At 35.7% G+C, this 247047-nt stretch overlaps 22 protein-coding genes and 6 long non-coding RNA genes across 36 annotated transcripts; 12 read left to right on the forward strand and 16 right to left on the reverse strand.

The window, feature by feature from the left end:
• The first annotated feature begins 16035 nt into the window (after positions 1 to 16035).
• Positions 16036 to 22240, forward strand: LOC124436771. The gene is made up of 4 exons (XR_006945475.1): positions 16036 to 16168; positions 18033 to 18034; positions 18479 to 18617; positions 21179 to 22240. It is a non-coding gene; the product is annotated as an uncharacterized LOC124436771 (long non-coding RNA).
• Positions 17341 to 18010, forward strand: LOC124436772. Its single transcript, XR_006945476.1, has 2 exons — positions 17341 to 17590; positions 17794 to 18010. It is a non-coding gene; the product is annotated as an uncharacterized LOC124436772 (long non-coding RNA).
• Positions 22241 to 24534: 2294 nt separating the features above from the next.
• Positions 24535 to 26134, reverse strand: LOC124436167. The gene has a single exon (XM_046986089.1). It carries the CDS (start codon positions 25471 to 25473, stop codon positions 25078 to 25080), a length of 396 nt encoding a protein of 131 aa, XP_046842045.1. The 5' UTR covers positions 25474 to 26134; the 3' UTR covers positions 24535 to 25077.
• An 86-nt stretch (positions 26135 to 26220) lies between these two features.
• LOC124436166 lies at positions 26221 to 27201 on the reverse strand. The gene has a single exon (XM_046986088.1). The coding sequence runs from the start codon at positions 27117 to 27119 to the stop codon at positions 26631 to 26633; it is 489 nt and encodes a 162-aa protein (XP_046842044.1). The 5' UTR covers positions 27120 to 27201; the 3' UTR covers positions 26221 to 26630.
• A 2776-nt stretch (positions 27202 to 29977) lies between these two features.
• LOC124436168 lies at positions 29978 to 33598 on the forward strand. Of its 2 annotated transcripts, XR_006945215.1 has the most exons (3): positions 30012 to 30167; positions 30655 to 31683; positions 33584 to 33598. It is a non-coding gene; the product is annotated as an uncharacterized LOC124436168 (long non-coding RNA). The 2 variants fall into 2 exon arrangements; XR_006945214.1 differs by lacking the exon at positions 33584 to 33598 and having other exon boundaries at positions 29978 to 30167; positions 30655 to 31532.
• Positions 33599 to 34789: 1191 nt separating this feature from the next.
• LOC124436171 lies at positions 34790 to 39004 on the reverse strand. Its single transcript, XR_006945217.1, has 2 exons — positions 38673 to 39004; positions 34790 to 38126 (listed from the first exon to the last, which is right to left on the reverse strand). It is a non-coding gene; the product is annotated as an uncharacterized LOC124436171 (long non-coding RNA).
• Positions 36495 to 37544, forward strand: LOC124436170. The gene is made up of 2 exons (XR_006945216.1): positions 36495 to 37197; positions 37289 to 37544. It is a non-coding gene; the product is annotated as an uncharacterized LOC124436170 (long non-coding RNA).
• Positions 39005 to 41801: 2797 nt separating the features above from the next.
• On the reverse strand, positions 41802 to 43727 carry LOC124435950. Its single transcript, XM_046985883.1, has 2 exons — positions 43167 to 43727; positions 41802 to 43051 (listed from the first exon to the last, which is right to left on the reverse strand). The coding sequence occupies exons 1-2, from the start codon at positions 43570 to 43572 to the stop codon at positions 42267 to 42269; spliced, it is 1191 nt and encodes a 396-aa protein (XP_046841839.1). The 5' UTR covers positions 43573 to 43727; the 3' UTR covers positions 41802 to 42266.
• Positions 43728 to 46672: 2945 nt separating this feature from the next.
• Positions 46673 to 47444, forward strand: LOC124436293 (COMM domain-containing protein 4-like). Its single transcript, XM_046986209.1, is given in 2 exon segments — positions 46673 to 46850; positions 46853 to 47444. Coding segments are annotated over 2 exon segments (600 nt in total). The 5' UTR covers positions 46673 to 46735; the 3' UTR covers positions 47338 to 47444.
• On the reverse strand, positions 47376 to 51298 carry LOC124436292 (craniofacial development protein 1-like). The gene is made up of 7 exons (XM_046986208.1): positions 51120 to 51298; positions 50943 to 51036; positions 50121 to 50408; positions 49965 to 50051; positions 49809 to 49881; positions 47933 to 48012; positions 47376 to 47623 (listed from the first exon to the last, which is right to left on the reverse strand). Exons 1-7 carry the CDS (start codon positions 51175 to 51177, stop codon positions 47533 to 47535), a joined length of 771 nt encoding a protein of 256 aa, XP_046842164.1. The 5' UTR covers positions 51178 to 51298; the 3' UTR covers positions 47376 to 47532.
• A 187-nt stretch (positions 51299 to 51485) lies between these two features.
• LOC124436291 (pre-mRNA-splicing factor ATP-dependent RNA helicase PRP16-like) lies at positions 51486 to 65199 on the forward strand. Its single transcript, XM_046986207.1, is given in 26 exon segments — positions 51486 to 52500; positions 52569 to 52692; positions 52769 to 52881; positions 53003 to 53076; positions 54346 to 54501; positions 54576 to 54761; positions 55107 to 55265; positions 55975 to 56127; positions 56286 to 56366; positions 56581 to 56742; positions 56821 to 56967; positions 57404 to 57502; positions 57568 to 57679; positions 58861 to 58923; positions 59660 to 59815; positions 60789 to 60889; positions 60964 to 61010; positions 61079 to 61241; positions 61335 to 61499; positions 62132 to 62280; positions 62369 to 62558; positions 62756 to 62881; positions 63306 to 63401; positions 63934 to 63973; positions 63976 to 64048; positions 64123 to 65199. Coding segments are annotated over 26 exon segments (3597 nt in total). The 5' UTR covers positions 51486 to 51911; the 3' UTR covers positions 64196 to 65199.
• Positions 65200 to 67819: 2620 nt separating this feature from the next.
• Positions 67820 to 69164, reverse strand: LOC124436560 (uncharacterized protein KIAA1143 homolog). The gene is made up of 2 exons (XM_046986510.1): positions 68713 to 69164; positions 67820 to 68608 (listed from the first exon to the last, which is right to left on the reverse strand). The coding sequence occupies exons 1-2, from the start codon at positions 68969 to 68971 to the stop codon at positions 68442 to 68444; spliced, it is 426 nt and encodes a 141-aa protein (XP_046842466.1). The 5' UTR covers positions 68972 to 69164; the 3' UTR covers positions 67820 to 68441.
• Positions 69165 to 69186: 22 nt separating this feature from the next.
• LOC124436559 (guanylate-binding protein 1-like) lies at positions 69187 to 74254 on the reverse strand. Its single transcript, XM_046986508.1, is given in 8 exon segments — positions 69187 to 69713; positions 69829 to 70115; positions 70940 to 71094; positions 72161 to 72433; positions 72502 to 72611; positions 72613 to 72779; positions 72849 to 73088; positions 73613 to 74254. Coding segments are annotated over 7 exon segments (1695 nt in total). The 5' UTR covers positions 73066 to 73088; positions 73613 to 74254; the 3' UTR covers positions 69187 to 69227.
• An 858-nt stretch (positions 74255 to 75112) lies between these two features.
• On the reverse strand, positions 75113 to 79410 carry LOC124437397. Its single transcript, XM_046987373.1, has 6 exons — positions 79065 to 79410; positions 78042 to 78167; positions 77807 to 77870; positions 77624 to 77719; positions 75909 to 75981; positions 75113 to 75812 (listed from the first exon to the last, which is right to left on the reverse strand). The coding sequence occupies exons 1-6, from the start codon at positions 79349 to 79351 to the stop codon at positions 75670 to 75672; spliced, it is 789 nt and encodes a 262-aa protein (XP_046843329.1). The 5' UTR covers positions 79352 to 79410; the 3' UTR covers positions 75113 to 75669.
• LOC124437390 lies at positions 79136 to 99533 on the reverse strand. Its single transcript, XM_046987361.1, has 31 exons — positions 96168 to 99533; positions 94683 to 94992; positions 93880 to 94089; positions 93060 to 93266; positions 92148 to 92416; positions 91587 to 91651; positions 91429 to 91513; positions 90740 to 90960; positions 90107 to 90257; positions 89253 to 89315; positions 89053 to 89114; positions 88287 to 88416; positions 87595 to 87671; positions 87401 to 87523; positions 86229 to 86342; positions 85529 to 85655; positions 85380 to 85428; positions 85151 to 85221; positions 84912 to 85055; positions 84746 to 84793; positions 84632 to 84682; positions 84501 to 84562; positions 84244 to 84372; positions 84077 to 84137; positions 83446 to 83510; positions 82117 to 82192; positions 81335 to 81387; positions 81131 to 81244; positions 80100 to 80174; positions 79909 to 80009; positions 79136 to 79319 (listed from the first exon to the last, which is right to left on the reverse strand). The coding sequence occupies exons 1-29, from the start codon at positions 99531 to 99533 to the stop codon at positions 80123 to 80125; spliced, it is 6555 nt and encodes a 2184-aa protein (XP_046843317.1). The 3' UTR covers positions 79136 to 79319; positions 79909 to 80009; positions 80100 to 80122.
• A 212-nt stretch (positions 99534 to 99745) lies between these two features.
• LOC124437394 lies at positions 99746 to 106331 on the reverse strand. The gene is made up of 9 exons (XM_046987371.1): positions 106198 to 106331; positions 105885 to 106040; positions 105606 to 105694; positions 104318 to 104365; positions 103699 to 103818; positions 103240 to 103295; positions 103088 to 103173; positions 102618 to 102690; positions 99746 to 100630 (listed from the first exon to the last, which is right to left on the reverse strand). Exons 1-9 carry the CDS (start codon positions 106219 to 106221, stop codon positions 99792 to 99794), a joined length of 1491 nt encoding a protein of 496 aa, XP_046843327.1. The 5' UTR covers positions 106222 to 106331; the 3' UTR covers positions 99746 to 99791.
• A 624-nt stretch (positions 106332 to 106955) lies between these two features.
• On the forward strand, positions 106956 to 118322 carry LOC124437393. Of its 2 annotated transcripts, XM_046987370.1 has the most exons (4): positions 106956 to 107087; positions 109965 to 110382; positions 112061 to 113500; positions 118044 to 118322. In XM_046987370.1, the coding sequence occupies exons 2-3, from the start codon at positions 110150 to 110152 to the stop codon at positions 113469 to 113471; spliced, it is 1644 nt and encodes a 547-aa protein (XP_046843326.1). In that variant the 5' UTR covers positions 106956 to 107087; positions 109965 to 110149; the 3' UTR covers positions 113472 to 113500; positions 118044 to 118322. The 2 variants fall into 2 exon arrangements, with proteins under 2 accessions (XP_046843326.1, XP_046843325.1); XM_046987369.1 differs by lacking the exon at positions 118044 to 118322 and having other exon boundaries at positions 112061 to 113577.
• Positions 114526 to 116900, forward strand: LOC124437398 (ras-related protein Rab-30-like). Its single transcript, XM_046987374.1, has one exon. The coding sequence runs from the start codon at positions 115443 to 115445 to the stop codon at positions 116067 to 116069; it is 627 nt and encodes a 208-aa protein (XP_046843330.1). The 5' UTR covers positions 114526 to 115442; the 3' UTR covers positions 116070 to 116900.
• LOC124437399 lies at positions 116776 to 128800 on the reverse strand. Its single transcript, XM_046987376.1, is given in 10 exon segments — positions 116776 to 117968; positions 118376 to 118423; positions 118976 to 119019; positions 119022 to 119062; positions 119122 to 119175; positions 121068 to 121105; positions 121173 to 121241; positions 122369 to 122472; positions 123306 to 123607; positions 128790 to 128800. Coding segments are annotated over 9 exon segments (849 nt in total). The 5' UTR covers positions 123481 to 123607; positions 128790 to 128800; the 3' UTR covers positions 116776 to 117692.
• LOC124437391 (phosphatidylinositol 4-phosphate 3-kinase C2 domain-containing subunit beta-like) lies at positions 124640 to 133126 on the forward strand. 2 transcript variants are annotated; one of them, XM_046987363.1, is made up of 9 exons: positions 124640 to 124816; positions 125053 to 128016; positions 128100 to 128368; positions 128948 to 129152; positions 129217 to 129637; positions 129857 to 130030; positions 130191 to 130551; positions 130939 to 131264; positions 131783 to 133126. In XM_046987363.1, exons 2-9 carry the CDS (start codon positions 126058 to 126060, stop codon positions 132385 to 132387), a joined length of 4320 nt encoding a protein of 1439 aa, XP_046843319.1. In that variant the 5' UTR covers positions 124640 to 124816; positions 125053 to 126057; the 3' UTR covers positions 132388 to 133126. The 2 variants fall into 2 exon arrangements, with proteins under 2 accessions (XP_046843319.1, XP_046843320.1); XM_046987364.1 differs by having other exon boundaries at positions 125132 to 128016.
• On the reverse strand, positions 132830 to 138727 carry LOC124437392. Of its 4 annotated transcripts, none has more exons than XM_046987367.1 (15): positions 138637 to 138727; positions 138174 to 138364; positions 138051 to 138091; positions 137741 to 137858; positions 137354 to 137418; positions 137169 to 137276; positions 136599 to 136992; positions 136050 to 136216; positions 135924 to 135974; positions 135728 to 135767; positions 135199 to 135357; positions 134229 to 134314; positions 134090 to 134159; positions 133870 to 134020; positions 132830 to 133773 (listed from the first exon to the last, which is right to left on the reverse strand). In XM_046987367.1, exons 2-15 carry the CDS (start codon positions 138336 to 138338, stop codon positions 133619 to 133621), a joined length of 1770 nt encoding a protein of 589 aa, XP_046843323.1. In that variant the 5' UTR covers positions 138339 to 138364; positions 138637 to 138727; the 3' UTR covers positions 132830 to 133618. The 4 variants fall into 4 exon arrangements, with proteins under 4 accessions (XP_046843323.1, XP_046843321.1, XP_046843324.1 ...); XM_046987365.1 differs by having other exon boundaries at positions 138174 to 138377; XM_046987368.1 differs by having other exon boundaries at positions 138174 to 138289; positions 138637 to 138726.
• A 674-nt stretch (positions 138728 to 139401) lies between these two features.
• On the reverse strand, positions 139402 to 146377 carry LOC124437396 (translocon-associated protein subunit alpha-like). The gene is made up of 7 exons (XM_046987372.1): positions 146179 to 146377; positions 145413 to 145573; positions 144772 to 144880; positions 144573 to 144700; positions 143276 to 143566; positions 142874 to 142970; positions 139402 to 139924 (listed from the first exon to the last, which is right to left on the reverse strand). Exons 1-7 carry the CDS (start codon positions 146252 to 146254, stop codon positions 139854 to 139856), a joined length of 933 nt encoding a protein of 310 aa, XP_046843328.1. The 5' UTR covers positions 146255 to 146377; the 3' UTR covers positions 139402 to 139853.
• LOC124437400 lies at positions 140608 to 141305 on the forward strand. Its single transcript, XR_006945680.1, has 2 exons — positions 140608 to 140646; positions 140742 to 141305. It is a non-coding gene; the product is annotated as an uncharacterized LOC124437400 (long non-coding RNA).
• A 2982-nt stretch (positions 146378 to 149359) lies between the features above and the next one.
• On the reverse strand, positions 149360 to 151653 carry LOC124436621 (ribosome-recycling factor-like). Its single transcript, XM_046986586.1, has 6 exons — positions 151487 to 151653; positions 151174 to 151323; positions 150442 to 150557; positions 150276 to 150364; positions 149882 to 150041; positions 149360 to 149811 (listed from the first exon to the last, which is right to left on the reverse strand). The coding sequence occupies exons 1-6, from the start codon at positions 151647 to 151649 to the stop codon at positions 149731 to 149733; spliced, it is 759 nt and encodes a 252-aa protein (XP_046842542.1). The 5' UTR covers positions 151650 to 151653; the 3' UTR covers positions 149360 to 149730.
• Positions 151654 to 154149: 2496 nt separating this feature from the next.
• LOC124435951 (NACHT, LRR and PYD domains-containing protein 3-like) lies at positions 154150 to 194963 on the reverse strand. Its single transcript, XM_046985884.1, has 7 exons — positions 194692 to 194963; positions 193944 to 194061; positions 193433 to 193849; positions 190024 to 190389; positions 158600 to 160785; positions 154854 to 155229; positions 154150 to 154808 (listed from the first exon to the last, which is right to left on the reverse strand). The coding sequence occupies exons 5-7, from the start codon at positions 160774 to 160776 to the stop codon at positions 154383 to 154385; spliced, it is 2979 nt and encodes a 992-aa protein (XP_046841840.1). The 5' UTR covers positions 160777 to 160785; positions 190024 to 190389; positions 193433 to 193849; positions 193944 to 194061; positions 194692 to 194963; the 3' UTR covers positions 154150 to 154382.
• On the forward strand, positions 169974 to 170714 carry LOC124435952. Its single transcript, XM_046985885.1, has one exon. The coding sequence runs from the start codon at positions 169974 to 169976 to the stop codon at positions 170712 to 170714; it is 741 nt and encodes a 246-aa protein (XP_046841841.1).
• On the reverse strand, positions 194960 to 197813 carry LOC124436634. 3 transcript variants are annotated; one of them, XM_046986605.1, is made up of 8 exons: positions 197437 to 197813; positions 197248 to 197328; positions 196658 to 197023; positions 196449 to 196550; positions 195905 to 196143; positions 195396 to 195574; positions 195098 to 195191; positions 194960 to 195032 (listed from the first exon to the last, which is right to left on the reverse strand). In XM_046986605.1, the coding sequence occupies exons 1-4, from the start codon at positions 197672 to 197674 to the stop codon at positions 196528 to 196530; spliced, it is 708 nt and encodes a 235-aa protein (XP_046842561.1). In that variant the 5' UTR covers positions 197675 to 197813; the 3' UTR covers positions 194960 to 195032; positions 195098 to 195191; positions 195396 to 195574; positions 195905 to 196143; positions 196449 to 196527. The 3 variants fall into 3 exon arrangements, with proteins under 3 accessions (XP_046842561.1, XP_046842562.1, XP_046842560.1); XM_046986606.1 differs by having other exon boundaries at positions 194976 to 195191; positions 195396 to 195555; XM_046986604.1 differs by having other exon boundaries at positions 194976 to 195191.
• A 43323-nt stretch (positions 197814 to 241136) lies between these two features.
• Positions 241137 to 241642, forward strand: LOC124435953 (short-chain collagen C4-like). The gene is made up of 2 exons (XM_046985886.1): positions 241137 to 241272; positions 241335 to 241642. Exons 1-2 carry the CDS (start codon positions 241137 to 241139, stop codon positions 241640 to 241642), a joined length of 444 nt encoding a protein of 147 aa, XP_046841842.1.
• The last annotated feature ends 5405 nt before the right edge of the window (positions 241643 to 247047 follow it).

A 247047-nucleotide genomic window follows, 5' to 3' on the forward strand; every position in this document is an offset into this window, starting at 1 on the left:
GTTAAGTTTATAGTAGCGTAAAGTTAGCTGTATAGTAACGTCAAGTCAACTCTATAGTAACGTTAAGTTAGCTGTATAGTAACGTCAAGTTAGCTGTATAGTAGCGTCAAGTTAAGTGTATAGTAACGTCAAGTTAGATGTATAGTAACGTCAAGTTAGCTGTATAGTAACGTCAAGTTAGCTGTATAGTAACGTCATGTTAGCTGTATAGTAACGTCAAGTCAACTCTATAGTAACGTCAAGTTAGCTGTATAGTAACGTCAAGTTAGCTGTATAGTAGCGTCAAGTTAAGTGTATAGTAACGTCAAGTTAGATGTATAGTAACGTCAAGTTAGCTGTATAGTAACGTCAAGTTAGCTGTATAGTAACGTCAAGTTAGCTGTATAGTAACGTCAAGTTAACTCTATAGTATCGTCAAGTTAGTTGTATAGTATCGTCAAGTTAACTGTATAGTAACGTCAAGTTAACTTTATAGTGACTTCAAGTTAACTGTCTAGTAACGTCAAGTTAACTATATAGTAACGTCAAGTTATCTGTATGGTAACGTTAAGTTAGCTCTATAGTAACGTCAAGTTAGCTGTATAGTAACGTCAAGTTAGCTTTGTAGTAACGTCCAGTTCATTGTATAGTAATGTCAAGTTAACTCTATAGTAACGTCAAGTTAGCTCTATAGTAACGTCAAGGTAGCTGTACAGTAACGTCAAGTTAGCTGTATAGTAGCGTCAAGTTAGTTGTATAGTAATGTCAAATTAACTGTATAGTAACGTCAAGTTAACTTTATAGTAACGTCAAGTTAACTTTATAGTAACGTCAAGTTAGCTGTATAGTAACGTCAAGTTAGCTGTATAGTAGCGTAAACTTAGTTGTATAGTAATGTCCAGTTGACTGTATAGTAACGTCAAGTTAACTCTATAGTAACGTCAAGTTAACTCTATAGTAATGTCAAGTTAACTGTATAGTAACGTCAAGTTAGTTGTATGGTAAAGTCAAGTTAACTGTATAGTAACGTCAAGTTAACTCTATAGTAACGTCAAGTTAGCTGTATATTAAGGTCAAGTTAGCTGTATAGTAACGTCAAGTTAGTTGTACAGTAACGTCAAGTTAACTGTATGGTAACGTCAAGTTAGCTCTATAGTAACGTTAAGTTAACTGCATAGTAACATTAAGTTAACTGCATAGTAACTTCAAGTTAACTGTAAAATAACGTCAAGTTAATTGTATGGTAACGTCAAGTTAGCTGTATAGTAACGTCGAGTTAGCTGTATAGTAACGTCAAGTTAGCTCTATAGTAACGTCAAGTTAGCTGTATAGTAACGTCAAGTTAGCTCTATAGTAACGTCGAGTTAGCTGTATAGTAACGTCAAGTTAGCTGTATAGTAACGTCAAGTTAGCTGTATAGTAACGTCAAGTTAACTTTATAGTAACGTCAAGTTAACTTTATAGTAACGTCAAGTTAGCTGTATAGTAACGTCAAGTTAGCTGTATAGTAGCGTCAAGTTAGCTGTATAGTAGCGTAAACTTAGTTGTATAGTAATGTCCAGTTGACTGTATAGTAACGTCAAGTTAACTCTATAGTAACGTCAAGTTAACTCTATAGTAATGTCAAGTTAACTGTATAGTAACGTCAAGTTAGTTGTATGGTAAAGTCAAGTTAACTGTATAGTAACGTCAAGTTAACTCTATAGTAACGTCAAGTTAGCTGTATAGTACGGTCAAGTTAGCTGTATAGTAACGTCAAGTTAGTTGTACAGTAACGTCAAGTTAACTGTATGGTAACGTCAAGTTAGCTCTATAGTAACGTTAAGTTAACTGCATAGTAACATTAAGTTAACTGCATAGTAACTTCAAGTTGACTGTAAAGTAACGTCAAGTTAATTGTATGGTAACGTCAAGTTAGCTGTATAGTAACGTCAAGTTAACTCTATAGTATCGTCAAGTTAGTTGTATAGTAATGTCAAGTTAACTGTATAGTAACGTCAAGTTAACTTTATAGTAACTTCAAGTTTGCTGTATAATAACGTCAAGTTAGCTTTATAGTAACGTCGAGTTAGCTCTATAGTAACGTCGAGTTAGCTTTATAGTAACGTCAAGTTAGCTGTATAGTAACGTCAAGTTAGCTGTATAGTAACGTCAAGTTAGCTGTATAGTAACGTCAAGTTAGTTGTATGGTAACGTCAAGTTTGCTGTATAATAACGTCAAGTTAGCTTTATAGTAACGTCGAGTTAGCTCTATAGTAACGTCGAGTTAGCTGTATAGTAACGTCAAGTTAGCTGTATAGTAACGTCAAGTTAGCTGTATAGTAACGTCAAGTTAGCTGTATAGTAACGTCAAGTTAACTGCATAGTAGCGTCAAGTTAGTTGTATGGTAACGTCAAGTTTGCTGTATAATAACGTCAAGTTAGCTTTATAGTAACGTCAAGTTAGTTGCATAGTAACGTCAAGTTAGCTGTATACTAACGTCAAGTTAGCTGTATAGTAACGTCAAGTTAGCTGTATAGTAGCATCAAGTTAGTTGTATGGTAATGTCAAGTTAACTGTATAGTAACATCAAGTTAATTCCATAGTAACGTCAAGTAACTGTATAATAACGTCAAGTTAACTGTATAGTAACGTCAAGTTAACTGTATGGTAACCTAAATTTGGCTTAAAAGTAACGTCAAGTTAGCTGTAGAGTAACGTCAAGTTAGCTTTATAGTAACTTCCAGTTCATTGTATGGTAATGTCAAGTTAACTATATAGTAACGTCAAGTTAATTCCATAGTAACGTCAAGTTAACTGTATAGTAACGTCAAGTTAACTATATAGTAACGTCAAATTAACTGTATGGTAACGTCAAGTTAAGTTTATAGTAGCGTAAAGTTAGCTGTATAGTAACGTCAAGTCAACTCTATAGTAACGTCAAGTTAGCTGTATAGTAACGTCAAGTTAGCTGTATAGTAGCGTCAAGTTAAGTGTATAGTAACGTCAAGTTAGATGTATAGTAACGTCAAGTTAGCTGTATAGTAACGTCAAGTTAGCTGTATAGTAACGTCAAGTTAGCTGTATAGTAGCGTCAAGTTAACTCTATAGTATCGTCAAGTTAGTTGTATAGTAATGTCAAGTTAGCTGTATAGTAACGTCAAGTTAGCTGTATAGTAACGTCAAGTTAGCTGTATAGTAGCGTCAAGTTAAGTGTATAGTAACGTCAAGTTAGATGTATAGTAACGTCAAGTTAGCTGTATAGTAACGTCAAGTTAGCTGTATAGTAACGTCAAGTTAGCTGTATAGTAACGTCATGTTAGCTGTATAGTATCGTCAAGTTAGTTGTATAGTAATGTCAAGTTAACTGTATAGTAACGTCAAGTTAACTTTATAGTAACTTCAAGTTAACTGTCTAGTAACGTCAAGTTAACTATATATTAACGTCAAGTTATCTGTATGGTAACGTTAAGTTAGCTCTATAGTAACGTCAAGTTAGCTGTATAGTAACGTCAAGTTAGCTTTATAGTAACGTCCAGTTCATTGTATAGTAATGTCAAGTTAACTCTATAGTAACGTCAAGTTAGCTCTATAGTAACGTCAAGGTAGCTGTATAGTAACGTCAAGTTAGCTGTATAGTAGCGTCAAGTTAGTTGTATAGTAATGTCAAATTAACTGTATAGTAACGTCAAGTTAATTCTATAGTAACGTCAAGTTAGCTGTATAGTATCGTCAAGTTAGCTCTATAGTAACGTTAAGTTAACTGCATAGTAACGTCAAGTTAATTCTATAGTAACGTCAAGTTAGCTGAATAGTAACGTCTAGTTAACTCTATAGTAACGTCAAGATTGCTGTATAGTAACGTCAAGTTAGCTGTATAGTAACGTCAAGTTAGCTCTATAGTAACTACAATTTAGCTCTATAGTAACGTCAATTTAGCTGTATAGTAGCGTCATGTTAGTTGTATAGTAATGTCAAGTTAACTGTATAGTAACGTCAAGTTAACTGTATGGTAACGTCAAGTTAGCTCTATAGTAACGTCAAGTTAGCTCTATAGTAACGTCATGTTAGCTGTATAGTAACGTCAAGTTAAATCTATAGTAACGTCAAGTTAGCCGTATACTAACATCAAATTAGCTTTATAGTAACGTCCAGTTCATTGTATAGTAACGTCAAGTTAGGTTTATAGTAACGTGAAGGTAGTTGTATAGTAACGTCAAGTTAGTTGTATGGTAACGTCAAGTTTGCTGTATAATAACGTCAAGTTAGCTTTATAGTAACGTCAAGTTACTTGCATAGTAATGCCGTTAACTGTATAGCAACAGTTAATTCCATAGTAACGTCAATAACTGTATAATAACGTCATGTTAACTGTATGGTAACCTAAATTGGCTTAATAATAACGTCAAGTTAGCTGTAGAGTAACGTCAAGTTAGCTTTATAGTAACGTCCAGTTCATTGTATGGTAATGTCAAGTTAACTATATAGTAACGTCAAGTTAATTCCATAGTAACGTCAAGTTAACTGTATAGTAACGTCAAATTAACTGTATAGTATCGTCAAGTTAGCTCTATAGTAACGTTAAGTTAACTGCATAGTAACGTCAAGTTAATTCTATAGTAACGTCAAGTTAGCTGAATAGTAACGTCTAGTTAACTCTATAGTAACGTCAAGATTGCTGTATAGTAACGTCAAGTTAGCTGTATAGTAACGTCAATTTAGCTCTATAGTAACGTCAATTTAGCTGTATAGTAGCGTCATGTTAGTTGTATAGTAATGTCAAGTTAACTGTATAGTAACGTCAAGTTAATTCCATAGTAACGTCAAGTTAACTGTATAGTAACGTCAAGTTAACTGTACAGTAACGTCAAATTAACTGTATGGTAACGTCAAGTTAGCTCTATAGTAACGTCAAGTTAGCTCTATAGTAACGTCATGTTAGCTGTATAGTAACGTCTAGTTAACTCTATAGTAACGTCCAGTTCATTGTATAGTAACGTCAAGTTAGCTTTATAGTAACGTGAAGGTAGTTGTATAGTAACGTCAAGTTAGTTGTATGGTAACGTCAAGTTTGCTGTATAATAACGTCAAGTTAGCTTTATAGTAACGTCAGTTAGCTGCATAGTAATGTCAAGTTAACTGTATAGTAACATCAAGTTAATTCCATAGTAACGTCGGGCAACTGTATAATAACGTCATGTTAACTGTATGGTAACCTAAATTTGGCTTAATAATAACGTCAAGTTAGCTGTAGAGTAACGTCAAGTTAGCTTTATAGTAACGTCCAGTTCATTGTATGGTAACGTCAAGTTAACTGTATAGTAACGTCAAGTTAATTCCATAGTAACGTCAAGTTAACTGTATAGTAACGTCAAGTTAACTATAGTAACGTCAAATTAACTGTATGGTAACGTCGTTAAGTTTATAGTAGCGCAAGTTAGCTGTATAGTAACGTCAAGTCAACTCTATAGTAACGTCAAGTTAGCCGTATAGCAACGTCAAGTTAGCTGTATAGTAACGTCAAGTTGCGTATAGTAACGTCAAGCTAGATGTATAGTAACGTCAAGTTAGCTGCATAGTAACGTCAAGTTAGCTGTATAGTAACGTCAAGTTAGCTGTATAGTAACGTCAAGTTAACTCTATAGTATCGTCAAGTTAGTTGTATAGTATTTCAAGTTAGCTGTATAGTAACGTCAAGTTAGCTGTATAGTAACGTCAAGTTAGCTGTATAGCAGCGCCGTTAAGTGTATAGTAACGTCAAGTTAGATGTATAGTAACGTCAAGTTAGCTGTATAGTAACGTCAAGCTAGCCGTATAGTAACGTCAAGTTAGCTGTATAGTAACGTCGCGTTAGCTGTATAGCATCGTCAAGTTAGTTGTATAGTAACGTCAAGTTAACTGTATAGTAACGTCAAGTTAACTTTATAGTAACTTCAAGTTAACTGTCTAGTAACGTCAAGTTAACTATATATTAACGTCAAGTTATCTGTATGGTAACGTTAAGTTAGCTCTATAGTAACGTCAAGTTAGCTGTATAGTAACGTCAAGTTAGCTTTGTAGTAACGTCCAGTTCATTGTATAGTAATGTCAAGTTAACTCTATAGTAACGCCGTTAGCTCTATAGTAACGTCAAGGTAGCTGTATAGTAACGTCAAGTTAGCTGTATAGTAGCGCCGCTAGTTGTATAGTAATGTCAAATTAACTGTATAGTAACGTCAAGTTAATTCTATAGTAACGTCAAGTTAGCTGTATAGTATCGTCAAGTTAGCTCTATAGTAACGTCATGTTAGCTGTATAGTAGCGTCAAGTTAGTTGTATAGTAATGTTAAGTTAACTGTATAGTAACGTCAAGTTAATTCCATAGTAACGTCAAGTTAACTGTATAGTAACGTCAAGTTAACTATATAGTAACGTTAAGTTTACTGTGTAGTAACGTCAAGTTAATTCTATAGTAACGTCAAGTTAACTGTATAGTAACGTCAAATTAACTGTATGGTAACGTCAAGTTAGCTCTATAGTAACGTCAAGTTAACTGTATAGTAACGTCAAATTAACTGTATGGTAACGTCAAGTTAGCTCTATAGTAACGTCAAGTTAGCTCTATAGTAACGTCATGTTAGCTGTATAGTAACGTCAAGTTAGCGGGATAGTAACGTCAAGTTAAATCTATAGTAGCGTCAAGTTAGTTGTATAGTAATGTTAAGTTAACTGTATAGTAACGTCAAGTTAATTCCATAGTAACGTCAGTTAACTGTATAGTAACGTCAAATTAACTGTATGGTAACGCCAAGTTAGCTCTCATAGTAACGTCAAGCTAGCCTCTATAGTAACGTCAGCGTTAGCTGTATAGTAGCGTCAAGTTAGTTGTATAGTAATGTTGCTTAACTGCATAGTAACGTCAAGTTAACTGGTAACGTCAAGTTAATTCCATAGTAACGTCAAGTTAACTGTATAGTAACGTCGTTAACTGTATAGTAACGTCAAATTAACTGTATGGTAACGTCAAGTTAGCTCTATAGTAACGTCAAGTTATTATAGTAACGTCAAGTTAGCTCTATAGTAACGTCAAGTTAGCCGCATACCAACATCGCTAGCTTTATAGTAACGAAGGTAGCTGTATAGTAACGCCGTTAGCTGGGTAACGTGTCGTTTGCTGTATAATAACGTCAAGTTAGCTTTATAGTAACGTCAGTTAGCTGCATAGTAACCGTTAACTGTATAGTAACATCGCTAATTCCATAGTAACGTCAAGTAACTGTATAATAACGTCAAGTTAACTATATAGTAACGTTAAGTTTACTGTATGGTAACGTCAAGTTAGCTCTATAGTAACGTCAAGTTAGCCGTATACCAACATCGTTAGCTTTATAGTAACGTGAAGCTGCGTGTATAGTAACGCTCGTTAGTTGTATGGTAACGTCAAGTTTGCTGTATAATAACGTCAAGTTAGCTTTATAGTAACGCCGTTAGCTGCATAGTAATGTCAAGTTAACTGTATAGCAACATCAAGTTAATTCCATAGTAACGCCGGCAACTGTATAATAACGTCATGTTAACTGTATGGTAACCTAAATTTGGCTTAATAATAACGTCAAGTTAGCTGTAGAGTAACGTCAAGTTAGCTTTATAGTAACGTCCAGTTCATTGTATGGTAATGTCAAGTTAACTATATAGTAACGTCAAGTTAATTCCATAGTAACGTCAAGTTAACTGTATAGTAACGTCAAATTAACTGTATGGTAACGTCAAGTTAGCTCTATAGTAACGTCAAGTTAGCTCTATAGTAACGTCATGTTAGCTGTATAGTAGCGTCAAGTTAGTTGTATAGTAATGTTAAGTTAACTGTATAGTAACGTCAAGTTAATTCCATAGTAACGTCAAGTTAACTGTATAGTAACGTCAAGTTAACTATATAGTAACGTTAAGTTTACTGTATAGTAACGTCAAGTTAATTCCATAGTAACGTCAAGTTAACTGTATAGTAACGTCAAGTTAACTGTATAGTAACGTCAAATTAACTGTATGGTAACGTCAAGTTAGCTCTATAGTAACGTCAAGTTAGCTCTATAGTAACGTCAAGTTAGCTCTATAGTAACGTCATGTTAGCTGTATAGTAACGTCATGTTAGCTGTATAGTAACGTCAAGTTAACTGTATAGTAACGTCAAATTAACTGTATGGTAACGTCAAGTTAGCTCTATAGTAACGTCGTTAGCTTTATAGTAACGTCGTTAGCTGTATAGTAATGTCAAGTTAGCTGTATAGTAACGTCAAGTTAGCTCTATAGTAACGTCATGTTAGCTGTATAGTAACGTCAAGTTAGCGGGATAGTAACGTCAAGTTAAATCTATAGTAGCGCCAAGTTAGTTGTATAATGTTAAGTTAACTGTATAGTAACGTCAAGTTAATTCCATAGTAACGTCAAGTTAACTGTATAGTAACGTCGTTAACTATATAGTAACGTTAAGTTTACTGTATGGTAACGTCAAGTTAGCTATAGTAACGTCAAGTTTGCCGTATACTAACATCAAGTTAGCTTTATAGTAACGTCCAGTTCATTGTATAGTAACGTCCGTTAGCTTTATAGCAACGTGAAGGTAGTTGTATAGTAACGTCAAGTTAGTTGTATGGTAACGTCAAGTTTGCTGTATAATAACGTCAAGTTAGCTTTATAGTAACGTCAAGTTAGTTGCATAGTAATGTCAAGTTAACTGTATAGTAACATCAAGTTAATTCCATAGTAACGTCAAGTAACTGTATAATAACGTCATGTTAACTGTATGGTAACCTAAATTTGGCTTAATAATAACGTCAAGTTAGCTGTAGAGTAACGTCAAGTTAGCTTTATAGTAACGTCCAGTTCATTGTATGGTAATGCCAAGTTAACTATATAGTAACGTCAAGTTAATTCCATAGTAACGTCAAGTTAACTGTATAATAACGTCAAGTTAACTATATAGTAACGTCAAATTAACTGTATGGTAACGTCAAGTTAACTATATAGTAACGTCAAGTTAACTATATAGTAACGTCAAGTTAACTATATAGTAACGTCAAGTTAACTATATAGTAACGTGAAGTTAACTGCATAGTAATGTCAAGTTAGCTGTATAGTAACGTCAAGTTATCTGTATGGTAACGTCAAGTTAATTCTATAGTAACGTCAAGTTAGCTGTATAGTAACGTCAAGTTAACTGCATAGTAACGTCAAGTTAACTGTATAGTAACGTCAAGTTAATTCTATAGTAACGTCAAGTTAGCTGTAGAGTAACGTCAAGTTAGCTTTATAGTAATGTCCAGTTCATTGTATAGTAACGTCAAGTTAGCTCTTAGTAACGTTAAGTTAACTGCATGGTAACGTCAAGTTATTTCTATAGTAACGTCAAGTTAGCTGAATAGTAACGTCCAGTTAACTCTATAGTAACGTCAAGTTTGCTGTATAGTAACGTCAAGTTAGCTCTATAGTAACGTCAAGTTAGCCGTATACTAACATCAAGTTAGCTTTATAGTAACGTGAAGGTAGTTGTATAGTAACGTCCGTTGTATGGTAACGTCAAGTTTGCTGTATAATAACGTCAAGTTAGCTTTGTAGTAACGCCGTTAGTTGCATAGTAATGTCAAGTTAACTGTATAGTAACATCAAGTTAATTCCATAGTAACGTCAAGTAACTGTATAATAACGTCATGTTAACTGTATGGTAACCTAAATTTGGCTTAATAATAACGTCAAGTTAGCTGTAGAGTAACGTCAAGTTAGCTTTATAGTAACGTCCAATTCATTGTATGGTAATGTCAAGTTAACTATATAGTAACGTCAAGTTAATTCCATAGTAACGTCAAGTTAACTGTATAGTAACGTCAAATTAACTGTATGGTAACGTCAAGTTAGCCTCTATAGTAACGCCGTTAGCCTCTATAGTAACGTCACGTTAGCTGTATAGTAGTCAAGTTAGTTGTATAGTAATGTTAAGTTAACTGTATAGTAACGTCAAGTTAATTCCATAGTAACGTCAAGTTAACTGTATAGTAACGTCAAATTAACTGTATGGTAACGCAAGTTAGCTCTATAGTAACGTCAAGTTAGCTCTATAGTAACGTCATGTTAGCTGTATAGTAGCGTCAAGTTAGTTGTATAGTAATGTTAAGTTAACTGTATAGTAACGTCAAGTTAGCTCTATAGTAACGTCAAGTTAGCTCTATAGTAACGTCAAGTTAGCTCTATAGTAACGTCAAGTTAATTCCATAGTAACGTCAAGTTAACTGTATAGTAACGTCAAATTAACTGTATGGTAACGTCAAGTTAGCTCTATAGTAACGTCAAGTTAGCTCTATAGTAACGTCATGTTAGCTGTATAGTAGCGTCCGTTAGTTGTATAGTAATGTTGTTAACTGTATAGTAAACGTCAAGTTAATTCCATAGTAACGCCGTTAACTGTATAGTAACGTCAAGTTAACTATATAGTAACGTTAAGTTTACTGTATAGTAACGTCAAGTTAATTCCATAGTAACGTCAAGTTAACTGTACAGTAACGTCAAGTTAACTGTATAGTAACGTCAAATTAACTGTATGGTAACGTCAAGTTAGCTCTATAGTAACGTCAAATTAGCCTATAGTAACGTCAAGTTAGCTCTATAGTAACGTCATGTTAGCTGTATAGTAACGTCATGTTAGCTGTATAGTAACGTCAAGTTAACTGTATAGTAACGTCAAGTTAGCTCTATAGTAACGTCAAGTTAGCTTTATAGTAACGTCAAGTTAGCCGTATACTAACATCAAGTTAGCTTTATAGTAACGTGAAGGTAGTTGTATAGTAACGTCAAGTTAGTTGTATGGTAACGTCAAGTTTGCTGTATATAACGTCAAGTTAGCTTTATAGTAACGTCAAGTTAGTTGCATAGTAATGTCAAGTTAACTGTATAGTAACATCGCTAATTCCATAGCAACGTCAAGTAACTGTATAATAACGTCATGTTAACTGTATGGTAACCTAAATTTGGCTTAATAATAACGTCAAGTTAGCTGTAGAGTAACGTCAAGTTAGCTTTATAGTAACGTCCCCTCATTGTATGGTAATGTCAAGTTAACTTTATAGTAACGTCAAGTTAATTCCATAGTAACGTCAAGTTAACTGTATAGTAACGTCAAATTAACTGTATGGTAACGTCAAGTTAGCTCTATAGTAACGTCAAGTTAGCTCTATAGTAACGTCATGTTAGCTGTATAGTAGCGTCAAGTTAGTTGTATAGTAATGTTGTTAACTGTATAGTAACGTCAAGTTAATTCCATAGTAACGCCAAGTTACTGTATAGCAACGTCAAATTAACTGTATGGTAACGTCAAGTTAGCTGTATAGTAACGTCAAGTTAGCTCTATAGTAACGTCAAGTTAGCTGTATAGTAGCGCCAAGTTAGTTGTATAGCAATGTTAAGTTAACTGTATAGTAACGTCAAGTTAATTCCATAGTAACGTCCGTTAACTGTATAGTAACGTCAAGTTAACTATATAGTAACGTTAAGTTTACTGTATAGTAACGTCAAGTTAATTCCATAGTAACGTCAAGTTAACTGTATAGTAACGTCAAGTTAACTGTATAGTAACGTCAAATTAACTGTATGGTAACGTCAAGTTAGCTCTATAGTAACGTCAAATTAGCTCTATAGTAACGTCAAGTTAGCTCTATAGTAACGTCAAGTTAGCTGTATAGTAACGTCAAGTTAGCTGTATAGTAACGTCAAGTTAACTGTATAGTAACGTCAAATTAACTGTATGGTAACGTCAAGTTAGCTCTATAGTAACGTCAAGTTAGCTTTATAGTAACGTCAAGTTAGCCGTATACTAACATCAAGTTAGCTTTATAGTAACGTCAAGGTAGTTGTATAGTAACGTCAAGTTAGTTGTATGGTAACGTCAAGTTTGCTGTATAATAACGTCAAGTTAGCTTTATAGTAACGTCAAGTTAGTTGCATAGTAATGTCAAGTTAACTGTATAGTAACATCAAGTTAATTCCATAGTAACGTCAAGTAACTGTATAATAACGTCAAGTTAACTATATAGTAACGTTAAGTTTACTGTATGGTAACGTCAAGTTAGCTCTATAGTAACGTCAAGTTAGCCGTATACTAACATCAAGTTAGCTTTATAGTAACGTGAAGTTAGTTGTATAGTAACGTCAAGTTAGTTGTATGGTAACGTCAAGTTTGCTGTATAATAACGTCAAGTTAGCTTTATAGTAACGTCAAGTTAGTTGCATAGTAATGTCAAGTTAACTGTATAGTAACATCAAGTTAATTCCATAGTAACGTCAAGTAACTGTATAATAACGTCATGTTAACTGTATGGTAACCTAAATTTGGCTTAATAATAACGTCAAGTTAGCTGTAGAGTAACGTCAAGTTAGCTTTATAGTAACGTCCAGTTCATTGTATGGTAATGTCAAGTTAACTATATAGTAACGTCAAGTTAGCTGTATAGTAGCGTCAAGTTAAGTGTATAGTAACGTCAAGTTAGATGTATAGTAACGTCAAGTTAGCTGTATAGTAACGTCAAGTTAGCTCTATAGTAACGTCATGTTAGCTGTATAGTAGCGTCAAGTTAGTTGTATAGTAATGTTAAGTTAACTGTATAGTAACGTCAAGTTAATTCCATAGTAACGTCAAGTTAACTGTATAGTAACGTCAAATTAACTGTATGGTAACGTCAAGTTAGCTCTATAGTAACGTCAAGTTAGCTCTATAGTAACGTCAAGTTAGCTGTATAGTAGCGTCAAGTTAGTTGTATAGTAATGTCAAGTTAACTGTATAGTAACGTCAAGTTAATTCCATAGTAACGTCAAGTTAACTGTATAGTAACGTCAAGTTAACTATATAGTAACGTTAAGTTTACTGTATAGTAACGTCAAGTTAATTCCATAGTAACGTCAAGTTAACTGTATAGTAACGTCAAATTAACTGTATAGTAACGTCAAATTAACTGTATGGTAACGTCAAATTAACTGTATGGTAACGTCAAGTTAGCTCTATAGTAACGTCAAGTTAGCTTTATAGTAACGTCAAGTTAGCCGTATACTAACATCAAGTTAGCTTTATAGTAACGTGAAGGTAGTTGTATAGTAACGTCAAGTTAGTTGTATGGTAACGTCAAGTTTGCTGTATAATAACGTCAAGTTAGCTTTATAGTAACGTCAAGTTAGTTGCATAGTAATGTCAAGTTAACTGTATAGTAACATCAAGTTAATTCCATAGTAACGTCAAGTAACTGTATAATAACGTCAAGTTAACTATATAGTAACGTTAAGTTTACTGTATGGTAACGTCAAGTTAGCTCTATAGTAACGTCAAGTTAGCCGTATACTAACATCAAGTTAGCTTTATAGTAACGTGAAGGTAGCTGTATAGTAACGTCAAGTTAGTTGTATGGTAACGTCAAGTTTGCTGTATAATAACGTCAAGTTAGCTTTATAGTAACGTCAAGTTAGTTGCATAGTAATGTCAAGTTAACTGTATAGTAACATCAAGTTAATTCCATAGTAACGTCAAGTAACTGTATAATAACGTCAAGTTAACTGTATGGTAACCTAAATTTGGCTAATAATAACGTCAAGTTAGCTGTAGAGTAACGTCAAGTTAGCTTTATAGTAACGTCCAGTTCATTGTATGGTAATGTCAAGTTAACTATATAGTAACGTCAAGTTAATTCCATAGTAACGTCAAGTTAACTGTATAGTAACGTCAAATTAACTGTATGGTAACGTCAAGTTAGCTCTATAGTAACGTCAAGTTAGCTCTATAGTAACGTCATGTTAGCTGTATAGTAACGTCAAGTTAGTTGTATAGTAATGTTAAGTTAACTGTATAGTAACGTCAAGTTAATTCCATAGTAACGTCAAGTTAACTGTATAGTAACGTCAAGTTAACTATATAGTAACGTTAAGTTTACTGTATAGTAACGTCAAGTTAATTCCATAGTAACGTCAAGTTAACTGTATAGTAACGTCAAGTTAACTGTATAGTAACGTCAAATTAACTGTATGGTAACGTCAAGTTAGCTCTATAGTAACGTCAAGTTAGCTCTATAGTAACGTCAAGTTAGCTCTATAGTAACGTCAAGTTAGCTGTATAGTAACGTCAAGTTAGCTGTATAGTAACGTCAAGTTAACTGTATAGTAACGTCAAATTAACTGTATGGTAACGTCAAGTTAGCTCTATAGTAACGTCAAGTTAGCTTTATAGTAACGTCAAGTTAGCTGTATAGTAACGTCAAGTTAGCTGTATAGTAACGTCAAGTTAGCTCTATAGTAACGTCAAGTTAGCTGTATAGTAACGTCAAGTTAGTGGGATAGTAACGTCAAGTTAAATCTATAGTAGCGTCAAGTTAGTTGTATAGTAATGTTAAGTTAACTGTATAGTAACGTCAAGTTAATTCCATAGTAACGTCAAGTTAACTGTATAGTAACGTCAAGTTAACTATATAGTAACGTTAAGTTTACTGTATGGTAACGTCAAGTTAGCTCTATAGTAACGTCAAGTTTGCCGTATACTAACATCAAGTTAGCTTTATAGTAACGTCCAGTTCATTGTATAGTAACGTCAAGTTAGCTTTATAGTAACGTGAAGGTAGTTGTATAGTAACGTCAAGTTAGTTGTATGGTAACGTCAAGTTTGCTGTATAATAACGTCAAGTTAGCTTTATAGTAACGTCAAGTTAGTTGCATAGTAATGTCAAGTTAACTGTATAGTAACATCAAGTTAATTCCATAGTAACGTCAAGTAACTGTATAATAACGTCATGTTAACTGTATGGTAACCTAAATTTGGCTTAATAATAACGTCAAGTTAGCTGTAGAGTAACGTCAAGTTAGCTTTATAGTAACGTCCAGTTCATTGTATGGTAATGCCAAGTTAACTATATAGTAACGTCAAGTTAATTCCATAGTAACGTCAAGTTAACTGTATAATAACGTCAAGTTAACTATATAGTAACGTCAAATTAACTGTATGGTAACGTCAAGTTAACTATATAGTAACGTCAAGTTAACTATATAGTAACGTCAAGTTAACTATATAGTAACGTCAAGTTAACTATATAGTAACGTCAAGTTAACTGCATAGTAATGTCAAGTTAGCTGTTTAGTAACGTCAAGTTATCTGTATGGTAACGTCAAGTTAATTCTATAGTAACGTCAAGTTAGCTGTATAGTAACGTCAAGTTAACTGCATAGTAACGTCAAGTTAACTGTATAGTAACGTCAAGTTAATTCTATAGTAACGTCAAGTTAGCTGTAGAGTAACGTCAAGTTAGCTTTATAGTAATGTCCAGTTCATTGTATAGTAACGTCAAGTTAGCTCTTAGTAACGTTAAGTTAACTGCATGGTAACGTCAAGTTATTTCTATAGTAACGTCAAGTTAGCTGAATAGTAACGTCCAGTTAACTCTATAGTAACGTCAAGTTTGCTGTATAGTAACGTCAAGTTAGCTCTATAGTAACGTCAAGCTTGCTGTATAGTAACGTCAAGTTAGCTCTATAGTAACGTCATGTTTGCTGTATAGTAACGTCAAGTTAGCTCTATAGTAACGTCAAGCTTGCTGTATAGTAACGTCAAGTTAGCTCTATAACTTTACTTTCTTGGGACAGTGAGAAATCGTCGTCTTTTAGTTCTGACTTTACTTTTCTTGGGACAGTGAGAAATCGTCGTCTTTTACTCCTGACTTTACTTTTCTTTGGACAGTGAGAAATCGTCGTCTTTCAACCTCGGTCTGAATAATATTTGATATCAAGCTCAACCTCATCCAATGATTTTTAATTACATAACCAAGGTTTAACGTAGATATTCATTTAGATAAACACAATTTTGGTCTTAGTTGTATCAGATAATTTCTTGTTTCCCTTTAGCCTACAGTGGACGCCGATATAAGTTGATTGCTGTTTGCTCAAAGTTTTTTTGCAATTATTTACTTCAGATATAGAATTGTCAATGCAGATTTTTAGACTAGGAAACATTGTGGGACAAAATAAACTAAATCACTTAATCAGAATGAAGCATCAATTTATGATTTATTGTTATTATTATTATTTTGTGATTTTTGGAGTTCATCTTGATGAATAATACGTCACAATTTCTTAGGGACTTTTGCTTGGTATTTAACAGTCTTTATGGTTTTTGATCTGTCCACCATCAACATTTCCATGGATTTTATTGTGGAAAAAGTGGTCTGTACAGCAATCATCAAAGTCTTTGTAGCTTTACATCAGTCCATCATCAACATTTCCATGGATTTTATTGTGGAAAAAGTGGTATGTACAGCAATCATCAAAGTCCTTGTAGCTTTACATCAGTCCATCATCCACTTTTTCATGGATTTTATTGTGGAAAAAGTGGTATGTACAGCAATCATCAAAGTCCTTGTAGCTTTACATCAGTCCATCATCAACATTTCCATGGATTTTATTGTGGAAAAGTGGTATGTACAACAATCATCAAAGTCTTTGTAGCTTTACATCAGTCCATCATCAACATTTCCATGGATTTTATTGTGGAAAAAGTGGTATGTACAACAATCATCAAAGTCTTTGTAGCTTTACATCAGTCCATCATCCACTTTTTCATGGATTTTATTGTGGAAAAAGTGGTATGTACAACAATCATCAAAGTCTTTGTAGCTTTACATCAGTCCATCATCCACTTTTTCATGGATTTTATTGTGGAAAAAGTGGTATGTACAGCAATCATCAAAGTCCTTGTAGCTTTACATCAGTCCATCATCAACATTTCCATGGATTTTATTGTGGAAAAGTGGTATGTACAACAATCATCAAAGTCTTTGTAGCTTTACATCAGTCCATCATCAACATTTCCATGGATTTTATTGTGAAAAAGTGGTATGTACAACAATCATCAAAGTCTTTGTAGCTTTACATCAGTCCATCATCCACTTTTCATGGATTTTATTGTGGAAAAAGTGGTATGTACAACAATCATCAAAGTCTTTGTAGCTTTACATCAGTCCATCATCCACTTTTTCATGGATTTTATTGTGGAAAAGTGGTATGTACAACAATCATCAAAGTCTTTGTAGCTTTACATCAGTCCATCATCCACTTTTTCATGGATTTTATTGTGGAAAAAGTGGTATGTACAGCAATCATCAAAGTCCTTGTAGCTTTACATCAGTCCATCATCAACATTTCCATGGATTTTATTGTGGAAAAAGTGGTATGTACAACAATCATCAAAGTCTTTGTAGCTTTACATCAGTCCATCATCAACATTTCCATGGATTTTATTGTGGAAAAAGTGGTATGTACAACAATCATCAAAGTCTTTGTAGCTTTACATCAGTCCATCATCCACTTTTTCATGGATTTTATTGTGGAAAAGTGGTATGTACAACAATCATCAAAGTCTTTGTAGCTTTACATCAGTCCATCATCCACTTTTTCATGGATTTTATTGTGGAAAAAGTGGTATGTACAACAATCATCAAAGTCTTTGTAGCTTTACATCAGTCCATCATCCACTTTTTCATGGATTTTATTGTGGAATAAGTGGTATGTACAACAATCATCAAAGTCTTTGTAGCTTTACATCAGTCCATCATCCACTTTTTCATGGATTTTATTGTGGAATAAGTGGTATGTACAACAATCATCAAAGTCTTTGTAGCTTTACATCAGTCCATCATCCACTTTTTCATGGATTTTATCCACCATATTTTCTCCCATTGTGGGATATTGCGTTCTTTTGAGCTTAGCAATAAAATTGTCGTAGCTATATTAGTTTGCCTTTAACATTTCTTTATTTTTAAAGTATGTTTTTAAGTTCTTTGTTTGTTTAGTTAGTTCTTCTTTTTTTGTTGCAACGCGTGAGAACTTGAAACGCAATGAAAGAGTGAGTACTTGCTAATGACGTAAAAGGAAAGCTTGACTAATGTTTTGTTGTAATTACCGTTAGTATAAATACATGTAAATAATTAACTCAAAAAGATAGCGTTAAATACTCCAGTGATGTACTTGTAGCTTGTTTAGCTTGTAAAATAAAAGGTTCAAAACGAAGAGTGTTAGTGAACCAGCTGAGGAGTGGATTCCTCGACACCCATATTAATGTCAGTAAATTCAGAGAAGAGCGCATCATATATAATTGCCGTAGAATATTTATCTTTTTCCATAATTGACCCACCATGTTTAATGTTTTAGGGCGTATCGTCGTTGTGTGATTGTGTTTATAAAACTGTGGATTTTCTTCACACTACATTTGTATTTGAATGCTACGATCATAAAAGTATGACTGTATCAGCAAGGTATTGATTAAAACCAACAGTTTGATGAGTTTTCGACTAAATTTTACCTCAAATTTATGAGTCTGAATCTTTGGGAATGAATTACTGCTCTTAACAACGAATTTAAATTTTTGTTTTATTTAATTTTCTACATCCAGTCGAATTCACAAAGTGACTTCCTACTTGTACAAAAATAAGATATCATACAATGTGTTTTTAACGCGTGGCCTTCCTTTATCCTTAGAAAAATGGATTGTAACAACAAAGAATTATTAAAGAGTTTTAAATTGGTGTCAAAGGAAAACGGCAAACCGCATAAAGTCACATGATCATGGCTTTGCTGTTTGTGGTTCAGATTTTAACGGCAAGAGGCCCTTCTTGCGGTAGGTGCTTTTAGAACATTTGACTTATATAAGCAAGTGACGTTTATGGCTCAATGCAATTATTTTATGGTAGTATACAGTACAGATAGCCCTTTTCATCGACCAACTTTTAGTAAAACATGAAATTTAGCTCGTGGCAAAGCAAATTTTAAAATACAAATGCAACACGCCAAACTAAAATCAAATTTTTTCGAAACAGAAAACGTCAACGGAAAACGTCAACGGCAAACCTCAACGGCAAACGGGTTGAGGTTTGGCGATTGCCGTAAACGCCGAAATAAAACTCTTTAATAGTAGAAAGTGTACAGGTATAGAACCGCTGACATCAACATTTTGCCGAATGCACTTAGTTTCCAGCCTGTGAAGTAAAAAGGGCACGCGCGTGTCAACCGGGAACAGAGTAAGATTGCTTCTGACTGGTTGATTTGATAAATCAGAAGTGAGTTACGAGATAATTTGAGGAGAAAGATTGCTTTTATAGTTAAAAGAATATTCAGTTTGTTTCCCTCTTTGCCGATATAAAAAAGAGGTTACAATTTTGTAAAGCGACTAGTTTTCTAGATCCTAGATCCGCCCTTTCATTGTATCTAAAAGTACACAATTAAAAAACACGCCTCTATTCGGATCGCTTTCTTACATATATAGATTAAATTAACAAAAGTCTCTAACATGTACCAATTGCCGTCTATTCAAAGCTGTAGTATCAGGAATTGTATTCCCATGTGGTAAACTGCCTTCAGAGGTTAAAAACAGCTTTCTGTTTTATTGCATACTTATATAACAATAGCTTTTGGTTTGAAACAAAGTAGCTACTCTTGTCTTTTAAAGACAGGAAAGCAGACTCACTTTCGTAAGTTTTTGAACCAACAGCTTCTTTAACAAACAGGACAGGCGGTTTTCCTTGCAGCATCTGGCAATGTACTTCGCCATGTATGGTTTTGGAGAATTTAAATTCAGAAACAGTGGAAAAGCTGGGTGCATTACTATAATCTTGATAGATCATCATCAGAGTATTAACTTGGTTTATCTTTGTCCCGTGTTTAAACAGAAGTAATTTGTTTCAAACCAACAGCTATTGTTATATCAATATGAATTAAAACAGAAAGGTGTTTTCAACTTCTGATGGTAGTTATTAAAAGGAAATACAATTTCTTGTACCGAAGCTTTGTGTACAATGCAATTGCACATTTTATATCAAGAACAACCATACTTACATATTGATGAATGCTATATCCAAATGCTATATAGCAAAGTGTGATGATAATATTATCTGTACAAAATAAAAACAGCATTTAAAACTAAGAAAAAAGTAAGGAAAAAAGTAGTAGTAGTATACAGTAAAGTGAGAAATTCCATGACATTTTATTGAATACAAAAACCTTCATGGTATGTTGCATGTTCCTGTTTTGTTCAACCATTTCAAAAACTATATTTTTATAACGTCGCTTTGTTTTTCACGTTATGGGGTGAAACGGCGCTTGTCTTAAGTTTTGTTATTGATTTCTATTTTCCCGCTTTTTTACTGTTATATGTGACCACAGTCTTCATGGTCACTGCAAAATACTTACTTACTGGGTGTCCCCCATAATCGAAAGCATTCTCTACAGTTTATTGTTAAAATACAATTATCACGATAAGCATATGGCATATACGAGCACAGTCCTCAATCCGGGTGAAAGTCCTAAAATAAAGACCCCCCCCTTAAATGGCAGTTTCGACATAGCTCCAACTTCTAGCAAAAAAATTAATCTTTCTAAATTTCCTAAAGGTTTTTGAAAGGTTCACATTTAGGGATGGTCAAAGCAGGTTCTACATTTGCATTGTAAAGCGATTAACATTGTTTTGTGGACAAAAGTAATCTATCTTTCTTCCAAAACACGTCTTCGGCCACATTTTGCCGTCATGTATACTTTTTATACCCGTGAAGGTAAAATCTCAGATGGCACTTTTATGTTCAAAATTCAAAAAACTAATAATGTAAAAAGCAAGCTTTGTTTCAGGTCAAATAATGCCATATAACAAAACCTTTAAATAACCTCGCTTTCTCGGTCTTTACTGAAAATATCGTACCTCTGTCTTTCTGTACAAACCTCGCCCTACGGGCTCGGTCTGTACAGAAAGACATCGGTCTGATATTTCTCCATAAAGACCTCGCGCTCGGTTATTAAAGGCTTATTATCACACGTAAAAACATTACATACCTATGAAACTAAATCGAAGTTTCAGGAAAATAATGTTTTGCACCTACAAACATTTGTAAGTTATGATGCATTAATGTTTTGTAGCAAGAAAATAAACCAGTCGAATGGTCGAAATACGCACCCCCCCCCCTCCGTCATGTTTCCACACAAGACAAGATCACTCGCGGGACGTGTCACACGTACATGTTATTTTTAGAGCTGTGATTTGAATTCCGATCGTAAATGTGCCATGGGAGGTTTTTACTTACAGATACTGCTAATCTCTTCAATTTTTTGATGTTGACTTAAGTACAATCAATGTCTCAGTAATACTACAATCAAGATACATATAAACCCTGAGGAGTGTGATTTATCTTGCAGAGGAGCGACGACACTTCGCAATGGCGGCAAATTTGACAGGTGTCAGCGTGCAAAATATATATGACAAAGGCATTGCACTGCGTGTCTGCGTCCAAACTTGATGAAACTGTCGAAAAACTTATTTTGTCATCAATGGATATGAAAATAAACTGGAATGCCTGCAAGACTCGGCAAGAAAGCATACAATAGCATGATAACATCAATACGGGAATATATGAGTAAAAAGTGAAAAGTTAAAACCACTGCTGAAACCGTGTTCTTAAAATTGGAGGAAGGTAGGTGAAATATTGTACAGTCCATGGAATAATAACAAATGTGTTAACATGGGATGTCAATGTCATACTGCCAATTCAGGGGGGGTTCAATTTCAGCACTTAAGTCCAGGATTAAGGATTTGGCATTTATGCCATGTTGACTGTCATGGTATTTTAATACAAAAAAAAACAGTAGAGATTGTTTCCTGTAAGATAAAGTGCATACAAACACTTATATTGTCATGAATCATGTAATTCATGATCATTTCTGTCAAATTCTGTTTATTGATTGATATATTGATTTACTTCATACTGATTCTCCACATTTACATCAACTCACCAAGTAATTCACTATTTATTTAGTTTAGTGTGGAGCTATAAGACCATTTATGGAAATGTGACAAAATTTGGTTATTATTTCAAACCGTGATATGAATATTTCTTTAAATTAGATTATTTAGTGGTTTCTTGCATTTTGGCAAATGGCAAGTAATGATTTGAATATGTGTTGGCTTATCTTAATTTGTTTATTAATGTCAGATGCTGCAGTTGGCAAAATTGTTTACTTAAGTTGTTCAAACTATGGTTAATAGAAGTGTTACATACTGCAATATTCTCATCATACAAAATGAGATGATTTTTAATACATCATGTTTCATGTAAAAGTGGACATTCTATGCTAGCAAACATCTATGAAGATGGAGCCTGGATGAGGGCAAATAACAATATGTTTGAATGCTATTGCTCTTCTTTATTGTCAGTACCTATTGATATTATATCATTGATATTATATTTTAAACAATTTCCATCTTCCTTTCAGTTCTCTCTTTAAACGTCAGTGCAGTTATATCATGGATTTAGTTCATGTCTCTTTTAGCACCCTTGATAAGGCCAAGTACTAACAAGTAGCCAAATGGTTATGTCTTTTAGAGGAAATATCAGCAAAAGTATTCATAATTGCATTTTAAGCTTTTGGCTATGATTTGGGAGTAGAAATATGTCTTATGCATTTTATAACTAGGCTGTCTTTTCTCTCAACTAAATACTTAAATAAATTCTTTAGAGCATCTGAAAGAAAAATTTCAACCAAATGCATTATCTAGGGCAACATTTCATAACTAGAAAATTCAGGTTTGCTGCTCAGCTGACAACAAAATTTTACATATCAGCAACACACCAGCTGCCATTGAAATTTGCCTTAGGAACTTCATGAATGACAGCTAAAAATCCTTTTCACATCAATGATGAAGTCTCCATAAAATATTCTATTTTTTCGGACCATCTAGCCAATAAAATTATTTTCTCCAAGAAAATGCGTCATTGGAATGTTTGCTTATCCAATATGAATGAAATCATTTGTATCAATCACAGTGACATAGCTAGAGGAGGGGTGGAAGCAGAGTGCCAGCCCCCGTGGCAAAGTTCTTCCCCCCCTTAAATTATGTTTTACTTACATTACAATGTTTAAAATCGTACCCCCTTTCCCTTTTAACTGGCGAACCATGACAGAAAATCGTGGCTACACCGCAGATCAATCAGTGGTATTAAATGCAGTGGATGAAAACATGACTTGTAAGAACTGCGAAGATGATTTTTCCTTACTTTGTTCTGATTTTCTTAGTGCTAAGATTACAGTCTGACAATGTGCCTGAGTAAATCTTGTCTATTTTCAGTTTCTTTACCTTGGGAATTCTATAACGTTTTGTACTTTTAACCAATTTTTGTTAGCTAAACTCAAAAATTTTTTTTGATCAATGGTCCCACGGTCCGCCATATTATACAGCCTTGCCAATGATTATCAATTTATTTGGTACATAGTCAATTCATAACAGTGGCGGAGTACTATTTCAGGGAAAACCCACTACTTCACGAGTTCTGAGCATCGGGCATTTGAAGAGTAGATTTTGAAAAACCGTACAGGTTTTTAACCGCAAAAATAGTGTAAATTAAGACATTTAACTTGTCTGGAATGGCAGAAACTAAAAACTAAATATGTCTAGATACATTGGGCCTCTCGACAGTCCGGACCTGAGTTGTACTTAGCTACTGATTAATCTTCCACTGATTCTTGAGCAGTCATATGACTAAAGATTTGTAAAATTCTTTGCTTTCTTAGCCACAAAGCTTGTTTTTACTCTGTTTATATCAACTTCTTTTGTTTAGTTGTCACTCTTGATTATAAATTCTTAAAGATTTTTAAAGATGTATGTTTTACAAGCCCATTCTTCCCAAAAAAATGCTACTAATCCTACAATACAACCTGCCTGGCAACTAGAGCGCCTTATGACTTTTTTGCCCCAGAAACCGAAAAATATTGTAGGATGAAATGTTTTTTGTGGTTTTGAGGCTTTCAAGTCGCTGTGATTAACCAACTTTTATGCATATTTTCGCTTCATATTTGCATGCATCATGTTCGGTTTTAGAAACGCAGGCAGGGAAAACAACAGATTACAGGTATATTTTCTCCTCATGTTGTTTGTTAAAGCAATTGTACCCGTTAGAGTAATTTTAAGAAATATAACTTGACAAGTGAGATTGTAAGTGTAAAATCAAGTTAATTAATTCCGTGTCGTCTTACGTTTTTGGCGAGGGTGTGAGGTAGGATGTAACGGGGCCTTCGTAAAATAGCTGGGTTTGTGAACAAAAAATGTTGAAATGAACCAATTTTTGTATACATCTTCGACTTTTCGCATCTGCAAACTTCGACCCTAACGACTCTGGCTAGATATAAAGATTTCAGTACTCCCACGTATTGTTTTTGTGTTTTCATGACCTGTCAGTCTATGTTGTTTTGTTCTGAAGACAAAATTATGTTTAAACACACGGCAAAATATCTGCAATGTGAGAAAAAGCGGTTTGAAAATGCTTTGGCACGGCCATATCGTAAATTATAAATTTTTTTAAATTGTTTTGTCGTCGTGCTTCATGAAACCGTTTAATTTGGTAAGATTTTACCTCTTAAAGGAGGAAACTTACTTTAGAACAAAGAAAACCAACGCTCCTTAAAATTAACATTGTAATGTACCGCAACTAAAAACAATTACTTGAATAACAACTCTGTTATAGTTTAGACTTATTAAAGATTTACCAAGAATGCAAATGTGTCGGGTTAAAGTATAATCTTAGGAAATCAATGATATATTTACATCATATGTCTTACATCAAAGGTAAACCATTAATATTTTACTATATATAAACTAAATTAATTACAAAATTAAGTATTTTTTATCAACGTTGATGGACATTTAACGACAGCAAACGGATATAGGACTATTTACACCATTGTAATTTGTTAATATCAGTGAAATGTAGAATCTAACGTTTCAATAATATTAACATTTGGTTGACAATGCAGATGCTTCATTCGTTGTTTATTAAGTCCAAACAAGCATTAGTAACTTAAACTCGAGTCGAGTATCGACAAACAGCTTTCGATTATCCAAACTCACGCTGTATATATTTTTTTGGAGGGCCAACTATATCTGTAAAACGTGATTGAACATGATTTGTTTTCGATATAGCATGCCAGTTTTACTGTATATACATATATTTACATTGATATTCAATGAAGTAATTTGTGGCTTTAAACACTTATCAAATCCTTAAGCAAAGGAGAGTTATTTTGTAAACACAATAAGCCAATATCTACAGAGTTTGAGATCTTGGACGGCGATCAACAGAAGGCTGTGACTTCTTGTACTTTTTCTTACGATATTTGCGATCTTCGTTTGGCTTAAAACAACCAGAGTTTAGAGCTCGTTCGCGATGTAACGACGACAAAGTCAGGTCAAATTTGTCCTCGACTTCGGCTAATTCCTCACCATCAACTTCCTTTATGTCTTCCAAAGATGGTCGGTAAACGACATCGCGAAATATCTTACTGATAGGCTTCTTGCGACGTTCATTCGTGAGATTACAATTAACAAAACTTCTTTCTACGATTTCCAATTCATTGATGCAAAATGGGGATTTCTTATGACTGCAAACGTCGTCGGATCGCAGGTCTGGTATCCTCCAAGCGCTGTCACTAGCAACAACCATTCTCAGACCAATAAAGTGGTACAACACAGCAAAGAAACCTACATGTTTTCGTACATCTCGAGGAAGGTCCTCGAATAAAACATGAAAACCTTACACTAACACCGTAGTATGTAATTTGCATTCACATTCTTTATGAAATAAACATCACGAAAACAATGTCACGTGTGCAATTCATCACCTTCTTCTGATTGGTCAATTATTTTGTTTACAACACAAAAGATCATTGGAAAAGATAGAGACGGCAACAGGAAAGACACATGACCACATGGATTATGGTCAGTTAAATCAGATAGCCATACAAAACTAAAGCTTTTCCTCTCCAAAACATTACACAGGTCGAAAATTAATTAATAAACATTTCCCATGCCATAGTCTACAATCAAGCTTTTATGGCGACATATCATTCTGATTGTTTCCATTTAAAGAAATGAAGTGGTTTTAGACAGTTTTGGTTCATAGTTCTCCCGCATGCTACAGATAACAGTAATTCAGGGCTGGAACAGGGAATTATGAAAACCAGAAAAACCTGAAATATAAGCAGTGGTGTTACGTTACAAAGACTATATCGGACATTCAAAGTCTTGAGAGATGTTACGTAAGGTTCGTATCGATGCAATTCCACTTTGTTTTTAGAGATAGCGAGATTGCCAAGGAAAACAAACGCAGTATCTATCGTGTCTTGCATGTAGAACTGGGTAATATCAGGGAATAGCGTGGTAAAATTTTCTGACGACCGGAAACAACACCTAAATTTAAAGTTTTTTTAATTAACATAAATCATATTTGTGCATCTCTTCGAAAATAAACCCAGAATTTGAACCCACTAAAACTACGTAAAGAATAGCGATAACCAACAGTTTGTCTAGGAAATAACTAAAAATACAGCAATGACAACAACAGTATGCGATATGATGAATTACATGTCGCGAATGACGAATTCAGTTCCCTTTAATGAATCACGGTAGATGTTATAGTATGTTTATGAAATAAAGTTCAACGGCAAAAGTACATTTTGGAAATGTTGTATTAAAACAAAGAACAATTTAGTAGCTGCTACTGCCTTTAATGTCTGTTCACAGCGTTATCGACAATTCTTTAAATGCGTGCCATAAATCACGATTTTAACAAATTAATAATGGCCTACACAACGACGAGGATCAACCGCCGATGGCATCACTTTTTACATGGCGCCTTCGCCTTCTATGATGCTCGGTATCGCCTTCTGGAGTTCTTTTACGATGTCGCCGGTGTCTATGGTTTCTGGAATGTGGAGAAGAATCAAAGGTCGGGCGAGCGCAGTATCGAAATGCTCGCTCCTGGTGAATAGCAGACAGCGACAAATCATATTCGTCTTCAGAGTTTCCAACCGAAGTAGCTAATGCATCCCCGTGTTTTTCGCATTCTTCAACACCTTCTTCGATATCTTCGAGGCTTGGCAAGTATGAACTTCTACGGAATATCTTAGTAATCGCTTTCTTCTTACGATACGGCATGGGGCTTTCGACCGATTCGTGATTATGCATAGCCTCGACCTCTTCTTCGCTCGCGTTCTTTTCGAAATTGTACTCGTAATCGTAAACGTTTTCGGCCTGCTCCCATTGCCTTAATGTTACCGGAGCGTCGTTCAGTGTCCTAAACTTGCACATTTTATCATCGAGCCTCAACGGTCCTATCTGACTTCTGAATTGAATTTGTAAACTATTTCAAATGGCTTTTTGTTTAATTCTGACTTGGGTTATCGTGTGTCAACATTGATTACTTAAGTGGCTGGTGACGCAATTCGTACGTCATGCGAGTGTCTGACCAATGAACATTCTAGAAGCCACCAGAACAATTGCGCAAATTAGCTTTAAGACGACATATTATTGGATGAATAAACAAATGAGATTGATTTACACCGATGATAATTCCGGATTTGACGTTTTTGTGGTAGATTTTTGTTTTAAAAAAAGGACAAGAAGATACATTCGCCAACCCATGTTGTTGACAATCAACTTTTAATCCGGCCTGGACTTCGTTGTAAGAAATCCGTTGCCACAACATTGTTGCTACAGTGATATATCGTTTTCGCAAATTTATGAGCACGCCATTTACATGAATAGATACGAAATTTGCAAAAATGTACTTTTCAATAATCGAGTCGAAAAATTGCAACTAATATTGAATTTTCAAAAAACTCGAATGAATAGATGGTTTTGAAAATGAAATCAATTATTCCTTCAAACTAATTGTTGTGAAGCAATCCGAGCCATGTGTTTTGCAAAATTGCCTGTACATCGTGACGCACATGCATCTGAAAAACGTCGCTGGAATAATTATAGTTTTATTAGGATTGTTCAAGTTGTCTTGAATATACAAGCGGCAGCTGCGAAACGATTTCGCAAGTCCTTAGTGCAGATTGATGGTCCAGATACATGGGCTAAAATGACATTCACACTAGAAGGGTAGGAGAGCTGCCTTGTCAGGACGTCGGGGAACGTAGAAATCAGGGTATTGGAGTGTCGAACTGTCGACAGAAAAAATTGAATAGATAAGGGGCAGAGACGTTTTAACACGCAATTAGCTATGTTTTCGTCCTTTGGCAAAATCCATCAGAAGTTTAGCACTAGCTGGGAATTTTGCCAACTCTTCAACTGATTGCCTCTGTGTAAGCCAATATTACTATTGAATATTCAAAATTTTAAGACCAGATAACATTCAAGATAAATGGCCAAAAATGACAGTAAAACTAGTATAGCAGGAAAAACTGCCATGTCAGTACTTCGGTGGAAATAAAAATCAGAGTAAGGGAAAAAAGAAAATTGAATAGACAAAAGACTGAGATTTTTAACAATTAGTCTTGTTTTTTTCCCATTGCAAAGCCACTGGAAGCTGGGAATTTTGCCAACTCTCTGACTGGATGCCTCTGTATAAACCATCATTAATATTGAATATCAATAGTTCTAACACCTGATTAATAATCATGAAAAAAAATGGCCAAAAATGATAGTAAAATTACAATATTGGTGGACACAGCTGCCACGACAGGACATCAGGGGAAATAGAAATAAGGTGTTGAAGCTGTCAACAGAAAATATTTAATTGATAAAGAGGCAGAGATATTGTGAAACGCATTAGAAGAAAGGAAATTTGGCAAATTTTTAACTAAATTCCTTTGTATAAACCAATAATACCATTGAATGTCTAGTTCAAGTACTAAGACCAGATTAATAATCATGATAAATGGCCGAAAATCACAACTAAACTAGAAGCGTGAAGAAAACTGCTTTGTCAGGATGTCGAGGGAAATAAAAATCAAGGTATTGGGGTGTCAACAGAAAACTTTTAATTGATAAGAGGCATAGCTTTTTAACACGCAATTATGTTTTCCTCCATCGCAAAACACATTAGAAGACGGGAACTTTGCCAAATTTCTTCAACTGAATGCCTCCGAATAAAACCAATATTATTATCAAATATTAATTACAAAAGTCATAGAAACAGACGTTATTTTTTCTGATGTTTGACGCTCCAATATTACAACCTCGAGATTGAACGGCGTTTGCAATAACAAAAAGATACATGTACACAAACACGCAAAATGTAGCAATTATTGTTCGCATCCGATGAAGACCACGCTTTAGTGACGAATTTGACAAAAACAAGCGGGTTGTACAACTTTTAATTTAGAACAATTATTTTTTGTCAATTGCAAAGAACAATCACAGCATGGCTGGAAGACGTAGTTGCCGGAAAAAACAAACGAAAGACGTACCATTGACGTCATATTGTCATGCCACCTCGCACGAGGAGTAATCGCAAACCTGCTTGTTTTTTTAATTATTGCACTAAAATGGCGCCAACTTGTGGCACGGAAATCACAAACGAAACGAAGCGATTTTATGAGCAGCTCTAAGTTGCTAGCTTACCAATGAAAATAATGATACAACAGGTCTTGCGTGTTGTTTTTTATTTATCAAAATCATCATGCGTTGCTAAAGAATATAATTAAACTTCTGAATTCCAATAATGACAACGAGATTGAATCAGTGCAACAATACAAAAACAAAGATAAACAACATTCAACAGATGAATATTTTTTTATATTAGCTGTCTTGAACACACTTTTATTCGTCGCGAGATAAAACAGTGTGTTTTTTTAAACATCAATCTTGAAGGTTGATGCGTAGGATAAAAATGTACTTCTTGTTTACATATAAAACGGCAAACGAACTGATGCAAGAGAGCACGATGACTATGTTGTTTTAGATAGGTACGGAAGGATGTGACAGGCGCATAATGGCACAAAAATAATCAAGCGAAGACAGAAAGTTATCGTTTGAAGCTGATAAAAATGGCCCGCACCTCACTTCCAATAAAATATTTGATAAAATATGCCAATAATAAAATCAGAAAGGCAAATATGCCTTGATAACTACACTAACTCGTCAAGTGCCTTACGGCTTGCGTAGAGATTAACTGGAGCAAACAAATATAAATCAGGTATGTATGTATGTACGTATGTTGTCATTAGGTCACGTGGTTTCTGAGAAGTCATGAAACGACTAGAAATGCAATCACGCTCGACCAAACTACTAGGCTCATCGGACCCGTGCTGAAGCAGTTGAGTGGCACAAAGCCAAAATTCTGCGAGGAAAACATCACTAGGACGAGGAGAATTTCGCCCAACTTAATTCTATAAAAGCATAATTCCGGTAGTATGAAATAATATACGCTTGAAATAGAATTCTAAATTAAAATGGTTTCAATGACCCAAGTAAAGGCAATTAATACGTTTATATTTCACAAGGTCATCACATAGCAATTATTATCGATTAGCTCAGGAGTAATGATCGGAAAAATGTAACATATTAACACTTATAATTTGCTACGTGCAAACATGGTGCCAACTGTGTCAATTAAAAAGTCGAGTTTATCAACTAGCGAAACAATCTAAATGCAGCTGGACGATGGTCACTGACTCGTTTCCATTGCAAGTGTACAAACCAAATAGTATCGAATAACGTTGGAGGGCAACAAACTTTCTTTTTATCAGAAGAAAAAAATTCTCCAAGATCATGTTGATCATAAGAGAGAGTTTGTCTTGTTCAACATGTGTGATTATCATAAGTATTTTAGCTATGATTACACCCCCACGGGAATGCGACGAGCTTGTAATTAAATATGCCCTGTTAAATTTAGTGAAAGCCAAGACGATCGAGGTGGATATCGCTGTCACACGGAGGATAAATGAAGCCGGAAACTCGTTCTCCTTCTACCGATGCTCCTTCGAAAGAAGATTTGCCACTTTTGATGTCCGACTGCGAATCGTTAGAGAAAATTTGTGACTACGAAGAGCTCTATCATCACAAAGCAGAAGTTGAAGAACAGAACGTTTACAACCTGGAGAAAAAACCACCGACTACGACGAGCAGAACTAAACCCATAACCAAAATCTTCAAAGACAGAGCGTACTCGCCTTGTTTGGCAGACATAAAAGAAGTGGAGGAGAGATGTAAAGACGACTTTAAGTCACCGTATTATCTCCCGCTATCACAAGTACATTTTGATCGAGCTTTATACGGCGGTTATCTCGAGAAAGACAGGGGAAGAAAGTTTAGAAGTTATAGTTGGAAAGCGTACCATCGTGGAAAGGAACGGTCTACAAGACGAGCAATTTCATGGTGAGGAAAGAAAAGTACAATGGAAGAACTTTATCAAAAATTTGTACATTTTAAATCAGAGTTTCAAGAGATTCAAGCGTTTTTTATTGGTTTGTAAAACAGAGCATTCATAAACCTTTTACGTGAACAAAGTTTGCTACATGTATGTTATTTCAATGTAGAGCAATGGTTAATTTAAAAAGACGCAATTTACAAAACATACTCATCATCACATGAATCACTGTATTCACACTTGAGATGACATCATATGGAAAAAGTATGATAAAGAAATATAGGATATTGTAAATGGATATGACCTTTTTATCTATATTGACATATTATCGCCTTATCTATCTATTAACAAGTACACGGAGATTGAAATTTTGTGTTATTCTGAATAAAATCCACTACAGTTGCTTTTCGCGTGTTGAAGGTGTGCCAAAGGTGCGAAAGAGGTGTTTAACAATAGCAATGAAAACAATTTATCCATATATTAAGGTACAAGCCACTTATGGAAAGGATGCTTCGAAATTTAATAACAAACAACAAGCATTACATTGAAGATTAGGTAAGATTTCACACATTTTTATCGAATCAACACGGTGAATTACAAATACTGTTTTCCAGTTCATTGCAATGACAAATATTTAATAGATTACGGAGATACTACGTGTAGTTGCATCGCGATAATAGGCAAACAATGCAAGGTCAACGAAGGCGATGTAACAAAACATTGTCAATTGCTTCTACACGTGGGCGAGAGAAATTCTTTATAACTGGTTCAAATGTTTATGAGAATCATGTTATCCTTATTTGTGCCACAGTATATAATTTGAAAAAGCATCGTCTGGCTAACGAATACAAATTGCCATCATGTACCACAAGTTCTATAATTTTGCATGTATTTTATTTAAAACGAAAGTTTTATAAACTTGTTCTTTATAAACCAACTTCTCCTCTTTGTTTCCCACATCAAATGACATAAGTCTAAAAAATAATAAGTTCACAGCGAAACGTGACGTGAGGTATACTTATGCGCAAAGCGTTAGCCTTTCCAAGTATTGACAGTTTTTGCATTGAAAGAGATTCCGCTGGAGGAAATCGGCAATTTGCGGGCTTTGTTTGAAAATAGACATATTTTGCGATGCATTCTGTCTCGTTTCCCTCTTTTTCATAAAAAATAAATGGATTATGTTGGGTTTGAATAATTTAGAATGAGCTTGCTTCAGATCAGCGTGAGATTGTGAGTTTTTCTACATGACGTTGAAATGAGTGTTATTAAGCATGTATATAATAGAAATTGACAAAAACACCCGTATGATGTACAAAACCACAGGTGAGGCACACGTAACAAACATATGCTTAATGTGTGAAAGAATGCCGCAAAACAAATAAATGTCAAAAATGGAGCAATGCTAGCAAAATATGTAATAGCTTCACAAACGTTTGAACTAGAGCAGTTTCGAAGCTGAGACACACTTTCTTGAAATTATACTGCGTTTGCCGGAAGATTTATACGGTTTTCCGGAAGATGTCCTAAAGCCTAGGCCACACTATCGTCCATATCGACGAAAATTAGAACGAAAACTTCCGCAACGAAAATTTTGAACGAAAACTCGACGAAAATTTCGTTTTCGTTCATATTAGAAGGGTTGAACTTTTGACCTTTTTCGTCAACGAAAACGCATACTATTGGCTAAAAATATCTTGATAATATCAGACTTTGTTCTCAAACATGGCGGAGTGGCAAGAGGTTTTGATAAATCTGATGCGAGAAAACCAATTTTGTATGATAAAAGTCACCCGGATTATAAGGACTCGAGGAACAAGAAAAGAAATCACTGGCAAGATGTTTTAGATGAATTTAATAAAATTACGGACTTGGCGTGGGATAGTGAGTATTATTGATAGTCCGCCGACAAACTTTTTATATCAAATCATTCATTTCCATTACTTTTTAAACATTTTAGCAGTAACTTTTTCTTAAGAAGAAGTAATCTTTCTCTTTTAGAGATCGCCATTGTTTCTAATCCGTCAAAAATGCCTCTTGCTTATTGGCCAATAATGTTTTGGCTTTGCAAACATGCTTGAAATTTTTCGTCGTGTCTGGCATGCATTTCGTGCACGAATTTTCGTTTCGTTTTCGTTTTCGTCAATATAGACGATAGTGTGGCCCAGGCTTTAATCGCCACATTAATTCCAAATTGTTTCCTGGGCAATAAAATTATGAATTATATATTTCGAAATTTAAGACTTGGGACGTAATCAGGCACGTAGGAGGAACCCAGACCCCAGACTCAGGGGGGATTCAATTTTTTAATAAGAAATAAGTAAAGATAACTCAGACCTGACGCCGTTTCTTGTTTAACAAGATGGAGCTGACGTCAGACTTGAACAAGAACCGCATTTTAGAGGAAGCAGATTTTGAAAATGTGTGTGCTTTTAACTTCTGTTTTTTTAAATCGTAGAAATATTGGAGGTGCCAAAAGTCAACTTGTCTTTGTATTGACGCCAAACAGTGGTGGTAAGCATTAGTCAAAATAAATTATAGCAAATTAATTTTCAATTCAAATTGCCTTTGTCATAACAAAACTATTTTACTTGATCAAAATTTGCCTTCGTTTTCACACCTGCATTCTTTGTTGATCTATCTACCAAAAGCTGAGATTTTGACTTTTGAAAATGGAAATCGCGGCGTTTTGGGGAATATTAATTCATTTTGACGCATTTTTGACAAACTTTCATGGGTTGACATGATTATGTTCAAAATGGAGACTATTACTAGTTGCGGGGCAAATTTTGTTTGAAAACTGGGAAATTCGTCACATGATGAACTAAGCAAAGCTTACCAAACAAAAAGATAAAATGTCCCAATTCGTTCTCATGAAGATGAGCTTAAAAATGTTTACGCATCATAGAACATACACAAAGAAAACACATAACCACAGTATAGTAATGTACGGTGGAGCCACACCATTAAATTTTTTTGTGCCACGCATATCTTATTATGCATGCGGTTACCACAGTGACGCTGCGGCAGCCAGTCAATTGCCTTTTTTGACCAATAGGAATGATGAAATGTCTAACGACAGCCAGTAACCCGATTGAATATACAGCAACCAGTTTTAGACAAAATTGACCTACTGTATAATCCTTATACTGTGATATAGTTAAATGCTGTATCAATTTAGTGATAATTGGTTCCCGTAAGTATCGTTACGTATTGGTGAAGATATGTACCCCTAAGGTTGTCGCAACTTCAGTCAACATCAACACCAACAGTCCTTCTCAGGACTTAACTAACTTGAACAATCTACGTTGCTACTCTTACAAACATAGATTATTTATCTTTGCATGTTCTGAAAATCATATAGTGCTTAGACACAAAAGACGTGAATTCATGAAAATGTCGGATTCACAGGCTGTATATGACTGTGACAGGTATCTTTTACTTTCACATAAAGTAATACTTACCTTTTGAATAAAGGGATAAATCTTGGTGTGACTTTATTTTGTCCCACTTGCTTTAGTTTTTATGAGCTTTTTACCTCGTTTCCTCCCAGTCGATTAAATTTTTTGACTTACAGGAATAGTGAGCTGGCTCACAGCAGCCAATGTTGGGGATCTCCGCCCAAGTTACTCCCAACACTTCACTGAATTCAAGCACAATGGAATTGTAGAGTTTGATTATATTTTTCCTATCACATTCAAAGACAATCGCCATGTTACAAGTGTTTCATTCTCCTCTAATTTTACATATCATACCCCTTTTTTCACTCACTATTGGCATGTTCAAATGTTTGTCATAAAGACTTCCATCGAAACATAACTACCTTGAGGCTAGTCACTGACACCATTAATCTGATTAACAGCGAAGTGGTCCTTGTGATGTTCACACACGTTACAGTCGAACTGAATCCTCCCTTTACGAAATATCCCAAACAACATGTTTAAATTATTCAAAATATTACATCTCTCCCTCACTTGGAGTTAAAATTTTAGTTAAATAATAATAACAATAATAATAATATAGTACACGTTTCAATGTCAAAATAGTTATCCCAATAGTTTCTATTTGACGTAGCATGCAAATTAAATCTCTTCCTATTCCCTACTAAGTTTGATTTCTAAATGTTTCTTATTAATAACTACCATTAGCTATAATTTTTTTGTGTCATCTGTAAGTTTCACTTTGACATTAATCTGGTTATTTTCTTACTCTTCTTAGATACATAGGCGTTGATGTTCTCACCGAAGGGTTTTTTGTCAGGATTGCAGCACCAGGATCCTGTGGGACACCACCTCCAGAGACATTAGGATTTGCTTGGAATTTTTCAGATTCGCCAAACTCTGGACATTCCATTTCATCGTTTTCTTGTTCCACGACTTGCTTAAAAGAGGATGAATTTCGCGGTCACTGTGACGGATTTAGAGTCTTGTTCTGCAATAATCGTTGATCTTTTTTTTTGCACAATTCTGAATATATATGGTTCATACGGTGGAACTGTTTTGCTTTTGACATTGTTTTCAAAAGGACTGCATCCCCTTTTTTAAAATTGTAAAGGTTTAACGTTAGATTTCAAATTAGCATGTTTGGGCTTCTCATCATTTTTCCTCATGACGTCTTCCTTCAGTTTGACTCTATCTTTATTTGGGGCGGACGGATTTTCATTGGACAGTTGGACAGTGGGTGAGTGGTGGGGTTTTGGTCGATGCGTGTGGTTCGATAGTTCCGTAAGAATTTTTACGTAAATCATTTTTTTTTGACTCCGAAGATGACTACCGTTAAGGTTGTCGAAACGTCAGTCAACAACAACAAAAACAGTCCTTCTCAGGACTATACCAACCTGGACGATCTACATTTACAAACAAGTAACGATACTTCCGGGTTCAAACCATTTACTTTATTACAAACGACGAGCACAATGAAAATGTTGTTAAAATAGATAAAAAATATGGCTTTAAATTGTGGCATCGATGCAACAGCCATGTTTTCTTCAGAATGTATGGGTGATAATTTCAGGAGTAAATTCTTCAAAAAGATTAAGGATACTTATTAGAGAAGTGCGTTTGATAAATAGTTAGACCAATGCTTGAGGTGTGGCTTGATAGTTACGTAAGAACTTGAATATTTCTTGCTTCTAAACTTTATTTTCCATCCCAACTGTCTTTATAACTTTCTTCAAAGTACGCAGAAAAGCCCATTCACCATTTGCAAGGGGCCTGTAAAGGGTGACTTTTCTATTTACGAAACCCAAATGTTTTGCAAAATCGTTGAATTCCTGACTATTAAATGAAGAACCGTTGTCATTATTTTTAGTATTCCATGTTTGGAAAATATTTTATCTAGGCAGGGTATAAAGGCGTTCGAAAACGTCGATCGTTATATTTCCACGATTAAGAATCTAGAATAGTCATCGATGAAGACCAATAGATACTCATTACTACCAGTATATGCACGAAGCCATAGTCTATAAGCTTAGTCCACAGTGCTTGCGGTAATTCAGACATCTGTAATGGGTCTCTTCCACTTTTTGGCGTCGTTATTTTGGCAAGACAAGATTCTATCTTGTCATCAGTCAACGTCAGTACGAAACAGTGAACGGTACAGTGAATGAGATGCGCATAGTTAGTCAGTGCTTTCGTTGATTAGTCCAGGTGAAACCTATGCTGTGCGTTTGGAAAATATATAAAATCTTGAATCAATTAATCCTTCGGAATTTCAGTACATCAACTGTGTTAAGATAGATAACCAAAGGTAGGACACATACCACAATTGCTAGAACAATTTATACAGTTTAATTTATCTTAAAGGCATAATTCCTGGAGAAAAAGGATGGAAAACGAGCATGTCATGATCTGAGTCATTTGACGATAACAATCTTGGACCAACTACAGCAAGGGCCATAGAATGGCCAACGAACTTTAAGTCATTACCTCAAACTGAAGAAGACCAAACCAGGCTGATGCTTCGAAATATCGATACCAATATTTGGCTGATTAGTAGGAACCAACCTTTCTCACGTAAAAGGGCTTTCGTTTTAACTATCCCCATGTGATTTTACGATTCCGTTTACTTTAGGTAAAATACAGAACTTGTCTTTTACTTTTTTAAAAGCTTGATATTTTGAAGTGTTTATTTTTCATGTTTGAAATTTCATATAATTTTCAAGATCGAAATTCTTCGGCTATTTCGACAGAAAATCTGCTGACTTTTCAGGTCCCTGGCGATAGCGTATAATGACGTCATAAGGTTGCAGACACAAAGACCACCTTTCAAGACTAGCTGACGGTTTCTATGTTCGATGGTGAGTATTGGTCAATGGTTGGTGGTCCGTAAATCTTTACGGAGCGTTTCAGGTGATAATGTGAAACGTTGCTTACAGGAGAGAAAAATATGTAAAAACGACGAGCACATGGAAAATGCTGTAAAAAGAAAAAGATAAAAATATGGCTTCGACTTGTGGCCTCGTTGACGCCGCCATGTTTTCTTCACAATGTATGGGTAATAATTTCAGGAGTAAATTCTTCAAAAATATTCAGGATACTTATGAATGTCGCGACGTCATGGCGTTTGATAAATATAAAGCCATCACTTCTCTGATCACTTCCACTGATATTAAAGTATGTTTTCATCAACCAAAAAGCCATCAAACTACTGGCGAAACCAATACACAATATGCTCTGCAAACCTGTCGATTCAAAAACAGCAAAAGGTTCGTAAAGACAGCAAGAAGTTGTTGCATTTAGTGATTATCTTTTGAATGTTGGGATGCTACTTCAGAATAATCTTCGTCGCCATCTCGTTGTAGTCTAACTGAACCCTCCTCCTAAATGAACTGAGCTTACTCCCTGATAATACATGGGCAAAAACTGCAAAAAATCTCATTTCTCTTTTGCCGTGACGACGCCGCCATGTTGGATTGATCATGATAACTGCAACCAGCATGAACGAAAAGTCAGGGGGAGAGTGAAACCAGATGACGGGAAGCCAGGCAGGTCAATCCAGTTCTTTTGTAAAAAGATAGTATATGCAATTTTAAAGCAGAAAATCTGTCAAAAAATGACAATAGTCTAGGACCTGTATGCGTAAGAGTTTGTATGCATTTCATTTACCGGAAGTTATCTCAACTGTTATTGGGTAAAATGACCATGATGAACAACATGGCATACATGCCATTTGCTCAATCCTGGACGAAAGTCCTGAAATTGAGACCCCTAAAACGGCAGTGTTGACATAGCTCTAACTTCCAGGAAAAAATAGCAATAACAATTCTGTGATTTTAAGGTGTTTAGAAGGTTCACTTTCAGGGGTGGTCATGGGAGGAAAAATTTACATAAGTTTAATATTTACTGAGAAAATTACCATACACCAGCTATGGTCAAATGCCAATTTTGCATAAATTAACAAATATTCTTGGCAGAGATTGAATTTTCATATTTTCAAAGAAAAAATCATTTAGGATGAAAAACCACACTCAACTCACTCTATTTATTCGTTATTTCAAGCATTTGACATTGTTTTTGCTGGCATACGATAGAATATATTTCGCATACCTAACTCTTTAACCCACTTTCAGACATATTTTGCCGTCTTGTGTGCCGAATCTTGAACGTATTCGGCAAATTTTGTACATTTTCTTGATCATTGATGACAAAAATAAGATTTTAACCCCAGTTTAGTCAAGTTTGGATGCAATGCAGTGCCTTTTATTTTAGATATCTCGTACACGGACATTCTGTTAATATCGGCGCCATTGCAAAGTGTCGTTGCTTTTCTGCTCGATAAGTTCCGCTTCATAGACTTCATAAGTATCTTGATTGCAGTATCGTAACGAAATACTTTGTATTTTAGTACCAATCGAAAAAATGAAAAGATTAGCTTTATCCGTAAAGGAAAAACCTCCCATTACGATATGTAGGATCTTAATTCAAAACACTGCTCCAAAAATAACATGTACATGACGCGTGAGCTTCGTGAGTTCTGTCGCGTGTCACTTGACGGGGGGTGATGTCTTTTTCAAAACTTTATTTCTCTTGTGTGATACAATTGGATTTTGTTTTTGAATTGCATATTTCGTAAGAATCGAGTTGCCTATAATAACGTAGAACATTGGTCAGCCGTAAGGTGAAGAGGAAAGAAAACGCTTCTTAATGTTTATTTAAGAAATCTTGAATCAATGCAAAAACATTACCCCCGTCAAGAGGTGTCCGACAGAATTTCACGAAGATCGCACGTGATCTGCATGTTAATTTTTAATCTTTGTTTTGAATTTAGATCCTAAATGTGTTATGGGAGGTTTTTCCATTACGGATAAAGCTAATCTTTTCATTTTTTCGATTGGTACTAAAATACAATGTATTTCGTTACCATACTGCAATCAAGATACTTATGAAGTCTATGAAGCCGAACATATCGAGCAGAAAAGCAACGACACTTTGCAATGGCGCCGATATTAACAGAATGTCCGTGTACGAGATATCTAAAATAAAAGACACTGCATTGCATCCAAACTTGACAAAACTGGGGTTGAAATCTTATTTTTGTCATCAGTGATCAAGAAAATGTACAAGATTTGCCGAATACTTTCAAGATTCGGCGATAAAAAAGCACACAAGACGGCAAAATATGGCTGAAAGCGTGTTAAGGAGTTAGGTATCCGAAATATATTCTGTCGTATGCCAGCAAAAACAATGTCAAATGCTTGAAATAACGAATAATTAGCGTGAGTTGAGTGTGGTTTTTCATCCTTTATGATTTTTTCTTTGAAAATATGAAAATTCAATCTCTGCTAAGAATATTTGTTAATACTAATTTTGCATAAATTAATATTTGTTAATTTATGCAAAATTAGTATTTGACCATAGCTGGTGTATGGTAATTTTCTCAGCAAAATATTACTTATGTAAACTTTTCCTCCCATGACCACCCCTAAAAGTGAACCTTCTAAACACCTTAAACATTACAGAATTGTTATTACTATTTTTTCCTGGAAGTTAGAGCTATGTCGACACTGCCATTTCAAGGGGTCTCAGTTTCAGGACTTTCGTCCAGGATTGAGCAAATGGCACGTATGCCATGTTGTTTATCATGGTCATTTTACCCAAAAACAGTTGAGATAACTTCCGGTAAATGAAATGAATACAAACTTTTATACAGGTCCTAGACTACAATAAAATTTTTTTACGTTTCAATTATCAACAAGCCAAAAGAAAGTTAACAAACGTCGGTCGCGAAGAAAACGTGCATTATATCAGAGGGGGAGTTACTGTTGTTATTCATATGCTGTGCAGTTTAATGAAGTAGTTGCCCTTGTGTTTGTGAATAATTTAGGCACAACACCAGGGCCGTTGTTAGTATACCCTTAAAATTTGGGAGGGGCGAACAATGAAAATTTGCCTAAATCTATTAATTTTGTCTGAAAAAATAATGTAATGTCAAAGCAAAATAAAGAACATAAAAACGTAGGAATTATTTGTGTTATTCACTGATATTCAATAAAGTAGTAAGGTGGTTTAGTTACAGCAAAGTCACTTAATTTCCATCTTTACGGAGTAATTACAAACTAAACTATTCATTCCTGATGGACAAGAACGTGAACCCTGACCGTTTTCGACGTTGTGAAAGTGATCAAAAATGTTTTCGCCGTGCTCTCTTCAAAATAAAGATTATATTTCGTTTCCGATTAATTTTCCCTAATACAGTTCTTAAAAACATGACAGTCGTGAAAGTTTCGAAGTCACAGTCTGTATTTGACTGTCACAGTTCACCTTTACCAATATATGCAATGAGTAATTATGAAAAGAATTTACAGTATGGTGACTTTATCCGGTCTTATTACGCCGGGGCGTCGGAATGCCAATAAAAATGTGTATGTTTATGGGGAGGGCGTGAATGCATACAACATGCAAGAAACATTACCACTACCAGAATTGCTTCTCTCTTAGAAGGTAGAGTTAATGACAAATCAATAAACTAATGAGGAATTGTGAACGATTTCTCGACGTGATTCTTTAGTAGCCCAAACAGACTTATAGTAAAGAACTTATAAGTAGATCTTTCGCATGTGTAAAGGAAATTCATGCCGACGTTAATCAAACTCAGTTACTCGTTTTTAACCTCTCAAGTTATGAACTTACAACTCAAGACGGACTTTGTAGAGCAACATGCTTTTTTCCACCTGCTGCCTACTTTATGCTATGTGTAGACAGTAGATGTCAATTTTACACTACATTCATGATTAACCGTAAAATTACCACGCAGTTTTTATGTATGTTGCGATTAAGCGTTTCGTGAAATCGGATTGGTATGGAGTCAAAACTGCAAATAACCTTTCATTGCTGTGATTGTTTCAAAACAAAATCATATCTTATTGCCCTCTTTTTTCTGGGGGGGGGGGACTACTGTTTATAGTTCACTCATTGCTTGGTTACAAGAGAACTCTTCGCAGGGGTTGAGTTGATAGTAAAATGATAGTGCACAAAATGACGACGAAGAGGGATTTGACAGCAAGAAACGGCGAGAACATTCAAGAAGAACTGTATGAGGAAGAACTGTATGACACAGAAGTGTATGAGGAAGAACTGTATGACACAGAAGAGGAATTGAGCTTTTCGACATGGATATGGGAAAAGATAACGGAAAAGATTTGGAGATCTTGAGAAAGACATTAATCATAGAAGTTATTTTGGTGTATTTGTAACCTTACGCGCACGGAAATGTATTAAACATTTTGAATATAACGTTTGTCCAAAATTCCATGAATTCAGTCATGCATTACCTCATTGTAACTAATTAATCAAAAGCAAAGTGAAAGTAAAATTTGTTAATTAATTAACTCTCAGTCTCTTTTTTATAAAGTTTCAAATTATACTCTGGCATTTGCACGTACTTTCAAAAATACGAATTCTACACCATCAAAACGGTTAAATAAATGAGCGACGCGATAAATCGCTCGAAAGTCCTGAAATTTTGTGTTTTTCTGTTATTATAATTTTGTAAATCCCAATAATCGTTCTACAAGCGTCAACCTCATCGTGCTTTTCACAGTACGACTTCCGTACCATTCGATTTTAGCGACATTTTAATAGCCAATCGTGTAGGAGCTCTGTTACAGTTCTTTATCTTCTACGATCTTCACCTACAATTGATCATGAGAGAATTCCTGGGAATTGACCACGACCCGAGCCGCATCCATTCCACCTGCAATCAGGCATGCATGCATGGTGTCCCGAGTAGCCACATGACACACGTTCATTACCGAAACGATTACGACTTTCCAAATAAGACGAACCATAGAATTCCCTGATAAACGTAAACATGGATCGTGGAGCCGAGAACAGTTTACCGCGTATTTTAACCTTCACCAGTTTGCCGGGATGACGCCGAACCACCGAATACACAATGAGGCCATCACGTGCAACTTTGAGAGGTGTCACATATACGTGAGCTGTATTCCAACGAACAAGATATTCGTAGTGATCTTTTGATGCAATATTCTTTACGAGGTCTATGATTGGTCGACGATTGGAATGCACAAAGGTATCTACATCACCCGAATCCCAAGGTAACACTGCTCGTACCTTAATGAACCCCAACAATGTCCCGCCTTCTAAAACATAGGATAGTCTGCGTTTCTCAAGTTGAGTGATCCCATAATGCAATGCGTTTGTTAAGCGCTCTATTATGAAGGGATATGCTGTCAGCCCACTGTATGCCCAGTGACGTAACTTCCACATCGGGAAAACATATTTTTCAGTGCATATCAGCGGATCAGAGCCATGGCAAACAGAATAATGTTCACCATCATGTTTGATAATATGAAAGACATGATACTTGTTAACAAAAGGTAAATAGTCATTGACATTTTGCTTTCTTTTATACTGTCTTAAATTTAAAAAAGGCAAGACATGGCTGATTCTTTTTTGAAAATAACCTTTGGCAAAGTGGCAATCAGCAGATCACCTTTGGCATTCAGGAAGAAATCATGTAACCACAGCACACCAAGGTTAGAATTTAAAGGTTTCTTCATCAAAAAGATGAAATAGTGCCTGTGTTACCTACAAAGTATGGAGAAGTCGACTCACACAGCAGAAGTTCATTGGTGATATTGTATTCATATTTTTCGAAAAATGTCCAATTTTTTAGCCTGAGGCTATAACAAGGTATATTGAACTCGTTCCTATTATCTACAATGGATCCCCCTATAATGTCGAAACCTTCCATATAGCTAGTAATGGTTTCCAAAAAGTTCTCCTGCATTTTATCAACAGCAAGTTCAGAGTCCACCAGCATGAAATACTTTGTCTTAACGACCGCTATAGAACTTTGCAAAGCCTCAGCATAACTCCCAAATTCACCCAAATACATGACAGTTTTCAAAAGTGAATAATAATTGGACGCATTCGTGTTGAAATTACCATTTCTAACGGTTCGAAAGGATAAGACTATTTTCATTAAAGGATATTTCTTTCGGAACTGGCGTACGACGCTTTCGGCACAAGAGAAGTATGGATAACTTACAAAATTAACGTTACATCTTGCTGGACATTTTTCGAAGAATTATCATATTTTATGTCAGATATCCTTGATTGATCGAAACTTTTGGTCCCAGCTACACTTTCACGGCATACTTCCGTCGAATAGTCTTTCATTTGTCCGTAAATAATGAGAGTCTCGGTTATGGCACTCAATTTAATTTTTAAATAAGTTCTTGATCTCCACTGAGCAAGAACAAACAACAACAGTACCGATATACAAACGACATGAGGAATGGGAGAAAAAGACGCGTTCTACGTAGAAAGCAACGGAATTTCCAACTATAGACCCTAATCATTATTTCAAATACAAGAAAATTTTTTTATACGTCAAACACATTTGACACCGTGCACCGTAGAAAACGTTTTCAGAGCTTCCAGTTTCATTTGGTTTCATTTTGTTGACAACGGAGGGAAAACGTGGTGTAAGCAAAATGAAAAAGGTCTTGTGAATTGTGATTCCAAAATGGTGCGCATTATGCATGACTGCGTCATTTGATAATTTTGATTGTAATTTTTAAAACAATGATAAGGTTGAAGAGGTGCACAACTAAATGGCGCACTCTTTTGCACTCATAGGGTTTGGAAAGAGTTATTTACAAAAGTCAACAAAACGGGGGAGAAAAATGCAAAAAGATTTGGGAATGTTCCAGTGGGAGATCTAGGGTAAGACTGAGTCAGCAGTTTTATCGGCACACTTAAGCTGACCCTATTGGGAGTATTTTACCCTATATTTTCTTTAATATTATTTTCAATTTTAAATTACTATTATAGTTAATTTTGATTGACCTTCCGTAGATGAGCATTAGGGTGTTCTATTTCTTGCAACAAACTTTATAAATATTGAATAGAAACAGTGCACAGTTGTCACTGGATATAAACAAAAGTTTAAAACAAATTTCTCAAAAGATAGGGGGTGTCACACACCTCTGATCTGCACCTCTATCAGCAAAGCATACTACTCATAGTCCACCACCACCACCGCAGCCGTTCCACCTGCAATCGGGCATGCAAGCATGATGACCAGGAATCAGGCAGTGACTTCTCTGATCAGAATACTTTGTGTGAGTTTCAAGGAAAGATGAACCGTAAAAATTTCTCAGAAAAGTAAACACCTCACGTTTCATAGGGTAAAGTTTTCCTTTGTTTCTTATATATGTAACTTCTTTTGGTTTTACTCTTCTTGTCAAATAAACAATACAGCCATTCCATGAGCTAGGATCATCAGTCACGTAGGTATGAAAACCAGTATGCCTAAGCCAAAATTCATAGCCATAATTTCTCAGTGAGTGTTTCACCATGTTTATCACCTTGCGTCTAGTAGTGTACACAAACGTATCTATATCACCATGATCCCAAGGTAGTATACCTCTTTGTCTTACTAAACCCAATAAGGTTCCACCTTCTAGGACATACATTAAACCTTCTTCTTCTAATCGCCTGGCACCAAAAAGTAAGGCCTTCTCTAAAGATTGCAGGATAAAGGGGTACGTTGTGAGGCCAGCTTCGATCCAATTTGGTAGAGTCCAGTTACGCAGCATAAAATGCTCGCTACATGGTAAAGATCTTGATTCTGTGCAAATGTCGATCATAGAGGATTTATTTTCTATGTAAAATAACTGATGTTTCTTTGCAAAAGGTATCAACATTTCAATTGTTTCAGATCTACTTAGTATTGAATTTTCAAGTTTAAAACAATCATTTGTGCTGTTTTGTTGCACTATAACTTCAGGTAGGACAGCTACTTTGAGGGTTTTTTTGTATCGAAAAAAGAAGTCTTCAAGCCATTTCAATGGTAGTTTTGTATCAAATAGTACATTGGAAGCCTTTATTTTCTTAAATATCTCTGTTCGACCCAGAAATGGCAGAGATGTTGCATCACATTGCATGAAATTGTCACTTATGTTGTACTGCATGAATTCAGTATATTTCCAATGACTCATCTGAAGACAGTGACAGGGTATTGAAAACTCACCCTTCCCATCAACAATTGCCCCACCAAGTACATCAAATCCTTGCACATTGCTCAAAAGACGCTCTGCAAAATCTACTGGCATCCTGCTCAAACCCACCTCGTAGTTTATTAACATAAAATAAGGTGTATCAACCAATGGAATTGCATAATTGAGTGCCTCTGGCACATTTGCAAACCCACCAAGAAAGTGCATGCTTTGCTCCGGTCTTGTAAGGGTATGTAAAGTCTCTATGCCCAGATGTAATGCAATCAAGATCTTTGCATTTCGATGATGATTTACAAACCAACGAATCATTCCCTGAAGACAATTTAATGTCGGCCCTAACAGTACGAATGTCACTTCGCGTTCTGTTGTGAGTTTGGAGACATGTTCTTTCCTCAAACTCTTTTGTCTATATTGCCAACTGGCTGCTTGTCCTGAACTGCCTGATTTTGTCATTTCATTACAACGCTCTTTCGCATAACTTCGCATTTGTTTCATTACATTTATCGTACCGGTGAGCTTCTTGTATTTGCTATTATTGTAACGCCATTGACTGTGAGAGAAAAGGCAGTAAACGAACAGTACCACACATACAATTCCGCGCACGTGATAAAAACGACCCAAATTCTCTTGGATAGAATTCGTAAAGAGGTTTGCATGTGCCATATTTTACAACAAATAATTTCACAACTTTTACAATTTTAATTTTCCTTTACAAGTACAATCATTTTAATGTTTACATTAACTTTACATGAAGAGACATGAATTTTACATTTTTTATGAATTAAAATTGCTAATTTTGTTTTCTGCATTTTCCTCGAGGGCGATATTACGGCATTCCTTTCGTCAATCTAAAATTCTACCTAACACAGCAAAATTTCATATGAATCTTCGAAAACTAAATTTTGTTATCACATACAGTAACCATGAAAAAGATGGAGGTTTCGTAAAAAACGTTAATTAGAACAATTAGATTAATAGAATGTAGGAAAGACAAAAAACAGATGCTTGTCTCGATAAGCGGATACTTCATGTAAACTGACATGAAATACTTCACGGTCCAGAAGTTCGGCACGTGATTCGTATCAAAGTCGAGGAAGATTCGAAGGTTTCACCGATTTTGCCATGAAATTTCGCTTTTGCGGTGATTTGGATTGCCCAGACTGGGTATTGGCAGAGATCAGCATTCTCTCGCGAATTAGTAGCGTTAAAATGAAGCTGTTATCGATGCAGGTTGTTAAAATTTGTGCGGTGAAAATGAAATAGACTACGGGAAAGTTCAGAAATTTACCGCCGATGCAAAATTTGAACATTCCGATGTGAAGGCGTCAATCGCAGCTTTATCCTTCATCCTGTCGAGCGCGGCAAAATACTCAGTGGACGGTGATTCGTTGTGTAATGAACTACAGCAATTGGGGCTACCAAAAGAGCACTCCACATCGTTGTTTAAAGTGTACGAGGATAATTTAATCAAGTTACAAAGCTACTTAAGGAGGACGAGCTTTCGTCTCGATAAACTTCAAAACTTACAATGGCGTGTGGATTACGTCTTAGGCTCAAGTCAGTTAAAAGAGGTTAAAGAACCAGAAATTAACTTGAGATTCGAGACTGTCAACTCAGTTAGTTCTTCAGAGCAATCTGTATCGTTTACTATGACATCGGACAAGTTTCGAGTACTATTGCACGAGCTAAAGCAGGCGTATAAAACTATGGATGGCCTGTCCTAGAATAATCAATAAGTATTTTCCTACTCAATTGCAAATAATTTTTGTCATGGAATAATTTATAACACATACATATGTCGAATTGTAACAATTATACAGGTTTGAGCCGATTGCTAGTCTCTGTTATTGTGTAATCACATCAACCACATTGATGGTACTTTCTAAAAGGTATTTAGTGACATCAATTGCTACTCTCAGTTATCTTTTTCTAACTCCTTGTCGTACATCACGTTCCAGTTCAAACTGCTTGTGATCAACTCTACTGAGGAACGCTTGTTTCTCCAGGTATCTGAAAGGAAATGTTTCATTTTGCATCCTCAAGTGTTTGAAAGAAAATAGTGTTTGATTATTACAATATTCAAGTATCAAAAGAAAATGGTGTTTGACTTTTGCAAAATTTAAGTATATGAAAGAAAATAGTGTTTAATTTTTGCAATATTCAAGTATCTGAAGAAAATAGCTAAATTGATTTTTGCAATATTCAAGTATCTCAAAGAAAATGGCATTTAATTTTTGCAATATTCTACTATCTGAAAGAAATTAGGTTTAATTTTTGTAAAATGTTCATGAACTTCAATCCCCAGGCAGTATAACTTACCCATCTCTGTTGATAGTTTTCAATTCATCCTCGATTCCTTCATCTTTTTTAAAAGAATTCCAGTCAAGTTTTGATTTTTCCTGAAGTAAAAGGTCATTGTCAAACAGGAATGATTTGTAAATCAATTACAGTAAAACCTGAGTTTAACAACAGTTTAACACCTGAGTTTAACAACAGTCATTTAAACCTGAGTTTAACAACAGTCATTTAAAACCTGAGTTTAACAACAGTCATTTAAAACCTGAGTTTAGCAACAGTCATTTAAAACCTGAGTTTAACAACAGTCATTTAAAACCTGAGTTTAACAACAGTCATTTAAAACCTGAGTTTAACAACAGTCATTTACAAACATTTTTTCTGGGACACTTTGCATAAAGAAGCCTGCTTTGAGCAACCACAAGGCTAATGTAACCAAATTTGGTTTCCCAAACAAGAGATTAACCTGTTTTGAGCCACTACTCATTTATGGTAAACAAATTTCAACATCTTTATGATGCAGATTGAGAAAATAAAGTAATTCAGTTAAATAAGATGTTTGGTCTAATCTTTTGCAGTCAAACTCATTTTCAAAAACCACCCAAAATGCTGAACTTTACAGAGGTAGCATTACTTTGAATGGGTACATAAGGTGAAGTTCATGCATTAACCCTCTGAGTAACCCATATAAATATGCAAAGGATTGAAGTTTCTACTTTAGTGGACATGATGCCATAACTCACTATTTATAACCACTTTATTGGCAACAAGGGAGCAGTGTGCGAATTAGTTGAGAAAAAACGATGTGCAATTTTTTGGGAAAGTGTTTCTTTAGAGGCATAATCAAATCGATATTACGTTAATTATTATACAGCGCTAATTGCTAAATTAATATTTTTAAACGTGCACAAATTCATATGATTACGACAGTGTTTTTCGTTACGACCGCTGATCCAGTTACAAAATGTATGAGAGAAATTTTTGCGCGTGTTACTCTCTCCTCTTTTTTTGTGCAATCTTTACAGCGCTATAAATTCATCACTTGGCCATCATCCTAGTACTCAAACGAGTCAGCATTTGATTTTTCCATCCACTTTTTTACTGTATTAACTTTGCTGGTAGCTTTAACCTTTCGACGAAGATGGCAAGAAAGACAAAAGTGAAAAGAAAATAACCGAATATACTTTTGCTTTCTGATTATTAACAGTAACATCCTTGATGTTTACTTATGATAAAAACAACATATTTACGTCTTATTACAAACAATATATAAAAGCAAAAGTATGGCTAATCAAGGTTGCCAGTTTGTCTTAATATTTTTAGCCATATTTGGCTTCTTTTTCTCACGTAAGGCTTAATGAAAATTAAAATTCCCTTTATTTTTCAAATTTAGCTTATTTAAGTTTTTTTTGTCTTCTTTTAAGAATCAAAATCGAAATACTTTCTGATTTTACTGAAAATACTCAAAATAGCTATGATGCCAAAAACAGTACGTAACGGTTTACAAAACAACGTAAATGCAAAAATCGACATTAATAATCTATTACACACCTATTGTCATAAGCATATAAGCAACATGTATGTTGACTGTTAACAGACTTCCCAGTCTCAAAGTGACAACGCCTTTGAATTTGATGACATTTTGTCAACATGGATTTTAATTTCGTGCAGCGCACTCGTTTATAAAGTAAAGATCAGTAAAGATTAAGCTTAAAAATTTTTTTCCATTTATGTGGTAGTAATCAATAAATTAGTTTTTTGCACATCGTTTGAAAAAGTGATGTGCAATTGTTTTCATTTTAGCTAAAACGATGTGCAAATTGCACATTGCACACCGTTAATTCGCACACTGCAAGGGAGATTGTAAAAGTTGGTTTTTATGGTAGTAAACTTGTTTTACCAAAGTGCTCATTTTAGGTTTCTTTCCAATCTTTCCAAGCACACTACTTAGTCCACCGCAAGGTCGTTTCGACCTGAATTGAGAAGTACAAAAGCAAAAAACTGATCAATATATGTTGCTAAGAAACATAAAACATGTACAGAACTCTACACTCACGGCAGGAGTGTTTTTCTACTTTGACCAACATTGCCAACTTCATCAGTAGTCACTTTTGGAGATGATACATCAACTGATTTCTCAACTCTAAAACAGAGTCATATTAAGAAATACGTACATATCAATATAGAAGCTCAATTCATTCAATAAAAATACCTTACTTCCTCGCCAGCAAAATCAAAGATCTCAGTTACTTTAACTATTTTCTCGGTACTTGTGTCGTCTTTTTTAACCTGTTCTCCTTTTGTCTCTAGTTTGGAGGATGTCCCAGCCTGTCGAACACTGGAAGTTTCTTCTTTGAAAGCAGCCCAGAGATCATCGACTCTCTTCGAATCACCATCAACCCTAGAGCGGTCCTTTGTTGGTAGTATTTCATCATCATCTTCACTTTCCTCAACAGGAGAGACTTCCTCATCTTCTAATTTAATTCCGCCTTTTCTTTTCCTACAGAAAATCATTTTACTCTAGCATTGTGAAGTTATATTGTAAATAACACAATTTTCCTCTGTCTCATGTGTGTCATTTACTCTGTAATTGTGTGATTGCATCAAGCATAGAAAATAATTAAGACCTTGCAGAGTATAGGATACTTATTGTCTCCTAGGATAACTTTATCAGCAAATGCATGCTGTTATAGTTTTTTACTATCCTTCTCAGAGATACAAGGTGAATTGTGCTTTGTCACGTGTTTGTCCTACAAACATCAATGTTCCTACTGCCTTTCTCACCAGTGTCATTGCCACAGTTGATGAAGAATGGTAAGGTGATGAAAAATGCAAGAAATAACACATTCAGTAATTCTAATATAAACTGAAATGGATGTAATATTATTACATAATACAATACAGGTAGTATTAAAATTTTCCACAAAGGCTCAATTTCATTCATTAAATCACTGATTTGTGAAATGACTACATCACAATGTTTGAAGATTATTACATTGCAAATGTTGTTCAGTATTAACGCATCATGCAATACCTTCCCGCAGACTTTTTCTTTTTGCTTTTTGTTTGTTTCTTGTTGCTCGCAGAGCCATCACCATCGTCCGCTTCTTCTTCACTAGAAGGTTCCTCTATAGACATTTAATTAAAATGCGCTGCTGAAATTTGTAACAAAATTTCCTTTATTTAAAACTTTAATTGGTTCGTGCTAAACCTGGTACGTAGTCTTCGTCATCCTCGCTATCATATTCTGAATCCGAGTTGTCAGACATTTGAGAATGTTTAAAGAAAATGAGAAGAACAAAGGAACAAATCCTCACTTCTTCTCGCGCTGTCAATATTGTTTATTGAAACTTTTACATAAATTATCTTCTATCACACGGCATTATTATATTGTTATAGATTTTCACCTCCTTATTTCAAGGCATTTGTGGAAAAATAATTCTAATAAGTAAACATATCAGCATATGAGGAAAGTATCTGAAATTTGGAAACAAGTTAGATAATAAATACATTTTAGCATAAAAGCGAAATTAGTTAACAGATATGTATTGACTTTTAAAACGTAAATCACCTTCAGTCGAACTAAGGAATATCAAAACATTGGGAAAACAAGGAAAAACGCATATATGAAAAGGAATCGCATATAGGTTCAGTGAAGTCGTTGATCAATGGAACGTTGAAGCAAAACAATAGCAAAATGTCGATTTATTGACGTTTTTTATACGTTTTTCTATAGGAATATACTTTCTTACTTTGGATATCAAGTCGAGAGTTATTTAAACTGGAGTTGTATCGCGATCTGATAAATTTGATAGGGTAACATTACGGCATAACATAAGTTGTCGTTTTCTTTTGAGTTTTTCAACGTAAAGAAATAGGCTGGTCTTGATGTATAAAGTATAATGACCTGCCTCTAGATTTGAGTTGTGAACCGCTCCGAACTTATACTTGGTGCTACTATCGATCAAATAACTCGTGTTGGTAGGGACTTATTGGAGGAATTATGAGTTTTGATGGATCTGTTGTTAGCAGACTTGAAGGATCCTCAGATGCTCCTGGAGGGCTGGTTGTTAAAAAATACAACAAGTCTGCGACAAAAAGCTCAACTGGGGGAGGTAGCCAACTTGGTTTACAGAAACTTGCCAAGCAAAAACGTAAAGAGAGGGAGGAAGAGGAAGAGAGAAATAGGAAGAATTTAAGATCTGAAACTTGGGAAGATGGGGATGAAAGAAACAGCATGTCTACCTTGGCAAAACATAGACATTATCGTTCAAAAATGGTCGAGACTCCTTCACACCCAGGAGGGGTTAGTGATGAATATAGAGAAAAGAAAAGAAGGCGTGATGAGAGGGATAGAGAGCAGCGAAGGGGAGGGGTTTATGCAAATACCAAGGGTAAAAGAAATCAAGAAGATCATAGGGATAAGGTAAGATCTAACAGGGACAGTAGGGAAGATAAAGGATCGAGAAGATCCTCTAGAAGCAGAGGAGATAGCACCAGGTCAACCAGAGATGGATATAATTGGGAAGATACACCAAGTAGCCGGAGATCAAGGGAGGAAAGAGAATATACACCAAGCTATGGTAATCGAGGTATGATTAACATCATGAAGTGCTTGCAAATTTACTAGCTTACTTTTTTACTATGGTTATTATGTCAGGTCTAAGGACACCATCACGGACATCGTGGGAAGATGAAGAGGAATCAACACCTTCAAGAAGAAATTGGGATACGCCATCACCTGCAAGATCCGACATTTCAAGAAGAGACCGCAGTGAAAGACGGTATATAGTCACATTTTTAATACTCATATTTATCAATGGCTCATCATAAAAACTTATTGTTCTTCTTTACTCTTAGGCATCCAAAAAATATTTCCGACACACCAGCTCTAACTCCCACCTACAAATACAACAGTTGGGCAAACCAGAAGAAAAGTTTTGGTGTAACTCCACGTTTGTCTTATGGAAAAGGTTCTTGAAAAGTTTTGAAATCCTATTGAACATTATTGTTATGACGATTCATTGTTATGATTTTAATTGACCTTGAATAGAAGTGATGGAACTTCTCCTTATCATTGGCACTTACTTTTAGGTCGTCAAGATGATGGCCATGATAAGAAAGAAATGTCAGAAAGTGAGAGAAAAGATTGGGAAGAAGAACAAAAGGTTTGTTGCCTATGTATTTTGCAATCACAGATGATATACAGGTTGTTAGAAAGAAACAGAAAGTAACCTATTGTAAAATTTCAATGTCAAATCATTATGCTGGTGCAAATGGTGCATTGCTATTCACGTTTTGATCTTAGAATTTAAGTTAAATTCCCACGAGATAAAAGCTTTCAGGCTTGTAGCAAAGATATGTCATATACGTAATGCAAGTTAGCTGACAATACTCAATGCACAAAATAAAGCATACTCCGAATAAAAAGTTCATGTTTAACTCAATATTTGAGAAGGCAACAAGACAATTTGTTTATTTGAATAGTTTTATTTCAAATTTGTTGCAAACATAACTATTCAAATAAAAAATTGTTTTGTTTCCTTCTCAAATATTGAGTTAAACATGAACTTTTTATTTGGAATATGCTTCATTTTGTACTACATAAAATTTTCAGCTGGTAATGGATACTCAACGCACTTGCTGGCTTAGCATTATGATAGACAGTGAAATCACAATACATCACTTTCTAAAGGTCCTGTTTTTTTACACATCACGTTTATATAAATATGTGGTAGCTGATTATTTATGGTATGTACATTATTTGTATTTATGGTATATACTTTATTTGTCGTATACTGGTCGCAAAAAGAGAACTGTTCAAAGATTTTTATTGCGGCCAATTACAGTCCTGAGTGTGTAAAGTCCAGTAGATATGGAAACAATGAATTAATTGAAAATTGAAATATGTACAACTCTGGTAACATTTAGTATTTAGTAAGTCTTTCTCCAGCCATGCTATGTATTAAAGTTTTTAGGCCCACAGTCAGTGTGACTGTTGCAGCCAGCACAATTGATGGCGGGGGTGCAAAAGAAGTTAATATGGGAGAACATGAATACGTGAATTGAAAGAAACAAAATCTATAAGGCGTCTACTAAATATTAATCCTAAGGATTAATATTATGTATATTCTCTGATGGTGTACTAAATTATAACATACAATCATACCAAACTATTTGCTACGTATATTCCGGTCACAAGCCATGGACTTGACTGAATCAAGAACAGCGAGTGGAATAAACAAATGTTTTAGTATGATAGTGCGTTGTAGTTTAGTACATGCCTTGGAGACTTTGATACTCCAAATTTATACAATTTTATCGTGTGCGTACAATATGATTCTAAAATAAATTATAAGATTTAAAAATATTGTTGTTGTAAATCAAGGATGTGAGTAAATGGGCATGTTTTAACCAGGTTGTTCTTTGCTCTTCAGCGTCTGGATCGAGCATGGTATGACATGGACAGTGGACAAGATGAAAACCATAATCCATTTTCAAATGTTAGCGATGAATATGTGGCACAGAAAGAAGAAGCCATAGCGAAGAAACAGTTCAAACGAATGTCGGCACAGCAACGGCAGATCAACAAGGTAAACAAAAACATTTTGTGTCATCCACTCCTCACATCCCAACTTGTTTTTCATCGTTTTTTTTAACTTTTCAGGACATCGAAAAATGGGAAACAAACAGAATGTTAACAAGTGGTGTGGTACAGCGTTTGGAAGTCGACGAAGATTTTGAAGAAGAAACTCAAAATAAAGTTCATCTACTTGTTCATAACATGGTTCCTCCATTTCTTGATGGAAGAATAGTGTTTACTAAACAACCTGAACCAGTTATTCCTGTCAAGGTAAGGTTTGAATGAAAAGGAGACGAGAATCGTCCTTGTACTGCTGATGCGTTGTTGCCAGCGACTGGGATACCAGGGTATTGCTGTGGCGAGGGGGATATTTTTGTGATAGTCGCCCCCATTTTTAGAATCAACATATTCAGGAAATTGGGTTGGTCATTCGGAAAAGTACGGTATTGACAGTGCAAAAGAAAATCTGTTGTTAAACCTTTAGGTGGCGAATGTTTCAAAAGTTGCTTGCAATTTCGTTTGGTGATTGTTGCAGATCTTTTACTCCCATTTGCCAAAATAGTGTCGGCTTTTTTGCATAACTGAGAAAAAGATAAAATATTTTCTTTTTTCAAGGATGCCTCGTCTGACATGGCGATCATAAGCCGTAAAGGATGTCTGGCCGTGAGGAGGTATAGGGAGGAGAAAGAGCGTAAGAAGGCTCAGCATAAAGACTGGGAACTAGCGGGAACCAAACTTGGCAATCTTCTTGGGGTGGAGAAAAAGAAGGACGAGGTTTGTATGATTGTATCAGCAGAGATCACTTGATCGTGAGAAGTAGATTGTATTATATTGGTAGGAAATGATTTTTTGACAGAACAGTATACGTAACTGTCTTTCACAGTGATATTGCTGTGGAATTAATTTTTGAGGATAAAATTATAAAGGTTTGCAGAATCAGTGTTTGTCGAATCATAACCCAAACCTATCTCCCACGTTAACACACACAGTTGATATGAACAGCAGTTAATGAGACGAGCGCGTCATCAGTATTCCTAACCTTCATTGCATGTCAGATCACCAAAATTGTTTTTGATGCAAAATTGTTATTCGTGTATCTCTATTTCTAGATTAGCTTTTCATAAAGCACAAAATTAGCTATAAATGTATTAATAGATTATTATGTGTCATTAGATTAGTTAATAACGTAGAGAAGTTATTACGTAGCATAGACTAGTTGTTACCATTGCTAGAATAGGAATTATTATATATCTAGGTCAGTCATTGATGTAAAACAAGATTAACTATCAACGTACGTATTACTAGATGAGTTATTGATATATCACTAGATTAGGTATTATTATAGAACTTGATTAGTAATATAGTAAAATACACTTAAGTAATGTGTCACTAGAATTTAATTATGTTAACAACAAGCAGATCGGAAAATTTCATCCATTTTTGCCTTCTTGTCACGACCACTAACGAAAGCTTTGTGTTTCAGGAGGATGATCAGGCCGGAGGGGAGGATTATAAAGAAAATCAAAGATTTGCAGATCACATGAAGGACAAGAGCCAAAGCACAAGTGAATTTGCTACACAGAAAACATTAAAAGAACAGAGACAATTTTTGCCGATATTCTCCGTCAGACAAGAGGTAAAATGCGCGGGGTAGGGTTGGGTTGTAGGACAATTTGAAACTATGCGAACGGGAGGCTACGTCGTGGGAGGGTTTTCATATGATACGTAGGGTATGTCTATGGAAAGTTTTGAAGTTATGATGAACAATCCATTTTCTGTCATATTTGTTTTTAGTTATTGAATGTTATCCGTGACAACCAAGTTGTGATTATTGTCGGTGAAACGGGATCTGGAAAAACGACTCAACTCACGCAGGTTGGTTAACATAACAACATAATGAGTTCATACCTTCAAGTTTGCTCACATCATGTTTGATCCCTCATAGTTCATTCCTTCTAGTCTTCTCACATCATGTTTGATCTATCATTGGTCACATTATGTGATCCATCATTGTTCACACATTAACATCGTGTTCAATCCATCATTATAACCATCTTCACACCATCATTCATCTTCCACTTTAAAACAGTATCTTCACGAAGATGGTTACAGTAACTACGGTATAATTGGATGTACACAACCTCGACGTGTTGCCGCAATGTCAGTTGCGAAGAGAGTGAGCGAGGAGGTTGGGGTAGAGCTTGGTGAGGAAGTCGGTTATGCGATACGTTTTGAAGACTGTACAGCGGAAGTAAGTATGATACTTTGTTGTATATTCTTAGAATGACTTTCCGCTTGAGGGTTGTTTTATTATCATTTTGTCATATAGTCGACTATGATCAAATATATGACGGATGGTATTTTACTGAGAGAATCGTTGAACGAGTCCGACTTGGATCGTTATAGTGCAGTCATTATGGACGAAGCTCATGAAAGATCTTTGAATACAGATGTCTTGTTTGGTCTTCTCAGGGAGGTCTGTATCACATGGCTATTTTCTTACAGCCGTGTGTTTCACGATGGTGTGTTCACAGAATCAGGCCTGGATAAAGTATTTACTTTCCGGGCAGCAAATTTTAAAAAAATTGAGATTTCCTGGAAAATTCTTCATTGATATCTGTTGGAAAAACATGTTTGCAAATGTCAGTCAGCAGTTTCCTCTACATCCCTTAGTGAAATTGTTTATTTTACAAAGTAGTCAATTTACAGTGTAATCTAACTTAATTTTTGATGCACCGGTATTTAAAATCTACTCTAATATTTTTGAGAAATTTTCTACCGAATAGAATACATATATTTCCTGCGAGTAATTTAGTGAGAGATTTCCTGGCGACAACGCAGCTTGTGATGCCGGGTATTTTGCCAACCCTGCGCCGAACCACGGTGAATAATTTCCATGTTTATTTATCAAGGTTATCGGGAGAAGACGTGATCTCAAATTGATAGTTACATCGGCCACGATGGACTCCGACAAATTCGCAGTGTTCTTCGGGAACGCCCCTGTCTATAAGGTAATGATTAGGAGTGATTTTCGCCTTGTGGCTGAATGACGTTCACTGTGTTAATGACGTTTTAGATTCCTGGTCGAACATTTCCGGTCGAGATATTCTTTAGCAAAAACGTTGTGGAAGATTACGTTGATGCTGCGGTTAAACAAGCTTTACAAATACATCTTACACCTTCAAAAGGTAAAAACATAGACATGAAGTAAATGGTTTGAATATGGGAGTATCGTTACATGTTTGTAGATGTAGATCGTCCAGGTCAGTAGAATCCTGAGGACTTTTTTTTGTTGTTGTTGTTGTTTTTGTTGTCGTTGTTGTACCGCTAAGTTTGTCGAAACGTCAGTCAACATCAACAACAACAGTCCTCAGGACTCTACTAACATGACGATTATAAACATGTAACATAGACATAGTTGAACAGTTTTCAATTCGCTACCTAGAGAAATGGTTGTATTGCTTGAATATTGAATGTTAGAGACATTTACTGTGTATTATTGTTTAAGAAATAAAAGATCTCTACTGTGTTTGCACAGGCTTATGCAAAAGGAAGAAATCTATGGGAGAACTTGAGAGCAGATCAGTGCAAGGCCGAGACCGAAGTTTGAGGGTTGCATCTGCTTGAGAGCTCTTATGTACAAACGTCTCCGAGGTTTGCATTAGTCAGTACAAACACGAAAAACATCTTTTGTTTCTTTTATAAAATACCAATAATGCATAACAGAAAAACTTTGAACAGACATTTTTATTTTTCTTTTAAAATGTATTGATAATTGACTTGCAATTTCTCATTGATTGATTGATTGATTTGATGGTCTTAGCTCTGGCTTAACTTCGACGAGTATTGCTGAATTCGGTTTTCTTATGTATATCAATAATTATTCAGATCTCAGCTTTGCTTCGGCAGATAACGTTGACCTTGTTCTTAATAATTCTTCGTATCATGCTCAACCTCGTCTAATAATTGCTAATTATTATTCACTATGTAAACAATGTCGGCTGTGATTGGTCATCTACATACAAATAATTCTCTATATCTACGATTATTGACCCCATTAGAAGCCGGTTTTGAAAAAAAATCAAATAATAGCGAGGTTTGACACGATTTCTAAAAACGAAATGCAAAACCTTTTATATTTAAACGAGAAGAACTTGAAAAAACAGTTTGACAAGGACAAATTGGAGAAGGTTGGAAAATTTTTACATTGATCAGTTTTGATGATATTTCAGTTAGTTGAGGTGAATAATAAAACAATTATCGAATTCAGCTTTCGTATAATGTCAAGAAATATTCAGACTCGGTCAATGTTGTCTGCTGAAGTGAAGCTGATCATCAGTCTCGTCCAATAATTGTTAATTATTCTTAGGTGACCTGTTGATATTTATGCCAGGACAGGAAGATATCGAAGTTACTTGTGCTTTAATACGAGGTATGTAAACGTTATCTATTGAGATGATGACCATTTCTGTTTTATTTCAATTTGACTTTATTTAAACACGGATTTAAAACCATCAGAACATTAGTTTGCACAAAAATAATGTGCTCATTATAAGTACAATTATAATTAAAATATAGATACTCCAGCTTACATTCAAACTCCGTTTGAGTAGACGTTAAAACTAAGTGACACTTGCAAATTGAAGTTGTTCCAAAGAAAAGCTCAACTCCATGAGAAAAAATGCTATAATCAATATTTTTTTCTGGGAAAGAGCAACTTGCCATTGGAGTACTATTATTTACGATGTCGAAACATTTCCTTTAAATACCGTGGTGTTTGACCGGAAAATGTTTTAAACATAAGTATAACTTTTTGCTTTTGGCAATTGACATATAAATTATCCCACTTCAATTCACTCGATGATTTATGATGTTTTTTTTTTTATCATAAGTCATAATAACTGTTGACAATAAAGTTATTGACCAGTAAACCATGCTTGATTGTTGAGAATGGGAGGGGGGGGAGGGATGAGTCGAAGAAATCTCTTCGTGTTTCTATCTTTTTATAAAACAGGTTTTGTGGGTGCGTGTGTGTGTGTAAATTAGTATAAGTATTAACCAGAGTGTAGTACTTGTAAACTCGCATCGTATGAATGACCACACATAGGAATGAATACTTGAATTGGTAACTCGAATATTTTGCTGAGCTCAGTTCCTTTTTTTCGCAGAACGACTGGATGAAGTTGACGATGCTCCGTTACTCGCAATTCTCCCTATCTACTCCCAATTACCCTCGGATCTCCAGGCGAAGATATTTCAGAAATCCCCTGAAGGTGTTCGAAAGTGTATCGTGGCTACAAATATTGCCGAAACTTCGCTGACAGGCAAGTCACTGATTGGATGATTTCATTTTTTGGTTATAGAACAAATTGGTGATTGAATAAAACATTGACGAGTCGTTGATTAGATAATAGTATAAGTCGCCTATTGGATAATAGCATAAATCATTGATTTGATAGTAGTTGAAGTCATTGATTGGATAATAGCACTGGTCTTTGATTGGATAATCGAGCAATAGAAAGTTATCAATTGAATAATACTTAGTAAAACACATTACGATTGACTGTAAAAAGTAAACAATTTTTATTCTTAATGCTTTTCAATAAATATATGTTATTTACCGGCTGTGAGTTTCGTACGGAAAAGAATATTTTCGCAAAGTCGGCCTCAGAACGCTTCAGAAACCGAGTGAGATATTTTTTGTGTACGTACCGTCCTAAATGGCAAATAACATATTTAATTTTTATTTTCATAACGAAGAAATTCGCGTTGTAAAATGGCTGACATGCGGCTTTTTATACTGAAATTGCTTTGTTTTTGTAGCTACAAGATTCACTTCGTGTGAATAGTAAAATTCACTCTTGCTTTGATAACTTTCATCTGAATACACTTTGCTTACTCGTTCAAAACTTACATCGCTTTTAAATCAATTTTAAAATTTAAATTTCCCTTTGTAAACAAATACATAGCAAAAAAATATCACTTTTAGACCACGGTCAAGATATCGTAAAAAGCTGCCCCCTGCTGCAGCCAATCAGATTGCGGGAAGTCAGAAACCATCACTTTGCGTGCATACAAATAAAAAATAAATAATGGTTACTTTTTTCAGAGTGTCAATCGTTTTGTGCTTTTTGACAGTCGTAGTACTTACCTATATTATTTTAGTTAAAGGAAATGCAAACAAAGATTCTGGATAACTAGGGGTGCACAATGATGATCGTGGACTTGCGGCAGTCTTCCCTTAACCATATGGTGAAAACATTACAAAATAAAATACGAGTGTTTTTATTTTTTTAGTGGATGGTATCATCTTTGTTATTGATTGCGGTTACTGTAAGTTAAAGGTGTTTAATCCAAAGATAGGTATGGACGCACTCCAGGTCTATCCTATCAGTCAGGTGCGTTCCCATGATTCTTCTTGCCCTGAGAAAAAAGCCCACTATACGAATCACGACTCGCTTTTTTCTTACAGGCGAACGCCAATCAAAGATCGGGTAGAGCAGGCAGAACGGGACCTGGGTGAGTAGTGACGAATGTTGATCACGTGAAAAGATTCTTGAATGATTTCATGTTTCATTCATTGACAGTCAATGCTTCCGTCTTTATACGGAGAGCAACTACAAAAATGAACTATTGATATCAACGGTACCGGAGATCCAGAGAACAAATCTTTCAAATGTTGTCTTGTTGCTGAAGTCGTTAGGAGTTCAAGATCTACTCGAGTTTCATTTTATGGATCCACCTCCACAGGTAGTGTGCAGCCACACCGGTCGTCCTCTCCCCCCTGAAAACATGCGTAAGCGTATAACTGCCGACTCAAATTTCTGTCTCATTGTTCAACAGGACAACATCCTCAACTCTATGTATCAACTGTGGATTCTTGGAGCTCTTGATAACACAGGTAGCCTAACACCACTCGGTCGACAAATGGTGGAGTTTCCTCTCGATCCAGCAATGTCGAAGATGTTGATTGTTGCTGTGGATATGGAGTGTAGCGAGGAAGTGTTGGTACGGTGGTTTTGCTTCATATCGTTCAATCCCACAATAACATAAACATTTAACAATACGCAATTGATTCACCCACACATTTCCTCTGTTCACAATACGATGACGTTTGAACAAGACAACAAATACAGCGAAGCTTACATTTACTCCTCACTCGACTCCAAAGATGACTTGTGCAGTCTTTGTGCGTAGTTTCAGGTTAGAGTTTGACTGTGAAGTTGACTAAGGATGTCGAAACGTCAACTGTTCTTCTCAGGACTCTACCAACCTGGAAGATCTACATCTACAAACATGTAACGATGCCCCTGTGTTTAAATCATTCACTTTATACACTGTGCCCAACACCCAAACATACTTAACTCTAGGGTTGGGCGATATTTCGATAAATTGATTTAACTCGACCTTCGGTCTCGGGCTTGCACTGATCTGCTCTCGAGTTCTCCCAAAGGTCTCCTCGGTTTACATAAGCCTGTGCAAACACAGTAAACATGTTTTATTCCTTAAGTGTTCGACAGATTGTACTCTTCTTACAGTTTTTACTCTTTCTCGTGTTGCAAATATGACATCCTACATTATTTCAAAACAGCGTTTGCTCACGAAGTAACAGTTTGTCCATGAAATGATTCTCTGTTTAGACCATAGTCTCGATGCTGTCAGTTCCTGCAATATTCTATCGACCCAAAGGACGAGAGGAAGAAAGTGATGCGGCAAGGGAGAAGTTTTCTGTTCCCGAGAGCGATCATCTCACATACCTCCATGTCTACCAACAATGGCGGTCGAACAAGTAAGCAAACATAAAGTTGAAAAAAACTTATTTGATGACATCCATGTAAAGAATTCTCATGTGAAGAATTTCTTCTCTCTCTCTTCAGCTACTCCAGCCATTGGTGTTCGGAACATTTCATTCACGTCAAAGCGATCCGCAAAGTGCGGGAGGTTCGGGGACAGCTTAAGGATATCATGGTACAACATCGTATGGAGTTGAAATCATGTGGCAATGACTGGGACGTCGTGAGAAAGTGCATTTGCTCATCATACTTTCATCAAGCTGCAAGACTAAAGGTAGGAACCGCTTGCCACTGTTCGCTGGCACTTTTTCTATGATGCTAAATTATCGTTTTACTTCAAAACGATACATTTAAGCATTGTTCATCGTTGTGCAACTTAAGTATCCAATATGGATCCTTGTTCAAACTTTCTTATTGCGTAATTGTGTCGTAGATCGAAGTAGATCAATGAGTATCTTCTATGTATTAAAGGGGATCGGAGAGTACGTGAACATGCGCACTGGAATGCCATGTCATCTTCATCCAACTAGTGCCTTATTTGGAATGGGTTTCACGCCCGACTATATTGTCTACCACGAACTGGTCATGACTTCCAAGGTTTGTTTGAGCGATTGCCTTGAATATCGATTGTCTTTTGTCTTTGTGGTTCTAAAATACCAATGATTTGAACCCAGTCCCTTAGATGTCTTATTACCGTGTGCAGATGAGGCATGGACGCCATTTCTAAAGGTGCGAAAAGCAGAATTCAAAATCAAGAATAAGTTAATAGAAAGCTTAAATAGCCAAATCTATTAAAAATTTTAAAAACAAAACCTAGATTATCTGCTCTGTAACTGAGTATCAACTCTCTCACAGTAACTGAGTGCCAACTCAGGAAAAGCAGATTTTACTTGTAAATAATATCATAAGTTTGGCACCTTTCAAGATGGCGGTTTGTTTCTCTCGTAACTGTAAGATTTCGGCGGAGTCAGGTATCTAGTAGACTGGGTACTAGGTCATTCTAAACTACTCTCTTTCGTAGGAATACATGCAATGTGTGACGTCAGTAGATGGATATTGGTTAGCCGAACTCGGTCCCATGTTCTACACAGTGAAGGAATCATTGAAGACGAGACATGTAAGTTAAGAGTTCTGCTTTCTTTATTTACTTGAATGTCAAAGACCGAGTCTCATTCTCAGTTGTAAGGCTAATGCAAAATTTTCATAACTTGTTTTATTTGTTTAATCAAAAGTACTTGCTCTTAATATCTTTTTCATGGAAACAGAGTTGAAAGTGGTTTTTCTAGACCGATTTAATAGCCGCCCAAAGTGGCGATTTTCGACATGTCCAGTGTGAAATTTTCTGGCTGCCATGTTTGCTAAATTGACGTCATAAGTAGTGCACACAATGAGTGCACATTTGAACATGGCAGCAGGCATTACTTTTGGCTGGGCGACTTCCGTATTACTTATGACGTCAAATAAGCAAACATTGTGGTCAATAAAAGTTGAACGAGAGAACAACTTTTGAAGTTGAAATTAGTCGACTTCCATTCACTGTAAAATGGACATAAACATACTAAATTGCTTGTAAACATTTAAATATTTTTTCAATCTAATTAAAAAGTATAGGAAAATTTCATTGCATTAACACTTCGATGATAAACTAGGAGAAACGTCAAGTTGCCAGAGAGAAATTGAATGAAATGGAAGAGAAATGGCCGAAGCTACAGCACAACTTAAGGCACGTGCTGCAGAAAAAATTGAAAGAGTTTCTTCTGTCAGGTAGGTAAACAACTGAACTAATATCCCTGTAAAAGTTGTCACCTTTTCTTAAATCGTTTACTCTTGTTTAACAGATCACACATTGCCACGCCAGGTCTTAAGACCCCTGGTACCCCTCGTCGTACTCCCCATCGATTTGGTTTGTGAATTCTAAGCTTTATCGCACGACTCGAGTAAAGTGAAATTTTTTCAGTGAACATTTTATGGATTTCACAGCAAAATAACTGCTATGTAGTGACAATGGTCATTTTGGGTAGTTTGCATCCGTTTTTAATCTTCAAATTTCCCATTTTTTATTCGCCAACATATATTTGTGTATCGTCATTATGCTGGTATTGTAAGGCCAGGTTGTGCAAAGCCTAGATTTCAGTGCAAGGCCGTTGCTGACTCGATCATTGGTAGGGTGGTGGGATTTATATATTCATATTCTTCCGTATCAACATTCTTTGAAATCAATTGTTTTCTGCGGATTATGACATGCAAATATGAATATTGCGCCCCCCCCTAATTATGGAGATTGAATATTCTTATTGTAAAAGTTTACGATAAAAGATAAAAAGTTACCACATAAATTAGAGTTGGTGATAAAACAGTGTTTCGAAGATGACGAAGTAAATTTTTGGTAAGAAAACAGTCATATTTCTCGAATTACAGAAAGACTATATCCAGTGTACGGTGTTATTCTGTCAAAAATGATTCGTGTAATGAGCAAAGAACTTTTTCTTATCTGCTATAGAAACAAAGTTAATGATGACACAGGCCCATAAAAAATTAACACGAAATTGAAAGCTCGGCTGTGGCCACAATTTTTTTATCACTTGAAAATGTTATATGCTCATAACAGATAAACAGACTTATGCTAAACAAACCTTCTATAGCTACTTCATAAAAGACGACATAAACGACATTTGAAAAAGTCTATGTGCTTCTAGTCCTTGAATCATATTTTTGGTAAATTTTTGTAAACATGAAAACGCACTAATTTTCTTTCTAAGTAGTGAAGATAAAGTTGTTATACCTTTTAGAAATGTCGTTCATGTCGTCTTCTTGAAATGTCGTTCATGTCGTCTTTATTAAATTTCATTATTCTGCTGTAAAGGTGTAGTCGTTGTAAAGTAGGGCTGCTAAACATTACAAAATTGGCATTTCTATTACTGAGTTTTTCGATAATGGATTGCGACTTTTAGTATAAATTCAGAAAAAACTTCCTCTCTGATGAGGAGGAGGAAGGCAAAGAAAAAAAAGATAGGATCCCATGCAAAAAAACACTCTTAAAAAAACTTAGTCTTTTAATCAAATTTTTTTATGGTAAAAAGTCCTATACGTTATCCATTTAAACTTGAAGAGGTAGACATAAAGGTAGACATAAAGGTAGACATAAAGGTAGAAATAAAGGTAGACATGAAAGGTAGACATAAAGGTAGAGATAAAGGTAGACATAAAGGTAGACATAAAGGTAGACATAAAGGTAGAAATAAAGGTAGACACAAAGGTAGACATAAACATAGGTAAAAGGTGAAATAAAGGTAGACACAAAGGCAGACATGAAGGTAAAACATAAAGGTAAACATAAGGTACATATAGGTAGACATAAAGGTGAAGATTAGACATAAGATGAAGATAAGGTGAGATAAAAGTGACACATGAAAGAGACATAAAGGTAACATAAAGGGACATAAAGGTAGAAATAAAGGTGACATAAAGGAGAACATAAAGGTAAACATAAAGGTAGACAGGAAGAAAAACATAAAGGTAAACATAAAGACACAAAAGGTGACATGAAGGTAGACATGAAGGTAAACATAGAGATAAAGATAAATAAAGTAAAAAGAAAGGTAAACATAAAAAGTGGACATAAAGATAGAAATAAAGGTAGACATATAAAGGTGATATAAAGGAGACATAAAGGTAGACACAAAAGCAGATATAGGGAACATAAACATAAAGGTAAGTAACATAAGGTGAACATGAAGGTGAACATAGGTGAACATAAAGGTAGACACAAAGGTAGACATAAAGGTAGACATAAAGGTGAACATAAAGGTGAACATAAAGGTTAAAAGGTAGATAATAAAGTGACAAAAGGTAGACATAAAGGTAGACATGAAGGTACAAAAGGTAGACATAAAGGTAGACATAAAGGAACATAGGTAAACATAAAGGTAGACATAAAGTAAACATAAAGGTAGACAACATAAAAGGTAAACATAAAGGTAGACACAAAGGTAGACATAAAGGTAGACATAAAGGTAGACATAGAAAAACATAAAGGTAGACACAAAGGTAGACATATAAAGGTAGACAGAAAGGTAGACATTAAGGTAGACATTAAGGCAGACTAATGGTAATAACAAAGATTGACGCAAAGGTAGACATAAACGTAGATAAAGAGTAAAACACAAAGGTACAAATAAAGGAAGACATATGAAGTAAACATAAAGGTAGACATAGACAAAGTATACAGACAATTTTTCTGTACTTAGTAGCTAGAATCTCTGCCATGGAAAGCTACTGCGCAGGTCCTTGCTCTTCCTAAAACATATTATTTTAGGAAGGACAAGAATTTCACCAGGGGACCTGGCCACTGCGCCTCCGGTTACGTCATGGAACCTGACGTCAAAGTAAACATCTACATTGAATGTAATCATGCTTCCTTTTAATAGCTTTTGAGTTCCCTTGCCTGAGTTTTTGGCTGTTTTGATACAATGCGGACAATCTTAATCAAACTGCTTAACGAGATCACTGTCACCATCAAATACAGCTTTCATGGACATAGGCGTACGGGACTATCATTTCGGGGTAGGGGCGTAAATATTTCCCAACTCACAGAGAATGTTCCGCCGTATTTTCGCCCGACTAACCCCGTGCCCCCTGTACGCGCCTATGATCATAGATACATTCATTTATAATTTATCATAACAGTATATTTCAGGAGACTATTTTTGTGTGATGTTTATAAAAGACGTGCTGAATAGCCCGCGTGGCAACAGTAATAATAGTTTTGGTTTTAATTTGGTCATTAATTTTAGTGAATGTCATCGCTATGGTTACCATAATGCTACAAATAAAACTTGTAGCAACGTTGCAATAACAGCAACAGATTCCTTCACGTGTTCTATGTCAACGAGCGATATATACACGCAAGTCGAGTTGGCAAGTATTATGGTCCGAGATAAAGCAGGAAGATCAATAATTGGGGAAGTAAAAGGCTCATTTATGCAAATTATTTTGAAGCTATTGATATGCATAAATGAATGAGCCCCTATTAATGATTCTCGAAAGTCATGAGCCCCCGACATGATTTTCGAAAGTCACGTGATAAATGATGCATTGAAATTTTTGCATTAGAGTGGTTCGTTGATGCCGTTTACAGTGTCAAAATAATGCTACAATTTACATTCGCCATTACAAATGGATTGACTATGACCGATTGCTGCAAATACAACAATTAACAAAAATAACTGTCCCTTTAAAAGTGAATCTAAACACAAACCACCAACTTCGCCAACGGTGATGTCAATGATCACTGGTAAATCCAAATTTAAAGAAAGAGAAGAATGTCGTCACTATAGTGACACATCAACTAACCAGAGCATGGATATATTTTCAGTATTATATCAATATTATTTATCAATATTAATCATATCAATGTTTAGACAGACAGCAAGTTTTCCTTAAATTAAATATCAAGATTTTGTGTTTTTATGGGTATAGAGAGAGTATGACCATCAAAAATACTGGACATTCCCAACCAAACTCTATTGCATAAAATGAATGTTGAACATCAATTTTTTAATGAAATCATAAAGATCAAGCACTTGTTATATTTACATATGGATTTGCTTTGTAAATGAGTATTTCACATCATTCACAATGTAAATGCAGCAGTATGAGGTAATGATAAGGAAATTTTCTCAACAAGTTTTTTGCTTGGCACTCATAGATATGCATATGTCAAATTTGGCTATTAACTTGAGTGGCTTGAATTTTCAAGAGCAAACTTATAAGGCTCAAATTCCTAAAACAATGGTACAATTTCCAATCAGTTTACATATTTAGGCTAATAGTGTTTATAATGTCAAATTTGATGAAATTTGCGACCTATGTACACCAGGTTTTTTTTTATACAAAAGGGAAGTTATGCATCAACAACTAATAGTTATCTACACATCTTTCATCCTTCATGCATTTATTCTAACTAGCATTTGCTTCAGGTCAACAATTGGCATTTTTGTTTTGGTGTAAATGACTCATTGGGAATTTAATACTCACACAGACAGCAGTATTTGCCTTCTAGGAATTCTAGTTTGTAAATATTTGTGAGTATCCATGTTTGGTAATGGGGTATGAACCAAATTCAGCACATCTGGCTAATGGCCATCCATCTCTTTCTCTAGTCATTCTCTTCATCATCTTCGTCAAACGACAATAGTTTGCTATTTTTGACGGCTTTCACCTCGATCTTCTTCTTCTTTTTGTCTTTTCCAGCATCTTTTTCGCAGGATGACCGCTTCTCAGGTTTCTTGAACTTGGGTTTGTCCGTTTTGCTGTCCCAGCAATCTCAAGTAATAAAAATGGGTATTTTAATTTAGCTCCAAAAAACTTATATTTCCCTGACAATGCAGTAAGGATAGCTCGAAGATAGATAATATCTGTAGCTTTACCTCCCTCGTTATTGCTTTCTTGCTTTAATTTAGCGGCTTCTTCAGCGCTCAAATCTCCACTTTTAAGTTGAACAACCACAGGTTGTTCGTCCTCTTTTTCCCGCTCATTTTCTTCGCTTTCCTCTACTGCAGTCGGTTTATCCTCTGCATATTTATCTTTGATATCTGCTGGTTCTTTATAACCAACTCTTTCCTTGAATTTTTTCAAGAATGACGGCTCTTCTTGATCCACATATTTTACGTTTCTCCTAGCCGACATGTTGTATAATTTTTCATTGTGCCCTTCCCCCCCGGAAACAATCCAGGCGGGAAACAAAACAAACACTCCTCCTGAAGCAGAAGATATGTTTTAATTGCTAGTTAACTTATTTTGTTTCGCACTTTTTATAAATTTCAAATTCATATAATAATTTTTTTAGCTATTACTATGTTATGTACAAAAATATTAATATTACAAAACAATTCTTAAGGATGAAATATATAAATAATGCAATCTATTTGGCTATTTTATTAATTTATTCAATTTTGTCTGTGTCTGATGTGCCTGCTTCTAATTCTGGAGCGGCCATGCTCGACGTCAAAGTAACCGATTTAACAGCTTGACCAAACAACGAAGTTAACTGACTGACAGAGCCGACTAAAGAATCCTTCAACCAAGGCATGTAGTTCCCGCGTCTTTGCAAATCCAATTTGCGTTCTAATTCCATGCTAATTATCTCGACACCACTCCTAATGAGCATTTTCACACCTTCTAATGAGATTATAAATTCGCCTAGGACTTCTTCGCTCATCGGTCCCTTATTCGACGTATGTTGATAAGATTTTTCAAGACGAACTAAATCTCGAAGAAACGCCTTATAGCCACCGGACATGTTGTATTCTTCGTTGTTCAATCTTCTGTTTATCGATTGATATAGCGTCTTTATAAGATCAGAGCAAAACTCTTTGGAAATACGCTTATTTTCTCGCTCGTAATGTACTTTTAATTCCCATAACGATTCCTAGAAGAATGATTGAATAAATTAAGAACATTTTAATAAATTAAGAAGGCATTAATTAAGGTAATTTCGTAATCAAATAACTAGTTTTCGTGTAAAATATAAAATCACAACTTACGGATAGTTTATGTTCCATTTCACTTGTATTTGAAGCTTTTTGCAATACTTTATGTTTCTTAAATCTCCTTAGCGCATCTTCCCTCAGCTGACCACTAAAATCCTGTAGTTCTTCGATCGACATTGGCTTGATTAATCGTTCAGTCATCATCTTTTTATAATAGTTTGTAATGGCGTCTTTCTCTCGTATAAACTCCGCGTCAACAATATGATTAATAATACTCGGAATGCTTGGAGTACTGCCATTATTTAACGACGTGACGTAACTCTCTGCGAGGTAGTTGAAGTCTACAAAATACGAACAATAATAGTTCTTTCTCGAACACCGATTAACTATCAAGCATGGAGGAACTGGTGCGTAGATATTTAAGAAATAAAAGATGTTTACTGTGTTTGCACAAGCATATGCAAACCGAGGAGACCTTTGGAAGAACTCGAGGGCAGATCAGTGTATGCCTGAGACCGAAGGTCGAGGGTTGCACATGCTCGAGAGTTCTTACAAACGTCTTCGAGGATTGAATAAGCCAGTGCAAACACGACAAGTATCTTTTATCTTTCTAAAATAACAATAATGCAAAACAAACAAAAGTTTGAATATTTATTGAACGTGTATTCATGATTCATTTGCAAATTCTCTTTGATTGATTGATTCATTTGATTGGTTGAGCTCAAATAATTTTGCACAAACTGATGCGCAAACACAGCTCTAGACCAATCAGCGCACGCATTTCATTGTGTTTATTTTATAATGAGATATGATATATGAAAAATAATACATGTTCGAAGAAAATGAAAACACTTTTTAATCTTTTTTATCAACCTGGTGCAAACCCTCGTTCTTGCACCGATCTGTTCTTGAGTGTTCCCAAAGGTCTACTAAATTTTCCTAAGCTAGTGCAAACACAGTTAACATCGTTTATTTCTTAAATGTCATTTGGCCAGACAGAAAGAAATAAAACATAGAGCTCTCGTTGTTAAAATTTTTGCTCCACAAAGTGCCAATACATTCCTGCAAACATTTACTCCATCAACTGACATGCAAACAGAGGAACAATTGAGAAAACAATTTTGCTTTTGAACAAAGCTAAAGAATCAAAGATCTCATCACTTACAATGTCCAGTTATTTCGACGTTGTTGACGAATTTTAATGGTGAGTAACTTAAAGCATATTTGATGAAACGATGAACTTCGTCGAGAAACGCCGGACGGAACTCGTCCTCTGTCAACTCATCGAGCATTCCCAGTTTCTCTTCGTCAACAACAGGTCTACATAAAGATAAATCATAGTTAAGATCATTTGTAGCAGATAATCATTGGCAAATCTAACCAAACACTGTTCTCGAGTGGACCTCTGATAGGCGCCTTGTTCAATATAGTTTTCTGTGTGTGGTGGCTAGTTATTAAGACTAATGTGATAAATCAGGGCTAAGCAGTACCTACGTTTTGGTTTAATTTAAGATTTCTTTCAAAGTAATAATGAATCTATAAAAGCAGTATTCATGTATGCATAGGTGAAACCCATTATTTCTTACCGATCACATAATGATACAAAACCTTTGCCCCCCCCCCGGGACGGATGCAGGATTTGGGCATTGGGTGGCGGATGTGAAGAGGGGATAATGGAAGATTCTATTTGGAGAGATATTGCACAACTCTTACCTCTTTTATATAATTTAAAAATCATTTTTTAAATGACTATTTTTGAGCATCAAAAAAATTATAGCTTTCATAAGCTGTTTGTTTATTTGATTTTTTCTTCTTGAAAATCTTCGATGTTCTCATAAAAACCTCCAATGTGTTCTGTGTACAGCAGCGTGGCCAACATGCTTATTTAGTCCTGCTATGTAATTTTTTTGTTTTCAATCACTGTAAACACAAAATATTTTTAAAGAGATGAACTATGATTCTTTTGAAGTTTAGGTAGCAGAACCAAAACTCGGGGCTGGCTACGTCACTGTCAGCGTTTCATCCAGAGTTTCATTGGTTTATGCTTATCACCTTAAGAAAATTGCCTCGTTTACATTTTGATGCCGCAAATATTTTCGTCGTAAGTGAATTAACTAATGTGTATAATATTCGATAAATAATATCTTATCTAAAATACTTTCACTGGAAATGGGAATTAATTAATTGTAATAATGAACCACAAACAACATCAATACCTTTTTAAAAAAATCGTTTTAAGGCAAGGGGGTCACTTGTCACCCTGTCTACCCCCTAAACCCGCTATCCTCCACCCCACCCCCACATATCATGCTGGCTACGTGCCGGTTGGATCTGGGGAAAAAGAAAAGTTTTCATGATGCTATCAACTTGAATTGAGTGATTCTACCTTTTCAAAGTGAAACACTTTCTTGTTGGAAAGAATTCCCGGATCTTTTTCCGAACCTCATTCCTCTGTGAGTTCCGTGTGCCAGGTTTATCTTTTAGCGCATGCTCCAAATATTCGTCCGCTGTGCAAGTACGTTGATCAATTTTTAAACTAAGGCTGAAATCTCTCACGACCCAAATAAAATGCGGGGAGACGTCACCGGAAGTGCTATTGTCATCTGTATCCTCGTCACCACGACTGAGTTGAATAAATTCTATCATTTGGGTAACTAGACTAAATAGTAGAACATGGATGTCAGGAGACTATTTTCCATTACTCAAAAGAAGCAGTTGGATCGTTACCTGAGATTTTGAATTGTATTTTCATCAATAGCGTTCCAGCTATTATAAACAACACAACTACTGAGCAGGACAGCAAGTGCAAACACGTGAACATCCTGATTGATCCCATCTTCCTTTCTGTATCCCCAAACCCTCGCTATCCAGCACTACCAAACAATGTTCCCTATTATATGGATGATCCCTACACCAAACCCAGATCCCTTTTGTGTTTGCCTCGGTTGAGCCACCAATTGAAAAGCCAGAATAGCCAAATAGTCGATTCATCAAAAAGGATTTTCCTATTAAATAAGAGTGAAGATTTTCTGGTCATGAATATTCACTTCACTGTAAGTATACTGATGGTGTACCTGTTCTATACAGGCCTGCAATACTGATGACAACCAGCGGTTTTTCGATTCTCGCCAACATACTACGAGCCCTTGAGTTGACAACGAGCTTTCCATTGGCCGAGCTCTGTATCAGAGGGAGAGGTTCCTTTGTGTACGAGACGTCTTTATCACATTGAAAAGTAGTCTTGGATGGCATTTCGTCAGTAAACTCAGTTACGCGAGAAAATAAGTTCATAGTCAATGCTGAGCCTTTCTTTCCTGAATATATTTACGGCAGAAAGAACAAATAATACATATTATGAATCGGATGCAAATTTACATTCAAGCAAAACAAAATCCTTTAAATCTGAAAGTCGCTAGTCGGCCGAACGTGTTTTCAGTAGTTTATCTGTTTAGAGAATAGACTCATCATTTAGACTTACAGTTCTCCTCTTCACGTGTTACGAAGATGCATTTAAAGAGCACAATGACAATCTGGACTTTAGACTTTACTCGGGAAGGTCAACAAAATTGACACGACATGACAAAGTGTACGTGTGTAAGTTTAGAATGTTATGTATTTTCTCAATTCTAAAGTTTTAGCATGGAAAATGTAAATATGACAAACATGAAACAGTCTCGGTGAATAAAGATGTGTTTAGTGAGAGTTTTAACTTTCTTAAATTTAGGGCTTCTAGAACGAGCATGTTAAAATATACTGGTAATGTTAATTTCAATGTACACTGTCAATAAAGTTAGAGAAATTACAACGATAATTCCGATGTAGTATAATTAAAACTTACTGTTGAACAATGTCACACTCACAAATAGACTTAGCCGACTTTAGCAGAGCAGCAGAAGGAGGACAGATTGTCGTCGTTGTTCGTCGTACCACGATATCCCAAATTGTTCACATTTGCAACATGAGATGGATTTGAAGGAAATGAATAATTAATGACGATTCCATCGTCCGATCAAAGAACAAACAATATAACAGCGTCATTGCAATGTCTGTATGACGCATATCTGATTACGCATTTGAATAGCACAATGGCAGCCAGTCAACTCTATTTTCTCCAGTGGCGTGCGGTGACCGATTTTAATAGGCAAGCGCTGACAGTGATTCCACAATGCATTCAGTCATGTTGTACAGGTGTCGTGAAAATACCGAATTGTAGAAGTAGAACATAAAAGGATGAAAATTCCTATGCTATATATTTTATAGGAACATCAATCTTATTTATACCTTACATCAGTTACATGATATCTTGTAGTGACGTACATAACGTGCGTACATTACTCATCTAGATTCATGTATTAGCAATAGAGGAAATAGCCAATCCTACACTTACTCAAACGCGCTACTTAAACTTACGCACTTAACTTTATAATTACGTAAAACTACTCAAATTTCAAGTACATTATCCGCTGTGTAATAACTTCACCTTGTTTATCAAAATATATAAAAAGCCTGTAAATAAATTCTAACATATAGAATAGTCACGACTGTTGTAAATAACTTCTTTGCTAGTGAATAAAATAATCACAAAATTTAATAGCGTTCTAGTACATTGAAATCACGTTCAGAGCTCATACGCAAGACTTATATAACGCTAAAGTATAACATGCTACAGATAATATCTTCTACATACATAAATTAGAAATCTACTACTACTTTGAATTAGAAATCAGAACATTACCTTTCGCTCTCAGTCATCTTTTAATAAACGATAACATTAACGGCGTGAATAATTCGGATGTCCAATGTGTTGAATATACGAATATTATTCGTGCGCTGATATGTGTTTAAAATTGCGAGCGTACAAGACTGTTGACCAATCGCTATCAAGCGGCGCCCTTAGAAGCGCCGCTTGCCTTGGTTAATAAATAATTAATTTAATCCACTTAATTTAATCCACTTGACTCATCTTACAAGTGTAGCAAAGTGAAACCGAAAACCACGACAGTAAATCGCGTATAAATAGCAAGCATTTCAACTGTAAAGACAATTTAGACAAAAGATTACATTGACATTGTTTAGAACAGAAAAATTTAAACTGATTTTGCTCAGAGATTGATCCAAAAAAATTTTTGTTCGGTAAAATGCTTAGGCAAGCGGCGCTTGCCTACGCTTGCATGACCGCACGCCACTGATTTTCTCACCAATAGGAACACTTAAATAGCTGACCGCAGCCTGCACAGTTAACGTGTTGAGATGTTTCGGGAAAAACACATGAACTAACTCATAAAGCTTTACAAAATCATTGAATAAAAAGTGCGCAAAAAAACAGCATCAGGCGTCATTGTATTTTTTTACATTTTCTTTAATAATGCTATGGTATTAAATCATTTTTCACAATATGCACGAACGGCATCATAACTACTTAACAAGTACAAATATCAAATAATTCACGGCACCAAATATGTTCATCTGAATGCAGGAACGAAAATCCTACAGCTATGTAAGTGTATGATTAGCTCTCACAGTTCAGTGAAAGGATAGACTTTCGTGAGTTACAAGTTCTTGAACAAAATATATCATTTGGTAATAGATTTAAACAGGTAACAATTCGCCCTATCTAATCCTTCAAAACTGCTAAGAGTAAAGTCATTGCTGTCTTGTCAAAAAAAATACAAAATTACAATTACACTTTTCAGACAATTCAGCGTTTCTTCTTCCACTCGTTTAATGCATAACAATATCTTCACTAATCTTTTTTTCAGGCATCTTGAAACGCTGGTAACTTAACTTAAAAACACAATACAAACCAGACAGATTAATACTTCCACTTCATAAATCCACATTTCAAGTAAAGCTTCTAATTTTTCACACGCGCATCACCAAGGGAAAATTTCGCCCTCACGAGAAATCCAAACCCAGACCATCACGGACTTCCTCTTCTTCAGACGAATAATCGCTGGAGTCCGGAGAATCATCGTCAAATGGTCGGGCTGTCTCCTTCGGGTGATTTTTATCATTCTTTAGCGAGGTTTCGGATTTGACTATGGAAAGAAAAGAAAGAATTGCAACCAAGGACTTACAATAAAAGTTTGCTCAAACGATATTTAGTACTTCAAGCATGCAGTGAGTTTGCAAACCTGAATCAGTTTCATTCTTTTCAGAATCCGAGTCCATTTCCCAACGATCAAAATCAACGCTCAGAAACGGAGGCTAAATGAGCATGATAATTATTTATAATATTACAACAACAAAACGCGTGCGCTGATTGGTCTATAGCTGTGTTTGAATTAGCCTGTGAAAACCGATCTGAGCTCAACCAATTAAATCAATCAATCAATGAAAGAAATTTTCAAGTCAAACATGAAATCGTGCTATAAATATGTTGAAAAGTTTGTGTTAAATTCCTCTGTATGGTATTATTGTTATTTTATAAAAGAAACATAGATGTTTTTCGTGTTTGTACTGGCTTATGGAAGACGCTGGTTGTGAGAACTCTTGAGCAGATGCAAACTGTCAACTTTCTGTCTCAGGCTTGCACTGATCTGCTTCGAGTACTCCAAAAGGTCTCCTCGGTTGCATAAGCCTGTGCAAACACAGTAAATATGTTTTATTTATTTATTAACAATAAAGTTGAAATATGCTTCTTAAAAATATTCGCCTCTTACTTTATGAAACTAGAGTTAACGAGGTCAAGCTATCCATTTATTGCCCGATTATTGCAAAAATACTTAAATAGATTTCTTAGATGATAAATACTGGACCGTTTTAAATGGCTTTAATTTACCAATATCCTTCTATACTGAATCCAGGCAATCTGGGCTCGTGTAATAAACCTTTAAGAGACATTCTAGCAATTAATGAGATTGAGTTCTATGATAACTGGAGCGGTTAAGTGGACTGGGACCTGACACCAATAACATGGATGCCAATAGACCAATTTCCGCTGAAATGTTCGCTTTGCAGAAAAATAATATTTTCGACCTCCCCCAGATGTTTATAGTTTATCATATAGTATTTTTTAAAAACAAACACGATATCTATTTTGGCATTTCTTTCATCATATTTCAACTCCTCAATCATTTAATTTTGGATATCGTAGTGTCCACAAATAGAAACATATCGCTTTCACAGGTAAGATATTTGTTTTGTTTGTTCATCAAAAAATGAAAAGTGATTGAACTTGAAAAGCTATAAAATGCGATTGATGATTTCCTGTTTTTGCTTTTAAAACTCAACATACTTTTCCACTTATTTATCAATGAATGAAACGGTAAATTTTCCAATTTATTCGCAAAATAGTTTCCCTGACGTCAAAAAGATCCCACTCTTTTACCTCAATGGATAAGTACTACAAAGAAATTGTCACCCCAAAAAGTCACCCGAAAGGTCGCTGCATGAAAGAAAGCAAAAAAGTAATGAGAATGAATAAACCATAGAGGTGAACTATGATACACTTTTGTTTGTGTAGACTACAACTTTGATCGAGCAAACATTAGACGACAGTTACGACGTACATCTGCATTCATATTTGGCCAACAAATAGCTCGTTCGTCTATAGTTATTAAAAGGATCTCTCATAGAAGCCGATAACTAGCAATCACAACAGTCTCGCTCTTATGAAATTTATGTTTTTACCGTGATTTTCATCATAAAATGCTTGCCAAATATGCGTAATATACAAATCGTTTTTCCACACTCTTTCTCTAGGGGGGAGTGAGAAATTGTGAAATTTTCTGCAAAGCAATCAATTTCGGTAAATCTCAGCGGAAATAGGTAAATTCCTCCATCCTTTTGGTGTCAGCCGCTAACTAAAGCCGTGTAAGAGATAGCCGCTCCAGTTATTATAGAATACCTTCTGTGTTGTTAAAAGAAGACGTCGCCATGGTTCTGGCTTTGCTTTCTTTAAGTTGACCAAAATTTCAGATCCACGTATCGTTACTTTGCTCTCCTAAGAAGAAAACACCAAGATAGAAGATATTAAACTTGAGGAGAGGGAATACAAATCATGATGTAAACAAAATCGAATATTATTTACCTCGGGAATTATCTGACCAAACAACTCAAGATTTAGTTCGTACACTTTTTCAAAATGGTTCGTTCTAAAGAGATCAGATAATTCCATAACTTCTAAAGTTGATCATGTAGTTCAAATAAGTAAAGGCAAAGTTAGAAAAATGAACCAAACATCGCGACTTAAATAACTGAACGAAATTTTCAATTTTTTTCCACTCAAATAATAGTCACGACATAATAAAGTTAAGAACGCATACTTGAAGCAAAATCTTCTTTCGGTGATATTTTTTGCTATCCTTTGAACCCCACGAAGCTTGATTGACAGAGAAATAAAACGTTTACTTTGAGCCCACGTTGTCATTGGATGAACAGTGGTCTTCTCGCTTAGGTATAAAAAGAAAATAATTTTCTCAATCATCGATAAGTTACGTCAACCTACATAATAACGTCAGTATCACACGTCATGCTAACTTATATCATTGAAGTGCCCCTATCAGCAAAAATTTTTATTAGCGATATCAAAACTTTTCGTATTGGTGAAAAAAATTTTCAATTTGGTCAAATCGTCTTCTTGTTATGGAGGTTTAAAGTTGCCTTTCGATGGACCTTGTCAGTCGTGGTATGAAGTCTGGGTCTAGCCAAATTCTGACGTCATCCAAGATATTTGGTATGTATATCTTGTATTGAGGAATCTCTTGCATAACGTCACAAAGGTAAATCGTTCCAGACGTTTCTAACGACGGACAAGGTCCATTAAAAGGAACATTTTTGCTAACTTTAAATAGCAATAAAAATGGAACGATTTGACAAAATTAAAAACTTTTTTCACTGATACGTTGAAAATCAAACCTTAATTTATTATCGCTAATAAAAATTTTTGCCGAAAGGGGCACTTTAAGTCATAGCAACGTTTATATCATTACGTCATCATGTCATCTTATACCATTACGTCATTATGAAAAATATTATATATTAGTATAACGACGTCATTGCATTAACACTTATCATAACAAATGACTAAAACAGTATAGACGAGAAAATATGACCGCCATAACGATCTATTAAAAGCTCCTTGTCAAATAAACGCCTCCCTCTAATAAACACCCCTGTAACAGAAGCCCACAACCACAAAAAGGGTATATTTAGTCTTAGTATTTTATTTGTTAACACACTAAAGTGATAGAAATAATACAGCTGCCCATTTCTTTGTTAAACACCCAGTATCTATTTATCGCCCAGGGCGTTTATTAGATCATTTACGGTAAACGACAGATACTAACATATCGATTGTGTCATTCAACACTTGCAGGTCGACACCATTCTCAACGTCTGAATTTATAGGATAACCATTGCCCACAACTTTCGTTTTCTTCGTCACTGATATAGGTTTGGATCTGATTGGCTCTTGAAGTGGTGACGTAATAGACGATGCTTCAATCAGTGGAACATCAGGAGCTCGACCCAGTAGTCTCTGAATGAGATCAAGACAAGTACGTCGAGTGTTGAATGGTAACTGACTTTCAGCATTCGAAAGTCTTAAAAAGAAACAAGAGAACAATAATTCCATTTGTTTTAAGTAACGTGAGGGAGAAATTAACAGAGTATCGTAAAATTGATGCTAATTATCGTACATTATGCTTGTAATTATGCTAATGATGCTATTTATCGTACATTATCATGCTAATATATTAATTAATATTTTAATTTTGCTAATTGTTACATGTAAGGTCCAAATAATAATGGTTCTTTTCACGCTTACACATTAATGTTTTTATTTCTTACAATGCTAATTACTGTCATATCTCAGCAATGCTATGCCGTTGTCAGCGCGAACATATGATCTGTTACATGAATGTGGAATACTATAGATGAAATTCGATTAGATATTTACAGACAATAGAGATGTTGATGTTAATCATTTTATAAGATTGCCGAAACATGTATGTAATAAATAAGTTTGTTCTTTACATTTCATAATTACAATTGCGCTTTTACGTAAATCTGAAAACATCATTATACAGTCATAAAGCAGTAATTTTACAATGGTATAAGACGCATTTTCCGCTATAAACATCCAAAGAAACCAAAATGTCATATAATGTATGATCATGAAAACATTCTGACCTTCTCATGAAATCAATGACTCCCAAACGACACATAAGTTGGCGGTTCTCGTCGTTGTAACTCGACAAAGTCTTTAATAAACGAATGGCATGTCCTAAAACCTATAGAGAACGATGACAAACAAAATAAATGATCATATTATTTAGTTACATGAAGTAATACACTGAAAGATTTAAGGAACTTAAAGACACCTTTTCATCCTGATTTGTTCTGATCACATCGAAGACTTGTTCAATACCGCCTTCTTCGCGAAAACCTTCTTATTTCTAAAAATACAATTGAAATAACCTATAATTATTATGGAAACTCAAAATTTTAGTTATCAAAATGACAAGACATATATAATTGTGGTGTGCTTGAGCACTGATTTATAAACAAAGAGAAAATAATATCAAGATCATTAATGTAATTTTAGCAACTTAAATCTTGAGTTTCTTTGACGATGTTAGTCGGAAGTTGGATCGTAATACATTTCATCAATAAAGTATTTTACTTCAAGTAAGCAAATTCCTAAAGCTTAAATTTCCTGGTGGATTTAAATTTTTCCTGTAAAATTTAAAATTTTTCATTAACAACCATTTAAAACAAACGTTCGCAGTTGGCAGGTTTATAACATCTTCAGAAAAATAAAATCGATTTTAAGAGCGTTTGCAATATATTTGATAAGTTGAAAATGCTATCTTCATGAACTTTTTGGGTCTACAAGTAAGTTACTCAGCGCCGGAAGTGACGTAAAAAGGAGAAAACGCAGTTCCACTTTTTAAACGTTTTCATTGATTAGTCGTTAAAACGATCTCATCAAAATACACACCTATGCAGATTCTTAAATTTGAGGGAAAGATTTCTTCGCAAAAATATGCTATAAGAGATTATATAACAGTGATTTTCTGTATAATGAAAGCTATATCTTCAATGATATAGTGTTTCCTTTTCCCTCGCATCCGGTGTAGAGTCACATAAAATTTTTGTCTTATCAAATATATTGCAAAGTTCTTGAAATTTATTTGACTATATGAAGAATGTATTTCCCTGACCCTGACATAAGCACTTTAACAGACAATGCCTACATACACCAGTATTCTAAATCTGCTCTATATTTTCGAAAAATTTTCTACGAGAGACAAATTTATGAAAACTTTCCAGGCAGCAGTGCTACTGCCTGATTATAAAAAAATTATCAAAATATCCAACGACAAATGATAAAAATTTTTTAAAAACTTACCTGGTGTTGTAAACCAACAAAGAAAGGGCCCACACAACGTAATAACTTTGCCGCTTCTCTAATAACCTTAGCAATGACGTCAAGCCTCCCGCTTCTCTGATTGCATCACAATTGCTATGGTAACAAGATGAAGTTTCGATGACTGGTCATAAATCGTGCCAGCATGCTCCTCTGACTTATAAATCAGTTGTAATTTATCCTTACTTGTTGTTGTCATTGCAGAGAGAAACGAAGCCCCAGCAAATGTTTTCTTGCACCTGAACGAAGTGAAGAATTCATTACGTATTCCAAGATTAACATAAGTATTGAACACAATAACTTCTGTTGGGTTACAACCACTGATGTATATAAAGACTGGACAATACAACCTAATTCTGGTGCCTAGAAAATTTTAAAGCAAACTTTTGACAACAGCGGCCATATTGGACTATCCACTTCTATTATATATTTTGTAATGAATTCTTCCCGTATTTTGTGTTTTTGTTGTTTTATATTTCCGAAATCATGCCAAATCTTTTATTATGATATTTTAACAACGGGAGAAGATTTCCATATGAAATTTATAAAACATGAGTTTTTGCCCAAAACCGTTTTATTACAGTCATGTCATCATAACATTTTTTTATCCCAAGAGTAAAACAGATGATCCAAATTGAGTGCGAGCGTAGCAGTTTGTTATATAAAAAATATTTAACGCACTGAAAAAGTGGATAGTCCAATATGACTAATGTAGTGAACATACAGTAGGGCCACTCAATTGAATTTTTTCATTTCACGCATATCTTATTACGCATGTGATTACCATAGTGGCAGCCGGTCAATTGCTTTTTTTTGACCAATAGGGAACGATGAAATGGCTAACGGCAGCCAGTAATCCAATTAAATAAACAGAAGTCAGTATGGACCTACTGTATATTCACTGTAGTGTTGTTACAGCGTTCGCATCTGCTGAACTTGAAGAGACCTTTTTTGATAGTCAACCAAACCTTTTCGTCTTCAGTATTCGCGAGTACTTTGCATAAACTTTTAATTCCTCCCTTTTCTCGAATTGCTTCTCGAATTCTAAAAGCAAACATGCCTGAATTGAATATGCTATCAACATAAGTGATTTAAGTCAATTTCATATGACTTTCCGCGTAGAGTTGCAAAGTTCGTTGAAAAGTTGAAGTTTTCCTTACCATCCCGATCAAATTGCAAAGTCAGGATTAAAGCCTGTTTTGATTTGATGTTATATTAACTTCCCAGCAAAAATTTAATCCATCAAATAAACTTTGCAACGTTAAGAAGAATACTGATATGAAATTGACTTTATATGAATCGACATGATGTCTGAAATTGCCATACGACAAATGCGTTGTTAAGTTGTCATCATGGAACGAGTGGCGTAGCCATTCCGCAAGTCTCAATCTTACTGTGTAAACTTTCCAATATTATCATTATTCATTTCTATAGTAAGCTATTGTTTTAACATTGGAGGATTACAGAAAAATTAGCATTGCAAGACTAAATAGTTTACTGGCTGCACCACTTCTTCAAATACCAAATATTATATATTTAATACCAATATTGTTGCCAATGAAGTGCCAGACGGGAAACGGATTCTCAATATAAATATTAGAGCCTAACAAATAATTTTGAACATAGTCATAAACAATTTGGTTCTATGAAATTTAATAAAATAGTGATGTGATATGATGTATTGTTAGGGTGAGGTGTTGAGACTAGGAAAGCTTAAGAGGGATGGAGCTGCCTTTGGTGTCAAGTGAAGGTTTTAGTTTGGAGATGAGGAGGCTTTCGTGGATCATGAGGTCAAATGTGTCGGAGCAGGATGAGATGATTTTAAAATCGTCTGGCGAAGCAGGGTGGTTGGAGGAGTTACTATGAGAAAGAATACTTGACATTAATGGGTTAGTATAGCGTTTTCCAGTCAAAAGCCTCCTCATTTCCAAACTAAAACCTTCACTTAACACCCAAGGCAGCTCCATCCCTCTTAAGCTTTTCTAATCTCAACACCTCACCCTAACAATACATCACATCACACTTACACATTCACAGTAACCTGATACCTCAAACTATGTAAATAGCTCTATATATATCTATATTCTTGTTAACTTCCTAATTATTCTGAAGATGTCTTGAGTAAAGACGAAACGTCACTCTCAATAAATTTCATAAAACCAAATTGTTTATGACTATGTTCAAAATTATATGTTGGGCTCTAATATTTATATTTAATACCAATTCATTTTGACATGAAATTAAGTCTTTGGTGTTGTTTTTCTTCTTCAGAAAGCAGATTCAAAATCAATTCAAACCTTTCGTTGGCAGAAAGAACCTTCAAGGCCCAGACCGTGTGCTCAAGCATGTTGGGATTTGTCGTCTGTAAGGAATAAGATTATTGAAAGAAAATATACGTATAGATGTTATCTACCGGCAGGGAGGTCTACAGAAAAAATATTTTTATGAAGTCTCAGAAGCGGACAGAGTCCAAAGGTCGGGGATATTAATTTTTCAGTACGGACTGATTTAAAATGCAAATAACGTGTTTTTATATTTTCAAAAAGCAATTCATTTTGTAAAACGGTCGATAAAGCTGGTAAAGACTCAAAATGGATTGTTTCGTCTGGATTGTAAAATTCCCTCTCGCTATCATTGCTACCATATGAGTACATTTTGCTTTCTTGTTGAACAATTTGTATGGCTTTTAAATTTCGCTTTTAAAATTAAATTTATTGCAAAAAATAAAAATTTTGGATCGCGGTCAAGATATGGTAAAAAGCCGCCCGGTGCTGCAGCCAATTAGATTGCAGGAAATAAAAAACATCACTTCGCACGAGTAAATAAAAAAATTATAAGAAAATATATTTCCTAGTAAGTAAACCTCTCCTTCTTTGGTAGCACAGGACTTACGTAGGGCGTTGGACTTAAGAATGAAGCATTACCAACCTGGTTCAATAAATCACAAAGTTTGTCCAAACCACCTTCACGACGTATTTCATCACAATTCCTACACAATAAGAAAATATGCTTCAAAAAACACCGATAATAGCACATCCATCAGGCAATGCTAAGGATCTACTAGAGCTACCATCAGTACTCAATGAAGAACATACATGTCATTTTGAAGAGCGAGAATTTCCAATGTAAAGATGAGAATCTCTTGGATACTTTCATTCTTTGTTAAACAAAGTAACCTTGTTATACAACGAACAGCACCGCTTTCCCGGAATTCGTCTTTTAGCCTGAACGTCAAATTAAAATATTGAGTGTAACATCAAGTGTAGATTGAAGAACAGATCAAGAGATGCGTTATAAGTACACGATATACTTCATGTTTTATACATTATAAGGTTACATGTATTTTTAATACTTTATGTTCTCCGAAACGATGTTCTTGATTTCCCGAGCATAACGAAGTTGACTGTCGACGTCCTAAAACATATAAATATTTCACAAGTATGTTTCACTAAACAAAACAAGCAATAATTCAATAAATATAACCTTTTCACGGTAAAATTGTAAGCAAAGCTCGGGAATGGTTTCATATTGCTCCTACAAGGAAAACGAAATAATGAAATAAATCGTAATTTGAAATAAAATTACAGAGAAACATACCTTTATCTTGGCCAAACTCCTCCAGTTAAAGGCTTCAGGGAACAGAGTCTAAAATGTGTTATAAAAATGGTTAAGTGATTTTTAACGCCAAAAGAAAGCAACGCCATTACGACGCATCGTCGCGTCATCGACAACAAGCGTTAGTTCACAAAAACAATTCAGGTACCTTATGATGTTCTAGCGTAGCCTGCGCATGCCCAGCAATAATGAGCTCATGGTTCATTACAACATCCCGTTCGGTCGAGGTGTCGAACAATTCGACATCGTATCGATACTTCCCGGCAAGCAATGCGGTACATTTCGCTTTTACCTTTAAAACAGTCGACATGAAGTAATTCAAAAACCTCGTTGTACAGATCATCAAGAAATATCAACATCACGATCCTACAATAAGCGTAAATTCACCTTGGCGAACAAAAGTCTATCTTCGACCAGCTTCCATAATCCCTCTTTATCCTCGTCGGTCCAATGAGGCCCTACATAATCATACAACGAAAGACAGCCCAAGTTTACAACAGCATCGGTTGTTAGGAACAACTAACTGTTAGAGTAAATGAATGATCAACAGTTGTTGTCGTTGTTGATCAAAATAAATAATACCTATGACGTCTGTAAAAAACAGACCGATACATACCAACTGGACTGATGTCCACTAGACTACATTCAATCGCCTGAAAAGGTAACTGAAAAAATACAAAGACGGTGGTTAATGGCACTTATATAAAGTTACTTGGACAATATCCTATAACATTCATATCAAACCACTAATGACCATTAATTAACCTGTAAATACTCCTGACGCATTGCAGCAATTCTGTCCTTCGTTATCCACTCCCGATCCCCGTAGTCCACAAAGAAAACGTCGTATTCCATCTCAGGCCGTATGCTGAGTACTTTAGCACGGTACCATCTGAAGACGATATTGATATATCACATACAAGAACTAACATGAAGTACCTGCTCAACATAAATGGTTGCATTTTCATTTTCATATCATATTGTACCTAATTTAGTTTAATAAAAGATGTTTACTGTGTTTCACAGGCTTGTACAGACCTTTGGAATAACTTGAAAGCAGATCAGTACAGGCCCCAGACCAAAGGTCAAGGTCTGACAGTTGAGGTTAACATAAGGCAGTGCAAACGAGAAAAACATCTTTTATTTCTTTTATAAAATAACAATGATGCGAATCACATAAATTAAAAACAAACGTATAAATTTTTCATCTAACATGTGTATTGATGATTGATTTTCAAATTCTCTTTCGTTGATTTAATTTATCGAACTCAGATCGGTTTGCACAGGCTAACGCAAACACAGCGCATGCGTTTTATTGTGTTATTTCATCATGCCTTTTGAACCAAGCATAAAAAATTTATGATGTAGGGTAGATACCGAACTTCAACCCGGCAACTAACAAACTGATGTTCTTTGGTGAGACAAAAGTCACCACTAATGTCGACTTTGCCTATCATTACTTCACCTTTCATCATCGGAGAACTGGGCGACACAAAGTGAGCCAACACTGAACTGCTCATGACTGGATGCAGCTTTAGTCTCCAGGTCCTCTGTGATTTGATCGACAAGATCTTCCAAGCTAAAAAATAAAAATGAGAAGATGAAAATGAAGATGGAATTTCAATATAAATGATTAATTTAAAACGCAATGTCAGCAAAAATTTTTATTTGCAATATTAAATCTAAGTGTGAATATCGGTGAAAAAAATTTTAATTAGGTCCAATCTTTCCAATTTTTATGGTGGTTTATAGTCGTCTTTAAATGGACCTTGTCCGTCGTGGCATGATGTCTGGGTCAAGCAAACTTCAGACGTCAACCAAGGTAGTTGGTACATATATTTTGTATTGACGTGCCCCTTGCATGACGTCACAAATGCAAGTCGCTCCTCCAGACTTTTCTGACAAAGGACAAGGTCCATGAAAAAGAGCATTTTTTGTCAACTTTAAACCATTATGAAAATGGGATGATTGGATTAAATCAAAAAACTTTTTTTAATAATGTGTTAAAGATCACACTTGTATTTACCATCGCCAACGAAAAAATTTTTGCTGACAGAGGCACTTTAATTCAAATATATATGGAACGATTAGTCATACAGGGAATGAAGGGGATATTTTATTCAGGAAATATCGTACTTCTATCTTTGAATTCAGGGAGAAATTTTTGATGCTTCCTTTGAGTTTTTAAACACGCACCAAAATATTTAATCAAACAACCAAAATATTGTGTTCCTGCGTTAAATACACTTTCCTTTCAGTTCTAAGTAAAACTATGTATAAAGTTTGAAAAAAAATTTTCAAAAGAATACTAAAAAAGATACCGGCCCTACACAGACAGTGAGAATAGCAAGACCTACATCCTCTCCCTTAGATTATAATTAAAGTATATTTATACGTGAATGAGGAAAACAGTAAGTTTCCCGCCGAAAAATTCCTTTCATTTAACAAGTATGGAGAATTTGCTACGTCAAGAAGCATTATCCCATCGTTAACTCATAATTTTTGTTTTTCATATTACGAAAATATCTAAAACATAGTTTCCAATTGATATACAGTTAAATGAGAGAAACATTTAAGGTCTTAAAACAATTTCTAGTTTTCATTATTTTCTTTAAATAAAAAGTATCGATAGACAACCTATTCGAATTCTCATCCAATCGAAGATAAATCAATTGAGGATTGACGATAGACGAAACTTTAACCATGTCGTAATCATCTTCAGCAAGATGACAATTCTCCATTTTGTTTCCATCTGCGAAGCTAGAAATATCAAAATAGACGTAATGAACGAGAAACATATCTCAATACACAAAAACTCCAGAAAATCTTACCCATTTATGCTTGCAGCAGAGGTAAAAAGTTGCGTTTCAACAAACGATAGAAAATGCTTCGTTAATTTATCAACATGCTACAAAACAGAATAATTTTATTGTTGGCGTGCGTGAGAGAAAAAAAACCATTTTAGAGTTGACAAAAAGAGTCAGGGAATACTTTCGATACAATCGACGACATTCATCAATACCTACAACATAAATTTAACATCATAAACACTCTTAATTCTGATTTGTTCTGAATAAACTACTGCCAGGATACTCTTATCGTTGATTAGCTCCGGGTGAGCTGGAACCAAGTAGTACATGCTATTGACGAGTTCTGGGCATCGGTGTACTTATTGATTACCTTAGTGTCAACTAGATTTAAACTAATCTTACAATTGATTAATTCGGTGTTAAGTTGCTCTAGACATATAGGAAAAAATTCCCGGTACCTCAAGGTTAACTAGAGCCAGGCCATACTTAGAATTTATTACCTCGGGGTTGATTAGAGCCATACCATTCTTAAAATTGATAAGCTCGGGGATAATTATAGCCATGCCATTTTTAAAAATGATTACCTCGGGGTTAATTAAAGCCATGCCATTATTCTCAGAATTGATTACCTCGGGGTCAATTAGATCCAGGTAACTCTTAGAATTGATTACCTCGGGTCAATTAAGGCTAAGACTAATCTTAATGCTAATTACCTCGGAGTTAAGTAAAGCCAGGCCATTCTTTATGAGATCGAGGCGAACATTGAAAGTGTTTGTGAACACATTGATTTCTTTCAAATAATCTTTCTTAACAAGCGGATCTAACCAAATGGTGTTTCTAAGACTGGAGAAAAAATGTCCAAGATAGAAAATCCATAGTTATTAAGTTTAATGTTGTTTCTATAACTGAAGAAAAAAATGTCCAAGATAGAAAATCCATATTTAGTAAGTTTGAACCTTAAAGTGTTTATGTCCCCAAAGTTTATCATAGTGTTTTTTGATTGCAGTGTGAAAACAATTTGAATTCTCTTGTTTCATTTATTTTTGGAGATATGCGAATTTTCATCAATATTCAAATGACATCGTTATGACATCACTTTGCATAATTAGCATTAGGAAAAACTTATTTTTCTCGACAGTTAGCAATAATATATCTAACTTTTTGCATCTTTACAAATATTCATCTTCGCATGTGCTCATCAAACCGTTGTATTTGTTTATGAAATGTTCTAACGATGTTGAAAAGTGATGAATACTAAAATGGCATTATGCTGTATGATGTCATAACGATGTCATTTGCATGAAGAAAAAATTTTAATATCTCTTGAAAAAAGTACAATAAGTCAATTTTACTGATAAGGTTATAAAGTCACTTTATACGTTCTTTCAAATACAATAAAAAAAATAGTGACAAAATTACGTGTCTTAAGCACTTTAAAAAAAAACAGAGCAAAACGTGTTTATTTGCAGAAAAAATTACCCCATAACAACTCTTCCCTCCAGTTCATGTCCTTCGATGTGCTGAGCGACAAATTTCACCGACTGAAATGAAAATCGGAAAGTCTTCAACAAAACAAACATCTTTTATAAAAAACTCACAGCTGTAAAACATAATTAAACGCTCTTTCTTCACATAAAAACAAAATCGTTTTTAACGAGAGCAAACATTTTGTTTCTAACTTTTTTTGTCCAGTGTTTTTCATCGTCAAACGGTTTCACTCGACAACAGTAAGCTTCGACAGCCTGTAAAATGAACAAATCAAATCAGTATTAAAACATCAAATGAACATTAGTATAAGCTATGAATGCACAAGTCATTGACTTTAAAAAAAAATTGAAAAGGTTTTTATAACTTTCACAAGATGTCAATGTACAGGACACTTTACGCTTTAGACTCTATAGAGCATTGGGTGATCTAGGGTACGTAAAAATAAATTACTGCAGCACATTTTGAAATATGTTTACATTTCTAAGCATCTTAGAGACAAGTCCTTAGGTAAAAAATTATATTCTTTAGAAATTCAAAACCATCAGTGTTTTTTCTGAAGGTACTTTGAATTTAAAAGCAAGCAACTATGGTTTATAATGACTAACGCTGGATCCGCTACCGCTCTAGAGAATATGGATACTTCGGCAACTAAATCGGGTTAGATGCAAATGCACAGTTCAGCAACCATCGGGGGCTCTTATTCTTATCTTAAATTAAGTATACAATAGGATAAGCAGGAAAAGTGCCAGCGTAACTGCATTGTTGCCTAGTGTTCAAAAAAGCACTCTAGCTCTCCCACTGATCAATCAAGCAGCATTGCTTTTTCCCGTTGTAATTTCGTGTTCTAAAATACGCTAATTAATCCTTAATCCATTATGCCAGCCACTGTGGTTCGTAATATTAAGGGTTAGGGTTGGGATTGAGGGTCAACTTGACGTGTTCGAAGCGCAAGGAAATATTACATTTCCTCTCCTTTAAAAATTGAAAACGCACTTAACTTCCCGAATTCGTGACTTCACAGACTAGAGATAAATAACGAACTCACTTGATAAGGAAGATCTACAAACTGTGGCGCGATTTCAAACAGATTTGCGCTAGGCACATTTTCGTAAAAACCGCGATCGATGAAGTACACTTGAACTTCAACGATTCTGTTTGTTTCCATGTCCCTCTGAGTTATTTCGACAATTTTTACTCTATTAAACATCAAAGTACACAACAAAGTTAAGTTAAATAATGCCCCTACTATCAAATTTTTATTGATGTTTTGAGAACGAGGTCTGATTTGCAACGTATCAGTAAAAAAATTCAATTTTATCAAATAGTCCTCTTTGTATGGTGGTTTGAGACTGTCATTCAATGGACCTTATAGATCGTAGCATGAAGCCTGGGTCTAGCCAAGTTCAGACGTCATCAAAAGTAGTTGGTGTATATATTTTATATTAAGGAGTCACCTGCATGACGTCACAAATGTAAATCGTTCCGGACATGTCTGACGACGGGCAAGGTCCAACAAAAAGAGGATTTTTTTGCTAACTTTAAACCATCATAAAAATGGAAGATTGCGCCGCATTAAAAACTTCGCTACTGCCGGAAGGAGCACTAAAATCTTATTTAGTAAAAATGAAAAACAGATTGCAAATAAAAACATTCTGATAATTATCGAACAAATGCTCACCTATGAAAGGACCCTTCACTTTCGATAACACAAAGTTTCTGAAGTTGGATTCTGGAGAGAACACGGCGGTTATCACGTGAGCTGTACACGTCATTCAAATCTAACGCCAGTTTCAGAAACGTTGCACCGCTGTAGCATTTAGAAATTTCATTTTTTGCGTTTCGATGTTCGAGTATTCGCACAAAATATCGAGAAGCGGTAAGAACAGCTAAAACCAAAATCTAGAAAATAAAAACACGCAATCAGGGACGAAGCTAGAGCGCTAATTTCAATCGTTAAAATGCTGGCCACGCTTCAGTCTCAATACAGCATTTTAAAACGTTTTTTCCAAGATAAAGACATACTGAAAGATCTACTTGAAATAGAATGTCGCCTTTCTTATAAAGCTTTGTTTAAAGAGATAGAAACAAATACATGGATTTGCTCATATTATATACACAACTTATGTCGAAGACAAAAAAATAAAACTAATTTCAAAGATGCACACATTCTGATGAAACACAATTTTGTATCAAATTTTTAGGCATAACATATGTGTTACTATATGTGCAGAAACTGTAGAGAAAGTGGAAACTATCAAAGACTAGGAGACATAAGCTGACTTCATCGTAAATAGACACGGCTGTCATCAAGGAGCGTTTGCTGTTTTCCATGTCTGGTTAATGAAAAAACAACTTGACAAAACAAACCTTCACAATTCCGGACTTTGGTAGTCGATCCGAGATATCGACGTCAGGAAAGACAACATGGCGAGAGGTACAATTTGTTTGTTGTCTAAGTGTACACAACAAACGTCAATAAAGCTGTAAATGGTCAGAGTTAAAAGTAAATTAATGTTTTTTCATACTTGCAACGACCAAAAGCTTTGAGATTGCAGCAGAGTTCATCGTTCTTTAATTTCTCTTCTTTTTCCTAAATGTAGAAAATATACATCCAGCTAAACAGACGTTCAGTTGGCTCCACTTAATTAATTGTAAACTTTTTCGAATTCATACAAAATCCAATAACCAAAACTAGTTAATAGAATAATCCTAAAACATAATCCTAAGACAAGAAAAGAAGGTCAGCTGGCTTTAATGGAATTAGTGTATCCACTTTGTGGAATAAACTAATTAGAAAGGCTTGGTCATTGTCATTTAAAATGACACACAAACTATAAGAAAGGCTTGGTCATTGTCATTTAAAATGAAGTATAAGTTACGTAACTAAATCAGTGAAGAGAATGTCTCGTCCCAGTCCACTTAAATACAAGACCTTCGTCGATATGTTTTAGCGAATCTGTGTGTTTCCGTTTTTTTTAACAAACTTTAGTACCCTATCACTTTGTAAAATGTCTATCTTTCCTGAGCCTGCAAAAATTTCGACAAAACCTCTCACGATTGAGGTCAGCTTTCTTGCAATCACAAACCTCATTGGCGAACTCGCAAATCTGGTCCAACGTTGGTGGCACATGACCACCAGATCTGAGCACCAATTCCTTCATGACGCATGCGCATCCCAAGCTGTTTTCCGTTCCAAGAGTAAGCGAGAAACATTCTTTGTTGTCTGTAGAGGGATATGACGACGACATACAAGACAGACGCTTTCCAAACAATTTCTTAGAAGTTGCTGTGTCGTAATGAATGATAAACGTTCCTGTCCTGATATTACACTTGTCTACGACACCGTCAGTCATCACTGGAAGATAGCGGAGCAAGGAATCTTTAGGTAGGTAGGTACGAGTTATGGAGAGACGGTTAAGACGGAGAAAGATTGAGCGGAGATAAACAAGGCGTAGAAGTATTGTAAATATGAGTAGACATTGTTAAAAAGCTGTTATACAAATTACATCGTAGATTATCAACCAAAACAAGAAAAGCTGAGAAGATGAACCAAAATTTACGGATGAATTTAGTGAAACTGTTCGATGCACTGGCCGAATTTAATTTGGAAGAAAGATTTCTGTCTTGTCCGAACATTACAAATTCACAATGAAAAAAAGAAAAGGAAAAACAAATTAGCGTTGTTTGTGAATCCTAGATAACAGTTTATTTTCTAAATCGATTTCTTCTTGCACAGGTTTATGCAAGCCTCGGAGACGTTTGTGAGAACTCTCAAGCATGTGCAAACACCCCACATTTGGTTTCGTGAGTGCGCTGATCTTCTCTTGAATTCTTTCAAAGTTCTCGTCGGTTTTCGTAAGCCTGTGCAAACATTTTTTTAATGAAAAATGCATCTGAAAGTGTATACAGTTGTTTTTGTTCACATTCTCCGATGGCATAAAAAACAATTTTCACATTCTCCGATGGCATAAAAAACAATTTTTTTATATTCGACTCACCCAGTACAAAGAAGCTGTCTGAACCGCGTGGAGTGTTCCATTGTCGTCGTATTGCAAGCAACTGTTCAGGAAGAAGGAACTCGTGCGCCATTAAAACTGTGAAACTGTAATAACGCAACATCTCCATAAGGCGCTCAGCTTCTTTGGCTGTTGAAGTGAAAACTATGATTTCGTGTTCACCGTCGAGGGTGTGTTTATCTAAAGTGGCTAAAAGTATATGTTGGGTAAAACTATCGAAAAGATTTCGGTGTGTTTATGTAATTTGGATGGCAAAGACTAACAATACATGTTATAGGTTGGTTAAAAGAACCAAGAATACTACTATCCCTTGCAGCACTTTTTAATTGTTTCAAAAACATTTACAAGTCACATCACAATCGATAAAATACAACGTTAAATCCAAAATAATATCGTAGAATTTTGGTGAAAAAAATGAAACAATAACACGCTTTGAAACAACCTCACCATTAAACGCTATCCAGGACTTTACAAAAACGGTTTATCCGAGAAAGCAAAACAAGATGTGTGACGAAGGAAAAACATTCAGTTAACAGTTTGTGATGAAGTCTTAAAAACAGTGAATGTAAGTAAGAGTACTACCATTCATTAAATCTTATAATTTTGAATTCCAACTACTCAATTGAAAATCATATTGACGGCCCTAACATCCTAACCAAAATTGAAGGACTGGGACTAGCTTCACCATTAACAACCTTAAAGGTTCGGTTTCATTGACCACATGACCATTCAGTTCTATAAAATCGTTCTCGTGCCAACATGTTTAATGATAAAACAATATGGCTTCACCATGTTTACTTACTTAAGAGTTCTGTATCTCTCTTGCTTGACGATATATATGTTATATACTGGCGTACGTTACTGAACATAGCCGCTTCAACTGGGTTGCCAATAATAACCAATGGGTTACCCATGTACACTTTGACTAGGGAACAAGTCCCTGGTGTCCACTTGTTTGCTATAGCGATACATTGCTTCGGGCAAGTGCGGGTCTGTTGCGATACTATAATAGCTAAACGACAAAAAATTCGTGTTACATTTGGTATTTTTTCTTTGGTAACAGTTTATTATTGAAATATTAACATTTTTGGACCTTTTTCAGAAGAAAAGCTGTAGTAACACTAGATCAATAAGAAATACCTTCGCTAGATCTACAGAAGCAGCAGTTTAGAACTGATAGAGCTATCTGCCTCGAAAGTTAGTTTAGTTTAAATTTCCTCCTGTAGTAACACTGAGTCAATAACAAGTTTTCCTTAACAGATCTCGTGAAATAACTATTTACAACAGTGAAAGCTATCTGTGTAGTTAAGATAAAGTTAGTTATGTTTAGGCTTCTCTATTCTCGTAATTCTGAGTCAGTAACAAACTATATTAGTACATCATAAACATGACTCGAACAATTTAAAACTAATAAAGCTATTTTGGAAAGAATAGTTTATTTAGTTTACGCTTCCTTTGACAGTAGCACTGGATCATGGAGAGGTTTATTTTTACTGGATAAATCTCTAGAATTTAATACTAATGGAGCAATCCAATAGATCTATACGAAGCTATCCAACATGATCCACATTTATCCATAATTCAATCCTCACAAAGTCAACTTACCACTCCATTCTCTCATCAGTTTCTTGACAAGTTCTGTCTGTTCCGCAGCAAGAACGTCAGCATCATCAAACACAAGATGACATAATCTATCCAATCGAGTACATTTCTTACTGAGCATGCGCAGCAAGCACGGTAAAGTAGCAATCAAAATCTCACATCCATTGATCAAGTTAGGAATGCACTCGTCCTCAGCTCCCGCACCGAACAATATCTGCACTCGGACCATTCGAACATTTTTAGTCAACTTTCGGCATTGCTCGTAAATCGCCGTAGCTCTAAGCCATCCGTCACACAAGACAAGAGCAATTGCCTACATGAAGTATAGCTTCATGTATAATGTCGAGTCAAAGATGAAGTACAAAATGTTTTCTGTACATATAATCTACATAAGACTAATTTCAGGTATGCATGGCAGAAAATTAATTGGCAGCAGAAATTTATAATTATTTCATTAAATCAAAGGGATCCACCTTGAAGTCAAAAACTAAGCTTTAAAGCACGACATTGGTCACAAGTTCTACTGGTTAGAAGAAACTGCACCACATTAATCTGCTCAAAGCTTAAGGTGCAACCTCACACCGATTTTAATAAAATATAAATAGATTCGGATGGCGTAAATTTGCGAGTCTTCTCTCATTTCCACATACTAGAGTTTTAGTTCCTTAGTTTAATTAGTAGCATTAGCTTATTGTGACGTGGGTCAGGTTAATGTGACGCAGCGGCGTAATTAGTGTACGTCAAAATAAATTACTGAAGCACATTTTAGCATATATTTACCTTTTCTAAGCATCTTAGAGGCTAATCCATTGGTAAAATAATATTCTTTAGAAATTCAAAATCTATAGGGGTTTTCTGAATATACTTTGAATTAAAAATTGAGGAGCTATAATTTATTTTGACGAACGCTGTATCCACTGATGATGATGTGATGCCAAAAAGTTGCGGACTACTTAACTTTTTAGAATGCTCTCAGATTACAGCAATTAGGTTGTAATGATATAATTAGCTCTTGTAATGTACTTGGATTATCGTAATTAGGTAATAATGATGTGATTAGCTTGTTGTAATGCATTTATATTATAGAAATTAGGTTATACATAGTTAATTTAGCGTGCTGTTATGCACTTAGATTATGATAATGCAATTGGTTTTTTATGTTTAAATGTTGTTTTTATGTGATAAGTTGTCGTGAGGAAATGTTGGATGAAATAATTAATCTACTGTAATGTCATTAGCACGATGTTATGTCATTAGATTGTGGTGATGTCATTAGACTATTTTGATGTCATTAGGTTGTTTTGAAGTAATTATGCTGATGTAATGTAATGTAATAAGAACTTTAAACTTAAAGAGCTGACGTAACTTTGATATTATCATTTTTTAAACCCATTCCAAATGAATTAACAAAATTAACCACACAATAACGCTATCAAGATACAAATCAACAAGTTAGTTATTAATGTTCTCCTAAGTCTTCTTACTTACCCCATTTCCACGAGGTAGATCAGAATATGCCGCTGTGTTGGATAACAAAGTCACGATGGGCGCAAGATATGTCAAACTGTTCTCAGATTTTGTTTCGGGGATTGCAAACATGTCGCGACCGCGCAAGACAGCTGGCCAAGTCTTACCCTGGAACGAGCTAGGCTCAGTCACGCAAAGATCTCGTAGTCCACGCACCACACCCTCGGCAAAAACACTAGGGTCAATAACAGTCAAATTTCGTGGTATTCCTTCGCCCTGTATCAAGAGATTGTTCACTGAACGACATAGCTTTGCGTCGGGAAAGGACATTCTTTGTACTTGCTGGGGATGCATAGGACCTTCCTGTTCCGATGAAGATTTACTGGGATTTTGATTGTCATCAGGAGTACGTGTGTGGTAATTAGGGGTATGATTGGTAACATGCAGGGTTTGGGGGGACTTCTGTTCATTGCCAGACTCACCAAAGGATGTTTGATGAATTACAGCAACGTCCTGAGATGTTTTAGAGACAGCGAGAGGAGAGGGTGATACATCAATCAATCTTGAAGGATCACTAGGGTTTAATGGGACATATTTTGAATTTTTTGGTGAATAATTAAACGAGTTCATGGCATTCGTTGCGGGACTGTGATTTCTAGATGCAATATTCGGCAAAGTCTCTGTTTGAACCTCAATATCGCTATGAACTGAAGTTTGTCCTCGATTAGGCTGCTGACCAAAACCAACAGGTCCTTGATTAGGCTGCTGACCAAAACCAACAGGTCCTTGATTAGGCTGCTGGCCAAAACCAACAGGTCCCTGATTAGGCTGCTGACCAAAACCAACAGGTCCTTGATTAGGCTGCTGACCAAAACCAGCAGGTGCTTGATTAGGCTGCTGACCAAAACCAACAGGTCCTTGATTAGGCTTCTGACCAACACTAACAGGTTCTTGATTAGGGTGCAGACCAAAACCAACAGGTGCTTGATTAGGCTGCTGATCAAAACCAACAGGTCTTTGATTAGGCTGCTGACCAAAACCAACAGGTCCTTGATTAGGCTGCTGACCAAAACCAACAGGTCCTTGATTAGGCTGCTGGCCAAAACCAACAGGTCCTTGATTAGGCTGCTGACCAAAACCAACAGGTCCTTGATTAGGCTGCTCACCAAAACTAACAGGTTCTTCATTAGGCTGCTGACCAAAACCAACAGGTTCTTGATTAGGCTGCTGACCAAAACCAACATGTCCTTGATTAGGCTGCTCATCAAAACCAACAGGTCTTTGATTAGGCTGCTGACCAAAACCAACAGGTGCTTGATTAGGCTGCTGATCAAAACCAACACGTCTTTGATTAGGCTGCTGACCAAAACCAAAAGGTCCTTGATTAGGCTGCTGACCAAAACCAACAGGTCCTTGATTAGGCTGCTGACCAACAGGTCCTTGATTAGGCTGTTCACTAAAACCAACAGGTCCTTGATTAGGCTGCTCACCAAAACTAACAGGTTCTTGATTAGGCTGTTGACCAAAACCAACATGTCCTTGATTAGGCTGCTCACCAAGACCAACAGGTCTTTGATTAGGCTGCTGACCAAAACCAACAGGTGCTTGATTTGGCTGCTGACCAAAACCAACAGGTGCTTGATTAGGCTGCTGACCAAAACCAACAGGTCCTTGATTAGGCTGCTGACCAAAACCAACAGGTCCTTGATTAGGCTGCTGACCTAAAGCAGAGTGTCTTTGATCATGCTGCTGACCTAAAGAAAAGTGTCTTTGAATATGCTGCTGATTAAAACCTGCTTGTTGCAGATCATTCAATTTGCCAAAACTATTCTTTCCAATATTAGGCTGTTGAGTAAAACCAGTTTGTTCTCGGTCAAGATGCTGATTAGGACCAGTTTGTCCTCGGTCAAGATGCTGATTAGGACCAGTTTGTCCTCGGTCAGGAAGTTGATTAGGAGCAGTTTGTCCTCGGTCAAGAAGTTGATTAGGACCAGTTTGTCCACGGTCAAGATGCCGATTAGGAGCAGTTTGTCCTCGGTCAAGATGCTGATTAGGACCAGTTTGTCCTCGGTCAGGAAGTAGATTAGGAGCAGTTTGTCCTCGGTCAAGAAGTTGATTAGGACCAGTTTGTCCACGGTCAAGAAGCTGATTAGGACCAGTTTGTCCTCGGTCAAGATGCTGATTAGGACCAGTTTGTCCTCGGTCAAGAAGCTGATTAGGACCAATTTGTCCTCGGTCAAGAAGCTGATTAGGACCAGTTTGTCCTCGATTAAGATGCTGATTAGAACCAGTTTGTTCTGGACTAGAATGTAGACCAAAAGTAGTTTGATCCAGACTAGGCTGTTGGCCGTAACTATTTTTTTTGTAATGAAGCTGTTGACAATAACTACTTTGTCTCTGATCGGACTGTTGACCAAAACCAGGGTGTGCTTGATTACGTTGTTCACTCAAACCAGTGTCTCTAGGGCTAGACTGTAGACCAAAATTACTTTTTCCTAGAGAACTTTGTTGACCATAGCTAGATTTTCTCTGATCAAGCTGTTCGCCGAAAACAGCTTGTCTCTGATTAAGTTGTTGATCCAAACCAGTTTGACCATTATTGGGGTGTGGATGGTAACTGACTTTTCCCTGATTGAACTGCTGATTTTGCTCATGATTAGGTTGTTGACAAAAATCTCTCTGTCCCTGATTGGATTGTGGACCAAAACCGGTTTGGTCCTTATTGACGTGTTGACCATAACTAGTTTTTCCCTGTTTAGACTGTTGACCAAAACTAGAGTGTAACTGATTAGGCTGCTGACAAAAACCACGTTGTCCCCGATTGGGTTGCTGACCTAAACCAACAGGTCCTTGATTAGGCTGTTGACCTAAAGTAAGTTGTCTTTGATTAGGCTGCTGACCAAATCCAACAGGTCCTTGATTAAGCTGCTGACCTAAAGTATTGTGTCCCTGATTAGGCTGTTGACAAAAACCACGTTGCCCCCGACTGGGTTGCGGACCAAATCCATTATGTCCGAGATTGGGTGGTTGACCATAACCAACTCGCTGATTAGACTGCTGACCAAAACGAATTTTTTCATGAATGGGTTGCTGACTAAAACCAGTCAATCCCTTATCAAGTTGTTGAGTAGAAGTCCTTCCCTGATCACGCAGTTGACTAAACTCAGTTGGTCCTTGATCGTTTCTTAGGCAATACCCAGTATCTCCCTGATTATACTGCTGACTAAAACCAGTTCGTCCTGAATTGGGTTGTTGACGATAAACAGGTTTTCCCCTGATTAGACATACCAGAACCAGTATGTGCTTGATTCGGCTGTTGACTACACCAATCATTTTCCTGATTAAACTGCTGACCAAATCTACCTTGTCCTTGACTAGGCTGCTCATTATAACCAGTTTTCCCTTGATTAGACAGCTGATCAAAACCGACGAGTCCTTGAATAGGGGGGCTCACCAAAAGCAACCTTTCCCTTATTAGACTGCTGACCAAAACCAGTTTGTGCAAAATCAAACTTTTGATGAAAACCAGTTGGTGCTTGATTGGGTAGTCGATTAAAATTATTGCATCCTTTATTATACTGTTGATCATAACTTATTTCTCCCTGTATAGACTTTTGACACATTTGCGCATGACCAGAGTGTTGACTAAAGCTGTTGGTCCCTGAAAGGATTGTTGTCCAAGTCCAGGTTGTTGAAGATTGATGGTTGTCTAAACCCGCTTTGTTCCCTAATAGACTGCTGATCTACACCAGTTTCACTGTAATTTGATCGTCGACCAAAACCAGTTTCTTCTAAATTTGGATGAGGTCTCGAACAAGTTTCTCCTTGATTGGATGGTGATCTCTGATTGGATGGATAAAAATGATCGCCAGGAAACTGGCTAGTATTCAATGCATTTTCCATGCGACCAAAACTAGACGTTGCATTTGGCGAGGCTTTAGTGGACACATTACGGAAATCACGCGAGACATTGCTCAACGATAGATCATTAGGAGCATTGTAAGCTTTGTCTTGGGAGTTTAATCGACGAGTATTAGGGAAGGTTTTGAGATTTTGATTGTTTGAATAACTAATGAAAGGAATTTGTTTATTGGGAGATATTTCTTGACACGATTCTGACCCAGGGGACTGTGAACTATATCTGTAGTACTGGTCATTCGAAGTAGGTGAAGACACGCTTTTACTGGATAATGCGATGCCTTGCTGACCATAAATTCCGCTTCGAGAATGCTTGCGATTAGATTGCCTGTTGTATTGTTTGAATTTTGTTGGAGATATTTCGTAAGCACTACCATCGCTATCTTCTGACCAATTTAATGGTTGATATCTACTCGTTCCATTCTTCCTTTCGGACTGCTTACATTCGCCGACATCGCTCGCTTCCGAGATGCTTTCGCGTTCAATCGAAGTGTGATATTTCTCTCGCATCACTCTGAGATCTTTCGCAAATTCGTCGTCATCATGGTTCAAAACACGACCTTTTTCTGAAACATACGTAACATCGCACATCAAATGCATATCATTTGAGCTCGATTCAAGACCATTTTTCTAACATATTACAAAATTTTGTTTTTGTTAACGACATGCTTTTTTTGAGACTTTAGAGAGTTTTAGTTTCGGGTTAACGGCAAACGGTAAAAAGTCACGTGATCATGGCTTTGCAGTTAATTGTTTTGGTTTAAGCGGCAAGAGACAGGTGGGGGATTTACAGCAGGATTTTAGTACATTTAATGAATACTACATGAAAATGCCTTTTATTGACGAACTGTTAAACAAAACATGAAATTTAGCTCGGGACAATGCGAATTGTAAAATACAAATGCCAAACTTCATGCTGAAATCAGTTTTTCGAAACGGCAAGCGAGTAGTTGAGGTTTCCCGTTTACCGTAAATAACAAACTAAATTTCTATTCATGAGTTGAACACATTTAAAAAATATCCAAGTTGATTTTACACATTACAAACATTAAATTTCTGTGATTTCCTTAAGTTATTCTACTTCCCATTGACTGACCCAATTGCTGTGAATCAGAGCGGAAGTGTTGGTGTCGGAGTTGAGGTGAAAACAAAAACTCAATAAGTGAGATTTTCGTAAACATTTAACTAAATAAATGTCCAAACTCAAACAAAAAATAAAGCAAACAAAGTTATTGTCAACGGAAAAAAGTTAAAACTTTCACTATAGCAACTCTGAAACAAGCCGTTCAAAGCAAATATTGCAAACTTGGCTGTTTAAAAAAATGAAAAACCAGTCAATATTTGTGTCACCACAAGGAAAAATGGCCTACACCTGTTGCAATATCTTCTTTATCTTGTCCTACATCATCAATGATGTCAAAGGGACTTTTTTGGCGGGAGCAATAGTTTATGAGAAACAGTGTATGGTCCACTATGTTCTAACAAGAGCCGGAGCGTTTTTTAAGAAGAAGCCAGACTTTTTTATCCGAAGGTCGAGTTTTAGAAGCTGGAGCTGGAGGTGATCAAGAGTTCGCAAATACTTGTCAAACCGATCCCTTACTCATTAGCGAGGCCATTCCGCAAGGTTGTGTCCTGCTTTATCAATTAACATTTTCACTAATCATTTTTGTGGACATTTGTTGTTTTGAAAGTAAGTGAAACGAGAGAAATAGTTTCTATTCGCTTTCGCTTAACAAAATATTGAGAGAAAAAGAGACAAAATTCAGCATTTCAAGACTAATTATACGGAATGGCTACACCACAGTTTCGTCTCTACGAATTTCCTGGACGATAAAAAAGAAGTATCGACCTGCATGCAAACATTTCAAAACTATTTCTACGATGTGTCAATTATAATACGTGTGTCTATTTTAGTCCAAATTAGGATTATTGGTAGTAGTATGTCATGTATTTTCCACATACTTTTTCATGACAAAGTTTACAGAGTGTGACACTAAGTTAATCAAAAGGAACTTAGGCCTGTTTCAAACGTCAAATTTTGCATGCGTCGAATGCAATTATTACACGACGTCTTCGCTTTATCTCGTTCCAGTTGTGAGTAAAACGCGAGAGCCAAATTGTATTCGACACATGCAAAATTCAGGGTTTGAAACGACGTCGCACTTTCGTCGCATAATGCGACCAAACCGGTAGAATTTAAAGTTAAGGTCGACCTCAATAAAAGCAGTCGAATTTAAATGTTTCATACGCAAATTTTGCATGCACTTAATTCAAACTATTTTATTCGACACGTGAAAAATACGACGTTTGAAACAGGCCTTAGCAAATTTCAATTTTCATAGGTCACGCACGTGACGCAGCGCATTTGCCTTTGTAACTCTGAGGAGGAAAGTGAAAAAACCATAAAGGCACATGTTTTCATATAAAGTTCCCGAAGACACAATACGTATGCAATACTTTGTGAGGTCTTAATTATTGTCTACGCTTGGAGCCGGAAATAACAACAAAATTACAGCACGAATATCATGTAGGTGACGGGGATCACCCTCTTACCTCTCTTTGGATCTTCAATAGACTTTGTTACAACAGCATAATCCTGGTTGACAAGCTCATCATTTATACAGAACTACAAAAATATTGATTATCGCTAAAATTACACAATGTAGCTAGGCTTTTATACTGAAAATGCCTGCGATCAACTGCGCTTAGTTTACTTAGGGCGAGTGATAGAGCAAACCCACCCCAAACCCACTTAAAGCCCTTTACTTGTGAGGTGAGGATTGGATTAGATTAACAGGATCCGTAAGAAAACTTTTTTGACATGAAGACTGGATCAGATCAACAAGATCAGTAATAAAACACTTGTGACATGAAAACTGGATTAGATCAACAGAATCCGTACCAAAACATTTGTAAAATGAAGATTGGATTAGATCAACAGGACCCGATTACACGAAAAACTTGATTTAAAAGCAGAATGAAAGTGGATAAAATAAAAGCTGAACCTGAGATATCATACTGACCATTTGTTCTGAATCCGTTGCAAACAACGTCACGTGATGAATACCGTCATTGTCCACCTGTTTTACATCCACCTGAAGGAGACAATCTGAAGAGATGACAGAGATAAGCTGTGACGTCCGTTTATTGTCAAAATTATCACTTAATAGCCTACTTTTGATTTTGTTTTTCATCCACTCCGTCGCAGACAAATCCCACAAGTCTCCGGGGCTAAAATGATCATATTAATTAGCAAGTTTATCAAGAAACATTTGCAGTTTCTTTATAACACAGCATTCTGAATTTGATTAGAATATTTCAATACTTTTTCATGCCATGAATGAATGAATTAATTAATAAATGAATGAAAAAATCTTTATTTCGACAACTCAATCAAAGTTGATTTCGACAATTGCATGTTTTTGTACAAATACAATTATGTACAATGGCAAATCAAAAAGGAGTAAAATAAGCTTTCCATAGAGCTAAAAGGAAGGCTTACGTGTTTACAAAGTTTATACTAAATCATGAAATGCAAGTATGAATAGAATTTGCAAACTCTTTATACCACAGACCTCTGGATATGTATGTATGACAACAGGCAAAAAAGTTTGAAAATTTTACTAAAATGTACCGTTTCTGAGTGGTAAGATCAAAGTAGGACGTCACCATTGTCAGAGGTTTCACTTCAAACAAAAAACACTCCATTGTTTGATGTGGAACGTTGAGAAATTCTTTAGGGATTTCTTGAACCCTGATAATTTCATACATAAAAAGCAATTCAAACACAAAGAAATGGTGCAGAGAGAGAAGTCATCTTTGCTGGTGATATGGGGTGGATATTTTAAAGAGGGAGACATTTATAGTGATGGTGAAACATTTATAGTGACGGTGAAACATCTATAGTGATGGTGAAGCATTTATAGTGATGGTGAAACATCTATAGTGATGGTGAAACATCTATAGTGATGGTGGATGCATTTATAGTGATGGTGAAGCATTTATAGTGATGGTGGATGCATTTATAGTGATGGTGGATGCATTTATAGTGATGGTGAAGCATTTATAGTGATGGTGGATGCATTTATAGTGATGGTGGATGCATTTATAATGATGGTGGATGCATTTATAGTGATGGTGGATGCATTTATAGTGATGGTGGATGCATTTATAGTGATGGTGAAGATGGGACATTTATGTTGTTGGGAAAATTCATGGATAGCATAAGGTAGGGTAGGGGCATTTATGCTCACCAAATTCCAGGAACAAAGGTCCTTTCACCAACATCAACGAGAAGAACTCTAGAATTTGAGAGCAATCAGAATATAAATTAGTAAAGCAATGAAGTTTTAGGGTAAGCACTCAAGCTTTTAAATAAAAATTGTAACTGTTTCTTCTATTATAAAATAAACAAGCCTTAAGAGGCTAAAGGAAAGACAATGTTATACTGAAAAAAATAAACACATCAAACTACAGTGGAAACATTTAAGAGTGTCATGGTAAAAAAAATAAATAAATAATATGACATCAATAAAGAGCATCATACTGTATCAAAAAAAAATACACATCAAACCACAGTAGAATAATTAAGACAAAAAAGCTGACTTAAAAAAAAAAACTCAAGCTAACACTCGCCCATTGTACACTTTATAAGAAAATAATCAGTGATATGATTTCAATTAGGATGTTGTTTTCCACAACAAGTTTCTTAAATTATCTAATTTCTGTTATAGTTTTTACTATAGTTTTTATTACATTGTTATCATCATATAATGATGACTCATCCACCGTAGGAGTAGCTAGTGAACAATGCATTTCAGCAGACAAACTCATTAAGTGTCATCAGCTTCCAAAATGCAAACATACGAACTTGCTTATTGAGATCGGGTTTAAGTTTGTTAATGTGTAAAGCTTCTTTAATTCTGAGGTTGGAAGAATAATTGTCAGTGTCGATAATTGTAAAGAAGTTGTTGGTGTAACTTTATAAAAAATTCTTCAAAAGCTAACACACTTTCATCACACAAAGTTCACTCATCTTTAATCTTATAAATCTACAACAGCATGAGCCTTTGGAAAATCTTCACCCCTTACGTCAAATGACAATTAATGTGCTCTTGGATTTAAATTTGTTATTACTTTCATTGACCATGTAAACAGGGAGATTTCTTTAATTGGGGACTTCACGAAGGGGATATTAGTAAGGTGGCCATATTAAATGGTTAACTATATTATAAAATAAATTAAAGTAAATGGTTTGAACCAGGGAGTATTTTTACATGTCTGTAGATGTAGATTGTCCAGGTTAGTATAGTCCTGAGAAGGACTGTTTGTTGTTTGACTGGCGTTTGACAACCTTAGCGGTAGTCCTCTTCAGAGTCAAAATGATAACTACCGCTAAGGTTGTCGAAATGTCAGTCAACAACAACAAAAACAGCCCTTCTTAAAACTATACTAACCTGGACGATCTACATCTACAAACATGTAATAAAATAAATTGCTACACTAATACAAAAAAGTTACTCTAAAATAAGAATGTCATACCGAACTTGAGGGCCATTCATAGTATGAAAAACACCAAGAACTTTCCCACGATACCAGCATCGGTCAGAAGTCCTCTTCACTAAGCATGTCTATATTCAAAAAAGCAGCACCATTTTAAATGAAACATAAAAAATTCAATGTAAAGAACGAAGTTTAAAGAACGAAGTTTAAAGAACGAGGCATATTATATAAGTGGATAGTGAGTGGACGGGTATTCTATAATCTTGCCGATTTGACAATACAAAGCATTGATTACAGCTCAAAATAATCGCCACATACTATTCCCTTCTTCGGTATAACGGAGCTCTGATTGCCAGGTACATCTTCAAACTTTGCACAATAATCGTTGATCTTTCCGTTCAATGTGAAGTATTTTTCTGCCTCGGTTGTATTTCGTAAAGAAGGCTTACACCAGAAGTGGCCTGCGTCCACTATCTATGGTAATAGGATAACTACAATATCAAGCAATCACACAAACAAACATGTGGACCAAAAGAAAGTAGAAAGTCGAGTTCCTAGCAAATTATTAAATTAATGATTATTATATTGACAAGAGGAACACAAACTCGTTCAAAACGCTAACTACACAAACCTTGTAGATCTCAACCTCCAGCATATTGGCACAATTCAGAGTAAATTAGCGGAAAATACAGAAAAAATTACATTTTTTTGAAAAAATATTGCAATATTCGTCTCCAACACAATACACGTGTGGAGAGGGCACGCTTCCACTTTTAGGCGTACTTCATTTAGGATCGAGATAAGGAGATTTTATTTGATTAATCACGTGGCTCGAACGCACTTTATGCTAATTAGTAATAAATCAAAGACTAGAGCAATATTACTTTGTACATAATGTATCCATATATAATGAAAGTATTCATGTATATCTACAAGTATATTCGTGTTAAAGATGCCAATCAATGCAACTTAAAGCTATGCACAATGCAGGCCAATGTTGGAAATTTTTATTGTTGTGACTTATGAGTAAACGGTTCAATTGAAGATAAGAAAGATGAGTATGACCTCGGTAATGGTGTCTTGTCTTTCCCAGACAAGAAAACCCTAAAATGAATTAATTAATCCCCCTTCCCAAAACCCCAAAATGAGAATAAAACAAACACATTTTCTTCGAATAAGATCACGAAAATGTCAACTCGCCCTCGCAAAATCAAGAAACATCGAGCCGACTGAACAGATAAGGTCAATAGACTAATGGAATTTAATCTTTTTAATAAAATATTTCCAAATTTATTTCAAATAACTTTATCGCATTGATCTGGCCTATTTTCTTGTCATTCAAAAACGTTTAAATGCTCCATCCTTGACATTATCGCTCCAAAACAATCTTGAGGTACGTTGAGACCAAGGTGAGTATTGAAGACGGTGAGAAAACAGAGTAAAGTGAGCGTCTTGGTTGTCTTGTTTGATGAACTCGCCACTTTTATTTGTAAATACAATTTGACAAAGTCGCTTTGAAAGGTAAGAAAGGTACTATTTTTAGTAAACTATAGAAATCTACCATCACACTTATCACTGTGAAGGTCTGATAAATTTCACGGACAATTGTGTTTAAAGTCTAAACAAGCGTGACATACATTTGAAAGTAAGAATAGTTTTGGCCACTCCAACACTGAACTATGGCGAAGAAAACAGCTCTCAGGGCTTAGGAACAAAAAAATCGAAGTATGTTTGCTTGCTATCGGATAGCGTTGGAATTTGACGCCGTGAGAATTGTAAAGAGGAATTAGAAATGAAATACAATTTTTAAAATCTTGTAGTCGCATACGCCCAGCAAACAACAAAATTTAAGTTCGAATAACTACAGCTACATTCTTGATTGATGGGTAGATGTTTTTTTTATTGTATCATCTTAAAATCCAAATCATTGTTTATCGACAGCGTTGCCAAAGTAATGAAGACAATTAAGTCTTTTGTTTCTTAGAAGTCTCGAATGAATATAATGAACTTTTCAGTACGTATTTCTGAGTCAAAGCGATTTCAAACTCTTTGTTGAAAAATATTGTAAAAGAAGAACAGCCCAACAGCTTATTTAGTCATGCTATTTTAATGATTTGTCTTTGTTCACTCACTGCGTAGACAAAAGATTTCCAAAGAAATGAATAATTCTGACATTCGACATCAGCATTGAACAAAAGTTCTACTATGCCATGCATTCAGCCTATGAACTCAAGTTAGTCACACCTTGTATAGATTCTCGTATAGTTTTACCAAAGGAAAGATTTTCTAAGATAAGGAAAATTTTGAAGCTTTTTCACAAGATGCACTCAATGATTCACTAACTGTCTGTTGCTCAACTACGTACCGTGACACCTTGTTTTAAAAATGTTTTTAACTAACTTTTTAATGCAAGTCCACTGAAATTTAGGACATTTTAAAATTGTCCACGTTTTTTGCAAGAATTGACTCATAATGTATCATCATTTATGTTTCAGAAGAAATTCAACTTGATTTATAATCTGAGACTTAAAGTTGTAAGCTAAGAATTCTCTTGAAGATTCAGAGACCTGGGTTGTGTTATGTGACAAAAATACTAAGGGATGGGCAGAAATTTTTACAATGCTATATAATACATATTCTCATTATCTTTACGTAAATTGAGGGAATATTAAAAACTCGAGAGCTTGTCGCGTAAGAAATGTTTTATCGCACAAGTTTAGAACCAAGAACAGACAATATAAAACAAATCAAAAGTGATGATGTTTATAGCATGGTGAAAGAGATCATTTCATGTAAAAACATCCATTCTTTGGGCAATAGAGCACATATAATATACACAGGAGTTTAGCTTCGTTGATAATCACCGGTTTTTTGTTCAACACTTTTCCTACAAATAAAAATAAACTCGGTTTGAAGAAAACGTTTTCTTTGCAATGGTAAATACCGCTTATATAGTGATATTATTAAACGCCCTGTCAATACACAGAAACTATAAAATAGTAATTACAATAAATAACCGTGATCGTCTCTTCTTTGAATGACTAATACTAATGTTTAGCAAACGCCATCTGCATAGAAACGGCAAATAATTTTCAATTATCACAAGTACGTATACACAATCAACAATGAATGGGGAGAACCTTACTTAGTTCAGTTCATTAATTCAGGACGTTCAAATAATGAATTTTATTGTGGATTTCAAACAAACTTTTTCTTAGCCGCTATTTGCTATAATTGATCACCCTGATACTGGAATAATAGGAAACAATTTAGACATGATAGAAACCTTTCAAACAACATTGTTAATCACATAATTTTCTTAAGACAGATGGGTCGCAAACAACTGCTATAAAGTATCCAACCGCACAGGGAAATCCAACGCTTGTATTCTAAAAGCTCGTTCTTACTCGTACTCACTGAATGGGGCTTCACAAACACATCATAATCAAATGAAGACGGTACTTTTACTGCGCAGATTGGTTGATTTAAAATATGCTATCAGAAACGAGTTTGTCACTGATTAGTACGATTCCTATGTCACATGCAGTAAGAGTGAGATTTTTACATAATGCAGGCGTTTGTCTTTATATTCTACAGCATAAACAAAACGTGGCAGTCAATAGAAAAATATTTATCAAAACCTAAAACATCTCTATCAAACTCGAATGATAAAAACCCATGCATTGATCAACCTCTTGGTCTATTTCGAAGCGCTGCTAATTTGAAGTTAGTGTATCTCCAAAGGGGGTAAAAATATCTGCTTTTTGTGGAGTAAAATAATCTAAAGTTGTTTCAACATGAAAATTGGAGTTAAATTAATATCAACTGGGGGAATTACTGCTGTTTTTGCTTAATTAAAAATTTCAAACAGCGAATGAAGCCCTCAGTTTTCACACATTGTTTGAGAACAATGCTATACAGAGAATCATTTTCGATTGCAAACATTAATAATACATCGTCACAGCGTTGAAAAAAAAAACTCTTATGAAATACATGCTCCTAAATATACGTCGAGGAGATTTCGAGTTTCGAAATAAACAAAAAAATAGCACCTATTGTATACTATCATGTCTAATTGCAAGCGATATCAAAACTTAAGTACAGCTGGCGAAATTATATTATATCGCAGCTGCTTCGTGTATATAGTACTCAACGAACTCATCTAATGCGTGCGTCCGAGAAATTATATCACTCGTCAACGTACTTGATCTGTCTGATATGTTGCTATTTGCTTTGTTTAGTTTGACTTAAAAGGAAGAAAGCTTTTTCCTTGCAGCATCGTCTAATGACGAAAAATTTGTCATTTTTAATCATGCCGAAAGAGATACAATGTTGCATAAATATACAGTGGACTTGGGGCGTGTTTATTTAAAATTTGTCAACCTGTTTTTCCTATAGTGTTTGTGCAAGTGGAAGTATGATTTAGCAGCGTGTGTTCGATGGCAATCTGAAAATTGACAAGTACATTTGAAAGGAAATGCAAATTCGGGCCATGTAGATAACATAGAAATTAGTCAAGGACATTCCAAACTTTGCAGCTGTAGTCAGCAGGACAGAAACACTGCTTTAACTCCGCAGAAACGATGCACGGTGTAGCGTCTCTATTGGTCTTATTGCAACTAAGCTTTTCAAGAGCTCTCGACTACCATTTTGACGGAAATTCCTACATCACATATACGAGCAGAGGCGAGTTCACTAGGAACTACACCAAAATTCACTTACTGTTTCGAACAAGGCTAACGTCGACTGTTTTACTTCATATAAGAGGGGAGAATAAAGATTTCATTACTTTGGAAATCGTTGGAGGACGATTCAGGTATTTGTAACAAATATTTCTCACCCGTTTTTATAACTCGGATCAAGTTTCTTGAAATAACTATCTGGGACATAAATTTGTGAGGTGAATTTTATGAAAAAAATCGAATTTTTTGTCAAGGCATCGCGTGAGCACACCGTTTTGCTGCGGTTTTGATCAACTTAATAGAAAACGCGACTAACGGGGATCTATTGTTAGAGATTATCACTATAGCTTATAGCTAGAATCTGAGACGAGCAATATAACAAATATATGCAAGGAATAACAGAACACGAAAGTTGCAAAACCCAATGTTTGAAAACGAGGCGACGAATTTTTTTACGATGTCGCAGGGCCACTCGAAAACATATTAAAAAGTAAAAATCAAACATATACACAATCATTAAACTCATGAACTCCTTCCTCTTTGAAGATCTTTATCTCCTCGTTTGCATTATCACAAACAAAGGAGCGAAATTTTTTCAAAGATGGGCTGGCTCGTATTCAATCGTATATTCGCAGGCGGTTAATCCAAGATACGTTTCCTGATCGCTGCAAAGCCAGCACCGCAATTTTTAGTCCTGACATTTAAATTTAAAAATATTAGCTATCATTATATTCATTTTTGCAGTAAGCGAATACAGAATTATTAAGCTAAGGCTAACAAAAAGCACGACTAAGCAAATCAACAATAAAGTCTGAACGCAACGCGATACAAACCTTTTCATTAAATCAACAACAAAAACGTAGAACAAAGACATATCATAAACAGATCGGAATTTGAAATGGAAATCTAGACTTGTTTAAAATATCTCTTGCATCGACGCAAATGAAAATTTTATTGAGTTGAGCCGAATAAAAAATTTTAGACTTTAAGGACGATTATTCACGGATGGTAAAGCAAGCGATTTTCATCAAAACTTTTTAAAATGGGATTAAAATATTCGAGGTTGAAGATAACTTCGATAATACGCCTTTCAGTCTGTGTGGTCGAGTGGCAATCATTGATAGCAATGACTACATTAAAGATGAAAAATGATTTTAAAAATGATGAAGACAACACTAATGACGAAAAAAAAGTTCGTCGTATTTCGCATAAGCATATCGAAAACAATTTAATGAGGCAAATATAAGAAATAGACAAACAAAATTTTTTCAATTGGAAAAAGTAATGTTGATGATTTACATTCATTAGCTACCTAATTTTCATGTTGTCTTTATCACCTGCCACAGAACATGAAAAAATTGTTTCTACTAAGCTATCTGGAAGATGGAAGAAAAATTTGAACATTAAATGGCGCGAATGAAATCAGCGTGAAAATTTTCCCGAAGTAAAGCAAACGACCAAAGAAAGCAATAAAGCAATTTCCTCTTTACTAAATTGTTCTGTGAATGTTTTTTATCTATTTTTTCTCAAAATTCTAATTCTTACGTCAGCTCCATTAAACGCATTAGAAAAGATGTTTAATTGATTCGAAAACAGTCGATTGGCTGGAACATTTTACTTGTGGAATTCCCGCCTAAAGAAACATACTCCCTATTTTTCTTAGCTTTACTTGAATGCAAACTGAATTTCGAATCAAATAAAATGACGCAAATAGCACTGATTGTGAGTGTTTAATCAAAATAAAATCAAAAAACCCAGACGTTAAATTAGTGAACAATCAAAATTGACGCATCTACGACACATGCTTTGCAGATATGCATCGGTGTTTAGCGGTCGCGACGGACAAAGGACTGGCACGAACGACGTCACCATTGAAGATAAGCTCTCAGACAACGAATGGCATCAAATCGACATAGATCGAAACGGGCACAGTTTAAAAATTATAGTGGATGTGACGCGAAAAAAGCTGTCGGCCGATAAACACCTAAAATACGTAGACATCAATAAGGATATTACAGTCGCCACATTACCTCCATCTATCAGGAACGATCCCCAAAACATCTCTTTAAAAAGTGATGCCCCTACGCATCCCTCATTTCCCAAGGTGAGTCTTGCAAACAGAGCTTTCAAAGGATGCATGTCCGAACTTAAAGTAAACGACGTCGATATTTTCCGAGCAGTGAACGAGAAGTCGAAACTTGTCACCGTCTTGGGAAAGTTGGGACCGAAATGTACTGAGTTGAAAACAGAATCCAAGGAAAAGTTACCAAGGACAACGGAGGGTAGTAAAAACATCATTTATGATCCAACAAAGCCAAAACTACTTTTCACGACAAAAACGAAGATCAATTCGCAGAAGACAAGATTATTTAACGTTAATACGACAATGATTACAAAGAAAACGATTTCATCTTTAAAGAACCAATCGAGGACGTTGAGGATAAATTATAACGAGGAACCAGCATATCCCAGGGCTACCACAAAAATACCCACGAAAGAACGAACAACTAAGGCCTCTAACCCGAGTAATAATACACACGTTTTCATCCTCGAGAGGTCGAATACTGTGACGAAGATTGGTTTGGGTAAATATCACTTTCTGGTGTATCTATTTTTGTCAATGGTGTTTTTCCTACTAGTGGCCATTATCGTTGTCGTCTACATCAAATGGCATAATTCAAACGGTTACTCAGAGGGACTGGAGACCACAAATATGGAGAAAGCCATTCGAGCAACTTTGGAAACACGTGATGAACATATGACGTCACAGACGGTGGTAAAACACGAAATATCGTCATCACAAAACGATTCGGGAATAGATCGAACTACATCGTCTTCAAACAGCCCCCGCAGCTCCAAAGTAGAAGAGGATGACGTAAAGATTCAAGAGGAAGTGAACCCTTGCATGAACCAATGGGAAAGAGAAGGTGACGTACGATTTCTTGTGTTTAAAGATCCTAACTTCGCCAGTACAAGTTTTGATTGGACAGTAGTCAATGATTCGCAGCATAGTGCAGTATCAAAGTATGACATGCGGCATAGTGAGAATGAGAAAGTCCCACAGGAATACTCGGTAAACGGACACGATGACTATGGTGACGTCACTGATGATGACGTAGCATCGACAAAACATGGAACAACGAAGTCGAGTAACCTTTCAATTGACGCTCACCATTATAGCAGAGCGTGTTTCAAGACAACACCACAGACACATGCATGTTGAAGAAAACAGAAAAGACAATTACCACAAAAGTATGTAAATCTTTCATTTGACGCATGCGCGTTACAATAATATTGAATTAGATTCGATAAAGAAATACGAAGTTTAACCTCGTTCAAGTTGTAATGATATGCATGCACAAATAGGAGAAAACAACTCGGAACAAAGGTCAAGGATGATAATTAATCGCCGCTAATTTAATATCCAATTTACCTTTACAGCAATTTCATTAGTTCTCTCAATTTCCAAAAGAATAAAGTTTGCCCAATCGATGGTCTTCTATATGCCACTAAAAAATTCGGTTTCTTTGAGTGAGAAAAGCACCCAAGCACTTAGAACACAGATGTTTTCATAATATGCTAATTCAGGGGTATAATTGGACGTATATGTGAGAATATTTGAAAAATCGTTCATATAATTGTTAGCATGCGAAACTTTGAACAAATAAAGCTCCATAAATGAAATATCACTGTAGAAAGTTTTAATGGACGCCAAAACAAACAAAAAGTTGCTGCAGATTACGAAGCCAAAAACCTCGTTCGTAGAATGAATTTTGAATAATGGACACTTCATTTGTGCAAGTTTCCACTGCTAACAATTAATATGAACGATTTTTCAAAAATGTTCACAAAAGCATCCAAGTAACCCTGTTAAACCAAAATTGTCTCTGCATCAAGGAGCATATAGAACTACGCGCGGACTTATGTGACAAGCATTTCTTTGTCAATTTCATAATCTGATAATCTCAACTTTTTTCTTATTTATGGTATGCATACAAAATTTGATTTTCAGTGTATAAATGAGGTATTGTGGAGTCTTATCATCGCTTCAACACGTCCAAAAAAATGTTACAAAACATAAACATCGTATTTTCAATGGGCTTGAGGCAATTTAATAAGCAACGCGTGCATTTAGTGGTCAACCGAAAAATATTTTCGGCGCTTTCATTTCATTAATTTGTGCGGCGATGAATATTTCATACCAAACTTATTTCCATCTTTAATTTTCTTGCATGTTAAAATTCCAATACAAAATTTACATATACGCATGAGCTTGTAGGTCGGTGTATTCCGCAAATACTTTTAAAGTATTTAAAAGAAAAATGAGTGCTTAACTAAACTTTACCGCTGCGTTTGTTTGCTTTTCGTAAACAATGAGCTTGGCTCTCCTGAATATAATTGGTTCGCGTCATCGCATCGAGAGAAACGAAAAAAGCTGGCCACATATGTCATGTTGAAGGAGGAAAATATTCTTGGTTAGAACTACGTAAATTGATTCGTGTTGTCTATGATACAACGGTTGAAAAATAAAGACTTTTTTCTGAACGAGTAAATCTGAACGATAGCTGAAAAGCAAACAGACGTCGTTTGAGAAGTTCATTATTTCCATTGTAAGTTTTAAATTTCATTTATAAAGCCAGCTGCTTCGCTAGGGTTTGACTTTGAAAAGATAAAAGAGACGCGCATGAACAAAAGGAATATAGTTTGGTTAACAACATTGTACGGAAAAAAATAAGAAAACGTAAAACATACCTATAAAGAGAATGGAAAGATGACAAAAGGAAAAGCTTAATTATCAAATCGGGGAAACTTGAAGACATAATCAAAAGAATATTCATTAAGTCGAGACGGAGGGAAATCAAATAAGGCGCAAAATAGTCGTAAACTGGTAATTGTTTCAATTAAATTTATTCCATCTGTCTGGGAAATTGTCATTTTTGCAATAAAGGAACGATTTGCAAGCCATTGTTCGGCAAGTTATCAACTCAAGTCGACTACTCACAAATCGTTTGTAAAACTAATTTCACTCGAGCAATTTAATTAATTTCAATGGAAAAGCTTTAAAAGAAAAAGGTGGAAAAGACATAGAAGCGAACACATCAGTAAATTTACATCAAGAAGAGAAAAACTAATTATAAAAAAAGAAAACGCCATCACATCGCGAATAAAAATGCTTTAATAATCATCGCCTACAATGAATTATGACTACATCTTCAAGGTTCTTTTAGTTGGGGATTCTGGCGTTGGAAAAACCTCGCTGATACGACGATTCACGAGAGGATATTACTCGGAAACGATCGGATCCACGATCGGCGTGGATTTCTGCGTGAAAAGTATAGAGATCGACGGTGAGATGATCAAGCTTCAATGTTGGGATACCGCTGGAATGGAGACGTTCAGATCGCTCACAAGGAGCTATTACGGTCAGGCCGACGCAGTTGTCCTAGTTTATGACTTGAGTGACAGAAAAAGTTTCGCTTCCATACCGCAGTGGTTGAATGATGTGAAAAAGCACTCGCGCAAAAAAAATATCATCAAAGTTTTGGTAGGCAACAAAAATGACTTGAATGAACGTCAGGTTTCCTGCTCTGCTGGTGAAGTCTTCGCTGAATTTGAAGAAATGATCTTCTTAGAGGCTTCGGCAAAGGACGCCGATAATGTCGACCGAACGTTTCGTACTCTTGCTCAGGAATTGACGCAGCAAACACGACGCCAATTGCGCAAGAACGATCGGATATCACGTGATTTACAAAACGAGAGCACCATCACCTTACATGATCACGTGCAAGCGTCTGGTGCCATCGCGTGTTGTAAGCTATGACCGTAATATTGGCATCGCTTCATAATTCTACTGAGAAACTCTTTAAGGCAGGACCATCGGAAGCAAATTGATTTATGCCTGTATGTATAGGTGGAAGGGAGGGGGGTAAGGTATGAAAATACAAAATGGCTGATCTGTATATTAAACTGGATAATGCGTCCACATAAAAAATATAATACGTGACATTGATTCATTTGCGTACGTTTTATCGGTCTCACTTCACAACAATATTGCATTACAAAGTCACACTTTTTACGTATTTATCCTTTAACACATTTCTGATACACAAAAATTACTATTGAACGAAGAGAATTCAAATCGGCAAATTTATAGGCATGTGGGAACGATAAAAAGCATGCAAATGAAGTAACTTCCGGTTTCTATTTTTCTACAAGATTCGTTATCCAGTCTCAAATGTATATATTCACAGTGCGTACAAATACGTAACTACATTTCAAAGGACGCAGGAAAAAGTGGGTCAGTGGCCCAGCGTCACGTTAAACTTCACGAACAAATTTACAAATTACAAGGGAATGCAAACACCAAATCTTCCTTCCCTCCCCACCCCCCCCAAACACCTTAGAAGTATCGGTGAAATTTTATTCTTTAAAAACTCATCAACAATAGAGTTTTCGTGAAGGAAGCGACGTAGAGAACCCGCAAATTTTGATCGTGCAGTGTATCATTAAGATGATGACTACTGTTGTTTGTTTCTTAAGAAATATATTGTATTCAAAGTCAGTGAACAGAGTGAAATTTACAAAGTAGGACTAAATTTGTACAACGGTTCTTTGAATTTCAACTCGAGCAATTATAATTTATTTTGACAAACACTGGATTCACAACTGACAAGGATTATAAATATTAAAATTTATTCGTTGCATGAAACGTTAACATATTTATGTTGCATCGTGTTTTCTCACGGGTAGAAATCGAAATCTATCTCTGAAATGGAAACAAACTCAGTCGTTATGTCGTCATCGTCGTCATCAATGACGTCATCGTCACTACTTGAATCATCATTAATATCACGTGATACTGTTTCGGTACTTTCCGTTTTATTTTCATCGTGGCCGGTGGTTTCTTGTCGCTCATAAAGCTCAAGAAGATCAAAACTACCTTTTTGCACACCGTTAGAAGTGTTGGCCATTTTCCCATCCTCCAACAGTTGAGTTTGTGTTGAGCAGTGGTCATGTTTTGAGGTCAAATCAACGTTGTCTTTGGCTAAAATAACACCATTTTCATTACCGTTTTGGCCTATAACCTCTCTCAACTTATTTTCTAGTGCTTTGCCTTCTTTTACAGATTCTTTAAAATCATTTTGATCTTGTTCTTCAGTGATTTTTTCACGATCTTCTTTGGACGAACGAAAATCATTACGTCGAATGGCAGTTTCATTTTCCACGTCACAATTTCTTACTCTGCTATCCACTTCAAATCTCATATTTTCTCCATTATCAGCTAGAATCCCTTTTGTATTAGATATCTTTTGTTTTTCATTACCATCTTGAATCCCCGTATTATCAGATGATTTTTGTCCCCCATTATGATCTTCAGTCCCCTTAATATCAGATGTTTGTTCTCCTTTATTCTCTTCAATCCCTTTACAATCAAATGCTGGTTCTACACGATCATTATGAATCGGGTCATCATTACCACCATATGTTTCTTTATTATCCACATTGATCCCTCATTCTCCTCATCTTCGGAATCAGAGTAATCAATAACCAGTTTAGGTTTTTTAGATAAAGGCGATTCGTCTATTGTTTCAGAAACTTTTATATTTTTCTCTCCTGTCAAGAGTGAACCACGAGTGACATCGTCAAGATTCGTTTTAGATTTTTTCTCTTCCACACGCTGAGGTACCTGCCTTGCCCAACAGCCACGATCAAAATAACCCTAGAAAATATCGCGCTATTTTTATAACGACACTTTGGCACGATATAATCAAAAACATGCGACTTTTTTCTCTAGAATGCGAAAATTTTCCAACCAAAAAACCCTGTAAATCCCAGCAAGAACAATACAAGTGGCGACTAAGATCTACTAATCTCGGTGAGGTGGTACAAGGATACTTAAGTCTGACACACTGACATGCTGACAATCACAAATAGGAGACCATAGAGCGACTGAAACCTATATCAAACTAGACCAAACAACCTTACCTTTCCACGTAATCCCCTACTAGAGTCACACCCCGCCGTGTAAAAAATCAACTCTCTCTCATGATTTAAACACCTGCATCATATTTATCTGATGCAGGTGTTTATTTACTGATATAAATATGTAATGAAACCTGGACCAACCTGATTCTTCCAAGATCGCATTGCACTTGTTTCATATGGACCAAAGATCTACAATTCAACAGAGTTAGAATTTGTTATAAAAAAGTGATTCGCGATTGGAGACGCGCACACGGACTTAATCGGGCAAGTTTCAATTTTTTTATTCTTCAAATGATTGTATTTCAGGGCCAAATAAAATATTTACCTTGTAACTTGTCGCTCTACAAGCATTAAACTAAATTGGAATAAAGTGTTGACTTTGAAATTGAAACATTTTAAAACTAAGTATCAGTTAGATGTGTTACATAGAGTGTGTAAGTCTGCTGAAGTTTAAATTAAGATTATTGGATGAAATATTTCATGTTATTTTCCAATAATTTGCCATATCAATTTTCTCAAGGCCTAAGGAAACATCTATTTTTCTAGCGGCAGATTCGCCTTTGTATCTCTGAGAAGAGAAGTGAAAAACTTTAACATCACACGTTTTCAGATAAAGTTACCCAAAGACGCAATGAAAAACTTGTCATGATTTGCAAGGTCTTAATTCGTGTCTTTTGGAGCGACGAAAAACAACAATTCCCATCCCCCCGTGACGGAGAATCGCGCCATATAGCTACTGACCGGTGCATCATGTTTATTGATCCATTTAAACTCCCAAAATAATGTCAACGACGGATGAAGCTTCTTTTCCTTTTCGGGGAGGTTGATCTGAAAAAGATTTGCTTTGAGTGACGACGTTTTTGTTCCATTTGTGTTATGTGTCATACCTTCTTTGACTTTCGTTCAGCGCTTGCCACTGTAATCCTAGTGTCATCAAGCACCTGAAAAATTAAACATTTCTAAACGCAATCGTACTTCCACTGTTTTCAATATTAATCCCCATTACAAGAAAATTATCAAAAATTCCAACATTGTTATCTATCGTGGAAATTACGTACATCCCATAATGAATAACATTAATGGTAAAGTGGAAATATGTCCATTTATGGATAGATGATGATCCCTGATGATACTACTACTATAAGGTTATTCAAAAACCTATCATGGATTTTATATAGAAACACAATGATGGAGTTCGAAAAAAATTTGTCACTAGCTGTAAGGCTTTCCTTCAATTTTTCCTGAATTTAACATTTGGTTCATCAAAGTCCGAACGGGAGAGTTGTTTCAACGTGGAAAAATTTAAAACCACTCAAAATAGTAAATCCTTAATTCAACCACGAGTGGATGGGATACAATGTTTTTAAGAATTACGCATTTAATAAAAACGACAAGTTTTTTTAAAATAAACATGTTTCAACATCTCGTGATGCCATCTTCAGTATTATAAGGAATATTATGTATGTGATGAATATATATAAGAGTAATATGATACTGTGATACAATTTATACATTTATGAATAATTATATTACAATGAAATAGTGGTTAGAATTAATGATGAAAGTATTTACAGGCTGAAAATAGTGCTAAAACGAAAACTTGAACGTTGAGATTAGGGTTAGTTTTGTTAATGTGAAGTGCTTCTTTGATTTTGAGTGCGAATGTAGTATCTGCAGTGTCGATAATTTTAAAGCAAAAGGGTGAATAGTTAGTTTTGCATGAACGTGATTTTAAAAGGTATCGAATAACATGTAAGTTTTTGTCAGTTGTGGTGTGTTCCCTGATTCTGGTGGATAAGTGACGGGAAGTTTCGCGAATGTATCGGGAATTACATCCCGCACAATCGAATTGGTATACGGTAGTACATGATCACGACCAACAATAACGAACAGTCCATAAAAACTCTTTACTTTAAACTATCGTACATCGGACATTATTTACGACACACACAACACAGACTTACAAACATCATCAAACTCTTCTGCACTGACATTAACATTCGACTAATTTTTACTTCCTTCAAAATGAAGAACTACTTCTCATTCAAATATCCTTTCCCTGATTCTATTAAATCTATTGTGGTATACCATTCGATTGTGCGGGATGTAATTCCCGACACATTGGCGAAACTTCTCGTCACTTATCCACCAGAATCAGGGAACACACCACTTCTGACAAAAACTCACATATCGTTCGACACCTTTTAAAATCACCTTCATGCAAAACTAACTATTCACCCTCTTGCTGGAAAATCATCGACACTGCAGATACTACATTCGCACTCAAAATCAAAGAAGCACTTCACATTAACAAAACTAAGCCTAATCTCAACGTTCAAGTTTTTCGTTTTAACACTATATTCAGCCTGTAAATACTTTCATCATTAATTCTAACCACTATTTCATTGTAATTTAATAATCTATTCATAAATGTATAAATTGTATCACAGTATCATATTACTCTTATATTCATCACATACATAATATTCCTTATAATACTGAAGATGGCATCATGAGATGTTGAAACATGTTTATATTAAAAAACTTGTCGCTTTTATTAAATGCGCAATATCAATAGTGCTTTTAGGCAGTTATGGTTTTTAAAAATACTAGACAATGTGGTAGACAGCACCATTTAACAAACAAAAATAAAAGACCTGTAAACACATTTATTATTATTTCACTATTTTAAAAACAAATGTCATCACATTGAGATAAAAGTAAAATAAGCTTGGTATGCAACACAAAATTTCACCACAATCTTGTGGATATCATTCAGGATATGGGATATTTTATATCCTGCATACATTAAAGCAAAATTCCTTGTACTTACCGGATAATTAAATGAACACCATTTCTTTGCTTTTTCAGCTGAGATAGAGATAAAAATAAATTAAATTGCTGAAAGAAACATACAAAATCTTTGACAACTACTTACCTGCCTCAACTTTTCAAATGTTATAAAAGCAAACCCACGCGACTCGTTTGTATTATGATCACGGATTAACTGATGAAATGAAAAAAATTAAATACAACTTCACAGTGTGCGAATTAACGGTGTGCAATGTGCAATTTGCACATCGTTTTAGCTAAAATGAAAACAATTACACACTTTTTCAAACGATGTGCAAAAATCAGCGGTTTTAATGAAAAACACTGTCGTAAATCATATGAATTTGTTCACATTTAAAAATATTAATTTAGCAATTAGCGCTATATAATAAATAACGTAATATCGATTTGATTATGCCTCTAAAGAAACACTTTTGTGAAAAAAATTGCACATCGTTTTTTCTGAACTAATTCGCACACTGCAACTTCAAGCTTCGCATCTTCAACTGCTGTTCAATGAAGGAAAGAATGGCAGGCTCATAAAACAAAGTTATTGACAAAAATTCAACTCAAAAATGGAAATCTTTAACACTCAACCTCTGACCACAAATTACATAGTTTTTATTTATTTTGTATTTCAACACATGTTCATTTCAAAACTTTACCAATTGAAAACATTTTTTGTTGTCATATTTTTTAATGTTGTTGTATTGTCATTAAGTGCCTATGCAATGAAAATTTTGTAATTTAAGTCATACTTTTGTTGAAAAGATACATGAAAATGACATCTGGACATTCTATACCAGTTTATGTGTGTCTCCTTTCATTCTCAAGGTACCGTAGGTTTTTGTTATTTCTGATTTATCTAACTTGTGACACCACATTACATAATGAGAACTAGAAGTATCAGTTATTTTTGCTGATATGTCACTTCAACAGGCATAAGTTCCTTTGTTGTGAAGAATTAATGGTATAAAATTCTAACTTGTACTACTTTGAACCTAAAGTTGTCAGAAAACTGAATAAAATTTGAAACATTGCTGAGACTCATTATGCAATATGACATCACAGGTTACAAAAATTGGCGATAACAAAAACTTCAATATGTTGAGAATGAGGTATGTACTGTTTTAGAAAGTGCATTGTCATTTTAAAAGTTCTGCTCAATGTAAACATAATTTAATAAGCAAGATTTTTATTTCCTAGGCACTGTAATATTCTCCCACTATTATTGTCATGCATGCCCACAGTCCTCATGGTCAGCAAAAGATGGTTTCACATTCTCAATTCAGTAAACTTCACCTTAATATCTTCAATGTCTCCAAAAACAGAGAAATAATACGCAAGTGATGCTTCATTGGTTTTACGATCCAAATTGCCAACATATATCTTTGCTCTCCAGTTCACTGAAATAAAAATGAATATGAAATTTTAGTGGCTCGTACGTACTGCAAGCCAAGACTTCATTGTCAAATGTCCATCATTGATCACAAAAGTACTTGTACTCACTGCACATGATGTAATATAATTGGCAAAAACACAAGTATTGATGTCACAGAAATTACACAGGATAGGGGCTTGAGTACAAAAAGATTTCTTATACCCCACAACATTTTATTTTTGTTCTTGCTAACCTGGGAAAATCCTATTATGTCGAAGAATGGAAAGTATTGCAATTTTCGATGATATCTTAAGTGAGCACAAAAGAAAATTCAAGTGTGCAGTGTGCAAGTGTGGCAAGTACACTTGAATGTCCATGCACACTGTTGTTCTCACAGTTTGAAACTGCCAAATAATCATTGGGACTAGGGACAGCTATGAGTCAAGCAAGAAATTCTTTATGAAAATAAAAGTATGAAGTGTGAACCTACCAAATTTTCACACTGGTCAATTTCAGTTGGTACATGAGGAGGGGTGACTAGAATGCTTATTGGCAGTGTATATTCATAAATTCAGCTGTGCTCAACTGATTCCCCCCTTTCCAATTGCCATTCTAGTCCCCCCTGATATGGCCATAATTTGGTCATGCTACGTTAATTTTCAGATTCCTAGCATTATGGATTTCTTTAAAAACCCAGAGTCTTTTACAGTATATGAAAACTAAATTTTCTACATTGCATGAGTAAGGTTGTGGCCGACTGGTTAGGCTACAGTCGGATCTTGAGCAAATTCTTAATAGGATGACATGAATCTAACAATCAATTTCATAACTATGTAGCTTGCATTCTGAAATGCTTACGTCTTTTTGGAGGAAGAATTTTTACTTCACTTTCTTTGATGTGTGCATCCGATTTTTCATCTTTAACAATTTCAATTTCTTTTTCTTTATCCTCTTCTTCGTCTTCGTTTTCGTCTTGTTTTTCGGGAACTGTGCGACTTACAGGCGTTTTATAACTCCAAGAATACGTACTCATGTTCAAAACAATATATAACATAAAATACAGAGTATTATTTGGTGAAATTTTCAACAAATTTAAAAAATACATAAAATTTGTTTTTCACGCTGTTGATAGTTCACGATATCACCACACGTATCTCAATCTCCAGCAGGAAATAGCCACTGATCTCGAAAAAAGTCTGGATCAAGCAACTCTTTATTTGTAGTTAGCAAATTTTGAAACCACCGCCGCCGTTACTAAGTGACCAACACATCGAAAGATTTTTTAACAAAACTATGGAAAATATAGCAACACATGGTCAAATTATGCTTTAAGATAACGCAGAAGATGAAAAACAACCTTTGTGGCGATAGTAAAGCGAGTAAGAAGGAATAATCGGCCGTATAAAACAAAACGCATACAGGTTTCACTCCGAATCACTCGTAAAAAAGGCTTGTAATTTTAAAGGATTGATCAGTTTATGATCGTAAATGAGATTATTTAATCAGTTTGTACTTCTGAACTACGATTCCAACAACTTTAGGTATTTCCATGCAGTTGTGGGCAATTTTCCACAGTTTTTCCATCCCACAGTAGAGTTACCGATGACAAAAATCGCTGCATTTTGACCATATTTTATCATCGTATTTTTAGCTTATCTATAAACTGATTTATCTCTTAGTTATGTTCATGTAGTTACATGTTGCAATTCTTCTTTATTCTCGTATAAATGCACAATATATTTGCTCCTCATTTTCGAAAGTTGGTGCCTTAGTAATGGCGGCACTCCTTGTTTTTTGTCTTCAACTTTTCTGCTAGATGCTTGATTCCAGTCTTAGTTCGAGATCAGTGGAAATAGCGCGGGCTTACGAAAGTGATTAACGAAACAATAAATAACGAAATACCCAACTGCCATTGCTGATTGCCGATGTCCAATGGTTTTGGCATTTTGGGATAATAGGATTTATGATAAATATGAACAAAAAATTGTATTCTTTAAAGGTTTTAGAATTATATAAGCGCACACGACATTGACCGAGAGCTATTCTGGAATTGGATTGTATTATCAAACCGAACGACTGACAATAAATGACTTATGACGTATAAATCTGTTGGAAACATGCATCGATCGATTGAAATTGTAAATATATAGATACGCATGCGCATAACCTATAAAAATAATAACAGACGTTATATTACCTTTATAGCCAAATAGCTGATTTGGTTCCTCATCGAGCTTCCTCAAGGATGCTTTATCATATCTTTTGTGATACTTGCTCACGTCAATGCTCTGTTTACTTGATGAATTATGAGAGTTGGTTTACGTAACTTCAACATTGTTCAACATTCGTAATTTGCTATACGTGTCGAGGTTTGTGCCAGTATTGTTTCCTTGCTTTTCCGCTTGAACACAATCCGATAGTTCGACAAAGTACTGTCAGTTGGCATTGGTTTTTAGCTATAAATTTCAGCCGTTGAGCTTTTTGTATGAGCATCCGAGGACTTTGTTTCATATTTCATCATATACTCGTTCGAACAATCTGTAATTTTGTTTGTTTGCAATATTTTTAATTCCAAATAGAATAACATCCCTCACTTTCATTTTAGATTGTGTATCCAGATTGAGTTTAATACAGAGTGTGTCATAAATATATCAACTAAGAATTTCTCGTTCACTTATTTTAAGATAATTCAAAATCTCTACGAGTAATATAATGCTTTATTCAAGTGCTCACACAAACAATGACAAATACTCCTCAATACGAGTGCTTGATGAAACTGGTCGGAGCCTAAGACACGCTGTATCAGAGACTTATATTTTTAATGAATTTTTGGAAAATCCCTCTCTTGAACAAAATGCAGATGTCACCAAATTACGACCGCATTCAACTATTGAACTTCATCAGGATGCTTTAAACTCATTCGGTGATTCAAATGGGCATAGCTCTTCAAAAGATGAGAAATTATTGACTGCAAACAGTCACAAACCAGACCCATTCGAAGATATTTTAAACAATGTAAAAAAGTCTTTTGATATAAGAGAAAGAGACAGTCCAATGACAAAGTCGACAAACTCACTACCTATAATGAAATCAGAATCAAAGTCTTTAACATTCCCTCAACCAAGGGTTAGGCTTGCAACAGCTGACAGTATGAAAAAGCCTCAATCAAATTTTCTTAAGTCAGAGTTAAATGGTGATATGTTCAACTCAGAACATCATTCAGGAGCAGAATTTTCATATCCAGACAAGTCACTAATGTTTGATTTGGAACAAAATGATGACAATAACTTGTCAGATAAACAACAGCTGGTTACAGAGGTTGGAGAAGCTTTCCATCTTCCATATCATGTGCTCAGCGAGGACGAACTGGAGGAAGAACTACTTGATGAGGATGAGATTCCTTCTCGTAAGGAATCTGTGATGTTGCGTCATGAGATCATAAGGTCATACTCCATCCAAGAAGATAAAAAAGTCAAGAAAATCTGAAAACAAACAAAATGGACTGAATACTTTGGACTTTACAAAGGGATATGTGCAGTTACGATTTGATGCAAGTGGTTATGTCGGTGATGACGATGAATTGAACAAGCCTGAGTCAGAGGTAGGTGGCATGTTTGACCATTCATTTAGCACACTATCAGCACATGCGCAGAGCTTGCCTTCACAGTTGAATGCAGTTGATGAATCTTCCCAAGATGATTCCCTAGTATTTGAACCTAATGTCTTTCAAAATAAACCAAGCAACAATTCCAAGCGCGTGACCGTAGACGTTGCTCAACTAAACCGTAAATACAACACGAGGCCTATTCCTGCTCGATCCAAACACATCAGTGTCTTAGGGACATCACCTCAAAAGTCGAAATTCCTACGCTCCCCCCAGTCACGTGTCTCGACTTTATTCTCGACAAAGAGTCCCGACCGTCGTGCCTTGGAGGCAACTGAAGAAAGAAGAACTGTGAACCCGGGATTGGTATTCTTTGGTGATGGTTTGTTTGATTTTACAGAAGAGAGAAATGAAGAAGCGGTATCGTTCAGCAAAGTTATGGGCGACGTCCGCTCGAATGTCCGAGGAAAACAGGAGTTAAACCTTGGCTATCTACTCAGCCCAACCATCACCCAAAACTCTGATAGTTTCACCGAGATCTTCGAAGATATTCTTTTGAACGTGGAGGTTCTCGTGGAAGGAAAATCTTCACCCATTCCTCTTAAATGCAGTTCGAAGATTCCCGTAAGTCAGGTGATAGCAGAGGTTTTAGGTAAACTGTGGCATGATAAGGTTACCTCGAGTGACGTCATGAGCAGCGTATATACCCTGAAAGTCTGCGGTTATCAAGAGTATCTTAGCAACTCAAAGTTACTCTGCGAGTACGAGTACATGCATCATTGTGTTATGGAAAGACGGAACGTTCGACTTTTTTTACTTGACAGCGAACTCGTCCCTCGTAGTTTAATCCGTAGTGATCAAGACGACATAGCGGACTGCGAACCGCGTATTTACAACCAGTTTTTTGAGAGATCACTAGTCACATCCGTATCACGTGATGGTCTAATTGTACTGAGCGAGGCCTTCGACTTGGAACTAAAACGTCTTATAGATGGAGCGGGAGGCTTTCCACCTTGCTTGCAACCTGGTCCGCTCTTACAAAGTGTGAGGGCAGTTTGCATGACTCTTGGTAAAATCGAGACGAAAGGAATAATTAGATGCGTGGACTCGCTGAGAAAATTGAAGGCGAAATACGATAATCTTTGCTCAGACTCGCCAGGAACAATGGTCCCCATTGATTTGACAGAGCTTCGAACCATTTTACAAAATCTTTATAGAAACGTTTATTTGATGATGGAGTTGTATTGCAATACGTTTAACACGGACTTCGGTAAGATACGAATCAGCGAAAAGATCATAAATGGATCTATCGAAGTTACGCAGATGACGGATAAGTTGAATTTCTTCATACCCGCAGCGTATCGCATTCCGACAGAGTGGAAAGAAAGATTCGACACGTACCTTGTCGAAGGAAAGATATATTACGGTAAGAATCTTCTCGTCGTCCCGGAGACAACCATTCTTGCCGAGATTAGCACGAATTTCTTCCCGCAAATTGCATGGCAATGTTGGATGGAGTTCTCTATCGAGATATGCAAATTACCGCGAGAGTCGAGGCTCTGTCTTACGTTGTACGGCCTGTCTCCTGCCACAAAGAGCGGCTCGTTGACCGCGGCCCGCACCCGCACACCGCTAGGTTGGACCGCCGTGCAGTTGTTTGATTTCAATGGCGTTCTCATCTCCGGTAGTCAGTTATTCGGATTGTGGCCGAACGAAGCCGCTAATCCTATGGGCTCTTGCACTTCCAATCTCGTCGATAAACGCAGTGCCATTTTACAGGTTGACTTCACCTCCCATCTCTCGGATATCGTTTTCCCGCAGCTCGTCATACCGGAAGCGAAATTGGACTACAGCGAGGATCAGTCTACTGACTTGTTTTCAACTGTATTGTCAAAGGACATCTTTGAAGAATTGCGTCCCGAAGAAAAATATATGATTTGGGAGAACCGCCATTTGGCATCCAAGGTACTTTGATATTTTTACATATTTATAAACACATAATCCTTTTACACAATGCTCATCCGCTTTTTTTCCACTTAATTCATTAGGACAGCCGCATGTTACGACTGGTGTTGTCTAGCGCACCAGACTGGACCTACCAAAGTCTCCCGGAAATCTACCAACTGTTGGCAAACTGGGAACCAATGTCACCAGTTAACGCGTTGGACTTACTGAAGATTGAATTCCCAGACCAGATGGTTCGTGCGACCGCTGTCAAATGGATGGAGTCGTTCTCCGATGACGAACTCTGTGATTATCTCCCGCAATTGGTGCAGACACTGAAGTATGAGACTTACCACAATTCTCCACTGGCCAGGTAATGTCTCCCCTAGTTTTAAAAGCTTTATATTAGAGAGCTTTAGCAAGAGTACGACTACGACAACGAGTACGAAGTTTGACCGTGTAAGGGAATGGCGCGAGGAAGTTTCTTGTCGTTGTCGCTTCGTCAAAATTTAGGTTTAGTTGTAAACAACAGAACGAGCTTTTTTATTGTGAAAAACACCGAAGTTTGCGAAGCAACTACGGCTATATTTGTCAATGATTACCGATATTACTAATCGGTAATACTGATTTTGCGAGAACATAGGACTCTTTAGACTGAAAAATCTTCACTTCTTTAAGTTTTATGTACGATATATTTGCACTATTTTATTGTTTGTTTACTTTTCACTTTGCGTACGAAATACATGAAAGTTTTCAAGGTAATCTTACTCGCTACTACGAATTTTTTACAAAACATTGTACTCAGATAGATGACGGCTACGTGTTGTTGTCGCAACAATGTTTATGCGCCAAAATGACGTAATTCATACTCGTAGTCTTTGATAAAGCTCTCTATTATACTTCCGGGGGGAGAGGATTCATGATTCATTAACGTACTCAATCTTTGTTTTAGATTCCTTATTGAAAGAGCACTTCGCAGTTCACGTCTCATTCATTACCTCTTTTGGTACTTGAAGCTTAACATTACGGACCCACTGTTCGGTCAGCGGTATCAGGTTTTACTCGGAGGATTGCTTAGTATATGCGGCAGTCTACAGCGCGATCAGTTTACGAAGCAAGACGAACTCGTGACGAAGCTTACCGAAGTTGCTGTGAAGGTTGAAGGATACCCTTGCTTTTTGGAAAAAATGACCATATCTCAAAAATTTGTTTATTTTTTAGGTGAAAAAAGCCAAAGATAATCAACGAGATGATATACTTCATCGCGAACTGGGAAAAATTCAACAAGAATCCCTGGAACTGCTTCGACTTCCTCTCAATCCAGGAGTTGAGGTCAGTGATATCGTGACGGAGGAGTGCTCATTCTACAATTCCAACTCGGTGCCACTGCGCATACAATTCAGGAATTCGGACATGCATGGTTTCAATATTGATACAATGTACAAAGTTGGTGACGATCTAAGGCAAGACGCGCTGACAATGCAAATGATCGGGATTATGAATAAACTCTGGCTTAAAGAGGGACTTGATCTAAAGATGGTGACATACCGCTGCTTACCCACGGGCGCAGATATGGGTATGGTGGAATTAGTCCAAGACGCTCAAACATTACGTCAGATTCAAACTGAATATGGTCTAACTGGTATGTAACTGGACCCAGTCTTCTTTCATCGCTCTCAATTTTTTTAATCGCCTCTCTGACGTTAACCTTCTCATGTACTCCATCGTAGTTCATGACATTCTTCTCAATTTTTTCTCCTTACGTTTCTTCATCATATTTCACGACAGTTTCCCCATTCTTCTCTCCTTATGTTACTTCATCATATTTCACGACAGTTTTCCTATTTTTTTGTCTTCTTAGGTTCATTCAAAGATGAGCCATTGGCCAGATGGTTACTCAAACACAATCCCGTGGAGAAGGAATATGGTGAGGCAGTCAACAATTTCGTCGCGTCTTGTGCTGGCTACTGCGTTGCTACTTATGTTATCGGGATTTGTGACCGGCATAACGACAATATAATGGTCAAGAAAACAGGTAGGTGATTTATGGATCTTGGTGGATTGGTACCTTTGTGATGGATGTACAGATACAATTGTAGTTCTGTGGTGAGCCTGGGTAGAGAAACGAAAGTGGAAAATGCACTGGATGGAAAATTAAATTGATTGAAAATTTTTATCATCTTTTTTAATCGCAGGTCATCTCTTTCATATCGATTTCTCAAAGTTCCTTGGTCGTTCGGAAATGTTCGGAAGCTTTCGTCGAGATCGTTCACCATTCGTTTTAACCTCGGATATGGCTTACGTCATCAATGGTGGCTGTACGCCGACCAGTCGTTTCCAAGATTTTGTGGACCTATGTTGTCGCGCGTTTAACATTATACGTCATCATAGCGACCTGTTCCTCAATCTTCTTTCTCTGATGTTGAATTCTGGGATACCTTATTTAAGTCAAACCAACGACCTGAAATATGTCTATGATGTTTTGTTACCACGGGCAACGGATGATGAAGCGACCACCATGTTTACCAGACAAATTTCGTCCAGCTTATCTTCAAGGTTTGCTTTGCATGTCTTCAGAAATGTTGATCGTTTATAGCCTTTCGTCCTAGCTTGTTCATCGTGATGAAATCGCGAAAGATTGCATTTCTTTTTTGCGAAATATTGCTTGAATTAGGAATCAATTTCACGTATTATAGAGCACAGAACTATCACAATATGATTCTACGATGTAGCATGGCCAGTTTGCAAGTTTAGGTTCTCTAGTGTAAATTTTAAACATTGTTCTCGCAGCGAAATAACGCCGCAAAATTATTATTGTCGAAGGAGCTGACTAAGGCAACGATTCATGTTCTTTACACAAAATTTGCTGTGAAGACTTAAGTTTGTAGTTTATTCTTTCGATTATATTTTTAAAAGTCCATATTTACCCATTTCGATCTTTAGGTTTACACAAATGAACTTCTTTATTCACAACGTTGCACAGTTAAGAAATTCAAATCCGGCGAAAGAAGAGCAAGAATCGATGATACCATTGCTTTCGTTTTCACCCAACACGTTCACACTTGCGAGTGACGGTGAGATAATTTCGGCGAGAGTCGTCGACTATCAGAAACTCTATACGCCCGAGAGATATTATGTGTATTTAATCAACGTTTGCCGTAAAAATCTTGAAAAACCGACGTTCGTCTTCAGAAGATACAGCCATTTTCACGAATTCAATGCAAAACTTGCCGATGAGTTTCCTCAACACACTTTACCGAAACTACCAGGTAATATTTTATTATGATAAATTTTTGTTGATAAACCGAGTGAATACTTAACCCTTCCGAAGTTCCTATCAAAATTTCACAGAAAGATTATTTGTATAATGGTGTAAAAATGGAAGTTTATGATGCACCGGTGCACATCCAAGACAAATTGTTAGCATCAGATTGTCCACTTTATCGTTACATGCAGTTTTTGAAAAACTCACGAGTGAATGTTCTGACTTCAAACTATGCCATAACTCTCTTAAGCTGAAGAAAAGCCTCGCTACGTGTCCAACTTTTATAAATATTCATTCAAAAGACAGTATCTAAAATCTTGGTTTAATTACAATTGCCGCCCTACCGTTTTGAATTGATATTTCTACACTACAATTACACATTTTTACACTGCAGTTACAAATGTTTACGGTACAATTATAATTGTAACATGAGTCTTTGGCTCTTGATATGGAGCATTCAGTTTCCGTGTTTTTTTTTTAATGTATTCCATTTTAATTTTTTTTTCTACGTTTTGCTACCAGCTAAAATCTATCTTGGTCGGTCGCAAATCAGACTAGTCGCCGAGAAACGTCGACTGGAATTTGATCAATATTTACAACAACTCTTCGAGTTGCGAGGAATCAACGAATGTGATCTTTTCTACACGTTTCTACACTCTTTACCATCGGACGAGTTTGATGTCAAAAAATATGCGATAAGACCATTACCGGAGGAAAGATACCGGAGAGACAGACCTATCGGGGGAGAGATAAAGGTTTCCATCCAGCATACATCATTCCAGCTCAATATTATGGTTATGCATGCCAGGAACTTATTACCGAAAAGCGCGGGAAGTTTATCCGATCCGTACGTGAAGATTTATTTAACCCCCGATCCAACAAAATCTACTAAGCGCAAGACGAAAATCGCGCGAAAGACGTTAAATCCGACTTACAACGAGAGATTCACGTGGGAAATATCGGAGGATATGGTACGAAAACGTAAGATAAAGATTACGGTTTGGGATTATGACGCATTTACAGAGAATGAACTTATGGGTGGTGTGGTCATTGATCCGTCGGATTACGATTTTAAGAACGAGTTTGCTGGATGGTTTACTCTGACTAATCTGACTAAGCGAAACTAGGAATAGCGAATGAAATTAATGATCGTATTGTAACATAATGTTGATATTTTTTTCTCTATGAGACAAGCTTTAAAGAATGTGTGTTGACCAAGATTCATTGCGTGCAAATCACAGTGTTAAGGCCATTTTTTGGTCGATAAAATGGGTGATTTTGTAATTGTTTGACGCCGTAAAAATTCTCGCGATATTTATTCATTATGTAGTGAAGGCGGACTTTTATTAATTTAAAACATTGTTTTCAAGTGATTTTGACAACTTCTGATTTAAAAAAGCTTCTTTTCCAAAGCGTAGAGGCTTCTTTGCTAATTGCTATTGTATTAACTTGAGTAAAGTGAATTTTCAGAAAAACTACACGAAGTTCCCCATTAGACGTGTCGCAGGCATAAAGCTAAGATATAAACATTGGATATAAACATACCCAAAAGCGTTAAGTGCATCTTGGTTGACCCGCACAAAAATTTGCAAAGATTAGAGTAGCTAGCCCGAAGGTTTGTTAATGCTATGTAAAATTCTGATCATTGTCATTTATTTCGCGAGAAATCTATTGACTCGAATTTACAGTGAGTGAATATAGAAATGTTTACATAGCACGAGGAAACAAACGAGCTGGCTACGTCATCCGTAATTTTATTAATTTAATAATTCTCACACAAATGTACGTTTGAAAAACTGTTGTTAAATATGTAAAAGTAATGAATTTTTTATGCATTAAATCACGAGGAATTTTAAGCTTTTGTAATTTCAAGCATTTCAATTCATCTGAATTCGCCAACGATGTAAATTTAGATATTGGCTTCATATCTAAATAATTTGCGCAACAAGAAATGCCTGATTTACGACCAAAAATTTGCTTTTCAGAATACAAACAATTGTTTCTACGCAGTAGACAAAGCTGTCACAACAAGGTTTGCGCAGAAACTAGGAAATTTTTCAAGTGTGCTAAATCGTTTGTAAAAAGGTTTCATTTTTCATTTTCCGACAGCATTTTTCACCTGGTGAAAAACTTGTCTTCACAAAATTCTTTGACAATGGACCATGTGGTTTACTAGATCCTAACCACTTTTTTCATGAACAAACGCGTAACTAGCCAACGCCATAAACCACATGACGCAGGCTAACGCGCAACTAGTTTCCATGGTTTCAATGGCCTACGCTTCCCCTATATATTTTTTGGAGTATTTTTTCATTATTCTCTGTTCCCACTTGCCTTTTTAAACTATTTGTTTCTTTACTATGTGTTTCCACTTGCTTTTCTGGAGTGTTTGCGAAGAACACGATCTCGTACATCTTCAAGATTGCTAACGGAAAGTGGCGAATCCATCACAACACGAAATAATCGCGAAAAGAGCGAGACATTGTATATAAAGGTAATGAAGTCGATGCAACCTGGAAAAATATTTTTTCGAGAACGAAGTAAGAATTTACTCTGCAAGAAAAATTTTTCACTACAAACCAATAAAAAAATCCATACAAAAATTTTACCTTTCTCATCTTTCTCCATGATACCCAACTCCATCATGATTTTCTCTTCGCAGAGACTGTTATCTGCTTGCACAGCGGTTTTCACCAAAAGCACTACTTCGTCTACTTGAACTTTCCCGTCTCCATCTTCATCGATGATATCAAATAACTCCTATACAATATGAGCGCATTCAAATGCTACAAGTTTTCACGTGTTTTCGTGAATATTGTATTGATTTACCTTGTAAATAATAAGAAAATTTGCTAGTCTTTGTATGTTAAGTTCTAACGAAGTCGTGCCACTTTCAGTTCTGTTAAAATGTACAGAAAAACATCAATGGTGATGTGGTTGAGACCGCAGTACACAAGCTTTCGGTTACCTTGAGCCGCGAAGTTTGTCGTTCAGTGCACAAATTACGACGAATTCTCTCTTATCTACAAAACTGTCGCGATTCACGTCAAATACCTAACAAATAAATCAAAAACAAAGTCATGTAACTCTTATACTTTTTGAGCTAAATTTGTCTCATAAAGATACAGAGTTCAAAACACGAATGGACTCATGAACTCAACCCGTTATCAAGGACGTATTAAGGGGTGGACCCAAGGGGCAAGGAACTTATGACGACCACCCACTAAAAGAAGCTAGGAGGGGCCACCCACCTCAATCATTGAAATTTCTTAAAACTGCTTATACAAGCGACGACTACAGAACTAATGCCAATATTGATAATGAGCTTATGACCGAGTTCCATACGTTAATCACATTGGATTCAGGTCAGTTATAATCCCAAGTAAAACATAGCATTACTGGCTTTCTAAAGGTGCAAAGGATGTTCAACAATGTGGTAAAGAAATGGTGTCAATCTTTTTGATTGAACAACCTAGCAATGACAGAAGCCATAGGACAGCCTAATGACGCAGGCCTTTCTTTATTTACTAACCAACGATGGGAAATTTGTAATTAAAGATTGTTTCTGTTTTTTGTTGCATGCAAAAGGTCGCATCTTTTGTTTTCAATATAATTTGCCAATGCACTCGCAGTTTTGGTTTCATAAAATATCAAGTATGACAATAGACATTTTGTAGAGAACATAAAATTGAATAGAAGGCAACGAAGGCCACCGGGTGACCCACCAAAAGATTGTCTCCGGGCCTCTTGAGAGCTTAATTTAAGCTCAGTCCCAGAATGAAATTTGTTCTTTATAAAATCGGTTAGGATGTAATTTGCACAGACTTTCCAAAGTGGAGTCTATGCTACGCACCAAGACTTGTTTTTGTTCATGAATACAATGTTAGCGACGCTATTCTGAAAATAAGAGGGTGAATTTCGCAGCTGTTCAAAGGTACCTGGAGTAATTGTTTCAGTTGATCTTTAGTAGCCATAGAGCAAAGTTTCCCTTTGAATTCTTTCATGTCAATCCAGCCATCTCGGTTGAGGTCTATTTCGTCAAAAATATTTGCGAAAACCGCTCTCTGTTCATCGTTTACAAGTGGTTTAACCGACTCCTAAAATTTTTTTGTAAAACTATGATAATAATCTGCGCATGATCAGAAAGATTTCAATCGTCAATCCAAGCCCACTTTCAAGAATGTTGTCTCAAAAAACAAATTTAATGATATTTTAACGAGAAATTTATGGCCAAAACAGAGGACATACTATTACAAGAAAATGCCAACAGCTACTGGTGGCAGCAAGGGAGGGAAAAAGAGGGCGAATGCCCCCAATTCTTCGAATACTACGGTCTTTATACATCTAACTTGAAAATGTCGTCGTAATATATGTAAGGGACATTTTAGGGGTGTTTGGCTCCCTAAAAAGAAAATCCCACCGACGCCACTCGTTGGATACAATAAAGACTAAAAAATAGACACTAACCTCGCTATCATCATCATTGGTGAAGTATTTCAAAAGTATTCTAAATAAAACAGCGTTTATTATATAAAAAATGAAAGAGTATAGACTTTTCGACTTTTCGCAAGACTTTAGGAAAGAAAAATTTCAGGCAGACAGTTATTCGTTTGACATTTGAGTTGTATAAAGTTCATAAACACGGCTTTTCGCCATATTTTACCTCTCCTTAACAGTTGCTTTCATATCCTCTTGGTCAGCGAGAAAAATCAAACTATTTTGAAGTAAAAAAGAACGGTCGACATCAAAACTTTGATGTGCAACAAACGAGCTGAAATTCTATCCAAACCTTTTCTTTTCCGGGATTTTGGGTCGATATCTCTCCTCCATTTCCTTTTCGAACTTCATTCTCTCCTCTAAACGTATTTTTTGAGCGTTTTTTCCCTTCTTACGTAGTTCTTTGCGCCTCAAACGACCATCTTCTAGTTGCTGTCTTCGCTCTAAAATATTCTTTCTCTGTAAACAAGAAAATTGATTTTAGCAGAGAACGTCGTATGGACGTCCGTGTTATTGCAATTATTATGTTGAACGATGTTTTTCACTGAACCCCGCAATTTTGATAGTTTAAACCATTCACATTTTGCAAAACATGTTCGTGTTGCTGTTATGAAGTAAATTATAAGTCGTGGGGCTACTTGATAATAAAGCATTTTTTGCTTTACTTCAAGTCTTCAACCAAATGCAAAGAGCTTTCATAAAAATCTGTTATAAGTCATCAGTACCGGCAATATGTTGAAAAATGTCTACGGCCAGAATGATGTAATTTGTACATGACGCAATGATGTAATACACCTTCAAAAATGAGTGGTAAAAAGAAATTCATGAATCAAAAAGTTACCTTTTCTGCTAACACAGCTGCACTTGGTGTTAATGGTGTGGCAAGTTGAGCTGCACTTGGTGTTAATGGTGTGGCAAGTTGAGCTGCACTTGGTGTTAATGGTGAGGCAAGTTGAGCTGCACTTGGTGTTAATGGTTTGGCAAGTTGAGCTGCACTTGGTGTTAATGGTGTGGCAAATTGAGCTGCACTTGGTGTTAATGGTGTGGCAAGTTGAGCTGCACTTGGTGTTAATGGTGAGGCAAGTTGAGCTGCACTTGGTGTTAATGGTGTGGCAAGTTGAGCTGCACTTGGTGTTAATGGTGTGGCAAGTTGAGCTGCACTTGGTGTTAATGGTGTGGCAGTCTCACCAACAGAACTCAGGAATCCAGGGCGTACACCATTAGACGTAACACGTCTTCATTAATGACATAAATATTGAACAAGATGAAATAAACACAAACAATATTGTTTTGACAGTTAAAGACTATGAATTCTTGTATGGCTTTGGTGTTTAAGTTTCTAGAGAAATTTCACTTTTTTCTAATGGAAATACAACTCTGTTTAAATGAGCACGACTTAAAAGATGTTTACCTGTAATTCACCAGGGAGCTGTTCACTGAACTTGCTCTACTGCTTCCTCCAATTCTTCTCTGTGCTAATAATTGTAATCTAATCAATTCTTCATCATCAATATCATATCTAAAAAATATCCGGGTAGAAAATGGAATTTCCTATTCTTCAACATGTTGTCGTTTGCAGGCATGATTTTGGCTCACCTATAAGAAAGTGTCATACTTGATCCAGCAATGTAATAACCATAGTCCTGGCGATGGGGTATGATCTGCAAAGTAGTAATGAAATACTTGGTGTAAGCAAAAAGTTAGATACATTCAGTGATTCTGAAGGTTTGTTTCTCATCAATTTCCAATCTGCAGTCCAACATAGCTTTCCACCAATTGAAAAATGAAACCCAAAATTGTGCTACCTTAACTACAGTACACTACTGGACATGAACTTCCATCTACAAAATCCAAAATGAGACCAAGGGATTATTTTAGATGTATTTTTGAAATAGCAATACATTCATCGGTGATGAAGCCATCAAATGATTAACTTCTAATGTTCCTCTGTTTGCAAATACATGAGAAAACATATGTACTCACATTGGATTTATTTTTTGCTGAGCGAGAATAAGCAAGATGCTGCTTTCTTTGCAACAATCTTTCCCCTTGTTTGTTTTTCTCAGATGCACTCAATTTCACAGAAAGCCCTGGAGGTGCACTGAAGAAGATACGTCACATGACTAAAATATCTTAGATATGTCATAAAAGTCATCGACAAAATATCTGTCATGCAACAACATTTTCACAGATCCAAGCTATCTCACGTGATTGAGCATTGTCACGTGACCAAAATATGTCACGTGACAAAGATTAACTTAAAATAGGAAAATTAATGTCATCAAAGGGATACCTGACCGCTCTGGGAAGATGCAATGAAGCATGAGATCTTTTCTGAAAAATAAAAAACACTTGAAAAGTTTTGCAAGATATAGTTGTTGTAGATGTCAATACTGCATTTTTTAAATTTTATCACCTGACTATTAAATGCTATGGCAGATAAGCTCTGTCTAGTGAACTCCAAAACTTCTTGAACAGGAGACCGACGTATCACACGAGATGTCCTAAGTTCCTGAGGAAGTTTACCAATTCCTGGAGTATGGTATGAACAGCGCGTGTCAGCCATTAGGTAAAGTACCATAAATCTTTGATTGGAACACCTAAAGTCTAAAGATATCTTCTAAATCAAACAAAAAGACAGACCTTAAGTATGATCAGTTCTGTTGGTTATAGATATGTAATTTACCAAATAAAAGTTTAAGTTGTTTGGGAAGAAAATCTTCGCAAATCACAATAAGTTCTTCATTGCGAGAACATACCTCAATTTCATGTGAATATTCACGGCATATAACTCTATGCAGCAACAAAATGCTATGCCTTAGGAAGTATAGTTACTAATACGTAATCCTAGCAAAAATTAATCCTTAAATCGTACTTACTTGTCGAAATTCGTTGTGAACGATACTGTCTATCAGACAATCACCATATCAATGATGGTAAACACTACAGCGTGGACCACACGCGTGGTAATTACCAAAAACACGTGCATCGACATTCAGGTCAAGCAGTGACCATCCTGTAGTTAGAATAGTTGAATAATTCCTTCATTGTCGATGCGCTCATGACTAAACTCTGCAGACAACGGTACATACTTACCTATCACATATTTAAATTGTATCTGACAGCCTGTATTTGAAAAACAAGAGGAATTTCATTAGGAGCCAATCGGTACACTTGTTTGCAGTTTCAAAATCCAATCAGAACGCAAAAATGTAAGCAAAAAAATGTGCGAATATGCACGTTGCTTAAAATTTGCCGACGTGCTTTGATTTTGTGACATTTACTTGAAAACCGAAAAATTCATGTTCAGCAACAGATTTTTTTCACTCACTCGTGTGCTGCTTTGTAAATTTCTTCCGCGAACCTAAATTACAGCTTTTTGAACAACGACCGCTTAGCACGCAAACTATTCTTCATAATTTGCTTAAAGCTTAGTATGAAAGCTTTAGAAGAGTCATAAACTCGAAAAAAAGCACGTTAAAGGAATAAAAGAAAGAGCCATTTTCTCAAATTTTCAGTCCTTTTTTACATTATTTTTGCGATAACGCGTTCTCATTGGTAAATTAAGATAACACACACAAATACACTGATTGGCTAAAAATAAAACCCTCATACGCAGTTAATTAAAAAAGATAACAAGACCCTAACAAAGTGAACGAATTTTCCAACAAATATGAAGAGTTTACAGTTCTATCTGAATGCGTTAATGCAACAAACGTCTATGCCAATGCACGTGATCATAGGATAGCTGTCATTGATTGGTCAATTCCTAAACTATAAGGAAAACCAATATAGCCAATTAGATTTGTCAATAATATGTTAACAGTATTTACCGGAATTTGAGCGATGAAAACCACCGCACTTGTTTTCATTTCACGAAGACTAAACTAAATATAATTCCTAGTTTTGCTACCATCAAAAAGTAAAAATTTCTAAAATTCATAACTTATTTTTTAAGAAGAAATTCATTTTATGTGAGAGTGCAATTGGCATTTCATTTCTGATGCAAAAACAATTGTTTGAAAATATCCTTGCTTCCCAAGTAAATTTCTTTCAGCTTTCAGATTGCATCGTTGAATTATTTCAAGATGATTTTTCACTCTTCTCCCGCACCAGCACTTCGTTTCTGTCTACGATTGCGAGGTGAACGACGCGGGGAATTTTTTCCTAAATAATACACTCACATCAACCGAGGAAAATTGCATTTTAAGAGATGTTTAACATTGGACGAACAAACCAAGTTCCAGTATGAATATGGTGGCTCGATATAAAATTTCTAATGCAGCCATTACAAACGAATTGTGGAAAAGAGCGTTTTTCGATTGATGACGTTTCGTCTTTACCTTAAAGTGGCGGAAGTAGGCTCTTGAGATATTTCCCTTTTAAAGTGGTACTATGACGAAAACTTAACGTTAAAAAATCATCGATTTTAGCATTCAATAGTTTAAACACATATCAATTATTGCTTTCGTAAAATGTAAGCAAAAATAATAATATAACGAGGGAGTTATGAACATTTGAAATGTCTAATTTTCATGTCCGCCATTAAAATCGGCCATTTTGAATATTTGCAATCAGCAAAGGTCTGTGACGTCATAGTCTTACGCATACAAAGTAATACATAAATAGAGCAAAAAAATGTCAAATTCATCGAGATCTAGCTAACTTTCTGAGTCTTCGATCGAGACAAACGCATCGATTTCTTCATCGGTATTCATGACGGCAAATTCGGACGAATCTAATTCGGAAATTTTGCCATTTGCCGATAATATTGAACCGCTTGCTTCGCCCGATGAAATTGCTGAGTACGAAGCTGCAGTCGCAGAAGAACGGCGGGTTGAAGACATGCTGCAAGATCGTTTTGATGCCCGTGTTGATGTTACTTCATGGTAAGATGTCATTCTTAGTGTTTTACTTTGATCTGAATCGTCTGCCGTTAGCTATGATAACTTTATGGAAACATACAATTTGGCCAATATTAAAGGTGTGAATGTGGCCATTGTTCGTTGGATCTTGTTGTCAACCCTCAAGAGTGCCGATGCTGCATGGAAATAGAGCAATGCCGTGGTAAAATGTATCAGTTCGAAATCGATGAAAGGAAATGCATTTGGGATCACCCTGGCTTTAACGAAGTTTGCCTGAACGAATTTGTTCTTCAAGCAGCTTCGTTAGGTTTAAAGACCAAAGGTCATCGCATGATACAGACACTTCATTTTGTATTTCCTTTAAAACCTTAGTATAAATGTATATTATATATTGAAAGTTTGCCTGGATGTATTATTGGTTCTCTCAAATTGTGAAAATTTATTATCTGCAATATGTGTAAGTATATAATAATTGCAACTTGTGCTAACCTGACGCCGCTCTCTTGACGTTGTTGGTGTTTGTGGTTTCTTCCAAATAGTAGGTACGGCACCAGGTTTGAGCCGTCTAGTCATACCACCCAAATGGAATAAACGCTCAAAACAATCATCCGAGATGTGATTCGAACAAATCATAAATCGAATTTTGCGCGAACTCGGATTAAAGTTTGCGCGCTTCGTCTGAACAAATTTAACCCAAATTCTTCTCAAAGACTCGCCGTTTGCGCTTTTATGTAATGAAATGCCTGTATGTCTATCAGACTTATTACTGCAATCTTGCACGTCACAGCGTGTTGAAGGCATGTTAAAAAAATTGAGTTATACAACCTTTTAAATCTCTATTTGTATATAGTGTTATATTGTAAACAGCCGCGAGTTAAGACTATGACGTCACAAGCACCTTCCTTCTTGAAAATTCAAATATGGCGCATTTTAATGGCGGCTCTTAAAGTTCAAGTTTTATCGCTGCGTAACTCGAGCAGCATGAAATACATTGCGCTAAAATTTCGCCAGAAGAGATTTTTTAACATACACTATTAATCTATGAAAAAAAAACGAGAGGCAAAATTTTCGTCATAGTACCACTTTAAGAACATTTGCAATATAATTGATAGAACGAAAATGTTACCTTCGTGAAATTTCTGCGCCCAGAAGTAGGTGACTTCGCGCCACAAGTGACGTACGTAAAAAGGAGAAACGCAGTTCTACTTTTAAACGTTTTCTTTGATTATTCGTTAAAAATTTGCTAATGAACCTACGTTGCAAGTCAAATTTGTAATGCAGTTATAACAGCTTTATTCCGTAAAAAAAGCTATATCTTCAAGGCACGCGTTCTCCTTTTTACGTCACATTTGGTGCAGAGTCACATCCTTCTAGGCCACGAAAACCCATGAAGATGAAATTTTCGATCCAACAAATATACTGCAAATATTCTTGAAATCGATTTATCTATCTGGAGAAGTTATCCCCTCACCCTGACCATAATAGACACTTTACAGTAAAACCATTTCCTTGTTCACTACGTATTTCTTCTCATACAAACAATACATCTTATTCTGCTAATTTTGATGTCTGCTTGATTCTCTCTTCTTCCTCTGTTAACTCTCAGCTTATGGCCAACGAAAGCCATCTCATATTCAAGCTTTGATATTCTCTTAACACACCCAAAGTAACTCTATTCCCTTTCATCTGCTTCAACATATTTCCCTTACTTTATTCATCATTTTTTTATGTGTAATTTAACACCATTTATTACATGCAAGCGTCACTTCCGTCAAAATGAAAAGCTTTGATTGGCTTAGAAACGTTTTTGCTAGTCCAGTTTCAAGTAATTTAGCATTATGTAAACTAACGTCCTAAAGCAAACAGAAAGCAGCCAAACGCATAAATACGAAACAAAAAAACGATAAACGAATGTGAGTCGAAAGAAAAACAATCGGAAAGTGAGTTTCGTTATCCAGACGACGCAATTTCACTAGAGAAGCAAAGCCAACCCTACAAAAAGATCTCGGTCTGATATTTCTCCATAAAGACGTTGAGCTCGGTTAATATGTACTTAGTGAATGTACAAATATCTTGCATATGTACAAGATGTCTTCGGTTGAAGACAAAACGTCATAAATTCATACGCCTCTTTTCACAATTATTTATAGGTATTGGCCGTGTTAAAAATTTTATATGGAGCTATCATGTTAACATTGAAAATACTATTTCCACTTTGCAAATATGTAGTCAAGATTTCGAATAAACATACCAAATTCCGTTGTAGTTTCTTTGGGCAACCAGTCAATATCTACATCAGATTTGTGTTGGGTTCCCATCTCTACATATGGTTTTGACGACTTTTTCTTCTAAAGATCAATTGGATGATTATCATTGGAAATTTGAAATATTTAACATAATTAAAAAGTTGATTTCTCTTAGGTTTCCATGTCTACTCGGTTGTATAAAAGCGTAGTTAACTTAAATTACAGTTAGCGCTAACTACTTTTTTAAACAACCAACAACAACTGGGTGGGTTAATTTAACTACTTTTTGACTTCAAAAAGTGTAGTTAAAAAGTAGTTCAGAGTATTATACAACCGGCCCCAGCTGAATAATTATCACATGAAAATATGAAATATTCAACATAATTAAAAAGTACGTAGACACATACTCCAAGTGAAGACAAGATATATTGTGCTCCCATGATGACAAGAATGGCCATGGCTGCGACAAAGACATACAAGAAGAACGTCTCGCCATCAAAGCCTTCATCATGTTCCTTGAATGTGACAGTTTCGTTGAAGACAGAATCCATCCAATCTTTGCCATCGCTGTCCTTGTAATATAATGCAACAACAATGCCAAAAGGACGTCCACCAAGGTTTTCGTGAGGTTTGAAAGCATAATCAAAGGTAGCCTGTTCTCCTGGTTTAACAATCGTTTTCAATGTTCTGGATGTGAACTAAACAGAAAGCATGTAGAAGAAACGATGAATAATTTAAAATCAAAAAAGGAGAGTACAAATTAGCAGCCTTGCAGCCTAAAATCAACACTAGAAATAATGATGAGCAAAACGAAGTACCACAAGCTCCAGAAATTTTCGCCTGCAAGATTTGATGTTGGGACGCATTATGTTTGGTTGAGGAGTAAAGTTTGTGAAGGCAAATAAGTAGGATGTATAACATAATCTCACTTTATTCCTGCACAGTTGTGATCTTGTTCACACAAAAGTTGTACGCACAGTTTTTTTGTTAACAAAATGTCAAGGAAGTGTGAAAGATTTTGATCATTATAAGATGCTATATTATAAAGCCTCAGCAAGCAGGGGTGGATTTTCAGATGGGTGCCCACCATGCCAAGAAAAATTCCAAAATGGTTATTATAGTCACAGAGGCTATGAAATTGTACAATAAGACTGAGTAAAAAATGGAATTCATCATTTCAAATGCAATAAAATATTATTTTAGTTTCTGCCTGTTTTCATCAAGGTGTGAAAATGGAATCAAATCACCAATTGCAAAGTAAGCTGTTACTTTATCATGTTAACTCCAATTGCCCTTTATTTTCTTGTCCACTGTTTGTTATGTGTGAAAGCAACATTTGTATTTGTGTTTGACTCATTGTTGGAATTATTTGGATGCAGAATTTATGAAGCTTGGCTGATTATTCGAGGAAGTACTGCTAAGTTACATAACTAGGATTTATAATTTACTTAACTTTATAAAAAATTCTTAAAAAGCTAACACTTTATTTCAAAATGTTCACTCATCTGTCAGCCTAAAGTATACAATAGCCCGAGGCCCTGGCACCTTTGGGTAGCTAGGTCAGTGATGCACCCCACCTAGAAAACCTGCACCCCTCCTCTCAATTGAGCATTGATGAGCCCCTTGAGCAAGTACAATAAAGGCTAAGATTGAAAACTGACTTTCCCACAGCTCTACGTAGCATGATTTAGTTGTTTAACTTACATTTTGAATGAAATAGGAATAGTCCTGAGGATATCGAAGTGAAGCATCTAATGCATTTATGACAAAATCCTCCTTGCCATTATTGGTAAAACCAACAAGACAATCAACAATGCTACCGGCAGCAATTTCTAAAGAAAATGTATGCAAATATTATTGTTGATGGTAGATTGACATAGAAACAACCTTTAAGTAAACACACCTTGCTCGGGATGACTGGTAAACAATATGGTTGTCTCAGCATCTGGAGAAGCTGTAAGAGTGGGGATTTCTTGTTCCTCTTCCTCCCCAGTTACTTCTTGGTCTCCAGCCTGAAGAAACATTGATTTCAAATGCATATCACTTTATTAAGATAAAAAGATATCCATTGAGCAAAAATAGAAATATTGCTATAAAAAGTGCAATTGCCATGGTGAATGGCGTAAAACCCAAAGGCAATCAGCATTTTAAGGCAATACTTAAATTTTTTACAATGGCAAAGTCTCTGTTTAAATAAATATAAATAATATCAATTTTGAGATGGAATAATCTGCCTGATGAGGATATTGGTATCTGAGAAAACTCTCATATCCAGAAGATTTTCCATGGAACATGAGAGTTTTGTTGCCTGACATTGTGGGAAAGTAAAAACAGACATGGCAGACTTGATGTGGAACAGACATCTTGCATACGGTTGCTTGAGGAAAGAATCCATTATTGAGAAAAACTTACTATTTGTTCAACCCAGTTGCCAATGTTAAACAAAATATCCAATCAAAACATGGAATAGGTAACCAACAAAAAAACAGCTCACACAACAGTTCACAAAAAATGAAAACTTTACTTTAGGGGATGAACACTTACAGTGCCAGGTTGGGTGGTTTGTGGAGCATCATCACTCTCTTCATTTTCCTCCTCATCTGTTTCCACTTTTCCATCATCCTCTTCTTCTTCACGCTCATTATTGATTTCATCGTCACTCTCATTTTCAATGATTTCATCTTCTTCAGCAGAAACCGCTAACCCTAGCAATACAACAGCATTCACAATTAACCATCACTATCCTAAAATAATAGTCTTGCTAGCACAAGCCTTAGGCAGGAGATAAGAAGCAATTGCAGAAAACATGTATAATATAAACTTGACTTTTCTAACCCTAACACTACAACTAAAACCGAGTGGAAGGGTATTCTGCAATTTAGCCGGAGATAAATCATCAATATAATGATCTTTCATTATGCTTTAACTCCGAGATTCGCGCCATAGTAAAATGCGTATCATTTACTATTTTTGATGAAAAAGTTCACTGCATATTTACTAAAATTTCACGCAACTGTCCTCAGATAGAAAAGATAATCACAAATCAGAGCAACAAGTCGACAAAGGTCGTTTGTTAAAAACGCGCTAAGCTGACGTGTTGTAAATGAAAGTCGAGTGAAAAGAATAAAACATTCTTTCAAATTTCAACGGCATTTACAAACGTACAACTTATACCCTTTGACGCTTTGCTGCCTGGTTTGAATCAGTCCAAATGCCTAAACATCACAGGACAGAGCGAAACTAGAGTGAATTAAACATTTCTAAGTGGATCACAGTTGAAGAAATATCACTTTCCTAGTCGTCCTCTTACCTTGATCTGAAATGAACATGACTGCAGGAAAGGCTAGCAATAGGAGGAAAATTAGTTTTTTCACGTAGCTAAACATATTTGTAATCGTTTTAAGCCTTCGCTCGGCCCAGATTCAAAGAGATTGTCTTCTTCGTTCAAAATCTACCACCATTAACGGAATCGTAAAGGAACGATCGGAGAAAAATCGTTGCTTATAGAGATCAGTAGCATAAATGCTTTACTTCATGTAATTACAATTGAATGATTATACGCTTACCATTTGGTTGGGAAGACGGGCGGTAAGGTTGTCATTTTTTTACACGAGAACCCGATGCAATCTAACAATGAATATGTCAGGTGAGTAGGTCAGTGTATGTCAGGAGCCAAACAGCCAATGCGTAGAAGGCACCATTGCACTTTGATAAATGGTGATAACCGGGAGGGCATATGGGCACATGGTTAAATCAAAGAACTGATTTTTATACTGCGGACTGATTTTTATACTGAAAAGCTCAAAGCTTGTTTTGCTGTTATGAAAAGTAAAAACACTAAGCTTCCAGCATGAAACTCAGAATCCACTGCCTTTATCAAAGTAAGTGTACCTCATGGAAAAAGGGCCGTCGAGAGAAATTGTGGAGCTCGAGGCAAAACATTCAAAAGACATGAACTCTTTTACTGAACTCAGTAATGTTGAGCATTAATTTTTGCTCCTCTATAAGATATACATGCCGCTGAAAGGTTGGGAGCCAAGGGTAAGATGCCCCTTTCCCCCTCTGTCTCTGCACTGCTGCGCGGAAGCCAATCTTCACCACCCAGTATCATCTGATTTATAATCAAATCGATTTCGCTTGAAAGTGAAACAGTTGTTTTTTCAAGACTACCCATGCATCGAAACGATTATAGATTAGAACACCCAAAATGTTTCTTTCAAGCCAAAAAGCAACGTAAGAGCCATTAACTTGAAACGTAATAACTGTCTTTGTACTTGGGAACTATCGCTTTCAAAATGGTCAATCTACAAATCGACAAATAGTGTCTGCTTGTTCGGTTGAACGGCTTCTTTCCATAGCATCAAACCTAATTATGACGTCATTAAAAGCGATTATGACATCACAAAACGCCTAAGAAAACAAAAAGCTGCAAAACTGTTATAATCAATTCAAATGAGCCAATGGGAAAGTGTCAAAGTAAAAAGAAAAACACGCCACCCGACACCAGGTAAGGAATCATATCACCATCAACAAGTAGGCAAAATGGGAAAATTACAATTTTTTATTGTTTTGAAGGTCAGAACTGGAAATAATTTTACAGAGCTTTATAAATGAAAGAAATGATTACAAGAAACAGTACGAGGATAGTAATAGGTATTCAATATCCATTTAAGATACACGACGAACCATTGCTATTCTAAACAGACCGTTATCAGTGACGTAGCCAGCCCACAAGTTTGTTTACACTACGTAACTATTTTGGTGTTCAATCGCTGTAAAAGCAATGGATTTCTACATAAATATGTAACTCTAATCTTGTGAAATTCAAGTAGAACAAACGCTTGAGACTGTTGAAAGTATTTTACTAGTTGTCGACCATTATTTTCGTAAGTACTGAATGCTTTTATGAGTATGTCTAGAGACTGCAGTTTCACCATGCACTGAGTCGCAGACACCAACGGAGGCTTGTATTAGGAGCATTTTTCTTGGAACTCAGTATTAGAAAGTTGAAAATTTTATTTCGTGAAAAACTAATGACATAGCCATCCATGTTTTACTCGGACAGCCGAAAAGAACGGCCGAGTTGAAATGCGTTTTTTTCTGTCGTGCCTAGCGATTGCATAAGTCACGCGCGACTGACACGAGGCCCTTTAACCAATCAAACCTTTCTTGCATCGTTTCACGCGCGAGTGTCTGTAATGACGAGTACAAAAACATATAATTGACATAATATATTGCCAAATGTGAGAATGCATAGCCATGACCTTCGTTATGCTATTTGTATAGGAAATAGCATAGTTTCGAGTGCAATTTGGGGAAAACATGCACGACTCGGTTTTTCAAAAACTAACAGAAAGAAACTGGCACTGGTGTTTCGCTTTTTTACACGGGTGTTCCGTATTATTGCATTGGTATTTTAGGAAAAAGTACAATTAGCTAATTAAGAAATTTTTTCATGTTTATTATTAGGCAACCAATATAGCTAATACGCAAATATAACAAAACATTTTAGTCCGAGTGAACGCCTGATAGATGTCTTGTGAAGTTTTGCTTCGTAAGTTTTCTGTTCAGTTTCAGCAGGGACAAAAACAAAAAAATACAAACTAGAATTACTAGCAAAAATTTTCGCGACAAGACAAAAACTACCCCAGTGGCGCGTAGCTACGCCACAAAGGGACACAAATTCATTAATTTTTTAGACAATGTGACGAACTAAAACTAGAACTTGAGAAATCATCAAGACTTGTCACAAATCTGGAAAGAAAATTGAAAATTTCAGAAGAAAATGTTTGCTCACTTTATCAACGTTATGCAATCGAGAAAGACTTAAACAAGCGGTTAAAACAATATTCAATAACCTCAACTAAATACAATAGAAGAAATGACATGGACGTCAGGTCAGGAACAGAATGGATATTTAATATTTTGAATATTCAACCGATGAAATATCCTTCAAATATTTTTTAGGATGTTGACAAGCTATGAAAGCTTTGATATTCAGGAATGTTTAAATGCTTTGGAAAGCAGATTAGAGCATCTTGAAATGATTGTGGATAATGATGATCAATATAGATACTTCATGTAGAGAATTGTGGATAGCGATGATAACCGTAGATATAAATAAATGCAGACCATTCCTGATGCTGATGATCACTATGGATATTCGATGAAGATAATTGTGGATAATAATGATCATTGGAGATACTTGATGTAAATAACTGTGGGTACGGATAATCATTATAGATATTTAATCTTGAGACTTGTGAACGCCGATAGTCAACATAGAAAATAAACTCGATGGCTAGAACTATAACAATTGGCTTCATTATTTGAGACAACCAATAACATATATTAGTCCTTTTAAGCCATTACTTACCATATGCTTGGAGAAATATCTTACTCATCTCCATTTGTAAAGATCGAACACAAAGGGTGAGATATTCACCAAAAGACAGAGGTTCGATATTTCACGGTAAAGAGCAAGCAAGCGATGTTTATAAAGAGTTTAATATGATTTAAAACGTTTTAGCTACTTGAAAAAACAGGACATGCATTTATTATTTTTTGAAATGCTTGCATTATAAATGAAAACTCAGATGCCGGTGTTCTTAGCTACTCCGAATCACATTCGTACTCACAGGATTTTTTATCTTGCAATTGGCGTTTTAAAAAACTTCTGCCATTTTTGTCGAAATTCTAAATTCTCTTTCGGTGAAATTACGTTTAAATAGACCGCCAAAAATGCTTCTGAGCCAATGAAAGCGCGCTATTTTATCTAGCACTTCCCATAAATGGCTCTTGCTTTACGGATACTATTAATAGAGTCGTTCATGACATGTTTCACTGGTTTGTTAATGTTCTTTCACCTCAGCAATAACTCTTTAGATTTCTCTTGTAAAAGGTCGTCAACTTGTTTAACATAGTTATCAGTTAAGAACTGAATCTGAATAAATTAAAAGTTTTTGATCAAGACAAAGAAGAAGAGAGATTTTTTTAAATAAAATATTTCTCACATGATTCTCAAGCATCCTAGCATCATCTTGAGAGATTTCTTTCCTTTGTTTACGTATATCATTCATTCCTTTTTGACGCACTTTTCTTATCCCAATCTTCGCCTCTTCACTCAAACTTTTTGCTGATTTTACTAAATCCTGGCGCACTTCTATCGTTAGCCTTTGAGTATGCAACAGATTGTCGAAAAATTACAGTAAACAATTTACATTTGTACGAACGACTTTAGACTAAGCTACATATGAATAGCTAACAACTCAATTCGCAAGTGATAAAGGTGACTCGTGATAAGACATTAAACAAAACAATACAAAATTAAGAACTAAAGTTTTCGCATGATTCTTAATGAAGTGTGACCATTCACAATACTTCACTCCTTGTTTAAGAAAAATTTACCTTGGTACAGTAACTGTGATTTTATTTCCTTCCAGTGTTGGACTGAAGATAGATTTGTCATTCAAAGTCTTCATTACAGATAGAGTCAGCTACCAAAATAAGGAAAAGCTCTTAAATAACAATGATTTAATTGATACCAATTCAATCATGTCCCACAATACCTTACATTTGGTGATGAAGCAAGATCCAAAATATACTTGTCATCGTTATTTTGAATGATGGCTACATTTCCAAGAGATGTTTTACGTTTTCCAGACATTATTTTGATATTGTCGAAAAATGCTGAAAATACAAAATTTGTCCAAAGAAGGTGAGTGAGAAAAATAAGCCATTTTCAAATAAAACGAGCAAAGGGAGAGAGTAAGTAAGAGAAGGACGTACAGAGGTAACGCATCAATGAACGAGATAAGGAGTATGTGAGTGAACAAGGGAAAAGGGAAGTGAATGAAGAAGGAGGAGGGAAAGGTGGGAAGGATGGAACAAGGGAGGAAGGGAAGGAATGGAAGGAATGGAAGGGAAGGGAGGGAGGAGGGGTGGAAAAGGAAGGAATGGAATGGAATGGAAGGAGGAATGGAATGGAAGGTGGAATGAAGGAATGAATGAAGGAATGGAATGGAATGAAGAATGGAATGGAAGAATGTGGAATGAAGGAAAGAAATAAAACAGGAGAAGGGTGAATGGAATAAAATAAATGGAAGGAAAGCTTGGAGTAAGAAACAAGAGACTAAGGGAGTGAGAAAAGGGTTGGAGTGAGTGAGCAAGGATGTTTGTTATTGAGTGAATTAATTAATAATTGTAATAGTGATCAAATAAGCAAAACAGTTAGTGAGTAAGTAAGGTGGTAGGAGGGAGTGAGATCTTTTATGTGATGAAGATCTGGCTCTTTTATTGGCCATACCTGTTGAAATTCTCGTTGTTATCGAATTTTTAAATGCATGACGTAATTTATCTAACTCTGTCTCCATGCTAGACGTTAGTTTTTCGACATCAACAATCCCCTCAGCAACATTGCTGTCAAATGATGCGGCCATGATCTTCTTTTTATTGCCTGATAAAAGCAACAAAAGACGTAAAAATGTTAATGGTCATTTGGTCTTGTTAATGGTCATTTGGTCTTGTTAATGGATTGAACATACAAGAGTTAAATTGTGAATCAAATGGCAAAAACTGAAAAACAGTTACCAATTAACATATTATAAATAAATCCTCACCTTTTTTGCTTGCATAGCCTCTAACATGTGAAAGGTATGAATATAAATTATTCAAAGGAAGGTTTTGATGGGTAGAAATGCGAAACATCGGCAAAAAACATTTTTGAAAGCTTGGAGTGAATATAGAAGTGAACGACACAAATTTTACATGATGCGCCGCCATGTTGTTGTCGTTTTACTTATTCCCATCCATCACATTCCGAACAAGTAAGGTGCAGTGGCACTCAGTCCATGGCGAATTTTTCGAAAAGTTTGCACACATTAAACATTTCGTTGCAGATGTGCGACACTGCCCAGTAAAGGGTTAACTGCATTGCCAATATAGTGTATGGTGGGATCGAAAGCGAATGATGGGAAGAGACTAGATAAGATAACATCTCCTTGTCTACTAATACTAAATGAACGATGTACAATAATAAATGTACCAGAGGCAGACTGGCCTATAAGGACCATTCAGTGACCATTATAACATTGCCGGGATCTTTCCTGGTACACCCCTGACTCATAAACTCTTTTGCGCTCATTGCACCCACTTTTTTAAAGCACGAATAAAATAACTGAAGAACGGCCTGAAATGCTTATTCTCTTTTGTTCCTAGTTGCATTAAGGCAAACGAATTTAAAAATATTCTTATTTTGTAAAATTTCGACTGGCTTCACCAATCTATTGCAGCAATTCATGAAATAAAATTGTCTGTAAGCGACATTTTTTATCAGTATGTGACTTCTTCATTTTGATGTGCAAGCATTTATTTCACTCAATAAGAATTGATGCCCAAACATTTATTTTTGAATCTATTACCTGTGCCATGAAATTATAGATAGTTTCAACAGATAAACAGTTATTTCGCAGAAGTTACCTATGTTCACTTAAGCCTAGTTCACATATAGTTGTAATTGTTGTAATTTAATCGCAGACAAATCGGGAGCAGCAGATTCAACTTTTACAATAATTGCAACACTCACAAACATGCCAAAATTTTATGTAACGCTTTTTGGCAGTATTGATTACAACTCTACCTGCATTAACCAATGAGTGAACGGGAATCTTTGCTACGCAACTTCAATTAAAAGCAATCCAAAATTTTCTTTCCTTTTTTTATTGCAGTCTGTAAGCGTAATCGTGTTAAGGTCAACAGCAACATACATTGTTACATTAATAATACTCTTTGATTAACACGTGCCGTATTTCTCCTTTCCAGTTAGGATGTCCCAACGCATCCGTAAATCTAACAAAACTCGCCGGCATCATAACGCACGAGACCTCGGTACTAACGTGCCTTTTTACAACAATATGTGAACGCTTACTGTTTTAATTATTGTAGACTTCATCACCGATAGAATTACAACAATTACAACTATATGTGAGCCAGTCTTTACATACCACTAATATTATCTGTAGCACTTGCGCATTGACCAGTAACAATTAAACGTAGCTAATCTACACGAGCAACGTTTCTGTGCAAAGTTACATGCCACAGAACTATATCTGAGTAAAATGTTGAGTAAAATCATTGAATAAAATGTCTATTTTCTAAAGTTTTCGTGAAATATGTTTTTCTTCAGTTAATAGAATATTTTAATGATTGCGTGTTTTTCAATGTATGCAATAATAGAAACTATTCCGAAAATAGTCCAAAAAAAAAACAAAAATAAGCGTGCCGTTGCCGTGCACGTAAATAAGTTGTTAAAGAGATGTGTAGTCTTGATAGTTGTTTTAATTCAATGAGATTTTTAGGAGGAAATACAGAAAAGATGAAAATATAATTAAATGCAGTGAGTAGCGTAGTAGCTAAATTTTTAAAAGTAGACAGTTTTCGTGAGCATTTGTAAGTGTGTATAAGACACTTGCGAGTTCATATGGCATGTGATCATAAGTAATGTGAAGAAAAGATGAGACCTGTACTTAATAATTATAAAATTTTATTCATAACTTTATTTATGAACATTATTAATTGTTTGTTAACTTCCCGCGGTTTGCAGCAACTATCGTAGTTTTAACAACTTATAGAATTTTTCTATTTTTCAACACTGCAAATACTTGAAATTTTGCAATGAAATACATTGCTACATACACTTCATAATGCTTTAATTCAGTTAATCATTTATATAATATATTGAAATGAGTTTTTTGTGATCGATGTTTACTGGCAAAAACGTAACACAAAGGTCAATGCATATGTTTTTACTGCCTTTTCAGGGATTACTATGTTACCAATTGTCGCTTGCCAATCTTCGAAAAAATAAAACCTGACCTCACATTGACATAACAAGCCATGATTATTTAGTTTTGGAATAAAATAAGTTCTTTTAAACATCCTTTTATCCAGAAGATTTCCAAAGTGAACAGATTTTAGAATGAACATTGCAAAAATACACTTGCAGGCTAGCCACGTCTCTGAGGCAAACACGTTCGCTATAATGTTGAGTTAATTTTAATTGAAAATATATATTTATTTATCACCTATCTTTATGTCCTGATGGACATTTTCTTCTGCAAAAAATCTTAAAACGAAACTTCTGAAACATTTGCAGAAGTTTTCAAACGTGTTATCATACTTGCAGAACACTAATTCTGCAAGGACAGCATGCTAGCCAATACATTGATTCAAACAGACAGAAGCAAAAAACATATTTCCGTCGGTGTAAGAATGTGACAAATAATTTGATTAAAATATTTATTATGTAGAACATTGATTCAGCATTGAAATCATGCTAGAAAAAAGATCATAAATTGATATAAAGACAAGTGCTTTTTACACGCAAATAAAATAAGACAGTATAATTAATTTTATCAAAATATTTTTACCGGCTATTCCCACTGTAAGCTCAAATATATATTCTTTAAGCATATTTAATGTTATTTACAAATTAAACTATATTATAAATGGTTAAAGTTAATATCTAATGTCAGTATGTTTACAATCCTCACTTGGCAAAGCTAAACTAAGACATTTTGCACCTTTATCACCTATTTTGTTACTATAAAGATACAATTCAGTAAGTTTACAATTCTCAGTTCTCACAGCTTCACTAAGATATACTGCACCTTTATCACCTATATAGTTACTACTAAGGTCAAATTTAGTAAGTTTAAAATTCTCACTTTTCAATGCTTCACTAAAATATTTTGCGCCTTCATCACCTATATTGTTATCATCAAGATACAATTCAGTAAGTTTGCAATTGTTAGTTTTCAAAGCTTCCCTAAGAGATTTAGCACCTTTAACACCTATATTGTTACAACTAAGATCCAATTTAGTAAGTTTACAATTCTCAGTTTTCATAGCTTCACTAAGATATTTCGCATCTTCATCACCTATATTGCTACCAAAAAGAACCAATTCAGTAAGTTTACAATGCTCAGTTTTCAAAGCTTCACTAAGATGTTTTGATTTATTATTAACACCACACGAGTAAATTTTCAAAGAGATTACATTGCATGCTGTTGCATTTGACAAATATTTTGACAATCTAACGACGCTATGATTATCAAGAAATTGGCATGAAGAAAACTTGAGTTCTTTTAATTGTCGGCACTCAGAGAGAAATTCGAAGAGGGCGTTTGAATCAAGAGGCGTGAAAGAAACCTTATCAATGGATATTCTTTCGGAAAAATTATTTGATTTGCAAGCTGATCTCATCTCATCATCATCTTGTAATTCGTATAAGCACTTCATTCCAAGAAAACCAAGTGCTTTATTACCATCAGAGAGAAATAAATTTGAGATCCAATTTTGTAACCTGTAATTATAAAAAATATCGTATTGTGAAACTTTTAAGAGTTTGGTTTAATTTGTTAAAAAAAAAAGCACATCAGAAAAGCATCTTAAAATAGTAAGAAGTTTTTGTAAAACTACTATGGTAACAATAGCGCTACTTTTAGTAGCAAAGTAAAGTAAATCAAATAATTCACTCAAATTTTACCAAAGCCAAGTGCAAATGAATATTACTACATGAAAGTAAAAACTCAATGCTGCTTGTGAGAACAACCAGTTCAGTAGCGTTGGCAGCGTGATAGTTAACTGGAAGAAGTGAGAGGGGTCAAAATTCATTTAGGCATGTTTTAATTAATTAATTCGCCAAAAACTTTCACTTCAAAAACAAATTATATCTGCATGTATGTCAAGTATGTTGGAATATCTATTCCTACATACTCTGCAGGAATTCCTAACGCCACTGAGCAAGTTTATAAGACATAAAATGTTTGTAACTTTACTTATGTATACATATAAGAAAGATTATTTGTCATGTAAAAATATGGCTTCTTTTTATCTTGATCGTTTTTGCAGGAATCTATAAACACATTTTTCTCTCCTTTGAAATCCTTTTTTATTAAAAAATCATTTTTGAAATATGTGCCTTTAAGCTACAAATTTGGAAAAAGTGTCCGTCCCGTATGTAAACTTATCGTTTAAGGTTTGTGTTTGGGCCTCTATATTCGGAGGATTGATTATGAACATATGAAATAAAAACGTACTGTTAACAATCATCAACAATAACTTTAATCTCACATTTAATCTCAACTGAAAGAGCAATAACATTTAAGAAGGAGCAACAATAGTGTTGATGTCATGCTATTGTTGAATCGATGTTATCACAATATTGAAAAGAGTATTTGATGTCACAAAAATCGTTTCATGCATGTATCGTGCTATTGTCAGTCAAAATACAGTTGTTGGCGGTTCGTTAGTTTTTGAGAAAACTCCAACTATAACAAAGTATTATCATTTTATAATTCTAAAAGGAAAATGGTTTGTATAAGTGTTCACAAAAAGTTCAACTCGTCATTTCAGCTTATCGGCAACATGCACCAACATGTTTTCACAAAAGATTAATGCTCGCATAATACATAAGCTTAGTTTCCATATAGTTGTAATTGTTGTATATAAATGGGATATACACCCATAAGTACAAAGATTCTTCCCGGTTCTCAAGCTGATATTTACAAAAAACACGTACATGCGTTAGCCTATCGTGTTTAGTGCTCTTAATGGTGATAATTAGTTAACTGCTTTTCTTCGTGCACAACGAAGGCTTCTTATGCTTTGCCGCAAACGCGTAAAAAATCGATTGAATTAAAAAGGGAGAATGAGCTTTGGGTCTGGAGAATGAGTTTTTTTATGTATGCGAATTTTTTATCCAGTGAATTTTTTCCTAAAATTTTGCACATGCTTCTTCTGTGAGTATCAACATAAACTCAACAAAATAATATGAGCCCCAAAGGCAGCCAAAGAGCATAATGATGAAAATTCTGAGCCAACAAGCAACTTTTTAGAAATTGCTTGATTTTTTTATTATTTAAATCCTTATTTGTTTTAAAATACAATTATCTACTAAGAACATCATGATTTTGGTCACTAAAAATTCTGCTGATTTTGCCTTTTTTGTCAGGCTTATAGCAATATGTGTTTCCTAGGCATGCTACGTAGCCCAAAATTAGGCAAAACGGCCAATTAAGTAAGTATCGTTCACCATTTCAATTAAATTTGCTACTAAACTGTTAGTTTTACGCACAAAGATGTCTACAAAATATGATTAGCACTTGACCTTGATGTAAAATGCTGGAAATTGCATTTCCGAGATGCTACAAACCAAAATTTTCCTGGAGTATATATCCCCAGACAACCTAAAATGGCTAACGCTTTTGGCGTTCCTTGAATTACGTTTCAAAAGTCCTAGATCAGTCGGTTAGGACTATTTTCCACCCAGCAAACCGCCCTTTACTTTGAAATATAATATTTTACACAATATAATATTTTACACAATCTAATATTTTACACAATATAATATTTTATATAATATTTTAAACAATCATCGAAAAACGACATATTTTCCAGCCTGGATTATAAGTTTATAACTTAAGGTGGTTGCATGAAAATTTATACTGCAACATTTATCTGTAAATATTTTCATATATTGATATTAAAAACTGTATTATAAAAATATAAAATTACTTGCCATCTCAAAACGACCTAGCACCAGTGCATGCATGGTTTCCTTTTAGCTTTTGCTTCTTTCCCATTAGCCGCCATCTTCAATTTATTTCGGATTTTGTAAAGTAAAGGGCGGTTTGCTGGGTGGAAAATAGTGCTAACCAGATCAGTCCCAGTTGCGTAGCAACTAATTTCTATCTGCTGATTAGATTAATTAAATTTGTTGGCAATTGCTATCGCCGATTAGCGTTCCCATATCACGGGTGTACTGGAGGGGGGGCTCGGGTGAGTCAGCCCCTTTGTTAAGATTTTTCGTTAAAATTGACTTTGATATTTTTCGTCCTGCTGGTGATATATATCAGAGAGCCCCCCTTGTTAAAATTTTAGCAATACAACCCTATCCCATATCAATTGTTTTACATCAGTGATTGCTTTTTCTGCGATTAAATTACAATTACAACTATATGGGAACAAGGCTTTACACAGAAAAGTTATTTAAAATTTGAGTGAAATATGTTATACTCAAAAACATGCTAGGTTTCAAGAAAGTACATGTTACTGATATATTCATTAATATACGAGGTTTAAGTAAAACATTATTAACATGTGCAGTAACATGCAAGGCTCTAAGAGTTTGCTTCTTTACAAAAGGCCAACTTTGCAAACCAAAATCTTTGATAAGATACGTAGCGAACTGCAAGTTTTAGTCTTGCGATGTAGATTTTAGAGTATTTTTGTTTTTAATTATTTTTGAAGTCTATTGTGTTTGCATTTAATAAACTCGAAAACATATGCATAACTGGACTAAATTTGACGGTTGACCACTTCACTCTCATCGATCCGGTGCTACACAGCTTTGCAAAGTTTGGTAACTGTGTCAGAATGAAATTTTGTATTGCATAATTTATTCATGTGGTGTTGATGTACGTGACTCACGTTTAACAAGTGATTGGTGTTTGCGTTTATTACACTCGTATATTAGATGAGTGCGTATGAAAGAGAACAGATTTTCACGTCATACTCCTAGTGTAGAAAACTTAAAATTAAGTATTTCGCCACGAAATTAAGAAATTTTTTGATTTGAACGAAGTAAATTTGTTTAAAAAATTAAAGTCAAAGAGAAGTAAAACATACTTCCATATACAGGTATTTCAAGCACTTAAAAATAAATATCATACCTCTTTGTAACAACACTGATGTCTTCAATCTTTTTTCTTTTCTTTGTATCTCCGACTAAACCAGCAATAAATTCTATCACCATGTACCATTTTGAATCTTCAGCATGATCATCCAAAAATATTTCAATGTTTCGCCAATTGTCAACAACACACCATGCAGTAAGAAATTCTTGAAGAGTCAAATGTAGAAAACAATAAAAATCACGTCGTTTATCTGGTAATTGATGAAACAAGCCGCAATCGGCTAAATTTTTATTATCTGCTAAATTTGGTTCATCAAAAATCAAACTCCCGGTCTCAATTCCTTTTTTTGCCAGATTTTTCAATATCTTCATGTCATTGTCAAGTTCTTTCGGCAATTTTTTAACAAGATATCCTTTGTTAGGCTTTGGTATTGATCCATCTTTACAACGTGGATGGTGCCTCCAAATTAAGATTTTGACTGCTCTTTTGTACAATTCAGTGGTAGTTTTTGGAATATCCTTTGCATCATTTATAAAGCATTCTTTTAGCGTCAGACAGACAATATATGTATTGACGGGGATGTAACACAAGCTACGAATTTCATTAGAACTATCGATACAATTCAAAATCAAATCTCTGCTACGCTTATCTTCCTGGCAAAATTTGTCGACATATTCCTTAATCTGATCCTCAAAAAAGCCCAAAATTTCGACAGTCCTACCATATTTTAGCTTATCAAACGCATATTCTGCTGTAGGTCGTGATGTTATAAGAACAGTGCTACCATGTAGCAGATTTCCTTTTAGCAACATACTTAAAAGTTGAAATGCTGGCATTTCAGCGTTGTGGTGTGCAGGGCCAGCAGTTCTTACACCTTCATTTTCTATAGACAATTCATCAAGACCATCAATGATAAAGACAGCTTTTTCTGGATAGTTAAGAATATTTTCGTAAATTTGAGGAAACATCTCGCTTGGCAATCCATCGCAATCAATTAACATATTTTTCAGTGTTATTGATCCAGTTTTTAGAGCATGACATCGCAATAACAAGACTATTTTGTCATGCCAAAATGCATCTTTATTATTTTTCCATTCATGCATAATTTTGTTTGCTAACATAGTTTTACCAATTCCTGGCCTACCAATAACCAAAATAGAACGTGGATATAACGACTCTTGCTCACCCTTGATTGGCTTAAAAATTTCAGTCACTTTTGTCAACTTTTGGGCATTGCTTTGAACGTTGAGATGAAAATCAAAAATTTCATGCCTTCTAAAAGCTTCTGGGTAAGCGTTCGTACGTTGCCTTCCTGTTTGCATTATGACGTTCACATAAATATCGTCAAGCTTGCGCCAGTCCTTTTTATCACCACCAAAGTCTTCAGACATTTCAAATTCTTCGTAGGTTTTTTTCATTTTTTCCAACCATTTTGGAAACACGCTACGTTTTTGCAAGATGAAAACCGTGAAAAATTCGTTTTCTGATGCAAAACATCTGAAATTGTAGAACATATAAGCCAAATATATCAACTCAAAAATTGTCAGTATCATCACAACAACATCAACAGTTGCAACAATACAGAATATGGTTTCACTTTCATCCCCACCATCATTTTTACAATTTACAATTGTGACGTTGAACGAAGTGAAAGCTGACGTTTCATGCAGCGAACATGAGAAGTTGTAGGGAAATTTTGCTTTGAAAAACATGGTAACAAATATGATCAAACTGATAAGCCGAATAGTTAAATAAAACATGTATGTTGAATAAAGGCAAAATGGACTATGAAATGAAGCGTTTCTGAAGTGAGCGTCTTGAGGATATTGTGCCATTAAATTTTCTCTATCACTATTATTGTTGATTGATGGATCAATGTTTTCAAGCCTTTTAACTCGATGCTTCATAAAATATCCATAGACGACACTCAAAAGTAAGACAACACCCACATTCAGAGTCACCATCAGAGCAATATGCTGGCTGTACAGTAGATCATTTTTGTATTGTCTCCAACAACTTGATTCAATATTCTTTATAAGAGAGGTTTCTTTAGTCTTTGATATAATCTCATTAAAACAATGAAATGAATTATGACTGTTTAAGATTACTGAAAAACCAATCACGATAGTGCCAAATACGCCAAATAGAATAAGCAACAGAGTTTCATACCAAGGAAAACTTTTTATTGGTAGATATTCAACGAACTTTTCCATCTTCGTTTCCTTTAAAAAAAGCATTAAATACATAATGTCAATCAACAGTTTGGATATAGGATTCATTGTTAGGGAGTATAGACTGGTTAGTAAAACACAGGGAACCAAGCTAATATGATCTTACTTTAATTGTTAAACGATTTTACTAAAGATGGAAAATTAGGAGAAGACCAGCACTTATTTAGAACATATAGGGCGTACCACTACTGACGTTGGTTCAGAGAGAGTAATTATTTCACTGATAATTAGTTATTTGAAATTAAAATTTTTTATGGATGGTATGAAAAATAAAGATACATTTTTGTCATAAAACTCCCACATATACTCGCTATTATCCTTCGGTGTATATGCGAGACTTTGTTAAAAGTTTAAAATTAGGAGCTGATCTAAAGGCCAGTTGCACGGCTCGTACGACAAAAACGTATGAGTAGCCTTGAGTCGCATATGAAGATCATGCCATTTATTTCTATCTTCGCAAACAAAAGTGCGTGATTACAAAGTGCTTGAGAATGCAAAGTTATTAACTCAATTGCGTGATTGTTTATATGAATCCTCGGCTTCATTGTCTGCATTGTCTTCATTGTCTTGATGTTTCAATTTTTCTGACTGGCCGACAATGAGGAAAGGAAGGAGAACAGATGCAAAAATATCCCTGAAATCTTAACAACACAGACAAGGAGCTGATGCTAAGATGGCACATTATATGAGGAAACACAAAAAGCAAATGATCTGGTTCTGAGAAGAACAAGCACAGCAAACTAACAAACCTGTTCACATCGTCAAGGGCTGGTTCAAATAATTGCATCAATTGCGTGATTCATATACGCGCCTTCACAAGAGCATGGAGGGATAAAGCTTCAAACCTGACTACTATGATTACGTTATTATGGATTTATTGGAGCCCTTTCAAAGTCTGAGGATCTAAGGAGTTGCACTAAACGTGACCTTAGTCTTGTTCGCACTGTATAATAACGTATAGAAGAGAATACAGATCTGTTTTTGTATAATTGTTCTATGTTTATTTTAAAACGACTAATTAAATGCTTATTTCATTTCTTATGTGTTCAACACAAATTTAACATTTTGAAAAATACTTCCATGTTCTTAAGGCCCAAATTTCTGTTTCTAGTTTGGCATTGTTAACATGAATTTTTGTATCATTTGTATAGTGATATGTTTAACGAGTGTAATAATTATTTCTTTTGCATACACTTACTTACAAAATAAATCTCCCGTTTGTGTACGAGATGTATGAAAAAGGTTTTGAATAGATCGACTTTAACTTTATATAAATTCGATGTATCTATAAAATCATAGAGCTGTCAACACTTTAATTATCACACAATTCTTATATTATTCAACTTTTTCCGAGGCCGCCCGAACAAAATTGGTGGACTTGAACGGCAATAATTTCTGAAAACTGCACCTTTTTCTTTGTTGATTTTAGGATATTGGGGTGATAGCAATATATGGAAAGCCATAGCTGTCTTAGGTCGTGCAAATTTATTTCAATGGGTGCTTTGACCATTATACGCGGTGCTTTGACCATTATACGCGGTACTTTGACCATTATACGCGGTGCTTTGACCATTAAACGCGGTGCTTTGACCTTTATATGCGGTGCTTTGACCACCATACTCGGTGCTTTGACCATTATACGCGGTGCTTTGACCATTATACGCGGTGCTTTGACCATTATATGAGGTGCTTTGACCGTTATACGCGGTGCTTTGACCATTATACGAGGTGCTTTGACCGTTATACGCGATGCTTTGGCCATTATACGCGGTGCTTTGACCATTATACGCGATGCTTTGGCCATTATATTCGGTGAGCCGCTATTGTTGGTCAGCGTTTGTTGGTCACTAATTGCAATTTTGATATAAAGACTGATATTCTGATAAAGTCGTATCCTAAACACGTGCTTAAACATCACTGGAAATCAATTCTATTAACGAAAAACAGAGGAGTTACTGCAGTCATTGCAAATGAGAAATTTAGTAAGTCGTTTCCACGAACAAAGAATGGAACCACCAGCTGTTCTGGTTGCGTCCGATTCAGAATTGTCTCGTCTCGGAGTTAACACAATTGGAGAGCGAATTCACCTTCGTGATACCTGTAAAAAGAAATTAAATGAAACCGAACCTTCCACAAGCCAAGCAAACGACATTCTTTAAGAGCATTTCAACCCACGAAGGTCTAATAGTCGCAATAGCACACGTCCTCATCTAGAAACACGACTGGGAATATTCGTAAGCGTTCATTATCGAAGAGCCATCCATGGACAACGACTTTTGTCTGCTGGCTGAGCATCTCGCTCGCAAAGCACCATCGTCGCTGGACAAGGAGATCCTTTTTAAGGCTGGGTTAGGAATAAAAAAGATAAAACTCGACATGGAAGATGATGAAGAAAATGTTGTCAGTAAAATAACATCAAATTCCCTGGACGACAATGGAAGTCATTTAGGTTTTCCTCAACTTAAGACATGTGGTGGCTTTGAAATGATGCGCTGCGCCCCCAACTGTCGTGATTTGACCGTGCTTTATTGCTTATGGAACGCAAAGGACCTTCGTGCAAATTTGGGTGGCTTTGTCCAAAGAGCCATTGGTCCAGCAAAGCCAGTCTTAAGTGAAGGAGCGATGCAAAATATGCAACCAGGAGATTCTTGTTCGTCGGCTTCGGAGCCATTTATGGTCATGTATGGAAGGACTGGACACTAGTGATAAAGATGACCAAGACGCGGAACCTGGTCAGTCTGCTCAGGAGGAAATTCAAGAATTTGTTATATCTGGTCAAGCACCATCCTCTAGCAACTACTTAATGTCACTTCCTGCATCAGCTGAAGCATCTTTGTCACATATCGAAACAGAGACAATAGTAAGTGTACCAACCACCCAAGAAATGTGTAGTGAGGTCGTAGACCTCAGAGTAAAAGAATCAGAGATCACTCACATGGATAAGATTGTGGACGACATTGTCGATGATACAGTAGCCTATTGTGAACAATATAATGTATTGAGTGCTGTTGAAATATTGCGCTGTTTCCTAAAGAAGATAGTAACTGGCAGAGATTTAGAAGTCCAAGCTATAGATGAAGTGAATGAAGGCGATATCAACTTAATAATGATTGACCGTAGCAATGTTTTGAAGACAGCCTTGGATGAAATATTATGCTTAACAGATTATCGAAAAACATTGCAAGTTGAATTTTATGGGGAAGTATGTCTTGTTTGCATCTGAGACATTTTTTGTGAGATACTATACAATAATATATATTTCAATTGGGTTGCTGTAGACCAGGGTGGACCAAGGAAAGAATTTTTTTGACTGGTGTTAAAAGAAATTAAGGAGAAATTGTTTGATAATGGACTACGCAATTTGCTGAGTGAGCAATATGTTAGAGTTGGCATATTACTAGGTGATGCACGTCTGATTACTTTCACAAGAAAATAATTATCTAAAGAATTAGTAGGAAAATTTTTATTGCAAAACATTCTTAAAAATGACCTGTTCAATACTTTTGTTCATTTAAGGATTGAGTATTATTCAGAATGGTAAAATACCAACTTTCATTGGGGATTTATGTGGCACAATATTCTCTTCTGAGCAAACATCAGAACCATGCATCACAGAGCTACGAGGAGGTTTGAAGAAAGTTGGCATCTTTCAAGTAAGAATGTTTGCAATACTAATTATATGAGCCTCAATTATTTCAGAGATTGTTTCATCTTCTGTAGATAAAATAAGCAAAGACATGCAGTTATCTTGTTTTTTCTTCAAGAACACAACTTTTTTCTATTTTGGCAAGTTTACTTTTGTTAAATTTTTAGCTTGGTTTTAAACTAAAAGAATTTTTGAGTTTTCTTCAACCATGTCATACTGAAACTTTGACGATCAGGAAGTTGACAAGCTTGCTACGAGCAAATTTTAGTGATCAAGGCTCAAATAAAAGAACTTTTGGAAATCAAATATATTCAGAGTTCATGAAATATATTAGACCAGCAGCAAGTAAGTAAAGAGAGGAAGTCACTTTTGATGGTTTTTAAATTACATCATAATTATATACTGATACTTATATAATTGTGATATTCAATTGAGATAGAAGAAATTTGGGTTTGTGTGACATTTCAACTTTAGGTGGAAGACGGGGAGATATCACATTGTAGCACATATTGATGTTTGTGACATGTGCAGATGATGAGCCACCCCTGGGTTTTACTATACCACCAAGCATAACATTTGTTCCTGCACAAGAAGATGGCAAGTTTGTTCCAACAGCTAATACATGTATTTGTGCACTTAGTCTTCCACATGCCACAACTCTAATTTCTATACCTACACCTTTAGACTTTACACGATAGACTTTACTCATTATATGACTATGCGTTTGCAAATGCCTTCTTTGGAAATATGTAAAAACATGTAAACAACACAGTAGAATTTTTCATTAAAATCATTTGATGTGTTCTCCGTTTTAGGTTACATATTTTAACAAGCTTTTGATTGCTGGTCTGCAGTCAGATATTGCTTGCACATGAAAAACTGTTAAGTGACAAGAGAAAGCATGAGCAAGGGTAGTTGGTTTGTGTAATTTAATTAATAATACATTATAAAGTACATTAGTTTGCTTAACAATCGTTTGCTTATAATTCCACTTGTAACACATATAATGAAATTTCAAACATGCCTTTTGATGATATCTAATGCTGCGAGATAATCTTGAATGCCATGGTTTAACAAAGTCCAGTTTGAAGAAGTCCTGTTCAGTACCTGTAGACAAGCTGCAGGCAATGAAGATAGCAAAGGCAAAACAATTGGTCGTTCTCCTTGTATTTGCTCCTCTTCTTCATCTTCAAGATCAAAATTACTTCCCATTCTGTCTGAATAATTTCCTGAGCCAACTGGACTTTGAAATTGACCTGCAAGCCACATTTGTGCAGGGGTTGCTCTAGTTGTTTGCATGCGATGATGAACCCAAGCCATTCTCCAAGTGTCTAGCTTTACATTCACAAAAGGCAAATAAACGTAATGCAAAGCTGGCAAATGTGATTCAATTAATGGATCAAGCACACCTCCTTCCAAGAAATAAAAAAGTTGATAGAAATAGATGAGCACACAACCATAGACATCCCTCCATAATGTTTCAATTCGCTGGTTGTGTGTGCTCTTCCCTGCAATAACACTTGCCCGACCAGTCCCTCTTTTCTCAATCATGTATTGTGCAATCCCAGCATTTTCAAGACCCTTGTCCATCCTAATTCTGCTAGGCAAGCCATATTCCTGTACAGCATTACGTACCTTATTGTTGTCTGAGCATTTCAGTATGACAGGTAAGCGACCTAAAACCATCAATCCCCCCAATAATTATCATATTCCAACGAATAAGTTTGTGGGTTGTGTCTATGTGCCAAAGGTGGTTTGGCCCTTAGACGTGATAAACCTTTCTTTGCCGCCTTCCCCTTTTTCTTCGAGCAACGCCCTCCTCGTCAATCCTATGTATGGTAAAGTAAATGGTTTGAACCCGGGAGCATCGTTACATGCTTGTAAATGTAGATCGTCCAGGTTGGTAGAGTCCTGAGAAGGACTGTTTTTGTTGTTGTTGACTGACGTTTCGACAACCTTAGCAGTAGTCATCTTCAGAGTCAAAAATCAAATAGCCTTCAAGGAGAAGCTTCGGTATATTAAACTGTTAGACTCCGTATTCATTCCGTGTTCTAGTTGGTGGTTCGCTCAATCCACATTTCATACACTATACTCGTATTGACATAATGTCGGAATGGTTTTGGATCCCTAACTCTTTGAAATCATTGAGAGAAGGCTTACAAACTAAGTCCGGCGTTATTTTCTCAGAAGTAAATCGATCCACAAAGTGATCTAGTCGCAACTTTTGTAAAATAAAAGACATTTTGGCCTCCATTTTGAAATTATGAAAAAAATAAAAAGAAGAATTTATTAACTGATGCGTCCGCGCTGACCAACAATAACGGCTCACCGAATATAATCATCAAAGCACCGCGTATAAAGGTCAAAGCACCGCGTATAATAGCCAAAGCACCTCGTATAATGGTCAAAGCACCGCGTTTAATGGTCAAAGCACCGCGTATAACGGTCAAAGCACCGCGAATAAAGGTCAAAGCACCGTGTATAATGGTCAAAGCACGTGTATAATGGTCAAAGCACCGCGTAAAATGCTTAAAGCACCGCGTATAATGGTCAAAGCACCGCGTATAATGGTCAAAGCAACGCGTATAACGGTCAAAGCACCACGTATAATGGTCAAAGCACCGCGTATAACGGTGATAGTACCTCGTATAAAGGTCAAAGCACCGCGTATAATGGTCAAAACACCGCGTATAATGGTTAAAGCACCGCGTATAATGGTCAAAGCACCGCGTATAATGGTCAAAGCACTGCGTATAACGGTCAAAGCACCGCGTATAATAATCAAAGCGCAGCGTATAACAGTCAAAGCACCGCGCATATTGGTCAAAACACCGCGTATAACGGTCAAAGCACCGCGTATAATAATCAAAGCACCGCGTATAACAGCCAAAGCACCGCGTATAATAGTCAAAGCACCGCGTATAACGGTCAAAGCAGCACGTATAATAATCAAAGCACCGCGTATAACAGTCAAAGCACCGCGTATAATGGTCAAAGCACCACGTATAATAATCAAAGCACCGCGTATAACAGTCAAAGCACCGCGTATAATGCTCAAAGACCGCGTATAATGCTCAAAGCACAGCGTATAATGGCCAAAGCACCCATTGAAATAAATTTGCAAGACATAAGACAGCTATGGCTTTCCATAGAAATGCAAATTTGTATAAGAGGGAGTAATAGAGCATATAAGGATCACATTGATATCAATATCGTTTTGGTTAGGCACTTATGAAGATCTTTGATGATCGCTCGCGAAGGCTTGCGTTTCAAAATGGAGCTTGTTGCAATTTTTTGCAATATTGTGCACAATTTGTCTTGAAATAACTATTGATTCTTTAGTCATCGGCAGCTAATATGGACAAATTGTGAAAGCCAAAAATATATTTTACCTTTTTGTGTTTTTAGTTTTTTTTATTTTACTTCAATGTAGGTTGCTACATGAAGTAACGTCGCTTGGCATCTGAAAAGTTGGTTAGTGAATGTAAAGAGCTTAATGCAAAGAAACAGCCAGAGGCCGCGGAACCGGGGGGGCATTGGGGGCAAGTGCCCCCCACTTTTTGCAACAGGGAAAAATGTGCCCTTTTTCATGGTATAGAAATGCCCTTGTTTTAGGTAAAATTGGACTGAAGAAGTTTTTCTTAGATACAAGTAGCCCCGAGAGTAGAACAAAGTCTGTCAGCATCATACGAAATCGGCTATAGCTTAGTTTTTGATTTTGATTACCCAGATGGATCAAAAATCGCGTTTGTCGATTGGGGTTGTCTTCGTTTTTCAACTGTTACTTGCATAAATGCCTTGAAGACAAACTTGCAGCGTCAACGAGACAACTTCTCTTTGTTTTACGACCAAGTAGTTGCTTCAAGCAAGGCTATCAACTTTGCAGGCGATCCAACACAACCAAGACCGAAGAAAGCTCCGTGGCGACTTCAACACGGAGATGGCGAGCAACATCATTTCCAAACTGCGAAAGACGCCCACCGTGCCCAGTATGTTGAGGCAATTGATGCGTGCTTGGCTTAACTACAGGAGCGCTTCGATCAAAAACATATTCTGTATTGATGAACATCGAAACCGTGCTCATTAATGCAGCAAACGGGCGTAAGTTTGAGTTGAAAGATGAAGTTGAACACCTTTACGAAAATGACCTCGACTTTGACCAGCTGAAGGCGGAGTTAAAGCTTCTTGAAGGAAATATCTCGCAGCGACTTCCAGAAGTAAAGAAGGTGACATCAATTGACACCATAACATCAATATTCTTAAACGAAGAAAATAACTCATCGCAGATTGTCATGGCAATGTCTAATGTTGTCCGACTCTTGCAGATTTACCTTCTTTCTCCAATAAGCGCAGCCTCAGGAGAACGATCTTTTTCATGCCAGCGGCTTGTCAAGACACATCTCTGGAGTACAATGACGGCAGCACGCTACAATAATCTTGTTATGCATGTAAACAAGGCCAGAACTGAAGAACTGGACTTACGTTTAGTAGCTAAGGACTCTGTTCTGAAAAACCAACTTAGGGTTAGATTTTTTGGGAAATTTTAATGAGATCGCATTACTTAATAAAATTGTTCATGTAGTCATCTTAGTTCAATTTGTCAGCGTGCACGCCGAGCAGTAGAGAATACGCATTCTAAGAATGTCTACTAATATTTTGCAGACTTTGAAACTTAATCATGATTCATGAAACAATGCATATCTGTAATATACTAAAACAGTAAGCTGCAAACTCACATGCCCTTTTCGGTCAGTGCCCCCCCACTTTTGAGATACTTCCGCGGCCCCTGGAAACAGCAGTTGGCTCGCCTGGACAAAAGGTCAGTTCAACAGCTTGGTCAATTATTGTTCAATACAAGACTAAAATAAGGAATTGTTGTTGATTCCGACAGTCTTTACGTAGCTTTAGTTTTAGAAACATGTGTGCATATTTGCCCGGCTTAAAGCAACGATAAATGGTGAGGCTACAATAAAATATATATTTAAAGTCAGCTATTCAAGATCATTGCAAATTGCTCAATTTCTAAGCTTCCTTTCTCTTATATATTATTGAACTTATTAGCTATTACACTACTACTGGCTGTAAAAACCAACAACCATAGAAGCCCTGAAAATATCAAGAGTTGGAGAAACAGTTTTTCTATTGTTTTCAACAAATGTCATAGTTTAATCAAAATTAGCAATTCTTAGATAGCCAATGCAGTGAATGAGATTGAGGATAGAGGAGATAGTTCAATGATAATAGAAAAAAAAGGTCCATCATGCTCATCTAAAGGAAGGTAGAAACAGGAAGTTGTAGTGAGAGAACAAAGAGAAGGCGTAGCTCAGAAACCTTAGAAATAGCAAGGAATATTCATGGTAGAGAAAAAGGAAGTTTGCAGGCTACAGTAACTGGTTTGGTTGACACACTTCGTAGATGCTGTTCTGTAGATGATCTGGTTGGGAAGTATTAATAAGAGCAAGACGTTGAAGGAGAAAGTTCTTCCGAAACTACACAAGAAGGCAGTAGATGGGTTTGATCACACTAGTAAAATATGTTGCGGTCTATTGCTATATATTACAGTAAGGGCATAATGGGTAAAGTAAAACATAGAGCATCTACCTACAGTTATTCGGCACAAACAAATAAGCATACGCGTATGACAGTTGCCAATTGTCCCATCCCTCGTCTTCTTCAATATCATAGGTTGACAAAATATGTAAAGAGCATTGAGGGAGGAAATCTGTACGATGTTCGTGATACACTTTGTAATGGCTTGGAAGAGAAAGACAGTGTAAGTGGTTGTTATCAAGATCTTGAAGAGTTACTTATCAGGCTAGCTGAGTTCTACCTAGTTACTAAGTTCTATGAACTCTTAACTTTTAGTGAGTTTAACACATTTCATGTTGCTTTAGGTGGAGATCGAGCCCTATTTGATAAAGATGATTCTGCATGTGCATGGCTTGTTAGCATTTTAAATATTGGTCAAGGTGAGTTAAGTTTAAATGAAGACTTTCTTTTGCTTGGAGCAAATTGCAGTGAGAGCTGTATCCCTGTAAAACGTTTCCTGCAAAAGTTGCTAGTTGACATTAAGAGAATTGAGAGTAAAGCATTTAAAATTTCATGCAAGGATAAGACAGTTCAAGTTAAGTTTAGAGTATCAGAACTACCAAATGACATGAAAATGTTAGCTTTTATAGGTAGAGAACTTTCCAACAGTGCCAAATACTTTTCCTCTTTTAGTAATGTCACAACGTTATATTTTAAATGTGCAGGAAAACGACAAAAATGCTAGACTAAATTGACTAAGTAACATTTACCCATCAATATTACAATTTCACGTCTGCGCATGCAGCACATCAACAAACATGAAGAACGATAGTGTAGTTGCCACAAAGGTAATATTAATCGTGTTGTGGAAAGCCACGACAGTTCCATTCTCCAAAATAAAAAGAAATAGCCGATTTGCCTAGCGTCAAATTATAATTAAACTTAAACTTCTTCATATCTGACACGATCAAGCAAATTTTATGTCCGTTTTGACTTCCAGATGGAATATTTCTCTTAAAATAGTTTATAATTTCTTTCCCTGACAGGCCAGTCAACAACGGCATTAACTCTTTCACTAGCCGAATGGTGGTCTGGGAAATGACTTCAGCATTGTTGTTGTTGCTGCTGAAACCATACGGCTCAACAAATCCCTCCATGGCTTTCACTATTTTAGTAAATAATGAAAAGACCACGCGTGGGATGTGCCGTGTCATCTCTCCAAAAAAAGGATTACGCATCCCATGTCTTCATGCAAGACTTGTTAAGACGGCAGCATGACATTCATGACAAACAAAGCGTTATTAATAATGTTTTTAAGACATATTGGACAATTACTATTGGAATACGTGCGAAAATATCGATTGCGAAGTGTTGTGTTAATTGGTCGTTTGCTTGTCTCGAGGCGTTTGTCCACCAAAATAAACGGATTTCGTCTGCTTTAGCTCCCATACTGGTTCGTCCAGGTTGAAATACGTCTTATTGAATGCACACAAAAAGATGGGAAAATTAATCTTCATTTTTTTTACATAACTTTCACTTCAAGATGATATTCGTCCTTTCATTGTTCAAATATGTGTTGGCACTTAACAGACAGAGTCTTAATCGTTTCCAAAAAGGATGAGTTTACATGTTTGTAAATGATGATCGTCCAGGTTAATAAAGTCCTGAGAAGGACTGTTTTTGTTGTTGTTGACTGACGTTTCGACAACCTTAGCGGTAGTCATCTTCAGAGTCAAATGAGGAGTAAACGTCAGGTTAGCCGTATTTGTTATCTGGTTCTTACGTCATTGTATTGTGTGTACAGGAAATGTGTATTGTCATTGTGGATTAGTGTGAAGTGAAATATTTTATTTTTAGTTGTGATGTGTGATCATCACAAGGACAAAGAACAACCCAACGAACGACAAGGTGCAGTTTAGAAAATAAACTGCTCCGACTGCCACGCCTCCTATATCGGGGAAACTGGCAGGAACTTAAACATAAGACTTACTGAGCACAAACGAGCTACTAAGAAACAAGACAAAACTAATCACATTGCCGAGCATCACCGAATCACAAAGCACAACATTGACTGGGACTCGGCAAAATGCATTACATACAGCACTGACTATAGACAACGGCTTACATTAGAAAGTTGGTATACCAACTTGGAACAAACCCCCCTGAACAGATCACAGCAACTACCGGCACCTTACAAACGACTTATTCACAATACAAACAAACGATCAACTAAAAACATTACACTTCACACTAATTCACAAGGACAATACACAATTGACACCCACACATTACAACTAAAAACATCACACCTAAATCACACATCACAACTAAAAATAAAAATATTTCACTTCACACTAATTCACAATGACAATACACATTTCCTGTACACACAACACAATGACGTAAGAACCAGATAATAAATACGGCTAAACTGACGTTTACTCCTCATTTGACTCTGAAGATGACTACCGCTAAGGTTGTCGAAACGTCAGTCAACAACAACAAAAACAGTCCTTCTCAGGACTTTATTAACCTCGACGATCATCATTTACAAACATGTAACGATACTCCCGGGTTCAAACCATTTACTTTATTAAGGATGAGTTTGTCAGCTTTTGCGGCTTAGATGGCGCTCTACAATTCTCTCGGTGTAGAGTTTGGAAAACTGGTGACTGGTGTAGAAATATTTTACTGTACACGTATGTAACTGACAACTGTAACTGCATGGCAATTTTCTTTACACGTAAAGTTTCATGTATTGAATGGTGAAATATCCGTAAGTTTTTATCTTCTTTTCTTATCCTTGTACATAGGTGTCATAAAATGAACCAACTGAACAGTATGACACAGTTTTTGTCTCGCAAGTCATTAGTTGTATGTTAACAATGCAATGAGAATTAGACATTCTTAGTTATAAAATTGTAATGGCATTGTAGAAGAAAAACAAATAATAATAGTGACATGATAATAATAATAATTGGATTTATTTAATAAGGATAACCTCCTCAGTTTAGAAACAACTGGTGTCAAGGATGGTGTTGTAGCTATAGCATAAAAAAAACATATACTATAACAAAGTATATTGAGCATATAAGTCACATATATTTTATTCAACCCTATGTCTTATAATAATCTTGGCCATAGCCAGCATTTTTATTTGGTCATGCTATCCTAATGTTGCTGTGTTCACTGACTGTAAAAACAAAAGATTTTTATTGAAATGAACAATGATGCAGTGAAATTTACATAGCAACAGTAAAATATTCAGTATGGCTATGCCATCAATGATATCTATATCAAATATTTCATAAGATAATATATAAATTCAATAAACACCTTAGCTCTGGTAAAAAAAAAATAAGTACTTTATACAGAGCTTTATAACTCTCTCCAAAAATTGTATTGTAACAGTATCTTGAGTTATGCGTTTGAATGTTACTATGTCAGATTTTGAAATAAACAGTAATATAACAAGCTACTGAACATACATATGTTTTCTTCTCTTTCGTATAACAACTTAGCTGTAATATCTCATCAGTATAGCCAATGCTCCTGGATACAATTACGTGAGGTGAGGCAAGTTTCCTTCGGTTACGTTTGCCAACATTAACAGCTTCTATAAGATCTTGTCAGAAAACAATAGTGCTACAGTGTATCTTCTTGCTCCTCTTTCCATTCATTCAAAGTCGAATGGCCTTGCTAAGCTGTGGATGAATCTCACATATCAGTACGAGTACAGTGGGAGTACTTTCGTAAATAAATTGCTTTTTTATCATAAATGTTCAGATTGATTTTCCCATCTTTCTATAAATTGTCAATATGATATATTTCAATGCGCAACAAACCAGTATGGGAGCTAAAGCTGACAAAATCTGTTTATTTTAGTGGACGAACGACTCGAGACAACCCAACGACCAATTTACACGATATTTCGAAAGCGATATTTTCGCCCGTATTTTAATTATAACAAGGGAGTTTTAGCAAGAGTACGAGTACGAAATTTGACCGTGTAAGGGAATGGCACGAGGAGGTTTGTTGTCGTTGTCGTTTCGTCAAAATTTTGCTTTAGTTGTAAACAACAGAACGAGCCTTTTTATTGTGTAAAACACCGACGTTTGCGAAGCAGCTACGGCTCTATTTGTCAATAATGATATCAAAGAATCGATAATACTGGTTTTGGGAGAATATAGGACTATTTAGACTGAAAAATCTTCATTATTCTAAGTTTTATGTACGATATATTTGTACTATTTTATTGTTTGTTTACCCTTCACTTTGCGTACGAAATACATGAAAGTTTTGCAGGTCATATTTTCCTTTTTAATGTACATCTGCGCTCAAAAAGGGTTGTAAATTAAAGCCTGGATGCTCGAAAATAGTACTGTAAAATAATTTCTTACAGAATGAAGAAATATATCTACTTTCTTTGCTTAAAAAGACATCGTAGTCGCGACTACGAATTTTTTACAAAACATCGTACTCAGATTGATGACGGCTACGTGTTTTTGTCATTGAGCTCTATAATAACTGGAGGGAAAAGGGGCCTGGACCCATTGAGCTCTATAAGACCTGGAGGGGAAAAGGGGCCTGGACCATTGAGTTCTATAATAACTGGAGCGGCTATCTTTACTGGGGCGAGGTCGCCAAAAAAATGGCGGCCAACGGACGTATTTCCGCTGAAATGATCGCTTTGCAGAAAAATAATATTCTCGACCTCCCCCTGGTGTCTATAGTAAATTATAAAAAATTTTTCAAAAACAAACACGATATCACAGAATATGGATATCGTTAGTTCCATATTCTGTGACGATATTTTTTTTGGCATTTCTTTTATAATGCCAACACTTCAATCGTTCAATTGTTGGATGTCGTAGTTTCCACAAAAAGGAACATATCGCTTCTCACAGGTGAGATAGTTGCTTGTTTTGTTAGTCCGTCAACGATTGAAAAGCAATTATACATGCACTTGAAAAGCCATAAAAATACATATTAAAGATCGTATTTTATAAGACTGACTTGAACGCCAAATATACTGATGTTTTCCTGTTTTTGTTTATAAAATTCTGCATACTTTTCTGTCATTTGTTTATGCATGAAGTCGTAAATTTACCCATCTATTTGCAAAATAGTTTCCTTAAAGCAAAAAAGACCCTGCACACATTTTGTTCTGTGAGTAAGTATCAAAACGAAATGATCAGCCCCAACAGTACCCATGATTTGGACCAGAGCTTGTTATGTTCTATTTGCTGACAACATGCAGGGAAGACCAAGGAGTAAAGATGACTGGAAGATGTTATTGACCATGCAGAGTCTTAAAAAAATGATAATGCTGTAAAGATAATTGATTTATTGTCTGCCCTATCCAGAGTTATTTAATTTGATCATGGTCAAATTCTATGGATGGAGACAATGGATTCACTAAGGATGCCTTGAATGCTTTGAAGTTAAAGTTCATAAACCAAAGAAAGATGGCAAGAAGGTTGTGTGTGTTTTGATGCTTAATGAATGTCAATTCACAAACATATAAAATGGGAAGCCATAAAGTTTGTGTCTATGTAAACATTTGTACTGAGATTGATGATGACTTGATGCAGATGTGAAGCATCAAACTGTATAAGCCATTGGGTTTTACATAACTTAATGTTTAAATCATGTCATATCTTTATCAAAATATTTTAGTTGAGTGTTGTATAAATGTTACTAATATCGAATGCACTACACTGAAGCATTAAAGATTCAGTGATGAAACCTTTAAAGTTACTGTATATTTCTTCATTATAACAGTTTTTGCTTTAAGAAACAGTTTGAGCTTATTTACCTAGTAAAGTACAGAATGGAGATTTATCATATGCATTATTGCTACTTTTTTAAAGAAACGTTTTGCACTTTTCAAAGCTTTCCTATTTTTTGCTTCTTATTTCTTTTCATGAGATTGATGATATATGGTTAATATAATCCAATAACTTTATAATTTCTAAAAAGCTTTTAAGCTTCTAGCATAAAAGTACAATATAGGTATTTGATTCATTTGGTTATATTGCCTTGCTATGACATATCTACTTGCACTTCATCATTCTTGTATGAACAAAACACCAGATGTGGATACTCAGAGAACAAAATGCACTACCAACTGCGTATGAAATTTATTATTGAGGTGAAAACTGTGTTAATCATTCAAATTGTGTACTTATTTGCAAATATAGGAAAAACAAAACAAAGTGAAAAAGAAGGGTAGAAGTATTAAAACTACAAATGAATTATAAACACCATTGGAAGCATAAGTGTTTTAATGATTATTTGCATTTTGCCCAATTCATATATCAATACAACAAAATCATGTGCTACAACTTTACAAGTATTTGATGCAGTTGCACTTCAGAACATCACAAAAAGGTTACTTAAAGTAATTTCTATACAATATTGTTTGTTTTCATTTACCAAACCTATGCAGACTTGAGTCTTTTGAAATTTCATATGAAACTCAATTACAGAAAATCCGTAAATATCCAGAGATTTAATATTTACTTTTTAAAGAAACAAGTAAAAATCCAACAATTGTGGCGAAAAGCCATTGCCCATTGCATGAAAAGAAGCAAAATAGCAATGATAACAAATAAGCTAACTTCTCTCGTGAACCGTGGAGATGAACTATGATATACTTTTTTGTATAGACTAAAGAGTTTAATCGATCAAACAAGTTTGACGCTGGTAAGAAAACGACGCACATCTGCATTCATACATGTGTAGCCGACATATAGCTCTTTCGTCGATAGTTATAAATGCATCCTCGTAGGAGCAGATAACTGACAACCACAGTTGACTCGCTGTTATGAATTTAAGGTTTTTACCTTGATTTTCATCAAAAAATTGCTTGCCGAATCCCAAATACACACATACATTTTCCTCACTCTTTCCTCAGGAGGGAGTGGGAAATTGTGAAATTTTCGGAAAAGCGATCAATTTCGGTAAATCTCAGCGGCAACGGACGAAATCCGCCATTTTTTTGGCGTCATCAGATATCTAAGGCCGCACTTGAGATAGCCGCTCCAGTTATTATAGAACTCAATGGCCTGGACCCCGTGGTCCAAAACATGGTGGTAATGGCGAATTTTGGTTGTCAAAACTTCCACTTTGAGAAAAATTTTTAACATTCGCTCCCTCCCGAATGCGGATCTCTATTACTGCTTATATTAATGACAACCAGCGAAAAAAACCACGATATCGTAAGCATAAAATATTGAAAATAATGCTTCAGGTTTTTATGAAATAGACACACACATTTAAATGAGGTAAATCTACTGTAAAATAACGTATATTTTGTCAAGTAATGCTTTTGCTATATTAGAAATAAATATCAAACGGCATTCTTTACACTGTCAATGTGTTGTTAAGCTTTAATGCATAATCCCATGCGCAATACTTGTGTTTTTGACTGTTTGTGAACAGCTTGGTGCAACTGTCTTTCTTGAATAGATGGGTAAATCTTAGTTAAAATGTCCAAAAAGGAGTTAGAAAAAGTTAGCTTACCCCTACGACTTAAGTCGAATGGAAATATATTATAAGTAGGTATGTAATTTTTTTGAGTTTTTTTTGGTAGGATTTATTCTGGTGTCTTATAAGGTATTATGATATTCTGATAAATCTACTGAGAACTTATGAAGAAAATATCTTGAACTAGGAGAGCAAAAGAACGAAATTCAGAAATTCTATAATAATGTTGCTGGTTCTGTTTTGAGCCAAGATATTAGAAACTGGATTGTCATTGACAACCATGGATCTACTACTGAACAGAACTACATTAATTTCCCATTGAAAATACTATTTCTTAAATTAAAGTGCATTGGTTTCTCTGACATAACACTTTTCTTATTGCTGCATGAAGGCAAATCTGTTTAAATAATTATAATGTAGGTGAAGATATTTAGCATGTTGTATAATTGATATTGTACAGTCATTATTTATAATATTATGGCCTTGTGTAATGTATGTCAAGAAGAACTTATTAATTCTCAAAAATGCTAACCTTCTTGCACTACTTTTCTCTTGTGTCCTTACAAATTTCTAGTACCTATACTAATTTTTTTTAGGTTGAAATAACTTGACAAACTTTTGAATTTTACATTATGCCTTTGAATTTTTGTTTTCGTCTTTTGATAAAAATATCAGGGAATGACTTAAAAATCAAGTTTATCTAAAATAGTATTTTGTACAAAGAAACTATACATAATTGGAAAAGTCTCATGTTTAAGACAAATGGCGCTTCTTTTACTAGATTGCTATTCTTATTCTTTTAAATAATATCGTAATTCTTCATAAGACATAAAAAGTTCTTTGCCATCAATTTTTGCTTCTTCCTCATTCAACTTCATTACAACCAATGCATCTTATGTGAATTTTTAATCACCTGGAATTGAAAAACGTATGGATTTTGTCAGATGATGCAATACTATATTTAATGTTTCATGCATGTCATTATAAGCTTTTCTTGAGCAAAAATTTCAAGGTAGGAGCATAATTTGGCACATTATTGAACAAAGTAGTTTTTATCTTGATTTTGATGTACTAACCTGTTTACTACACTGTATAACAAACAATTCATTTACAGAAACACCAGATGGCATTTAAAACTGTTAGCATAAAGCAAACATTTACACACCATCATCATGATTGTCCATAATCTGTCAAATTGTTCAGGCTAGCTGTTTAAGACAGGTATTTTTTATTGTACGATATGTACCAAAGAGTTCATTAATTAATCCTGCACTGCATTTGATTTCAATACAGCTCTGTTCTTAATATTTACTTCATATTTTCAGAAAAATATCATGAAAAAATCCTTCATTTCTTGGAGGTAAACTCAGTTGAAACAAGGAGTTTTAAGATACTAATATCTCGATAAGAATTGGTTGCTTTGCCTCGTCTAGCAAGCGATTAAGTAAAGAACAAATAAGACTGAATAAACATAACTTAAATTATAACTTAGGAGTAAAAACATTCACAAAATATATACCATCACACTTCAAGTATTGACTTAAAACATAACACTGAACACTTTAAATAATAAACAATCTTACGTTGCTTACCGGTGTCGTGAAATGTTGCCTTTTCAGGCATTTCTTCAGCATCCGTATACCAAACAAGTTTGCAGCATGTTTTAAAAATAAAATTTCTAAAAGTTTTTGTGCTTCGCATTGAAATTTTATATAATCGCAATTGTGGTTGTCAAATCCGGGTGGGCGAAAAAAATTTTATTTTATGAGCCCGCGTCTTTCCGCTGACTTTGACAACCAAAATCCGCCATGTTTTTGACCACGCGGCCGCGCGCTGATAATTTATAGTAATTTTGTTGACGTTTCCCCTCCAGGTCTTATAGACCTCAATGGTTTTTGTTGTCGCAACAATGTTTTCGCGCCAAAATGACGTAAATCGTAGTCGTAGTCGTACTCGTAGGCTCTGCTAAAACTCCCTACTGTTCAATATGGCTTCAAAACACTTGCAATAACGATTTGGCGACTCGTCAGCATTCTTGGCCTACTATATCTATGGCGCTGAGCCACAACGTTGCCTCATCCTTAAGCAACGTACTTGTAAAAACTTGACATGTCATGAATTGCAAGGAGCGATTGTGGTGGATTGAATGATGGCTCTCCCGGCATAGCTCGTACAGGGGCAGTAAATTATTGACAGCCAGGGACGGATCTAGGGTAAGTCAAATCAGTCACGCGACTGATGTTTATAGTTCAAAAATTATTTATCAAATTTAAGGAATACAACTTTTTTTGATCATTAATTTTCGTTCTGTAATCGTTTGGATTTCATCGTCAAAATTTTGTTTTATGTATGAAAACGTATACAAATACCACCTTAGTAAACAGATCAGTAGACAAAAACATATCTAGTATTATATTAACTGGCTGACTGATACGCGGGGTGGCTGGACCATTGCCGGACCTATAAGGGAGTCCAATCGTGTAATTGGTTCGTTTAAATTTTTTTCTTACTGTGATTGGTTTGACGGATTTCGACTGATAGCCAACTGAACTAACGTAGTCAAGCTCACTATCTGAATTGAATGTTTGATCGTTTCATAGTAATTTTTATAAGCATAATAGAAACTTAACTACAATCAGATGGAATTTATGGAAATCTTTTACAAATTCATTTATCGACATGAATGCTACTGTCCAAACTGTAAATTTTTTCAAAAGGGTGAAAAATTTATGAATGAATTGTAAATGCTTGGCAAAGACGATCTCGCGAGCGACATTTCAGTCATCGATGCTCAAAAGAAAGCCAACATTGTTTTGAGTTTCTCAGCAGAAATTTACATCCAAAATCATAAGTAAAAGACAAGTGAAGTGTATGCATGAATGTAATACATCAAAGTCAATTTATGCGAGTGTGTGATGCGATTTATGTCAATATGGCGTATGGTAAGCAGATCGATGCTTCTAAAATTGTTGTTGACGAAGGACTTTTAGCTATGATTTCTTTAGTGCTTGGGGAATTGTGACCGTTATATGGCAGCGAAATCCTACATTCCTGCAAATATATTTCATTGGACAAAAAATCTGTAGCCATAAGGCGCCATACTATTATTTACTTTATCATAAACAAATGTTTGGGGCTTTTCAGTTTATGATCAATGATCATTCAATCATTGGACAGTTATACTACACATTGTTTAAGATTTGAGAAAACTAACATTGATTACAAGAGAAGCTGTTTACTATAACCTGTGATTTTGAGTCTTCTAATCCATGAAGCTTTTTATTTTGACAATTTGACTGGAATGGTATTAAACCTGAGTATTTCACATACATAAAATGTTGTCCCATGTCACATATTGTCCCCTTTTCTAACTGAACACATCATGTAGAGATGTAAAGGTGTGTTAATCTACGGCTCATACCAGATTTTTGCCATTAATTGCAAAGGGCTATTGACGTATGAAAAGCCTTTTCTATAAAGTAAAAATGTCTTCCTATGTATGCAGATAAATCTTGAAATTTGGCAAAACAGCAAAGTATTTTTCATGATCACTAGGTAATTTTTCTGATGGTCAGTATAATTTCTAAACTAAATTAATTCAGATTTACATTTAAACGAGCTTTGATCATATGAAAAGATATTTATCATAACCAGTAAGCATGACACATGAACCAATTTTAACATTCGTGTAATTATATGATTAAGACATGTTGGTTACATTCTGTTTGTATTTGATAGTACAATGGTACTAGTGATTGCTATATAGCACACCTTGCAGAAGATGATAGTCTAGTGAAATGCCTAATAAACATTTATGGCATTAAGCTGTCCTTAACTGCAAATTTTCACTCTGATAATTTTTGCTTATTCTTTGGCAGAAAAAAATTTTGAATTTTTTCTCAAAAGGTGAATTTGCTGGCACTGATGTGGAGATGGGTAAAGGGTTACAATAAACTTGCATGGTTTGAAGTCTGAGCTTTTCCACATCTAATAAACTGTCCCTTGTAGTAACAAATTACTAACTTAACTCATTATATAGAGGTTTGAATGGGAGTCTCTAGGGGGGTCTATGCCTGATAACTTGATAGAAATTTTTAAAGACAATATCTTTTTTGGAATAGCATTATTGTAAAATAAATTTTATGCTCCTAGACATGCTAATGAGCCATATATTTGGCATGTTAATGAGCCTAAATATTTGGCAAAACATTCAAGTATTGTTCACTTCATTTTTTTTTGAAAAAAAACGTAAGCAAAATGTGTTGTTTTTATGCAAAAACAATGCCCACAAAATGCATTTTGCTCTAAAATGATGAAAATGGCATTTCCAAGGCTCTGAAATTCAAAATTTCCCAGTGGAGAATGCCTTAGACCCCCCAGGAGTAGAGCGCCTCCAGCATTCCAGACTGATGTTTGAAAAATCCTAGATCCGCCCCTGCTGACAGCCGACAATAAAAAATTATTGTCAACTTTCTCTGGACAAAAAACAGAGCTCAAACCATTTTTAAGTCTTGTTCTTATGGGAATAGGAGCTTTGCACTGCGATGGAATGGCAAAACTTCATCCAACACTTTTTCACTCCTGTTCAAATCTACCGCCATTTTGAACTGTTTGTTAGCTAGACTTTTGTGCTTTTGAGATAGACTGCTGATTTTAATGAACTTTGCCGGAATTTAAGACTTTTAGGCCAAGCGTTAAAACCAATTTTAAACAAGTGAATTCCTCATTTTCACAATAAATGGCTTGGAGAACTTTTCCGAAAGGCGTTTGTTGACAGCTTCGCTTGCCCAAGTGCAGGGAGCATACTACAAATATCTATGCTATTCTTGAATGATTTTGAACAGACTCCACTGCTTATAATTTTACAAATGTTAAATGCACAAATTGAAGATGACATGAAATGCCGTAGAATTACTAAGCTTTCATAATTTTTCGTCAACATTATAAGTAGTATACAGAATGCAAGAAGTTCTGATATAAAATTTGTCTGCGGAATCATGTGTTTAATTAGCTATAATTATTCATCATCCACAAAAATGTATTAGTTTCAGCAATTAAAAGTGAACATACAACAAATATCTATGCTATTCTTGAATTACTATGAAAAGAATCTTACTGTTAAATGATTTCATATCCTTCATAAAATAGTTGCAAACATTGTGATTTTAGATGTATTCAGGATATGAGCTTTCACCTACGCCACGTGTAAATTCAAAATGTGATTTAAATAAAGTCATGGCAAACCTAAGTCACCATGAAAATGTGAAGACGTGACACAAGAGTTTACGCTGACAACATGTATCGAAATACCTTTCGAATTACGTGTGAGGTTCACACGCTCAACTTAAACAAAATCACCTTTTGCTATTGTTTCTCAGTTAGCTACATTTGGCCGGTATTTTTAGTATTCCCAATATGTGGTAAATATTTTTGTTTTATCTGGTAAATTTTCATAAAAGCACAAGTACAAATCAAGAAAATTAGAAACAATTTCTCTCACCTAGGTCCGATCCTTTTTGTCTGTACGTTTAGGAATAGGTGGGACTTGAAATTCTTTACCAAACACAGGCTTCTTTTAGGCTAAGTTCAAATGGCGGCCTTCTAATGTGCCGAATTTAAAAAAGCGACGTAAAACGTGTGTTCACCCTGTTCGTGCGTGCATATCCTATTCAATCCATGATCTAAGCCCGAGTAAACCAGAGTAAACAAGAGTTGGGACAAACGGTCTGGGTCGAGCGCGGAGCTGCCATTTTGGTTCCTACTTGCAAAGTGAAACTATAATAATACTATTGGAAATAAGGTTTATATGCAAAAGAAGAAAACAATTTAAGCTTATTCCATGGTAGTATCAAATATAATAGGAATAATAGCAAGCTCTTTGCGTTTTTTTAACGATTTGCGGCAGACCTAATTTACTTTCATTGGTTTGAGCTTCGTTTGCGTTTTACTAGTTCGTGCTTCAAATTGATCGTGACCCATTGTAGGAGTATTTTTCTCACATGAACGTGTTTTCTCGGCTTATGTTCCGACTCTGTAACAAGTTTTCAAGATCTTTAATCTTGGTGGCAAGCGGCAATGCTATCCTGGCATCAGTGTTATCAAATACTTGGACAAAACTTTGTTCGAAACTTCGAATCATGGTAATCATGCAGTTTTGGTCCGGAAAGATCTGTGTTCAAGATTTGTAACAATTTAATGGTAGTGAGTGGTTTATGCCCCCCAATTTAATCCAAGCATGATATTTTTTATTCTGAAAGATCACAAAATTTTCTTGCTCAGCAGAAAATGACAGACTTTTTTACTTTTTAGTTATTAAAATATGCAATGATTTGACCAAGATGCATTTGGCCTTAAATGTTTTATTCCTTTATACGAAGTTATTTCGCCTTTAACACTTTATAAAGTATTAAAGTTTATTTCTAATGAAGTTTGTTAAGGATTCTGCTGAAAATTTTGGTGAAGCATTTCTTTAAAATGAATATATTATTTCTATAACATGAAACATTTCTGTTGTTGAAGAACAGTCTGTTTAAAAAAGGGATTTGCAATTTGCAGTAGCATCAATATATATGTATGTATTATTGTATTGACTTTCAGGTTTTTGAGAATCAGCTACTGCTGAATCATACAAATTCTAAGTGTCAGCTGATTTTGAAAATAAGCAGTTTTTTTATACACCCTATATATACCCATTGCTTTCATTCAAATATGCACGAATGTAATTTTTTAAGTAAAGAACTGATTTTTAAAAATTATGTTTAAACTAAAGGAAATTGAAATGACAACCTGTTGTTGTAGTTAAGAAATCAAAAGCAATTACTTTGTTCAACAACTCAACAAGAAAACAAATAAATCAGTTAATACAATTCAGGGAATACTGTTTATTAGGTAAGACTCAGCGACACACATATAATTAAGGTTCTTGTGCTATTCTGCCCCCTCATCATTATCATCTAGCAAAAGTTTTTCATATATCAAACGTCTATGAAGCGTAACTGTGTTTTGAATTGTTGCCTTTATTGTGTTTAAATTGTGTTTTCAATTGTATGCATGTTGCTGAAACTAGAGATTAAAAATACACAGTTTCTTGCACTTAAAGGTTACGTAAATGATGTGATTAGTTTCATGTTTGTAGATGTAGATCGTCCAGGTCAGTAGAGTTATGAGAAAGACTGTTTTTGTTTTTGTTGACTGACGTTTCGACAACCTTAGAGGTAGTCATCTTCAGTCTTTCTAAGGTTGACTCTAAAGATGACGACCGCTAAGGTTGTCGAAACGTTAGTCAACAACAACAAAAAGAGTCCTTCTCAGGACTCGACTGACCTGGACGATCTACATCTACAAACATGTAACGATACTCCCGGGTACAAACCATTTACTTTATTACGATGATTAGCTTCCGTGGTAAAGGAATCACACAACTTGTTACTGCTTGTCTTGTATCTTCACGTTTGTAGTATTACTTTTTGTATTATTCGTGTATAAATGCATTATTTCTTCCTATGAAATACATCCAATTGCCTGAAAGGTTTTTACAATAATTTTCTGGAAAAAATAATTTTTACCTAATTGGTGGTGCACTTCTATGTTATAGAGGACAAGAATTTTTTTAGACAACTTCTCGAAAGAAAATATGAAGTAATTGCTCTACTGCGGTGGGCAATGCATGTAAGGGATGTTCCAACTGTGGACAGCTCATTCCAAAGAGGCCCTCTTCCGTCTCAATACCACAATGTTCGACCACGATAAGACAGAAAATGCTGCTGATGAAAAGAGTTAGATATGTGTTCTTTTATTTATCTTATGGTATTGGAGCAGATGTTAAAATATCAATGAATATTTCGATTGGTTTCGGATTTGGACTTTTTTTGTAGGCTCAGACTTTTCATCAGAACCACGGTTATCGTGTGGTGGTAATGTATTATCACCCATCAACCACTGGAGGTCCAACCGTCTGGGATTATGCTGCAACTCTTGGCTTGGCGACAGATTTTATTAGCAGCAGTGGTTTAATTAGAAAATCAGCCAGAAACATGTTTCAAACCGGGATGAAGAAGTTATGGCAAGATAGAAATGAAGATAGTCCATTTACAGATTTTTCATCTACAAATACCATCCCTGCCTCTACCTCCCCTTCCGTGTCGTTTTCTGTTTCCACTTTTATTTCAGCATCTTCTGTAACTCTTTGTAGCTCTGTTACAACCTCTCTTCCAGTTAGTAGCGCTGTTTCAACATTCATTCCTATACGCAAAGATCTTCATTTTAATACGATTTCCGCGACTTTCGAATCTCCCTTCCTCTCTGCTGCTACCAATACCAATACAAATGTCTTCACTAATTCTTTTAGCACTAATACCATTCTGGCCTCTTCCAGTGGATGTACCTCCATCGGCATTTCTTCATCTGTTTCAACCACTTCTTCCCTTTCTTCAAGCTCCTTCGTCGCTACAACATCTGTGTCTACCATATCTAAAACGACGGCTCTATCAGTCCCTACAGCAACTTTTAGCACAAGTCAGGAATAGTGTACATAGGTTTTAGCATGAATATGGTTGATTTTTTAGGTTCTTAGAAGTTTTTAGGTTGTCGCAAAACAAGTTCAATCTTATGTTGATTAATTTTGTCATCAACATTGAACACATTTCACAACAATAAGCATGTCCAAACACACATGACAATTTTCAGCTTTAAAATGTTAAAACTTGATTTGGTTCTTTGGCAGCTACGTACATGCCGATGATGCGTAGTAATATTTCTTCTGTCATAAATAGTGATCAACGAAGCGAATGGCTATGTCTTGAATTTAAATTGTTTCATGTATACTTAGGAACTGTTGTAGCATTAGCCAACGAGAATGGTGTAGTGTGTTGTTTTGGATGTGTCTCAGGAATGTCGAAAGTGCATAATCGGCCCGTGACTCCCGGCTACCTATCAGTCCTTTTTACTTGTGTGGTACCGGGGAAAGCAGTTGCTCCACCATTGCCTGGTCCATTCGACGAAGATGTCGTAAGACCTGGCAAGTTTACATTTGGCCAGTTGATAAAATGTTTGTTGCTGGACCAGATGATTTTACTCACAATATATAACTACGTAAATCTTCCGCATTTTTTTTTTCTTTATTGATTTTATTGTTTTCGTAAAGAAACTTTCTATTTTCTATTTTTCTAAATTTTCTATTTTTGTGCCCGATCTTCAAGTGGAAATATTTTTGTTTGATATCATTGTATTAAAAAAAAAACAGATTTTATATTATGCGCGTCATCTCTCGTAAGAAGTCCAAATAAAAAATTTCCAAGTCGTAAAATAAGACATTTATAACTACTTTGAACTTCGCAGAGAAATTTCTTGTAAGTTATTTCTTAAAGTTTTTACACGGTATATCAATGAATGGAAAATGGTGATTTTGATGGAATTAAAGTGTAGGGTAAGGCAGCGTGCTAAAACGTTTATGTAACTATAGTATTAATATTAATAACAATATTAATAATATAATATAATATAATATAATATTAATCGTGTTAATACGTTTATTAGTATTATTTACGTTTATGTGTAGTGTGTTGTTTTGGATGTGTCTCAGGAATGTCGAAGGTGCATAATCGGCCCGTGACTCCCGGCTACCTATCAGTCCTTTTTATTTGTGTGGTACCGGGGAAAGCAGTTGCTCCACCATTGCCTGGTCCATTCGACGAAGATGTCGTAAGACCTGGCAAGTTTACATTTGGCCAGTTGATAGAATGTTTGTTGCTGGACCAGATGATTTTACTCACAATATATAACTACGTAAATCTTCCGCATTTTTTTTCTTTATTGATTTTATTGTTTTCGTAAAGAAACTTTCTATTTTCTATTTTTCTAAATTTTCTATTTTTGTACCCGATCTTCAAGTGGAAATATTTTTGTTTGATATCATTGTATTAAAAAAAAAACAGATTTTATATTATGCGCGTCATCTCTCGTAAGAAGTCCAAATAAAAAATTTCCGAGTCGTAAAATAAGACATTTATAACTACTTTGAACTTCGTAGAGAAATTTCTTGTAAGTTATTTCTTAAAGTTTTTACACGGTATATCAATGAATGGAAAATGGTGATTTTGATGGAATAAAAGTGTAGGGTAAGGCAGCGTGCTAAAACGTTTATGCATGTTTTACAACAGTGGAATGAACATGAGCGAAAAGACTTTAGTTTCTTTTACTAAGATGTTTACAAAAACAAAGATATCGTGGAATTTTTATTCAATTCTTCATTTGTTCTTATTTGAGTTAAATATTTTTTAAGTTTACGTTTATGCGGATGCTTATGTCATGTTCTTTAGAAATCAGCCAATAGTGAAATATTTAATGCCTGATGATATTGTGCAGATTTCACTGTTACACTTTATGTTAAATTTCCACAAACAATAACTTGAATGCTAGTTGTCACATAGATATATAGTTTATAACCAAATGAAATGAGATGCACTTTCTCACGTAAAAATTGACGTATGAAAAATATCTGTAGTCGCAGCCTAGTGACAGAGCATTGGAAAATACAACAATAGATGAAATGCTAAATATATGTTCTATTTCATAGATCATACATTCATTCTTTCATAATTGCATTAAAAAATATTCCAAAATAAATAGATTAAATTATAAAATTTGCGATATGTCTTAGAATAACTAGAGCTCATTTATTATCTAAAATATTAATGTGATACACGTACGTAGTTTTATTCAAGTGTTGCTCACCTATTAATCCCAAAAATAAGATGATTTAAAAGTTTTTCTTTATGGAGATGCAAAATAAATTCAGAAAAAAGCGTCAACTGTTGCGTCAAAAAGAAACACTAAGACGCCAACAACCAACGAACTATATTCCAGGTGTATCAAAAAGGTAGACTCTTGGAAAAGTTTCTCTAAAATAAGACGCGCATGTGTATGTTAACGTTCTCTGGTACAGCTGGTAATGATTTATTTGCAAATTGAATAAAGTATAATATGAGATTAAGAAGCCAATTTGTAAGGTAGGTGAAATGCAAAAAAGCAAAAAAAAAATTCAAGTGTTTTAAAGATCTTGCGTTGGCCAGCGCTTGCCCTTAAATTGCTTGCAATTAGATAGCTTGCACAACCTCCTCCAAATTTTCACTCGGGATAATTAAATTGTCTTCTCAATTAAAATTTTTTGTGCGCAAGGCCTGTTTTGAAGGACTTTTACCAGCTGATATTTCACTGCTATAACATTTTGCATTTTTGAAACTTTCTTTTCCAGCTGTACCCCTGTACCGCGCGCATCTAGTTAAAAAGAACTTTTTACCATAATATAACTTTTCGATACACTCTTACTATACACACGATATATAGGCTATACACACTATATACACTATATAGGCTATATACACTATATACACTTTATAGCCTATATACACTATATACACTGTATAGGCTGTTTACACTATATATAGGCTATATAACTATATACACTATACACACTATATAGGCTATACGCACTATATACACTATATAGGCTATATACACTGTATACATTGTATAGGCTATACACACTATATACACTATATACACTTTATAGGCTGTATACACTACAAACACTGTATGGGCTATACACACTATATACACTATATACATTATATACAATGCATAGGCTGTAAACAGTGAGTGTTTTCACCTACGTCACAACGACGTCACAATATTTTACTGTCCGCTATTATATGGACGGAGTGTAACACTAAAGAAGGAACAATTTGTAACATAAAGTAATATTATTATGTATAGTAATAATATTGTGTTTGATATATAGTTTATAACATACATCAAACGACTTTTTCTGCATACATTCCTACATCATACCTTGACGTTCTATAAAGCAATTGGTGACGTATTGCTTGCCATTCATCTTAGAAAAACCGGTAAAGGCTGCTTTCATAGAGTTAAGTACCAATTGCACAATTTATTAACCAAATTTAAAAAAGAAATGTCTACAATCTTGATGAAACATGTTTTCAATCACTTTTGTTAACAAAGAACTTATAACAGCTGCAAAAGGTGAATGGCTCCATTACATCCAGGTTGTCTGAGATATAAATATGTACGTAGTAACTACTTTCTTGAGAGCTATTTACTGGAATTGAAGTGGCTAGTAGCCATTCATAGCTTTTTTGGTTACGTGAGTGAGAATGAGCGACAGTTAAATCAATAAATCTATCTCAGAGGGATCAGAAATTTAAATATCTTCGTTTGCTAGAATCTACAGTACGTGCATGTATAATATACGTATTAACGACACACCGCAATTTTACAATAATTAGGCAAAATGCTTTGAAATAACTCGCCACAAAATAAGTGTAGGGTGGCCCATAAATATAAGTCTACATATTTCTACGAGGATGGTGTAGATGGTATTTACCCGTTTACTTTTATATAAAGCACAATTTATCTCGAATAAAAACTGTTCCATATTTTGCATTTTGTGTCGCCTACATCTAAAATCTAACTCACTTAGATTTTGCTACGAACTTTAAAATAATGCCTACAGTTACTAATAAAAAAACCCAAACAAAACTCACCAGCAAGAGAAGTTATTTCTTTTGTGCGTCTAGTGACTGAAAAATACAACATTTCCAATCTCTTCTGCAGCTTTGCTACTGTGATTTTTGCCAGCTACGACTTTCTTTGCTCAAGAAGCTGCTCCTCTCTCACATGTCCATGTAAAAGCTGTCTTTTCAATTCAAGCAATCTTTTTGCATTTTGTTCAAGTTGTTCCACTCTGTTTTGAGCGTCATGAACGAAACGCCTATCACCCAATAATGTCTGCATTTGATCATCGTTGGCTTTTACAAAATTCTCCAAATGTTGAGCATTTTCAACAGTTTGATGCAAAAGGAAGAACTCTTCGGCGGCACCTTTCAACGAAGAAACTCCAATTTGTTGTTCTAGACAAACAATAAAAAATATTAATTTATCTACGTAATTACTAAGCTCTCCATACAATACTGTATAGCTATATATTTCAGGGGGGTAAAATGAATTGTTAGAAATAACAATTGCCAAACATAAAAATTTGAGACAGGCCAAGAATTATTTAATATAGTTTGTTTTAAATGATGTTTCAACAAAAATCAACCATAAGTACGGAACTGTACAATACTAAACCATGTTTCTAAAAATATTTGAAACAGAGACTTTGTCGTGGTGACAAACTTAAAGATGGATTTCAAAATAGCAAATACCATGGTGAATGGTTATAATAACAATGTAATAGTTCTTATAAGAACTGTTTTAACCAGAACACTAACCCAACAATTCAAAGGAACCATTATTTACAGCTAGAAAGAGACAATATGCATTTCGGCAGACTACTCGTTCAGGTGTCAACGTCTGCTAAATGAGAACCTACAAACCATGCTATATTTATAACGTTACAAAAGGTCAATGTCATCCCTATTTTTAGAGATGACACTCAAAACAGAGACAGATTAAACACGTAATCCCTTTGTTGGCAAAGGACAGGACTAGTCAATTTAATTAATACCGACTCCATGACGCGTAGCTTGAATAACGAGCGACATTTTTTAATAATTCTAAAGTTCTCATCAGAATAAGCATTGGCACAGAGAGTGTTGCTCAAAAGATTTTTTCCAATCGCTGAATCACATACAATCGGATTTTCACTTTTACACCCACGTTTTGGCAGTTGTCGTAGAGGAACAGTTTTATGCCTGATAGAAGCTGGTACATGCTGTTTTATTCTTTCACTCAACCTTTGAGAAGTCCTACCTACATAACGAGCATCACACTCACATTTAAACTTGTAGACTACATTGCTTGATATTTGAGCAGGGAGAGTCTCTTTAGGAGTGGGTGGAAGAATAGTTCTTTTTGAGAATATAAAGACCACATTGCATGCAAAAAACAAACTCTCGGTGATATTTTTAGTTTCCTTCCCGATGTCATTAGAGGCCTTACCCATCCAGGGAAGGTTAAGGAAAACAGGGCACTTGGCCGGTCCGAAAAGTTTATTCCGTTCATTGTTAGTGGATAAGAAAAGTTTATCTGAGAACTTTTCCGGATATCCATTTAACACAAAAATATTCTTCAGTGAGATAAGATCACTATCAATAAACTCTATAGAGGACAATCTATGCGTTCGCTTTATCAAACACTTCACTAAAGAAATCTTTTCTCTATGCGAAGAGAAAGAGTCAAAGTTGTGTACAAACCAGTGAAAGTTACCTTGCGATGAAGTTACCTTGCGATGCTTGTTAAGAACTGACCATTGCGTTTGTGTACAAGAACATCTAAAAAAGCTAGTTGATTGTTTGACTCTAGTTAGTAAAGGGGATTTTGTTGATCGTCAGTATTATGATATCTTCCATAGTGTATCAAATTGCTTTGGCTTGCCCTTCTGGAAAAGTGTTTGAATCCCTATTTCAAGTTTTGGTAAATACTGCACATTTATTTATTAAAGTCTTATAAAATAGCAAACAAGCTTTTTAAAGTTTTTCAAGTACATTCCCGTAATTTAGTGCAGGGTGAAGAGAGCAAAGTTTATTAAGAAAAAGTTCACGTTTTTTATCGTTATGAAACAAAGAAAAGGTGTCATCCACATAACGCTTATACCACAGCACATCCGGACAATCTGAAGATGCAAGCATTTTGCATTCATGATGGCCAACAAAAATATTCGCAAGAACCGGTCCAAGTGGAGAACCCATAGCCACCCCTTCAATTTGTTTATAAATGGTGTCATCAAAACTGAACTCCACACCCTTTGTGGCAGCCATCATTAGTTCTCTAAAGACATTCTCAGACATGTCCGGCAAAGTAATGTCCGAGTGAAAAAGATTCTGAGCACAAATTTCAATGGTTTCTTCTAAGGCACATAAGTGAAGAGACTAGTTACATCGAAAGAACACATCGTTAGATTAGAATATATTTGTACACGCGCTTTGACTCTTTCTCTTCGCATAGAGAAAAGATTTCTTTAGTGAAGTGTTTGATAAAGCGAACGCATAGATTGTCGTCAAAAGAGTTTATTGATAGTGATCTTATCTCACTGAAGAATATTTTTGTGTTAAATGGATATCCGGAAAAGTTCTCAGACAAACATTTCTTATCCACTAACAATGAACGGAATAAACTTTTCGGACTGGCCAAGTGCCCTGTTTTCCTTAAACTTCCCTGGATGGGTAAGGCCTCTAATGACATCGGGAAGGAAACTAAAAATATCACCGAGAGTTTGTTTTTTGCATGCAATGTGGTCTTTATATTCTCAAAAAGAACTATTCTTCCACCCACTCCCAAAGAGTCTCTCCCTGCTCAAATATCAAGCAATGTAGTCTACGAGTTAAAATGTGAGTGTGATGCTCGCTATGTAGGTAGGACTTCTCAAAGGTTGAGTGAAAGAATAAAACAGCATGTACCAGCTTCTGTCAGGAACAAAACTGTTCCTTTACGACAACTACCAAAACGTGGGTGTAAAAGTGAAAATCCGATTCTATGTGATTCAGCGATTGGAAAAAATCTTTTGAGCAACACTCGCTGTGCCAATGCTTATTCTGATGAGAACTGTAGAATATTAAAAAATGTCGCTCGTTATTCCAGCTACGCGTCATGGAGTCGGTATTAATTAAATTGACTAATCCTGTCCTTTGCCGACAAAACGATTACGTGTTTAATCTGTCTCTGTTTCAAGTGTCATCTCTAAAAATAGGGATGACATTGACCTTTTGTAACGTTATAAATATAGCATGGTTTGTAGGTTCTCATTTAGCAGACGTTGACACCTGACGAGTAGTCTGCCGAAATGCATAGTGTCTCTTTCTAGCTGTAAATAACGGTTCCTTTGAAATGTTGGGTTAGTGTTCTGGTTAAAACAGTTCTTTTAAGAACTATTACATTGTTATTATCACCATTCACCATGGTATTTGCTATTTTGAAATCCATCTTTAAATATTTGAAAGTAAACAATGTTACCTCTGGCAAATTGTTGAACTTCTTTCCACTGAATTATCGAGTCGTCCAAGTCTGAATCCTGGACATTAAGTTCGCTTCTTAACTTTACAAAATCGTCCCTGGCAGATGAAAGTTGCTTTTCGGGCTTCGAAATACAAGTACACATGAAAAATAGTGAAAAAGAATCATATTATTGCAGTAAACGTATTGGGTTCAAATAAGACCTATACACAACTATGAACTGTAATTTCATGCCATTTTATACACGTACGTAGCACACTTTAGAATCATGAACTCACACTAGTATAATTTTGACAATTAACTGAAGACATATACAACTTGTAACCTTTTTCATTTGAATAACAAGTGATTTTGCCAAGTTTAAAAGTTTTCGCTTGTTCCAACTCAGAAGATGTTCAGTAATGCATTCTTCTCGTCCTTAATACGTACAACCATTAATGTGCACATTAGTTCGTGGACTTAATCGACCAAAAAACCTGAGTGGATATGCAGATAACAAAGTAATACCTACCGGAGGCCGTCATATTTTTAGTAGTCGAGCCAAGTCTTGAAAAATACGAATTTTTTTGCTCAACTTCTTCGCCAACAGTTGCTGCCGCACCACTTTGTCATCTTTAGCTCCAAATAACCTAAAAAGTGTGAAAAGAATTATTCATTCAAGACAGCCCATTTCAGATTTATGTAACCACGGTTTAGTTACGTGAAATACAGTATTATTACTGTATCAGATTTATGTAACCACGGTTTAGTTACGTGAAATACAGTATTATTACAAAATTGACATGTGCTTGTTGCAAAATTTAAACAAATTTTCCTTGAATTTCCAGAATTTACCAAAATTCACAGAAAGAATTATTCATTCAAGACAGCCTATTTCAGATTTATGTAACCAGAATTTACCAAAATTCACAGAAAGAGTTATTCATTCAAGACAGCCCATTTCAGATTTATGTAACCACGGTTTAGTTACGTGAAATACAGTATTATTACAAAATTGACATGTGCTTGTTGCAAATTTTAAACAAATTTTCCTTGAATTTCCAGAATTTACCAAAATTCACAGAAAGAATTATTCATTCAAGACAGTCCATTTCAGATTTATGTAACCACGGTTTAGTTACGTGAAATACAGTATTATTACTGTTTGACAAAGCACGCTTGGTCTTATAACATCTTTAATAGAGCATTATCGTCTGCGTATGCGGTATTTAGCTTACGAGTTATTGGGTAAACAATCATAACTTACGTATGTAACGTACCTGACATGACCAACTGTGTGATTTCCCATGCATTATAGACAGTGCTGGTGCAATATTTTTTAGCGCATTTTGATTTTCTTCCGATGTAACACGTAGAGCCCAAGGCCAATATTTGCATATAATATCTTCCCACATATATTTAACTTTATGTGGTTGTAAAAAATTCATATGCAAGTAGTGAGCATAGCCATAAATTTCTCCTCTGAACATGTTCAAAGTAGCTTGAGCAATCGAGTGCCTGCATCCAGCAACTTCAAGTCCGGTCTCGTCTTGGTTTTCTTTTGATTTGGAGACCATTTTGCAGCTTTCCAATGGGTGTCGCCACAAGAATTATCTTCATTCTATAAAAAATGCTTTAACCTAATAATAGATTACTACCTTTCAATCCTACTTCATAACACATTACCTGAATTGACTTTGAACCAAGACGTTTTAAATGCGAGTCCACAAAACTATTGTTTGCAATCAATACATCACGATAATAACACTGGACCGGACCCCTGTGGTAAAAGTAAGTTATCAATTTAGAACACAAGCACTCATAAACCCAACAATGCAGGTAAAGAATCACACATGAGCAGTAGGTCTTTTTCTTGGATTTGTTAAATCGGTTCAATTTATTAAAACATAAAAGTATCTGAATCGTTTACAAAGGGTAATTCCGTTTTTACAAGTTTGAGAATTCGCCATCCAATATCACAAACCTTGGTACTTTGCTGAATCTGTACACTTTTTGATTTCCATCAATATGACATGAATGTTGATCAATACTATAAGGAGGGCAATTTTTCCATGTCTGCTCATGAAGAAGGTCAATTTCATGTTGGCAATAGCTCCATTCAGCAAATGATTTTCTGAATGTGACTGAATTGATAACATTTTCCTAGTGAAACCAGTTCCAAATCAAAACATAGCACAATTATATACTATTTGTTGATTATGCAAAACCCAACTGTACTATAGTATAGTTCTCATACTTCAAACATACACATTATATGAAGCCTACAAAAATTGACATGTGCTTGTTACAAATTTTAAACAAATTTTCCTTGACTTCCCAGAATTTACCAAAATTCACAGAAAGAAATGATCATAAAAGATTATTTTGAAATCAAGATTTATTTCTTGTAGCTTTTGGTTTGCAAGACAAAAAATACACACAAAGTAAAAAGCACACTAACAAAGATATGTAGATAGCATAAAAAATAATCACCCTTCCTCTAGAGCTGGAAATATCTTCCAAACTTCTTACAAAAGCAGATTGTGATGACCCAGGCATCCTCTTTCTAAATGCATCCCACAAATTAAAGACATCTTGACTAAATATGTAAAGAAAATTTTCAGGGCTACCAGGCCACCAGCCACTCTCAATTATACTGTCAACAGAAATTGGTGACCACTTCCATTGACAAGATGAGCAATGTACAGTGAACCAATTAAGATCAAATCGTCCTGTTGAAGACAAAATATAATCAAAAATAACCAGTACAGTGCTGAAAATATGCGCTTCAAAGAAATCAAATCCTGGGGTTTCATAAGAAGCCAGCAATTTCATCAATGATTTGAAGTTTCTAGTTTCAATCTAAAGTCTATGAATTAGTGTATAATCCAACTTGCTGCCTATGTACTTTTCTAAATGTGACTAAGATAATGAGCCCCTAACAAATCCGATTTTAATAAGATGCATCATATGTACATCCATATATCAAAAATTGTTATTTGGACTCTGTAAAAAAATTGCATAAGGACATTTTCACCTTCACAAGTGATCATAATCACAAGAGAACTGTTGGTAGTTTTGATGATAGGTTCATTACACAACTGACATGATGATGGTTAAAGGATGGGACATGATCGATCTACAAAGATAACAGCATCATCACAGAAAAACATTTCTCTCATATCGGGCACAACAAAAAAAAACAAATATTTACAAAAAATTCAATAGTATGTACATTGTACTAACCATTGCTGCAAATCTTTCCATCAGATGAAATGGATTGTGTTGGCTTGATATATTGAAAATAACCATCCAACCACACTTCTCGATCATGGAGAGGATTATTCTCATGGACATCATCATTGCATTCTCGACAAATATATCTCAACACACCACATTGTCTGCATCTCAGTACAGCTTCATTTTCATTGCATCTACAACACTTCATAGCAGATAAAGGAGGAGCAAATGATGACACAGTGACATTGAATATTTTTTCCCTCATACTTTCCCAATTTTCTTCTCGATTTTCCATTCTTTTTTGCCAAGCAGATGGCCCAGTATCCACTTCTCCAATAACCAACTGACAGCTTTCAAGAATGGCTTCAAGATCTAAAATGAAAATGAAATGATTTTATGACGTAAAGCTGTTTCCTTTTCTATTTTTTTTTCTAAAATATGACACAATTATAAAAAGAGTACATTGAAGTGTTAAAAGCACAGTCACATGTGTATAAATATATATAAAAGACTATGTATAGATGCAGTGGCCTGGACAGCACAAAAGTTTTGCTTCTGTTATGTAAAGTTGAGATGTAAGAAGGATTATCAATAACCTCTCTCAGTAACATTGTCATCACATAACATTTCCTGTGGAACATCATGTAAATCTGACGATGTTGTAGGCATTTCCTCATCTATGATAGTGATAACAACATTTAAGATAAAAATGTAACATACAAGTTACACAAAAATCTAAAATGCTTCTATTTCTTTGATAAAAGTATTATTTCCCCAGCACATACCTCTTTGTGTATTTCTATTGCTCGGAGTGCTTTGCCTCGGCTTGTGAATAATCCGTTCGCCATCTTCGTTTCTTTGAAGAACTATATCTCTACTGGCATTTTTCTTCTTAATAGTTTTACTTCTACTTCGAACACCTTGATTTGTAAGAGCATTGACATTGCTTATTGCAGACAGCAGCTGCTCATCAATCGTTGGTTTACTCAGCTTACTGCGTTTATGAGACATGTGTGATTGCATAAATAAGAGGTGAAACCCCTATGTGTTTAATATTTCATAAAAAATACTGATACAGGGTACTGTAAAATATCTTCGCTCCAATAACAAAACAAAATGGCGCGCGCTATGTTTTTTGGTTTTTTCCATTGAGTTCTATAATAACTAGAGCGGCTATCTCAAGCGCGGCCTTAGATATCTGATGACGCCAAAAAAATGGCGGATTTCGTCCTTTGCCGCTGAGATTTACCGAAATTGACCGCTTTTCCGAAAATTTCACAATTTCCCACTCCCTCCTGTGGAAAGAGTGAGGAAAATGTATGTGTGTATTTGGGATTCGGCAAGCAATTTTTTGATGAAAATCAAGGCAAAAACCTTAAATTCATAACAGCGAGTCAACTGTGGTTGTCAGTTATCTGCTCCTACGAGGATGCATTTATAACTATCGACGAAAGACCTATATGTCGGCTACACATGTATGAATGTAGATGTGCGTCGTTTTCTTACCAGCGTCAAACTTATTTGATCGATTAAACTCTTTAGTCAATACAAAAAAGTATATCATAGCTCATCTCTACGGTTCACGAGAGAGAAGTTAGCTTATTTGTTATCATTGCTATTTTGCTTCTTTTCATGCAATGGGCAATGGCTTTTTTCGCCACAATTGTAGGATTTTTACTTGTTTCTTTAAAAAAGTAAATATTAAATCTCTGGATATTTACGGATTTTCTGTAATTGAGTTTCATATGAAATTTCAAAAAGACTCAAGTCTGCATAGGTTTAGTAAATGAAAACAAACAATATTGTATAGAAATTACTTTAAGTAACCTTTTTGTGATGTTCTGAAGTGCAACTGCATCAAATACTTGTAAAGTTGTAGCACATTTTGATTTTGTTGTATTGATATATGAGTAGTATATTACATGGGGGTACGAGAGCGCAAAAAGCGCTCTCATATACCCCATGTACTATACTACTTTTAAACAGTGGGTAAAAACTATCTTTAACAAACAATTGTTTAAAAATATGGAATCTATATGTTTTTGAAATATATAGGTGCGTTTAAATTTTACAAACAGTCTTTACAAATAAATGTTAATAAAGCATCGGTTCGGAGAGGGCTCGGCAGCGCAAATTTTAGCGTAGCTAAAATTGAGCAGGATGGAATCGAGAATTAAGGCGACGATGGTGGGAAATTTTTCACGAAGTGAAAATTGAGTCGCCGTGGTGTCCGAAGGACGACAGACATAACATATGCTCTTTAAAAACTATCTTTAAGAATTAATTGTTAATAAAGCATCGGTTCGGAGGAAATTCGGCAGCGCAGATCACGAAGTGATCGAGCAGGGGAATGGAATTTCCGAGAATTCTAGAACCCAGGTGGGGAAAATTTTCACGAAGTGAAAATTCGGGGTTCCCCCGTGCATTCGATGAATATTCGAAGAATATTCGAGAATAACAGAGGCTTAAAAAATGCTCTTCAAAAATCAAGTGTTAACAAGGCCCTGCCAGGAGTCTGTTGATTTAGCGGAGCTAAATCGCGACAGTGGGTAAAATCAAGTGTTAACAAGGCCCTGCCAGGAGTCTGTTGATTTAGCGGAGCTAAATCGCGACAGTGGGTAAAATCAAGTGTTAACAAGGCCCTGCCAGTGATCTGTTGATTTAGCGAAATCGCGACAGTGGGTAAAATCAAGTGTTAACAAGGCCCTGCCAGGAGTCTGTTGATTTAACGGAGCTAAATCGCGACAGTGGGTAAAATCAAGCGTTAACAAGGCCCTGCCAGGAGTCTGTTGATTTAGCGGAGCTAAATCGCGACAGTGGGTAAAATCAAGTGTTAACAAGGCCCTGCCAGGAGTCTGTTGATTTAGCGGAGCTAAATCGCGACAGTGGGTAAAATCAAGTGTTAACAAGGCCCTGCCAGGAGGCTGTTGATTTAGCGAAGCTAAATCGCGACAGTGGGTAAAATATAGAGTTTAAGCGGCCCTGCCAGGAGGCTGTCAGGCGCGTGTCTTAGTGCATGTTTTTAACAATGGTTGTTTAATGTAGCTAGCACATGTCACCAGCGCGTTTTAATAATCAAGTGTTAATAATTTAATGTTTTATAAACTGCCTGCAGAAACAGTTATTATAAGGTATATATGCGGTAAACCGTTTTGTATTAATTACTTGTTACAAAAGTTATTTGATATATAGTCAAACATGAGGATTATTCTTCACCTTCATCTTTAGGCTTAGCTTGATAGTTATCTTTAATAAATTTTTTTAATTTTTTGATTTCATCATTTACAGATTTTTTAGTTGCTAGAATATTGTCTTCTATAGTGGCCGCAAAATTTGATGAAAAACCATTATATATCATAGACAATGTAGATGTATGTTGTGAATAAACTTGTATTTTGGATAATCCATTAAATGCTTTATTCCATTTTCTTGCCCATTCATTATAATTAATGGAAGCGTTTGATACTTTTGGGTCAATAATAATACTAATATTGATTAAATCATCATAAACACAGTATACATAATATAAATCTAGTATTGCATCAGCTATCTTTTTTTCATTATCATTTTTTATTTTAATGATAAATTTTTTATTAATCTTATCTACCATAATATCTAATTGAATTGTTTTAGATTTATCAGATGTATTTATAAATAGAAGTGTGAATTCAATAAATTTAATATTGTTAAAAAGAATATTTATAATATCTTTTTGACTACTAACATTTGAGTTGTAATTTAATTGATTACTATGGTGTACAATTTTACTTTTTACTATATCATCTATTTGAGTTTTAGTATAGTGGTCATTAAATTTATTATCAACTTGAGTTTTATTATAATAGTGGTCGTTAAATTTATTATCAACTTGAGTTTTATTATAATAGTTATTTAAATTAGAAGTCAAAGCATACTTACCATCAGCTTGTGTTTTAGTATAGTGGTCATTAAATTTATTATCAACTTGAGTTTTATTATAATAGTGGTCATTAAATTTATTATCAACTTGAGTTTTATTATAATAGTGGTCATTAAATTTATTATCAACTTGAGTTTTATTATAATAGTTATTTAAATTAGAAGTCAAAGCATACTTACCACCAGCTTGTGTTTTAGTATAATAGTTAGTTAAATTAGAATTTAAAGCATACTTACCATCTGTTTCAATCTTTGTGTAATATTTATTTAAATTAGAACTTAAAGCATACTTACCATTTGTTTCATTCTTTGTATAATAGTTGGCTAATCTTGAAACAAAAACATATTTATTATCAGCTTGTGTTTTGGTATAATATTTTAGTAAATTAGAGGTCAAAGCATACTTGCCATCAGCTTGTGTTTTAGTGTAGTAGTCATTAAATTTACCATCAGCTTGAGTTTTAGTATAGTAGTTATCTGATAGATGTGTTTTATCTACAGATCCTTGTATATTTACATTAATATCTGTTTTATCATGTCCATAAAATAAGCTCATTTATATTATTCCTCAGATTTTATATCCGGTTTATTATTTTTATGTTCGTAAACATGTTTAACAGTTGTTATACCCCCAGATAAAAACCCTAAAAAAGGTAAGATTGGTGATATTTTTTCTACTAAACTGTACACATCTCGTTTTAAAAGGTCGTCTGATTTAAGCTGTTTTGTTAATTCTTTGGGATCTTCAATAGCATCAAACCCTTTTAATATATCTGAAAATTTTGATATAACTAAGTCAGTTAAAACTCATTAGCTTTTTGTAATCGTTTTTTCTCGTATTCAGTGTACAATTTATCAATAATTTTTTGACTACATTTTTTAATGTAAGCAACTGACTTGTCTAAATCACCATCTTCAGCTAGTTTAAGTAGTTGATCTCTTTTATTAAAACCCTCTTGCGGTTTATCTTGTATATTATCATCACATACAGCATCTTTGATAGTATCATTTGCGGAATCAATCTCATTAATTAGATCATCAATTGTTTCAGGCTCTTTACGCTTTGGCATATATATATTAACACATATTTTATTGCGGAATAACAATTTTCCATTTGTATGGGAATACAAGTTGAATTTCTAAATGTGCATACTTATTATTTTTCAATTTTTTGGTTATTTCTTCTATATCATCTTTCTCAACACCATAAAGATAATCATCAAATATTGTTTTCATATCATTGCGGTTTGTATTATAAAATGTAACTAAATAACTTATATTTTCGCGATAAGGTTTGGTAATACTTGTCAATTGCTGTGTAACAACAATAGTAGAAAGCCCATAATGACGAGCACTGAACCCTAATCGTACTAATTCCGATGTCCTATTTTTAACATCTAGGCAACTTGCACAGTCATCAAGTATAATAAGACTATTTGTACCTTTATATACATCACTCACATATTTTAAAACAATATCTACCTGATCTTGGTCACATTCTACCTTAATTAAATCATTATCATTTATATATTTCCATTCTTGATAGGTTTTATTATATGATAAAGTTGGACATAATAAAATTATGTAATCAAAATGTCTATTAAAGTTTTTTTCTAACATTGTGAGAAGGTGATGACTTTTCCCGCAAGCAGTCATACCTAAAATAATCATATTAAAGGGTGTATTCATTTATATATTACTGGTTATTCTAGTATTGGATACTTTGGAGATCATTATTAATGAATTGAATAATAGCATCACTAATAACATAAATGTAACAGTTTAAATCTTTTGTATATGCTCTTTTTTTAATTTCTAGAAGAACACCATTTTGAGTATTAATAATTCGTTTCCCGTTTCCCGCAATATTTTTTTCTTGAAAAGTACGTAAATCAATAACTAATGCAAATTTATCCTTATAAAATTTTTCAATTGTCATGAAGCAATCTATCGGGATATTTCTATCAAAAAATTTTCTTGCTTCTTCATAAAATACTTTTTTATTCATGCCTTGAGCGAAAATACAATTTGGTACGCCTTCGATAGTGACGGAAATTGAATCAATTAAAGGAAATTCAAAATTTTCACTATCATTAACTGAATTTTCTGTGAATAGTAGTACAATGCCTTTCATACTTTTCCTCGGCACGTTTACGTTAACATTCTGTAATGTACTTGACTTATCCCATTTTTCTTTTTTCAAGAGGGTTATATGTTCATAAAATAGACTCCTCCCTATAGAATATAAATTTGTTACCTCATCAGCAATTTCTTGATTTTCAATAGTTTCATATTCTAGCTGAATATTTTCTAATTCACAATCACCGATAGTTTGGCCGCTTTGAGCGATAAGGACTTGATCACTTGGTGGTAATGTTATTATGTATTGAAAATTATTATTCATATTGAATGGGCAATACAAACCATGATCTTTAAGAATATTATCAATATTAATTTTCTGTCTTGTACCATAAATATCATACATTAATTTGTCTGCTACTTTTTCTAAATCTCCGCTTGTTGAAGCACTATCATCCTTAGAAATAAGTTTTCTTAGATTTTGACTACATATGCCATATTCAATAAGACCTTGTCTATCACTTTTAGGTAACCACAAGTCTTTGTATACACTTATAACATTATGTTTACTACAATCGTAAAGGGTTTCACCAGCCACTTTTATTTGTAGTCTATTTTGTAAAATCTGACTGAGATTATTTATAAAATGACTTTTTGTATTACTGATTTTAAGATCAAAAGATAGATTAAGTGACCCAGGTACTAAGCAACTATTTGCTTTCAATTTTGGAATATTAATATAAACTTGCTCATTCGGTTTAAGACTATTAGGATTAAAGGTTATACTATAAAAAGTTCTATTACCTTTAATTTTTGTCATAGCAGTCCTTTTATAACCAGGTAAAAGCTCTTCTTGCAATCTGTTCATATATATATTAAAACATATTTTATTTTCTTCTTTGTTTATACTGATCATATATTAACAAAGCAGCAGCAATAGCTAAAACCCATAGATTAGAAGCTACCCATGCTAGGCCTTTAGCCCCCCATGATATAGCCTGAGCGATAATATTCAATAATGGTCCTAATACTGGCCATAATTTTTTACCTATATTTGCTAAAGCCTTAAAAAATTTACTAGTAGCTTGAGCACCTTGTAGGATTGCTTTTCTAGCTCCTATGACAATGGTTGTAATAATCCCCGCCACAGATATAGCTAAAGCTGATAATCCTGGAATATTTTCCTTAATCCATTTTTTAAACTGTTGTAATCTAGTAATGTCTTCTTCCTGTTTATCTCGTACATTCTCTTTCTCTAATTGATCTTCTTCTTCTCTAATTATAATTTCTAATTCAGCAGCTCTTTCGTGTAAATTAGTTAATTCATCAATGTTGTTGTTAATACTATTTTCATTTTCTGTTTCATCTATTCTAGCTATAGTTTTGTTTAGCTCTTCAGCAAAGTGATTTATTTGTGCTTTTATGAATTGTGGTCGTGTTCCTTTATCAATAGTCCCAGATGGAGTCATTACACCTATATGTTCTCTAAGTTCTTGACTAGTTATTTGATTGAAATTTTCTCTATATTGATTATTTAAATCAACCATAGGCATACTCTCTTCAGTTTTTATAAATTCATCTTGCAAATTAATAATTCTTTTAATTTCGTTTTTAAATTGTTTAACAGCTTCTTTAGCATTTGTATTTTTATTATATTGTAGTATTCCATTACTATTACGTTTTAAAACAATTATACTATTACCTCGATTATTTTTTGCATTTAATGGTCTGTAAGTAATATGATTCGAATTAGTTTTACCTAAATTTAATCTAAAACCTATGCCTTCAGAAGCTGCCATACCTTTTAGGCTATTAAATCTAAATTCTTTTTTATAACTTTTCAACAGCAAAAGAAACTTCATTTTCAGGTCTATTAATATTTGTATAAATAGGAGTGGAAGTAGGAGCATCAGGAAGAGTACTAGTTTTATTTTTCTTTTTTCTTATTGTTACACCAAAATTATCGTCATTAAATGATGTTTCATCAATAAATTGAAAATTTTGCCAATCTTCATTATCATCGTTATTATCTTCATTATCATCGTTATTATCTTCTTGCTTCTTATCTTCTAATTCAATATAATCAAAACCTCCTTCGGCCATTATATAGATTACTCTATATTTTGTATTTCACTTTCAGGAATCCAACTGTTATGTTTATTATCATAACCTAACCATTTAACTAAAACCATCTTTTTACCTTTAACCTTCTTACGTTTTAATATCTTTTCAACTCTATAAACATCATCTTTCTTATTCACAACTGATAGTTCCTCTTCATAAAATTTACCAATTATAGGCTCTCCTTCTACATCTTCTATCTGATATAAATTCGGATCTCCTCTAATAACTTTAGTCACTTTAAACAACTCTTCTGTAAAATTTGCTTCATAACCTTTTGTAAATATAGATTTATATTTTGATATTCTAACCATATCACCAATTTTAATCTTAGGTAATGGTAAATAAGCAACTTCATGACCGTATAATGTATTCCATACTTCATCTTCATTATTTTTATTAACATCTTTAGGCTTCATCAAGATTGTACTGTGTTTTGTATTGTTATAATTATATACTAAATCATCCAATATATCAATCCATTTATATGTTCCTTTACTGTAAAAATATTTCCACATAGATGTTTTAAGTGTTCTATTGAATCGTTCGACAATCGCAGCCTTTTTATCATTTTTAGTAGAGAAGTACTTAATTCCATGTTTCTCTAATAATGATTTGACACCTACATTATAAAATTCTTTACCACCATCAAATTGAGATAGTTTCGGGTAATCATTAAATCTATCTTTAAATTGACTTAATAGTTTTTCAACAGCTTTTGACATATTATTTGTGTCTTTCCTATAAACAGGGATAGCAAATGCATATCTACTTAATATTTCAATAGCTGTTAATATCCAATAATAACCATTGTTTTTATACTTATAAGAACCCATATCAACTAAATCCATTTGTATTTGTTCACCAAGATAGTTTACCATTGTTTGTCTGAATTTATGCCTCCTAATAATAGGTTTATATCTAGTGTATGTATCTTGAGATATTAACCATTTTTTAATTTGTTTTCTACTAACATCTACACCTTCTTGTAATGCTTTCTGATACAACCGTTCTGCTGATTGATACCCTGTTTTAGGATCATAATAAATATCTCTTAAACTTTGCTCAATTTTAATATCTTCATCCATTTAACTTACTCAAGATAACATTCAAGTAGAATACTACCTACATTAACTCTGTTAGAATCCTGATCTAATATATTAAATATTAGCTCGTTAAAGGCTCCTTTTATAATTACAACTTTACTTTCAATATCGTTGTATTCGTATACAGTGCCAAATAACGACTGAATTGTTATTACTGGTAAAGTTAAAGCTATATTACTTTTTTTTCCTTCAGGGTTATAATTATAACTTGAATTTACAATATTAGAAGAAATTTGAATATAGTTTAATCCTCTGTTTATATCCACTTTAGAAACACCATTTTGTATGATACCTTTTTTCATAGTTTTTATGGTATCATTAAAACCTAACATTTCAATAAGAGTATCAGACAATACTAATACCTCGTCATTATTATTAGTTATTTTACAAGTTCCGTTGTTTTCTACCATCTCAAGATTTACGTTAACAGACTCAAAAAACGTTTTAAGCATTTTAAAAGTCCAATAACCAGAATTTATATTATATTTTGTTGTGCCTATTATAAAAGCTAAAGTATTATTTAATTTTATATTTTTATATTCAAAATACACATAAGCTTTCTTTATATATAAATATGAATAGTTAGTTGTTACTATACTTTCTTGTAAATCAATTTTCTTACTATCTCCGTCTATAAAATCAGTGAACTTCATATATAACATAGCTTATATTATATGTCAAACAAGCAAATAGAAGAAAATGCTTTAAAATTAGGCGATGATGATTCAAAAAATGTACCAACATGGCCAAAAATATATTTAGAAACAACTAAAACGCCTTTGTTTTCGAATCTCATAGCAGCTCAAAATGGAGATGAAGGTCATTACCAGGACTTTTTTGATGAAACGATTCATAGGTGGAATGCAAAGTTTATTGTAAAACCTACATTTCAAAGGCTGACAAATGTTGATATCTGTAACTTTAGATTGTATGTGACAGAGAACGATTATTTTATGAGTAATTTACCACCTATAACAGCTACGTGGACAAGTGAAATTAAAAGTAAAAAAGAACAACCTACTGGTATAAGATACAATATTAAAAATCATTTAAATTATAAACAAAAAGAGTACTATGCTATGATTTGTGGAGTATATATTGCTTCTTTTCTATCTGTTGTGGGGCTTAATCATTTAAATTTTAATAAAAGTAAAATTATACAAAGCCTAGTGAAATACCATTTGTATTATCAGATCCGAAAATTTATGAAGCATCCATCGTTATTAGACAAATATGACTTTACGGAATTGAAAAAGCATATACCTTATAAAGGTATTTTAAAATTTGATAAAAACAATGATGGATATTATGTTAATTTTCAATATTCGACGACTGATTATCGTAGCTTCATTGCATATCATTCGGAAGGTATTACATCAGTCGGAAAAGTTCTTTTACAAGAGTCTATTGAAAGTTTTGTTTATACAATTCTTGGAGCTCAAGCAAATACAAGATGGTCAATAGTTAATCATGGAGCTAAAAGCAGTTTCAAGGTGAAAAACTAAATTTAATGAGAAAAAAAGGTATATACCCATACAACTTCATGGATAGCTTTGAAAAATTTGATGAGGGGTTACCTACAAAAGAAGACTTTTATAGTATTCTTACTGCTGAGAATATATCAGATGATTCTTATAAGCATGTTCAAAATGTTTGGAATACATTCAATCTTAAAAATATGGGTGATTACCATGATTTGTTTTTAAAATCAGATGTTTTGTTATTAACTGATGTATTTGAAAACTTTAGAAAAACATGCTTAGAATACTATAAATTAGATCCATGTCATTATTTCACATCACCAGGATTATCTTGGGATGCTATGCTTAAAATGACAGATATTAAATTAGAACTAATGACTGATATTGACATGTTTCAATTCATCGAAAAGGGTATGAGAGGAGGTGTTTCTTATATTTCTAACCGATATGGTAAGGCAAATAACAAGTATATGAAAACATTTGATAAGAATAAACCCTCAAAATATATAATGTATCTTGACGCAAACAATTTATATGGATGGGCTATGTCACAAAACTTACCTACAGGTGGTTTCAAATGGTTAACTGCGAAACAGATTAACAACATAAACCTTGCTGAATATAAAGCAGATAGTAAAAAAGGTTTAATTTTAGAAGTTGATTTAGAATACCCTGAAAAACTCCATGATTTACATAACGATTATCCACTAGCACCAGAAAAAGTTAAGGTAACTAGCGATATGCTGTCAAAATATTGTAAGACAATTGCTTCTAATTACAACATATCAACAGGTTTAGTTTCAAAATTAATACCTACATTACAAAATAAATACAAATATGTACTGCATTATAGAAATCTTCAATTATACTTAGATCTCGGGTTAAAGTTAACTAAAGTCCACCGAGTATTGAAATTTAATCAATCTCCATGGTTGAGGCAATACATAGACTTTAATACTCAAAAAAGAAGTAATGCAAAAAATTCTTTTGAAAAAGACTTCTTCAAATTAATGAATAATTCAGTTTTTGGGAAAACTATGGAAAACTTACGAAAAAGAGTAGATGTTAGACTAGTAACTAATATAAACAAATTATTAAAATTGTCTTCAAAACCTACTTATGTAAGTAGTAAAATCTTCAATAAGAACCTTGTGGCTGTTCATAAGATTAAAGAAACACTAACCCTTAATAGGCCGGCATATGTAGGTATGTGTATATTAGATTTGAGTAAAACGTTTATGTATGATTTTCATTACAACTATATAAAGAAGCAATATGGTGATAAAGCTAAACTTCTTTTCACAGACACAGATAGTCTAACATATGAAATCGAAAGTGAAGATGTCTATCAAGATTTTTGGGTTGATAAAGATAAATTTGACAATAGTGATTACTTAGAAACCCATAAATATTATGATAAAACTAATAAAAAAGTGATCGGGAAGATGAAAGATGAATGTTGTGGTATTCCTATCACTGAATTTGTTGGGCTTCGATCTAAAATGTATAGTTATATTAAATATAATACTAAAGGTGATAAAAATGCTAAAGGTATTAAAAAGAATATTATAAAGAGTGAAATAAAACATGAAGACTATAAAAAAACACTATTTGAAAATAAACAAATGTATCATACAATGAAAACTATTAGAAGTGTAAACCATCAACTTAGTAGTTATGAAATTAATAAAGTATCACTTAGCTGTTTTGATGATAAACGATATATATTAGCTAATGGATGTACAAGTTATGCTTATGGCCATTATCTTATCAATTCAAATAACTAAATATTAACAAACAGTTATAATGTGTAGTAAGCATGTAGCGTAGGCCTCTGTTAGAGTAAAATCATACATACCTGCTCCTCATGTTTGACTACATATCACATAACTGTTTGTAACAAGTAATTAATACAAAACGGTTTACCGCATATATACCTTTTATAATAACTGTTTCTGCAGGCAGTTTATAAAACATAAATTATTAACACTTGATTATTAAAACGCGCTGGTGACATGTGCTAGCTACATTAAACAACCATTGTTAAAAACATGCACTAAGACACGCGCCTGACAGCCTCCTGGCAGGGCCGCTTAAACTCTATATTTTACCCACTGTCGCGATTTAGCTTCGCTAAATCAACAGCCTCCTGGCAGGGCCGCTTAAACTCTATATTTTACCCACTGTCGCGATTTAGCTTCGCTAAATCAACAGCCTCCTGGCAGGGCCTTGTTAACACTTGATTTTACCCACTGTCGCGATTTAGCTCCGCTAAATCAACAGACTCCTGGCAGGGCCTTGTTAACACTTGATTTTACCCACTGTCGCGATTTAGCTCCGCTAAATCAACAGACTCCTGGCAGGGCCTTGTTAACACTTGATTTTACCCACTGTCGCGATTTAGCTCCGCTAAATCAACAGACTCCTGGCAGGGCCTTGTTAACACTTGATTTTACCCACTGTCGCGATTTAGCTCCGCTAAATCAACAGACTCCTGGCAGGGCTTTGTTAACACTTGATTTCTGAAGAGCATTTTTTAAGCCTCTGTTATTCTCGAATATTCTTCGAATATTCATCGAATGCACGGGGGAACCCCGAATTTTCACTTCGTGAAAATTTTCCCCACCTGGGTTCCAGAATTCTCGGAAATTCCATTCCCCTGCTAGATCACTTCGTGATCTGCGCTGCCGAATTTCCTCCGAACCGATGCTTTATTAACAATTAATTCTTTAAGATAGTTTTTAAAGAGCATATGTTATGTCTGTCGTCCTTCGGACACCACGGGGGGCGACTCTAATTTTTCACTTCGTGAAAAATTTCCCACCATCGTCGCCTTAATTCTCGAGGGCTCCACTCCCTGCTCAATTTTAGCTACGCTAAAATTTGCGCTGCCGAGCCCTCTCCGAACCGATGCTTTATTAACATTTATTTGTAAAGACTGTTTGTAAAATTTAAACGCACCTATATATTTCAAAAACATATAGATTCCATATTTTTAAACAATTGTTTGTTAAAGATAGTTTTACCCACTGTTGTTTAAGTACATGGGGATATGAGAGCTTTTGCGCTCTTCTATGTACTATACTACTTATATGAATTGGGCAAAATGAAAATAATAATCAAAACACTTATGCTTCCAATGGTGTTTATAATTCATTTGTAGTTTTAATACTTCTACCTTTCTTTTTCACTTTGTTTTGTTTTTCCTATATTTGCAATAAAAGTGCACTATAATTTGAATGATTATCACAGTTTTCACCTCAATAATAAATTTCATAAGCAGTTGGTAGTGCATTTTGTTCTCTGAGTATCCACATCTGGTGTTTTGTTCATACAAGAATAATGAAGTGCAAGTAGATATGTCATAGCAAGGCAATAAAACCAAATGAATTACATACCTATAGTGTACTTTTATGCTAGAAGCTTAAAAGCTTTTTAGAAATTAGAAAGTAATTGGATTATATTACCTCTATATCATCAATCTCATGACAAGAAATAAGAAGCAAAAAACTTGTAGAAAAGCTTTGAAAAGTGAAAAACGTTTCTTTAAAAAAGCAGCAATAATGCATATGATAAATCTCCATTCTGTACTCTAATAGGTAAATAAGCTCACACTGTTTCTTAAAAAAATATAAGAAATATATAAGACATATACAGTACAATAACTTTAAAGCTTTCATCACTGAATCTTTAATGCTTCAGTATAGTGCATTAGATATTAGTAACATTTAAACAACACTCAACTAAAGTATTTTGATAAAGATATGACATGATTTAAACATTAAGTTATATAAAACCCAATGGCTTATACAGTTTGAAGCTTCACATCTGCATCAAGTCATCATCAATCTTAGTACAAATGTTTACATAGACACAAACTTTATGGCCTTCCATTTTACATGTTTGTGAATTGACATTTCATTAAGCATCAAAACACACACAACCTTCTTGCCATCTTTCTTTGGATCATGAACTTTAACTTCAAAGCATTCAAGGCATCCTTAGTGAATCCATTATCTCCATCCATAGAATTTGACCATGATCAAATTAAATAACTCTGGATAGGGCAGACAATAAATCAATTATCTTTACAGCATTATCATTTTTTAAGACTCTGCCTGGTTAATAACATCTTCCAGTCATCTTTACTCCTTGATCTTCCCTGCATGTTGTCAGCAAATAGAACATAACAAGCTCTGCTCCAAATCATGGGTACCGTTGGGGCTGATCATTTCTTTTGATACTTACTCACAGAGCAAAATGTGCAGGGTCTTTTTGCTTTAGGAAACTATTTAGCAAATAAATGGGTAAATTTATGATTTCATGCATTAACAAATGACAGAAAAGTATGCAGAATTTTATAAACAAAAACAGGAAAACATCAGTATATTTGGCGTTCAAGTCAATCTTAAAAAATACGATCTTTAATATGTATTTTATGGCTTTTCAAGTGCATGTATAATTGCTTTTCAATCGTTGACGGACTAACAAAACAAACAACTACCTCACCTGTGAGAAGCGATATGTTCCTTTTTGTGGAAACTACGACATCCAACAATTGAACGATTGAAGTGTTGGCATTATAAAAGAAATGCCAAAAAAGATATCGTCACAGAATATGGAACTAACGATATCCATATTCTGTGATATCGTGTTTGTTTTTGAAAAATTCTTTATAATTTACTATAGACACCAGGGGGAGGTCGAGAATATTATTTTTCTGCAAAGCGATCATTTCAGCGGAAATACGTCCTTTGGCCGCCATTTTTTTGGCGTCCTCGCCCCAGTAAAGTTAGCCGCTCCAGGTATATAGAACTCAATGGTTTTTTCATTTCGGCAACTGGCAAAGAGCCACTCATGTCACCAGGCCTGTTTTTTGAATGGACGTTTCAAATTGACTTATAGAGTCAATTTGAGGGTATTTTCACAATTAGCGTATAGAGTTACTTTAAGGAAGAGACTGGGTTGATGTTACTCGTATGTACTCGTATGTTACTCGTATGTACTCGTATGTACCCGTATGTTACTCGTATGTACTCGTATGTTACTCGTATGTACTCGTATGTACTCGTGTGGTGTTTTAGTCACGATCATAAGCAAGCTGTCGAGAATTCACCTCCGCTTTAGATCGTAGGATCGTGACTAAAACACCACACGAGTACATACGAGTACATGTACAGTACAGCAAGTACATACTACAGCAATGCATGATACGCACATGAACTAGTGACTATTTTCTGTCAACAAATGCGAAACAACACAATTTCTTCAATACATTGATATTTGCGTTTATTTTTCCTTGTATTTGTGTGGACTTTGGGGCAACCATTTGATGGATTTAAATGCTGAAAAGGTATTTTACTTTCATACTACATTCATTTGTATGTTTTAGTTGAATTTGTTATAGATATTTTGTCGATGCGATTTGCTAGTATTTGAGCACTTTTTGACACACTTTCACCTAGAAAATACATATTTATGAAAGCGATTAAATAAACAACGTATAAATAATGCTTTCAAAACGTGCTATATGAAATAAATGTACATTATATATATTTGAATTAAATGAGAGTTGCACTGTGTTACGTATATATATCATATTATGCGTACAAAATCGCATCGACAAAATATCTATATCAAATTCAACTAAAACATACAAATGAATGTAGTATGAAAGTAAAATACCTTTTCAGCATTTAAATCCACCAAATGGTTACCCCAAAGTCCACACAAATACAAGGAAAAGTAAACGCAAATATCAATGTATTGAAGAAATTGTGTTGTTTCTCATTTGTTGACCAGAAAATAGTCGTATGTCACTCGTATGTACTCGTATGTTACTCGTATGTACTTGTTTGTTACTCGTATGTACTCGTATGTACTCGTATGTTACTCGTATGTACTCGTATGTACTCGTATGTACTCGTGTGGTGTTTTAGTCACGATCTAGATCGTAGTCCTCGACAACTCACAGATATACGTTTATTAAACTAAATATATTGTACTTATGCAACCCCAAGTTGTCGTTTTGAATACAGTCACCGTGCACGAACGTTTGCTCTTATTCTAATCACAGTACAGATACTAATATGAATAATCGTAATGGTACATCACTATTTCACTATCATAAAAAACAATACACTTCTAAGTCCCTCCCAATAAATGTCAATCATATTTACTACGGCATGTCCTGTCGGGACTGAAGTAATGTTGAAGCGCTGCAGTCAGTGAACAGTTCTACAAACCAATGTAAGCGATTAGTTGAAGAACAAAAAATCGCTAGTAAAATTAATATTGACTTAATTTCGGACTGGAACGAAGATCTTGAATCAAGGTTTGAGGATGCTCACGCCCAGATTTCTCTGCTTGATAAATGACTTGCCGAAAACGAAAGGCAATCTAGAGTAGAAATCTGCGGTAGTCTATGCTGTAACGGATCAAGAAGATAACCTCACTCAAAGCATCGTTTGTTCTAAATCACGGATCTCGAAACGAAATCTTACCATTCCACGGTTAGAACTTGTTGCTGCACGTCGTAGAAAAGGAAGAAAGCGCGGCGACGACAAAGAGAGGAGAATTGTCACAACTAGCAAAGATTAACGATCCATTTGCTCTTATATCTCCGACAATGCTTAGTGGGAAACTCCCGTATCGGAAAATGTGCGAAAGTCGTTTATCTTGGGATCAGGAGTTTGATGATGTCATGGGAAAGTTATGGCGGGATTGGTACACCAGACTGCCTAATGCATATACAGTCAATCGTCCACTAGCAACCTTTCATGTGCCTGTACGGTATATTCATCTACACGTATTTGGAGATGCTAGCGAGGATGGTATATCTGTGGTAGTCTATGCTGTAACGGATCAAGAAGATAACCTCACTCAAGGTATCGTTTGTTCTAAATCGCGGATCTCGAAACGAAATCTTACCATTCCACGGTTAGAACTTGTTGCTAGACATATGGTGACAAACCTGGTGATCAATGTAGAGCGTGCAATCGGTAAAGAAAGAGTGACATCAATCCATTGTTGGCTCGACTCCATGGTAGCGTTATGCTGGATAAACGGTCAGGGTGAATATCGCCAGTTTGTAGCAAATCGATTGAGAAGATCCAACAGCACCATCACATCGTCTGGGGTCATGTTCCAACAACTGAAAACCCAGCCGACATTGGGAGCCGCGTTGGGCATGTTGTCGATATGAGCCTTGGAGACATGGACCAAAGTGGTTAAGCTATAAAGGGAATTGGACGCAAGAGATATTTCCTGTAGTCACTGAGGAGGTAAGAAAGGAAGAAAAATCTACGGCACACGTAATGGTTGGAGCGGAAGACCAAGAGGAAAACGAGTTGGACAAGTTAGTCGAAGCGTATCCATTATGTAAAACCCTTCGTATCTGCGCTTGGATAAGAAGATTCATCAACAATTTCAGGCGAACACGCGATGGACGAGAGACAGGTCCTATAAAGTAACACAAAATTGAAAACTGCACACTGTGGGGGATCAGACGTGAACAAAATTGGTTTAGAGAGCAGTCTTGTTATCAAACCCTAAAGCTGTAATTAAGCCTTCAACCAAGGAGCAATGGAATACTAGAGTGTCGCGGTAGAATAGAGGGAGTTTCCATATTCCTACCGACAAAATCCACATTTACGAGGAGAATTGTGGAACAAGAACATTTAACAACGCTCCATGTGGGAGTCTCAGCAACCATGGCTGAAGTGCAAGAGTGATATTGCACCCCGAAACTGCGTCGACTAGTGATGCAAGTGAGGTCCAAATGCTATGGTTGCGTAAAGTTTCGAGCACAGTCATTCCAAAACCCACCGGAAGGAAGATTGCCAACTACAAGAACCCAAGGGTCAACTCCATTTCAAGTGCTAGGAGTCGACTTCGCTGGCCCTATTCGATACATGGCGAAAGGAAAAATGGACAGAAAGGCATACCTTGTTCTTTACGCGTGCAGTCTAACCCGAGCAGTGCAAATGGAGTTGTTGAGATCACTAGAAGTTGCAGAGTTCGTCCCGAGCATGACGAGATTAATTGCAAGAAGAGGTAGACCGGAATAATATATTCGGACAACGCTACTACATTTAAGGCTGCAGAAAAGTGGCTTAAGGCCTAATTCCACGGCAGCGAAATGCGAAATAGTTCGCGCGAAATTTTGTTTCTGCGAAATTTTCTACTGTAATTCAATTTCCACGCATGAGAAAAAGAGCGCCAACTTTTAAATAATATAGCAATATGGAGTTCAGCCGCAAACAATTAATTTGCCTGCTCTTGATATACCGAAGAAGAAAACGACGTTTGAAAAAATACAAAAAGAGATTTTGGGTCAGAAAGCTTTTTAAAAGTCGTGCAATACGAGGGGAATTTGTGAACTTAGTACAGGAGTTGAAACTGCACGACCATGAGTTGTTTTTTAAGCAATTCAGGATGGATCCTAGCCAGATGGAAGAGGTTTTAAGCTGGATAGCGCCAAAAATTTATAAACAGGAAACTCGGAGAGATGTTATAAAACCTGAAGAGAGATTATGTGTGACTATGCGCTATTTAGCAACGGGTGACTCTTTCTCAACCATATCGATGAGTTATAGAATTGGAGAAACCACAATATCAAAGATTGTCAGCGAAACATCGAATGCTATTTGGGAAGCAATGTTGGAGAAAAACATTTTGAACATGCCTAAAGCACCAGAAGATTGGTTAGCAATTGCCAAATTGTTTGAAAAGCGTTGGAATTTTCCTGATTGCTTGGGGTGCATTGATGGAAAACATGTACTCATTCAAGCACCTGCTAGGAGTGGTTCACTGTTTTTCAATTATAAAAAAACTTTCTCAATTGTGCTGCTAGCAGTTTGTAATGGAAACTACCAATTTACAATGGTCGATATTGGGGAAGCAGGCAGGCAAAGTGATGGTGGTGTATTTTCTAATAGCAATCTTGGCTATTCTATTCTTAAGAATCTCCTGCCAGTGCCTAGACCAAGACAGATAGACAGTTCAAATGTTTTATTTCCATTTGTCTTTCTTGGAGATGATGCATTCCCATTACGTCAGAACTTGATGAAGCCTTATGCAAATCCTAATTTGGACATAAGGAAACTTGTGACCAACTATCGCATATCAAGAGCCAGGCGTATAATTGAAAACTCGTTTGGAATATTGGCTGCAAGATTCCGAATATTTAGACGTCCAATTCATGCAAAAGTTGACACAGTTATTTCAATTACCAAAGCTTGTGTTGCTTTGCATAATTACCTAATGAATGGAAAGACATATGCTAACCGATACTGTCCATTAGGTTTTGTTGACCATGAAATCAATGGACATTTCAAAGGAGGGGACTGGCGAGATATGGTAGTTGATACAACTGGTTTGGGTCAAATATCAAGAGTTGGTTCAAACAACTATGCAAAAGATGCTAAAGAAGTAAGAGACAATTTTGTAAATATTTTAATTCAAAGGAAGGAGAGGTCCCTTGGCAATGGCATGCATATGATGTTGATGTAAATAATTGCCACAAATCATGATAACTTTATTTAAAAGACATTAATGTCATCCCTAAAATTTGCATGGGAAATGATCATGATTCATGCAAGGAATTCAAATTTTTTTCAAAATAAAAAACATCACAACAAAACTTACAAACAAAACATAAACCTGTCAGACAAAACAAAGTGAATATTCACATTTCCCTCATTCATCATCCATCTCTTCCAGAAGCATCTGGGGAATTTTTATTTTTACTTCCAGACTTTTTTTTCTTAGGAACTTTCTCAAAACATCCACAATACGTTTACAAAAAAAGAAATCTTCATCTTCATGTTCTTTCTTATCACTGCCTTGATCTTTTTCTTTTATGGCATTAATTAAGTAGTGATCAATAGGATCCATGTCATCATTTTTTTTCCTTTTACGATGAACTATAGTTGCCTGAGGTTCAAAATTAGGGAAACTTTGATTTAAAATACCTTCTGCACAAGAAATAGGTTCTGATGATGTAGACGAAGATGGGAACTGGTGTTGTGAATGTTGTGGTTCAACAGACTGGATGGTAACGTTGATATGGGTGGTGCGATTACTTAGTGTATCCCAAAGGAATGCCAATTGACTAAAATATCTGCAGCGAGGTGGCTTATAAGCACCTGCACCTGACCTGCTCATATCTCTTTCTCTGTCAAGACATTTTTTGAAGCTATCACAGAGATTTTTCCACTTGTTTTTCAGAAAGTTAACTAAAAAAGTTAAATAAAAAAATTTAAGAAAATAAGCAGTGAACACAATTAACACAAAGATCTTTTATTATTTAGGCAACTGCATTTTTAACCATGCAATTGATGACTTGATGTGGTGCAGTACAATTCACAAAAAATTCAACTGTATCCACCAAGTTGCAAAATCTTGAACATCAGTGTTCCTGAACTGCCTATGACATAATCTGTAAAGGGAGAGCCTTGCATAATTTCATCCCACACCATACTCTAGTAAATATAGAAGTCACTGGTGTAAACAGTAGGGAACTTAAAAACTTGGAAAAATAAAACATGCATGAAATATGTAACTTCTGTGTACTCTTTCTTATTACTTATAGCATGTTCAAGGTGCACCTTCACCTGAAGGCTTGGCAGAAAACACACCAAACTAAACCATGTACTCAACATCGCGATTAAGTTTTTTTGCTAAATTTGCCCAGACAATCCTTTTCTTGTCTGACCGTTTGAAAGCAGGGGATTCTCTCATCCATAAAATTGGCAAAGACTGAACTTCGCTAATAAGTATTTCACAAAAATCATCATGGAAATCGGCAGTTTCGTTGGCATTTATGCTATGAAGTAATAGAGCTGTGTCTTCCGAAAGACTAGTCATGTTGATTTCTAGAGACGCCATATTAAATTTTGTTTACAAAGCAGTTATTTCATTGGTTTCGCTGGTTTTTTTCGCTTGAGAGTTGAAACAATTTCAACTTTGGCGAAACAGAAATTTTTCGCCGAGAAATGCCTCATGGCAAGGGTGCGCATGCGTTATATCAGTTTCCCGCGAGCTATTTCGCATTTCGCTGCCGTGGAATTAGGCCTTTAGATTGGCCCAAAAAGATGAAAAGCTCAACTTGTTTCTTACGAAACGAGAGACAGAATGGAGGTTTAACTTAAGTCGAGCTCCTAGGTGGGGGCAATTTGAGCGACTGATTGGTCTTTTTAAGCGTAGCTTCTATAAGAGCGTTGGAATAGGTAGATTGACATGGGAGGAGTTGTCTGAAATCATCTTGGACGTTGAGGTAGCACTTAACAATCGCCCATTAAGCTACGTAGAAGACGAAATTGAGCAACCAGTGCTCACTCCTAACAAGCTGCTACACATAAACCCAAATGATCTTCCTGAAGTCAAACCTCATCATCAAGAATCGACCGATCTACGGAAAATAGCTAAATAGCGAAGAAGAAAACGATAGAAATTTTTAGTGATGCTACCTTCAAGCTTCATAAATGGCGCTCCAATGCATTTAAACTGGAAAATCCAACAATGATCTACCCAAACAAGACATAGACCAAACAAACGCAACCCGCGCAAAGGAACAACTCGGAACAGCAGACATAAGAGCAAAGATACTGGGCCTGCTTTGGAGTAAACTGCAAGATACGTCAGTGTCGTCGTAGATAAGGAAGAAAGCGCAGCGACGACAAAGAGAGGAGCATTGTCGCAACTAGCAAAGATTTACGATCGAATTGGTCTTATATCTCCGACAATGCTTATTGGGAAACTCCTGTATCGGAAAATGTGCGAAAGTCGTTTATCTTGGGATCAGGAGTTTGATGATGTCATGGGAAAGTTATGGCGGGATTGGTACAACAGACTGCCTAATGCATATACAGTCAATCGTCCACTAGCACCCTTTTATGAGCCTGTATGGTCTATTCATCTACACGTATTTGGAGATGCTAGCAAGGATGGTATATCTGTGGTAGTCTATGCTGTAACAGATCAAGAAGATAACCTCATTCAAAGTATCGTTTGTTCTAAGTCGCGGATCTCGAAACGAAATCTTACCATTCCACGGTTAGAACTTGTTGCTAGACATATGGTGACAAACCTGGTGATCAATGTAGAGCGTGCAATCGGTAAAGAAAGAGTGACATCAATTCATTGTTGGCTCGACTCCACGGTAGCGTTATGTTGGATAAACGGTCAGGGTGAATATCGCTAGTTTGTAGCAAATCGATTGAGAAGATCCAACAGCACCATCACATCGTCAGGCATCATGTTCCAACAACTGAAAACCCAGCCGACATTGGGAGCCGCGTTGGGCATGTTGTCGATAGCGAGCTTTGGACGCACGGACCAAAGTGGTTAAGCAATAAAGGGAATTGGACGCAAGAGATATTTCCTGTAGTCACTGAGGAGGTAAGAAAGGAAGAAAAATCTTCGGCACACGTCATGGTTGGAGCGGAAGACCAAGAGGAAAACGAGTTGGACAAGTTAGTCGAAGCGTATCCATTATGTAAAACCCTTCGTATCTGCGCTTGGATAAGAAGATTCATCAACAATTTCAGGCGAACACGCGATGGACGAGAGACAGGTCCTATAAAGTAACACGAAATTGAAAACTGCACACTGTGGGGGATCAGACGTGAACAAAATTGGTTTAGAGAGCAGTCTTGTTATCAAACCCTAAAGCTGTAATTAAGCCTTCAACCAAGGAGCAATGGAATACTAGAGTGTCGCGGTAGAATAGAGGGGGAGTTTCCCATATTCCTACCGACAAAATCCACATTTACGAGGAGAATTGTGGAACAAGAACATTTAACAACGCTCCATGTGGGAGTCTCAGCAACCATGGCTGAAGTGCAAGAGCGATATTGGATCCCGAAACTGCGTCGACTAGTGAAGCAAGTATGGTCCAAATGCTTAGGTTGCGTAAAGTTTGACTCAAGCGGGCTATGCAGCAACTCTAACCTCTAGAGTTATCGTGTGTCGTGTGACTTAGATTCCAAAGGCGAATTGAGTCCTGCAGATCCTGAATTCCAACCGAAACCATGACGCAGCAGTTGCTGCATTGTTGTTGCATTCTCACTTCTGCATCAACTGCTGCATCACGTCGTGGTTTCGGTTGGAATTCAGGAGCTGCAGGACTCAATTCGCGTTGCTGCATAGCCCGCTTGAGTCTTCCCTTCGCTGTTCTCAACCTTACTCACCGTACAACTCCGTCCCGTCCAAGGATCAGGTCTTCACTATCATAAAAAAATAACCCACTTCTAAGTCCCTCCCGATAAATGTCAATCATATTTACTACGGTGTGTCCGTCAGTCCCGACAAAGCAAACGTTTCTGTTTATTGTTTCAGTCGTTGAATTCGTCATCAAACGCGAAACAACAATCCTTCGCAAAGCTGTGTCAGTACATCGACGTGTCGCCATAACAATATACTATTTAGCCTCAACAGCAGAGTACAGAAGTATTGCTATCCTCTTTAGAGTGTCTCGGTCCTTTGTGTGCGCTTGTGGATGATGTGTGTAACGGAATTGGATCCAATCTTCAATCAAGATTAATTTCCCTTCTTACTTTTCATGAACTGCAAGAAATTACAGATACCTATAAAGCTAAATGGGGGTTTCCAGCTTGTTGGGAAGCAATAGATAGAACTCATATTCTCATTATTGCACCACTGGAAAATCATGCAGATTACATAAACAGGAAACGATATCATAGCATTGTTATGCAAGCTGTTGTTGATGTCGGCTACCTTTTTCGTGATATAGTATTAAGATGGCCTGGGAGTGTTCACTATGCTAGAATACTAAGTAACTCAAATATATTTAGATTGGGCGAGGGAAAAAAGCTTGGCTCTGCCAGCACTACTCTTAATGTTGGTAACAATGCAATATTACCTATTCTTCTTGAAGACACCCTGCCTAACCATTGTTGTCATAGCTTTTGATGCCATACCCACAAAATGCTAACACATTTGGTAAACAAAAATATTCAATTACAGGTTACACAGAGCCAGAGTTACTGTAGAAAATACCTTTGGATGGTGGAAAGGGAGGTTTCAAAGACTATTGAAAAGAATTGATATGAAAGTGAAAACATTAGTAACAGTGATTGCTGCATCATGCATTCTTAATAATATTTGTGAAATCAATAAAGAAAAAGTTCTTGACAAATGGCTTCATGAGACAGAGCAAGCAAAAGGCATGTTCTTCCAACCAATTAGAGTTGAAGATGAGGTGGCTGAATATGATACAGATGCCACTTCCATATGAGAATACCTGGCTGATTATTTTATGACATATGAGGGGTCTTGCACTGGAACTGGATAGCTGCTGCTACTATTGGAATGAAGTTAAGATAGAAACTGTGTAGAGCAAGTACCAATATCAACCATGAGTATCATTATCAAAAGAAAAATAAAAACAACTGCATCTTTAATATAACTGAAACATTGATAAACAAAATTTTCAATATGAGTTTTTATACAAAACGGTTGTTTGGAGTCCATTAAATATAAATCTGTTTACAAATATAGTTTGTTTCTCTCTAAAAACTTATCTTATAAATCTCATGTATGCTTTAATCCTTATAACTTTGAGTAATTATATGGCTCAGTTTGTTTGGCAGAACTTCCACTTGCTATTGCAATTTTGTTTGGTGGATATGAGGTACAAGAAGAGTTGCTATCATAAGCATTGGTGTATGCGAAAGGAGTGACAAAGGATGGCCTATTAAAGCCTGTGGAAGACTGTAGCTGATTAAATTAAACAAAAGAACCAAGTGCACTTGGTAACTGTGTTCTATCATTTGCAATGAGCATGCTGAAAAGTCTAAGCTCATGATCACTCTCTTCCTTTCTTCTTTGGTTTTCTAGCTCGATCAACCTTACTTGAGTGTCCAATTGTTGCTTATGTTTTTCCTTTTCCAACTTTAAACACCTTTTGCAAAAATACTCATACAAAATACAAGCAAATAAACAAAACATGCATTTGGGTTATGGCTTTTGGTAAAAGATAGAATTACGTACCAAGTTGGCAAATTTCAATAAGTCAGAAAAAGTCATAAACTAGTTAAGTAAAGACGTTCATTCAAAACTAATCATTCCATTTGTTTTTCTGTTGATTCATTGAAATGTGAACAAAGGATTGAATTGCCTTTCTCAAAATTACTAAATTTTTTCTTCCTGTGTGATAGAAGCCTTGAAGCACTTTGTTTTACAGGTTTGACAAATGTTTTTCCCAATTTTTTATCAATGCTGCCAGAAGTATTATTAGTTAATGTAAGTTGATGGTAAGTTGATCAATTATTTAGGATGCTAATATTTTGAACTTTGCTTTAACCATTATCTTCTCGTCATATAGTGATAATTAATGTATTTTACAGAAAGCACGCCATTAAAAATAGATGTTAAGAAGCTGTTACAGCAGCAAAGCATCATTTGTATAAAAAGCGACTCGTCAAATGAAATTATTATAAGGCAAAGCAAACTTCTGGCAACTGCATTTGTTCCCATAAAATCAAAAAGGTTTGATTGCTGTGAAGATTTGATAATTCAGTTCAGTGGAGAAGATGCAATAGATGCTGGAAGACCACGGAGAGAATTTTTTAGGTCAAATAATGCATTCTATTTCATTCAATAGTTATCGAGTAAGGTGTTGTACAACACGTTGGTGGGTGACATTGCGTTGCAGTGACTTTATTAGGATGAATACTTTTTTGTGCGTTTACAATAAGAGCAGCGTACCTCTTTTACACTAGTCAGGCGAGAAATTGTTCAATTTTAAGGTCTCTTTGAAGGATACAATGGATGTAATCTGATTTTTACTCACAATGTCAAACTTCTTGAAGAAAAGCAGTATTGGTTAGCAGGTTGCTTGATTGGCAATTAATGTATCACTCATAGCAGATTATGAAAAAGCAGCTATGCTCTCAAAGGTAAAGTTTTCTTATATTGTCTCTAAAAATTCCTGCATTTCAGGTAGCAACGCACTTTAGTACTTAAAACATTCTTAAGCTGAAGCGATTGGAAACACAAGAAGAGTTCATTTCATTTGTCAAAGAAAATGCTTACAGTATAGCCAGCCAAGGATATCCGTCAGTATACGTGGCTAGATTTGAGCAAAGGAATATCATTATGAGGTGGATGGTTAAGCAGCACATATTTTACAGGTTATAGGTATTAAATGTCAAAGAATGTATGTTTCATTGTTTACTTTTATGTTTTATGCTATATTTTATGTTTATGGGAATAAATGACGTCGGACGTCTTTTGGAAACAATCAAGACACATTCTGATAATTTCAAACCTTTGTTCATAGAGATTCCAAAGCAATTTTCTAGAGAATCATTCAAAATCTATGTACGAAATTGAGTGGAGTCCAAAAAGTAGTAATAACAGAATAAAAGAAGATGAAACAATATATTGTTGGGAAATCTTTTTGAAAAAAATTAAAGGTGTGTATTTTATTTATGCCACAGCTGTTTTTAAATCTTCATTAAATTGTCATCAGTTGTCCAGTTGCAGCAATATGTTATTGCTGTACCTTCTGATGAAGAAATTATGCACCAAAATTTGTGTTGGTTTTTAGACAATGAGATGTTCTACCAGACTGAAGAAAATTTAATAATTGTTCATTTTGAGCATTTGTTACAGTTTACGACTGGTTCAGAGTCCATCCTACCAACTGGATTTGAAAATTCCTTAATGGTAACGTTTTACGATCAAGAAGATAGGCAAACTAGGTATCCATACTCTTCCACTTGTGCCATGTCACTTGCACTAACAAGAGGCCATGAAGACACAACTATGTTTGAGGAACGTCTTCTAAAATCTTTATTTGACTCATGCAGTTTTTATAAAATTTGACATTGCTTTGATACTCAAACATTTCGAGTTGTTTTAGCACTGTTCTTGTTAAAAGTTAAGGAAATAAGATTTGTTATGTTCACTAAGTTGGTTTCCATACAGTATTAGTTGAATATTTGCATACTTTTTACTATCATAAGTTATGTTTTGTGTTGATATTGCTGAAGTGATTGACCTTATTATGTTATATTTCAATCATTGCAAAAAAAATATTTACTGCCGTCTGTCTAATATTTCTGATAACACATTTTGCACTTGTTTATACAATGAAATGCCATAATTGTCATCATCATCCAATGGGTTCAATCTTAGAATAACTTCGTGAAGCTTGTGGTCATCTAGCTCTATTGCAGATCTAATTACCTCTACAAAGTTGGCAGTTTGAATTTCAGGCAATGGTCCATTGTCATCAACACCGTATTCACAGTCAACTAAGTTTTCATGCAGAATTTCTTGGACTGTGCTGTAATCTGAAAGTGCAAATTGGTAAATGATTATGAATGGATTGTCCAGTAAGAACAGGTTTGCTAGACAGACCATAACAATTAAGCATATAACTGGCCACAGCAATATTTTCTGTTCCATAATCTTTTCTAATTCTACATGGATAGTGAATCTTAGTCGTGGCATCAATGAAAAGATCAATAACAGTGGAAGCCTTATTGTTACATGAAGCTTTTAAAAAGACAACTGCACAAGAGTTTCCATCTGCACAACCATGGATAACAATTTGCCATGTTATTAGTTTATGCTGGCCATCCAGATGCCTAGAAAGAAAAAAAATTATGAATTCCTACACATCTGTCTTTACTTACCTTTGCATCCATTTCTAGTGGATACAGTTTTTTAAAAGGCCTGCCTATGGGCAGTAGCCTTCCCTAGCTTGCTAACAACTTTGACTTCCGCTCCTTTGACTATATTATCTTTTCCCTTGATCATTCTCTCGATTCTCGCTATTTTCCAAAATCTTCTTTTCAAACTTTCCTCAAGCACAAGAACTACATCACCTACTTTCGGACACAAACTACCATTTACTTCGCCAACCTTATGACACTCCCTTAAACTTGTTAAGACTTCCTTCCTCCACCTGAACCAAAAATGCTTTCTCAATCTCCCTAAATACCTAAACCTGCGCTAGACTCTCTCTAAATCTTCCATCCACTTACATTCACCTCTTCCAACGTTTTTTCTTGTCACCTTCCGGCTCATTATCCCATTCAGCGTTTTTAATACACAGCTCCTGAAACAATAACTTAGCACAAACTGCAACTGGACTTATAATACATAAGGGATCAAATGTATACTTAGTGTATTTTGTTTACTTGGAATGAGTGGCTTTGCTCTTTCAGCCAATTTCTAGAGGTGAAATACAAAGCGATCTGACTTATACTACCATCCCAATTCTAGTATTTTCTCAAAATTTCCACTGATACTATTTTCCCCAACTGATGCTTTGGCATAAGTTTGCCAATCAACCACTTTCGAATGACTAAATTCTGCCCTTCTTTCTTCTAAAATGCTTCTCTCCTTCTATTCTATTTCTTTCAAAACATTCTCATCATTATTTGGCCACTTAAAAGCTTAAATCCTCGCGCAGCCAATTGGTCACTTGTTAACTCATAAAATCTCATTACTTTCTTCTTAGATTGTTCACCCAACATTGGATCATTGACATTAATGCTATCTCTGAGTTTTTTGACAAATTCCTTGTCTATCTCTATGTATGAGTCTAAATGATACTGCAGTGTTGCTTTCAACAAAAACGGACAGCAGTTAACCCCAAACACTACTCTACAAAATCAATAATCTTAAGGTCTCACTCTCTCATTGCGTATGTCATCAACCCATAAAAATCTTAGGCAATCTTCGTCCAAAGTATCAAGTTCTATATTCAAAAATATCTTTTCGATATCTGCCACTTAAACGACTCTCTTCTCTCTAAACCTTATCAAATATGAAAAAGCAATGATGCTAATTTGGGTCCCACATGCAAGCGGTCATTGAGTGAGGAAGTCTTGGGTGATTCTTTACACGACGCATCATATACAACCCTTACCTTACTTGTTTTTGCTTCCCTGCAAATAACTGCATGATGTGGTATATAATATATTTTGTCAGCTTTCTCTAGTTCTATCACTGGTTCTACAATACCCCTTCTCAATTGACCTTTGATTGTCTTATCATACTCTTCTAAAATTTCTGGTTCCCTTTTCAGCCATACTAACTGACCCTTTATTCTTCTCAAGCTTATGCTGTAAATTGTATAGTCTAAATTATGTCCTTCTTTCCAAGGCAATTTCACACTGTATCTGTTACTATTAAACACAATAGAATCCCTTAACAATTCATGAACTTCATTTTCCTCTGCTATTCTTAAAGTTTCAAATTCTTACAAATGATTGACATTCTTATGTAAACATAAATTTCCTGAACTTTCATGTGCAATAAAGTTTACTGAGTGTGCATGTTATCCAAACCATTTCTTGCTTTCATGGGGCCGGAAAACACCCAACCAAACTTAGTACACACAGCAACTGGTTCATCTACCTATCCCTGAACAACATTGCCTTCCTGAAACCACCAAAGATAATTTGCTCCATTCAAAACATCAATATCTGAAACTTCGTTATCCATCAAACATCTAAAAACCACAGACCATTAAATGTGAATAATCCATCTTTCTAAACTCTACATGTTCATTCCTAAATTGAGATATACAGTCTACGCTGTATGCCTTGATGCTTACACTCTCTCCCTCCGTAACTGACGACAACTCTAATTGAAATACCTCTCTCAACTTACCTTTAGCCTTTTCTTGACCAAACAACTTGATTTCTGTCCATATCTTTCTACTAACCTGAATACCTGCTCCCTATATAATCTTTCTATTCACACATGACTTGTGACTTCCTGAATCAAACAACACTCTGACCCTAACACGTCTCTTATCAATGTCCTACATTTAAATCGAACGGTCGTAAACTATATCAAACGCTTCTAAAATCAATGGAAACACGCACGCGTAAATCGAACTTACACAAAAGCGAATCGAAGTTACCACACGAAAACAAATTGATCTGTCAATTATAGTAATTAGTACCATTGAGTTCTATAAGAACTGAAGGGGAAAAGGGACCTGGACCCTGTGGTCAAAAACATGGTGGTAATAGCGGATCTTGGTGGTCAAAACTTCCAATTTAAAATTTGTTTTAATATTCACTCTCTCCTGATTTCTAATACTGTTTATATGAACGAAAACAAGTGAGAAAAAAACCAATTACGATACCGACAGCATGTCATGTGAAAATATTGCTTCAGCGTTGCGTGAAAAACACAGTACACACACGCATCAAAAAAAAGAAAATCAACGGTAGAGAAAGGCATATTTTGGCTGTAACATTTAAGTTATTTTATGACATTTTAACGTTTTAAAATTGAAAATCAAACGGCATTCTTTAGTAGACCTGTCAATCTCGTCAAACTTATACATTATTTCATGCTTCTGTGTGTTTGACTGTTTGTAAACAGTTTGGTGCAACTGTTTTTCTTGTTCAAATGGATAAATCTGTGTAAAAATGCTCCTAAGGAAGCGAGAAAATGTTTGCATCAGTCCTACGACATAAACAACTGAAAATGTACCATGGATAAGTAGCATAAGTGTACTGTCATTACCTGATAAAACTACTGAAAACTCATAAAGAAAGTAAGTTGAACAGAAGAGCTACAAAAAAGAAAAAAATTCAAAACACCACGATACTGTTGCTTAGTAATTTGTATTTTGTAAACAGCTTGGCAGAATCTTGGATCTATTACTGAACAGAACTACATTAATTTTCCATTGAAATTACAAACTTGGAAACTAGAGTGCACTGGTTTCTCTGACAAAAACACTCTGTCTATTGCTGCATGAAGGCAAAATAGTTAATTGATAGTGTAGGCGAAGAAATTTATCAAGTTCTATAGATATTATTGTGTATTACTTACAGTCTTTTGGAATTGCGTAATGTATGTCAAGAACAAGATAAAAGTTTTTAAAAATGCTAACCCCTTCAAGCACTACTACTCTTTTGTTTTGCTTGAACAACTTACAGCTTTCAAAACTAATTATTTATATGTACAAACTATCAATTGGAAAATAAATGATAAACAACTTGATAAATCTTTGTATTTTCCATCAAGCCTTTGAAGTTGTTTCTTTTATCTATTGGTGAAAAAATAATAATGAAAGACTTACAAATTAAGTTTCTCAAAGATAGTATTTTGTTCAAAGAAACTAAACATAATTGGAAAGGTCACATGTTGAAGACAGACTTTGCTTCTTTGACTAGGTTGCTTGACCATGAGCAATTTAAATTTGTTTACAATTTGTTTAAAGAATTCTTTTTATTGATTTCTACTAATTCTTCATAAGACATAAAGAATTTCTTTGCCATCTATTTTTGCTTCCTCTACATTCAACTTCAATGTAACCAATGCATCTGATGTGAATTTGTGGATCAACCAATAACAAAGCATCCCAAAATGTTTAAAACTTAAATGTCCGCTTTACACCAGTATTTTTTACTTTAACTAGATAAGACCCTTAGTGCCTTGCTAGACCTCTAATCTTCCAAAATAACTTCTTCGACTGAGTCGTACTCGTCGTACATTTCTTTGACCATCCCATCTGACATCTGAAGGGTGTTCGTTTTAATATATACCAGTTTCCAAACTTCCTCGGGACCAAGACGATTCCTTAATTTAAAATGGATGAATCCAAAGGTGGAATAATGCCGCTTTGAGGCAGCACTCAATGCTGCCATAGAAAAAACGCACTGCTAGGTTTTGCAGTAATGGCCAATCTGTGCCGTCTGCCAACCACCACTGAAGTACTGACTTTTCTTTGCCAATCATTTTGAAGCGGAATGTTTTCTGATGTCTTTTGCTAAGCACTTCAATCCAAAAGACAGTATTTTCTTTTGCCATTTGGTTCATCCGTTCCTCACTTGTTGTGCCACCCTTTTTTAGAAACTTAAAAATGTAACCTTTAAACTTGTTTCGAAAAGTGCGCAGCATTCTATCACCCAGGTATCTTGGATCTAGAAGATAGGCCACCCCATGTGCATCTCCATGTGCACCTGCATACAAAGAAATCATCAGTGGAAAGCACGTTATTGACCTCTTCCTTTACCCTCTGGTAACATTCATCAAGCAGGCCTCCAGGGCTATCATCTGCTAGATATCTGGGCACGTTGAAATTTAGCACTTGGGCCTGCTAATTGAACAGCCCGAAGGAAAAATTTATTTTCAACCCTTTGGAAACTCAAACCTATGCAGTAAAAAAGCATTGCCTTTTCATGATTGAACCTTTTTTGTTCTGAGGCAGTGAACGAGGGTATGGTAAATGATCTTACTGATGATTGTGACTTGGTGCTAGCAGACGAAGAGCTTTGGCAGGTTGCTGACCCAATTGACTTTTTTGTTGTGCCCTTTTTTCCAATCCACCATTCTGGGCGATCATTGACAGCCAAGTCCAGCATTAAATTTCTAAACTTGGGGCATTTTAGAAGGTGGGCTTTGACAGATGCAGTTTTGTGGTGATGGCAAAAAGATGTGTTGCAGTGCTTGCATACAGCATTGTTAGGGCTTTTGATGGAGAAACAAGTCAGATCATCAAATGCTTAACTCCATATTGCATGTACTGGTGGGCCACGTTTAGGTTTGCTGATAGTAACCTCCTCAACCTGCAAATTTTCAATTGGTCTATTTTTGTCAATAATTTCAATGGCAATGTCGTCATTTGTTTCTACAACTGTTGTACTTGTAAGCTTAGGTTCACTGTCAGTCGCGATGGCCTCAAATAACTCCAAGGCTGCAAGTAGCAACAAGCATATTGTGTACCAGTTTGCTAAATCTCGTATATTTTAGTGATATCGTAAATAATAATTATGTACATTTTAGTTCCCGTTACCAAACACCAAAAGGTGGAGTGTAAGACTAGGCATTCTTTCGCAATCATACTCCTTACAATTGTACAGATTTGTGGCTTGGTAGGTATCCTTGGAACTTTTAATTGGTTGCAAAAACTGATTGTTTTAGTTTCTTAATCAGTCTGTTGGCACTAGTAGTCTATCTAATACTCTATCTAATATTCTATTTCCAACAGTAAATTAATCCTTTACTTTCTATGAGATTGCATGTACCATAGTCATTCATTTATGAAATGAAATATAAACCTGATTGCCCAATTAAGTTGTCAATTTATGCCTCCAAGTCCATGTTCTCCTCTCGATAAATTCTTGTGATTTCCACTTCTTCCTTAGAAAGGAACATTTCCTAAAGCCTCTCCAATTCATTTGATAAATTGCTAGCTGTTTTACTCATTTTCTAAAGCCATTCCAATGGCTATGAAAAATTGGTAGCTGTTTGACTCCTTCCATGTGCAACTTGGACTCTTGAACAAGACATAGGGGAATTACTCATGAAATTTCGAATGTCACACGATGATCTTGGCTCATCATATGATACAGATTGGGTCATGACAGATGGCTGAATCACTGGGACTGTATTTCTTGAAGAGAGTGGAATAGATGGATATTGAACGGTCGAAGATGGGTATCCGTCGTCATCTGAACTAAAGCCATCCTTAAAAGTAACAAATGTACATATATATATGATTTCACAGCAACAAGGATTATAAATCAATTCCATATTATAATCCTATTAAATAAAGCATATGTATGTTTATATCTACACAAAATATTTTTGCACAACTTTCTGACTGCAATATAACAAACATTTCAAATGTCTTCACAAAATTGCATTTTTCATTTGCACATTGCAGTAAAATGTCCAACTTATAGAGATACCCTAATTAAATACAATTATTCATCCACACATGTATGATGTATTCATTGAATTGTTGACTTCTCAACAAACAGTTTGTCAACCATCTTCTCACAAATGTTATTCTGTTTAGGAATGATGTAAACTGACACAAAGAGCAGCGTAGTAATTTTAGTGTCATAATTCATAAGCACATTATTTAAAAAAACTTTTTATTATTTTCATTGTATTGTTTATTTACTTTTGTGACTTTACTTCAATATTACTACAGCAACGAAGATAAACAGGGCCAGAACCAGCAATGTGTTTAAGGACTTTTCCAATAATTGATTGTCTATCAGGTAAATTTACTTTAACAACTTTAGAGACAGAAGCTTTAACAATGTCGAAGCTAAATGAAAATAGCTTGGTGTAAGTATTGATCTTAATGATTCAATGGCTCACCTAGTTACAAATAACAGTTGGTGATCACAATGCAAAGATTATAACCATAATTTTGTCTGCAACATTTGTAAATGGGAATTCAACAAAAATTCTAGCAACAAAAATTCTAGCAACAAAATTGGCAAAATAATGCATCTATAGGAATAAGCATAGTTATTGGGCATTGGAATTTCAAAAGTAAGTTTATTTTTTAAGGTCACTGTTTTCATACACTATGTACAGTAACGTAATATCCCCAAATGCGTCCTCTAAGTCACTAACTTTTCCTCGCCAATCGAATGCAACAATTAACGTACATTTCGGCGCAATGTCGTTTCGTCCCATCTTTTATCAAACGTGTAAGCATCGATGTAAAGGCCACTCTTCTGAAGCTGGAGTTTAGCTTCCGCCTCGATACCTTATGTTGTAATGGACTTGGAAGCATACAAATATCTTTCATGTATAGTTCATTCCTATCTAGATTACTTTTGCCATGACCACGAGCAGTCACATTGGAAACGCGACGGCGTGAAATTCCATGAGCACGTTGTCGTCGCGTTGGCCCTGGCCCATAGTTTGCTGTTTTGCCATGGCGTATTCCGTAGTTCACAATAGAGTTAAATGCGGGAATTAGGGGTAAATTGCTCGTCGTTGGAGCTGTTTAGAATTTGAGCCTATAATCGGTGTTTGGCTTGAGCTTGAAACGGTATACAAAACCTATGATTAACTTCGTCGGTTAAAGAAGAAAATTGCAGAGTTTGCCCTGGTTGGCTGTTTCTTTAAGGTTGATCAACGCCCAAAAATTCTCCAACAATTCCGCGTACTGCCCTTCGAATTCTGTCTTCTGACATATTCTCAGTCTGTAAGTTTTGGTCTTCCATAATCATAAAATCTTGGGCCTTTCATGGCATAGGAGTGGCAAAGGTCTAGACTCTAGTGCAAGAGGTCATGGTGAGTAGTATATATACTACCAGTTTTGGCGCACCTCACACCCTAAGACCTAGTATACGCAAATATAAGCGCCCCAGTCCTAATTCGACATTTTGAATTAATTTTGATTAAGAGATTTATCTTACGTAGGGCATAGCACTAAAATTTGCGACACTCGAGATGAATACTGTCGAGAATCTTCTGCAATTATATGAGCAAGGTGTAATCAGCGGACACGCGCTGAACGCCTCTTTTAAAGCTCTTCAGTCGCCCGCTATCCCAACACCCACGCCAAGAAATGTCACTCCGCCTATCCCCAAACCACGCAAGCGCAACCCCGTCAGGTCTACCGATGATGAAATTGATGCATACATCGATGAGCTTCTGGCTGAAATTAAACCACGACGTCCCACAAGGGCCACTCCCCCACCACCCACGGAAATTAAATGGGATGAAACGAAGGTCTTCAGCTATCATCTGAGAGCCTGGAAAATGCAGGTGCTGAAGGGAAACCCCTCCGAACGCGACATGATGGCTTTCCTCAAACGTACCCAGCCCAGCATCAAACGCAAACTCGTCGATAAGCTATTAGCTCTACAAGGAGTTAAGTTCCAGTTGGCTGTAGAGGTTGAGCTTCGGAAGGAAGAAGCAAATGGTACTGAAGTGCTTCAAGCACCAGTGTTTAGGACAAAGCAGATCACGCTGCTACAGGCGCATGAGATTCCTCAAGCTCTACATGAAGCCTTCCCAACAATTCTGGAGAGATTGGAAAAGTTCACTCTGTAAGGGTCTGGGAGGATAGTGGATCGTGTCAAAACACTTTAGCTTGACATCGCTCACTACCAGCCTTAACGCGGAGGCTCATACCTTCCTCTCCCCACCGTGGTCAAGAATAAGAAAGCAATCTTCAACGTGAAAAACAAAGACGACGACTGCCTCCGCTGGTCTCTAAGATCTGTGCTGTTTCCCGCAGCTAAAGGCCCACAACGGCCGGGCAAGTATCCCACAGAAGACGGCCTTAACTTTGCGGGAGGCAGCCCTCCTACACCGCTCTCCCAGCTCGAACAAGTAGAGCGTCAGAACAACCTTGTTATCAATGTGTGTGGTTGAGGCGGCGTCGCTCCTTGCTGTCTGAGCAAAGTAGAGAGACCTTGCAAAACTGTGAATCTCTTCCTCGTTTCGGATTCGAAAAACCCTGAGAAACATCACTACACTTGGATCAAAGACTTCAACCGCCTTCTTAACCGGGAATCGAAGAATGGTCACCAGCTGCACTTCTGTGAACGTTGCCTTCACGGCTTCACCCGGCAGGATTTTCTGGAAGAGCATAATCCTGAATGTCCAGGCATTAACCAGGCCGCGGTTGCCATTAGAATGCAAACGCCCGGAATAAAAGACAAAATCCGATTTGAGAACTACCACAAACAGCTCAAAGCGCCCTTCATAATCTACGCCGAATTCGAGAGTCGGTAAATTTGCCAGATGGCCTGTTTTGTTAGCCATTCATGAGCCACATCCTCGCTGACGCCAGCCTCTTTAGCCAGCTTTGGATAGCAGCACGGCCACGACAGTACCCCGCAGGACTGTAGTACGCCTCTGCGAGGCGTTCATGAACGCTTCCGTCCGTAGAAACGATCATTTTTCCTCAATTACGACGAGATTCGCTTTGGGAAAGAAACATAGAAACAACACTACCGCATACACCACAGAACCTTGCAAGTCTGGAGTTGCCGTTATGATTTACAACTCTACCACTTATAGTTGGTTGCAGTCTTTTGCAACGCATACAAAACGCGACCGTCATTTTCACTTGGCTATGTGTTGTGTTCACCAACCTTTTCTGATTTTACCAATTTTAATTGCGGCTTTGATTGCCAAATCAATTGGATTAATACCGAATGGAAGCGCACTATTCAAACCTCTTATTCTTCCTCCTTTTTTATTCAGAAGTTTACTTTTAGAAAGAAACTTGGAGAGGCCTCTGTCACAGACTCAGTAGCCCCCCGTGAGCCTAGGTTGTCTTTCTGTATATTCGATTTTTCCTTTGACAACAAGTTGTCGTTTCATACAGTACAAACAGTAAGCGATGGCCATCTCTATATAATGAACAAAATTTTAGTCTGATGTGAAAAAATTATTCTGTTAGTCAGATAAGATTTATGAAAAATATTTACAGGTAAGGTCTAACCCTGTAGATGTTTAGCTGTCCTATTAGTCTAATTATATTTAACGAAGAACAATAAGCCGCACTTTCGACTACAGAAGAGCTTTTTAGTTTATTTTCTCATAGTGCCATAATTATTAGTAATGATGTTACTACTGGTCAATGAATCCATGCTGTCAATTGACCTAACCACGCCAACACTGCAGGCGCTGCAGCTTCCTCTAATTCAACATATAAAATGTACTTGATGTTTTTGGAGGGACGAAGAGCTGCATTCTGCTGCATGAAATACAATACGCGCTCTCCATAGTTGCCTATACATATTCGTAAAAAATGCATTGAGATGTTAGTTATTTAGCGCGCTCTTAGAGTTTCTCTAGCAAACCTTTTTACAATACGCTCGTTATGCGCAGAATGGCGCGAATCGAAATCTAACAGAATATCTGTCGTAGACCGATTGTGAACCCGATCGTGTAAGAAGAGAAAGCAGTACCACCCATAATTGAGCGCTGATTCTGTATCTCATTGCAAGAATAGTGAACAACAAGTTTTGACTGCTCCATCCACTTTTTAACAACGTCAGGTGGTGGAAGGTCGAAGCTGTCGAAATAGTCTACACAGAACTCAATAGCAAAGCGCAAACCCAGTAAATTTCGTTTTCAAAATTTATAATTAATTCTGGTGCGAAGTAATCGGATTAAAGGTAACATCAGACTAAACCTTCATGTCTATTTTATCGTTAATCGCATTGAGCCGAAGGAAACGCTTGTTAAGCAAGAAGCAGTACACGTGGTACGCCTGTTCACCACCAGCATTAATAGTATTATTGAAAGGGCCACCTAAGATCCAACGAACATCGATGTTTGCCGGAGCTCTTTTTCAAAGCTTCGGGATGATGACTGATGTCAAAGTGGTAAATAGGTAAGAGGTTTGCGAAGTCTCCTAAGTTTACTTGAGAGCCTGTATCTGGTTCGCTGTATTTCATCGCAGCGTCTCGGAACATCATATAAGCTCTGCTGTAATTTCTGTTAGCATCTGTGTAATTGACTTCAAGCTCTTCTTCAGGATACTTGTGATTGCTATTAATCCGAATATGAATCTGACGCAAACTAGCATTAACAAACACATGTATAGTTTGTTCTTCATTGTTTGAGCGCTCTGCATCTTGGAACGCTACGAAGATGTGTGTTGGTAGCTCTTCGCTTTCGTTTGTCGTCACACGGCATGAGAGGGAGTTTGACCTCTGGTGAATCTCTTTCGGTAAATACGACCTTGCTCAAAGTATAGCATGCGTGTGTAACCAGCAACCAACTCGCTTTCTATCATGGTTTAAACTTCGATCAAATGTCTGATGAAAGGAACCCAGAGCGAAAGATGTTTTATCTAAAATTTTCCAGCATCTACCCCATTTGCTCTATGAAGCGAATTTTCAGCAGAAGCGCGAGTGAGATTCAGATTGAACTTTATACCTATGAAATGTCTTTGGCGAAGCCTAGGATGTTAGCAAGGGAAAGCATCATGGTAACGTCTTTGGCGCCCGCGCAGAGCTGGTGGCGACTGGCGGAACCAATGTTGAAGTTAGAGTTCTCTGTTGTGTTCAGGTTTAAGTTAAACTTAGCCCGGAAGTTGCCGCCATTCAAAGCGACACCGTTAATTACATTAGCAGCAGGAAGCAACAGAGCGTTAGTTCTGTTTTCATACTTATTAGAAACAGCCCCACCGGTAGCTCTAGTGTCGCGTCCAGAAATCACTCGTGGCGGCGCTCCTGGACGAATCATCCGAATCAGTTACAAGCAGCATGATCGTGTTGACAGTTGAAGCATAGTGACTTATTTCTTCAACAGTCTTGTTGTTAACCTGGATCTGGACTGTCTCGAACAGCCTCCAGCCACCATTTGCCAGAGCGACATTGTCGGCGGCATCATAATTGGTGCCATTGTTCTTTACCACGCGACCTCGAACATCAAGAACGGCTCTGTGAAGCCTTTTGACTGGACAACGTTCTCAGTGTCGATATTGATATTCTTATTATCGAAATTTGGATCGCGATGAAGAACTCCTTCGCTCAACAGAGCGATCAACGATGGGCTCGTCAAAGAGTCGAAAGGATGGGAATATCATGTCCGTAGCCATTTTTATGATAGTTTGTACTTCGTACAGTAGACATATTTTACAAAAAATTTGTGTCTGCCGATCATCAGACCAATGTAATTTAATTATTATTTCTGATATGATATTTAGGCATAAGTCATACCGCTACCTGAAACGAGGTTGCTCAGAATACCTAAGTCTCGAGAAGTCAGCTGCTGCTTAGCAAGCTTTCAGCGCTTGATACTAGAGCTTTTGTAGCTTTAGTAGTTCCAACTAGCTCATTAAGTTTAGATCTAGCTTCTTTCGTTAAAGCAGTGCGAGCACTTTTTGCGCGCGTTTTTGCGCTATTAATACCAGCTTAAGCCCTAGCACGAGCCACTGCAGATGCACGTGATTTAGCTTTTCTTGTCACTCCTTTAACGTCTCCGCGGGCGAGATCGGCAACAAAACTGTTTACGTTTTCAGGCGAGAACTGCTCTTTTGCAGTCAATATAACAGCCTCTTTGGCTGCTGTAGCCGTATTATGAATTGCTTTTTTACCAGCCGCCACAGCCACATTCTTGATTTTTGGAGGAAACGTACCTACGCGAGATTCTAAGGATGCTGCTGCAGACTTCCCCGTACTAAATAGCGCACCCTTTGCCTTACTAGCAAGGCCCACGAGGTTTCCAATTCATGACCCCCCGACAATTTTTCGACGAACTATACTACGTCTAATCATAGGAACTATCATTTCGCCTAGTATATTATACTTATATATAGAAAAATAAGCCATTATGGTAACAGCTTCTGAATCGGAATCCTTTTATGAGAGTGTATATATAATCACATTTTTGGACGGATGTTTACAGTGTAAGTTACTTGCTCATTTTTTAAATTAATCTCATTTCCTGACTGATCAGTGATTTCCATTCTCACTTGATTAATAAGGCTAGTTTTTATGACTGGTAAGTAGGTCGGTGGACTAGGACTTATTTCTAACAAACGTTCTGGTTCTCGGTTTGGAGTAAACAATTTAATAACATCTCTAGAATTCCCGTTTACTATACTTCAATTAACAAGCGAGCAGTGAATATGGATATTCTGTACATCTGTAATGTTAATTCGATTGTGACTTAAAGTCTTTCCTCTAGTAATATCACCTCCACCCACAGCAAACCCAAGAATAGGGCCTAAGCTGTTATCTATGTCAAAGGAAACTACAAGGTCCCCTTCAATAGTAATCTCAGATTTAGATTTGGAAATATTTACTGAAAGCACAAAGGGTGGATCACGTCTTGCAATCTCATCTTCATGTGCGAACCTTACCCCCAATGCTTCCATAGCATCTTCAATAGCTTGATTGATGACGGGAATGATGTAAGCGCCTGGGGGGTATTTTGATTTTTTGCCGTTGAATTGGAGTCTGTTTAAGCTCTCCTCTCTGTGTACCATCAGTATCACCATAGTTTCCATTTCTAATCTCAAACTCAAAATGATTGTTTTTAGTAGTGACATTTCCCACGAATTCCACAAACTTGCTTCAGTAAGAGCCACTTGATATTTTTTGTTAGCCTCTAATGGTATAGGTAGCTTAAAGAAAATTTGAAAGTTATTCTCTTTTTCACCGTTCGCCGCAATGGCTCTTGTTGGGTGTATATCAACGCTAATTTCGTCTTCTAATACTCCAGCCATTATGGTTATATTGATAGCACTAAGTAATAGCTCTGTGTAATATATAAGGAGAAATTTTAACGCATGTATTTATTTCAAATTTTTCGGTAATAACTTTTGGATATTGCACTTTCGTCTAGCAGTTTTGTTAGGATCGCTTCAATATCGTTTTTCAACTCACGAGAGTCATTACCAGCCTCTACAGACTTGCAGGAAAGGTGAAGGCGGTCGATAAGCTCTGATGGGTTATTATAATAGTGCACTCCAGTTCCTGTTTTTTTAAAGAGTTGTTTGGGGTGACTTCTTTTTGCTTTTAGAGCATTGTAACGTTCGAGTTTTTTTTTTTACCTAGCTCTCGGTTAGCTGGAGAAGTGGTTTTTCTTGTAGACGGGCCGATAGATTTTCCAAGATTTTCAAAATCTACGTCGTTTATATACTCACCAGCCTCCAACCGATCAAGCAAATTTGAATTCTCTATAACCTTCCAAGATGGTTTGTCTTTTGTTAACAGAACTACATCATCTAGCCATTGGGCAAGCTGCTGTTGAGTGTTCTCAACCACTTGAGTGACTTCTTGCAACCCTTCAATTTCTTCGTCTTGTTTTTTGTGAATAGCTTCTGCTGCAGATTTTTCAGCATTAACAATTGGTTTAGACACACTTTCAAAGAATTCTCCTTCGTGCTGTCGAGACACTTTGAAATCGATTGGCGCCGCTTAAGTTCCACGCGGTTTTTTAAAAAGTCTTAGACTAATTTTTCGCGCTCTTCATAGATGCAACTGACCTGAACATACTTGAACTTCAATCTCAAGATAGATGAAGATAGATATCTTACTATAAAATAGGACAAAAAAATGGACGACCCATATGGTGTAATGAAAAATTATAATCTACTTGAAATACAGTCGTTGCTAGCATCTATTGATCCACAATCTCAAGATAATAAACCACGTTTTACCCTGCCAGCGCATGTTATTAATACAGAGGAATCGGATGAAGGGTCACGTGATACAGAAAAATCGTCTATAGAACATTGCGAGAAGTCACGTGACTATCACTTTTATAAAGTAAAAACGTATATGCATAAAATCTGCTCTAAGCATAAAATTCCATTCAACGTAATTCAATTCAGCCATGTAATCCATATGGCGGCTGATATGTATTGGTCTACTGAAGTGCCTTTAAAATACTCTTCTTTCATAGCAAAGTTTGTTCCGATTTGTCAAAAATACGACGCCTCGGGTTGGCCTGCTGAAACCGTCGAAGCTATAATGCAGGCGGTTACTCCTCATCTTCCAAAATATAAAAAAAAGAGCCAACAACAATAAGTTTGATGATGCCTTCAAAGAATGGATTACCGCTTCGGGGCTACCAGAACTCCGTCAAAACGCTTCCGATAGCAAATAGGAACCTCCTCTGCAGTACGATCGATTATAAAGTAGTCGTACTTTTTTTTAGTGGCTTCATGGTAAGCCGCCGCTAACTGCTCTTTTGTAATACCATCAGCGTGGTCAGCTGCGATTTCTCTCACGTCACCCCGGTCAAGACCTCTCATAAGCACAATACGTAGCTTTGCGCTAAGTATATGGCTGTGACATTCTTATGTCGACTTGCTGAGAAATACCCTTTGATTGGGTTTAAGCTTTTTGAATCCAGCCGAATATCGTCAAAGACTACTGTCTCGGGATTATCGTCCAACTCCTCTACTGGGATTACATCATCAGGCTCTCTTAATTCAACACATTCTTCCAGGCAGATGCTTTCGTAGAGCTCTGATAGAATCTGATATTTTTCCTGGTCGCGACTTGTGTAAATAGTTAATTTAGGGCAATCAAGCCAACGCATAATCATGTTTATTAAAAGGTTTGTTTTACCGGAATTAGTAGGGCCTACGATCAGATAATGGCTTTCGGGCATCATCCAATGGTGGCGCTTTGATTTCTTAGCGGTCGGTGGGTCGAAAGTTATGAGAGCCATATCACATCACATCAGACAAACAGACCAATTTTTCTGCATCTATATATAGTACAGCTATAAAATGGCAACTGCAAGCGCACCTCCAGTGGAGCCAGTAGACGTTCATAGGCCAGTACCACGGATATATCCGGATTTAAAACGTTAATATGAATACATAGTGTAGAAGACGTTTTTTCACCCCGTTGATCAATCGAAACGAGCAACTTTCGCCTTGTTCGCATTTCAAACATTGAGGCAGAGCTCCGCCAAGAGCGTGACCTTTATTATAAGCTGTGTAAGAAATACAAGCGCATTATTTCGATACTCGACCCTTATCTGCTGCATCGTGTGTCTTTACAGTCGTGACAGGAACTGGAGGTATTGCTCTCACTCTACCTGATATGGGTGCCCCAGCTGAGGCCGCTCTTGAAGCTCTTGCTGTCGCTGGCGGGGTGATCGCAGGTGTTGGGCTTGTTTTTCGTAAAAAGTTCGAGAAAAAGGCTAAAAAGCACGACCGCATAGCCCAAGCTGCTGCGACGATTCTGATGACTGTTGGTGATATTACGTCACGTGCTCTCATTGTCAGCCGAGGCTTACATGAAGAGTTTAAACAGGTTCTAGATCAAATGCGGCTTTTTAACGAGCGTAAACGCGAGATCTAAGATGAATTCGACGCTCCGATGCGTAAGAACTTGGAGCGTGAAAAAGAAAAAGCTGTTGCCGCTGCTGAAAGCACACGCCGTGAAGGTGAAGCTCAAGCTTTCAAAAAAATCGCGGTTCTGGCTAGAGGCTCGTCATAGATTTCTCTCGCAGTCATACATAAATCCAGTAAATAAAAATTTTTTCTATTATATATAATTGGTATATAAACGTCGCATAAAACTAATGGTAACTTTGGTAATCGGTGTAACTGATGATGGTTATGGATCTGGAAAACCAGGACCACCAAGGCCTAGAGGCCCAAGAGGAGCTAAGGGAGATAAAAGTAGCCCAGGAGCTGCGGGGGCTCAAGGAGATACGGGTCGTAGAGGACCAAAGGGAGAAAAAGAGTGAAAGGTGATACGAGTCTTAGAGGACCAAAAGGAGAGAAAGGTGATGAGGGTCCTAGAGGAGATGACGGAACTGATGGGACCGATGGAAGCGATGGTGCGCCCGGGGCCACAGGAGCTCAAGGGCCTAAAGGAGATGCTAGAGCCACAGGGCCTCAGGGACCTCAAGGGCAAGAAGGCATTATAGGTCTAACAGGTCCTAGAGGTCATCAGGGGCCTAAAGGATATATTGGAGCCACAGGACCTCAAGGGCCTAAAAGAGATACTGGAGCCACAGGGCCTCAAGGGCCTAAAAGAGATGCTGGAGCCACAGGGCCTCAAGGGCCTAAAGGACGTCAATGATCTCAAGGACTACCAGGAGCTGATGGGCTTAAAGGAGACCAAGAAGATCAACCTGTTTTAAACTCTCCTACTGGATTCTACCCCCCAGGTATGAGCGGAGTAAATGTAACTCTAGTTACGTTTCCTACTGGAAAAATATTCGAAAATAATAAAATAGCATAATTAAATATTTGGTTTAAACGATCTCAAAAAGAGTGGTTTAATATTAGATCCACCGTATTTCAAAAAAATTGGGGACCCTATGTTTGTTTCGTACATAACAACAATAATAATCTTAAAGCGTGCGTTAATACAATACCTGTTAACTGGACGCGAAAATATCAAGTACATTATTTAGAATATTCTTAATAGACTAACAAAAATTTCTATAATATATATATATAGAATTACAATGTCTAACGCATCTGAGACTTCGGTTCATGAATTTGAATCAACAAACGATCTCTTTCGCCGAGCAGTAGAAATATACTTACGACAAAATGGAGAGAAAAATTTTGAAAAATTCCAACTAGAATATAGTTCTAATGCTGAAAAAATAGTCATATCTTCTTGGAACTATTCAGACGTAGATAAACCTACGCGTGAGTCTCTCGAAGCTTTGCTACATCCGGCAAAAACCACCACGCCCGTCGTGTAAAACATCATAGAAGACGTGAAAAACATAAAAAATGACTAGAAATTCCAGTAGATGTGCACACTCAAGTTGGTACTTCAGTCACTGGAAAAAGAGGTTCAGATTGGACCAATGTCATGATGTGTGAAAAAGGTGAAGAAGATTCTTCTACAATCACCATCGAAACCGCTGGATTCTACCGAATATGATTAAGTGGAAGATGTTTTACAAGTGCAGGGGCGCTACGAGTACTTCAAACTCCTAGCAAATTACTTGTCTTAAGTAAAACAAAAACACATCGTATTGGTGATATTAACTCTGAATGAAGCTATAGCGATTTTATAGATGTAGACTTACCTGCTGATGCAATATTAGTTGTTCAACAGATGTGAACTGCTAAAGTAATTATCACACTCACTATAGAAAGTATAATACCCGAATCTTCAACGGGTTTTTGATGAAGATTTGCTACGCGAAGCGCTAGACGAGTGCGAAGGCTTTCCTTCATTATCTAGAACTGAATAAGAACACTTCACGTTTGGCAAAGGGGGTGCCGAAGGAGGTTCAGGTGGAGCTGTATTAGTACGCTTTTTTGATGTAGATGCTAGTGGTTGAAAAGCTTCAAGGAATGAGTTTAGAGCTCTTCCACTTATAACACCCTGTTTATATAGTACCAGAATTTCTCTAACAGTGTCCATCTCGATTCTATATACTATATAAATATTATTCTTCTAATTGTATCTTACCTGTCTGTATTAGTAGCCTGGTTTGTAATTTAAGATGTTCTTCTCTTTGTCTTATTATTACAATATTCAATTTTCTCTCTCTTTCTCTTCTTTCTTTTTGCTCTTGTTTTTTTCATACGTACTCTTTTTGTTTCACTACTCATCTTACCACGTACCCTACTATACGCTACTTTTAAATAATAATCACATCAGAACTAATAGACCCCGACGGCCGGCCGTCTTGGGCTCCTGCCGTTGTCCTGGGTTTGACATTCGCTGTAATTATGCGTGCTAGGGCTGGGGCGCTAAGATTTGTGTGCGCACTTCGAGTTGAGAAAGCGCCATTTCTGGCGAACCTCTCACCTTCTCGTCATTTCTGGCGCACCTCACACCTTTTCGTCTTTCTGATGAGAACCCCCGGTCTGGGAGATTGCGCCAGAAACGACGCTCTGTATACTACTAAATACAATTGTCCACTACGAACATCATGATTTTGTTGACTAAAAACTCTGCTAATTTTTTATTTTTAAAGCTTTACTCCATATTGACGTTGAAAATCAAAATTTTCGTGGAAAGTATGTTCCCAGAACCTCCAAGATGGTCAAAGCTTCTGGCGTTTCTTGAATTACGCTTCAAAAGTCCTAGATCAGTCCCTGCTGCGTAGCAACTAATTTCTATCTGCTAATAAGAATAATTAAATTTGTTGTCAATTGCTATCTCCGATTAGCGATAGTTTTCGAAATCTTTCACGTTTTCGTTAGCAAGTACACCAAACAAAATTCTCGATCTGTTGTAAAAAACTTGTCATCGATAGCCAAATACGTCAACCAACACAGCTCTAACGTTGTCAGCATCATTACAATGACGTCAATAGATGCCATAATTTCATTTACGGTTTCACTTTTATCACCGTTTGTATTTTCACAGTGAAATAATGTGACATTGTATGAGGTAGAGATGGTGTGATCTAACAAGAATGTTTCTTTCATTGTTGGATGCCACGAACAGGAGTAGTCGATGGGAAATTGAGCTGAGAAAAGTATTCCACCACATACAGACAAAATAATAAGGCGAACAACCAAATAAACGACCCAAATGTAAAACGTGGTAAAACGATGAGTGTCTTCACCATTCCCCGTATATATAGGTTCATTTTCGTCATCACTTCTTTTTGTTAGACTGGAGTGATCAAAATGTTCGACTCGACGCTTCACGTAGTACCCATAGACAATACTCCAAAGTAAAACAATGCCAAAATTCAAACGCACCAAAAAAAAACTGAAATACTGAAATACAACTTGATTCAACGTTCTTGGAAATTGAAACTTTGTCATTTGAACAATGAAACAATGTATCACCATATAAAGTTATTGAAAAGCCAGAAACGATGTTGCCAATTATTTTAAAGACAATGATTGTTATCCTACCATACCAATTAAAACTTTTCCATGGTACATATTCAAGACATTTTTCCATTTTGGAATCTTAAAAAATTATATTCAACATAGCATTTGTTTTGCTTTTAAAATTTGTCGCAACAAAAATTTTAAAATGAGGTGAATTCAAGGGGTGTGCAAGCTTTTTGTGCAACAAAACACTTCCTTCGTTTAGTATAAAAGACTATGAAAATATGTTGTTAAAATGGACAAAAAATATGATTACACCGAGGGTGTCCAAATTTTTGATTATGTTTTGTACGAGTAACCATATTTTTTGTCCATTTCAACAAGATATTTTCATAGTATTTTTTATACTAAACGAAAGAAGTGTTTTGTTTGATCGCTTGTTTGACTGTGCCACGCTTATTTTGTTTCCGAATGACTTGAAAAATAAAGGAACTTTTTTAGTTCCTTTAAATGATTGTACAAGTTTTTGGGAATAAACTTCTTTAGCAACAGTTAGAAAATGTAATTTATTTAAACCATGGTATATATTTAGAGTTCAGTTACGTAGATAAACATCCTCAAATGATATATAAACATAATTGATTCTCAAGACATCATCAGACAGTATTAAATTACAAGTATAGAGGGATATACATATATATATATAATAGCTAAAATGAACTGAAATAAAATGGACAATTGTTTGCTGTCGCTACTCGGAGTTTCACGCCGTAGGGCGATCTTCAGGCAACTGACAGATAATATTTTATTTGCTGACTATATACATCGACTAAAAGGTGTTAAGTTACATGACGGCATGCACTAAACATATCGGAACGTTTATTTAAAATGTTCTTTTTACGTCCTTTCAGGATAAGTAGCCTTTCTTCAAGGCAAAGACGGCAGGTTCTATGGTTTTTGTTCGGAGGTGGAAGTTGTTTGATGTAGTCCCATTTAATGTTGTAGTTACGTTTGTTTTCTTTCAGTGTCCACGTGTATTTAGAAAGTTCTGTCTCGTTGCAGTATATATAGTTCGTAATTGATTTAATGTGGTTTCGATATCGTGTCTTAAAAGCGCATGCAGTAACACCTATATAAGTTTTTGTTTCGTTGTTGTCAGTCGTTGTCACGTCGGCTTTGTAAATCACGTTGGGTTTCAGGCAATTGCCATTTGTCGGGCATAGGTGTTTCTGTCTGCAGTTACATTTCTTTGGGGGGTTGTTCTTGTTCTGGGTTGTGTCTGGGTTAAGTCTTTTTAAGATAGTCTTGTTGTGTCTGGTTATGAAAGTTTTCATGTTTTCGCCGCAGCTGTAGCTTACGCGTATTGTGTGTCGGTTGAATATCTTGGAGAGTATAGTATTTGGTGGGAAATGTTTGTCGATAAGTTATAGGAAGTCGTGGGCGATGTGTGTTTTTACGTTTTTGCTGTATGGTGGGTTAAACCAAGTGACGTTACGTTTTCTGTTGCACGTAGTGTTTACATTGATGTTTGATGGATTAAAGGTGAGTTGGGTGGTGAAGTTGCTTTGTTTAAGAGCTTGGTTGTAAACTGGTGCGGCATTTTCTAAGGTGTCTTTGCTAGATGAGAGTGTGTTAATTCGGTTGTTGATGGATGTGGGTAGTTGGTGTAAAACTGATGGTGGGTGGTTGGACGATCTGTGAATGTAGAGGGGCTCGTCGTTGTAGGCCGTATTTTTTGCCACCGAAAGTCGCTTAGAAAAACAATTCCGTTGCCATCGGTCGGGCACTAAGTTAATTTAAATAAATCTATAAATTTTCATTTGCTGAATAAGAATTTACTTGTTGTCACGCGTATAAACCTGCAGTTTATGAGCATTTTGCCATCAAACATCAACAATTTTTGCTGCTTTGAAACTTGATCGCCGCCATTGTTTCCCTAATACTTCATTTAATTTACTGTGATATTACTAGTTCCAGTTTCCTATCAGGCTTATTTTTGCTCGGACGTCAACAACTTATGCATAGTTGGTAACTTTTATCAATGTTTTTTGTGGGAAATATCACAAATTTCAGTTAAAAATATAAAATTTCATACATCGCATTAAAGACTATTTGATAAGTATAATATTCCACATTTAAAATTGGTCAATGTCGTCTAAATCCCCATCAGTACTTTCGCTGTCTGAATCATCTATTGAATTGTCTTCGTCGCATTCGCCTGATGTATTTTCGCAGTTAACACATGAACATAAGTCTGTGCAGAGTAGGTTAGCTTTTCTACATGAACATCGCATGCTTGAACACCCAGTCTTACAATGGCAGTCTACGAAATCAAGGAGGGAGTCTGGAGCTGGAGGACGCGTCATCCATACGATATCAATGTCTCCGTTTGAAAACTGCCAACCGTTACCAATTGGTGAAGGAAGAGTCATTTGGGGTAAAAGAGACTGACACCACACACCCGCCTGGTAATTTACTCTTTCAATGTGTCTAAGAAGGCTGTCACATGTTGGTGGCAATACTTTATCCGAACATTTTCCACCTTTAAACATTGTGTATCGGCATTCATCGGCATTCTTTGATGTATTGTCGCCATACAGTAGACAAGTGAACTTGTTCAGATCGCGTACAAGGACGTTGGCAGGAGGAAAGTTATAACCAAGGAGAGAAAATGTCTCAACAAAGCAAGGATGAGCAATTAGCGTTTTCCATGCTTTGACC

This window comes from Xenia sp. Carnegie-2017, unplaced genomic scaffold (genome assembly GCF_021976095.1).
Source record: "Xenia sp. Carnegie-2017 unplaced genomic scaffold, XeniaSp_v1 HiC_scaffold_16, whole genome shotgun sequence".
NCBI classification, from domain to species: domain Eukaryota; kingdom Metazoa; phylum Cnidaria; class Anthozoa; order Malacalcyonacea; family Xeniidae; genus Xenia; species Xenia sp. Carnegie-2017.

Coding starts and splice junctions, on each gene's coding strand:
- LOC124436167 (XM_046986089.1), bottom strand. CDS start 25,473: ATGGTTGTTGCTAGTGACAGCGCTTGGAGGATACCAGACCTGCGATCC.
- LOC124436166 (XM_046986088.1), bottom strand. CDS start 27,119: ATGTGCAAGTTTAGGACACTGAACGACGCTCCGGTAACATTAAGGCAA.
- LOC124435950 (XM_046985883.1), bottom strand. CDS start 43,572: ATGAAAATAGTCTTATCCTTTCGAACCGTTAGAAATGGTAATTTCAAC. Junction 43,052..43,166: donor ATACTTTGTAGGTAACACAG/GCACTATTTCAT, acceptor ACTTTGCCAAAG/GTTATTTTCAAAAAAGAATC.
- LOC124436292 (XM_046986208.1), bottom strand. CDS start 51,177: ATGTCTGACAACTCGGATTCAGAATATGATAGCGAGGATGACGAAGAC. Junction 50,409..50,942: donor AAGAAAAAGTCTGCGGGAAG/GTATTGCATGAT, acceptor GATTTTCTGTAG/GAAAAGAAAAGGCGGAATTA. Junction 48,013..49,808: donor AACCTAAAATGAGCACTTTG/GTAAAACAAGTT, acceptor CTTTTACTTCAG/GAAAAATCAAAACTTGACTG.
- LOC124436560 (XM_046986510.1), bottom strand. CDS start 68,971: ATGTCGGCTAGGAGAAACGTAAAATATGTGGATCAAGAAGAGCCGTCA. Junction 68,609..68,712: donor AGAAAGCAATAACGAGGGAG/GTAAAGCTACAG, acceptor TTATTACTTGAG/ATTGCTGGGACAGCAAAACG.
- LOC124437397 (XM_046987373.1), bottom strand. CDS start 79,351: ATGGAATTATTGTTCTCTTGTTTCTTTTTAAGACTTTCGAATGCTGAA. Junction 75,982..77,623: donor TTCTTTTAACAACACAGAAG/GTATTCTATAAT, acceptor ATGCTCATTTAG/CCTCCGTTTCTGAGCGTTGA. Junction 75,813..75,908: donor AAAGAATGAAACTGATTCAG/GTTTGCAAACTC, acceptor TTCTTTCCATAG/TCAAATCCGAAACCTCGCTA.
- LOC124437390 (XM_046987361.1), bottom strand. CDS start 99,533: ATGAGCAGCCTAGTCAAGGACAAGGTAGATTTGGTCAGCAGTTTAATC. Junction 92,417..93,059: donor AGACAGCTTCTTTGTACTGG/GTGAGTCGAATA, acceptor GCTATCTTCCAG/TGATGACTGACGGTGTCGTA. Junction 80,175..81,130: donor TTGTTGGTTTACAACACCAG/GTAAGTTTTTAA, acceptor TTGTATTTTTAG/AAATAAGAAGGTTTTCGCGA.
- LOC124437394 (XM_046987371.1), bottom strand. CDS start 106,221: ATGCTGGAGGTTGAGATCTACAAG. Junction 106,041..106,197: donor TGGAGGTTGAGATCTACAAG/GTTTGTGTAGTT, acceptor CTATTACCATAG/ATAGTGGACGCAGGCCACTT. Junction 105,695..105,884: donor TTATACCGAAGAAGGGAATA/GTATGTGGCGAT, acceptor TTTTGAATATAG/ACATGCTTAGTGAAGAGGAC.
- LOC124437393 (XM_046987370.1), top strand. CDS start 110,150: ATGCACGGTGTAGCGTCTCTATTGGTCTTATTGCAACTAAGCTTTTCA. Junction 110,383..112,060: donor ATCGTTGGAGGACGATTCAG/GTATTTGTAACA, acceptor CATGCTTTGCAG/ATATGCATCGGTGTTTAGCG.
- LOC124437398 (XM_046987374.1), top strand. CDS start 115,443: ATGAATTATGACTACATCTTCAAGGTTCTTTTAGTTGGGGATTCTGGC.
- LOC124437391 (XM_046987363.1), top strand. CDS start 126,058: ATGTTTGACCATTCATTTAGCACACTATCAGCACATGCGCAGAGCTTG. Junction 130,552..130,938: donor TCGTCCAGCTTATCTTCAAG/GTTTGCTTTGCA, acceptor TTCGATCTTTAG/GTTTACACAAATGAACTTCT. Junction 131,265..131,782: donor CACTTTACCGAAACTACCAG/GTAATATTTTAT, acceptor TTTTGCTACCAG/CTAAAATCTATCTTGGTCGG.
- LOC124437392 (XM_046987367.1), bottom strand. CDS start 138,338: ATGGTACTTTACCTAATGGCTGACACGCGCTGTTCATACCATACTCCA. Junction 136,217..136,598: donor CAGCTGTGTTAGCAGAAAAG/GTAACTTTTTGA, acceptor TCTTGTTTACAG/AGAAAGAATATTTTAGAGCG. Junction 134,021..134,089: donor ATTTTCTTATTATTTACAAG/GTAAATCAATAC, acceptor CATATTGTATAG/GAGTTATTTGATATCATCGA.
- LOC124437396 (XM_046987372.1), bottom strand. CDS start 146,254: ATGTTTAGCTACGTGAAAAAACTAATTTTCCTCCTATTGCTAGCCTTT. Junction 142,971..143,275: donor ATATCTTGTCTTCACTTGGA/GTATGTGTCTAC, acceptor ATTGATCTTTAG/AAGAAAAAGTCGTCAAAACC. Junction 139,925..142,873: donor AGAAACTACAACGGAATTTG/GTATGTTTATTC, acceptor TGTATTATTTAG/GAAAAAATTCCCCGCGTCGT.
- LOC124436621 (XM_046986586.1), bottom strand. CDS start 151,649: ATGGCGGCGCATCATGTAAAATTTGTGTCGTTCACTTCTATATTCACT. Junction 150,365..150,441: donor ATCTTGCTTCATCACCAAAT/GTAAGGTATTGT, acceptor TTATTTTGGTAG/CTGACTCTATCTGTAATGAA. Junction 150,042..150,275: donor ATCACAGTTACTGTACCAAG/GTAAATTTTTCT, acceptor GCATACTCAAAG/GCTAACGATAGAAGTGCGCC.
- LOC124435951 (XM_046985884.1), bottom strand. CDS start 160,776: ATGGAAAAGTTCGTTGAATATCTACCAATAAAAAGTTTTCCTTGGTAT. Junction 155,230..158,599: donor ATCAGTGTTGTTACAAAGAG/GTATGATATTTA, acceptor TTATAATTACAG/GTTACAAAATTGGATCTCAA. Junction 154,809..154,853: donor ATCTTAGTGAAGCTTTGAAA/ACTGAGCATTGT, acceptor TTTGGTAGCAAT/ATAGGTGATGAAGATGCGAA.
- LOC124435952 (XM_046985885.1), top strand. CDS start 169,974: ATGTTGCGGTCTATTGCTATATATTACAGTAAGGGCATAATGGGTAAA.
- LOC124436634 (XM_046986605.1), bottom strand. CDS start 197,674: ATGCAATCACACATGTCTCATAAACGCAGTAAGCTGAGTAAACCAACG. Junction 197,024..197,247: donor TGACAATGTTACTGAGAGAG/GTTATTGATAAT, acceptor TTTTCATTTTAG/ATCTTGAAGCCATTCTTGAA. Junction 196,551..196,657: donor TGGAAAGATTTGCAGCAATG/GTTAGTACAATG, acceptor TTATCTTTGTAG/ATCGATCATGTCCCATCCTT.
- LOC124435953 (XM_046985886.1), top strand. CDS start 241,137: ATGGTAACTTTGGTAATCGGTGTAACTGATGATGGTTATGGATCTGGA. Junction 241,273..241,334: donor GGGGGCTCAAGGAGATACGG/GTCGTAGAGGAC, acceptor GAGGACCAAAAG/GAGAGAAAGGTGATGAGGGT.